This window comes from Scaptodrosophila lebanonensis, unplaced genomic scaffold, assembly GCF_003285725.1.
Source record: "Scaptodrosophila lebanonensis strain 11010-0011.00,11010-0021.00 unplaced genomic scaffold, SlebRS2 tig00000098-arrow-pilon, whole genome shotgun sequence".
NCBI lineage: Eukaryota > Metazoa > Arthropoda > Insecta > Diptera > Drosophilidae > Scaptodrosophila > Scaptodrosophila lebanonensis.
In genome coordinates, this window is record NW_022060568.1 from 1,226,227 (window position 1) to 1,469,677 (window position 243,451).

The window sequence follows — 243,451 nt, forward strand, 5'->3', positions numbered from 1 at the left end:
TTGCTGTAATTGTTGTTGTTAATTTGCCTGCCACACCAAATCAGTGCCTCCCAGCACTTGTCCCGTGCGATTAACGAATAGGGAATCCAACAATCGCCGCACAACAACAGTCCTGCTCAAACAATGACAATGCTGTTTAATTTGCGGCCATTAATTCGTGACTTTTTGGCAGGACCAGCACACTCCAAGCCTCCCACTGCCAAATGAGTAACACATTATGTGATGCCTGCCAATTGGCAATGTCAATGAACAGTTGGGCTTCCCCGACACATCCACGCATCCACAGTAACGCATCTGTCGCCATTTTACACGCGTTTGGCGCTTCGCTCTCCAACAAATGCAAATAAATCAAGTCAAACAAAGTGCGTGCGACAACGGCCGACAACACCGAAAAACCCAATCCAACCAGACCAGACCAGGCCAGAGCTACTAGCTACCAGCTACCAGCAACAATTGCCTGCCACAGCAACAATTTAGTCAGCAGCGCTGGCAACATCAACAGCAACAAAAAATACTGCGCACGTAATTTTCAAAATTTGCACAACAAACTGCATCGCCAATCCTACCCACTATCTAGTCCATGTCTAGCTCCATCGACCACGCCCTCCACAGCCATGCAGATTGACGCTGATGCTTAGACATTCGGATGCTTGGGCTCTGCTAGAGCTACCACAAACAACATTGAGGAGCTGAGTTGAAAAATATTTGTCGTATGCAGTGCAGGAAACATCGCCAGACCGGTCTACAGCATTCACATCCACCCGGCCAAGGATATGCAGATTGTTAATGGCAAGCTATTCAAACTTATAATTTATTACGATTGCAAAAAGGGGTGAACTAAAGCCCGGGAAAATTAAGCCCGCAATTGGGGCAGCACCACCAATTCCAACAGCAGCAGTTGTTGTTCTATTGCTCAAACGAATATCAACAAATTGTGGGTCTCAAAAGGCGACAAAATGTAGTTAAGTTCTGAGCTTGCAATTGAAATCAGTCCTTTCTCTCTGTTTAGAGAATATACTGAAATTTGCGAAGCAAACTGTACTCTGCTTGCCATCTGGAAACCCAGCTGCTACGTCAGTTATTCGTGTTGAATCTTCAAATGTCCTTGAGCGCTTCGATTCGCCGTTGAGACCCACCACAAGATATGTGTGTCTAATCGATCATTTCTATCTGCTCTTATCCTGCAATACATAAAATCCATATGATTATTTGAGATTGCTGTGCCATGTCTGATGAGTTTATGAAGGATTACGCGGCGAACGGAAGATAAACGAACTGAAGATAAACGAGAAGTTCAGAAACCTCTATGTTAAATGCGCCCAGAAACTCGAATGTGAGCCACACGAGATGAGCATTTTGTCAGCGTCGTCGACAATAACACACATATATCAATGTAGCTTTATTTCCATTGCTTAGCTACTGTGAGCAATTTGTGAATCCTGATGACACTGCAGAGAAAATTGTCATGGTGAATACCGATCCCATTTACCTAAAAGTGGTCAGAGACTAGCTGATATTTTTGCCATATCTATGTAGAATACCCATGTGTTAGTTTCTATATTTTAGACTTATGCGCTCACATTGGGCATTTCACACTTTTTAATTTATTTCCAAATAAATTATGATAATGTTTCCAGTCATTTTTCGCATGTCGGGTGGCACTCGAAGGCCTTCCATCGCCTGTATGTACTGCATTTAAGTCCTTGAGGCATTTACGTGTGCCTGCGTCTTGGGCGACAAAACTTTTAGCTTTAGTACAAAACTTACCTCAACTTTTGATGTTGTAAAAATTTGTTAACTTCTGACGACTGCCGTCGACGGTTCTTGTGGCTTAGTGCGCACGGTGGAGGGAATGGCCACGCCCCCGCCCCGCCCTCTATTCTGCAGGCAACGATTCTTTGTGGCAATATCAATGTACGGGGTAAGTGAAACTTGCATTGCGACAAAGTTCGAGTAATTGATGCACTTAGATGTTACTTCAACATACAGACTACACAATAAACTACATTATTACTCGTACTAGAAAGAAGTCTGCCTCTGAAGCTCATTAAAGGCATACTCTTGGTTGGCTGTTGCTTCCAGCCTATTCTGTACAACAGAGACATGGCTATAGACTATCAAATACTTCGGTTGAGGAACGAGAAAAATCCCTTATTGATTATATATTTAGCCAATTGGAAAATGTCTACTATTATATTATACTACTATGCTATACTATTATTATACTATATTATTTGACCAAAGATAGAACAATATGCGTTTGGGTATAGATCTTATGTATATTATATAAAGCAAAGAAAAATGTCAAATCTCATCTAACTAGCTTTTGGGGATTGGATTGTGGACTGTCTGTTAAATAGATCAAAGAAGGTGTAGTCGGACTGGGTCTCTCTTAAGTCATAAAAGCTTAGTATGAGGACTGGTCTGACCCATACGCAGGGCAAGTTTATTACAAGCCATATATAGTTTCATTATTTTATAGTAATAGCTACCATATGACCTATCGGTCTAAAAATTATGCTCTCTTTGTGTTTTAGTATTTGTGAGTTTTGTGTATGGATTCTTCTTAATCTGAAGTTCCATCGAAACCGGCTAGATGTATTATATATTATAGAGTGTTTGGTTTAGTTGAACGACTGTTTTTTGTTGTTTCTATTAAAAGAATTAAATGGAAATAAACCAAATCTACAGTAGATGTCAATTATTACGCTAAATTAATCTGAAATAAAAAAAGATGATGAAGAGGTCCGATTCGGATGCCCGCACACATTTTTCGCTTGCAATGAAAAGAATCACCTTCATCTGCACAACTTTGTTATTGAATTAAATAGTGGGCGATGATATAAACAAGTATTTGGACCGACCAACAGAAAGAGAAACGGACGCACATAGTGACAGACAAATGAATAGACGGACCACCCAAGTAGACGGACTTAGCTGCCTATTTCATTTTGCTTCATCATACCGAGATGACAAGAGAGAGATCCCTGGCACATACATATATGTGTGTATGTATCAGGAATATAAAGATGACTCGTCTGGCGCATTTCACGGCCTCGAATCCCGCAAAATGGAATGAACTTAGTAATTGTTAGCTAAGTCCCACACATGCACTAGTATCCATCCATTTGAATAATGAAATTTGCAGCGATAAGATTTGCAGAGCATACCCTTAGGCGTGCGCCCACACTCACCGACATGTATGAGGGAACAGCCACAGCCACCCACACACACCCATACACACACACGCACCCAGACACAATGCACATGTCAGACGCTCTCTGACAACTTTGCATGTGAGTTTCAATTAAAAATTTAGTTATTTGCCGCTGCCGTGCAACTTTTGTCGCTGTCTTTGGCGACATTTGTTACCAATGAGCTGAGTGTGTGTGTGCGTGTGTGTGTCTGTGAGTGTTGGTGTGTTGTTGTGTGTGTGTGTGTGAATTTTGTGGCATTTGTTGAGCAACAACCATAAAAACCAAATTGTACGAAGGCATGAACACGAATTGTTGCCACTGACATTGCCACCAACCACCGCCTACCACCGCCTAGCACCACCCACCACTTGCCGCCATCGAAGCAGATGCAACTCAAATACTTGTGGTAGACAAGCCGAGTGAGCGACGGTGGGACCGAAGGACGGAGGGACGGCAGGAGGGCCATCAAGCCAGAGGAGAACACAAATAAATTTTCAAACAGTTGAGATTGTTGAGCAACGCGCCCATTTGCTTTGCACGGCTTTGTTGTGTTACGTTTTGTTTTGTTTCGTTTTGTTTTGTTTGGTTGTGCATCGCTTTGCTTCGTTTTGTTTTTGAAACCCGGCGTCTTGGTTTATGCCACACGAAGAAATGAGCAGGCAACAAGCAGCGTATGCGGTTGCGGCATTTTACTTGCAGCATAGTTTTTGGGGGGCCTACTCCTCATTGCCGACAGCAGCAGAGGCCACAAAAATAAGTAAGACGAGGAGAGCTAGAACTACGTCGACGACAAAGTATGGCAACAATGCATAACTTTGTACTTCATGTGCCTGCGTCCCTCTATATGTATATATATACATATATGTATATGTATACATGTGTGTGTGTGTATGTGTGTGTGTGCGAAAAATTAGAACCGCAAATCATTTTGAAAACAATGCATATGCCTTGTCATACATATGAGGCGGCACGACCGGCAGCCAAAATGGCTCAAATGCCTGCTGCGCTGCATTTCTTAACAAAAATTATTTCAACTTTCCTCCGCTCTCCCCGCACATGTACAAGCATGTATAGTATGTACGTTTCCTGAATGTTGCGAGCTATGGACTTGGCGTAAACTTTTTGCCTGTACGACTAACGACCATGTAATTATCTTATCGCCGGGCCCACAAACAGTCGCACAGGCGCTAGACGACTGACCATTTATGAGGCCCTATAAAGTAAAGTAATTCCATAGACAGAGGCACCCACTCGCAATTAGAAAGTGCGATAGAAGTGGGTTACCTTAGGCAGTCGATTTGGGATATACTTGTATAGTGTGTACATACATGTATAAGAACGGAGCACATCTGGAGACAAGAGTGAGTGTTACTTTCTGAGATCCTTGCGCTCAGGCAGATGGGCAAATGAAATGAAAATGTTTACTACTCCCTGTGATATTTAAAGCGTTTACCAATCAACGCCCCGTTTTGTGTTTTCCTCGGAAACCTTTAGTTATTTAAGATCAAAAAACTGATTTTGTTAGACATCTTCACATTTCCACAACGATGGCCAAAAAATTGAACTACTCTTGAGTTCAACTCCTTGCAGGTAATATGTAGAGGAGTCTGTTTGTATTATAATTTACTTCACACCACAGTTCGATCATTCTAGGACATGCTGCCACGTTGTGCCTTTAAGGCTTTTAAGTTTATAAAATTTAAAAACATTGTCGCTCCTGTTTTGTGTTTGGGTTTCTGTCTGGATCTGATCCCATTCTGGATGACACATACGCATGTTTTCTTTCTATTTTTGGTTTTTGTTGTGCTGTTAGAAACGACCACAAAACACAAACAGAAACACGCACTAAGAACACTAAGACTGGCAGACAGAGACGCACTTGTCTATTGCTGCTCACCTGCTTGTCTGGCCATCAGAGCGTCTCGCAGTCGCCGCACCGCACCGCACCGCCCCTCATCCACTCGCCTTAGTTGCAATTTAATATTCATTTTGAAAAGCCCATTTACATTTGCCTTTTTGTGCAGTTCCTCGTGCTTAGCAGCACCTATACGACCTGGCCGTGCTGTGTGCATTTTCTGTTGCACTTTTCATAGCCGGCTTGCCTTTTATTTGGCCGGCAACGGCACTCATTCATGACAGCGGCACTCACTCAACGGCACCGGCAACACCAACACCAACAGCAACATCAGCTTCACAGAGTGCCAGACTCGAGCTGCAGCCGCCACCTCTGACTGTCAGCTTTTCTATTGCATATGTACTTGTATAGTATGTATTTATGTATGTGCGTACATATGTATGTAGTGCATGTGGCATGTGGCAAGGTGCGCAGGGTCTGCAGTGGCGTAATCTAAGAATTTGTCGGGGCCACAGCTTAGCCAGCTGCTTTTGTTTGACTTAATTCAACCGCAAAGCGCACGTGGCAGGGTCCGGCTGCAAGTCTCCTCCCTTCTCGCACCTCACTGCCGCCTGCTCCTCTCACTTGCCAGCTCGCACATCTTCCATTTCCCGGCTGCAAAGTATCTTTAGCCTCAGTGCACACTTCAAATGCTATGCAAATTGCTTGTGTGCATTTCATGTATGCCCCTAGTGTTTGTTGTTGTTGTTGCTGCTGCTGCTGCTGCTGTTGTTTGTGTGTCAGCCATTTGTTACCTTTGCCTCTCTCTACTCTACTCTACTCTACTCAACTCTACTCTACTCGTCCTGCTGCTGTTCATTTGCCAAAAAGTATGCAACGGTCCGTACGCGTTTTGTTAATTTATAGGCCCGTCTCCCTACTCTCTCCTGTGGGTACGGGACCCACTGTTGAGTTGTTAAGCTGTCTAGGCTTTGGCCAGCAATCAAAGCTGTTGATGTACCCGCCTGCCAGACAAACACACACAGAGCCACTCACAACACAACACCACATCGCACCACCCACACGTTAGCACATGCCGCTGGCTTAAAATTTCCACAAGCAACATTTTTAACTCTGGGATCATCGCCCCCAATTCATTTTAGTTGAAAAATCTATCATCACCCTTTAACAGCGGTATGCAGCTGGATAAGTAATGCATAAATATTGAATGGAAAAACAAAATGATGTTGCAAGAAACAAGAAACAAACAACTTACTCTTCAAGAGCAATTTCTGCTCTCATAGTTGACCCTGAAAAGGTCGGCGTCTGCCAAACATTTTGCCATTTGGAAGCTGGTTTTGCAATTGAATGTATTTCAAAATTTGTCAACAAAGTACGAGTGTATTATTGTATTAGTGCAGTAAAAGGACAATCGATTTCGACAAATTTCAAAAATCGCCGGATGGTCGTAAGGTGTGGCTGAGCTGCAAAGTCAATTCAAGCTTAATGAACTGAAAAGAACTCGATAAAATGTTTCTTAAATTAATATTTTTAAACATATTAGAAATAACCTCATCGGATTATATTTTATTATTTATATATTTGGTTTTCGTTTATTGCTTTTTGACGTATACAATTTGGTTCTGCACACCATGGCCATTGTTTTTATGGAAGAACAAGGGCCATGTGCCTGCTTAAGAGACCCAACGACTACTACTTGTGGATGCCAACTGGCACTAATGTCAGAGAACGCGCCGATAGTGCTATGGCCAGCATAGTTGTATTCCAAATAACTGATCCGGGTTCGATTTCCGGTCGATTGCCATCAGCGTCATGCTTCATCATCATCAATGCCAGCCGCATTTTTGTAAATTATTTATCGCATTTGTTTGCCCACTTTTTGGATTTTATGCATCTAATGCACTCAGAGCGTATTAATGCGATACATTTAAGCGATTTATGAATTATAGTGCAATGAAATCAATGAATGGGCCCATCCAGCCACAGCCACTACCAACACACACAAGCACAGACACAAACACATGCACATGCATATGGGCATGGGGGCGTGGCAGTCATGCACAAATGAACACCACAAGCTAAATATTTGGCCAGGCCGCAAATGTAACACACAAAAAATAAATAAAAGCCATTCAAATCCAAATCCAAATACATATGCAAATACAAATAATGGTCCTAATAATTGTGCACACGGGGCGTATGAGAATCTTTTCTTCACAAAACATATACTATAGATATTAATAAATTCAGTATTAAGATAAACTCTTTCCCATCATTGAAAAGAAAAAAACAATAACTGTCCAACACAAGAAAACTATAGCTTGTATTATAATTAGTACTGTTTGATTCAATAATGTATGTTTATGGCCTGAAAAAAATCAATAAATATAATATTAGTTTCATTTAATCATTTTTTGCCTTTTCCCATAACATCCTAGACAATTTAGCTGCCTTACGATACAACTGAATATCATTCTTGCTTAGGAACCACTTTAGGAACCAGTTTGTATTTAAAAATATTTTATTTTTAAGCTCATGTGTCAACAAGAAACGCATTCGAGCCTTTGCCAATTGTATGCAAAGCGACAAAAATACAAAATTTTTATACACGTATAGTTTCTCAATGTAAGAAGAGGAAAATAGAATGAATAAATACTTGGATGTATGTACTCATCTCGTCATAATTTTAACCATATTAAGATATCTCGTTCCATTCATCGAAATACTTAGCGAGTGGCCCTCGCTTCTCAGCATATTTCGCCTGCTGTCAATATTTCAATGAGGCAAGTCCGACTGCGCGTGAGTGTCGATGCGAGTGGTAGGTGGGGGTGCGAAGGCCATTGTAAATAGAATTTATGCAAAATGAAATTATGCATTCAAAGCGAAATGCCAATGACATGGCGAATCTGATGCCATTGCCCTTCTCTCGCTTTGGCCAACAGCGACAGCCACTGAAACCATTTAGCAAATGTGTTCAACGGCGTTAGACGCCCACACCTCTGCTGATCCATTGCGAGCAATTATAGGTAGTGCGGGAGTTGAACTCAGACGGAAGCGGCAACTGTGCCATTGAGACTATCCACTCGATGGCTCCACTGGGCATCTTTACAGCATAGGCGGCATTAATTAAACTGATGTTCTCTTCCCCGAACCACAAACCAGAACAACAACAAGATCGCTACTGTTCAGGATATATGTACGTATTTAATAGAAGGTGCTAGAGTTGAGCCCGAATTCCTATTGACTGGTTAGAGTCAACTGGATAAATGGCTAGCTGCTATTTATGTGATTTCTCTGAAATCTATGTGGGGTTCTTGCTGTATAGACCGCAGGCCTGTATTGCTGTAGGTTCGTGTGTGATTTATGTATGTGTGTGTGTTCTGCATTCTGTTTGTTAATCGTTCGAAGGCTAGGTTTCCTCCTCGAACAGAGCAGCCCCTGAATAGACACTGGATGTGGAATCCGATCCCGAGGTACGGCGGTGCGTTACCTCATGCAAGAGACGGCAAACCCCGAAGCGGAATTCTAGTCTGCTCAGGCCAGAAAGTGCCTTGATGTCAGGATACAGACCCACCAAAAAGGTGAAGTCTTCATTATCCATTGGATGTTCATCCTCCTTAAACAGTGAAGCATCTTCCGCTGGCAGGGCCAGCTCGTTCTCCTCGATGCGATATTTCGATATTTCTGCCCGGCCCAAGGCCTCTATTTGTGGCAAGAAACTATGTTGAAATTTCCCATCCATAACCTCAAAGGCTGAAGCGACTTCACTGACGTCATCCACGATAATGTAGTTGCCAGTTTTATCTGGCGGCGGTTCAATCTTAACCGACTGTTCCGATTGCACAATGGATTTAGGTACCTCAAGGGGCTGAAAGAAGCGCGAATAATACATCTACAAGAGGCTTTTTCGTATTTTCTCATCAATTTTACGCATTCTGTTACCTCAAAGCCCACGATGTCTGCAACAGCTTGCCAGGGATTTTTGGGAATGCTCCTGCGCGCCACCAGCGGCATCTGCAACTCCCAGGGCTCCTGGTTCTCGAGCACTTTGACTATGAATGCAGATTTTTCCATTCTATTTTTTCTTTTCAATTGTACATAAATCTTGCAATGAAATAAACCCAGACAATTTACAATCAACGTTGCAAAAAAATTTTCACGTTCCAGTGTTGCTAAGTAACGTTATGATGGCGAGACCAGGTTATCGGACCTAGGGATGTAAGAAAACATCGATGTATCGAGCAGCGACGATGTTTTTTCTACGATGCATCGATGTTTTCCGCTGGTGTTTTGCTTACGCTGCATTGTCGATCCATCGATGTTTGTCCAAACATAGAACATTATTCATGTTTTGCTGGGTGTTCACTCTTCTTTGTGTGGTTTGCCGAAGAAGGTATTATAAATTATTTGATGTTTTCATTAAAATGTGTATTTTGTAATATTAGATTGTTGAGCATTTGATCTTCATTTTTTCGTATTTAATGTTACACTTAGCTGCAACGCGTCGTTGTTTTTATGTAAGCCATACAAGCTAATCAAAATTGCACTCGTAATTTTATTGATTAACAACATTAAGTAAAATACTATGACAGTCTCTCATGATATATAAGCATTTTTTATTTCAAAGATCTCTGTTGATTTTCTCCCTAATATTAGGTTTTTTCCTATGAAAAGTTAATTTTTTAAAACATCGATGCATCGATGTTTCTTTGCGAAGCATCGATTTTTTATAAAGAGACATCGATGTAAGTCAGCATCGATTCGACTTACATCCCTAATCGGACCAGGTTATTGGAATAATTGACAGAACTTTCATGATTAGATGGCGCATTTTCAAATCAATTGCTTGTCTTTATCCAATTGTGACAGACTTTCTAACATTTAAGAGCGGATCAGAGGAGTGCTCAGGTATTTCTTCGAGTCCCGTATGGACAACTATCCAGGGGAAACCTTTTTACAGGATTTCCAGGCTAATACAGAAGCAATAGACCGAACGCAGGCTAGTTGGGGAGCAGAACCACGATGAAGTCGATGTGCCACGCATGCGCATAGCAAAGGATGCGGCGCAACTGCGATTGCAGATGGGATTAGGTGGCACATTTTCTTAATCCGCCGTTTCTTTCCCTGTTCTGTTTCTAACATATAGCCGCTTGTAACGCATTGAAGAAATAAAAAAGGATACTCTAGATATATAAATGTGAAGAAATAGTTGCTTGGAAGCTTCTCAATTGTAGATAATATCTATCTTCTACGCGTACATCAAATTTATTGTTTCTTTATGCGTTTTATTTGCTTAATTTGGGGTCACGATTGTTGATCAGTGCATTCGGTTGCGTTCGCGCTGCAGACGATGTCCATAGGTGTGCGAGACCAGGCGGTAGGATTCCATGAACCGATCCATACACATGCCAATGCACTTCTTCTCCTGCGCGTCCAGAGACTCACGCGGCCGTGTCACGCACTTCTGAAAACACTTGGTGCTCATATTGTAAAGCAGCTCCTGGGCATTGGCGATAGCGATTTGTTGTTTCATCTGCTGCAGCATTTGTTGTTGCTGCCGCCTCTCCTCTGGATCCATTTTATTCCTGTTTGAGTGCAACTGGTCGTGTGGCAATTTTGTGAACAAGAGAATGTTGGCGGGAATTTTTATTAGGTATTTGTTTTTTTGTTTTTTAGAAAATAGAAACTCCAAAATGGGAACAATAAATTTGAAAGCGTATAATAATGACAGAGTATGTATGATGTGATGAAGCTGGAAAGAGAGAGAGCGAAGGATCGACGGCACATTTACATTGTGCCGGACTGCCTGCCCAATTCGTCAATTTCTTCATCGCTGAGTTTGCTGTGCTCGCGCTGCAATCGCTCGCCATAGGTGCGGGCGACCAGTCTATAGGATTCCATATAGCGGTCCACGCACATGGCAATGCACTTCTGCTCATAGCCGGCTAGGGATTCGGCGGGATGATTGATGCACTTCTGGAAGCACTTTTGCGTCATCTTGTTGAGCATGTCCTGGACATTGGCCAGAGCGGCCTCCTGCTTGATCTGGTGCTTCACTTTCAATTGCTTGAGCAGACTGGCATCGTCACTCGAATCGTGGTCGCCTGGGGGTAGACTCGACATGGTGGTAGGGTTTTCGATGTGGTTCTTGGAAATTTGTCGACTCAGTGTCAGTTTCAGTTTAGATTATGCTCTTATTGAAAATGAAGTGTACAATTTTTTTATGACTGAGAATCGTTTGCAAACACAAGCACACTCACCGAACGATTGCCCAATCAAAGGTGACTGAGTGTTCTTTGCTCGAAACAGCTGTATGTTTTCTCAAGAAGTTTCAGAAGTTTTGCAAGAAGATGGCAACACTGGCAACACAAGCGTCTTGCCTGCCTCCTTTGCTTCATTTTATAAGCCGCTTATGGCATAATGTGTCCTTACTTTTGGACCAACTCAGGAAGCTAGGTGCCTTTCATGCATTCACATTCCGCATGGACGCACGCATGGCATGACGGCACTTTAATACCTGCAACAAAAACAACAACAACAAGAGCAACAACAACGGTGGCAACAACAGAAATGTTGGCTACAATTTCTGCTGTCACGTTTTATATTGATATTGTGGAAAAAAGCAAAGAACTACGGCAACTAACAAAATGCGAAAACAAATTTCTGCGCGTATTCATTTGATGCCGCTCGCTGCACGTGCCGCCAGTGGAACGCCCCCGGATAGGCCCCCTCTCCCGTCCTCCACCGACGCTCATCCACGCCAGCGTGGGCTGCTCACGTCGCACTCAACTGCACTCTACTCTATTCTACTCCACTCCACTCCACTCCAGTCCACCCCATTATTGTCGGTCGGCATTGGCTGCCCGCCACAATTCCGCACGGAAATTGCAATTGAGTGCAAATTGCAAAAGGCAACAATAAAGGAACACGCGTGCAAAACAGTAGCAACAACAACAACAACAACAAGTGTAGCAACAAAAATTGGAAAAAAGAAAAGCCAAAAACTCAATTTTCTAGCCTGGACATGCACCAGGAAGATGAAGCTTGGCAAGTGGCAAGTCCGTGGCGTGTGGCCGGTGCTGGTCTTCCACATACGAGTACACACACGTACATACATATTTGATGCGTCCCGGAGTCCGGGAGCCGTGAGTGAGAAGCAACAGAAGCTCGTAATTTGCTGGCACGCTTATGAATAAATCTGCAATGAAATGCGCCAGCACAGCCAGCATTGGGGGGAGGTTGAAGACGTTGTGCGGCCCCCAAATCAGTAGATACAAGTATATTCGCATAAGCTACTCCCTAACAGACCAACTGACTGGCAGACGACGCTCATGTTGAACTGGACGGGCGCCTTTAAACACACAAAACTTCAAGTCAAGAAACGCACAGTTAGGGGCAACGCCAGACCAGCTCCAACCAGATAAAGATCAAAGCAGACAAGCATGGCGACATGGAGGCATGGTGGCTTGTAAAGTGTAAGTGGGAGAGAAAGTGGAGAGTGGAAAGTGGGTGCAGGCTCTGACAGCCAGCTGGCCAAGTTGGCTGCTGCATCAGCACAAAGACAAACAAGCCAGCCATTGCCTGCGCTCTCTATCTGCCTACACTTGACAAAAACCAACCAACCAACAAGGCAGCCAGCCAGCCAGCCAGCCCGCCAGCCACCAACCTACCCACACGCTCCTCCAGCTCCTTTGCCGGCGCACGCACAATGTCAAACAGCAAAGATCTAAAAATATAGCTTCGACTGTGTCGAATCGACACACCCTTCGCAACAAGAAATTGTGCAATTGAAACCCTTTCTATGTGCGAATCGGCTCTAGAAGTAATAAAAACTGCTTCAGTTATAAATATGAACAAAAAGATTTACATTAATGCTACATCTTTGTTTCAATCTTTTCAAAATATTATATAATGTTTAACTCTGTTGAATATATGTATGTACATATATCCTTCAATGTCTGAGCCAAAATTCCAAATCATCCTATTCTTTTTTTTATTTTTCAATCACAATATGCGGTTTTTTAAAAACAAGGCAAAACTGCTTGAATAGCAATTCCTTCTAAAAAATTGCTAAATTTGTAGCTGATTCGCAAGAGTTTCAACACAAAATAAAATTATAGAGGAATATGTATATGTATAGTAATAAGTAAAAAGATGAATGGCGAGCCTCCCGTTTTATTTTCAATCGTTTATTTATTTATTTGTGCTTATTTTATTTCTGGCACGTTCTAAAAAAGTTTCAACACTGTTATCCTATTTTTGAGTTTATTGATTGATTGATTTATTTTGATTTATTGATTATTCTTCTATTATTTGAATTATTTACCACTCAAGTATTACTCTTTAAAAATGAAATATTTAATTAATTCGACAATACGAGCACTTATGGCAAGCGGTTTCCTTCTACAAGCTTACTTCCAAACAAATATGCCCCTGCATTTGCAGTGGAGGGTGTCAAGACTCAACGCGACTCGACTTTTGTTTGCTTTCAACTTGAACGTTGATGCTGCTGATGGTTGCGTTGACGACATCGCGTTTGTCACGTTCGAGCGCGATTTTTATCGCGCGCAAAACGCGTGCCCCGTTTGTTCAGCTTACCTTAATTAAATTCAATCCAAATTAAAACAAAGACCATCCTCACTCTCATCCTTACATACATACATACTATATATATTTATGCAAACTTACGATGCACATGCATATACCAGTATGTCCATAGTGTATGTATATACTTGTACATATGTACTTGTACTTATGTTTATACATAAATATTCTTATGTAGAGGACAAATAACGAAGTGCGCATCAAAAACTAGGCGTGAAGTTGTCCCAAGGCTATCGTTGGTGGCCTGATGAGTCAGTTCTGTGGGGGTGGGGGGAGGGGGGATACTTTAAATATGCATGGGCAACAACTTCTGCTCACCACTGCGATTGTTGTCTATTGTCGGCCTTCTTTAATAAAGTGTCCTTAGTTTCATTTGAATTTAGTTGCTCAAAGCCATAAAGTGTGCTCGAAAACAAGGATGTCTAGCTAGCAAGCCATATACAAATAATTTAATTTTAATATATGGATAACAATTGTAACCCATGATCACCCCTCGATTCCTGGGCTGCACAGCTTCTAGTATGTTTGTTTGTTTGTTTTGCTTCAATGATTTCAACTTTTGCATATTTTATTTTGAAAATGGTCGAATTTTCGCTTTAAGCTTTTTGTGTACAAAAAGTTGGAAGCAACGTTCGAAAGAAATTTAAAAACAGCTCTATTTAAGGGTATTTTTAAACAAAACAAAATGCAAACATTATGCTGTAAATAATAATAGTTGTTCGAGCAAAAGTAAGAGTATGGATTTTATTCGCAATTATATTTTATTAGGTTTTCTTTTTTACAGTGTCATTCAACTTCTACTACTATGCTTACCAGGGTAAATTTAAATCTAGGTGCAATGCTCAGTAATAATATAAGCATGTTCAACTTCACTTCAACAATTGCCCGAGAGCAGACTGAAGTTCTTAAGTTTTAAGTCCCTTTTTTTATGGTTTGAAGTGTTCGTTGATATATGACCTAACTGGTCCAATACCGAACATGCTAACATTCTGATTGGTGTGGTTATCCAATATAAATGTATTTCCCAGGACAGTTGGGAATGTGCATGTGTTTGTAGAAAAAAAGTCAATTATTGTTTTTACATAGCATTTAAATGCACTCACATATTTCAAAATATAATTAGAGATGGCAAATACAGCGTTCCCATTTTTTTTTTTTTTTTTTTCAATACAATTTTATTAAGTTCATAAACCAATTGTTGTCATTTGTTATTACCGCAAGCGAACAGCTCGCACAATTTTAAATTAAATATAATTAAATTGCTTAAACTGCTCTATTAGGGAACGGCACAAATTGTTTGCTTTATAATTCTATTTTGTTTTAATTAAAAACATGTTATTTTAATGCAATTTGCCGGCGTGTGCAGGCAACCGCTTAAAAATTAAGTAATAAAACTAAAATAAAAATCGAATATGTGGCGGAAAAAAGGGAGAACAAAAAACACCGGCCATAGAACTTCTTCCATTTATTTTAGTCAATACGGACCACGTGTGTGTGTGTGTGTGTGTGCACGCGCAATAACTGTAAATGACAAACAAATGCGCACGTTAAATGCGTTGATTAAAATCAGGACAAACACGCACACATACATAAACATATACACAAGTACATACAAGTGCAGCACACACAGTCCTCCTGATCAAATGAGAAGGCGATGGCGACTAAACAAACAGGACGCTGCCATTCCATCGGTCGGGCTCGAAGTTGGGGTGGACTGTGTGTGTGTGTGTGTGTGTGTGTGTGTAGGGTAAGGGCATGCATTGCGTCATATATAAGTATGCGGGCCTACGCACACAAACACAGACACACACACACACCAACACCCAACATACTTACATATGTACATGCTACATTGCTGGCTTGCTGGTTTGCTGGTTTGCTGGTCAGGTAAATAGGCTGCACTTTAAAGCAAACAAACAGCAGCATGCCAACAGAAACAACGACTACGACAACAACAACAACAATAACAGCTGCAGCAACAACAACAAATTGGCCAAGCAAGCCCAAAAAGTCACCCACTTGGCCAACGAACGTTGCCAACAAAACTTGCAAAGCGCAGGCATAAAAACGGCGCCCATCGATGTGTGCGAGTGTGCGAGTGTGTGAGTGTGCGTCGGAGTGTGTGAGCTTGAGTGGGTGGGTGGGCGCTGCTTGTAACTTTGCCTGTAAATGTCATTCGCAGGCAAACAGACGCACAGACACACACACCCACACACACACAAACCCATACATACAGCATACTCGCACATAGATCAGAGCAAAAGCAAAATATTTTAATAACCACAAGGCAGAAAATGTTTTCATTTGTCAGTTTTGGAGCTCGCCCATAAAACAGTTTACTGGTGCCATTAAACTGGACGACAGTCTAATAGAAAACACCGAAATTAATTCTAAATCTAAAATAGTTATTGTCAAATGTTGACTAGACAGTCTAGCCTTTTTGCTAAACAGTGAAACGCCAAGCCCTGCTGTTTATTCATGAAATGTTTAGCTATCATCTTAATAACTAGAAAGCTGGCTTAAATACCACTTAAGAGGTCGACGAGCTCTCTCTCTCTCTCTCCCTCTCTCTCTCTCTCTCTCTCTCTCTAATTAATTCTTCTGTTGGATTCCAGCTTTTGATTGTTTGGTTGCTTGGCAACAAGTCTACAAGAAATATTCTCGAACGTGGAAACGATTGTTTTCTTCAAATAATAATAATGAATGCAATTAAAGCACAAGGAACATATATTTGTATTTACAAATGTTAGGAATTTCTGTTCAAAGAGATTTCATTCCCTCAATTAATCAATTTTGTAATATAGGCAACTCATTTATATAAATACTAGCAGGTCTTGTACGTATGTATGTATGTAAATGTCTGTAAAATAAAAATTATAATATTGTGGATTTAAATTGTAAAATTTCTGAAAAATTAAATAAAAACATTTTGGGCTCCCTCCTCTGCAATTCTCATACCAAGTACTTAAGCGCTTGCTAATCGGGAATTAAAATGTGAAAAACTGAAAAATTAAATACAAATATTGTGAAATTAAATTGTCAAATTTCTGAAAAATTAAATAAAAATATTGTGTGCACCCTCCTCTGCGATTCTCATACCAAGTATGTACTTAAGCGCTTGCTAATCGGGAATTAAAATGTGAAAAACTGAAAAATTAAATACAAATATTGTGAAATTAAATTGTCAAATTTCTGAAAAATTAAATAAAAACATTGTGGGCGCCCTCCTCTGCGATTCTCATGCCAAGTACCTAAGCGCTGGCAAATCGAGAATTAAATTGCGAAACTTGTGAAAAATAAAATAATCAATTTGTGAAATTAAATTGTCAAATTTCTGAAAAATAAAATTAAAATATTGCGATTCCTCTGCGATTCTCATAGCAAGTACCTATATCGCGTGTCACCGGCTGAACGGGACATTTTGTTGCGCACACAGCTTTGTAAAAGTTCGATTTAAATCTGCACAAAACACTTTTACACCAACATGCACGAATCCCGTTCGTATCACATCAATACACACAAACATTCCACAGATATCGTGAATATAGATATATTCGTACGACTATATATATATCTCTAATTATTGCAATACACAAAACTGAAGCACCAACTGAACCAAAGCAATACACAAACACTATTACAAAATCATTCAACATTTGTAATCAAATGAAACCGTGATGATGTCAAGACTCAAAGACCTTAGGGTATTGGCCATATTTGTGAAGCCAGTTCGTTCCTATGCCCCGCACTCCTCAGTATTTGTAATGCGGTTGTAACGATGATTAGAATCCGATATCTCTGTGCATGATCACTGCTGTTTGCCAGCCGCTTACCAAATCGGCTATAACTCACTAATTTAGTGGGCAAAAATGAATTAGATGATAGTGGTAAATGTTAACTATCAATATACATATGTACTTGTATGTATGTATGTGCTTTCAATAGCGCACTGGGAGTGTTATAAATCGTTAACATCTCTATACAAGTATTTCGTCCGGCGGTCCTGCTCAGCCACGAGCATCTAAATCAAATCCAACTACATAATGACCCTGACGTATTTTGCAAGCCAAGCAGAGCAATGAAATGATTACATTGAGTACATTAACTTGTATGTGCATGCATATATTTATGTATCTGTATAGTGTATGTATGTACATACATACATATACTCGTATGTATGTATGAATATATTTTTAAAAGCTATTCATCGCGTCGCATACGCAGCTGTGCTCGCTCAAATGTACAAACAAAACAACGGAGTTGCCGAATAGGAGCGCCTACACCTCAACCCGAATCTCTGCCCGTTATCCTGTTGCCCCTCCCACAAGCAGGAGCACATACGCGAATGGCTGCACATTGGACGGTTGGCAGTTAGCTGGCGGCAAACACACATAAGTCATTTATTGAAAATCCACTGCAGGACAAGCAGGAAGAGCGACAGCTATGGAAGCCATGGAAGCTGTGGAAGCGATGGCGGCAACTGCTGCCGCCCAAGTATGACAAACAATAGCCAAATGGGTTTTTCCTACAACAATTTTTCAATATGTTCGGACAAAATGACCAAAAAGGAGGCGAAACGAGGCCGCTAGCCAGCAAGTGGACCAGAGCTTATGGCTGATAGCACTGCGTTCATTATTGTAGTTGTAGTTATTGTCCGTGCTGTAGCTGTTGTTATTGTTGTTGTTGTTGCTGCTGCTGCTGCTGTCGTTGCTGTTGTAATCGTTATTGTTTTTATTATTGTGCCCTCTGCTACGGCAGTTTGTTGTTTTTGTTGCTGTTGCTGGCCAACAGCGACCATTCGCGCAGCTTGAGGCTAAGAGCATTCATTGGTCGATTGTCGATTGTCGCTGCCATTAAGTGTTCATAAATGTGAGAACAACAGCAACAACAATGCCGGTTAAATAAAAAGCCTGCCTACCCCGACCCCCCGAAAAAACAAACATGGCAACCACTGTGTATATCTCCTCCGGGATTCGATTCGATTCGTGCCATTACATTGCGCCATCCGACTTCGACTTCTGTTTGCCGGTTTGTTTGAATGCCAGTCTGCCCATCTGTCCGTCTGTTCGTTTGTCCTTTCGTTTGTATTTGGCAGCTGAGCTCAAAGCTGTCGCAAGATCTTTGAATTAAAAAAAAAAATGTCACCAAATGAATTTTAATTTCTGAAATTGCACTTTGCCAATCAATCAGTGGGCGAAAGGGTGGATTGGAGGGGGGCTGTTGAAATCGAGGTGATGGTTGATAGCTGCTATTGAGCCTGTTTGCAACGTTAGGCCTACAAGTATATGGTATACCTTTCGATATTGTGGCAGTCGGACGGTGGAAATTACTTTCTGCTTGTCCGCTTAACGATGGCACTAATTGACAGTGGAAGCCAATTGGGTCGCAGTTCAAATGTTCACCATAAGCTGGCACAGAAAATATATGTAGATATGTACATGCATACATATATATATACCAAGAACGGCACAGTCGACAAAGAAACATTTTTCTCCCGCTTTTGTTACATGCTACTTATTTGAAACTGTCCGTTTACTCATATTTAATAAAAAAGGTTTTAAAACCTGGACTCTTTATTTTTAATTTATAATATAAGCCCAGAAATTTATGAGCCAATTTTTTGTGAATAAGTGAAATGAAAATTATTATTTTGACAATTCATCCCTCATTTCACAACGGCTCAACATATTAATTTAATCAATTCATATTCATGAAAGTGGGTCGGAGTATAATTCAGTCGCATATTCTATAAAAATATTAGTTGGATCGCAATGGCTTTCCAGGTCTCGATCAAAAGGATGACACAACAAATCAAAAAAGTTCACAACTGCATTGATTAAAAAACTTGTTGAGATATTTAATGTACTCTTAGATTAAAATACCAAAAATGTAGTTGCATTAATGCCAACAGTTGAGGCACTCAAATTCTAAGATAATATTCGGACAGGTTTCGATTATGAATTCCTATGCAGATAAGGAACAAGTACCTAAAACATATTGCTGGTAATTAGCTCAGCTACAACAAACATTTAAAAACTTACCGCAAATAGATTGGCTGCAGATATTTTACACACTTTCTATAAGTTCCCTTCACTTTGAGTCGCGACAGATATTTACAGAAATAAAAAAAGGTGAAATGTACAAATTTGAAGAAAGCTAGAAGAAGGGTATAAAATATTGGTATTCTATAACTTGTTATGCTTTGCAAAAATAAATTGCAAACATTATTTCAATAAATGTAAGCTGAAATTGCTTTTCCAATTAAAGTTCAATTAGATGGCAATTATTTTGTAAACTCACAAACAATTCTGTTGCAATTAAAGTCCAAGTCATAATAAATTGAACATTAAATTGATCTGTTTAAAAAGATAGCCACACAAATGAAATCGAAACTTGAAAGTGGAAAATTAAATACAAATATCAAACAAAGAGTCAACACAAAGGTATAAATTATTAAATTTCAATACGCTTTTTGTGGAAAGCGCGACATTAACGAGAGCAAATATTTGTTTGTCCGATTTCCAGCCGTTTGAAACAAATAGTATGATTAAACATTTGCTTGATCTGGGTTACAACAACTTCATTTTGTTTAACATTTTAATACATTTTTTTGATTGCCAACTAATTTTCTGTTGGACGTCGGTGCTCCATTATTTGATTCCACTCAGGCAACAATTCTCTGTAGCTATTGCCTACACATTGCATGCCTTGCTGCACTTTGCATTTATTGCAAATAAATCAAATAAATATGTCATCATGTTGTGCTGCTAAATATGTACTACTTGTATAGTGGCAACAAAGTGTGTCCACACACCCACACACTCAGCCGCCAAACTTCTTCTTCAACTTGTTCATTGCAAGCCAAATAAAGCGGCGAAAGCTGAAATGTGGCCCACACTCGGGTGTTAACAAAGATGCAGCCACAGCCGCAGTCGCCGCCGCAGTCTAATGAGGAGGTCCGTGGCTAAGACGGGACGACGGGAACGGGATGTGCAGACATGTCCATGACGGGGGCTGTGCTGTGCAACCAGCAGCCTAAGCGCCAACAAGTCCTCCACACTCGAAGAAAAAATGCAATTGGCATCCAAAGAAGGGCAAAATATATACAAATATAGGGGAAGAAATTGAAGAGATGGATAGGAATAGAAGAGTAGACAGATAAATAAAGTGATAGCAGTATAGGAGAAGTTAGATAGGGTCAGCAAATAGAAAGCCATATAGATTTGCTAAATTATTCATATGACAACGATGAGGACAGCAGATGATACTTTACCAAGTATAGATGATAAAAAATAGAGTATGAGTGATAGATAATGATATGTTAGGTTAACGATAACAAAACAAAACAAGAAAGGAGTGCTAAAGTCGAGCAGGCTCAACTCTTAAATACCCAAATTTTAACAAAAAAATTCAAGTAATAACGGGAGTTATAGAAAATCGCGAATAACGGGGAAGTGGGGACGTAGGAGAATCTGGATACCAAGTTTGGTTATTCTAACTCTTATACTTTCTGAGATACTTACAGACAGACATACAGACATACAGACAGACGGACTGACGGACTAGGTTTGTCATCGTGACGAATATATATACTTTGTGGGGTCTGCCACGCCTCCTACTGTGTGTTACAGTACACTCGCCCAAAACTAATATACCCTTCTACCAATTGGGAAACCTAGACACAAAGAATCGTGATATGTGGATAAATAGATATTCAGAATAGATAGATAAGTATAAATATGCTGATTTTCATCCGATTCTGAGAGGAACAAAGCGGTGTATAAATATGCAATCAGACCTACATAGCTACCAACTATGTATTGTACAAGTATTGTATTGCATGTGTTCGCTCTGTGTATGCATGGGGGCGAGAATGACTGCATTTGGGGTTGCATGTGGCTGTTGCATGTGCCGCAGTGAAAAAGCATATTAAACATAATCATGCGCACATAAATATGCGAGTAGTTTTGGTCGCTCGACTGCGCGCCCTCCACATTATTGATATTTGACTAAAAGCAGCAGCAAAGTGCAGCAGCAACGGCAAAGTCAAAGTTTGCTCAACAAACAATGTGCACTTCTGGCAAAGCAAATATGCACAAGCACACACACACACACACACACACACACACACACACACACACACACACACACACACAGACACACGCACACACACACAGAGCCTGCTACTACTCCTGCCCGTACCTCAACGGCATACGGGTATAGGCAAACGTAGCTAGAAATATGCATATTTCGTTACACTGATAAATCAATAAGCTGCCTTTGCCTTTGCTTTTGCCATTCCCGTTGCCTGTGCCGTCAACAGTGCTCCATGGCCCCACCATAAATATATATTTGCCGCCCCACAACAGCCGAACGAAGGAGGTGTGGGCACTCGGCCGATGCCCAGGACTGAACGAGCGTCGCGCTTGGCATAACTTCATAAATATGCAAGTCCCGCGGACCGAGCATCTACGCGTACAGTTGAAATTCTTGCAGAAAGACTCTTATCCTCTTCTCGCAAAAGCTATGTATCTTCAGTTGCGCTCTAGCCCTACGTCATTTCAGTTAAGTGTTCTGGGCTACAACCACCAAAGCCGACACCCTACATATATAGTACATATATACAAATTATTATCAGTTAAAAATAGACACATATACTACATATGCTTGCTTGTTTGAAGAATTTTATTTGGTCGTTCAGCCTGCACTTCCCCCATTTACAGCCAAATGCTGTAAAAAAAAGTTATTTCACCAAACAAATACAATATTTACGCTATTACCTAATTGATAATAAACAATTTAAGAATGAAAACAAACAAATTCACAAACATTCAAACTGTAATATTATAGTTGCTTCCATATGAGACAACATCTAATAGGAATCTAAAAATATTTTTTAAAGCCTAAATGCCTGTAGAAATATTCCCTAGGAATTAAGAAATCCTTACCTTTAAAATGCTCGTACTTAAAAAAAACATATCATTCAGATTCCATTTGTCGATTAAACAAATCTGAGATAATTTCTAATACTTGGTTATTTTAAAAACCATCTAAATTAAAAATAAGAGAAGCTCAATTAGGAAGAATTCTAGTATTTCTATTAAAAGATAATAATGAGAAGTTGAAAACAAAAGGAACGAAACGAGTGCTTCCCATATAACCAATGCTAAGACTTAAAGTCAAAAACAAATCTACCTCATCTAGAAGAATACTTCTATAGCTCGAGTGCCCACTGCCTATAGGTAAATATCGGCTCGGCTCGGCCCGGCCCGGCCCGGCCGTATCCGAAATTGCGTGCGAAATATCCGAAAAGTTGTGATGCAAGAGAAATGGGAACAGTTCGACGGCTGTTCAAATATGCGAATGGCCAGAGAACAGTCCAAGTATGCAGAAGATTTTTTGGCTTGTCCGTGTAATCATGGCATGTTTAATTTTGCTTGAACTATGAGACACACACACACGCACACATACATATGCCCATATATACTCAAATATGTACATGCATACATATGTACAATTGCAATAAAATTATATTTTTACTGTCAATTAAATTGAAATTTACAGCACTTCAAGTGCAAGTTTGTACGCATATGGCTGCACATGAAATAAGAAATAAAATATCAATAAAGCACAAATTTATGGCCAGACCAGCGAATATGCCTACAGCCATACATATGTACATACATTTACTCGTATGTAGGTGCACCAAAGTGTGTGTGTGTGTGTGTGTGTGTGTGTGAGCGTTTCTGTCCAGTGCGACGCTTTAACACCTACACAGAGCTTACGCCTCGGCAACCAGGCATTTACATATGTAAGTCCGTTGTGGCACACGCACAGGCATAAGCACACACACAGATACACACACACACACACACACACACACATCGACACAGAATCTTTTGCAAAATAAATAAAATTTGCCTTGGGCAAAGCGACGACTACGACCTGACGATGTCGTTGTAAATACCATAAAGAAAACGTAGAGTGGCGCAACTGAGAGCAGTAGCTGTGGCAGTGCCAGTGGTTGTGGCAGTGGCTGTGGCAGTGGCTGTGGCAGTGGCTGTGGCAGTGGCACTGGCAGTGGCAGTCATAGTAATGCCAACACCAACAGCAATGGCAATGGCATGGCAGTAGCCAGCTAGCCGACGAGCCATACGAAATGTTATTTATTGGAATTGTGTAATAAATGTGACCAAAAGTGCACAAGACATAAACGAAATGTAGCAGCAACACGGACGTCCGGCTGCTTGGTCATCTGTCCGCCCGATGCCATATAACATATTGCCACTGACGTATGCACTGACGAGCATTCATACCGTTTTTTGGGTGAGCCAAAGGCTGCTGTAGCTAAAGCTGTTCATAATTTCCTGGTCTCATTGGGAATTTAGAGAGCGGTATTTATTCAAAATTATTTATCAATTATACGTAGATTTTCCTAATATTCATTTAATCCATTTTTAATTTAACGAAGCATATTCATATGTCTCTTCCCACCAACCTAAATATCATGTCCTTTTTTAAAGGCTCATTAATCTTTTCATAGCGATCTATATACTTGTATGAAATCAGACCGCAGCTACTTACTTATGTGAAGCTAGCTCTATTTAAAAATAAGCATTAATGCTGTTACTATATCAATGGAAGAATAGGACTTGGTTCATTTTGAAGCAGATTCTTTGAAGATTACTTTGTATTAAGCAATTTACTCGTATACGAGTATCTTACCAGAGTCCGAGTCGTCATAATAGACTTCAATTTAATAGTTCCATTTTTAATGATCTATTAATGTTTTAAGTTTTTCAATTAGCATTTGCATTCTATAAGCTTATTTGGCAACCAAAAAGAAAAGAAAGAAATGCTTATATACTTAGAAAAATGGAACACCAACTAGATACATTAAACATTTAAATTGTATTTTAAATTTTTTTAATAGTTTTTATTTGAAGTCCCGCTTTGTAGTTCTTCCCAAAAAACTATAAAACATTTAGCAAATCTATGCCTTGCTTTAAAGTCCAGCCTAATGCCGGTGCCATAGCCTAGGCTACCAAGCGCACATACATATGTATATGTATATATGTATGCACATACAAGTACATGTGTATATATATGTAGCGAGAATCCCATTCACACACTCGGTCTGTAAGTTACGTACTTGTAGCCTCAAGCCGTGCTGATCGCTCATTTAGCAGCGGTTGCTCAAGTCTTCACAATTTGTATCAGGAGGTGCGACAGACACACGAACCGCCCACAAAATGCTTAGTCCGCCTCTTCACCCGCCAGTCTATAGTCCGTGCTCCGTTGTCCTTTTCGTCCACTTCTGTCCTTCGTTGGCCTCCCATTGCAGAGGCTTTCACTTTGGCAAAACGGAAACGGGTCCTTTGGGCGCCGACGCTTGCTCGCCTGGCAACTGACAGGAGCACGTAAATATATGCAATTCAATACACACACACACACACACACACATGCACACACATACGGCCATGAGCATGTAGGTGTAGGTGTATGTGTATGTGTGTATTTGTTACCTTTGTAGTATTTCACTCGGTCGCTCTTCCTTTGGTTCGTGCGGATTTTGTCCCCGAAAATTTCCATCGATTTGATTTATATGCAAAATATTTAAATTTTATTGCCAGTTTCCATACGGTGGCTCGATGCCTCGATGGCTCGTTGGCTCGACCATGTGCCTCGGCTTAAGTGAGATCGATAGTTGTAGTCAGTTTAAAAAACTACATCCAGCCAGCTTGTTCGCTCTTTCCCTCTTGCCCCCCACAGAGATGTGTAGGGTTGTTGTTGTGGGTGATTTTGTGTGTGTGTGTGTGTGTGTGTGTCTGTGTCTGTTTGTGTGTTAAATGCTCGTACACACAGGATTTGGCCGTTTAAGGACGGTCATCGGTACAGCTGAGCTTAAGTGTGTGTATGTTGGCCCAAATCCTAGGCATGGTTCATGGTTCATGGCAGGCGCTTGGGCTGCCATAATTTATGCAATTTTTGGGGCCATTGAAATCGAAATTTAAATACGTGCCACAGCACTGAAACACACACACATACACATTCAACACTTGGGGCATGTCACCTGTGCTGTTGGCGCAAGCGAAAGTGTTGCCTAACGCAAGCCGAGACGACAAAGACAACAACCGCAACAGCAACAACAACAGCAACAACAACGTCACCTGCAGAATGTGCTGCGTGTTGCACTCAATGAGTGCTCACTGAAGGGCTCTACACACAAGTGCCAACGACAGCCACGATGCGTCCCATTCAAGATGCCAACTCACTCGACGCTAGCGCCAACGCCGACGCCGACGCCGCCGTCGACGCTTATATCGTTTAGCCGTCTGTTGCATATTTAGCGGGGCTAACAGCAGACAGTCGGACAAACAGACAGCCCAGTAAAGCCAACCAACCAGTCAATAGATAAACTCGCCCATCGATGCGGCCCGCCCCCCGCAAATGCCAAAGAGCCACCCACACTAGTCGACATTTGTATGCCAATGCATCGCGTTTTGGATTAGATACTCGCATACTCACCCCACATAGAGGGGGCATATCCGGCATATCTAAATACGCTTTTAGTAGGTAAACGAGATGTGTTGACTCAAAAAAGGATAATCAGCAGTAGCCAGTAAAGTTTAAGGCTACAATTAATGATTGCAAATGCAAAAGGTTCAGCGTTTCGAATGTACACAAAAATTAAGCAAGAATTATTTCATTTTGCTTTTAAAATGCTTTAAATGTTTGCAAATATTTTAGTTACAATGTACATATCTGCTTTTAACTCTGAAAAGCGGTAAGTCGAAATTATTGGAACCCTATCTCTATCCATCCAAAGGCTTTTATTAGTTTTGGGAATTAAAAATCATTTACCAATTTCAATTCCGTAGAATATAAATGGAATTGAAAATGAATCAGGCCGAATAATTATTAAAGAATAAATATTTAAGGCATTATAGAAGCAATGGTGTTGTACTTATAATAAATTCTTAATAATGGAGGAATGCATTCTAATTGATTTTATAATGATTTATATTGTCATATTATCTTTTATTATGATTTATTAATATTATTATATTATATTGGTTTTTTCACTAAATGGATCACATTTTATTCTTATTTAAAAAAAAAAAAAAACGACTCCAAACTGAACGTATAAACCATTTCGAAAGTAATCTTTTCTCATATTTTCAAGAGTCCATTCTAGGAGAGACTCTGAAATTTCTGTTCCCTTGTTCCATTGTTGTATCCCACTATATATGCCGGCTAGTGTACACACAGTAGGCTGTAGGGGGGCGTGGCGAATTACCCAACTGGAGTGCAACTAATGAGTTCTGCCAGCTTCGGCGTCGAAGCGCTGCCAACTGCAGCTGCAGACTTGCCAAAAATATCTTCAAAAACTGCCGCGCCAACCTCGTTGAACTTTTGCTCAAGTCACAGGCGGCAACTTTGGCCATTTTTCATTTTGCCAGGCCGCCTCCACCCTCCAGATCCTCCTCCTCCTCCTCCTGCTCCCCATCCTCGTGGCCACCCAGCGCACCCACACAGCATAGGTGGATGCATAAATTAAAGGCTCAGCATCATTCTTTGAGATGAGAGGGGGGCGGACGCGGCAGCGTTTTCTTAAACGTCTCTGTCGCAAAATTATGATGATTGTTTGCTGGCCAAGAAATTAATTAAACGAGACACTAGATGCAGCACCAACAACAACAACAACAACAATTGGCGCCGAGTCAAATTTGAAACTGCAACTGCAACAAAAAACAAAAAATGGGAGAAAAACAAACGAACTGCCATTTCCCGCCCAAGTGTCGTCCAAAGTGTCAACAGCAATGGGTGTTCTTGTAGTTGTTGTTGCTGTTGTTGCTGTAGTTGTAGTTAGTTTTTCAGCTTAATCTAATTAGCCAGCTATCCCGCACAGTTTTGATTTACTCTCGTGTTTTTGTTTGTACTTGTAGTTCAGCTGAAGAGAAGAAAAATAGAAAACTGTCCAACAAAGTTGTTAAATGACTGCATTAAATTATCTGGGATGTTGGGGCATCCTCCGCAACCACTTCCGGCCCTCGACGGGGCAAACAAGCGGGAACGCAATCAGTGAAAGCTATTGACATTGGCCAATACAATTATTGTCACAAAGACAATCGATTTGCAAGTTGGAAGCTATCATGAAGCTTTTATTTTTCGTGGCCACAAACAGCAGAAAGTGAAATGCGAGGCAAAAATCAGTTCAACACTAGAAGTGGTGGTGCAACATGAAAGACCTGTTGTTATAATCCTTAAAGGCGTTACATAATTGGGGATTTTTGGTTTTTATTTCTGTAGCCTATTGAAGCGATAGTTCGAATTTGCATGCGAAGGATGCAAGATCTGCAGGTTGATTTCTTCTATGTACTGTTGAAATAAAAAGAAATTGTATAAACAAACCAAAGAACTTTTCGAACGAAAAATATTGTTCTAATCATTTCTGGCCTCTGTATATAGTCTCCTGTATTCGAACAACACAAAATCTTCGGTTTTGAAAACTATCTAACTAAGGTACCTTAAAACAAAGTAGGTTTAACACCTCGAGCTGATTAAGTAGCGCACTAGTCTGCGTCTATCCGTGGGTCTTAAATGACGGAAGCGTAGCATCTTTCAAAGCATCTGTTTGATTTGCTTCACACCTTTGCCACCTTTCCTACTTTGTAGCAAAAGTTTGGAATACATTGCTCCTGCCACCTTGGTCCTTCCTCGTACTCTCCACCGTCAGCTCTCCACAGTAGCTAATAGCTATTCGCGAGTTTCCCAGTTCTCAGTTGCCATTTCCCATTAGTTTGGCAACTTTTGCTAATTTCCGCACAATCGCCAACAACGCCCACAAATCCAGTGATGCCTTCGCCACCATGGCCAGACAAAATCAAATCGAAACGAGCCAAAAACGCAACGTTTAAAATTAAATCGATTGGCGGCATGTTGTCAATGGCTGCGCCCTCCCCTCCGCTTCCCATCGCTACCCTGCCGTCGCCCCTCATCGACCCAGACAAAGAGCCAGAGTCAGAGTCAGAGCAAGAGCCGCCCAACATTATTTCAGTTCACTGGCGTTTTATCGCATTTCATTAACAGTCGTTTCGAGCGCTTCCATTTTACAATTCGTCGCACTTCATTTGCAAATTTGCGAATGCGACTGGCGTCTATTTTCAGCAAACGTTTAACCCTTAAGTCTTTTTTTCCGGCGCAATCAAATCGCCAAAGTTCATCACACACACACACAGAGAGAGGGAGAGTGAGAGGGAGAGTGAGAGGCAGAGCGAAGGAGGGCCAGGATATTCGACTGATGGGCTCGTAACTGTCGCTCGACCGTCTCTGCTATCTGTCTATCTTTTAGTCCATTTCGACGTAGTGCCATTTTATTTATTTATTGAACATTTCAAACTGTTTGCCACATCGCCATTGTTTAGCTTCTGTAACTGGGCGCGCCCTCATCAAATGTCAAGTGTCCTAAGATGAACCCAGATGTATTGGCGATGCTAATCTATAATTCTAGTTCTATACTTCAATATCAGAACTACACTTAACATCACCTATTGGTTATTTGAATTTATTTATCCACAAATGGACTACAAAATTAGTGTCGAGCAATAAGCAATATTTGGAAATAAATTCCGTCAGATCAATCGAATTGTTTAAAAATAATGTTGCTTAGGCATCGCAGCCGACCCCATTTATGATGGGTACTGAAAAAAATACATTTCAGGGTGTGTGTTTTCAGAAAGCTGCATAAAGTGTTTGAGGTTTGTTTGCTGCTCATTTCGAGTGCTTGGGTAGGGAGTGTATGGGTGTATTCTGAAACCACAATTCCAGTTAGTTATTCGCTGGAAGAGTCGTTATCTAAATGAATACCAGAATCATCCACGGACTGGGAGGCCTCTACGCTGACACTGGATGTGAAATATTCTGTGGAGCTCTCCTCGAGCTGCAACTGATGAAGGATACGGCAAACTCCTAAGCGAAATTCGAATTTCTCCAAATCGGTCATTGCCTTCATATCGGGATACACGCCTACGAGAAACATAAGGTCGTTAACTCCAATAGATAGTCCCTTCTTCGGCAAATGTCGCACACAATTCTGGGCAGGCGACTTCACAACAATTGAGGACTTTTGACATTCGTTCTCCTCCTGTTCACCTTCCATTTGACGCCCAAATGCTTGCATATCTGCCTTCAATAGAGATAAATCGCCCATAGCCTCGCTGACGTCATCCACAATAATACTGTTGGCCAGCGACTCACAGCCAACGAAGGGCTCCGAGTCCAAAATCGGACGAAGAAACTTCAGTGGTCTAAGGAGAAGCCAGTTGGCCATCTGCAAAGAAGTCCATCCGTGCGGTTATTAATTCTTCTATTGGAATGCGTTAAGTGTGTTACCTCAAGGCCCCCGATGCCTGCCACGACCTTCCATGGAACGCGCTTGCGGGCTACTATCGGTAGGTGCGACTCCCAAAGATCGGGGCCCTTGCTCACTGAGTATATCAATTGATATTGTTTCATAATTATTTTCAATTTACAAATGGAAATATGACTTGTGAGTCACAAGTTGTGACGAGCACGGACAAAAGTTTTTTTGCAACAGCAAGTGCTAGAAAACGTCGTACGAAAACTGCGATGGGAAGCACTGTTTACATGAAATTGTTACACTTTGTTCATTATCTAACAGCTGTTAGATAATGGGCTCTGATTTATTTTAATTGAACAACAAATATGGGGGAACTTCTGCCAATTGGCATCGTAATGCTCCGAAAAAATATAAAAATTGCCATTCATGTATTTTGGTTGGAAAACAAGATGGCCCCGACATTTGAGTTGTTTTGTTTCGAGGTTAGCTTTTTAGCTAAACAGATTTGGACTGTTGTCATTCGTTTAAATTCTTTGAAGCATCAACATCAGGAAAAATTGTGAAAAAATAACAAAAAAAATTTTGTATATACGTTTCTGACTTTCTTGGTGCATCTTTAATTTCGCGCTGTGTCCATCTGTCCAGTTCTACAAACAAAATATGGCAGACGGCCCCCAAAGCTTACCAACACTAGCCGTGCGACCTCGCAAAATTCGCCCCATAATCTTCAGTTTCGGCGATTTATACCAGTTGATCAAAGAAGCTTGTCTGCCAAAATGGATGCACGAAGTGCTTTACTGGAAGTGTCCAGCCCTATCGAGCTTATATCTGGTTGCTAGTATCGCACTAATTGGATTTCTGAGCGCCTATTCGGCAGTGAAGGTGTTTTCCGTTTTGATGTTTGTGCTTTTATTTGAGGTGATGATGTATTCGTTTGTACGTCTATTTATACGCTTCCGGCCATTGGAGCAGATCCTGGGGGCCAACCTACAAGTTCACCCAGAGCCGGTCCTTGCATTCGTAAGGGGAGCGGTTAATTTCTACAACCGTGCCGTGGCCACCGGTCAGTATTTGATTTTCTGTGGCAATATCTGCGTTAGCATCGGACTGTGGTTGCTGCTCGTAGAGATGCACAGATATGTTGCCGGAGTCAACCCCTTAACCGTGTGTTTGTTGGGTAAGTCCTGCTGGGGCCACTTTTGAGAAGTCCAACTCCATCTCAACTCACATATGTATCTGCAGCCCTCATACTTGCATTTTCCGTTCCCAAAATGCTGGATGATATCATAACTCGGCTGCGTACGTCATGGATTGAAGCTACACGTCCGGAGAACCGGTCTACATATCCGATATTCGGGACAATTTCCAGATTTATGGACATGTTCGAAGTAGCGCCCATGACCGCTCCGGAATATCGTTTGTTCCAAGCCGGAACCAGACAGTATGCTTCACCCCGCGGTCCGACTGGGAGCCCCATACAAATGATGCAGCAGCGCATTAATGTACAAATTTCCCTTGGACTAGCGCCGGGAGCCAGGGATGAGCCTGATGAGCCACCAGCACAAAATATAGCAGCTGAGCCGGAGGAGCTCCCAGAGCTGCAAGGCGTCAACGAAGGTGCCAGCCATGGACCGCGTGTGCGTCCACCCAGAGCTGAGGAGGCCGAAGCTGATGCATACGAGAGTGCCGATGAATTTGACGCTGCAGCCACATTGGTCGCTCAAGCTGTCGAAGCTCCGTCTGCCCCCATTGCTGTGGTGCCAGCCACACGTATAGGTATTCGCAAGTGAGCCAACTCTCGTTCCAGTTTATAAATTTTAAAAACCATTCAGTATCTTTAAATAAAAAAACACTTTTGGATTACCGTTTTGAGAAACAGGTGCATTTTTTGTGAGCTCCACTCCGTGTCCGATATATTCAATGACTTCCCGCGGCGTGCCAATTCACAGACAACCACAACAGAAGCGACTTTAAAAAAAAACTAGAAATGCCGTTCATATTTCACGAAGTGGGGGACACAGCAGTGAACAAATTAAAAAAGAAGAAGAGGCGTTGGTGGGAATGTGGCCAGAACGTAGTTGGGTGCGCGCACAACACCTGCTAATAAATAACTAAAAATAACGCAGTGTTTTCAACTCATTTGAATAAGTGGAGCTGCAACAGTAAGTGCCGTGATGGACGGCCTGAAACCACAGAAGGATCCAACAAATATTCATACTATGGAAACAAACAGAAACATTCCTTTATCTCTACAGTACTGGGGGTCCGATTTTTGGCAATAGCAGTACAATTGAAAATCCCTAGATGGCGCAATTTTAATAATTAAGAAGCAAAGTTTGTTTTCCTATGGGAGACAGGTGATCTATCCGGGGACCGTAAGATATAAGTATATTTTATTTCAATCAATATTGCCAAATATTGATTGTTAAATAAAGAACTAAAATTAAATTTAAAAACGCATACAAAATTAATTTTAGGTGTTTTTATTTGTTACTCTTAAGTACTTATTACTTTCATACAAAAGCGATCAAAAGTTTCCTAATTAAATATATATATATATATATATATATTAACAAACTAGATTTGTTCATATTATACAAGTACTTGTATTTCAAATTCGTTGATATTATGTTATATAAACACGAACACAAAAAAAGGCAGTAATCAAATTTTTGTATGAATTTCATTTAGGAATTGAAAATGCCCTTAAAAGCACTTACCTTTCATGTAAATATTAATGGACCCAGTACCTTCAGCTTCCGCCTTCCGCCTTGCACGCCACCTAGGAATATGAAAAAGTTAACGAATATTTAACGGTTGGGCGCTGAAAAATGAAAGTTGCTGAAAAACACGCTCAACTATTATACAGTGTTCATTAGCATACATACATATGCATACGAGTATGTACGAGTGTGTGTATAAACATTTGTGGAGCACAGAAACAGGCGCTGGAGCAAGTAAATCAATTGAAAGCCATTTATATGCGTAGCGCTTTCAAAATAAAAAACAAAAAACCCCCGAATTGGTGTCCAAGTGTGGCAGGGAAGGGAGGGAGCCAGATGCTGCCATAAATAGCAGAGCTCGGGCACATGTTACACACACACACACACACACATATACATAAATACACGCACACACACGCAGGCAGGCACATGCACACGCACACGGGACAAGGTGTAAGCCAAACTAAAAGGCGTGGAAGCCAAACTGCTAAGGATGTGCGTCCTGACTACGGAGTTCCAGTTCCGGCAACATCTCAGCCTCCTTCTCTATTTCCGTCTCCGGCTCGGGCACGAGTTATGCCCAAACAGTGGCCCTCGAGTGATGTAACAGCATTTTATGCGCAAATGTAAATTAAATTTTCACCGAATCGCAAAGGCAAAACGGGCAGAGAGGCGGAAGGAGTTGGGAGTTGCTGGATGGGAGATGAGAGGCGGCAAAAAACGCAACGCCAGTCAACGCAAAATGTTACGGCGGACAGTCGCAGCAGCAGACAACGGAAACATCAACAACAACAACAAGAACAACAGCAACAACGACAACATTGCGGTGGGCGTGTTGAGCATTAGGCATAGGGCGTGCCTTTATGTTGTTGTTATTGTTGTTTGTGCAGTCCTGCTTCTGTCTTGGCAGCTGGCATGCCTTGCCCCTTTTATTTATACTACGAGTATATATTATTATTTTTTTCTTTCCCTTAAATTGCTGCGTGCTCGTCTGGCTACTGTTGTTCTGTAGTTGCTGTTGCTGTTGTGTATGTTTTGTTTTTCGTTTTTTTTTTACTTTCATTTGGCTGTTGTTGTTGTTGTTTTTTGCATTTTATTATTGCTTAAAATTTACGCTAAAAGCAATAAAATATTTTAATGGCCACATAAAATGCTGCAGCATTTCAAAATCAAATCTTCGCGTGCAGAAGCTGAAAAATCTCTACGTGTTTGTTCTTGTTGTTGTCTCTGTTACTGTTGTTGGTGCTGTTGTTGCTGTTGCTGTTGTGGTGGTGGCTCGTGTTCCTTTTTTATGGCAATGTGATTGCCTGGCACAAAAAACAATTTGCGAAATGGAAAAATGCCGCCCCATTTGCCCGCTCCTTGTAGCTGAGCGCTCGCAGCGCGTTTCTTACGCGCGCGTTTTAGGACGCGCACAAAATTAAATACACTTCAAAAGAAAAATAAAATCCAAACAAAACTAAAATAAATATAAATGTAAAAATAAAGCTCAAATGCTCAAATTAATGCAAAGTTTCTTTCCTTAATGTTGCCCTCTAACGCTTAGTTCCCTTTTGTTTGGCCCTCGAGATGCACGCTGCGAAATTGCCGAAATGCATTAAATGTTTTGCAACAACAACAACAACGACAACAACAATGCAATTAAAAACTTTTGCATGAAATTCAATCAACTCGGCAGTCTATGGACAAGTGCCACCGCACCAGCCACCGCCACTGCCACCACCACTGGTAACGCCACTGATGTTGTAAACAGTAAGCCAATTAAACGCTCATTAAGTGCACAGTTGCCGAAGCCCCTGATAGCCGGCCCGCCATGCCCCGCCATGCCGCGCCATGCCGTGCCACGCCCCTAACGCCCACATGTCCTCCCACGCTGCAGCATCTCAAGTTAATTTGTACACGAACGATAACCATAGCACAGCTTTGGGCGCCCAGGTAGCGACCGAGAACCTCCAACGGCAACTGGCAGCTGACGCTGACGCTGAATAAACAACCTGACAAGGCACAGTGGCTCCGAGCCATTAGGCCATTCGCCAAAATCAAACAATCTCACACTGAATTTTCAATTAAGTGTCAATCAGTCAATCAATCAATTACATGGTAATACTTGTAGTTACTTGAAATTAAGTTCGGATCAGTGTGACGAAAGCCAACTATTATCGAAAATATTTTGTAGTGCCTCAAGAAGATGGTTAAGTCAACTACTTGGACAGCTTTTTTCTATTATAGGTAATGCACCCACCGCTAATTACACATTTTCACGGTGGATCAAGATAGATTTTAGATAGAAGAGATTATGAATAGTTTGAAAAGAAGTTTAAGAGAAAACTCTTCTAATCAAAATTGAAATGTGGAAAATGATTTTCTGAAATGTAGAAAAAAGAAGTAGAACCAAATTGAAGTGGAAAATATGCCCAATATCTTCATTTGTAATGACGACCTATAAAAGTCAGTCTATTTACATATATTATATTTTTCAATTACTTGTATATATCAAAGTTTGAGATGATGCTTTAATAGGTGGCCACTTTTTACTGCAATCATTATATACTACATACAAGCTACGAGTATATACTATATACAATAATGCTCTTATAGGAACTATAGGGTAATACCTAAAATATCAATTCAGACATTCCCAACATTTCTGTATAAATAGTAATACTATAGTAACTAGTAATACGGTATACTGAAAAGTCAAATTTAGAGGACTTCCTTTAGGTTTCACTTGCATTTGGTTGTTTTCGCAGGAAAAAAATAACTTAATAACTAAAAATCATTTGTTAACCACTGTGCATGGGTGGCAGCTCTCCAATTTCAGTCTACTCTCCTTGCTCGCTCATTCACCGCGTCGGAGGTAAACTTTAAAAAGTTATTTTCATTTTTATGGCAACTTAAATTCGTCTTTTATTTAAGCAGCGACAAAAAGGAGGAACTGTGGCAGGGGAGGGCTGGAGAAAAGCGCGTTAAATGCGCACGGTGTGGCGCCTTCATTCATTATGTACAGGCAACGGACCCTTGGGCAATTGTGGGCGGTCGGCCGTGTTGTGGGCGTGGGCATGGGCGTGGCACCGCCAGCAATAAAATTACATTTATAGGTCTTTCATTTTGGCAGCTGTTTAAATACAAATGGAGTTAATAAACACGTCTAAGGCGAGACCAGCAGAGACACACCACATGTACATACCTACAAGTATGTATGTAAGCATGTAAGTATATATGTATGTATGTATAAGTGATTGTAAATTTGAACCGGATACACTAATAGGTGTCACACCCTTTCGCCAGCTTTTGTGTGGGTGTTTATTGAATTTCACAATCAAATTGCCGCTTTTTTGATTTGTTTTATTGGAGCTTAGGTTGCTTTTATGGTTTTATATGAGCATTGAACAAGTGTGGAGAACTTTGTTGATGTTGCCATTAATAAGTATTGTTACAACTTGTTTATTGTGGCAGATTGTTAATAATTTAAAGTCGTTTCTTGGTACTACACCTAATATATACTTGTAATTGATGAATTGATGAATTGATGATTTGTTGCAGATCCGAGCATCACAAAAAACGGAAAACTTGTTTGTTGTGGCAGGTTGTTAATAATTTAAAGTCGTTTCTTGATACTACACCTAATACTAATTGATAAATTGATGATTTGTGGCAGATCCGAGCATCACAAAAAACGGTTTAGCTAATCAAGTGTTAATCAAGTTAAAATCAAGTACAAATCATATAGTATAGCTCATTATTTTGTATAACCGTCATCTCTTAGCATAAAATTCTCTATATATGAGTTTTCTTTTAAGTTTTCGATTCATCCTCATACTCTTCTGCTTTTTCTACAACACCCGTGGAATCTTGGAATTTTCGACTCAATACTTGTTTACATTGTCTCTTCTCCGGGAGCTTTCTCATCTACTATTCAAGCATTTAAGATAAGTGCCGTTTTATAAAAGCTACTGCAACCAAAACTCATCAGTTTCGACCAATTTTTGAGTGCGCAAACATTTCAACTGACAATGTTTTCATTATGAATTTGTACAAAATTCTTTAAAAAGTTATACGCCAATCATGAATTATAAATCAGCCAATTATCCAAACGAATAACTAATCTGCCAACTTTATAAATACTTGATATCGCATATTGTTTTGCAATTATTTAAACGCCCTCTTGGATATGAAAATGCAAATTGCTCTTTCTTTTTGCGATTACACTGCTCGTTTGTGCATGATGGGCTCATAAGTGTTGCGCCAAACTAATTGAACACTTGAGCAATTTATTGGAAAACTTTGTGATGGGTATTATGAAAAGGACCTCTTCAATTTGTCTTTGCATTCGCAATTCTTTAAGTTGCTGGAATAGCCTCGTCTAGAGCTTATACACGCAATGGCGATTAGACGCAATCCCCTTAATGCTTATATATGTATAGACACTACCTGTCAGTCTGTTCGCTCCAACTTTAAAGGCTGTGCTCTTCAATCCAGACCCTCGAACATGCTTGAGCCCAAGGCATTCCATGTGCTTAACAGCGATACGCGGAACTGGCTGAGCTTATTGCCAGGCGGATTTGCATGCTGCCACCCTCTATCCCGCTATTCCGCTATCCCGCTATCCCTCCATCCCCTCCATACTAGCAAGCAATGTCGAAATCAACTCAAGTTGTTTTAGCCACTTTCCCGGTGATTTTGTCAATTTTGTTTTACGCATTTTGGGCGCGCAAGCGACGCTTAAATAAAACACAGAGTTGTGTGCATTGATGCCAGAAATTCGTGCGATGTCTGTCGGTAAGTGTGTGTGTACGTGTGTGTGTGTGCGTGTGTGCATCCAGCTACCTATCTAGTATATAGGTATAGTATATGGCTGGCATGTGTGCGCATATTTGCTCTCCACGCCCAGACACAGGCCCACTGGCAAGACTTGTGAGTAATACGTATTTCAACGCCTTCCTCCACTATTCCAACAGCTAACATGGCTACGTTGTCATGACAAACAAACAAACAGACGGACGGACGGACGGACTGAGAGACAGACAGATAGACACCCACAGAAATACACTCACGTAACTGCCAAGTAAACGATGTATTGAAAAAGATGCGACTTCGATTTCAATTGCGCCCAAATGCAACTTGACAACATTGACGACGCATTTGCTTTGTGCCCGGCAAACACTCAAGGACTACTGGTTAGAGGGGCAGTTGGGGCTGGGGCTGGGGCTGGGGTTGGGGAATTGGCTGAGGCGTTGCATGCCACTTAGCTGGGCCACCAACAAGCAAGAGGCGTTGTCGCCCCTAAGCATGCAATACATTTGCAGTTTTTAGTCACAAATCACAGGCAACAGACACACACACACACACACACACACATACTAAGTTTATGAAGGACAACACACGAAAATCGTATATCGAAAATATCAAATAGACACGGTTTTTAACTGTTTCCTGCGTGTTTCTGAACTCTGTGAGAGAATTAAATGCTGGTCTTGAGAATACGTTTTACAACAAATTGGCAAATATTTTTTCTTCTTCTTCACATATATCCTTCCTTCATTGCAGGTGTCCCAACTCGTTGAGAGCAGATCTGCATTTATGCTTCAGGTGTTGCGCCATATCTTGAAATGATTTTCTGCACTAGTTGTCGCATAAACGATGCAACAGACTCAAAACTTCCACAGTCAGGCTTGCAGATGTTATTGCGTAGATTAAGACATACATACATACATGCATGCATACATACATACATACATACATACATACATACATACATACATACATACATACATACATACATACATACATACACACATACATACATACATACATACATACATACTTATGTGCAGTAAATATTGCCGGCAACGAAAAACTATTTTATTTCCATACACGAGCATGAATACTAAATCTATTTTTGATTTCTGCTTACAAACTGCATCTTCATAGACCAAATCAAAACTGAAAGGACGGAAGGATCAAGGAAGGATCATTTAAAAAAACTGAAAAGTAATTTAAAATAGGTTGCGTAGATTTGTGTTTGTTTTTTGTGTTCAGTGCTTTTACACCAACATTTTAAAAGTAAAAGGTGTCTCAAAGCGAATTTGAGTTCTTAATTTAAAACAAATTTTAAAAAATAAGAGTTTTCTGGAGAGTCTGTTAGTCAGGCACTATAGCCCGTATATTTCTGCCCATTAATTTTAAATAACATTGATGCTTCAGTGTCATAAAGAAGCTAAGATATCAAGCCTGCCGAGTCAAACATTGATTAAAGTTTAACTTAATATTCATTTAATGCTTTTCTACCATAATTTATTAGGCTATTGTTTGGGTTTAACGAACTAGAAGACTCATTATGAGACTGATTATTCTATAATATTTTCAACAAGTACTCCAAAGAGTCTCTCATGCTTTCCTCTAACAAGACAAGGCTTTAAAATACTGGGATATACCATACGAGTACACCCAGCTAAGATAAAGAACAGTAGGGTTCTTTTGCTATATAAATGCTTGAAGTACTCCCCGGCTATACAAATTGTAAGTATTGCAATATAAACGGAAAACCGTTACTTCAATATGAGATGTAAAACATAATGGCAAGGGTTAACAGACTGGCTGATGATGATTAATAAGATACCGCACGCCCCATGAAACCCATGAAGCCCATGAAGGAACGCCACAAATTTCTGTTGATTACAATTCATCATTAATATGCAAAATAAGGGCGAGCAGAAGACCTAAATAAACAAATTTAATTTGTGCGTTTTTTGATGTGCAACCAAATCCTTGGAAGGACGAAGACGGTGACGATAGCTGTTGTTAAGGCGACAACGCCGACAGCATTCAAAGATGTCCTGGCCACAAAAGCCTTGCATGTTGTTGTTGACGGCGGCACGACATTGGCAACCGAACCGACCTGAGGTCCTGACGTCGCACACAGTCCTTGCGGCTGCCCGTTGGCATTTTCAACGCCAATTTGTTTACATGTCCGGCGTATGGGCATATGGCCTGTGTGCGTCCCGTCCCGTCCCGTCCCCACTCCTCCTCCACTCCGCCGCCGTCTCCTGATGGCGTTATTTATTGTTATCAGACACTCGAGCACATAAAACATTTTATCACTTGCCACAGCGACGAACGCACACAATGCAGCCCACGACGCGTCGGCAGCAACAAAAGAATGATTACGCGCTGCCTCACGTCAAGATGAGGCCCAGGGTCTGGGCCTTCCACTGACCTGTCCTGGCCTGTTCTCTTCTGTTTTGGTCTGGTCTGGCCTGTTAAGGCCGCACTGAGCGCTCAACGCCGAACTCTGGAACTTCATCACTCAATGCACAAAGTGTTGAATGTGCCGAGGCGAACGTTGAAGTTGAACGGAAACGGATATAACGCGTCGTTGCCGTCGTTGCCGTCGCTGCCGCCGCTGCCGTCGCTGCTTGCGCTGCCGACATCCTCGTCTATCTTTAAGTAATTTGTGTGCCCTGCGCCGGCAGCGGAAGCGAACATTGTGAAAAAGCAAACAGGCGGTAATGGCGGCGGAAAGAAAAGCAGAAGACACGGGAAAACAGAGACGGTAAAAAAGCAGCATATACTCGTACATTTATGTCTAATAGTTTTTTGCTTTACGCTCACTTAGCAATGATTAATTAAGCTCGCAGCGCACGCCTAATGGCCGAACCCATCCTCTTGCCCCTCCCACCGCCTAATGTCGCATTGGCCATTGACCTTGGCGAAGCCTTTTGTACCCTGCACTACCAGTCGAAGCGCGAACTGGTCTATTAGGGAATAAGGAAAGAAATGTAACAGGCAGGCAATTAGATAATCGGATGAGTCGTCCATTCCTTTTCATATTAATAAGAGCAATATAGAATACTAGGAATAAATAGCCAAAGTTAAATCAGAGCAACAAGGAAAATCAGTTAAATCAGTTTATTGACGAATGGAAGGCTTCCATCATACAGTTTGCTCACAAATTCGTACAATTTTACACAGCAGGCATACAGGCTTCATGTTAAAGCCCCACACACTTTAGTATTTATTAAAGACTTAGTTAAATATTATCTGCTAGCATTAGTAGACTTTTTGTATAAGTACTTGTATATCAACTTAACTAAAAATGCCAATTTATATGCGAATAAATGTTTAATGCGGCAAATTTAAGTTCGTTCTTTAGGACCGACATCAGCAATATCATTCACTATCTGATGTAAAGCAGGGTATTCAATGGCGCGGCACTCCTCATTTCAGCGTTCCTTCTTATTCTTTATAATTGTTGGAGCATTGTGAAGGACGACGTCTGCTATTTGGTATTTGGTCTTGAACTGCGACTAATTGGCGGTGCTTTGGTTTCATTTTATTTCGTTTTCCGTTTGCTTTATGGAAAATGTGAAATGAAAAATGGGCCCGACTGTGAGGAATGTTAAGCGCAAAATGAAATGGATGGATGAACGTGTAAAGCGCATAAAAAGTATGTAACTATGAATGACTTGGGCTGGACAAAGGAAATGAAAATGGAAATGCAAACAGCAGGCATTTTTTTTATTTTTAGGTTCCACCACAGGAAGCACAGGAGATGATGGAGACCAGCTATAAAATAACTTGCATGCTCGGCAATTTATGATGTTGACGTACGAGTATTTGGATTGCTGATCATTTGATAGCCTCGTATTTATCATCAATGTGCCTCCACTAATTTTTTACATGAACATCGTAGTAAATCAAATCAAATAAATAGTTCCAGCTTGTAATTTGTCTAAATAACACGATGAAATGAAAATAGTATATTTAACAAATTGAATAAATCTTTTCACTGTTTTAATTATTCGTTAAACTATTCATTATTCATATTCATCAGATAATGTTATAAATAAATGGTTTTTGATGAAACAAGTTAGTTACTTAAGTAACAATCAGTGCGGCAATCAAAAGGTGGGCGGTCCTTGTTGTCTGTTCTCAAATTAACAAATCACCTCAATAAATTGTATTTAACGATGGCTCAGAGCTGGCTTTTGAGATTTAAGCTAGGCACTCATTTTGTCTTTAATATATAATACGTGTATTACCATTTAATTGCCTCAATGGGTCTGTGACACAGTTACCTTATCTGCATTATACTTGTTGTATAATCATAAGCTTTTTTATGATTCCAAATATGCGAAATTATGTTGGCGAAATAATTGCAAAATAAGCGAAACGAAATTGTTCAATTTAAAAGATGTGCACAAATGTTTATTTTGCATAGGTAGCGATCGCCGAGATTTACAAAGTTTATGCTGGTAGACGGAAAGCTAAGCTTCTCCGTACCAGATGCGATAACGAAAAACGAACTTGACTTGCAGAGTTAGCGACAATAACTAGTACATATGTGGCGGCTGCGCAGCAGCCTATGCAAATTTATGGCAACAAAAGGAAACGTTAAGTGCTCGGCTTGCTATGCAAAGCAAGCGACAAGAAAACGAGCACTTTGCATTGAGTTATTTACGTTACTTATTAACTATGATGTGCTGCTGGTTTTGGCTGTTTTTGGCCGGATGACCAAACATACTCCCCCTGTTGAAGAACCAGGGTCTTCAACAACATCTTGTTTCGGCAGCGGGCATAATTTGCGAACGGCTCGCCGAATGGTTCCAGTGGAAGTCCTCAATTCTGCAACTCTCGACACGCCATCTGCGCCGCTGATGAGGATGACCACCCTTGCTAATGGCCATTTGAGGGGCGGCAAATTCTCGTCCTTGACCAGAACGACATCATCAATGGAGAGTCCAGGCTGCGACACTCGCCATTTTGAGCGCTGTTGAAGAAGCGTCAAGTATTCTTCACGCCAGCGAGCCCAAAATATCTGCTGGTAGTACGTCACGCGCTGCCATCGATCCAGCCGATTGAAATTGAGCTTCGTCAGATCAGGCTCAACGTACGTTGACAGCGGAGCAGCACCAAGAAAATGAGCTGGAGTCAAGACATCGAGATCTGCTGGATGTTCTGAAAGGGATAACGATGGGCGAGAATTAATAATTGCCCCGATATGGCATACAAGCGTGCGCAGTTCATCAAATTCGAGCAGCGAATTATTAAAATGCAATAAACTGTGATGTTTGGCACCACAGGTTCTGCACGATCCAGAATTGCAAGTTCTCATTCTGTGTCCCTTTCTAAGACAATTTATACACAGAGAGAGGCGTTTCGCTTCCTTTAAACGAAGTACAGGCGACAAATTACCAAAAAGTGGGCAACTGTATATTTCGTGTGCATTTATGTCACAAAACAGACAACCATTTGCGGATGGGTTAGTGGCGACAAACGAGCGTTTGGTGTTAGTGTTTTTGTTCTTTCCCACCTGATAATTCGACGAATATGATGCCATTGCATGCTCGATGTTTTCCAATTTTTGGCACCTGCTATCCAAGAACGTCGCAAATTGCTCCCACGACGGTATAACGTTTAATGGGGCGGCTTCCTCCCACTTTGCCTGCGTCGCAGCATCCACCTTGCCCAAAATTGTCTGAACGACGATGCTGCCAGCTACATCTTGCATATTGCCCAAACTCAACAGTGCACGCATATTTGCGTTGACTTTGTCGGACAACTCTCGCAGCTTGCTTGTAGTTTCAGCCTTTTTAATGCCCAAAATCTCGGAGATGTGTGCCTGGAAAATAAGACGCTTATTGTTAAACCGCTTGTCGAGTAGGTCTAACGCCACTGAATAATTTGCACCACTTATCTCAAGCGCACGAATCGTGCCCAACGCAGATCCTCTTAAGCTTGACCTCAAATGCTGCAACTTTTCCACATCGGAGAGATCTGGATCCTTGGCGATCACTGATGTGAACATCGAAGCGAAATCTGCATATTCAGTATATCCACCACTGAATGTAGGCAACTTAAGCTCAGGCAAACGAGACCGAGTTATCACAATGGTAGACTGATCATCTTGCCGAAGCGTCGAACACGGCGGCGCGCCAGATTGCATCCTTTGTATTGCATTTAGCAGGCGGCCCTCCAAGCAGACCACCAGCTCAGCAAAGTTGCAGCGCAAACTGCTGCCAATCTCGTCAAAGTCCAGCTCCTCTAATTTGTCATGCACCAAATTAAAAGAGGCCTGAATACTTTGCAGCATTTCCACACGTTTTCGCAGCTCACTTATCAATTTAAGTAAACATTTAATTATTATTTAAAGTTCTCGTTAAGCCAAGCCAATCTATGTGTGTTACAGATAACAATTTATGGGCAAAATATGAAATTTCCAATTTAAATATACTCTTCAATTAATTATATGTTTCTTAGGAAAAGTTTTTTCAGCTCAATCGTTACTTAGAACACTCTGTGATACTTAACCCTAGCGTCTAAAATATATATACCCTTTGGACACTTCTCCATCAAGCGCCTTAGAAGTCTTAACCGCCACGCATCAAAGCAGGGTTTAGTCGCAATTAAAAATAAATAATTTAAACATTTAAGTAGTATGTGTTCCTTGATTAAAGTTTGCCAAAACTATTTGTAAGTATTTTGCTTTCGAGAAATCCCAGAGTGGGATTGGAAGAAGATGACGTTCTTCTATCCATAGCCATAGCATCAATATTGATTTCTGCACAACCTGCGCACATAATTCGATTCAATTGAACTTCTTTTTATTACAGCTCTAGCAGATTTTGTTTATTTATTCGATTTACAATTTGCCGCCACATGGGACGCAGAACACAAGCACAAGCACAGGAGAACGGTGAGGAGAAGGCAACGGTAAAGGCAAAAGGGAAGCCAAAGACAAGGCAATGCAAGGAGAGCAGCAGATGCAGGACGCCAAGGTGCGCCCAACAATTAACTTTGTTTCTCGCTTACATTTTCACGCCATTTTGAAGTTTGCTTTGCCGCCATCGTCGTCGTCGTCAGCGTCGGCGTCGGCGTCGGCGTCGTCGTCATCCTCGTTGTTACTGCTGCTGTGAATTTTTTGCTTGATTTTTTGTATTTTTTTGCTTTCTTTGCATTTTTGTGTTTTCATTTATTTGCCATTTTGTGTGCGTCCTCGCCTCGAGCGCCTCGAGCGCCGCCGTGTTGTTCGCTTTTTGTTTGCCAACCATCTTGTTTGTTGTTGCTGTGCACTTGCAGACTCCTGGCTGGTGGCTGGTGGCTGGTGGCTGCTAGTTGCTGGCTCGGCATCCTGTCGTGTCGTGTCGTTTGAGTTGCGGGCGACGGACTTAGCACCTGTTTTATGGACTTCTTCATCAACGCGCTTGGCGCAAAAGTTGCGCGCCAAGAAACGAAGTTAGCGCTCAAGTCTGTACTGCCCCTAACCCAAAAGTCTAGGAAAGTTGGAGCTGCCAGTTTTTACTTGATAGTGGCTGCAGGCACATGGGGGACAGTGCAGTGGTGTGGCAATGAATGGCTGCAGATGGAGGCGTGGCAGCCTAATTGAGTTATTTGCGCAGCTTAGCTTCGAATTAAGCTAGTAGTTGGATTTCCCTCTCCCCCGCCCCCCCTCTTTGTGTGCTCCATTTAATGAAGCCAACACCAGCCAAGACATGCCATGCCACCTGCTCGCTCCATGGACTACTAGCACCATGCTGTGGAGGTGAGGAAACTGCAAACGAAAAGAAAAACAGCTAAGCGAAACTAAATTAAAGATGAATGATGCAACTAAATGCTGCTGCTGCTGCTGCCGCTGGTGCTGCCGCTCACATTCCCGCCCAACGACTGGATCAGCTGCAGCAGAGTAGTGCGCATGGAGCCCACTTGATCCTCGGAAACAAGCAGCGAGCAGCTGGCATAGCCGCAGCGGAGGCAGTAATCGACCGCAAAGTTGGTCATGCACATCATGTGGCAACCAGCCTCGTACTCGTAGCGCTGCTGCAGACAGCGCCCCACCACTAGGGGAGATTGGTCGGCGCCCAACAAAACGCGCACACGGTCCCACAACTGGCGGGCCAACTCGTCATTGTAATGATCCCGCGAATCGTAGTGGACGCACTTTCGATCGGGTCGGGATAGCATCAACAGTGACCAGTGTCCTTTGCGGATGAGTGGCATTAGAATGAAATTCTTCGACTCCAGGTCCAGTTCACGTATCATGGTGCGCAGAAGACGTGGCTCCATGTTGCGCAGACATTGAACTGTGGTGGGTGAGAGGAATGCCACTTCCGATGCCACCGTCTTGAACCGCCGGAATTGTAGATAGGCGTAGTAGAAGGTGACCAGACGCTCGCCGAGAGGATAGGGTCCTTGCAGCTGACGTATATCGGAGGTGCGGAGCACGCGCTCCTGAAAATGTAGAGCCACCGGATCATTTTGGATATTATTGATGTTACTTATTTCGGCTCTGTTTGGGCCATAGCTGATTCTGCTGTTGCTGCTCTTGCTGCTCTTGCTGGAACTGAGACTGCTCTTGCTCTTATTGCTGCTCTTGTTGGTGCTGGCCTTGTCCTGGCCCTTGCCCTTGCCCTTGCTCTTGCTTTTGCTATTGTTATTGTTGTTATTGTTATTGTGGGGTCCATCGCCATAGGCGCCAGCATTTCTCTCCAACTTGTTCACATTTAGGTTCGATTGGGAAGCGGCTGTGCTCTCCGTGGACTTCGTGGACTTGGTGGACTTCGCCATCTTGGCAGTCCCCTTGAACACCCTGATGCTGTTGCAAATACCGGACATCGAGAATTTGTCTGTTTTGTGGGTGAATACGATTTGTGTTTTATTTGCGAAACTAATTAAAATAGGTCAGTGCATATAAATTTGAGTAGATGTGAGTGATGTGTTTATGATTGAAATATCAAAGATTCTATTCACAAATATTAACTTGCGTTAGATAGGGTCGCTTTCTCTTAAGTCAGCGATTGGGACTGATAAAAGCTTAATCCAAAAAATAATTCCGAAATAAACTAGAGTCTGTTTTATCTGAATTGTTGAGCAACCATTTTATTGATGTTTATTTCTATGCACTTTGCCTATTTTAACAAATTATAAAAGATTCTGAAAAGCAAAAACGTCTCAAAAACTAAAAAGTTAAAACTTATGCTATAATTAAAAATATTGCTTGTCTATAGTATACACATCAAAGAGAAATAGTGGTGTCGATAATGTTTCTAGATGCTGCTAGCACTATTTAGGTTGTTGGGTAAGGCCTAAAAATACTACCAGGCTGAGTATAAGCCAACCAGGGAGGCAAAAGAATGCAAAGCAAAAGTTATGCTCCGTCCGTGAAGTCCAAACTATGTCTAAGTGTCAAGCTAGAAAGGACATCTTGCCTTGCAAAACAAGTTACAAACTAATTTGCTTGAGAAACTAATTTCTGCATCGTGTGGGGGTGGACTGGGGCTGGCTAGTTCAAGCTGCGTTTCCTGCACTGTTTATACTTATGTTTATTAATCTTTTTTGAAGACTTTAGAAACGCATTTAATTAAAAGTAGCTTACACACACAAACATTTTGCAACAAATATTTAAGATTGGCTACCAAAACAGACAGCTTACAGCCTCATTATGCATACTCGTATTTGTATTCCTATGTTTGCATATTATTAGCATTTTTTATTGGCACAACAATTCTTATTTTCACAAAAATGCATTATATTTATTTTGCAACTTCACCGGAAATAATTCCACAATAATTTATTAGCGCTTAATTAATACCGCAATTAAATTTCCACAATGCCTATTCGCAAATAATGTGGCTAAGCTGCAAGTTTTCCACAAATGCATTAATGTTCTGTAAATACATACATATATACATAGTATATATGGATTTTACACTAATTCATTCACTCTTCCATTTATTCTATTTGTACACCGAATATTCAATTCACTTAAAAAAACAAGAATGTATTGCCACATTTTAAAAGAAATAAATGTTCTAAGGGAGACCCGAAATAGTCGCTTCTCTCCGCTTTTTGTTATAGTGAACTACAAGTATTTTGTAATTTGTGGAAAGCCTGTTTAAGCTGAAACGGGAATATACGATACCGAAACTGCTAATCTTAAGGGAATAGCAGGAAGGGAATCACAACTTTCGATAGGACTTTAGATTGTTGTGAGGAACTTTTAAATACCTATAAATGCCAATTGGATAGGTCTTATAGCAGCTATACAAGTATTAACTAATGCTCTGTGTATGAATAAAAGTCTACTACATAGATGCCTAAGTAAATAAAGTCATTAATGAAGGCGACTGCATTCAGCTCTTATCGTTCATAACATTTGCAATTATGAATAATTCTAAGTATAGTAAACACGAGCATATGATTGGCTCTCTGGTATTCAAATAGCATTTGTATTGTGCAGTAATAATGAATTAAGTAGTTACCAATTGATAGCAATTGGCAATTGTCTAAAGTTAGTACTTTTTGCACTGACGGAGTCGCTCCTGCGTTTGTTTTAAAGCCACAATCAATTGTTGTAAGTATTTATTGTGCATTTTCAAAGTAAATATGTACAACAATCGGGCGTTGTATACGTAGCCGATATTTGTGCAACGATTTTAATGCCAAGCCCAAAAAACAACACCAACAACGACAACAACAAGAACACCTACAATAAATACAATGCACACACACACACCTGAACACGTGGTGGAAGATACAAACAATCAGGCATGTTAATTCAGTTATGCGCTGCCTTTTGCAATGGAGAAGAGCGAACGAAGAGTTTTTAATTATGTTGATTTTGCGCTGATTTAATTTCATGTGCTTGTCCCACCTGCCCACCAGCCGTCCCTCAATCCCTCAACCAGGCATGCCTGGTTGGCTAGCTGTTGGATGGTTGGTTGGTTGGTTGGCTGGCTTGCTGGCTGGCTGGCTGGATTGCTGGCTCGCTGGCTGACTGGCTGAATGTTTTTTAAGTTTTCTTGCTCGTTCACCCAAAAACCAAATGGAATTTAATTTAATCCTTTGAAAAAATAATTGGGGTGCCTGCCCCCACCAACCTGGACGCCAACGCCAGCGCCAGAACTCGCAAAAGCAAAGGCAAATTATAAAAGTGCTTTGGCGAAAAATTTGTGCCATGTCTCTCCCCACCTCCGCCACCATCGAATGGCTCCACTTGAATAGAATAGGAAAACTTCAAAAGCTGCTATTCAAATGCCACACACACAACACTCTCACACACACACACACACACACACGGTGTGCGTTTTGAACGCTTTTCATGGCACGTTTTAGTTAATGTTACACCATTTGGTTTAATTACTTTTTTGCCTTGCCTTGTCTCGCCTGGCCCGGTCCGGCCTGGCCCGGGCCGCCCACTTGCATTTTGCGCGTTTTTCTAGCGTTTTAAACAGCTTAATTAAATATGAGAAATTTCTCGCTTGCACAGTTCATTTGTTCACTCACAGCCTCGTCCTCACCCTCACCCTCATCCCCACATCCTACCACAGCCCCTCAGCTCGTCTGACAAATCCTTTAAAAATTCATCATTTTTGTAAAGCTGATAAACGACCGCAGCGCACTATTTTGATGGCTCTCAATTATGTAACATAATTCGTTTACCTTTTTTCTCTCCGGCTGTCGGTTGCTGTTAATGGCATCATTGTATTTCATTTAAATAAATGTGGGCTGAACAATTGCGAAATTTATCAACACAACTGGCCCAGTGGGCCAGAACGAGTAAAAGCCAAGGGGCGTAAATACATATATGCTTGACAAAGCAGTGCCTTAAATAAAATAATACCTATTATGTTATTTCCATGTATGTACTAGAGTACTAGTTCTAGTGAGTCTATACTTGTAATTATCTATTTTTGCACAGGGATTATTCAACTATAAATAAAGTATCCTAATAAATCAAAATGACATCATCTGGCTCATTATTTCAAGCACTAATTGCGTCTCTAGTTCTTCGTCCAGTTCAGCGCGATATATGGTATTTGACTCGACAAGTTTCGTTTTATTTCAACTAAAGGTTTTTAGTGAAAAAACCTAAGAATTATAGTGGCTTACAGCACATCAGAAAAACCGTTTGGAACTGCTTACCGAATACAACAATTTACACCCAACAATTTTGCGATACTAACCCCTGTATCAACACCTTTTTTTACATCTTCCCCGAGACTCCCCATTATTAATAATATTATTAAAAGGAATTGGTGATTGGGAAGACACCTAATTCTTAACCAACCCCTTGAAGTTCACAATTTAAATGTTTATATAGGACAAGGATCTTGTTAACTGCTTTGAAATAATTGTACAAATAATTACAGAAATTGAATTCCTAAGAGAAATAATAATATTCGCCGTTTGTTTTTTTTTTTTTGCACAGTTTATTATTGTTATAAAGCGCCACTAATCCTATAAGGATCTTCGGCATAAATATGTATTACAAGTATTTTTATTTATATTGTACCATCAACATTCATATGATTTTAAAGCCTTAATAATTATGCGTACACAAAGTTAAAGCACGATCCATGCGATCAACCTATACAGCGAAGGGAGCACGACGAGTGCAATAAAGGATCCGTTAACGCTGAGCGGCGCAAACATTGCAGTCGTCGTTGCTTTACAAGTATTTAAGGGAACATTGGGCACGTCCACGAATTATAAAGCTTTGGATTGCCTAAAAACAATATATTTAAAAAAATAATAAAAAAAAAAACCTGAAACGCGACGCCGAAGCGAACACGAAGCGTTGCGTCACATAAACGAACTCCATTTAGAATCAATCAGTGCGGTTATACAAATATGATTTAAAATTAGGCTGGCAAAAACAGGGGCCTTAAACTAAGGACTTAGGACTACTACAGAACACCCGAAATGATGGACAAAACGTGGATTGGAAAACAGGAGATACAATAAAATAAAGACAGCAAACAATACGTCCTATCACTGGGATGCCCAAGAGGTAGGGACGCATCCGAGCTTATCACATTAAAAAGCGTCAACTACGTATTAAGAAAACAAAAACAGTTACAATTCAATCAGGACACACATACAAAAACATACTAAAAGCCGCGTTCGCGTTTTAACTTGCGTTGTATACTAAAAAAAAGAAAAGGGCTAATTTCTTTAAAATCTGGCTAGAGCTGCAAATAGTGCGAAACGGTTCTCCATCAATAGTTAGTTTAAAGGTTCCTTTAAAATTCCAATTCAGTAGGTTTTGGACCAGACAGTGAGAAAGAAGAGGAGCGCAAATAAATTAAAACAGCTAACCATATTTGTGCATCTAAGTAGAGGTCTCCTCGTAGCCATTGTGGACATAGCCAGTGGCCAGTGAGCCGCTCACTGCCGGCGACTTGGCCAGCAAGTCCACCCCATTCGGAAGCGCACCAACACCACTAGTGCCGTTGGCGCTCGGATGATCACAGCTGTCTAGAATTCGCTCGAAGACCGCCTCGAAGCGACAGCAGTTGATGGCGAAGCGCACGGGCCTCTCAAAGCTGGCTGCCATGTCGCGCACAGCCACAAAGAGTTCGGAGAGCAGGGGAAGCCTCTTCAGATCGGCAGCGCCCGCATTGTCCGCAGCTATCTCAACGGGACGCACCTTGACCAGGAAGTGCATGCTGTGCGTGTAATGCTGCAGGTCACAGACCTTGTGCAGCTGCGCCTCCACCAGACGGGCCAGCGTCGTCTGCTGCTCGGGCGTACAATAGCAGGTCACACTGTAGTAACCACCGTACTGCGCCTTCAGCTGTGCCGGACTGCTGCTGGTCACGATCTGGCCATCCTTGAGCACCGCCACGCGCTGGCACAGGTGCTCGATCTCGGATATGGAGTGGGATGTCAGCACGATGGCGCGTCTGGCCTCCAGCAGTTCGTGGATGGTGCGGTAGACGTACGCTCGGGTCACCGGATCCATGTCGCTGGTGGGCTCATCCATCAGAACGGTGGGTGTGTAGCCACAACAGGTAATGGCCACGGTTAGTTTCCTTCGATTGCCACCACTCAGATTCTTGACCTGGACATGACGATACTTGCTCAGCTCGTACAGGTCCAGGATGTTTTCGACCAGCTGGGGAAGATTCTTTATGCCGCGTAGCTTGCCATAGAAGAGAATACATTCGGTCACGGTCAACAGAGGGTCCAAAGGATTACTTTGGGGGCAGTAGGAGATGCTTGGCTGCAAGAAATTACAAATAAAATAAATATATTCAAACAGCATTTAAGGTTGAAGGTTGTGTTATCTCAATTGTAGTTCTTTTTATTCCTTTGCAAGATTTCTCGATTTTTCTGTTCAATAAGTATGGCATTATGAACCCAGACCTTACGTTAATGTTTAATTGAATTAGAGGATTTGAATTTATTTCATATTTATGTTAATTGCATAGAAAAGATTGCACTTTAATGGCTTATTTAAAAATAAATAAGCAAAGCTTTCTTCACATCCATTTGAGGTTAGTAACTTAAAATGAGGAGTATAGTGAGGTATAAGGTTGCTAAACAACTCAGTCTATATCAGCCTTTATAGCGTAAAAGTTACTAATTAGAAGCCATATTCAATAACATCTTAAACTATTTCAATAATGAACAAATATATTTTTCAAAACCCCTTGAAGGTTTTGTAAAGTGTGGTCTAAAAATCGAAAAGACAGATCCAATTACTTACATGCTCATAATAAATCTCCCCTACATTGGGCTCCAGCTGTCGTGTAAGCATTTTGAAGATGGTCGATTTGCCAGCTCCATTCTTGCCTAGAAGGCCAAAGCACTCGCCTCTCTGGACCCCAAAGTGCACATTTCGCACCGCATAGCGACCTCGGCAATAGGCCAGACAAAGATTATCTACGCGCAGTGCCTCACTGTTGCTCTCAGGACTCTTGAAGATGCTTTGAATGGACACGAGCTTCAGTTGGCCCAACTTGCGCAGCTCCTGTTTGTACTGCCAGTCGATGGTGCGGACTATGTGGAGCCACAGACGCTGCAGGACGTGGCACTCGATAAGTACATTGAGCAACACGCCTATCACCCCTAATAGGCCGAGGGCAACAAAGTGTCGTTGCAGAAGATCACTGAACACGGGATTCTTATAGGAGTTGATGTCGTAACGCCGGAATATCAGAGCGACCTGATAGTTCTTGGTGATCTCAAGTAGACCGTCGCCTAAGGCATGTTGTGGAAAGACAAGGAATGCATGGTTAAGGGCATGACGCCACTCGTCCCACACTGGACCCTCGCCCACCACTCCCAGGATAAGTATGATGCCCATAGTGACTAGTGGTATAATGATATTCGCGCAGAAAATGGATACAATGGAGATGCTGGAATCGCTAAAGACCTTCTCAAACACATGCACGGCCGGCACACAAGCAAAGCTGCAATCAGATACAAAAAGGGCATTTAAGAAGGATGTAGCTCCACAAGTTTTCGAAAAGGTGGACTCTCATAAAGACAAAACGATGTCGATATTGTATTGCGTGAGACCTTCTTCAATATCTCACCTGAACATCATGGAGAGCGCAATAATGCCACTCAGCTGCTGGCGATCCACAAAGACTGGCATGCCAAAGACCAGCACAATGCTCAGACAAACACCTAGTGCGACCATCATGATCAGGTAATCCCAGATGAAGGCCACCAGCCAGTAGTTGATCGCACTCACACCACTCAGACGCTGCTGCAGCTTCTCGCCATTCACCCGCTCGTTCACCAGATAGACCGAGGCGGAAGCCACTACCAGACCAAAGGCAATAAGTAATATGAAGACCATGCAGGAGTCACCCGCCTGTCGGAGCACCGATGTTGTGCTCAGCTCTGCAAAGCCAAGTTTCCAGGGCTCGTTGCGAACGGTTATGCTGTAGTCTGTGTCGTTCACAGTGGTGCGTAGCAGTTGCGTGTTAAGGCCATTCAACCAAGCCATCATGGCATGGTATCCCTTGTTGTTGTACCATACTGTGGCACCACTGCCATTCAGTCCATAGCCGCCATACCGCCGACCTCGATACTCTGGCAGGCTGGTCAGTATCCAACTGAAGGCCTGTCGTGAATTGGTAAACTCATGGCAATCGAAACCAGTCTCATTGTCCGGCCCAGCATCGCTGCAAGACGATTTCAAATTCTCATAGAGTGCGCCAGTGAAGTCCGTTGGACGCTCTAAGCTGAGCATTTGCGTTGTACGTGGATAGAGGGCACGACTTAGTGGCAGTACCGTATCAAAGTCATCCTCAAGGCGATAGCTGACAAACCACATGGCACAAATCTCAAAGATGGCAGGCAGGAGCAGCACGTACAGGAGCAGCCGATAGTTGCGTGTGAAGTGACGCAGACGCTTACCGAAGAGCTGACACATTTGCCCCAGACTCGAAAGCGGTTCATCCTCCAAGTCCTGTTGCCCAGCCACAATGCTTGCCGTCTGCGCATGCGCACCATTCTGCGTGCTCAAGCCATTGGAGTGCTCACCACCACGATTCAACTGTTCGAACTCCTGCTCCAAGCTATTGCTACTAAGTGCAATATCACCCAAGAGGTTGGCCGCCTCCTGTTGCTGCACATATTCGAGGAACTGCACGGCGCCCGGTGTGAGATTCTGCTCGTAGCTGGCGCTGACACACAAGTTGTGCGGCTCCTTTGGCGTCAGCATTTGGCTTTGGCTAAGCAGTTGCTGTGCCTGCAGCGCAACGGCCGTAGACGTAATCGCATCTCCACAGCGCATGGACACCGTATAGTCTGAGGTGCAAATTCGCTGAACTGCGTCTCGATTATGCTGCGCCAGAATGCGACCCTATACATAGAAGGACAGTGGATAGATTGGAATAATGCACGAATCGGGCCATCAAGAAGCACTGCAGTGCACTTACATTGCGCATGACGACCACCATATCGCTTAGATGCTTGGCCTCATCCAGAAAGTGTGTGGCAAAAATGACGGCACGACCCACTCGCAGACGTTCGATCAGTTGCCAGATATCCTTGCGTGCTTTGGCATCAACTCCGTTGCACGGCTCATCCAGAATAACCACGCTGGGCGAGGCTAAAAGCACAGGTATTGGAATAGACGGGCGAAATATAGTAGAATGCTGAGACTCACCGATAAAGGCAATGGCAACACACAAACGACGCTTATATCCGCCAGATAGCTGATAGGCACGGTAGCTCTCATGCTTGCCAAAATTTAGGCTTCTGAGCGTTCTCTGCACCTCATCTTCATCATTATGCAGCAGCTTAATCTTGGCATACAGCTGCAGATGCTCCCGAGCCGTCAGATTCGGTATGAGGATATTATCCTGCCAGCAAACGCCGACATTGTCTTCGGGCGAGGCAAGCAGCACCTTCCCCATGCTCTGCATGCACTGTCCGGTGAGCAGCTTTATGATCGTACTCTTGCCGGCCCCATTACGGCCCAGCAGACATGTGACCTGATTGCGCGCAAAATCCAGACTGAAGTTTGAAACTGCAAACTTCTCGCCATACATCTTGCTCACGTTGCTCAGCGAGGCGCCCAGCTTATCGTCCAGGTGCTCCCGCGTCACCTTAACGAAGCTGTAATGAGCTAAGAGTTAGGTAGGAGAGAGAGCACAATCGTTAGCGTTCGAGTATATAGTACGATGTGAATGAAAATGAAAAACTAGCTACCCACTTTTCTTGCAGCGTTTATAGGCATATCCAATAGCCGCATACAAAAGCATGTCCACAACAAACATGAATATGGCCAGAGCGCACTCACTACCGGACAGTCCACGGTGGAACAACTCAGCAAATGTGAGTCCTTGCTGCTGAAGCTCCATCCGCATAATCTCGCTCCAACCCTTCGAGAAGGCCGTCGTGAAGCTCAGATTGATGATAATGTTCTGAAGCAAGCTCATCTTGGTATCGAACAGCAGCACAATAATATAGGGGCACAAGGTAATGAAGAATAGGAGCGCCGTAGCGACCGCTCCGATGTTGGCAGCCGTAAAGAAATTGGAGCACATATAGCTGTGGAGCAGAGAGAAAGTCCGATTGGCCATTGACTCCGAACAAGTGCTTTGTATGAGAATCGCAGAGCGAGGAAGGACACTTACCAGAATGAAATCAAGCATGCGCCAAAAATCATGCAATATAACATCATGAAGAGCCAATTCGTGTACACCATTATGCCGCCACTGTATAATACAATGCTGACGAGCACAAAGATGGCGCATAGCTCGGCAAAAGTCATCAAGGTCCAGGCAATAACCTCTGAGTGGGCATGCAGACCCATCGAGCGCATTAGCTTCAAAGCAAAATATTCAGAATTATGTAAAGCTAGGCTAACCAACTGATTACCCACCATGCTATTATGACTCTCCCGCATCCAGATGCGTTCCCGTACACAGATCGCAACGGCAACGATCAGGGCCAGACAGAAGGCGACCTGAACTGCCTGCGCTAAATACAAGCCACGCTTGAAACTATGGGAATGACATTTTCTAAAAAATTTCTAACACTCAGAAAAGTTGAAGCAACTCACACGTCGTTCTCATAGGCTGGGTAGGGGAACTGTTTGGTATAGAAGCGCATGTCGTCTACTTCGAACTTGATGGCTTTGGGTGAGGAATGAATGAAGCTATTAAGTATACTGAGCAGACCCTGGCGCTTCACACGATCCAGCACTCTTTCACTTTGTTGCTGTGGTTTTTGCTGTCGCACATCAGCATCGCCTAGAAGCAGCAACTCCGGCTGGATATCCGACGGGAGTTGCGTGGTCGTCATGTGCTTCGTACTGTCTGTGCTTGTCTCCCGGGTTTCTGTTGCTATCGTTGTGGGCAGTTGGGTGGCACCCTCTTCGTTTGTCGTTGTCGTTGACGTCGTCGTCTGTTCGACTGACTCCTCGTCGAACTCTAGCCGTGAGGTTTTTGTATTTGTATCCCAGCCGGATCCAAAGAAATCATCACCACTACCCTCCAGACTCAAGTCGTCATCATCCACCCGCTCTACTTTAATGGTATTGCGTTGTGGCTCCGTGAGCGGATCATCTGCGCCGATTCCCAGCTCCTTCTGCTTATGTTTGATTATGCCCAGATCGACCATCTGCATCAACTGGACAAAGCCACGATGGTACTTGAGATCGACCAGCATACTGTCCGCCGGACCCGGAAACCAGAAGCGATTCTGGTTCTCGAACGTGGGCTGTGTATTGTCCGTGTCCATGTGTATTCTATAGGCCACGCTCTTGCCAGCAACCTTCTCGAATCGCAGGGCGCCGAAGAAGAGGCGCTTCTGGTTCAGTTCATAGGCGCGTTGGACCAACTCCTTCTCATTTGAGACAGGCTCAAAGCGATCCACGGACAGGCACTCCACTATGTTGCTCAAGGTTGTCATAATCTCATAGATCAGCTTGTTGGTGCGTACATAGTCAAAGGCACGTTCGATCTCAGCTATATCGAAGTCATCACCCGCCAAGCTCTTCACCAGGGGCGAACGAGCCAGCCTGAGAAGATTATCAAACTCGGCCTGGAAGGTCACATTCGTTCGCAGCTTGGTCAACGTCATGGCTGCTGCCGCTATTAGATTTTTGAACCGATCCATTTCCTCAAAGGTGGCATTGGTCTACAGAAGGGAAGGATCACTTAGGTCCTATGGTCGCCCAGTAATAAACGCTGAGGGTAAGTGATACTTACGAACTTGATTATTGATTCGGTGTCCGCATCAGGTGGCGTATAGAGTATTTTTCCCTGAATAATAGGCTTGATCGTATTCCATGTTAGCTTGCCCTGGTTCGTTGATGTCACATCCAGATACAAGCGCTTACAGTATTTGGCTGGAAAAGCAGCATAATAGATAATGCATCAGAGGATTTAAATATCATTAATTCATGTGCTCACTTGGCCGCCAGTCTGGCGTAGTGACGTGACGGCGACGACGGTGGTCTGAAAATCGATACGAGCCACAACAACCAACACCATACAACGTAACACACAATAAGTTAGTAACGGGCACAGAGAACGAGAAGAGACTTTGGTTCCATTTACTCACTTGGCATTGCATCGAGTTCGTCGTCATTTACTTCGCTGAAGTCCTCCGAATATAGAATATCGTTGACCAGCGGAATGCTCTCAGTGCTGGGAAAGGGATGGCCGCACAGCAACTTTCCAAACTTGACGAACGTTTCGCGATCTTCGGGGAACGAAGGATAGCAACAATTTAGTTCCTCCTTGGACGCAAAAGCGACACAAACTTACTCGAAAACAATCGTGTAATATCAAAGCTATAGTTCATCATCTTTTCAATCCTCGGTACCAATGCAATCATGGCACTCACATTACCTTCATAGAAGAAATAAGGGGCATGGAAAATAATTAGGAATTCTTCATTGTTAAGCTTCAAGGACCATTCTCACCGCGTATAGAGTCCAGATGATCGCTGGTAATAAATGCGGTCACAGCGCTAATAAAATTCGCCTTCTCCGGGAGGTCCACAAGGGCTTTATACAGACGTTCATCCGTTACCAGAATGTTGATTATATCGATGGCAGGATTCAGGCTGCAAGTATTTCAAAGACTTCATATATGCTATGCATACAATTTGTAATTCCTTCGGATCTCTTACGGTGCATCTTTCCATAACGAATACTCTTCATATTCCCTGGTACTGAGACATTTGTTCTCCAAGCTGCATATATAGGAGAAGGCGCTGGGCACAACTTGATTTTTTGTGGGCAGCAATCGGGTGGGAAACTGACACTCCTCAACATGCTCGGAGCCATACTTCAGGCGAATGATGTAGAGCAGCATAAAGATGAGAATGGGCCAACCGAGCAGCGTCAGGGTTAGACACTTCTGGCGCCATCTTACGAGAATATCCTTGCGAAGAAGCGCTTTTATCTCGCTACATCTGTAAGATGGCATTTTGTTTCGATTCCTGCGCAGCCGGTGCGCCTTTATTGGACAGGATGCGTGAGACTGCTACTCAAGAATTTCTTAATCAGTTCGATTTTGTAATAGGAAGCTTATCTAACAAGCCAATCATAAAATCCTGTTATGTTTTCATCTTTGTGTTGGGTTTTGTTCTGGAAGATAACAACAATTTGGCACACATTTATACAAGCTAGAATTTATATAAGCTGTTGGATTTGTTAAAGTAAACTAACAAAAATAGAGATAAGCAATTAAATATAAACAATAAATAGTAAATCCTAATCTTAAATGAGAATCTAATTCAGATCTTTTTAGAGAGAGATTCCAAAAGGGAAAAATAGTGCAGTTGCTGATATGACTTTGCTGATGTAAAAATTGTCTATTTATACATTTTTATTGCTCTGATTAATACTATTTATGCGACACAATTGAATTCTCGCATTTTTTCAAATGCTGGTTATATCCCAGGTCCATAGCTCAACGATCTTTGTTATAAATCTTTTGGCGATTATCCAAATACATATAGTATGTGCGATAGATACGTGTAATCAGTGTAAGCAAAGACATTTTTTCAATAACAACGAGTGATATCAAGCAAGATGCATCTGAACAACAAAGATGCACATGGAATTGTTATTGTTGTAACGATTAATATCGATATATGGCTATGATCTTTTATAGTAATTACGCGATTTGGTCCGAAATTTGTACTTCGTTTCCCCATTTCCGTCAAGAGATCTGCAAGACTTTTGTAATTCTATTGGAAGAGCTGAACGTCAAATGCGGCGAAAACTTCAACAGCAGACCCATGTGATCGGTTCGTTGCTCTTTTGCTAGCATGTTCAGGCAGTCACCAACTTCTTAGTTAGCTTAAGGACGACTACCACAATATAACTACAATATAACTACACCAACAACATATGATTGACCAGCATCGTAAAGAGATGATCAGAAAAAGTCCCCTTGCATAAAGCAGACAAAAAGACGCTGAAAACAAACGCCACTTTATTGGAGAAGAAAGATGAAAGTATTCTCTCTTTCTGATCGGAAAAGATTATATGACCCTAACCTTATCATATGAGATGCGTTAGGGGCCCATATAACAAGTATATAACATTGCTTCCAAATTGAATCTCGGAATAGAATAATTAATAAAATATGTAAATGGGAATATTTCGCGCAATTGGAATTTATTATTGTTTTCCTATAATAATAAATGATTTATGATAACATTTTCAAAAAATGTACTTTATACCTACTTATGATCTGGCTTCTTATGTGAGAGTTTGTCTAACGAATTTCCGACCATACTAGTATTTTGAAAGATTTATTGCGGTTTTGTTAATGTTTGCTTAACAGTTGCTCATTTGTTTGCCTACTTGCCTGTTTGGATTTGAAGTCTTAGTCATATTTAATATAGCAGTAGTACGAGTACATCGCGTTTAGTTTTCTTTTGTTTAACTTGTCATATCTAGTTGGTGTTTGCTCTGATCTGTGTGTGCGTTGCTTGTGTGTGTGTGTGTGTGTGTGTGTGTGTGTGTGAGTGCGAATCGCTAATTCATATCCGTTATTATAACTCACGGGCAGTAGTTTGCCTTGAATTGCAAATGCATCGGATGGCGGCAGTATTCAATATTCGATGCGCAAGCGCCCGGCTACAAGAGGCGTTCGAGCACTTTATATGATAAGATATTTACGTGTATAATTGTCGTCATTGCAATTATTTTGCGCATTTTGTTGTAATTGGAATTAAATGATTGGCGGTGCATTTACCGGCGGCACTAGCAGCATTGTCAAGCTTTGAGTCATTGACACAGCCAATAATAATACATATATGTACATACCTATAAATTATATATACATACAAGTATATCGGGGTATGTCGGAGTACGTTGCCAGCCAATAGATCATACCACTTGCCGCAGTTCAGTAAACAACTGAAGCCTTGCCATTTATTTCTTTCTCTGCTGTGTTCAATTATTAATATAATACTTCTCTCTTGCATAAATTTAACTTGAAATTAAAATTCCAGAGGCGTTTACATACTTGTTGGGACTAACTTTAAAGCTACAAGAAATTGCTGGTATCCATAAACAACTTTTGAACAGATTGCTCATTGTTATAGCCTGTACCCAAAGGGTGAAAGGCTATACTAGTTTTGTGCGAATGTATACATACAGAAGGAGGCGTGGCAGACCCCACGAAGTGCATATATTATTGATCAGGATGACAAGTCGAGTCGATATAGCCATGTCCGTCTGTCCGTCCGTCCGTCCGTCTGTCTGTCTGTATGAACGCAAGGATCTCAGAAAGTATAAGAGCTAGAATAACCAAACTTGGTATACAGATTCTCCTGAGCCCGAGAAAGGACGAGTTTGTCCATTTTTTCCGATAATTAAATTAATTTAATTTCTTTTTTTGTGGGGTGGTACAGGGTATTTAAGAGTTGAGCCTGCTCGACTTTAGCATTCCTTTCTTGTTTTTTTTAATTTTCTTAATTTTTTTTTGTTTTCTATAATTATTGTAAACATATGTACAGAGTATTTCAAAGTCGGGACACCCGACTTTAGCTTTTTTACTTGTTTTTTACTGCATACAAGCACGCATGGACACGATTCTGATGTAAATCTATGCTGTTGAAATTGTGCATAAAGTCTAATGTCTGTATGCATGTGTAAAATATTTTATACTTAATTAAATTAATTAATTACATTTTTTTAATTTTTATTTTATTTTTTTTTAATTTATGTTTTTTGTTTGTGGGGTGGTACAGGGTATTTAAGAGTTGAGCCCGCTCGACTTTAGCATTCCTTTCTTGTATTGTATTACAATTATACTGAGAATAATCCCAACTCTAATTGCGACGCAACGAAAATTTCCTCTATAAGTAGCATTTCTCAGCTATGTAAGCCCTTTTTGGATGCCATGACATGCTTTTTGTAGTAATTCTAAAATTGTTTACAAGTTGAACCCGCAAACCCTTTAACGGACTGGCCTTCAATATGATCAGACCTATTGGAAGGCAACTGTTTAAGGAGTCATTAATTATTCTTGTGCGGTGCGTTCTAGCCAGCACGCTTTAAAAAATGTCAAGTACAAGTTCGAGCCAATAACAATAAAATAAGAAACTATTTGCCGGCGTGATCACTGTCTTAGCCACCCGATCCACTACCAGAACAAAGCAAGAGAGTTAAAAGTTGTGATGAAAACCGGTTAAATAAAATCTTTTATGTATGTATGCATAAGTATGCAAAGCTTGACTTGTGACTTTTGATTTCAGTTTATGGGGGGCTTTTTGTTATCTTCATGTACGACTATAGTCTAGCATTAATAAAAAAAAAGACGCAGATACAAAGACCTTTGCATAGCCAGTTAAATGGGCTGGACCGTCGCGTCGGTGCGCATGTCCATGAGTCTTACTTAGCCAGCTGTTGAAGTTGCAAGTCAACCACATCAGTTATTGAGAAAATCTCATCAATACTCGTACAAGCAAAGAAATATGAAACATTACATACATTTTGTTTGGTCTGTGTGCACAATATTTCTGTGTCAAGACTACAGACCGTCTCAATGATTACTTACATACATACATACATACTCGTACATAAGTATGTGCATATACTTACTGTACTCGTATGTGTGTACTTATAAGTGTGAATTCAGCGAAACTTATGACCGCCTTTGAAGTTCTAAGCCACCAATGCTTCATCGAACACAAGCTATTTATAGAGAGATAACACAGTATGCTCTAGTTTTCTTCATATACTCGTACTATATTATTGATAGATCTGTGTAAAAGTCAATTAAGTCGACCAACAGATAGTACAGATTACTAAAATAGCAACTTATTATATTTATAAATAATTTGACCGATTAGATGACATAGAACATTCTCCAATAAATAGCACGCACATTTTAATTCAGATGTAGGACCCATTTGGAAATTAAATTCGAGTTAAATTAATAAATTTGCTTTGAAACTGGTCCACAACCCAATCTCTTTCTCCAGACAGTATAATATTTGTTAATTTTAATTTAAAATAACCAAACCATTTGCCATTACTTTTTCTTTTAAAAACCGAATCAGTTTGAAATGTTAATGGGCTCGATATTAATTTTTTTTAAGCTGCATTTGAAGCCCGTTGTTTGAACGCTTAGCAGTTGTACAAATAATTTGCATAGACGGCCTTACCAGTTTTTACAATACGTATTTAAATATATAACATGTTATTTCTACAACAAGAAATACCAGACTTCATTAAATATATGGCTGAATAAAATGCATCATGGCCACAGAACAATGAATTCATATACTTCTGAGTGTAAGCAAATGGTTTGCATATAGCTGCTAATCGGATATATATATTATGTATTTGTCTGTATATTTCAATTGCAAAAAAACAAACCTCATTCTATTCAAAAGAGTCTTGAAATCGAAACAGAATTGTTTAGTGTTCGAAAGTGATCGAATGAGTGTTGGAAACGCTGCTAATTAATTATCCAATTAGGTTTGAGTTTATCTCTTCAGCTAACACGGCATATGTGTACGTAGATAGCAATCGATTGGCATGAAACGTTTAATTTTTGGATTTTTGTTTCTAGCGCTTTTAATGATCTCTCGTGGCAGACGATCATGACCTTGTTTAGTTACAAAACTAAATAAATATGGCACTAAAAGCGAATGTTCTCCGAACGATCGGTAATTACGTAGCAGTAGTAGCGACTAGCGCTAACACATTAATCGGGTCCGATTCGTCAGACGACTTCTTATCACTTCCATTGGCAAATTCAAGCTGAGAGCATGTACGCGTCTACGATAGACTCCTGCCTGCCTGCCTGCCTGCCTCCATCTTTTCTGTTGCCCCTTCGTTTGAGGGGGGATGGGTTATCAGTGCGAGAATCTGCGTTGATAATTACAAGGAAAATTACAAGCAACTGCTGTCAGTTCGCAAGTCTGTCTGTGTCTGTTCTGGCTGTCAGTTCTGTCTGTCGTCGCGTCGGCTCGAAATCACAAACGTGTTTACACGCATCACAACAACAACAACAACAATAGCAGCAGCAGCAGCAGCAGTTACAGCAACAAGCTTGCAATAAAATGCATGCAAAGTACACGTTCACACTGCAATCAGGTCTGAGCTGTGACGGAACCCACACGAGTAATATAGAGAATACAATGCCGCTAATAATGTTACAGCAGCAGCAGCAACAACAACGACAATAATAACAATAACAAAAGCTAGCTATAATTAACACATTAGTGTGTCTGCCATTTACTTTTGATCTCGTCTCGATGGGCCATCGTGCGTCGATTTTTATCTTCACTTCTGTTTCAGTTTTGCATGCGGAAGAAGCGCAGAGTGGGTAGAGATTGAAATTATTTATAACTCTTTACGAGCATAGTGGTTAGTAAAATAATGAAAATAGAGGTGGGTACGTGATAAGTTGCTGTATAACCAAACTGGCCGGTTTATATTTCTTATAATTTCAAGAGAGTCGTTTCTTTGAGATCTGTTGATCACACAGATAGAGCTAAAAATTGCCTCCATGTTGTACTTGTATGTACATAGGTGGGAAAATTAAGATTCGCACAACCTTAGTCTATTGTTTGGAAATCATTTTTGAAGCCAGAATGCAGTAAAAGTTTTAAAATATTGTTGGTATTCAAGCGAAGCTGTCAGGTTTATTGTAAAGTAACAAACAATCATCAACATTTACTTTTTAACTATTCAAGTGCATTTTACAAATAGTTTTTGCATCATCTGCGAAATTATGAAAGTGCCCTACAAGCAATGCTTTAAGATTTAAGAATTAAAAAAAAAAATTCAATTGCTTGATTTTAAAATTGAAACTAATTTTATATCTTTCATTCTTCTTTAACGTTATCAAAGAATTTCTTTTTAGATTTTTACATTTTTAATACAACTTTTCTTAAATCAGAAGGGGATACTTTTGCAAATATGTTTTATATTTGTTGGACACATGTTCTTTTCTTTGAACATTTTTTATTAATGACCTTCGCCTTTCATATCACCTTGGGAGCAACCTAAGATCCATAAAATGCAAAACGCAATTCGAATTTGAATTAACACCTTAAATTTAATAAATACGAGTATATAACTTAAATACTGATCTATAAATCATGAAAACCATGCGTTAATTAAACTAAACTTGGCCAATCAATGTCAGTGTATGCATATATTTTTTTCTTTTGTGCTTTCAAGGAGTCCGAATAAAAAAAATAGTTGAGAAAAATATATAAGTATAATTGGAACTAATTTCTTTGTTTTTTTAGCCGAAGTATAGATTTCATGCAAATAGTATAGTATATCTGTGTCCCTCTGCCCACTTGAAATGCTAAGCTTAAACTCCATCTTTAGTAATTACCCCCATTTACCTATAATTTTAAACAAACTATTTTAAATAGCAGGAGAACATATTATAGTTGTTTGTTCTTTCAAATATAAGCCGAGAATAGTTAAGGAAATATAAACAAAGTGCCGTAGATAACATTTCCTTGTTTAGTTTTAGGCGAAACATTGATTTTAAAATTAATTTCTGTGCTTAGCAAGCACGATGCTTCAGCACGAGGGATATTATCGTAGAGTTGCAATTAAATGAGCAGCTGTACACGATAACCATCAGTCACGCCTCACGTCGTCTCGTGTCGTCTTAAATCGGCCCAAGTCGTCCCGCTCTAGGTTGTAAGAGCAATTATGCATACCGGGCACGTTGGATACTTCGCTCAAAATCGCGCCAAGCGCTGATTGATTTATATTTGTATGCAAATTGATCCGATTTGCGGCCTACAACTCCGCTGAGGCCCATCAGTCGCGGACAAAACGCCAAAGCATACCTCTGTAGAACTATTGTGGGGGAGCGACGACAACAACAACAACAACAACAACAACGACTTTAAATACCAACTATAATGGTCAGCTGGCCTTAATTTCATTTTGTAATTAGACAACAATGCCTTAACGCTGGAGAGTGCAACTGAACTTGGACTTATACTAACGATTAAAAATTAATAAATCATAAAGAAATACAATACGAATATATGAGGAACTTTTATCCGCTGATGCAACCCAACCTTTAGACTAATTAAAATGAAAAATGTAGAAAAAGTGAAACAGACAAAAAAAAAAAATTACAGACAACGACAACTTTACGAGCAACATAAACGAATGCGCCTGCAAATTGTTGCAAAACGGGAATTTTACTTCAACTCGCTTAGTGCCCCTCCAAGCCTGTCAGCACACACAGACAGACATCTACTATACTAGAAACCAGTTAAGAGCATTTAGTCTGCTTCACGTAGTCGACGGTTTTATCAATTCACATTAATTACCGGCCAGCACAAAAAGCTTTGACGACACTCTGAATATTTAAATACCCCGCTGGACACTTTTGACGCGCTACACGAATTACAATTAACAGAGATTATCAGATCCGTAAGTTCTTAAGTAAGTATTACGTATACAACGGCAAGCAACGAAACGTGGGTAATCCAACAGTGCAGTTGATAAGAAGTTATTAACTACTGGCCAGTCCATACCCATACCCGTACGATCCATCATCTGCGATTGCGCTGTCGCGAAATCGAGACAACCCAAGCGATAATCTCTTCTTATACCATTAATATTGCAGATTTTTCTGTCATGACTGACTCACCTAATAAACTTTAATTGCATACTTTATAAGTGACAGTCCATTAGAACTGGTATCGCTTTGACCAAACAGCGGCAAATTACGTTTGAAGATGTTCAGGAGCTCTTCATAAAAAATTAACTTGTACCTAAAGTACATATCCTATTAAATAAATTAAAAATTTAAATTTGCATATTATACCATCTAATCAGTGGCTATATAAGTTACAGATCTACAAGTTTAATAGCAGTTTAGTTTGTAAATGTATTGTATATTGGCAAAATGAAGAGGAAGATTTTCGAGATAATACTACTTATATTGTTAGCTTCCTCAAAATGTAAAAGATCCAGCATTTTAATAAAATAAAATTAATCTTCTTCCGTTAAAACAATGAGGAATACAATTAGGCAGCACAGGAAATCATAGGTTCATTGGTTCAGAATTTGCAATATGGTGTATAAACAAAAGTCCATTTGTATAACTAGATGAGTTGCTGTACAATTTGTTAAAAAAAACTCTGTCGAGCAAATAGTATTCTTAATTCAATTCAATCACGATTCCCCACTAAGGCTATCGTCAAGAATGCAAATATTTTGCACCCCAATTTCTTGAAATCCACAAGCATATCATATAATAATTTCGAATTTAGGCTAAAATGAAAAAATAGCAGCAAATTGTGTGCAGATTATTTACGTTTCTGACCGTGGACTAAGAGATAGCTTACTAGCAATACTATTTAATAGAGCTTTAGAAATTATCCTAAAGCTGAAACTTAATTCATAATTAACATAAGCAACAAAAATCTTGATAATTGTGTATACATATTTTGATTCTACTTAGAACTATGAAAAAATATTGAAGAGATCATAGATTCAAGTTTCGTAATACGGATTTGCTCGAGGCAAACAAAATTGGAAATCCCCGTTATACATATGTACTTATATATATGAGCGCTTCAGTTGTTTTGCACAGTACCTATGTATGTTTGTCTATAAAAGATTTGAGTTGTTGTAAATGTATTAGTGTGATCAGAGATCATCGATTAACTGTCAACTGCTAATGATGCCAATGCCAGTAGATTGATAAGTCAATAGGAATACAAGTATGTGTGCACATAGGTAGATTCATCTCAACGTTCTATCAATGATTACTTTGGGCACAAGAATTATTAGAAAAAAAATGAGACCTTTGCGTTGGGCAGCTAATTATGGACTGACAGTAATGACAGAACTCTTAAACTAAATACGACAGTTCTATAACCCCAGACGCCGTTCGCAATGACATATTTACAAAGTAATGAGTACCCACATTTAACTCATATGCAAAAAAAAAGTGCGAAAAACCACACAAAGTTGGGGCTTAAAGCGCCCCAACAACAACAACAACAACAGAAACGACAGCATCACAACAACAACAACAGCAGCAGCAAAATAACACAATTTATCATATACCCATTAAAAAGTCGACCTTGGCCATGAGTCTTCAAAACGGCAGCAACAAAAGTTGCTACTAAACTAATTTTAAAAACACACATAGTTGGAATCAAGAAATCGAAAGCGAACAAAAAGCGTAAACTAGTTTGCGTTTTGCAATCGTTGTTGTAGACAATATCTCTCCCGAAAACAGCACCCCCTTGGCTTACTTAATAGAGTTTCAGTTTGTTCATATGTTGCGTTTTCTGTCTCGACGATTATCCAAATCAATTTTCAACGAGCGTGCTGTCACAACTTCGCCAATACCCGTATAACTTAAGCCAATTGAGATATTTTTTTTTTAATATTTCCTACCTATAGGAATATTTATCGATCGTGTCTACAATAACAAAACTTGCGATGTCATCATGATGTGGCAATAGAAAACCGCTATTTAAGAATGTACTAGTTTAAAGCCGGTACGATAAATACTATAATTATACATACTTACGCTTATGTACACAAGTGTATATGACAGGGTTTAGAGATACTGGATGATTGGACAATCACCATCATTCATCACCAACTAATTGGATGGAAACCACAACCTATTTGATCGCAGCTAAAGAAAACAACAATTCGGCGAGCCAACAAGAAGTGCTTGAATATTTAAAATTCTACAAATAGAAAATATATATCTAGGCTCGAAATGAAAGGACTTCAATTCTGTTACCCATACAAGTCCACACCTTATCTAATAAAATAAAGTATAAAACAATTTTGAAGACAAACACCTTCCCTGTTGCACATAAATGTTTCAAATTTGTCGACCAACTAAATTCTTAAATAAAAACCCAGTAGGAAGAAACTAAAGATAGAAAACGGAAGAGTTCAGCATATCTCAGTATATCTAAATGGTAGATAAAATAAATAAGGGACAATAGTTTTAAGGTGAAAGGTTTTAAAGAGCGAAGAACATACTAGAGTTCGAAATATGTGCAAGAAGAATTACATTAGATATTATGCTTATTTTAAATGGATCTTTTAAAAATATACAGCTCTGTGGTTCGGAAATCCATGTTAGAGATATTTTGTTCAAAAGTTTTCAGTTTATGGCTTCCCTGAATTCAAGATCATAGTTATCTGGGCCATTATCTATTAATCTAAGGTACAACATTTTTATAATTGGAATACATGTATGAAAAAAGGTTCAAAGTAAGGTGTGCAATTCTTCTTCTTTAGTTCCCTTATTCCTCCGATCTAATATATTTTAATTACAGCAAATTCCTTACGGACGATACTTATTATTTTAGGATTAAGGAATTAAGAGTCAGATTTTCACTGTCTAGTAAGTAAGTTGTTTTAAGTTTTCACACTTGCTGAGTGTTTCTAACATATACAATAATTATTCGAAATGCCCCTTCTGGAAAGGGTAAATGGAAATGAAATTGAAACCGAAAACTAAAGAACGCTGATAGTCAAGCGAAAAAAAATGGGCAAGGTCATTATCAAGATGGCAACAGCAGAGACACTGAACATTCTCCTGGTCGGTCTGCTTATCAGTTTGCACAACTTAGACTAACAATGGATGTGATTAGGCTTAGCACAGTCAAGTATTTGCTTATATACTCAAATTCATATGAAAGTGTTGTTTTTAAGCCGTGACTAAAAGTCTCAATCGACTTGAATCATTTCTTCCATTCATTCAATACGTGATTGCAGTCCTCATAAACATTGAATTCGAGTTCTTGAATGCAAACAGAAGAATTCTTCTTTCTTTCATCTGGCAAATCATACATAGACCAATTCGCATATTAATTATTCTATACTATTTAAAGGGCTTTGAGAAATTAAAAGCTGAGCAACACGTATCTATTTACATATGTGAATGTTTTTAGAATAGGCTGCGAACTTTGGGCTCGATAGGTAGAAGAATTACAACACCCAGAGACACACATTTCAATGCACATACATATGTACATACATACATACATATGTGTGTAGATGAGGTGTGTAGGCAATTACATACGGGTACTATATAGTATGTACATACATATACATATATAGTACGAGAGTATGTGCACATGTTTGTAAGCCTTGAGCGCGTCTCTGCTTGAGCGTCAGCGATAGTTTTCACTTTCAATTGTTGTTAACATTTTAGGTACGTGTGAGTCAAATTGTTATCGTCGCTGGCATTTTTATGCTTTGTTTTGTTGTGTCTTTTGTGGCTGCTTCTTATGCCGTCGATTGCAGTAATGCAAATAAACAATGGGCCGAAAATAAGAAATACAATGAACAAATACAACAACAAAAAACTAGTCGCAGACCCACTGGAGAAGTCAAAAAATAAAAAAGAAGAAATGCCGAAAAGACATATTGAATAAGCTCGAATTGAAAACGAATTGAAAACAGCTGTCGTCGTTTTACGCCACGGCTTTGGATTTTATTGGTCAGCCTAAATATTGGTGGTACTGCTGTTGCTGTTGTTGTTGTTGCTGCTGCGGCTGCTGCTGCTGCTGCTGCTGTAATCGCTATTTTTGGGATGTTGCAACTGTAAGGAAGTAAAACTAGTTGACTTACTAACCTCACTGCACTTGTTGCACTTCGTTTCTTGCCTCTGTCCACGGAGCCAAGTCTTGTTACTGTTGGCGTTTTTGTTTCTCGTGTTGTTTCTGTTGTTGCTCTTGTTTATGTTGCTCAACCAAACCAAAACCAAAAAAAATATATATACCCATAAACTTAACAAACAAACAAACAAACAAAAAATTGAGGTTCACACACAAACAAAACAAATTACTAAACTGAACGCGCGGCACTTGGTCTTCTATTTATGCGTTTTTGAGCCACGGTTTTTTTTTTACTTTCGATTTCTTCTTTGCCAACTTCTTGCACGTTTGTTTTTACTGTTGTTGTTTTTTTGTTTTTGTATTTGTTTTTGTTTTTCTTTAGTTATGCTATTCACTTGTCATGTAATCATCAAGATCTTCCTCCACATCTCTTTTTACTAATGCGCGTTCGATCTGAGATCAGAAATCGGAAAACATAAATCAGCGATCAACGGATCGACGGATCTGCGACTGGCAATTGAAAGTTCCGCTCAGACGTCCGTTGGCAACGCTTGCCGCAATTGAACTGAGCTTAACTAAAACGCGTTACAGAGAATTATTTAATTCCTCAACTTGGCTGCCGGTGTGCGTCGCTGTCGCTGTCGCTGCTGTTGCTTGTGTTGCTGCTGTTGCTGGCGTCGATCGCGAGCGTCGCTGCGCAGCTGTACAGCTGTGTTGTTGTCACCGTCGCGCCGGCGTCATCGTCATCGCAATCGCCGTTGGGGGAGTGAGAGCTTAGCCGACCATACGCCCGTCCGCCCATTCCCAGCGCCAACAACAATACCGTCCACCTTGCCGGCTTGTCTGTAGCTTTGCGTGCTGCCGCCGCTTCTGCTGCTGCTGCTAACTGTTTTTATACCCTGTACCCGAGCGTAAAAAGGGTATCTTTATTTCGTGCTAAAAATGTAACAGCCATAATATATACACACATATGTACATGCGTTCTTAGTCAATCTACACATATTCGTCCATTTGGATGAACGCCTGGATTACAGAAATGGAGACCCCATAAACCAAACGTGTTATGTAGATTCTGGACAGCATTAATTGATTTACTTTGATTATTTTTGTCCCCCTGCTGCGCTATGGTATTTCGTCACAATACTACCAAAAATTCCATAGCTACATAAACTAAGCTTTGCACACGTCATTCATAGATAATTCTCTACTATCTCTATTTGAAATTTTATCTAAATAGAATAATCCTAAGAATCAATCAAACTGCAGCAGCAACTCGCTCTACTTCTTTTTCTTCTTATTGCTTCTGCTATGCGCGATAACGGCGGCGGAAGCTGGTTACAGGGTATTTCACTGTCGCACTGGCTCTTTTGCTTCTGCCGTCAGCGAGAATTGCGTGCAGCAATCTTTCTGGCCAACTCACCAGTATTTTGCTACCGTACTGAACTTTGACCCAAAAAGCGCGCAATGGCCCGGAAGATTGTCGTCCGATCTGTTCCAATTGACATTTACAGCATAACTCCAATTACAGGAAATAGTTCCATGAATTGAAAAAAATATAAATACTAGTTGCCCATTTTTTCGGTGTCTCGTTCCAAATATAACATTAAAAATAATTCATATTATGGCCATAAACTGCCACATTTTGCGATAAATGCGCCATAGATATATAATATACTTGTACATATATTTATTATAATCATAACTGAACTCACTCAACCGTGTAACGTCCCTGCCATTATTCCATTAGCATTTTGCCTCGATTTTTAACTATTTTGTCAAATCGTATGGTATACTTGTAGTACGATTAACATGGCTTCAAAGGGAATATTTTTAAAGCATGAGTACCTTTAGGGATATACGCCAACTTATTGCGAAATACAAACAATTATGCAACTAATCGATTGAATTTAGATTGTTGTACAACTTTTTATAAAGTATGTAAAATGTTGTTTAATATTTTGTTGCAAATCGATTTGTCTAGTTCTATGTAAATAACTTACATAAGTATCTGTAGAACAGCGAGCAGATTAAAAGACTGATGTCTGTCCTTTGGCGCAAAGACAATAACAAATTACAAAACCGAACAAGTAAAAAGCAAAGATGGCAAAGATTTTGCCAAATAAGTGGAGTGTCCTTAAAAGGAACTACAGTCAACAAATTGACAAACATTTTTATTTTCGAATATTTCAATCTGGGCATTTTACTAAATAACTGGAGTGACATTAAAAAAAAAAACATAATTGAATAAATTCCTCCTAACATCTAGGAAATGTGGTGACTGCATTCCATAAACAAACTTTCATGAAAACGAATTTTAAGGATACATGAAACATATTGTAAAGTCGTTTTTTTTTTTTTTTGAGTATACCATCTATTATTTTCCATACAAAATGTGTCAATCCAGTAAAGGAAAGTTTCTTGAAAATTTGTGTGCGCCCCCAATTATAACAAAAACATCAGCTGCTGTCAGAGGATTGGCATAAAATGCTTGGCCAATTTTATTGGAAGATAAAAATGGATAAATACTTGTAGTTTCTAAAAGAATTCAAGAACGAAATTCTAGGAATTGCAGGAGTTTTGAAGGAATACAATAAAAGATCTTGGACAGGTGGATCTAGATGCTAAGGGTATAGATTTCATTTTTCATGAAGCAAATGTGCACTACTACCGAACCATCATAAACATAAACTTGTTCCTTCCCGGACTCAGCAGAACATGCGTACAAAGATTGGCGAATCTGGCCTTTATACTTGTGGATATTCCAGCGAACGGACATGTCTAGACAAAGTGTCTAGACATGTCTAGACTCGTCTTTTTAGGCTGATCAAAGAATTAATGCATATACTGCTTCTAGGTGTTATACAAGTATAATACCATTTAGCATTCTGTGGTACAGGGTATTAAAAGAGCAACGAATGTCAAATCCGACTGGAAAGCCGGAAGTCAAATCCAAGCCAACACGATTAACGCTACTACCGGAAACAATGTTTAAAATCTTTGAAGAGCCAGTACGTATTATAATGTACGTATTTATTTATAACCAATTTTGATTCTTTGAAATCTGCAATAGCAAACAAACACACCAAATTAAAAAGAGCCAAACCTTTTGGAAACAATTTCATTCATTTCTATTAACACATTCGTTCATGAACAGATTAATATAATAAAAACGGAGCCATGTATTATTCACTATTGTTTTATTAGATGTTTTGCAAGGCTTCTTCGGAACAGACGAGTTGTCTGACTCGCTGTATGAAAATACGAGTGCACTTGCACCCGCATTCGAATCGCATTACAGGGGTCCGGAACGATGTCAGTAAGTTACGAGCAATAAACAAACAGTTGGTTGTTAGATTGTCTTGAGTGCTCGAAAATAAAAATATAGTGCGTCCGCCTGCACTGAGGAAAAACATTTGTCAAGTGTTTGTTTGTGGGACCAACTGCATATCGTTTTAACCATTAACGTGTATCGATATCTTCCAGTAGATTCGTAAAGCAGATGTTGTTGAAGTTTTTAAAGCCCAGCACAATTTTTTCCCCAATTGCTCCACACTTTGCCCTTCGGCTAAATTATACGAACCAGAACCATTCTGGCCAATAACAACTGACTAGCAAAAATGGCCAAAAGTTGCGCTTGGTTGCGTATCAGTTGCGCATAATTGCCAAAGTCATTTAAAAAAACAACAAACAAAAAAGAGAAGTCAAAAAGCTGAAAAAATAATACATATACATACACATACATATAAATGTGTGTGGGTACGGGGGTGGGGAGGGAGGGGGGGTAGCCACAGCTAAATGGCAAGAAGTGGAATTAAAACCGAAATCTACTTAAAAATTGTTTAATAATACAAACGGACAAACGCACCAAAAGATACCAATCTGCAATTAAAGTTGCTACAAAAAAAAAACCAAGAGACCGACTATGGTAAGGGTCCAGAGATACAAAGCTGCCCAGAATTCCCATGCGCATCGATTAATTAACTCGGCTGTGCACTCTGCACCCGGCTTGGGAGGGGTGGGAGGGGACCAAAGACTGGGGCAACTTTTGGCCAATTTAATTGCAGCATTCGAAAAACAAACGTTTTAAATTGTTGGGCATGTTCAGGAAGCGACAGCACAAGCACTCGAAGTTATAGCGAAACAAAACGACACCCAAATTGTTGGTTATCGAATGGTAATTTATGTAGCCGGAAAATGGCAAATAAAGCACATCGCACTCGGGCACGACCCACAGCCGACACGCAGCCGCCTGATCGACATCGAGCAGCCACGTGTGGCCTGCGAATTTTTTCGGTCCTACTACTACTACTCGTAACTTGCCAAGTAAGCAGTTTTAATTACTCGCTTTTACTGTCTAAGCACTTAATGGGATCTCCAAAAGCTGATGTCATATTTTCGGGCCCTAAAAACATTTATAGAATGGCCAAGTATTTAAATACTTAGTTTAATGCGAACATAAACAAACGCACACAATTGATGTCACAATTGTGTATTAAATCGTCTGTTGTTAATTACATGTTTCGTCATCGAATAGAATTGCAGCCAGTCCTTTCAAATATGCTATTGAATATTTTTATGATCAGGAATTTTCTAAACTATTATTCCTTTATCAGTTTTAAACCCAAACTCTTACAAAAACAGCACTACACTATATTTTGATGGTAAGCATTGAACGATTTGGTTTCACTTTCGGCCGCTAGTTTTAATACTCATAGAGTTCTACAAAGTAAACAGGACTTTAAAAAAAAAAAACAGAACAAATGGTTTTTTTGGCAAATCAATTTATTTTATTCAAAATAGTCTCCTTCTGCTTCAATACAGCTTTTTGCACGATCCAAAAGCATGTCGAACAAGTGTTTTAGCTCGTTGGCCGGTGTGGCCGCCAGTATGCCGGTGCAAACCTTTTGAATGGCCTCTACGTCTGCATAACGCTTTCCTTTCATGGGAAAATGCATTTTTCCGAAAAGGTAGAAGTCGCACGATGCCATATCAGGTGATTTTTGGTCAAATAATCGGTCACAAGCGTCGATCGATGAGACGGATTCTGAGCAATTTTTGGTCGTCAGTCAATTTGTGCGGAACAAACCGTGCACACACCTTTTGTAAGCCCAAATGTTCGGTCAAAATGCGATAAATCGATGTTTTGGAGATATTCAACTCCATTTCCATCACGGTGATCACGAATTTTGATTGGCCCACATGTTGATCGTCATTTATGTCCTCAGGACCACTTTGAAAACGTTGAAACCACTCGTGCACTCTACTACGGGATAGGCAATCATCGCCATAAACTTGTTCCATCAATTGAAATGTTTCGGTAATAGTTTTACCATTTTTAAAACAAAATTTAATGTTGGCTCTTTGTTCGAAGCTCATTTTCGCACCGATAACACAAACATACTGACACTCAAAACGCAATAACTTCACTTCCAATCGATGAAATGTCATGAAATTCTCACTGGACAATCGATAAAGATAGCAGATTCTAACGCACCAGTCGACATACAGATAGCGCCACCAGGGGGCGCTAGATTCAAAGAGTCCTGTTTACTTTCGAACGTCCCTTGTAGTAGAAACAATTTTGCCATATAAAGTCGACCACCCGTTCATTATTATGACGCATTATTTCGCCTTAAAATGGATCTGACTTTGATTTATTGAAGTTTTTTGATTGATCATATGCATAAGTCATTTTTTAAATGCATCGTGCATTATTTGATCAAAATTTTAATTTTTTGGTTATCAAGTATTAGTTCTGAAAATATCTTTATGCTCAATAAAAGTACACGCACTTAGTGCACCAAACTGGCATTCAATTGTTGTCATAAAACTCTTATAGAAATATATAACAAATAATAACAATATTTAATGTTATTTATATTCCGCATGTAGGCAATATTTAATTTTGCTGAAATATTTTGAACCAATGAATTCGAAAAATGACGACAGAAAGAAAAGATCGGAGAAAAGAAGACTGGTGGATACAACCAGAGTGCAAAGGGAAATTTAATAAAACCACATGACGTTGGACAAAACCAAGAAAGAACACATAAGTATTGTTTTGGAAAACAATCTACATGTGAGTATCCAAAGTAAACAAGCCTATTTAAATCTAAAGTTGCAGTCGAAACAGTGCATGAATATAGCAAAAATCAGTCCAAATCATTCAAAATAACATTAAATCAACGAATCGTGGCATTTTAAGGGAACAATTTGGACAGCAATACAAAAATTGCTCACAATTCGACAGAATTTTAACCATCAAGCAGCTGATTTGGCTTCGCATAACTATTACCCATTCGGAACATCAAAACGACTTTCATTTTATGGAAATTCATATACTTGTATATATATTTAGTGGAATATCAATATAAAATAAACACACTCTCATTCCTTATTTTGTGAACATTATCACGAGCATAGGCTTAGGCTATTCGAGCTCTTTGTGCTTTCAGTACTTAAAGCTAATTTGTAAACAATGTACCAAAAAAAAAAAGGATTGCCTCTGCAATTTACGATTGTATATTTGATGTCAAACAATTATTTCTGTATATTTGTTATTATTATTGTTTTAAGCTATAAGTCCCTGTTTTTTTTTTTTTGTTTTTTTTTTTTTTTTTTTGTTCTATCCATATGATATGATAACATGAGTGTACTTAGGTATACCTTAATTAGACTCACCTAAGATACTTAAATAGACAATAATTCTTTGGGTTGTCAAGACTTACAGTGGGTTCTTTTTTTTAACATAGAAAGTAATGTTTCATTGCAATTGTTAGAAATGTTTAAAAGATAGTTATCTGGCACTTATGCATCGACAAAATGGTGAGTTATGAGCCAGCTCTGCATAAAATTAAATTGCCAGCACCAGCGCCAGCCAGCTCCAATCGGCTTAGCCTTAAAGCACGATAAACGGACAGTAACAAGCGCTGACAAGCACATCAATTGGCCGGTCAAAAGTCAAGAATGGAAAGTTTTGCCTATCGAACGAAATTGCAACAAAATACAAAGCATACAAAAGACGGACAGCACGGAATCAGAATCGGATTTCCAGCTATGCCGAATGACGGGGTCGTAGGGGGCTAGGCAGGTAATAAAGCATGCCTATACGAATCGCGTTTCAAACTCGACAGATTTTTAATAGCGATTAATGCATCGCTGGAAGGCACATGTAGTGACATCTGCGACGGCGGGCCAACGATGCACTTAACTGGCATTATAAGCTGACGATTTACTAGATATACACATCCATATATATGTAGAAGTAATGATCACAGTTATCTCCACAACCGGTTTAATGGCGTGCTCGCCGTGACGAAAATAATTAATTTACATATCTAATGAAAAAGTCAAAACAAAAACTGAGAAAACCAGACTTAACATGAAAGGAAATGTTGCTAAGCCATTGGCTAACTGCTTACTGCTCGAGCAGATTACGGTACTCGGCCAGTAACTGCTCCTCCTGCACCAACGGCAAATCCAGATAGTCCTGATCACTGTGAGTGAGGTCCGCATTAAAGCGATTATACGCCTTATACGATTCCATTTCGGCTTTGGCTTTGTGCAGCACCGACTCAATGAGCGCCCGAGAACGGGGCGAGTCGAACAGCTGGCTTTGTTGACTGGCCGCCGACGATGTGGACGGTTGATCACTTATGGTGGCGGCACCAGTGGCGCCAGTAAGGCCTTCTTCAATCAGACGCGACATACGGTCTACAGTGCTGCGCAACTCTTCCTCGCTCTCGAAGGCTTTGAGCAAAAATACAATCGCCAGATCTATATCGTTCTGAGTGGTCTCCAAAGCCACGCGTGCTGCTTTCGCATCGAAACCGAGCTTCTGTAGTGACCTTAGCTGCCTTTCATCGGCCGCCGGCACAACGGGCAATGAGTTGCGCAACTCATCTGGGCGGTTTTGCAGCATATCGACCTGCAAAGATGGGAGGAATTTAAGAATTTCGAATTCACACTGTGCTAGTCTTCCTATTTTTATTTACCGCACGCGACATATCGTTTTCAGTGCGACGCAACGCTTCTACCACGAGCTGGCGCTCGAATCCCATGTCAGTCAGGGCGCAAACGCTGCGCGGATTAACCCAATTGCCATCATTAGCCGCCTGATGACCATAGCGGCGATTTACTTCGCGCTCGGCTTTCGAGTCCTGGCGCGCTTCGTTCAGCTTTTTTTGGCGCTCTTGTATGAACTGCACGGCTCGCTCTACATCGCCAGATGTGGAGCGCAGTGCCAGGCGTGCATCACAGACATCGAAACCCATCTCTACTAGCAGCACTAAATGCTCATCGTTCACCTTTAACTCGTTAAGTGCAGCGGCCGCAATTTCAAGGCGCTCGTAGGCCTCATCGCGACGATTTTGATGAAATAGAACAACGCCTTGGAGCAGGTGGAGTCGCATTATAAGCGCACGCTCTGGACAGGCTTTGCCCTTCAAGGCATACAGACGGGCAAAGTTGTCCCCATAGCTGCGTCGAAAACTGCGTTCACATATGCTAAGACGGCGCTCTGCATCCGGCAATTGCGACACATTTTTCAGACACAAATAGCACCAGACTATATCTAGATTCAGAAGAGCATAGTTGTCCACTGATTCAAGAAATTTGGAGTTACATGTGGCAAACTTTTCGTCCGCCTCCAGCAGCAGCAGCAATGCCTCATCATAATCCTCGCGGTGCATAGCCGCGCGGGCTTTTTCACAAAAGCCCATGCCGATGAGCAGAGCACGATTCTCGTCTGGCGGCAGGAAGACTGGATTACCATCTTGGTCCTCCATCTAAGCAAATACAACATACAAATATATGCATATAAAAAGAGTTATATTCAAGAAGCCCACCTCCACAAGTTGGCGTTGGGAGTCCACTACTGTTTCCACATCCGTCTTTATCTTGTTAATGCGCTCGTATAGAGTGCCATTTTTGTTATCACCGGGCTGACCCACAATCACAATTAGTTGCTGATTATTTTTTAAGCCTTGCGACGATAGCGTTGCATCAGCAGCCACAATTTTTCCAGCTGATATGCACTTCACATGGCTTGCGTTGCTCAGTTGAAGCTTTTGAGCAATTGCCAACTGCAAAGCTGCGCCCAAAGCATTTAAATCACATTTTACATCGACCATTGTGGTCGTACCGCCTCGATTGTCTATGCGACGCACCTTAAATGTCGCCAAGCCCGTCTCGCTGAACTCACGCCGAGCGGCCAGCTTGCGCAATGCATTGTCCTGCAGCTCGGCGAGCACACATCTACAGTGCGAGACATCGATGCCCAATTGGATGCTATAATCGGTTGCTAGTTGCTGTGAAAATTAAAACAGATCCACAATTTAGTTTTACATCATAGGCTTAAATTGGTTTAAGTCCGTGATTCTCTCTTACTTCCATCGCAGCTTCAATACTTCCCAGGCCCTCGGAGTAATACGGTTCTTCCCACAATCTAATGCCTTGCTGCTGCAGTCGCGCTCGAATTTGTATAAAAATATTATCCATTTGGGACATGGTAGTTGGGCTGGTACTGGTGGCGGTACAGGTTGTAATCGGATGACTTTCCGAAATGTGAACACTTTTTGTGAACGACTAAGAATTTCACAATGAGACGTCACTTCTGTACAAGGTACGCACTATTTTGGGTAAATTGGGTCTTCAATAGATTGTGTCAAAACAGATGTAAATAGTGTCAAAACCTTAAATGAATACACGCTTGTATACATCAAGGCATACTAATTTGTGACTATTTCATTTGCTTATGTTCCACACTCCATCTGTTCTGACACGTATAACGTATTGTTGGTATATTGTTTATATATTTACCCGAAAAAAAACAAATATAAAAACTTAAATCGTCTAAATGCAAACAAAGAAATGTGGCCAGTCATCTAAAACGACATCTGCTGTCAATATATCGCTATATGGTCACACTAAAATGCACTAACGATGTAAAACAGTCAGCTTTTGTCAGAGAACAGATGGCGGTTGCTTCGACAACGGTTTTTTAAATTCAATAAAGTACCCGAAGTATTTGTTGGGTATTGGAAGTCTTTAGCAATATATTTTAGAAACAAGAAAAATAAATACATACCTTAAAATATATTCTCAGCTCGTTCGCAATTCTTGAACCGTTTTTAGTTTATAAAAACTAAATAGCAATATTTCTATGTACTCTTCTGGAAAAATTTGCCTGTAGATCATGTGAAACAACATGAGATGTATTTATTACTGCGTATTTATACTGCGCCTTCGCCAAATGAGGAACATATTCCTGTTGAGCTCACCACCAGCGCTAGATAACCACCCTGAAATACACCGAGCTGCTGCCACCTGTAATGATTCGCATCGCTGCACACAGGCAGCGCCGCGGCGCGTCGACTCCACGTGCTTGTAGTGCCGTCCCTAAAAGGACAAAATAATGGAAAGAACAAATTCAGTCGGCATTGCACAAGCTGTCAAAAGTGCTGGCGTTGTGCAGCGAAGAGAAGAATGGTGGTAAATGCAACGCTGGCAGCTCTCAAATTATTTGTCATACGACGGCCGTGCAACCTACATCAAAAACAACTAAAATAAAAATACAGACACACAATGAGCACAGCTCAATAAAAAGTTCTTCGAGTCGAGAATTTGTTGTAGCCCTCCGACGACTAAAAAGCGAATCAGCGACAAAGCGAACCAAATTGCGAGTATTTATAATGAAAAGTGAAAAGAAGGAAAACCCAGCAGCCACCGGCAAGGTGCCTAGCGACAAAGAAAAAGTAAGCAGGTTAGAGGCCAGGAGACGGGAACAACAGCAGATCCATCGACAACGCATTCAACAGCGACAGATCCAGCAGCAGAAGAGAACAGGCTTTAAAGACCCCATCAGAGATAGAAGGCAGACCCAATACAAAGCATGTGGCGATGCCAAGGCGAAGCTTATCACAGACCAAGGACTACACCTAGACGCAGAGTGCGGATGTCGCCAGCAGCAGCTTCAGCGTCGGCAACAATTGCAGTTAGCACAGGCTATAGCTGAAGCCGAAGCTCTGAAACACAATTCCCAAAATAATCAAAAAGTAAATGTTATTCAACGAGTGAATGGGACTGGGACCGAGACCGAGAATGAAGGTGTGCTGCGCGCGCAACTGGAGAGAATAGCTCAGCTGCCACCAGACGAATTCGCAACACAATTCCGCAATTGGATGGACGAGGAGGACATTGCTCGGGAGCTGCATGCACATTTGCGTGCAGATCTGATAGCCTCGTTTAACAACACCACACTGGGTGAGTAAAGGGAAAAAGAGGTATTAGTTGATCCTCAATTGGGCCATTTCCTGTCATAAATTTTTGTATTTTCCTCCAACCATTCATTATCTAGAGACTTCAAGCATTGTGCAACATTGCTTTGATCTCTAAGCAACTCTTTATCGGACTGCTTGCATCGCCTGACGGAATTGTTTAATCAGATTCATACGATTTAAAAATATTACTGCCCACGTGCAGCAGAGTTCGTACACATATACAATAGCATCATTCTGCAGAAATAAAACTTGTAATATAACAGTACAATCATTGAATTTATTCTATTTTGAGAGCAGATATTATCTGCGATATTCATGTCCCTCTCATTATCTTCTCTTGAATACGGAAATTGATTAATTTTCAGGCGTGATCAATTTCGATTGAAACACTCTTATGTAGACTTGGTACCTGTCATAAAAATGCGGTTGAAATTTCAGACAGTCTCTTAGTTAGCAACTCTCTTTTTTTACCATTGTAGTCTTTATATTACAACTCATTTCTTTCTTTTTAATTCCACCAGGTCAGCACATGCACATGCTGAGACACGCCTTCGCTGTGAAAAACAAACAAGGACTGCTGCTCTCACCTCTTTCGCTTTCACTGTTCACGCTTGTCGCCGAATTCCTGTACGCTCAAAATTGTCATTTTACGCTTTCCGTGTTCTGCAGTGAAACACCCTATCGCCAAACGATGCCCGATTTTGATGGCCGGAATGGGTTTCGTTTTGGCGATGTGGAGATGCAGGAAGTACTGGCCGCCGTCATGGGTTTCAATACGGAGACGGAGCCGCTGGAAAAACTGCGGCAATCAGTGCAGCACAACTATCAGGAATATCATCAGTCTATGCTATTTGCTTTGCTGAAATCACTTGTCGATATTTATCATTTTAAGCATCCGACTCCCCTATCTGTAACGCATATCGGCACTATGACCGAGATAAACCAGGTGGACGCTCAAGTAGAGGCTGTAGTGGAGGTTAGTGTGTGCTGCCAGGAAACACAAACAGCACCTTTAACCTCTCTGCCTTGCGAGCCGGCTGAAGGTAGCAATGGTCAGGCTGAGAACCTTGTTTTGGATGCCGATGGTCGCACTGTGCTCTGTGGACCACGCGTTACGCAATCGGTGCATCATGTCCAAAACCATTTGACCTCTCTGGTGGGGGAGATAAACAAACTCGCTAAATGCTGTTTTCCACCCGTAGAGGTCATTAGCCGTGCCAACTTCAACCGCCTTATGGAGGAAGAGCTACGAGAGCGAGAGCGCCTATATCGCCTAGGTAAGAAGCTGCCAGAGGCGGAGTTGGCGCTGCCGTCCAATATAGCGCCAGCGAAGCCTGTCATCCCTCCCGCCATCGGTGGTTACGTGCAGTCTCCAGCGGGTCCCATCAAGGTCCCAGCACAGGCGGTCAATGTGCCTCGGCTACCCAATCTACATGCTGAGCAGGTTGCGACGCTGGTTATGGTGCGTCAGCTTTACAATCAACAACAGAGACAATTACGAAATCCACCCACCAAAATATGTACAGCACTGGATAAAGTGGAGCTACTGATCGTGGAGGTGTCCACATGTCTGCAAGCGCTTAATAATGTGCTAAACCTAGCCATGGAACAGGAGCATGAAGTGGGCCTCAACAAAGGCTTTAAGGCGGGATACAAGGAGGGTTTTGCCCATGGCCATTATATGGGTGAGCAGGAGGGACGACAACTGGCAGAGAAAAACTTAGCACCAAAGCCAAAGCCACTCACCAGTGAGGCGGCTGTGCAGGCAAACACGAAGCCGAAAGTGAACAGAGTGCGGGTGCAAGCAATTAAGTGTCATGTGGGCACAAGCATGGAGAGTATTAAGATGCAGATGGTACACACTCAAACAGAACCAGAGCCTCCACCACCATCGCCGAAGGAGAAGACCTACGAGGAATGGATCTACGAGATGCTTAACACTACTAGTGGCCAAATGTTTCTGGAGCGCGTTGAATTATCGTTGAATAAGGCACTTGAGCTGCAAAAACAGCGGTTGGACCAGCTTTATGATATCAAATTGCGCCATCAAAGCGAGATGCTTCGACTGGGTCAGCGGCAGGTCTCATGGCGTGTAAGTAGCTGCAATACAAAAATCCGTTCCTACTTATCTCTCCTCTCCCCCCTACTATGACAGGCCTTGTGCCGACGAGTCGAACGCGACTCCTCCGGTGAGGCGCGTGATTTGGTACATAAAATCTCCCGTTTGCTTGAGCATTACGAGGTTCATCAGAAAAATTTGAGTAACAAAATGCAAGCCACAGAAGAAGCGGCACAGCGAGCGGCACGGGTACAGCCCTTGTGGGATCAGTCTGTCTTGTCAACGGCCCCTCCGACGTCGGCGGCTAGTTCTACTACTGTGACTAGTGCAGCCACAACGCCACGACCGACAATAAAGCCGCCCGGAAAACATTTTTGGAGTCATCAAGAACACATGCAACCACCACCCCAGCTAACAAAACAATCATCTTTGTATCAAGCATCTCAATACCAAGCATCTCAATATCAAGCACCGCAATATCAAACACCGCAGTATCAAATTCCTCAATATCGAACCCCTCAGCCCCAAGCACCTCAACACCAAGCACTTCAACCCCAAGTACCTCAACCCCAAGCATCGCAACCTCTAAACCTTCAACCTCAAGGGCTAGTACAGCCTCAAGGGCTAGTACAGCCTCAAGGGCTAGTAATGCCTCAAGGGCTAGTACAGCCTCAAGGGCTAGTACAGCCTCAAGGGCTAGTACAGCCTCAGGGATCAGGACAGCCCCAGGAATCACTGCCAGCTCAAGAGCTCCCGCCACTTTATGTGCAACCTCAAGCAGCACCGCAGCCTGAAGTAATACCTCAACCTCAAGTAGCACCGCAACATCAAACTCCACCGCAGCATCAAGCGCCACTGGAACCTCAACCGGCGGCGCGTTCTCAAGCACCATCTGCTTCACCTTCAGTAGTCGCCACCCAGACCACCATGGGGTCCTCCAAGCCCTTGATGCACACGGTGGCGACGAACACAATGCACTCCTTGCAAGTTTCTCGTGATCAGAAGAAAGTTGAGGGTCACACCAGCTTCGAAGATGTGCTGCTTAGCGCTAAGTAAATAGTTATTCAATACTTATTCATATATATAGCTAAATTTCCTCACCTTTATCTACAGAAACCGTATGCTGGAGTTGGAGCAGGAAAGCAATCTGCTGGAGGAGAGCTTTTTCAGTTATTTAGAACATGCCCATGATGAGAAGCAAGAGGCTACTAAGCGAACTACCGCACAATGTGAACAACTCAACGAGACACTGATCAGCTTTCGGCAATGGCATCGTCGCATTCGAAGTAACGACAACGTTGATGACGAAGTCAGGAAGATTGAAAAGCGGGTGAAGACACTGCAACGGGATCGTGAGCTGCTAGCTGGGCAGACATCCCAAAACAGTGGCTCTGAACAGGAAGAGAACAGCTATCACTTTACCAATGCCATTGCTGAGGCACGAAGTAAGCTTCTAGCGGAGCTTAATGGATGGCCGGATAAGGATGAGAAGGAACAAAGCCTGATTAGTGCCGGGAATTCCTGCTCTATGGGCAAGCTAGGGCTGTCCGAGCTGCCAAGCTTGCCGATAGAGCAGCAGCACTCCGGCTTAATAAAGAAGTTTAAGCTGCCCGAATTGCCAGAGTTGCCAATAGAGCAGCGGAAACGCGTGGATCGAATAGAAGCAAGCTTTGGAAGTACTGTGGTATCTACTAATGTCAGACCACATCTTCTCACCCCATTAGAGATGAGCACCGCTACAACGCCGACAAGCAGCGACCATGATATAAGTCGCCTGATGCAGCGCATCCAGTTTGCTATCAATCGGTGTAGGCCGCCCGAGCAAATCAGTGATATGCCCTCTGCAATAGATCCTAGTGACGTAAGCTTCAGTCTTTCGAGCAATGGCGGCGACGGCGGTGGCACTTGCAGCGATTCACTGGACATTTTGGATGCAACACGTCCGCGGCATTCGGAGAAGAGCAGCGGAGATGTGGCTCAACTGTCAGCGCCAGAAACTACATCCATCAGCAGCAAATTGCAACGCTCCATGGCCAAAATGCAAGTGCTGTTCTCTAGCCCAGACCCGATAGAGAAGCAACCGATTACAAAAGCGCCACGCCCTGCCAGTGCCCCATCGGGCAAAATGGAAATTATGCGACTGGAAAGACGACCCCACACGGCGCCAGCAATGATTAGCACAAGCTTAATCGCATCTACTTCACCAATATGCCAAAAGTCACCGAATTTCGCTACGCGGGAAATTTACCCGACTGTCGGCGACATAAATGGAAGCAGTCCTAGCCATAGCAGCAAATCGAACTGCCAAGGAAGCCCATCGAGCCGTGAGTTGCGTGCTTCCTACGCACGCCTGCTGAGCACCTCTGTAATCAACACTGAGCCGCCACAACCGTTGGTGTCCAGTCTCAGCCCTCCGACTAGCCCGGAAGGGTCTTATAGTAGTCAAGATTTCTGGAAGCGACTTAGAATGTGACATCGCTTGCACACAATAAAGAACCATATTATATTTTCTAAGCCGCTATGCCGTATTTATTATACAGCCATTCGTTATTTCATTTCTATGACTATGTGAATCGAAAGGAGTGTGTGCCAAACCGAGTTCGCCCCAAGTATATGCGAAATAAAATTTGAACACAATTAAAATCAAGTGACATTACTTACGTAGGGACACGGCTAATCCGCCCATCTCTACATTAATTACATATATGCTCTTTCTATTTATTATTTACTATAAATAGCATGAGTCAACGTATTCACAAGGAATAATTACTTAAAATTGTATTGAGTTATTTAGGATACATTTTCATCATAGAATAATTCGTACACTAAGAGCAGGTTCCTTCACTGATTGACTTACTCTTACTCTGGCGCTCGTCATCGGAACATTAAGAATTCGACTTATCGACTCAGCAGAGGAGTTTTGCTTTAAATAAATAAAATACTGTAGGCGCATGTAATATTTAACAAAAAATACGAAATAACAAATTAGAAAAATATTGAGTTCAATTAATTGAAACTTTTTCTGGCCGAGAGACAGAAAACAATATCTACTGCCTTCAGTTATACTTAGAACCTTTTACACTGCTGTTCCGTTAATAAGATCGTATTGCTCTTGAGTGGTGGCGCTCCCAAAAAGACTGGCATGCGAACGCCGACGTTCCCGCTCGATCTCGTCTAGATCGAAGGCATCGTTGATAGCAAAACTCGGACGTCGCTGTTGATCGTCGAAAGCATAGGCGCGCTGGAACTTGGCCGGCGGAGGGTGCAGTGCAGTGCCTCCGCCGATGCCGCTCACGGCTGGCGCATAGACCTGATATCCAGAGCTGCGATAATTGGACGGTGAGGAGGGTATGGCCGCTGGCCAATGCACCGCTGCCTGCTGCAAATTATTGCCTGCTTTGGGAAGAGCAGTCGCTGGTGGCGGATTCACTTCCTCGGCGGGCTTGTGCAACGTCAATGTAGAGAGGAAACGATTCTGCTGCTGCAGCTGTTGTTGGTGCTGCATCATTAGTTGCGAGAAGCGCTGCTGACTGGCGCTAAAGTTGCTTTGCAGTGACCCAAAGCTCTCCTGGGAGCCGGCCACGCCCATGCCAGTTGCCGGCTGGCGGAGGAAGCAGCGCGGTAAGGTGCGACTCTGCGTAGGCGCGAGCGCAGGAGCTGGCACTCCATAATCTTGAGGAAGTCGCGACTGCGAACCACCAAAGTGTGTCCCGGGCCAGACATCAAAGGATGTGGAATCGCAGCGGTCGAGATCATAAAGACTCTGACGATCGGCATGCAGAGGCATGTGCAGCGATAGATTCGAGTTAAGCTTGCGCAAATGTCCCACGGGCGGCAGTTGCGATGGCGGATCTACGCACATGGAGGCGCGACGATGTTGATGGGAGCTGGAGGCAGCCGGTGGTGCCAGGCCCCGCGGAAACTGCGTAGCTTGCTGGCGATCTAGATTGGATTGGAAAGCATAAGATACCACGAACAAATTAGCTCCACAGGTCTTCACTCACCCCCCGGCAAATAGAGCTGTTCTTCCTCAATGGGTGCGCCACTACGAAACCGCTTAAAGCCATGCTCATCACCATCAGCGTCGTCATCTTCATGGTCGTAGTCAATGTGCTCGTCTTCATTACGGCTGCCAACGCTGCGGCGACTGCGTGTCTGCTGGGATGGGAAGGTCGCCTCGTCGCTGGCTATATAGTATATGTTTTTGGGCTTGCTGCGCACGCCGGCGCGCTTGCAGAATTCCTGGAAGAGCTCGTCCTTGGTCTTGCGTATGCCGCGCTTAAGACCGCACAAGCGGCGCGCCTGCTCTTCAGTCGCATCCTCATCGATATCCATGTCCCGGCTGTAGCGAATTCTTCTCGGTTGCTCCATTTCCACATGCCGACCTCCTCGACCACCACCCACCGGCACCGTATTGGTGGCCATGTTGCGTCTGCTTCGGCGCTCCAGCTGCTGCTGTTGTGGCGGCGCAGACGTATAAATGTCCGTCGTGGTGGACACGGACCGAGTCAGCGGAAATTCCTGTGGCAGATCGGCAAACGTTTGTTGCGACAGTTTCGCATTGGCTGCACCCACACTCATGCGAACCGCTGAGGGTGGTGGTGGTGGTGGCACCGCCGGTGGTGTCATTTCGGTGCACAGCTCATTGAGGGATTTGGCAAAGCTGCGGGAGTGTAAATTACACTTGGAAACAGCAGGCTTCTCAAAGTAAAAGCGGCGCTCCAGATCATTGTGCAGATACAGATTCAAGTTGGACCCGTCGCCGGGGCCCAGGAGGTTTGGATGCTTCCGGCAGGCATAGCCGGTGGGCGGCGTTTGCGCCAAGCCCACATTGGCGCTCACATCGTGCACCTGATGTAGTCGTCCATTGGCCGGACCTGTACGCAGCCCGGCGTGACGCCCATGCTGTTGCTCCTGTTGGTGCTCCTGCTGTTGATGTTGTTGTTGGCGACGAGTCTGCGACACCGCTACAGTGTGGCCTGCAATGGCGCCGCCCGGTTGCTTGTAGCGCTTGTAGGAATGGCTAAGCGGATGCTGACCCTCCTTAACCTTCTCTTGTATGCTGGAGATGCTGAAGCAGGGTAGACGCTACAAATACAAATGATTAACATTAATTCATAGAAACCAATGTGTTTACCCATCCCTATATATTACTCGAAACATTTGAAAAGATTGTACTTATTTAATAAGTCCTAAGTAGCATTAAAAATCCATTTTAGCTAAATTATTAATATACAAGTATGTTCAAATATACAAGTATATGTGAAAACTCCCTTAATGGACACTCTCTTCGACACTTTTTCTAAAACATTCGATCGGCGTATAAAGTATTTAAGCATCTCCTTTAGCGGACACTCCCCTTTGACGGTCAAAGATTGGAAGACCGTGAGTGTCCGGCCAAGAGAGTTTCACTGTTGCATACTTGAAATGGTTTGAAAATTTGTTAGTTTTTTGGTTATTTATTTCAGCATTAAAAATAATGTACTCTGGCTCTATTTGTTGATTCCTCAATTTCTGACGCAATGTGCATTTATTATTAGCGCCCGCCCCTTTGTTTTCATTTATCTTTTCCATAAATATATTTCGAAGCAGGGCCTTGAGAAGCTTTTGTTTTAAAGAAGAAAATTGTTAGTTTCAAATAAGACTGCCGAATTTTATTTATAACCACCAAGATATTATCTGAAACAAAAAATCCTAAATAAAAGCTACCATAATGGAAATATATAAGGATGTGAAAAGATGTATTATTGATGGCGAAAATGTACATCTACATATCTGTGTGTGGCTGTGGCGAGCAGCACCAAAACTGTTGCTCAATTAATTCAAAAGTTACAAGAGCTTTGGTTTTGAACACATTTATTTAAATGAATGCATACTACATATATACATACTAAATATATATCTCTTTCAGCGAATGACTGCAAATCAGCGTGGGCGGCCTTGCGTGACAGCTGCAGATGCCACCATAAGAAATCTGCAGCCAAAAAGTGGAAGTGGAAGTGCAGACGGATTCGTCATAGCGGAGACAAAAAAAAAATAGTTGAAAACAAGGAGTCCCGAAAGAGTTACAAAAGTTGTCAGACATGATATTTCAATTCGTAGTGAAACAAATGGAAAGAGCGTGCTAAGCATTTAGCTCCCCCATTTACCAGTCCTGCAGTATCTGGACAGGATGTCTCTAGCAGAAGCCTTTATAGATCTAACAAAAAAGAATTGGATAGTCCGCTGACCCCGTGGTTAAAAGCTCACATATTGTCAGGACGAATGGACTAATAATCAAGCATAGTTGCTTTATACTAAATATTCGAAAATGTTTAAATATTGTACATTTATTTAAGTTTTTCATTGATTTTGCACACCAAGAGACAAGGCACATTCAAAGGAAGCTACTTACACAGGCTTTTATTTTATCCCGAATATAATTGTTTGAATGCCTAACGAGCACGGAGGCCTTGGACTGGGATAGATGCGTGGCTTCCGGGTATTTAGGATTATACTTGTATTTCATTCGCAGCAAATAACTGTAAAGCAAACAGCGTGCTGTAACTATTTTTGATTGCCTCTCTTAAGCTGACAAAGCAGAATAGCGCTGTTTGTTTGTTGACACTAATACCACATCTTAAAAGGGAAACTAATGAAAAAAATTGAATGTGTGGCATTTTGTGTTGATTTGGACACACATTTCAACAAAATTGAAAAAAAGGATCAAAAAAATTGGTTGACCTCAGCACTAAGCTTTACTGAAACAAGAACAAATACGGGCTTTCAATAAAAGTCATAAAAATAAATATCGCCAAAAATGAAAAGTTGGAATTTTATTTGTAATATACTTGTACATATAGTAGTTCGTTGGAATTCGAAACCCTACGCTTTCGTAACTAATTCATGTGACAAAGATCTACACATACGTATGTATGTATGAGATATACAGGGTATATATCTTTTATGTCGGTATGTAAACAATGAATATCTTTGAAAATAAACAATCGATTTTCAAGTATGAGATATTTTTATTTAATTTGGTTCTGTACAATTTCTTGAACTGAGGCTTTCTACACTGGTCTACTCAAGTCAATCGGTTCACTAATGACAAAGTTATTCAATATCTACATACCGACATAGAAGATGGCGCACCCTGTACGTGTGTGTGTATGTTTGTATGCAGGTTTGTTTGCTGGCTTTGAATATTTCAGTGCTGCCTGCGGCACCTATGGGAGGTTGGCAGTGGAACGCAAAATGGCATAAATCGACATTTATTTAGTTGTATGCAATGCTCCCACAAACACGCACATATGTTTACTTGTACATACAAGTATATGTAGTACACTCTACTTGTATATATGTATGTATGTACATACAATAGTAGTAATCTGTTGACAAATGCACAAGCAGATATATTCACTTATACAAGTATGCAGTGGCTTTTAGAGGTCGTTTGTTTATTGAATTCAAACACACGGCTATGTGGGGGGCATTCTTTTGACTTTGGTTTAGGACTGTTCCATATACAAGTATGTATTCTCTGCTTGCTCGTATGTGGATGGACAGCTTTTGGGGCTGATCTAGGACACCAATCACATTATCACTTCCATGCAACTGCACGCACACAATTCCCACATCCACCATTGCAGCTAAGGGCCACCCATCGACCCAGGCAACTGTCTTCAGCTTCAGCTTCGGCATCTTCATTTTGTTTTCATTTCTTTTGCCATTTCGATGAGCAGCGGAAGTTGACACGAAAGGAAATTTCATAAGCCATCGCTGACAACCATGTGCACGCTCGTTATGCATAATTATGAGCGGATGTGGCATACCCTCTTCCCCCATTCCCCCACCGTACTCACACTATAGTAGCTGACCTCCTGCAGATTGATGTAGAGGAAGATGTTCAGCACGCCCACGAATTCTGTGGCTATGAATCCGAAGACAAACAGAAAGAAGCTCTGCCCGTAGGTTACTTTGAAGAGGGCCGGCTGAAGGGTGGAGCGCGGTCGCAGCTTGGATCCAATCTCTGCCTTCAGTATCGATATGTAGGCAATTAGACCGATGAGCATAACCAGACCTGCAATTAGAATACAAAACTTCGCAAAACTACACCGCATGTATGACCTCCCGATACTCACCGCTAACTATAAAGAGAATGCCGGCACTAAAGTAATATAAATTGTTCTGATGCGAGCATGTGGGTATCAGAAAGACAATAAAGCTGATGAGCAGAAATATGCCGGCGGCCAGAAATATGGGACACGATTTCGTGACAGTATCTGCAATGATAAGGGGGAAGAAAATTACAAAAGATTGTGGACAAGATTTGTTGTCCGTCTTACATCCATATTTTGAACGGAATATGTAAAACACAAAACATATAGAAATAAATCCGTATCCACAACTTTATAATTCTGCAAATTTATGATTGCAATCCTCGGCATTAATTAAGCATTAATTGCAATTTATAAATTATTTAATATAAAATATGCTTATATGCCTTGCACCTGAAGGGTATACTACCCATACTACATTTAAATAATCAATGAACTAAAATTTGTATGATGATTTGTAGACGTATAAATACTATTATAGTCGATTTAAAGGTCGGTTTAAAAAGCGACGAGAGTTTTGTTAACGTAAAGACGGCCTCACGCGAATTCACGACGCATGGGCACGCAAAAAACCAAACATCTTTGCTAACATCGTCTCTCTTTTGCGAAAAATAAACAGTTTTTTCTGCATATGTACAAACATGGACTTTTTGATTTAATTCTATAATTTACAAATAAAAGAAACAATTTATATAACTCAGCTAGATATAAGCCTGAAAAGGGCACTAAAATTCTAAGCCTTAAAGAATGTTAGAAAAATTGAAAACCAGAATAGAATGCTGGAGTCGAACACTCCCAACTCTTGCATGCCCTGTACCTAAGCTAACAAGTAAAAAAGCTAAAGTCGGGTGTCCCGACTTTGAAATACTCTGTACATATGTTTACAATAATTATAGAAAATAAAAAAATTAAGAAAATAAAAAAAAAAAATTTGATCGATTTTACCTCTCTCGGTATTCGAACTCACGTAAAGGGTGTATAATTGCACATTTACATAACAATTGCGTCTGTGTGAGTGTATGTATGCCTATGCGCATCAATTCGTGTCTGTGTAAGCATTTTCGCAGTCAACCAAACAGCAACATCAACAACAGCCGCGGGCAGCGCTTGAGCAGCGCTGCAGCAGCGCTGCATCAGCAAATATATTTATGGCTATAACTTCTTGTTAAATCGGTCTATCATAATGAAATTTGGCATACGGACACATAATAACCAACTGGGGGTATTTCCAAAATTTTAGTTCGAAATTCCAAGAATTACGAGAGTTACGATTTGCGGGGTAGAGGGGGGAGGGAGGGGAATTCCAAAATATACATTTTCTGCGTATTCACATAAGGCATCTGGGACTAAAATTTGGTGTTCCTAGGTCTTATAGTCTCCGAGATATAGGCGATTATACGAATGGAAAATCGGGAAAACCCCCATAGGGGGGAAGTGGGGGGGAAAATCAAAAAAATAAAACAAACTCGTATAGAATACACACATAACGCATCTTTGTGCAAAATTTGGTGTCTCTATCTCTTATAGTCTCTGAGATCCAGGTGTTCATACGGACGGACAGACGGACAGACGGACAGACGGACAGACGGACAGACAGACAGACAGGGCTAGATCGACTCGTCTCGTCATGCTGATCAAGAATATATATACTTTGTGGGGTCTGCCACGCCTCCTTCTGCCTGTTACATTTTTCAGCTCCCGCAAACCTAATATACTCTTGTACATTTCATGTACAGAGTATAAAAAGTATACCTTTTTACCTTCTGCATGATCCTGAACTAGGGATGTAAGTCGAAGGGAAAACATCGATGTTGATGTACATCGATGTCTCTTCACAAATAATCGATCGCAAAAAAACATCGATGCATCGATGTTTTAAAAAATTAACTTTCCATAGAAAAAAAGCTATTATTAAAATTGAAATAAAAAGTGTTTATTTATCAAGGGAGACTGTCATAGCATTTTACTTAATGTTGTTAATCAAAATAGTACTCGTAATATTGACTTTTGACGAACTTGTGTGGCTTACTTCAAAAAACTGATTATATACCGTTTTTAAAACAACGACGCGTTGCAGCTACACCTTTCAGGCATACATATTAAGTGTGACATTACATACGAAAAAAAGAAGATCAAATACTTAACAATCTAAAATGTATATTATAAAATACACATTTTAACGAAAACATCAAAAAATTTAGAATATAAATAAACCTTCTTCGATAAATCACACAAAGAAATGTGACCGCCAAACAAAACATGAATAATGTTCGATGTTTGTCCAAACATCGATGGCTCGACGATGCATCGTTAGCAAAAAAAAAAACATCAGAAAACATCGATGCATCGTGGTAAAAACATCGTCGATGCTAGATACATCGATGTTTTTTTACATCCCTATCCTGAACTTAAAGTAAAATGGATTGTGTAATGGTTGGCCAAGCGAAAGCTTAAGTTTATTCCTTTAAAATACTAAGTGGAGAAAAAGTTGTGCGGCTTGATCAAAAGCTATTGTTGGCCAGTACTTACTGTATTAATAAATGTATTTTCTAGTTTATAGATTCAGAGTTAATAAACACTTGTGCAAATTATATCGACATTTGGGCTTTAACTCGTGATTGCATTAGCTTGAGTGCGTAATACATCTTTGTATTAAAGAGTGGAAACTTGTGAGATATTTAGCGTCAAATGTGGTTGATGGCCAAAAGAGTGGTGATTGGCTAGTGGGAGGCTGGGTTGACTGGCTGTGGCTCAAAGGGAATGTACGTAGTAAAAAGATATATACGTGTATATACTATATATATTTATATACAAGTACATGGATTGGCAACAGCAGCTCGTAGTGGGGGATAACAATGTCAATAGCTTTTGCTAATAGTTTTATTTCAAATTGCCACCCGCGGCCACTTTTGAATTAGTTTGCACGACGAGCTGGACAAAACGGTTTTTTGATGCATTGTTTTGAGTTGTTGTGGATTGATTGTTCTTGTTGTGTTGTTGTTGCTGCTACTGTTGGCTCTGTGTTGGCTCTGTGTTGGCCAGAATGCGGACATTAATGAAATATATTTGAAACGAACTGGCTGGTAATTGAGTGAAATGTAATGAAATTGCACTGTAAATGAAAATGAAATGTCAGCGCGAATATTTGCAACGACCGAGAACGAGGCGCTTACTATAAAGCAGCACCCCCCTCCATTTAAACCAAACTTATTGTGAATAGGAGAGACAGCGAGATTGTGCTGCCGTTTTACCTACTGAACGTACATACAAACAAACAAATATATATATACACACACACATACATACATGAATAGCAAACTATGTACAACATGGGTAACAAGAGCCAGGACCAAAGTATTTGAATTAATTAAGAACGGAAACCCAACACCCAACACCCATTGCCTCTCCCAATTGCAATTCCAGTTCAATGATTATGCATGCGAACAAAGGCATTAATGTACTGGGAAAGGTACATGGGACAAGGGACCACCAAAGCCAGCCACCGAACCAGCCGCCGAACCAGCCACCGAACCACCCACCAACAATAACCAGCCATGAATGAAATGCAACTTATATTGTATTTGTATGTAGTATGTTTTTAAGCCCAAGTGTGTGCATGCAAAGCTATTTGTTTGCATTCGAAAGGTACAGGTACAGGTCTTTATCAATCATTGTCCCAGGACTTTAATGAGCCATAAAAGCATTGCAGCAATGGAGATCCCATGATAATAAGCATATACTTGCAAGTAGTACTATTACGTTAATATCGGTTTGTCTGTTTTAGGGAAGCCTAACAAGTCTGTAAACAATTTGATATGCAGATTCCAGATTTATGCAGATTGCTGACAATTGCAATATTCCAGCCAAATACCCGAAATGAAGTGTAAAACTTGCCCCTAGTTGCAAATGCTTATGATAAATATTGTTATTATTAAAAATGCCATTTCTTGGACTGAATATTCATTTATTTGCATTGTCCGAACTGAACTGAAATTGAAACATATTTTGCGAAATTAATTGTAATGAAACTCGTTTCTGACAACTAGACATATATACATAAATCAAATACAACAAGCGTCATATGAGCAACTAAAATTTGTGCATTGATGCAACGCCAAGATACGCCTGAGAACATTTTATATATGCACCTACAATATGTGTACATACAAGTATTGCGAGCACTTTGTTTACACTGCCATGAATATGTGGCAATTAGTTGTCTGTTTATTATGTCAATACATCTGAACAGCATGGCCTGGTAACTACAAGTACTACCAACTACCACATCAAGGCACAGTTATGATTTCTTCCAGCCAACGGCACTTCCACTATATTTCTATTACTCTTTCTGGGGGAGTCTGGTCCACCTAGCTCTTTTATTTATTGCAGAGTTCCAAGTTCTTCACGGATTAGCGGAGCAGATCAAAGATACAAGTATACTCGACATAGCTATGTCTGTCTCTGGCCGGAACACCTAACATGTAGACTAATCGTATTTATACGCAGAACCAGTTAATCGCACACCATAGCCCGAGTATTTTTGTACCCTGCATTATTTCATTTCTGTGATTCCCCCTCGCCCTCTCTCTGCAGCAGAAATTCGTCTATGCTGTTCACATTTCAAAAGCCACACAAACAGAACTTAACACGCATAATTTATGTTCAATTATGTATCTACTACTTGTATTTGTTTTAAGTTTTATTCAAATCGGTCAATTCTAAGCCATTACAATTTCACTCCAGTACTACGACTCTTCTTCTTCTTCTTCTTTTTGCTTCTGCCATGGGCGCATATATCGCAGAGTCTGGGCCTTGCTCTCTCTCTCTCGTTTGTTATACTTGTAGCTGTCATAGGAACAATAGGTGTGAAGCGCGCTTTTGTTTTATTATATCGTAACCAATCTTGGTATTCTCATTGGTTTCTTATACAAGTAATTCCTCACCGTATTCTGGGTGCAATAAATTTGGTTTGGGTTCATTGATGAGGGGAGAGGGGGAGAGGGGTCCGGCGTTAATCATTAAATTATCTACTCACATGGTATTGCTGGCGTTGAGTCATGCGGATCTGGTTGGTAGCCCTCTTTGGGAAAGTAGTCGATTTTAATGCAATTATATGTGTCCATGTCGAGGCCTGCAAAGTGGAAAGTTAAAGCGAATGATGTAAATCTGTGTTAAGTCCAATCAGGTGGGCAGGCAATAACAACAACAACAACAATAACAGAAGCAGAAAAAGCAACAGCCACAGTCACAGTCCCAGTCCCAGTCTCATAGGAGTGCAACATGTTGACCCTTGAACCAATGCGAAATCCAATAAATCGAGACGCTGTCCTCGCCATAAATTCACAAAGCCAAACATCAAGTTGGCCGGCCACATTATGAAAGCCTCGGGTTGAGAATATGTCCTTCCACAGGGGGCAGAAAACTTAATAAATCAGCCAAATGAACCAGAAGAAGGAGGGGCAACACAAAGTTGACAAACGCCGGCAAAGACTAATTCACTGAATGACTGAGCGACTGACTCACTGACTAACTGACAGGGTGGCAAACTGACTGACTGGTTGACTGAAGACTGGTTGGTTGAATGGCTAGCTGGTTGACTGTTTGACTGTTTGACTGTTTGATTGCGTGAATGAATGAATGAATGAATGTTGTATGTTCGCTGATCAGTTTCGTTTGCACGTTTGTTTGTTTGTTTGTTTGTTTGTTTGCTTTGTGCCACTGATTGATTGATTGATTGACTAATGATTGACTGGTTTTGCTGTTGCTGTGTATTGTTTCAATTGCCGTTGCTGTTACTTTCGTGTGTATTTGTGTGTAAAACATTGCACAGTTTATGCAGCGGCTTGTCTCATTAAATGCAAGCCGACCACAAAAGTTACACAGCCAACATGACGTATGCGCAATGCGAACATTCTATGTGGTGTGCGTATGTGTGTTTTATGTGAGTATGTGAGTGTTTTATTGTGTGTGTGTGTGTGTGTGTGTGTGTGTGTGTGTGTGTGTGTGTGTGTATGAGTCTGCGACTGTCACATTTGTCTTCATTTCGTTTGCGTAACATGTTACATGTGAGCAGCAGGAAAATTGCTTTTCTTCCACACTAATTGCATCACATTTCAGCATTTCATCTCCACTGCCAAAATCCAGCATTACACACACACACTCACGAACATTTACCTGGCATTGTGGTGCACAATATCCAAAGGCTCGACTTGGTGTACTTTGTAATATAGGCGCCATCATCCAAAGCATTGAAATTGGCCGTACCATTGTAGTTAACATTAGGCAGCTTCTCCTCAGTAAAGAGCCACTGTGGTCCGGCCAGAGCGGCAATAACAATGGCCACCGAAATGCTGCAAAGATGCAAAACGGAGAATCATGTTGAATTTTTCACTCAAAGCTAAGTCAAAATCAATAAACAAATATGTGTGTGTGTGTTATTGGTGCCTAACGATATGCGCTGATTAAAAAATTTTTCGACTAAGGAAGGGGAGCAAACGATATGCAAATACTTGCCTCATAAATTGTCGAATAGAAAATACGTATTTATATACACACATACATACATACATATATACACACATACTAATACATGTATGCTGGCGTGTTTGCAAACAAGATGATAATGGCTCCAACTTTCGCCCCTAGGGGGCAAGGCAATAACACTTCGATTCCTGCTTTTCCAATTGGCGCTGAGCGGCATCAATCAGCATTTAAGTATTCTCGTGTGAATCTAAGATTATGTACGCATATTTGTTTTCAGATCAATAATTTTATTCATTTTTATGGAACAACTTCGTTCTAAATACCGTTCTGAACAAAGGCGAACTGATCTGTAATTAAATACATAGGCTGCAAGCCTGTTGACATCTTTATGGAAGAGAATGCGAAACAATTCCTGAAAATAGTTGACCATTACTGTTCGAATGATTCGCATAATGAATGCCAATAATTTAACTCTCATCGATAAATCGCATTCCAGTTGGCTTATTCAAAGAACTATTTAGAAATCTTGTCTATTTCAATATTTAATTCAATATAACTAATAATTTCAATATTATTGTTGTTGGCTCTTCTCAAAAGAGAAATAGCTACATTGTTATGTTAGGGCAAATATACCTAAAATATTAATTTAATTTATCACATATTCCATTCTATTTGCCAAATTAGATTATGTATGAAATATATTGAATGCTTTAGTTTAAAAGGAGATCCCAATTTCAATTTCAAGAACTTTTCCTTTGTTGTGCACGGGGACGTCTTAAATAATGAATGGCATTCATACACGAGTTGAACAAAGACATGAATTCGCATTCAATATGGCGATACAAATCTGCGAGTCTGACACAACACCCAGCAGTACTCGTAAAAGTCTAACGGAATGACAGTTGGCACATCTCATACACACGCACACAACCAAAGCCGTCCTTAGCTGTCGCAGCGTAGCAGGCAACAAGCAGTCCTGTCAAGGAGGCTCCCACGTAGTAAATGTCGACGCAGCCTCTTTAAAACCGAAAAGAATGTGCACCGCGCATTCTGCACGCTCCAAAGTCCTACGCATAGACACACACACACACACAAACACACACACACACACACACACACACACACACACACACACACGCACAACACATTAAACTGTATGTTCAGTTGCAGCAGCCACTCCCACATCCCACATCCCACACCTCATCCTCTGACAAAGCTGACAAATAATTGTGTTAGTAGCTGCGAGCCCGAGACACAAATCACCGCAAAAAGTAGGTTTAATTTGTTCGCCAACTATTTGCAGAGACTGTGGCCCACTGGGCGTATACTTTTCAAACTGACTGTGGCTGCAAGCTCTTTCCAAGTTGAGCCAACGAGATTCGTGAATATTGCATTTATTATTGGAGAAAGAAATTCAAATTCACAAATTTTCTTCACTTCAATCAAAGTTATGGCTCCGGCATTCGTATCTCGATGCATGAATATATCCTTGAGTGCCGCTCCTGCCACGGAATGCCTAATAATTGGGCTTTATGTTCAGCACATTTTTCTTGCACGCACTCTCGGTGTGCATGCTTTGGAATCCGGCAGTACGAAAGAACTTGCCGCACTTCTCGCAGCGATGCTTCCAGGTGTGGTGCTCGGAGTCGCGCTGATGGGCGTAAAGGTCCTTGCTGCAACGAAAGAATTCAAACAAAAGACTTCAATTTCGAATGCGCCTAAGCCAATACTCACCGACTAGTGAAGAACAGGTCGCAAACGTCCGATGGGCATTCGAAAACAATGTCCAACTTCTTTGGCGATTTCTTCGACTTAAGGTCCAGCTTCTGCTCGCCCTTATTCTCCTTGTCCTCGTTGCGGCTTGGAGGCGGCGAGTGGAAGGAATATGGAGGCTCCTCAAATGGCTCCGGTTCGAAGCAAAAAGCTTCAGCTACAGCCGAAGCTGAGGCTATAGCTGGCGACAGAGGCATGTCCTGTATGCCCATAGCTTCAATTTCCGCTACAGACGCCGAGGCAAAACCAATTGGAGCATTGTTAAGCTCCTCCAATACACCCAATACGGCATGTGACGGAGCCAATGTCGGAGGTGGCGGTGGCGGTGGAGGTAGCGGTGGAGGTGGCGTCTTAGTAGCCGCCAGCGATGTGGCAACCGCTTCGACAGTCACGGCGGCCGCGTTAGCAGCAGCCTGCTCGGCCGTGATCACTGCATCCTTGGGAACGCGACCACGACGCTTGGAGTACTTCTTGTAGCTGAACTCGTGCAGGGCATCGCTGGGCTCATAGCGTGGCATCAACTCTTTGCCCGTACGCTCTTCGATTTCGCGACGTACGGTAATCGGGATCTTGTGGCTTTTGAGCCTGCGCAATGTACAAATGTACAAAAACAAACAAAACAAAAAAAAAAACAAAATAATGGCTCTGAAGTAATGCCCTTTACCAGCATTGTGCCACCCCATCGCTCTTACCAGGCGTCGTTCTGCATCTGCTCTGATGTCTCGAGAGGATCCTGCCGGAAGAGCGTACGGCGCGAACGATACTGCCTCTGCTCGCCCGTTGTGTCCTCAGGGGGCTCCACTGGACGCTCGAAGACGGGCAAGCTTGGATGCAACTCGCGTGCAGCTGCATTTTTGTTGTTGTTGTTTTGTTTTTTTTTTTATTTTAAATTTGTATTTCACTTAACAGCCTCTAACCTCACTTTCTCCATTTTACTTACCCTCGTAGCGCTCGTAAAACTCCTTGCGCTTGTTATCGTAACGATTGGAAAATAAACTTCGCATCTTAAATTATTGCACTTCACCCGATAGCAAACGATTTCAAAATATGAAGCTTATCTTTAATTTATCTTGAACGTTTCGGATTATCAATAAAATGTAAAATACAAGTATTATCACAATATCTTTTCAGAGCAGTCCGCACGTCTGTACGTTCCAAACGCACAACGAAAAAGAAGGCTCGCATAGAGGAACCATTTTGACGTTAATGACAAGCAAATCAAAATTTTATATGCAGCCCATACCGTATACGGTCCAGAAGTTGGCAGGCCTTTAATGACAAAGCGACTGCTCTAAAACGTCGCGTTTCACAACACTTCTAGAAACTGCACGCGAGTGTCTCGAATTACAGCACTAATTGCATCCCATTCAATAGCTTCCCTCTAAAAATCATTCTCACTGATGACCAACTGATTTGGAGATATATTGGAGATGTATTTGGAGATAATAAGTATTTGGAGATACTATATGTAACTTATTTCTGTAGGTTAATGGAGAAAATTCGATTTAACGACAAATAGTTTGTCTGAAACATGCCTGTCTGTCCGTCTGTCCGTCCGTCTGTTCATATGAACACCTAGATCTCACAGACTATAGGAGCTAGAGACACAAAATTTTGCACAAAGATGCCTTATGTGGGTACGTTATACGAGTTTGTTTTATTTTTTTTGCTTTTCTCCCCCACTCCTCCCCTATGGGGGATTATCAACTGTATCTCGGAGACTGTAAGACCTAGGGACACCAAATTTTAGCCCAAGATGACTTTTGTGAATGCGCAGAAAATGTGTATTTTGGAATTTCCCTCCTTCCCCCCTCTCCCCCGCAATTAGTGATCTTCCATATTTCCCGTAATTCCTGCAATTTCGAACTCAAATTTTGCAATTACCTCCAGTTAGTGATTATGATTATGATAGGCCGATTTAACATGAAGTTATAGACATATAGTATTTGGCCAAACGCTGTGGTTGTTGTAGATGCTTTGGTTCGACATTGTTATGCATATATGCTCACATAGACACGCATAGACATGCATACACACATAGACACACCTCCAATGTAAATGTCTAATTATACATCTTTTACGTGAGTTCGAATACCAAGGGAAGTACATTTTTTTAATTTCTATAATTATTCTACACATATGTACCGAGTATTTCGTCTTTAGCTTCTCTACCTGTTTTCTATTACGCTTAATAGCTCCCCTCATGGATAACACAGGACTCGGGTCTAAATACATACATCCCCTAAAATCCGAACAGAACATACAGGCCTAAGAATTCTATGAAATGGAGAGCTCTGTCCATCATCATTTTGTGTACAAATACTTGTATAGTATACAAGTAGTATGTATGTGTATAGAATCTATAAATAAGTTTGCAAATCAAATTTTCATTGCCAAGTTGCCACATAATATTATATCAAATAATATATGCCACCTACCTTGCGGCAACAGGTGTCAGCAGCCACAGGTAGCCGCCACTGACTGAGGCCATGGTGGTGAGGCCGCCTCCTAAGCCACTCGCGCCGTTCAGGGCCGTATTTGGTCGTTGTTGGCGCTCAATACTTTTATAGGCGGCCATTAGAGGGGCGTGTTGTTGCTCTTGGAGTAGCTGCTCTCGAGCTTCCCGTTGTCGCCTTCCACCAGTATTATTGTAGTAGTTGCTGCTGCTGCAGTTCCCAATGTTGTTGTTGCTGTTGGTGGTGGTGGCGGTGGCGGTGGCGGTGTTGTTGTTGCTGCTGCTGTTTTGATTGATGTTGCTGTTGTTGTTGTTGTGTTGCAGCTTGTTGGACTGCAAATCGCTAAGGCTGTCAGTAAGTGTGGCGAAGCCCGTGGCCGGAATACTTCCGGAAATTGTGTTGATCACGCCCATCTGTTGGCGCAGGGGCGTAAGCGTGTTCGGTGGTTGCTGAGGTGCAGATGTCCGGTCCTGTGATGAGGAGCCGCTACCGCTTTGCGCCCGCAGCTGTTGCAATTGCCGCGGACCCCGGGGCAAGGTTGCATAGGGAGAATGTTGCAGTTGTTGTTGTTGTTGTTGTTGTTGTTGCTGTTGCTGTTCTTGCTGACCCTGTGTGGGTGGAAAGCTGCTGCGCTCAATGGATGCTGTAGTAGTTAACTGATGCATTGCCTGACGTTGTTGCTGCTGCTGTTGTTGCTCGTAGCTGTTGCTCCTCGCGGGCATAATTACAGAGCTATTGTTGTTGTTGGCCACATGACCATTGGCCTGCTGCTGTTTATTGTTGTTGTTGTTATTGCTGCTGCTGTTGCAACCGCTGCTGATGTTGCTGATATTAGTGTTGTTGCCGAGGGTCGTGGCCGTTACGCCCATGTTGTTAATGCTGTGCGAGGAGGCCACACGAAAAACATTCGGCACGGAAGGATAGTCACGCATGGCTGCCTGAATGCACGCCTAAAACTATGCTGCTGTTAATGTGGATTTGCAGAGCCGCACCCCCGCATCCAAATCGTTGCTCTCAAATCTTTTCGTCGAAAAATATAAGATATAAGCTCACTATGCCAACACTAGTATGCTTTGAACAAATATGTTGCTTTTGGATAAAAAAAAAAGTTAGCGCATAACTTATTTAAAACACTGCAAATAATAATATGTATGTTAGAAAGAGTTTCAAATTAAGCGCTGCTGCTAAAATTAATGTAGGCCAAGAGCATACATTTTTATTTATTATTATTCTTTTATTGAATAGGATTATTTAAAATTCTTTAATCTCTTTTATTTTCTTTTTCAAGTTTATTGGCTAATATTCCTATACGATCGCTCGGAATTCTTGATTCACGCTATAAACAGCCATTTATTCGTTTATTAACTATCTGCTGGCTTATCTGAAAACACCAATGTTAATTAAATAGTTAAATAGTTTTCCTTTTCATAAGCTTATCATTCTTATAAGACTGCTATCACTGATATAAAAAAAATATTTGAAGAGCTTCTCAACTGTCCAAGAATTGTGGTCGATGTCGTTTAATACTCGAACAGCAATGTTGAATAGTAATTTAATGGAGTACTTTTTTAGAAAGTTGTTAAATATATTGTTATAAACAAACAACAGCATTGAATAATAATAAAATTTCTCAAAACCTGTTTTGTGATGACAGAATTATAAATAATTTTAAGCAAGGCTAAATAATGCAAATTACCATAACATTTAATAAAGTGTTTGATTCCCAAAATCTTGGAATTAAAGTAAATTTAAATAAATAATGTATTGGGAACGATAAACACATTGTCTAATGGAAACTATTTTAATATTTCAGATATTCACTTGCTGCACTTAATTGGAAATAATATTGTTTGTACTTGGCTAAATAATGCAAATTACCATAACATTTAATAAAGTGTTTGATTCCCAAAATCTTGGAATTAAAGTAAATTTAAATAAATAATGTATTGGGAACGATAAACACATTGTCTAATGGAAACTATTTTAATATTTCAGATATTCACTTGCTGCACTTAATTGGAAATAATATTGTTTGTACTTGCTTCGAGTTTTTGATTCAGTTTTTGTATCAGTTGTTAGCTTTTCAGTGTTTTCAAGGTTTCATTAAACTTCAAATGTGGCTTATGTGCGTGGAGGTGTACGCGTATGTGTGTGCGTGTGTGTGTGTGTGCATTAAATGCACATTAATTGCAGGCCGTGACGACGCTGCCTCATTAAGTCGAAAGCTGTTAACGCACTTACACATTTAAAAAAAAAAAAAACAAGAAAAACATATAAAGCGAGTTGAAAAATTGTTTGGAAAAAACTGTTGCCTAACCGAGAGGCGCAGTGAGTTCGAAATTGAAAAGGCGCGCGCGTTTTAGCTTCGTTCGGATCGGATGTGGAATGTGAAAAATGAATGCTGATGAAGGCTGAACTGAGGCCGCAACTCGTGTCCGACGCGTTGGAGAGTCTTTGCTTGACTAACATAAAGGCAGGCAGACAGGCAGCAAGCCAAGGTTCGTGACACGACAGCGCCAGCGCCAGCGACAACGACAACGACGAGGCGAGGCGAGGCGAACCGATGAGGACAGTCGCAGCGCGAGATGGCGAGCACGAGACGAGGAAAATGTGAATGAGGAAGCGAATAAGGATGTGAATGTGGCTGAGGAAGAGGAAGGGCTTGCTTGTTGGCTGCCCTCCTTGGCGTCGCTTGCACGCACTTCGAAAGCGATTATAAAACCCAAAAGCAACACCACCAACACTAAGGCCACCGACAACAGCTACGACAACGTCCACAGCAAAAGGAGCAACAGCAATAACAACAACAACAACAAAATAAGCCATTGCAAGAACAACAAGCAGACGTTTGCAACTTCCGTTGTTAGCTAAAAGTGACTTCCGGCCGCTTAGGGAGCTCTGCTTCTAGTTCTATGTACGCCTCTTTCTCTATATATATGTGTGTGTGTGTGTCTGTATGTCACTCTATACTACATATAAATATATATGTACGTATATACATATATTTATGTGTGGGAGAAGTGCCACCAACAACTGTTGTTGCACTTTGCTGCAAATCTAAGCATTTATTGTAGTTCTTTGTCTTTCATTGTCTCGTTTATTTAATTGAATTCCCACATGTGATTGAAGGGCTCGGCGCGATGATTGCGCCACATTACTACAACACTAACTACCACCCTGCACCACCCTGCACCACCCTGCAGCACCATCCACAACCCCAGCCACCGTACAACACGCAACACGACACTAGACAACAGTGTGAGTCATTAAGTGAAAGTGTAGAATGGAAAGTAGTGCAGCATCACCCAAAGGATTACACACATACATACATGTATGTACATTTATATGCATGAAGTTGCCGATTAGGACAGCATTATGTCCAGCTTCGAGTGTCCTGCATGTGCTCGTTCATATGCTGAGGTAAGAGACACATTTTTACCCAAACAAAAAATATTAAAATAAAACCATGGATTCCACTAGCAACGAATGAATATACACGTTACATGCGACAAAGCCAAAACACTAAGCCACAAAAACAAACGACGTGCAATAGAACATAAGGTGAGGGAGAAAGTAAAGTGCAGCAAATGCTGTTTTATAAACAAAGGCGAAGCCGCAAGAGCAGGATGTAGTGACTGTTGTGTTAAGGATATTCTTAGAACCAACCAAATACCAAACGAGATAGCAGAACATGGAGTTGCTGACGAACTGAATATTATACTTATTGAAGGGCAACATTTTTTTTTGAAAACTATAAAACGATAGTTTGTCAATTTAACTTCACTCCAACACACTAATATAATGAAATACCCAAATTTAATTAGCAATATTCAAGAAATTATTAAGCCAAGTAAGCAATTAAATATTGAATGTGGAAGTAAGAGCCTGCAGCCGCAATATATCTTTTATGACCTAGTTTCTTGTATAGCAACAATAGGAAAATGAAAACTGTTACAGAAAACGCTTTTTTGGAAATTATATTCTTGATCGGCATGAATGCAAGGCAAGAATCCCAACTTCGAGCACGCTGTAAACGTATTGAAAATAAGCTCCAAGATCGTTTATTTCAGGCACGGACAGTCCTTCTATGCAGTGCTGCTTCAGTTCAGCCAATTGTTGTTGTATTTTTTAAGTATAAACATTTAGCTGATTGATAACAGAACTCAAATATTGATCTTAAAAACATAAAGTAATCGTTCGAAATAATTGAATTGTTTGCTTATGGATGATGATACTGATTAAGCAATATAGTAGCATTCAATGTATTTTATCGGCGGGTACTTTTTAAGCAATGCCTACAAATCGTAATGACCAATTATGTTTTTCATGAATGCGAACTAATTAAGACAACAGAAAACACGTTTCGTAACTACTTAAGGCAGTTGATTAAAGATTGCGCGAACACTAAATGGTAAATGTAATAAAAGAGTTCAGGAAACGGCAAACAGCACAAGGCAGGCAAGCAGCTGGTTGTGGCGCTTCACTATATAGTTAGTGCAGGTCTACTGCACAGTGGGTCTAAATAGGATGGAAGTCAAAAACAAATAGTTTATTTATTTATATTCCTGCAATCATGCTAGACTTGGAATATATCTCTTCTGAAGTCTTCATCTGACTTCTATCTTTGGATATACAAGTGTAGTATGTTAATTTTTTTTAAACTGAAATGCAAACAGAAACAATAATAGTCATTAATTAGTTATAGATAGATTTGTATTTTTACTTTCGCTGTTAAAATTTGTACATTATTAAAAGACAATTTGCAGTAAATTGGAAATTCCGCTTATGTCCAGACCTTTAAGTAGTTCCTGCACGCATTCAAGCAATCAATACGCATCAGTTGATTCCGCTAAAAGTATGTAGCCTTCATACAAATAATGTGGTTTGTAAGGAATGATCATAGATGACCGATCTAGACCCAATTACATAGATACAAATCGAGAGCTAGGAGCACTCCACTTTTTTGCTGTTTATCCAAATCTCAAACTTTATCTGAATTGATATCGATGGACAATGTGCTCGACCCATTGCTGGACCTTGTTTGCATTATGTGTCTACTGAAGACAACTTTGTTAGCCGTATAACTACAACTACAACAGAGTACGGAGAACGGCTGCCAGATGTAATTTACATTAAACAAATCGCGCTACCGGCAGCATACATATAGTACTAGTTTCTTGTTGTTACTGTTGTCGGCGAAACATAAAATTAGCTTAAATGGAAGGGAAAAGGGCGGAGGGTACGTTTTCCAAAGTAAGCAAAGCTAAACAGCAGCAACATGAAACAATTGCAACAGCAACAACACTAACAACAACAACAAGAACAACAGGACAACAACAATGGCAACAGCTAGCCTTTGACAGCAATGGGACAGGAAAAAAAATATATATGTACATATACGCCAAAAGAACAAACCGGCAACGAAGAACAAAACAAAGTGCTGTAAAATTTTTGCAGCGCATTTAGATGAAAAGTTGTGCAAAAAGTTGTAAACTCTGAACTATTTAGATGCAACAGTGTATGGACAAACACACAGACACACACACACACAGAAGAAAGGGTGGGGTGGGGGAGAGGGGTGGCTTAGATCTCATATGCGTTTTGCTTTACACATGAAACAACTTAATGTTTGCAATTTTCATACTTTGCAGCCCCGCCATCAAGCATGTAGTACTCGCACACACTTGTGTGTTTGTATGTGTCTATGTCTATGTATGCATGTGTGTGTGTGTGTGTGTAAATATGCGGAGCCTATCATTTTCAATTTGTTAAAGCTTTTTCACGCGCCAAACAAGTATGGAGGCCACCAACAAAGCAGGAAAAACGGAAAAGCGCAGCGTAAGCTCAGACACAAACATAAAATACGAGTGCTATTTTAGTGCTCACACTTTTCGATATTTTTAAATGAAATTTTCTAACACCCCTTCATAGTTGCTGGATTTTCATCTCTGGCGTTTTTTTTTTATTTATTTTTTTATTTTTTTGTTGCTGGCTGACACTCAACCTTAATCCAACAAACAACTCGCGCCAAACGGACAAACAAACGCACACAGAAGACATACTACATACATAACTGGAGCAGGCAAGCAGACAGATAGACAGACGGACAGACAGAAATATACTATATTACATGGAAGCATAACATCGAATACTTTTCACACTTTACCAACTTCAATTAAAATTGTTTGTGCCATTACTGTTACTATCACTGCTGCGAAAATATTGATTAAGTGCGATGCGATGCAAAGGCGATGGCGGCAACACTAACACAGTGACACACATAAGTATACATACATATTCACACACATACACGCCATGATCTTCTAGCTATGGTCGCGTGACACATTATATTCAATAAACATATGAATATGTACATATTCCTATTTGCGAATCGCGAATCGCACGCGGCTCAAGATCAGCAACCGATCTACCTATAGTCACATCCAGTTAATTATTAGATATTGAAAGGAAGGAACTTCGTTTAATTAAATATAAATCGTTTCCAAAAACTGCAATTGAAATAACTTCAAATGTTCTTATTTCCAAAGTAAAGAACATTTAAATCGCAGATAATATCTACATACATACAAGTATATGCCTTAAAATATTCTTCATGAAAATGTGCAATATTATTTTATTTTTTGAGACGCCAACTCTTATCTACCCCTGAAAGTGCACATCTCCACGTAATTTGGATTTGCCAATAAAGCCAAATTGACTTCGATATCTCCACAAACGACAATATATTTTATGCAGAAGCTTATTTTAATCTGATTATTTACATTGCAATTTTATGATATAGTACTTCGATTTACGATTCCAACAAACTTTCTAACATTTTTCTTAACATAGTCGCCTAGGGTGTACGAGTAGGCTTACTGTGAAGAATATCAAATCTACAAGGATGAGATCGAGAGAATGTTTGAGAAATTGTTGGAAAACTGCTATTGCCGCGATTATTCGCAAATGACAAATGTAATTATTGAAATGTTTCATTTAATAGGATCACATAATGAACTGACTATAAAATCATTTTGCAAGAAGCACTGCGATCGGGACGTGAAACTCGACACAACAGTTGACAATAGATTAATAATATCTTCAACCACAGCCCATTCAAATAATAGAGCAGCAGGATATTGAAATTTCCGATTTTATAATGAATAGAAGATGTTCAAGTAGCGTTTATAGAAATAAACGATAACTCCATCATATATGAATAGCTAATAATTTTTGTGTAATAAAGAAATCAATCCACTAACAATGTAGAGTTCGATTTCAAGATCACGCCACACTCTCATCTTTATTGTTCAAACACACACATTTATAGCAAGTTTGCTTTGAAGCATGTGTGCGAGACTAAGCCTTTGCCTGATTAGCGCGACTTTCCCAGCACCCTGCGCTTCGTTGCTGCCGCTATAGTTGTTGTTTCTTTGTTGTTGTTATTTTTGTTGTTGTGTGAAAAATTGATGAGCAATTAAGGTTATTGACCAAAAGGTCTGCCCATGTTGGCATGTCCTCGACAACTTGGTGGCCATCGCCGCAGCCGCCGCAGCCGCCTCCCCTGCCGCTTCCATCATGCCCTCGGCGGGGTCTGTGGCCCCATGTCGATCACGCTTCAATGCCTCGCTGACCCACTCACCGATAAGCAGCACGTGTCTGGGTCTGGGTCTGGCTAAGCGGGCGAGCGCCAATGAGTGCCAATGAACGCCAATGAACGCCTGCGAATGCAGCGAGGCGTGCTTCGCTTTAAAGAGCCAGGCACCAAGCGGAGATGTGGGACAACTTTTTCAGGTGATGGCGATGGCAAAGGCGTCGGCGTAGGCGAAGGCGAGAAGTCTCTTGCAATGTTGCAACAAAAAAAAAAGAAATAGTTGACGTCAACGATTACGTTGACAGCGACAGCGACAGCAACAGCGACAGGTACTTGCGACTGGCAATAAGCGAAACGGAAGCGGAAGCAATCGACTGACTGAGTGACAGACTAGCCCAATGCCTGACTGATTGATTGGCTGGCTAACCGCAACTGTTTATTAACACTAAATGATTTAAGTCGCTGTTAACCTAAATTTGAAGACGCCAATTGGAGGTTGGCGCTTTGCTTAATTTCGATTTTTGTTTGTTTTTTTTTTTTTCAACAATTTCTCATTTGCAAGTGGAGCGGAAGTATTCTGTCGTATGCTGTGACAGTGTCATCTGCAAAGTGCAGTTTCAGCTACAAGAACTAAATGGGTATGTGGCAAGTCGAAGTTGAAATACACTTATATGGAAAAGGCAAACGAACTCCTTGGGTCAAGTACTTGATATAAAAAGCGCGGTGTAGGTGCAATGCAAATGCACCTGATTAACCTTTTTTTATGTCTTCATTATTATTATGATTTATCATTAATGGAAGGCTTTCAAATATTACCGATAAGTATAATGGAATAGCAATTTTTCTAATAAAAAATTCTTTTATATCATTGTCTCTATTAGATTTTTATACCCTGTACCCAAAGGGTGAAAGGAGGCGTGGCAGACCCCACAAAGTATATATATTCTTGATCAGGATGACAAGTCGAGTCGATATGGCCATGTCCACCTGTCCGTCTGTCCGTCCGTTCGTCTGTCCGTCTTGAGGCGGAAGAGATTTCTCTGGCACACCTGATACTATTACACATTTCATGTACAGATTATGAAAAGAACTGTAGCTTTTTCACGTTTTTTTGTAACATTTTTAAGCTTCATTTTACTTTTCTTCCCGTCAAAAACAGCTTTTATTCCTTCTAAAAAGTTGGCCACACTGCAACTGAAGAACAATGTGACACACCTCACAAACATCCTTATGCTGTGTCGCATGTCCGTCTGTATGAACCCTAGGATCTATGAAAGTATAAGAGTTGTATGAACGCCTGAACTTACCCCGCATTGGCTTAACTTTTCTAATCAAGTTCTTCTTATTTTTGCTCCTGCTTGGGGCATATATAGCTCAGTGTCGGATACAGGGTATTTTACTGTCGGACTTACTCGACTGTACCGTCCTCTCTTGTTTTTCAATTCCTTCTTAGACTTGCTTAGCTATTAAGTTGAAATTATTACTTGGCATTATCTTGAGTTGTGTAATAAATTAAATGTACTGCATTGCCGATTTGATGCGTCTCGAAATAAAACGTGATATCTGTACGTTTTAATATTATTTTATAATACCAATCATGAAATGGGGATCTAGCTTACAAGTACTCGTAAATTAAATAAAAACGTGCCAATAACTCTTTAGAGTGTGCTCGAAATTGTGAATATCATTTGATAAAGTAAAACATTTTTCGATATACTTGTATTAACCCCTTCCCCACTATTGAACGATTTTTCTTAAAATAGGGAACGCAGACGGCTTGTCACGTGACCATTGGAATCGGGCATCGGGCATCACATATGTACAGTCTGAAAATAGCCGAAAATATATACGAGTATAGTATATGTATATAAGCTGCGTGGTCAGTCATTTGAAAACGTGTGACACACTCACACGCAATCAACTTTCCACACACACACGCACATGCTTGGAGCGCTTTGAAGTTTCCTGTCGTGCGTGTGTAATTAACTTGAAAGTAAGTAACCCAGTAGGACTGTGAAGAATGCGTTCAGCAAAAGAGAACTAGCCATGGTAGACATGCAAATAATTTGCAGAAAAATGTCTGTATTTCACAAGTAATACGAAATTCTAAACTATTATTGTTGTATAGTAACATTGAATTCATATTTGTTTTAATTCGTATAGAATCTTATTCTTGACATACGTATTTAAGAAGTTCGACAAATTTTTGTGCAAGGAATTTGTCAGCATCTTTCATTCGCACTTCTATTCAACTCCTTTTTGTAGAAGGATATTTACTTTTCGCATTTTTACTTTTCGTAAGGTCATTCCGTTCCATTCCATATTGGGGAAATAGTACATGAATGGCCATTTGAAACGAGTTCTAAAAACAATTGTTTCGTATCTCACTTCTTTACTTGAGGGTGATTTCAATTCCTACTGGGTAGACGACACATTAATAGCCCACCCACCATACACACGACCCACCGCTCACACACTCGCAAACAGGCACACATTATCAGCGGTTGTTGCAGTTGCATGCATGATGGGCTCATGGACTGACAGACTAAGGGACTGATAAAGTGGTGGACTAGCTGACTAACTGCCACAGAGTACTCGTAACTGATGCAAGTAATTAAAGTTTTAGTAGCTGCCGTTGCTTTTTGAGCGGCAAAGCAAAAAAATATATATATATTTAAAAAATAAATGAAAAGCTAGGAAGGAAGTCCCTGCCATGCCAACGAGTCGAGACAATAAACAAAAATGGCAAAAGGTAGTGTAAAAAAACTTTTGTCGCATGGCCGTAAAGTTTTTGACCAGCAACAAAACAAAAATGTCAAAACTCAAACACAATTTGAATATTTATATAGCATTATACGAAGGGCAGGCGAATTCAGCCCTGGCCATGGAGAACTTTCCAGCCCTGGGGCGCCAAAAAAAGCACACACCAACTACAGTCAAATTGTTTTAGCTCAAAAGTCGCTGATCTATCGCAATTAGAGAGGGCTATTTATTTAAAGCTACATGTATAGTTAAAATTATTAATAATTATAGAATTACTTATAATCGAAAACTAGTACTTTTTTTGTGAAAATCTTTTTAAAAAATCAAAAACCTTGCTATTCGAAGGACTCAATTTATTCAAATAAAGCAACTCTCTAAATACTGGGATACCAGGACTGGTGAATAGTGGTTGTCCTACGTAAATTTAAGAAATTTAAGTAGAAGACATTTTTTTTGGAATGACGAAAAATACTATTCGAGTTATCGAGGCTTGATTGTCTTTAAAATGTCATTTGGGTGTCAGGTGCATGTCATTTTAAAGCAGCGCAATATCCCCCTAAAGAAGACCGCGAAATTCACCCTCCCTCGCCATTCACCGCATCCCCCGCCACTCGACAGAGTTGCTGCTTCATGGCAATTATAATCGTGATGCACCGCCACAGGAAATTTTGTCGTTTGCTACTTGGCTTTGAGTTCATTCCGAAAGTTGTCATGCACTTACAAAGCGTTCACGTCCGTGCTAAGCCAACAACAATAACAACAACAACAATAACAACAACAACTGGAATAGCAGCAACACAACAACAATGGCAATAGCTACAACAACCCAATTGCATTTCTAGTGCACTCAGATTTTTCATTACGTATTTTATTTTTTGGCAACTTCAAAGCAACATCATCGAACTGTGACCCGTAAAGGAGAAAAACAAAAAGGGCACCGTTGCCAGGCGTTGTAAATAAAATGTGTGGCAAAGTAATGGAGTAGTCCTTTGTGCTGCTCAGCGGTGGCCACGCCGCGCCACACACAAACCACCATTTATGGTCACCACCAAGCCCACTTTTCAATATTTGTCCCAACCTTTCGACACTTTGTATTTTTTAATTTTGCTGTAAGCAATAGTTTTAAGGGTTTGGCATTCTTGGTCTATTTATATTGATGATATTTATAACAAATTTTATGTCTGATGCCACAAAGCAGAACAATAATTTAGAAAATCAGATAAATGTACGATAGAATTCCATCTTTCTTGTACGTATAAAGCTCTGTTAACTTAACAGCTGCCAAGCAAGCGCTTAACAGCGATCAAGTTGCAGTAGCTTTAATTAACAGCCAATGTGCCAATGTTCATGAACGGAATTCCAATTTGCGTTCTTATTGGAGTATTAACAGGATCCCCAAGTGTACGGTGGTTTTGTTACTCGCGCCTTTCACTACATACCTTTAAGATTAAAAAACTATCACTTAGAGTAAAAAGAGCTGTCTATGCCCACTGCATAGCTCCGATATGGCTGTACGGTATTCAAATTTGGGGGATCGCCGCAAAATCTAATTATGAGCGCATCCAGGTCCTGCAAAATCGTGCATTGCGGCAAATTACCAACTGCCCCTGGTACGTGCGCGGTTCGACCCTTCACCGAGACCTAAACCTGTTCACCGTGGAGGAGCAGATTGGAAGGCATACAAGTAGATACAGTGACAGGCTTCTGAGTCACCGCAGTTTGCTTGCAAGAGGACTCCTTCCTGCTAGACCTTTGCGAAGACTGAAACGATTAGTTTTTTTCAAAACACTTAGATAAGCATAAGCCACCACTAACTTATTAATCCTCGCGCGGAAGTGCTCGAGGTTGGGCTATTTTATATTTGTAAAAATGTATTGTTAAGGTGCTAATCTGAATGCACGGCTTCAATGCTTTGATTAAAAAAAAAAAAAAAAAAAAAACTACATACTTATGTATTGTATATTATATTACTACTTAGTATTATATAACTGCTTATATTAATGCATATGTTCAATGGAAAGGAATCCTCTTCACAAAGAATATGGTGAAAAACGGTTTAATTCATTATTTATTCTCAAAATTGATGATTCTCAATTATAGTTTTTATCTTCAGATGTAAGAATGATGTATTTGCTTTAACTTGTTATCCCTTTCTATAAATTTCATATAAATCTCAGGCGGCATAAGCTTATTGTATTAACTAATATGTGGTTACATATTTAAATGTATTTTTGATGCATGCACTTAAATTTCATGATATAAGCCGATAATTATTGTTAATCCCCTAAATGTGGATAGAACATGCAAAAGCCAGTGGTAAGTTAAATTAATTTAAAGTATGAAATTTTATTTCTGTTTATCCCTTCAAGGAGAGTTTTTAATATAGTTTTTAGGGTATAAGTATATGTAGTTATGTACATATATGGAGTACACATAGGCACAACCTACTTATGAGGCTCATATCGGAAATTGTTGAGGGGATTTTTGTTGACTCGCTCAAAAGCTATCGGCAAAGCTCGTCAAAGCGAGACAAACACAATATTTAATACGATTGTGGCAACTGCTGTTCGCTTATCGCGCTTTTGTTTAAATAATACAGCAATAACACAAAATAAAACACAAAGCGAATACCACGCGCATATGGAATAGGCGGGTAGTGCTTTGCGAAAATCGTACGACAACAGTTTGAAAATTGTGCAGTCGAACAGACATGAATAGGGATACGCAGCAATATGCTAACTACGAGGATCTGAGGCAGTCGGAGGTGCCGGCAGGTTCCAACTCCATACCCTACATGATCAATATCCCCAATGCTGAGCAACAGCCGCGGCCAACCCAGCAGGGATTCAAAACTTGTGAGTTGAAGCAATCGGAACAATAACAATAAAAAAGAATGTGTGACTGTGATCAAACAGAAATAGATTTCATATACGTAAGTCCAAGATCGATAAGATAACAAATTAGTTTAGCTCTTGTTCTTGCCCAATTAAAATGCCAATTTGTGAGCAAGCTCGGCAAAAGAGTTCGATCTAAACATCAGACGGCTATTTCCGATTGCAATCAATGCTTCCACTTCATAATTATAGATGTTTACATGCACTTAAATACTCCATTCCTAATCGCGTACGGCTTACAGCACACACTCGATATGAAGTCAACCGCAACAAATCCAGTTCGAGTGCATTTGGCTGACTAGAGTTCAGGCACATTCATTATGGTGGATAAATACGCTTGTCAAGATATCCGTAAAAATATGACGTCAATGTATAATATGTGTGGATATTATGCTAGTATCCAGCTTGTGATGTTACAGTTATAGGGTATTATACCCACCGATGGTACCTGCGGATTTACTGAAGGCGTCTCTTGTGTGAAAAATAAAATAAATAAATAAATACACATAAATACACTCTCCATAAGGTAAATGTAAACATCTATAAACCGAGGAAGACAGCCATAATAACACCTATATTGAGGCATAGCAGAGCCCAGAAAGGAATGAAGGGGGGGTTCGGAGAATAACTCACAAGGTAAACGTGGCCGCATCTTCCAACAACCTATTAAAAGAGTGAGAAAACTTCTAATTTGTCACTGCAGACGGATCTTTATACTATATGTATTTATATATAACTTGTCAAATGCCTGTTTGAGCGAAGCTATAATGCCATAAATTAAAAGTAGATGTTGAAATAAATTTCGTTTCAGAAATTCATTTAATAGCCAACTTGTATCAGCCATTAAATGGGGATTTCTTTTCTATGGGAATTTAATATAATCATCTCATAAGCTACGAGTACTTACTATATTTCCAGCGCGGCGTAGGTTTTTTCTGTAGATAAAAACTGATAATGGGGATTACCCAGGCAGAACATCGCCACATACTCCTATAGTACATGATGTTAAATATATCATCATCAGTCAGATGATAATTTAATAAAAACATGTTATACATAACGCCTATGCCAGACACAATGAACTAAACGATACAATGGGGACTCAATTATAGATTTTTTTAAGAATATACTAGGAAACAACGTATTTTATTGAGATTTAGAAAGCATTTTAGTTTGGGAAAGCGATTAAAAAACTAGTAGAATGTTAAAGGTGTGCCAGCCCGACTCTGCAATGCCCTTTACCCACCCATTCTGGCCCGCTACAACCTTCATTTGTACGGACGAGCACATATACACAATAAAGACCTTATTGTTTGATATATTTATCCGATATATGTATTATTTGCTAGTTTGCTTTTTGAATATTAGTTATAATGAACAGAAAAAGTAAGATTGTATCTTAATTACAAAGATATCCAACTATACATGACTAAATGGGACGATATAAAACGATGAAGTTTTTTACAAATTTATTTTCTCTTTCACTTGCAGCTGAGAATGAGCCAGCCGGCTGCTTTGAGTTGGTGGCCATAATCCTTTCTGTGGTGGCGTTCATCCTCACGTTTCCCGTTGCCATTTTCATTTGCTTTAAAGTGGTCGCAGAATATGAGCGTGCCATAATCTTTAGAATGGGACGGCTGCGCAGTGGCGGAGCTCGAGGTCCCGGAGTCTTCTTCGTGCTACCCTGCATCGATGAGTACTGCAAGGTAGACCTGCGCACGGTCACATTCAATGTGCCGCAACAGGAGATGTTGACCAAGGATTCGGTGACAGTGACTGTGGATGCAGTCGTCTACTATCGCATCAATGAGCCACTCAGCGCCGTTATTCAGGTAGCAGATTATAGCACATCGACTCGCCTGCTCGCAGCCACCACTTTGCGCAACATTGTGGGCACACGCAACCTGTCCGAGCTGCTGACTGAACGTGAAACGCTGGCCCACAACATGCAGGGAACTTTGGATGTGGCCACTGAGCCATGGGGCGTGATGGTGGAGCGTGTGGAGATGTAAGCTATGCCATGCGATTTGTATTGTTGTCTTAATGACATTGATGATTAATCCGTGCAGCAAAGATGTCTCGTTGCCCCATTCCATGCAAAGAGCCATGGCTGCCGAAGCAGAAGCAGCGCGAGACGCACGTGCCAAGGTTATAGCCGCTGAGGGTGAGAAGAAATCCGCAGCTGCATTGAAGGAAGCCTCCGATGTCATATCCTCCAGTCCATCGGCACTGCAGGTAAGTTAGTATTTGATAGAGCAAGTTAATAGATGCAATTTTCTCCATATGTATATATGTATGTTCGTTTGCCATTACACTTACAGTTACGTTATCTGCAAACGCTGAGCAGTATTTCCGCCGAGAAAAACTCAACGATTATCTTTCCCTTGCCCATGGAGCTATTGACTCCATATCTCGCGAAATATGCAGATATGATGCCGCCACAAAAGCAATAATCAATGAGTTTACACTTATCGTACATGTTGTATATACCACAATTTGTTTTTACAATAAATAAACATTTGTCTCCAGCACTCCCAATGCTTTCATTGCCTCTGCGCGCATTTGCTCTTGGAAATTTGCATGGCCGGCTATGATGAGCACGCGTTCGCCGTTGGATGAAGACGAGCCAGCCAATTGGCAATATGTCTCCAGCTCATTGGCACCCAATCGTCTAGTACGCACTGTCTCCTTGTAGCGAAGACTGGCGCGAAAAGCTGAACACTCCTCATTGCAGCCACCGTTCTCCTTGCAGACAGCGGAAGCACACTTTTGATGCGCCAGATAAGCACAGCCTCGATAATTCCAATATTTGGCAAATTCCAGCAGACGCTCGCGAAAGTACAGGTGGCTCAAATCGCGGGCGCACACCATATGATGAATGCGACTCATGTCGTCCTCATTGTCCAGCACTTGCGTGATCAGCGGCAATGTGGGGGCAATAGCCACTCCCTGGGCTATGATAAAAATGCACTTCGGGCTGCTGGCATTGTGCGCATAGTTGCCAATTGGTCCTCGAAATTCCAGCAACGCCTGCGGTTGCAGCCCAGCTATATATGCCGACATTGGACCGTCCGGCTGAAGCTTGACCAATATTTTGAATTGCTTGCGCTCAAAGTCCACCCAATAGGGCGAGTACGGACGCAGCAGTGGGGGCGCATGCGCTTCAACCGTTGCCCGCAGCATCACATGATGGCCCGGTGGAATGTCCAGAATGCCATCGTCCTCATCTGCTCCTGCTTCGTAAGCAAAATGCAGATGAAGCACCTGTGAATTCTTGTCAGAATCGGAATGGGTCTGCTTATATAACAATTTGAATTTGCAATAGTTTAGGATAACATTGCGCTTGCCTGCAAGCAACGCGCGCACACTTGGTTTTGGCTTATTGTCAAGAATGCAGTTGGTGCAACCATTGCCACAACAATCGCTCTGGTCGATTTCAAACAGATGTTCTTCGTCGCAAACCATTTCGCACGTATTTAACACTAGAGTGCTGCCAATAGCGCGCACTTTTAGGGATGCCAGAGCACTCACCAAAGCCCATTATGTTTAGTGCTGCCAGCTCTTAGGCTCTATGGGAAATTGAAAATTGCTGGATGGTAATATATAATTCATTGCGAAGCCTAAACTTTATACAATTTTAATTTTTAAGAATTTGTTTAAGAAACGTAAGCTGTAAATTTACTACCACCGTTTAATTCCGTAGTCAACTTTTGAAAAAGCCCTTGGAAAAAGATAAGCTGGTAACACTAATTATAATTTGTTCCAAATTATATAGCAGGCTGCTTTAAGGCAGCAGTCACAATTCTAACAGATGTTTGTATGTCTGTTGTGACATTGTCTGACAGTTGCATGAATGTGTGTGTGCTGAGAAAAGTGCATTTTCGGTCTAGAAAAATAGGAACAACGAATTCAATCAGCGCATTTAGTAACCAATTCTTTTCTTGCGTTCATCAACCAGCAGCGCTGTCGGCCAGTGGCCAAAGCAACTGCAGCATTTTATATAGCTTGCATCCGGGGTGTGCAGCTTGAATAGGAAAGCAAGTGCATTGCGTTATGTGCAACTAGTGGCGTCGATTTGGGGCTACTGCAAAGCAGTTCAAGGCAACGGTAGCTGGAGTTTTGATCCGGATACAGGTCGGGTGCGGCAGCAGGCGGTACGCATCATAATCACGCGCACACTAACTCAGAAATCCGCATCTTAGTTGTCTTTCTATGGCAACATGAACCTGGAGTCGCTATTTCGTGACTTCAATCCGTGGTAAGTAGACACCATCACTACCACCATTAGACTTGATGTTTATCATAATAAGGTAATACAAATATTTACCTTAATTTCCAGCAAATTCATTGTCCACTGCAGTCTGTTTACATTCGTGACTCTCCTTGCTCTGCGTTTGGACGGCTTTATAGGTGAGTGTAAATAGAGACTTGCCCGTACAGTTATATTATTGATTCCTCTTTACAGATTGGCCTTACTGGGCCATATTTACACCGCTGTGGATATGGAAAGCCATTGCCATATTGGGCGCTACTATTGGCGCAATTGTTTGGTGTCGTTATCCACACTATCGCCTCGAAGGTGATTCGTACACTCAATTCAAGGCCATGCTTATCTCGCTGTCCTTGCACCTGATATTGCTGATGTTTGAGTTACTGGCCTGCGATAAGCTCACATCGGAACGTCATCTGTGGGTGCTGGTCTTTATACCGTTGATCTTTGGCTCAGTTGTGAGCGTGGGCGCATGTGTCTGGGCCGTCAAGCACGATCGCTCCTTTGAATTGGAACTCTTTTTGGCCGTTAATGCCCTGCAGTTTGTCTCATTGCCACTGAAGCTAGACAAGTTCGTCTACTGGCAATGGGAGGTGGTCTTTGTGCCCATGTGGATTGTGATATGCCTGAGCTTAGTTAGTGTGCTGTACAATATAATATTCTGTGGAATAATGATGCGCACACCAGAGGTGTCGCTGCAGCAGAAGAAAGCGGCACTGAATGCTGCTGTTGGCAATATTTGCACGGTTCTGCCTCTGCTCTGCTTTCAGGTAAGGAAACGCACAGCAGAAATGTACCGTGCAGTCTTTAAATGCGTCTGAGATGCGGGAAGGAAGGAAAGGATTTGAATAATCTATTCTTCAACATTTCATTTCAGGTTGTCATTTGTGACAAGCTGGATGGCGAGCTGAAGTTCCCCTACATTGTGGTGTTCTCGCCGCTGCTCGTCTCCATACTTTCCCTGATCATCCTCAGCTTCAGCGCCAAAGGCGGCAATATGTGGTGGTTTGGCATACGCAAGTCCTTCAGCCAATTCCTTCTCTCGGCGATGCCATTTCTCCAAGAATACGGCAACATTAGCTACCATGCTGAGACGCACAGCAACGCTGGTCAATCGGTGCCATTGGACGCCTCATCCTCGTCCACCAGCAATGCGGCCGCTGCCGAGCAGTTACACGAGTTCAGCAAGCACGACAAGAAAAGCAAGAAGGCGGCGAAGAATGATAGCATGAAACCTGTGGTGCCATTTATTAGCATCGATTTGCCAGACTAGAACAGATATATACATATGTGTAGCTATTATTATTATTGTCACAGCCACAAATTCTTCTCACATTTATCCCCATACACACACAACCTGCATACAACATATTTACACTCTCGCGCATGCAGTCTTTAAAGCTATACACATACATACATACGTGTAGAAAAAAGAACTTAATAGTTAAGTGGAGAATATTTTTAGGCATACGCATACAAAAGTCGATCGTAGTGGTAGTTTCGTACTGAATTTTTACTATAAGCTATCGCCCACACTGCTAATCGCAAAACAAATACACACGTCTATACATGTCTGTATAAAAATATATATTTTTGGGCAGCACGCACCCAGGCTTTTGGGCAGATGTGCTTGCGATCCCCTCATTTGCGTGCATAACCATAACGGATATGTGTAATACATACATATTTTGGGGTATGATTTGTTTGTCACCAACTACTTACTCTTAAAGAAATGATTTGTATAATTTTACCATATCTGCAATATTTTGATTTACAAATACAATAACAACTATGCAACATTGTAGTTGCAACCTTTTACTTATGTGTGCAAATCTATACATACTCATCCACGTACAATTTGCTCTCCTATATTTTTACACTGTATTTAACACTTACAAGTTTACAATAGGTGTAAAAAGTGTAAATAATTTATCATTAAATTAAAAAGATTTCATAAAAACGTGCTTCCAAAATTGTTTGCTCAAATTCTTGACCTCTTTATTTTTACTACGAGTATTCGCATTTACGAAAAACTTTAGCTTTTGATGGATAGTATTACAGCAGCAGAAACAACAATAAAGCAAACAAATTGCGCTGAAGAACAAATGAGTTTGTTTTCAATTCCAGTATCAATATGTATGCATATCCTATACTACCGATATAAGACCAACTGCGAAACCCGAGTCTCCATTTCAGTGGACGCGGAAGCAATCGAACATATGGATTTCAATCGCAAAACTTTTATTCATCGCCTGAACGCATACTTATTATTATTTTGACAGGTCTGTGAAAACTATATGTACTCTATTTATTCCCAAACATTTATCGATTCTCTTCCAGCCTGCCCTATAATTATACAAAAATTCAACGTATAGAGTAGATTGTCACACACTGCTCAAACAATAACATAGTCCCATATGGTCTCCTACCTTTGACAGCTCAGCTGGATCTCAGTTTTCCCCCAATTAGAGGTCGAATTTGTCGAGTGACTCAGCCCAAATGTGTTGAACATAACAGAACAGTTTAATATACACACATAAAAGTACATATGTACATATATATGCATGTATGTACATACATTGTGATGTTAATATCCCAGAAAACTCGATCAATTGTACGTATTAATCTTTATTCAAATTAAGAAGCTACAAAGTTTACAATATGTTTTTTCTTTTTCTTCATTGCCTTTCATGCCTTCTTCGTTTTACGTGCGAGTAAATTTGTCACGTATGTAGAAGTACATGTACATACTACATACATACATATTGATGCAGTAACGCAATGCTAAAAACTAGCCGTTTTTAAAAATTATCTATATTTGAAGCTTGCGTTCTTCAAATTTATATATGGAAAGCAGCAAGGGGAAAAGTGCTGGAAAAAAGTGTAAGTGGGTGAGAGTACAATTGAAAGTTAAAAATTTGTTTAAAAAAGTAGCTGCCAAAGCACATTATACATGGAAAGAACCGAGAACAGCAGTGCCCTGAAGATGGCGCTGCACAATAAATTTGCCAAAAATGCGCATGTGGGCTTTGTCTGCACTTGGTCTCAAATATAAAATTTAAATTTTATTTAGCAATAACAGTAAGTAAGGAATGTAAATAGTTTCTTTTATATTGTGTGCCATTTGCTATTTTTTTTTTTTTTTTTGGGAGAGCTTAAATGGGAAATATTCCATGTTTGGTAAGTCTATGCGGGGCTTCAAACTCGTAAAATCGTAGCCACACAGCTGCTTTATGGTTCCTTCAGTTGGAGCAAAGACTTTTTAGTCTGTTTTGTTAAATCTTAACAATAAAAATGGTATAAATGAAGCGATTGTTCTCTATTTTCGTTAACTGGAACAGTCATACACTAAAAGAATGTACAACTTTCGGAATCGCAACCGAAATAATTTGTGGTTTAATTCCCTGAATGTAGGACTTTTAAGCTTCACATAGACTTTTCAACTATTTGTAGGGGTATTTTGCATATTAACAATTGTTCTCATTTATCTTATATATTTCACTTAGCTACAAAGTCTGGTATTCAAGCGCATTGCTTGAATAGCTTTTAAGTGCGCTTTGAGTTCTACTATATTAGAATTTCATACATTTCCAGAATTTTAGCTATGAAGTAAATATTTATAAATACTATATATATAAAGAAAACCGATTTGTTCTACTATAAAAGGTGGTGTTTTCTAGAGCCCATATTCGGAACATACTCAACGATCGTATAGATCAATAGTATTACTTCGCACAGCTTGAAAATCACCTCTTCAGTTAGAAGCCAAGATTTTCATTTGAAAACAACAAACAAACGATAAGCAATATATGTTCTGCTGATGTATCTAAATATTTTCCTAGTTTTATCGTTTAATGTTGTTCCTATTTTAGAATGTTTACAAATAAAGAGCTTATGATAAAAGCCAATTGTAAATTTCACACATTTGAGTCAGCAATATATTGTTTTAATTTGGTTTTTAATTGATCAAAAACTACTTATATGTATTCCACTTGAGTTTCCTACGCACGTAGCTTAAATACTCTCGTACAGTATTTTTGTTCACTTCTACGCTCATCGATCCGAAAAGAACTTACTCGTATGTACTATATGTATATGTTATAGTATGGTCTATTTATAAGAAGAAAGTTAACGCCCCTCTTTCGTTGCTTGCCGCAGCTTATGGCTATTGTCTGATTTGCTTTTGGTGTTATTAGAACTATTTTTTATCGTGTTATAATACTATATGTAGTTATGTGTGTGTGTATGTGGTATTATAAACTATTTTTAATCTTTTGTATAAACAATATCGATATACATTGGGAATACATTTTATCTGAGTTCAAATTGGCTTGGCTGGGCTTTTAACGGAGTACATTGGGAAAAACGATAAAAACGAGGGGCTTTTGACATTGGAACTATTATTTGTTCATAATTTTCACTTTTCATAAATGTAGTTGTGACTATTTTCGTTGATTTTCTGTTCAATAAAGTTTCCAGTTTCAAAATTCAGAATCGAAATAAATGTCTCTCTATAAATCAATTTTAAAGTCGATTTTGGATTTTGTAATTGAAAGCTCGTTCGAACGCTGTCTTAATCCTAGGCATAAGTATGGTATATGATTTTTTCTTGAAATTGACTTGAGATCAAGCATTGGTTGCAATCACAATATGAGAAATGTTCTTCAAATTAAACTGGAAATCTGGCTCTGTCCCCATTTCCGGTAAATTTAGAAATTTGGAATAGACCTGAGCAGCTACTTTACTTATTTTTTATTGTAAATGGGAACTTGAATGCAGTATTCAGGGAAAAGAATACAGTAGCTGTGTTTGAAAAATGGAAGAAGATATTTCAGATATTTGTTGTTTGTTTTATTTTAGGGAACAGACAGCAAAGGTAAAGCAAATCATTAGACCTAACATGAATAAGTAATCGGACTTTGGGATATTATTTAACGAGCTGGTATATTTGAAAATTTGAATATAATTTTGTTAGGATCGTATGATTTTATAAAGCACTAAAATGTGTCAAAATTATTTAATCACAATTTTTTAAATGGCTTAAATAACTTTAGAAACGAGATAGGCTCATCTTATTAGGAAAAATGTTTAAGAAAATGTATATGCTAAGCTTAAAAACAAAATAGTTCGTATATATGTATGTATATGCAACAATCAATAAATAAATATTACCATATAGATAAATAAAATCACATTAGGCGTTAATAAATAAAATGGAAGTGCGTTAAAGTATGTTGTTCTAGGCATTCTAGGCATTATTTATAGGTATAATTCAATTAATGCATGTAACTAGTTGATGGTGCACTTAATATTATATAACTTAAATTTTTGATTAACTTTGGATTTCGAATGTATTTGGAGAGAACGTTATATTTTCTACATAATTTGTTTACTTGTGTGTGTTTAACTCTGGTGATTTATTTGATTTCATTTAATGGTATCTCCTAATCTTTATGCGTATGGAACTCATTAAACGTACATACATAATGAATATGGAACATTTAATTATAGGAAACAAAAGTACATGCAAGTCTCATGGAAATTAGCACGACAATAAAGTGTTAAATTATGTTTCTTTGTAATAACTTTTTGGAAGCGCTTTAGTTAAATTTGAAGAATTTCAATAATTGTACGTTTCGTTCGAGATGCAATGCAAATGTTGAGGGAATTTTCATACTTTCAGTTATACATGCTATGTATTTTGTTAGTAATTATGTATACACAAAACAAAAAGGTATTTATAAATCATCTGACTAGCTCTTAGTCGCTCTTTTGTTTCGAAGGTGGCGCACAGAAATATTGTGACAGATTCTCGCGCGGCGCCTGCACAATCAGCATAAACTGCGAAGGGAAGTCCCAGATGATGGTGAAGTGAAATAGCATGTTTGCAATGGCAATTAAGTATTCAAAAAATGCAAACCAACTAAAGGCTGTAGGAACAAGAATGAAATCGGGCATTAGGTTTCACTTCTATATACCTTATATATAAAAGATAGTTTACCCAAATCATGACAGTAAAATCGATGTTTAGCAAAGAAGACCAACAGACCGATGGTGCTCAATATGGAGACAACAAACAGTATTTTCTTCCACTTAATCGAAAGCTTCTGCTCAACGTTCAGCGTATGCGGGGCATGCAGGATCCCATTTAGCTTAATGGTGGCGAGCATATAGCATAGCGAACACACCATAAACGTTATGAAGATCTTCTCATGTATGGCTGCAAAAAATGCATTCGGAAATAAGAGTAAATGAAATAGAGTAAAATATGAATTTATTATACATACGATAGTTCTCCCGGTTCGATATATAGGTAACGCCTCCCAGTGACGCTATCTCAACGCAATTGAGCACTAGGATAAGCGTGATTAACCAATTGGTCCTTGAAACCAGGGCAGGCGCCAGGTTCGCCAACTGGGAACGATAATAGTTCTTGTAGACAAAGGCAATGGGAATGCGCGGTCCCAGATGCAGCGCAATGCTGAAGCGCCAAAAGTAACGCTGCGGACTTACGCCGGTAATTGCACTTATCGAAGGTATAATGTTGTAGACCTGTTTCAGATGCGACAAGTTACATATTTATTAGCTAGGTGTTCGGAAACTTCGTTAGATATAGATATTACACTTACTCGGCAATGTGTCTCGTGTACATCGTCGTATTGGAAGACGTAGGCGGTCACAAAGCACGTGAAAAGCGTCACCAATGGCAGCAGCGCCGTCACAACACATATCTGATGGAAACTGGCCAGGTAGTGTATGGCAAGAGGCTGTGACTGCCTGTCCTCCAAAGACGACGAACTAATTGTTGTTTTATCAATGCTTTTGCAGCTAATCGTTGTTTTATGTTCTTGCATTTGGGCCGCTGCCGTGTCATACTGTGAAGAAATTGGGTATATATTTATTACACATTATATCATGAAATCAATTAGGAGATTGAAGGCAGGCAGGAAGAAACGGTATACGTATATTACTTACCTGGCAGCATTAACGAATGCATGCCTAGCAAATACTTCCATATTTTTTGATTGTGAGTGCACAACAGAAAAGCGCTTTAATTAAAAAATAATACAAAATAAATAAATAAATGAAAATTAAATTGTGAAATAAAGACACAAAACTAATGTTACAAAAAAATATTAATAGCGTTTCATTTGCAATTAAAACAAAATTGTTCTGAAGGAGGATTGTTAAAAATTGTCTGTCTAGATAGAAAATTCTGAACGATACGATATCCCTCCCTTCAATAGTGGTTGCATTTTGGGAAAGAACCATGTACATATTTACATTTTCATTGGTTATGGTTAAACAAATAACGGAAACAAGTCTTGAAACAAATATTTGAATAGAGCTTATTGTATATTTGTGCCAAATTTAATTTACAGAGCAGGGTTTTTCGGCCTTGTCAGCGACGGATCGGGGAAACGAGGGCGCACACAATATTCTGCTCTCATTCACAATAATAGATGTAGAACAAAAATAGAAGACAGGCGAATCGCCTCAACCACCATGTGGAGGAAGAAACAGCCATACTGACGTAATCGATGCTCTGTCCCCTCAGAAATTAAATTAGTAAAAAATTAATAGAAAATTCATGGCGAGAATTTAGAAACGAAATCAATGCGCTGAGATGAAACTGGGCCAGGAGAGGCTTACTATAGTAGGCAACGTCAATAACAGTTGGATGGCCATTATTAGGGAGGAAAAATTGTCAAAGAGAAGGGGGGAAAAGGAACTCAAATAAAAAATATTGCCACAAAAAACTAAATTACAAGGACATTAAGAAAAGTGAGAATGATTGTAACATTAACTGTAAACAGTAACGCAAATAAGAAATTCGTGTAGACGCGGGTACTTTTGTGTTTACGTACATACATACATATGTATGTACATATGTATGTATTTACCCAAATATGTACATATGTATGCATGTCTACTTGTATAAATGTGTGTTTGTTATTTGGCAGGAGTGTGTGTGTGCAGTGCAAACGCATATTGTAAATGAAAAGAATACAATAAGAATAGCAACAGCAACAGCAATAGTCGCAGCCACAACAAAAAATAAAACGAGACACGCACCTGAAGCGAGGAAAAGCGCAAATATACGGCAGGCAAAAAAAAAGAAAGAAAACGCAAACCTCAATGAGCGGCATGCGCACGAAAAGCAAGAGGAGGGGGGAAAAGCACATCATATGCGTGTGGATGTTTGTGTCTAGGAAGAGGAGGCGGAGGAGAAGGGTCGAAAGTGGAGCTGTGTGTGAGTAAAATGCTTTTGTTTGAAATTTTCAACGTCAACAATTCAAAAGGCTGCGACGACATTTGCACGAAACGGCGGCTTTGGCGTTGGCATCAATGCCTGCGTCAGCGTCGACCGTGGGTGGCGACGCTGCCACTGCTGTTACTACCGACATTGGTTATATAATGGCCAGACCAAGTCCAAGAGCACAAACAAGCGACAGCAAAAGCAAAGCGCACAAAAGCGTTCGCAAGCCAAAATGCAATAAAAATCGAAGGCAAAACTTGGTTTAAACTTACCACTGAAGCAGACGCCATGCCGATGATGCGACTGTCGCTACCTCCGCTGCCATTGCCGCTGTTTCTGCCGCTTCCGCTGCTGATGCTGGACGCTGTCGCGCTTGCCGCCTTCACCTCCGGTGCCATGTGCATGTTCATGTGCATGTGCTGCACTAGAGGGAGCATTAATTATGACTATCATTATTAACACTACCAATATCTTCACCTTCACTACCACTACTAAGGTTACTAATTTCTTCACCTTCTTCACTCATAGTTGTTTTTACTTTCAAATTAACACTATTAATTTCGCAATATCTTACACCATAAATCTTCACAAATCCACCACCAACGTGCAGCACATGAAATCGCATACTGAGTCTCCGAGCAGGAATCCAATGAATGCTCTACTATCGGATACCGATAATATTAGTATCGTTTCATATCGATAGCTTCAAAAGCGAGCTACAGACCGAAATCCTGTTGATACATCTACGCAACATTTAATTGCCTATACTATAAGCTTTGTAGTAAAACCATTCCTAAAGGGAGAAAGGGGAAGGAGTTGTATTTAAGAATTAATTTTGCCTGGCAGCTGTTCATTGGTCGATGGTTTGAGTACTGTTACTTATGATTGATACTATTACTTGATGTTTATAAGCTTTACAGAGGCTTCCCTTGCTCAAGGAAAAAGCTAGATTTTCAAATGCTTACGTATGTATGTATGTATGTACATAGATACAGATTACATTTTAAAAAGAAATCAAATTACTAAAATGAACTCTATTTTTTGTAGTAGTTAGCATTTATTGAAAAACTAGTGTTTTTATTACAGGGATTGTTGGTTGATGTAGTTTGTTGTTGTTGTAGTACATACTAAAAATTCCAATTATTCTTCGTACAGATATTACTTAAATGATTATGTTATGTTAAAAAACATTATGAGTGTTTTCTTTCTTATGCTTTCAACACTAAAAGGGATAGAAAGTATTATGTGCTGAGGGCACTAAATTTAACTTTACGTTTTTTTATTTTCAAGAAAAAAAAAGTAAAAATAAAACTCCTGCAACAAAAAAAAAACGAACGCAAAAAATCAGAACATTCATGTGGATAGACTATAAAAACTAATGTATGCTTATACTAGTTACAACATTTTCTAATTTAGAACTTAAGTTTTTGTTGTTTTTTATGTTTTTGCTCTCACGCTTTCTTTATAGCTTTCTCTAACACCTCCTGTTCAAGAACAACACTTAAGATGCTTCTTTAAAAGCTAATCTGTGCTTCAAAAATAAATATGAAAATTCTTTTAAAATACATGTATACTTATAATTTCAATCTATGATGCGTCGAAAGCTGTCAGCTTCTGTTTATACGTAGTATTGTATAGAGCCGAGGGGTTCGGTCTGCCTGTTTGCTGCTGCTCCTTTTTATTCTGTTAACCGAACAATGTAGGTGACTTAAAGCCACAGCTCACCTCCACAGATCTCGAGGATCATTTTCTTTCGGAAATATTCCATATTTTCCTGCGTAAAGGTAAGCGGCTTGTCACGCGTTATGTACTCAGCAAACATGCAACTAAAGACGCCGCAGTCGCTACCATTTGTCTGATGCGGTACATCTGCAACACTTTCTATTTTGAAGTCGCTCATATCAAAAGGTTTCTTGCGCTTGTCTAATGACTCTTCATGCAAATATAGCTCTAGGGCTTGAAGAACCGTTGGGTTCGGCTGACCCATTGAGTCGTAATAGCGTATGGTCTTGTTTCTCATATGTATGATGGCCATGCACCAGTGAACGCCGCCGACATGCACCGGCACGGGGATGATGTCTTTACTGAACAAATCCACTTTACGGGTCCAGCGCTTAACGGCACTGTGCCCACTTTGGAGTAGACGAGCCACAAAAAATGTGTTCATTGCGTATACGCTGGGCAGTTTTCCAGATTTTCGTTCTGAGCGATCAGTGAGCATGTTCATGTAGAAGTTAATAACCTCATCGTTGAGCCACCGATTTCCGACGAGTGTGTGTATGTCGTTCCTTGTAATATTTAGGCTGAACTTGGAAACAAGCACCTATGACGCAAATTTCGAAACGAGAATTAGAGAGAGAGAGAGAGAGAGACAGACAGACAGTTATGTGTATATATTTGTATGCATGTAGCTCTACTCTTACCTGCGGCCCTGGACCATGCACAAGTTCGTTATAGCGTTTTATATGGTCATCGGTCATGGGTGGGAACTCCACCTCTTCCTCTAATGCTACTTTTGAGGAACTATCTATGACGAATATGGGCTTGTGAATGATACGCAAACGTGAAATTTGCTCGCGTAATCCCTGCTCAAAAGCACGACGCTCATTAGATGACTTTTGTGCCCTAGAAAGAGGAATGCAACCAATTTAAATACAATATTGTCGTTATAGAAGCATCTAACAGGGCACTCACTCCTGCCAGGCTATAGTCTTGGCATCTGACATCCTTTTGCGATTACGCGAACAACGTTCCGAGAAAGCGGTCGCAAAGTTGTCCGAGAAATAGGAGGACAACTCAAAGTGGCGTTGCAGAGCATTTGTTTGTGACAAGGAAGTCAGTGATCTAAAAGATATTCCATTTTATATTTTTACTAATAGTTTCCAAGGCTACTCAGTTAATTTATAGTCGAGTTCGTAATCTTTGTTTGAAAGCTCTTTTGGTTTAGCGGCATGCTTACGTGTTAAGATTATGTTCAGAATTGGCGGTCTTGCCAATAGTGGTGTTGCTTCCAATCACATACTCGTCGACGTCATCCAGGTCGATGACCGGCGGTGCCTCTGGTTGGGGGGCTGCGGCACAGTCATTTGTGCTTTCGCTGCTGTGGGAGCCGCTGCTTATGCTAATGCTGCTACTGCTACTTATGGAAGTGGCGATCCTGCTGTCGCAGCGCACAAGCGGTGGCATTATCCTGATAGTTGGCTCTTGACGATCTGTATCTTTATCAATCAACTTGGCGTATTCAGCAACCTCATCGTTAATGGTATTTGTTGGTTTAAGCTTGAGCAGCCTGTTGAACCAATCGTTGCCATTCCGGGCGATACGTTGCACTGGTGGTGGCCTTGGTTTATAATGATCCTGAATCGGAGATCGGATTTCCTGCAAGCTCATGTTATTGATCAGATCAATATATTGGGTGCGATCGCATTGCTGATCCTCCTGCATCACAATACTGTCGTTATGCAGATCATACCAATTCAGACGCCCCTCAGCTGCTGCCAAAAAAATAGTTCAAAACATTACATTTCAATATTCTATGGGATTCTTGGAGTGCAGAGAGCCAAAAGGTTTGTTGCTTACCGTTAGAGGACAAGCTGCTCGAAGGCCGCATATAGCTATAGTCCATTAGACATCCGTTCGTGCCATGACGCACTGCATCGGAATAAAGCAGATTCGGTCGCACGGCAGATGAGCTGCGTACACATTCCTGATCTGCTACCTTGGGCATGGGAATGGGGCGACTCATGCAGCCGCGGAGTGGCCGATATCTCGAACCAGAGTAAACATATCTATCGTTATTCTCATCATCTGACAGATCTATGACGGCCATGGAATTTGTGTTGCGTACACGCGTGCGTATCGTCTGTGGCACATCAAATATCGAGCGACGTGCTGGCGTGGGTACGCCAACCGTTTGTCCATCGTTGGCATCCGACGGATTGAAACGATTCTTTTGGCTGCGATTGGTTGCCATCGGTTTTGCTGCCGTAAAGTTGTATTCGTCAGCTGTGAAACGAGAATTGAAATTCAGTTGCTAGAGTTTCTGGGTTCGACCAATTAACAGACTCACCGTCATTCGGTATATATTTGGGGAATGTATTATTCACACGACGATATTTGATTAAGAAGGAGTCTTCTTCGAGTTCTTGAATAGACCGACTGAAATCAGACATAGCCAGGTAACAAACGAACAAAAAATTAGACATTTTGTATTGCATGTTTAAATGATAGAAACTACTGAATTTGACTTTATTTAAAAAACAAGGATTTCTTGAAACAAATATATACAGAAACAATTCCAATTTCATGGCAAAGTCTGTATATAGTATATCCTATATACATATATAAAGTAATGAAAAATGATTTCTGTAAAAGGGAGAGCGGCCGTATTAGCTTCACTTTATGCACTTACCGTCGCTTCTTTGCAGATGCACTGTCAGCGTTGATTTCAGCGGTGCCTCCCTCGCCCCCAGCTATTGTGTTTTGTGAGTCTTTGCCGCTATTCCAACTGCCGAGCGCAAACAGATGACGTATTTTCGTTAGGAGATCGAAGCCCATCGGATCTTTTGTGTTATCGCGATTTATTTGGTCAATGCGAGCCGACACGGGGGCCAATCTGTCGTCAAAATATTGAAGCCAGTCCCTGGTATCAGCGTCAAGCGTTTCGCTCAACAGATAGTCTCGCACATCGAACAATTTACGACGGAGCAATAATATTTTCCAAAACGTTTCAAGATCACAATTACACAGTTGGTTCTCGCAGAATTCGTTTAGAAACTCTGCTGTGCGTTGTAATGTGGCCAAACGAGAATCAGAAGTGTTTGGGTTATTCGGTAAAGTTGTCTGGGTCTGAGAATTTGCATGGACGTGCTCCGGATCGACAGAAGCGCTTGAATAATTTACAGAATCCTGGTCTAATTGCCATAAATTTGCCGCAGGCTCACTGTTGTTGTGAGGTGGTTCCTGGTGTTGTTGTGTGTTTTCTAGAACTTCAACAATCCCCTGCTGGCATTTAGCGTTTTCAATATGCACACGTATGGCAGAATTTGATTAATATTGTACAAACCTGCGTAATATATGCGTTATTCGCTAGGGTTGTCGTTTGGATTTGCTGATCGACAGGAACGCTTGAACTAATCACAGAACCCTGGCCTACTTGCCATAAATCGGCCACGGACCCACTGTGATATGGTTCCTGGAGTTGTTGCGTGTACTCTACAACCTCAACAATCCCCTGCTGGCATTAAGCGTTTTCAATATGCGGACGACGAGCTGAATTTGATTATTATTGTACACACCTGCGATGTTTTCGGCATGAGTGTGCCATAGCCATTGGGAACCAAATTTAAATCAACCACCTGAAGCAAGAGTCGATTTGATGAAAATCCGTGTTCCTCATAGGCTGAGGTAGCCGCCACTTTTTCTATATGCTGTATGTTGGCTGTGTTTTGCACACTTTCTGGTGTGCCAATGTTAGTAAGTGCGATATGGTTTATGGGGCCGGCTCGAAACTGCAAATTGAAGGAGAGTAAGCCTATTCAAAACATTAACATCATTTTTGAATATAACACAAAACGCCGGTGCAAAAGTACGTTTATGAACTATAATCTGCAATTTGTTCTATTAGCGTCTCTTGTGGCGGGAGCGTGTGACCGATAATTACTGCCCCATCCATTTCTCGTCTGCGATTTACGCGCCGTTTTGAAAGCATTTACGAACCGTACACAACGGGAGTGTAAGTTATTATTCAACAAAAACTACCTATAATGTGTCCTTTAGAAAAAGAACATAAAACATTAATGCCACGCGCAATTTGTTTTACTTCATTGCAAAATCCAAGCCGGCTGCAAGTTGCACTGGAGGTGTTAGTTTTAATTGCGGAAGTGGGCACATTTTCTCACTAGAGCTTATATGTATATATGTCCACAGTATACCTACTTGGTACTCGATTTCTTTTCTGATTATTTCCGTTTTATTACTTAAAGTGCACAAATTTCGTATGACAATTAAAATTTCTTTCAGCGTGCTTACACAAAATAGTGGTGGACGAAATTGGATGCAATCGGTGTATACAAGCCACATATCGAAAAGTTATCGAAGCAAAGCGATAAGAAGGTGTTTCATAGCCTCGAACTTTATTTACGGGTGCTCAGCGAAATAGCGGTAAATAGCGTTTTGAGCCCATGAACGAAGCCTTTGACTACAAACATTTACATGTATTTATGTATGTAAAGTGAAAACTACTTAATTGTCTCAACTTCATTTATAATATCACCCACGCTCAAAACAAATACACATCAACACATTTTGTATAAACCACGTCCTCATCAATCATTGCTTTGGCAACAGAAGAACAAGAAATTCCATAATAACGTCGTTGCACCGTAAAGCGTACCCGCCAACAAAACGGTGGCCTGGAAGGAGTATCGCACCACAACCCAATGCGCCAAAGCGCCCCAAACCAATATCAACAGGCCGTTGGTGAAGTGCACAGGCCTGCGGATGGCGGTCCAATTGGCGCGCGGCATGCTCATCTGAAATACTAGCTCTTGCAGAAAGGCGGTGACAACCTGGCCAAAGCCCAGTAGAACGGCCGAAACGCTTAACAGTAGCTTCGATGTTGAGAAGCTAATAACTAACGGGATTGAAGAAGAGTTAAATGCAAAATTTATAACGGGAAACGTATGGGTTACTTACAAATCAAGGCCATAAACTTGCAGATGCTGCCCATTGAGTGCCATTGCAGCTTGTGCTTGTACAGACTGCGGCAGAGCATTTAAAGGAGCTTGAGAAATCGATGCATCATTGTCGACACTCACCTGCTGCCAAATCGTGGCGTCATCAGCGAGAAGCACATCCATGGAAAGGCCAACAACGAAAAGAGAAACGGAATTTCGGCATTTTTTAATGCGTGGTGGCTCACAGCCAGCCCGGGTAGAACAGTAAGACACATCACGTAGCTAAAAATATCAGCTGACAATAGTAGTGTGGTCGCATATAACTGCGGCACCAGCAGCGCCTGCTGCAGCGGCATGGCGATCTTATCCAGCAGATTCCACCACAAATGCGAAGTTACAGCTCGCGACATTCGCCTTATGCGATGCTGTTCGGAAAAAAGTTAAAAATGTTGGTAATTATTGGAATCGGAAGTCACACTAACCAGATTGGTGTAGGGATCCACTGGTGTTGTGGCACTGCCACCAGAGATCTGCGATTGATACACACGGCCATTGGACAACGATTGGGAAGCATGCACACTCAGGCGTCCATAGTTGTCAATAGTGGCGGTACTGGAGCGCATCATGGACAATGTCTCATCCTCCTCGGGTATTATTTCCATGATCTCGACACCATTGGGATTCACATATGTCACATAGGCTTCGTCTGTAGCCAGCATGTAATTTGAATGCGTATCAGCGACGGCGGCAGCTAGGACAGCAACCGGTGCAGAACCGGTATTAACGTCAGGGGAAGGATTACGCCATGGCGATCCCACCGTATCCAAGCCATCCAATTGATCAGCCACAAGATGGGCAGGCAGACTTCGTAGGGGCAACGCCGCAAATCCTGTCTCTGCCTTTATCACCGAAATACGTTTTGTCGTGAAGGCGTCCTCACGATGCTTCGTGATTATTAAACTCAAGGGTATAAGATTAACGAGCAGCGCCGACATTAGAACAATAGATTGCGCCGTGCCATAGAGTGTGCGGAGGCTGGTGAAGACGAATGAGAGGAACAGTTGGCAAAAGGCCTCACCGCACAAGTGAATCGTCTTGCGCACATATTTGTCCTCGCGCGGACGTACTGCCTCCAATATTACGTGAGTGCGCCACAGATAAAGACTGGCGCCGATGCCTGCAAATTACAGCCTTCTGAAGATGATCTTTTCATGGGCAATACTTGTTACTTACCGGCAAAGAAGCCATAAAAGACAATGGCTACCGTTTGCGTGGTTGTGGTAACAACCACCCAGGCCGATGAGAAAAATATACCGCTTATCATTAGCGAGATGCAGGCAATGAGAGTAGCCAGCAAAAAGATTCGACGATACTTTGTTGTCTCACGTGCTCTTCCACTGTACTCTGTGTCGAGATGCTCCATAATGGAGCGGCAAAGCTCGCCTGTGGCCTGATAGACAATGGCTGGCCAAATACGCAGCACCAGATCCTTGTCAGATTCAACAACGTTGCCATACAAAAATGCGGGCGTGGCAAGGAACGCCTGAGGGATGCATAAATTGAGGTTTATTGGTAAATTATTGGATATTATATTTATACGTGAAGCCCATTAGATTGGATTGGAGCTTTTACTTGAAAACTCCACCACCAACAATTTTTGACTCTCGAATTGCTGCTATTCACTCATTTCTTAAAAGCAGAAACTTTCCGTGGCATTCAATTTTTAAAAGTTCACAAATCTCAGACTCTTATAGAGTAGATTAATAGGTTATTAGACTAAGACTTATTACGTGTATGGCAAAGCCGCAGAGCATGTACTTCTGTTGGATGTGCTTCTTGACGACTCGACGGCGCTGTACACCGGCGGTGGCTCGGGCGGTGGTGCGACGAACTGGAGCAGCGACGGCAGCGCTGCCGCTTGTGGCTGTCAATGCTGTGGTTGTTGCTGTCATTGCTGTTGTTGTCGTTGTCCCAGTCATTGGCCTCATTTCACTTGATTAAGATCCTTACGATGGCACAAGCACGAAAAACAATAACAAAAACAAAGGTCGTGGCTCTGATCCGTTAACGATGTTTCTGTTCAAACTTTTGTGTGGCTGCTGCCGTATGACGCGCGTCTGGCCGCTTAGCAGTCATCATTTTTCCAAACCGAAAACCGTTTAGATAATGCCAAAAGCACTGATAAAAATCAAGCTTATCACAGTGAGATATCTTTTCATATAAACGCACAGATGCGGGTGTGTTCGTATGTGGGTGCGGGTGTATGTGTGTGTGTGTCTGTGGGCGAGATTAACGTCAGATACAGATACATATATTCATATGTAAAAGTGTTGTTGGCGCTCATGCACTATTCTGTCACTTGTCTAGTGTTCTTCAGCAACGACAATGGCGTTGCTGCTGTCGCCGCCATCCAGCTTTGCGCCTTAATGGAATGTGTACTTGTATATAACCAACCGCAGTTGATCGAATTCATTATGCCGATTGGTATGATTATGCTTTAGTTAACGAGTTACCCTTATCTACTTGAAACGTCCATTCAATTTTAAGATATTTTTCATTTCCTGAAAGCTACGAGAAAAGACAATGCCTGCCAATTGGGCGAGGATACAAAACAACTTATCTGGTAGTAGTTATCTTCAGAGAATGTGTGAATGAGATTCTTTGTATTTTTGTGAAAGAGATGGTGATTTATTTTCCATTTTCTGTTAGATACGGTTATGAATTTTTATTGTACAGGGAAATTTTCCAAAAAAAAAATGCATGATTAATTGCTTTGATTTGAAACATTAAACATCATATAATGCGAAAATATTCCTATTCAAAATAGCATTCCATTTCATATATAGCGAGACATGCTGAAGGAAGCGATCTTGATGTTGAAACTTTACTCGCAATAGAAACGAAATACATATATTCCCATTCATTTGCCATTTTAATAAATCAATCATAAGCAACAACAAATAAAAGCCAAAGAAAAACTGTTTTAAACGAACTTTCAGTTGTGGTGGAAAATAATTGTACAGCTGTCTAAAAATAGTTGCCTTCTGGGGTACTTTTAGGCGTTCTGCAAATTCAAATGACTAGTGGTTTTTTTTTTTATTAATTTTTTCGACCTTTTTGTGTACCCGAGTGAGTCACATTTCCAGCACTTGTTATCGTGATAACATTGGATCGTCTCATATCCAAATAACATCAAGTAATTGTCACTGGAAGATTCGGTGGCCAAAAACAAACAAATAATCTAGTCCCCCCATCAACACACTGCTTGACCCCTTATCGCTTTATCTGCAGTCAAAGTGGCATTATCTTTACACATTTCCGTTTCAATTCCACGGATCAGCGTCGGCGGCAGGTGTCGGGCATCTGGATGGCCAGTTAGATCGTAGGGTAGATAAAATGTTAGAAGCGTCGGTGGTTGTGTGGATTATTACTTTACAACTATGTTTTCCCTGCAAGTGGTATCCATGTGTGTATATATATTTTGCAACGAACCGTAGGCGCTGACAACGGTTAACACAAAAAATAGCGCCAAGCGTGACAGATTTTTATTTGCTATTTGCCTAAGATATCAAGATATTCCAGGGCCCACAGCAGCGTCAAGTGCTAAGACCACACAATTGATGTACACAGCATCCGCTCTAAAAACAAACGGCATTTTCATATAAAATCGGCCGTAAGCCATGCGAACCGCTCATACAACGATCGACCGACGTTAGCCTATGGTACAGGTAGCGATGACGACGACAACGACTAATTCAGCAATAAATACGACCATGATAACAAGGCGTGGAAAGTTTTCAGTAGCCTTCTCCATGCTGCTACTCTGCATAGCGCTGGTGAGTGACACATTGTGTGGATTGAAAGTAATCAGAATTCTTCACGGATTAATCACACTTGCAGCTACTCAACAAGTCCTGCGGCATTGTGGCACTTAGTACTGAGGGTAGCGGAGCTCTCGCAGTTGGTACAGATGCCTGGAGTGGCATCACCACCGCAGGCTTGGACTCAGACTCTCTGACAACGACCACGGAGGAAAACAACGAAAGCGGATCAGGTAGGACGGATCTTGTAAAAAAAATCATCAAAAAATCACAACGATTTATTCACATATTCTCATAGGCAGTGGCATAGGCCTTACAACCGATGTCACTATTGAAGATTTAACCACAACAACGGCAAGTCCTGATGAGGAAACAACTACGTCAGCCAACGATGTCAATGAAGAGGATTCAACCACAACGTCGGCAAGTCCTGATGAGGAAACAACAACGGCAGCCAACGATGTCAATAATGGAGATTCAACCACAACAACGACAAGTCCTGATGAAGAAACAACAACGTCAGCCAACGATGTCAATAATGGAGATTCAACCACAACGACGACAAGTCCTGATGAAGAAACTAGTACGGCAGCTAACGAGGAAATATCAACAAACTCTCCGGATGAACCAGCTTCTACAACCACAGAGCCGAACAATAGCGATGGTGGCGCACCAATTGATACCACAACAGTTAACAGCGGCAACGCAGAGGACTCGGACCCTATTACCACAACTACTTCCAGTGGAAATGCCAATGGACAGGAGCCTGTTACTACAACATTAGTTCCGGAAGCCAGCACCATAGCGCCAACACCGCCGGCTCCACCTGTCTTTGAGTGTCAAAGTACCGGCCATTTTGCTCACCTTGATGGTGACTGCCGACGCTACTACAACTGTCTTCTGGATGCGCTCACTGGACAGCTGGTGGCTCTGGAACAGGTATGCCCGCCACTCACAGCCTTCACCCCCCTCTACGGACGTTGCACCCGAGATCTGGCGGCGTGCAGCGACGATGGTTTCAATTGCACTGCTGTAGGACGTTTTAGTGGCAGCGATGACAGCCATTACTACAATTGTGTTCCAAGCCTATTGGGGGGATTACACAAGTACCGTGTACGCTGCTCCATTGGCCAAAGATTCGAACCAGTTTTGGGCAGATGTTGGCGTTACGATTGGACGCAATTGACTCCAGGCAGTGAGCTGCTTGAGTCTAGCGACTTGGCTGCAATTAAACGCGAGCAGAAGGCGTTCAAGGCTGAGGAAAAGTTGCGACAGAAGGTGCTCAAGCAGCAGGAGAAACTGGCACTGAAACAGCAAAAGGAGCTGGAGAAACAAGCAAAGAAGGCCGCCAAAGAGCAAGCCAAACAGCAGGCCAAACAAGAAAAGGAAAAGGAAAAGAATAAGAATAAGGTACAGTCTGCAGAAAGTGAGCAATCCGAGGAAGACACAGAATGGCCCCAACAGCTAGGACCCCAGCCAGAGAACTTCCAATGTAGCCGCGAGGGAAATTATCCACGCCAGAATCCCCAGCAGTTCTTTGCTTGCGTTAGCCAAAATGGTCAGTTGCTGACACTGGCCCTGGAGTGTAGAGGTTTGCACATATTTGACGCACAGATAGGCGCATGCACTCCAAGCAACGAGTAGAACTGGACCATAAGCCCCTTGTCTTAAGAATCTATGTTGGTGTATTTAACAAATTTAATTATTTTTATTTTCGTATTTTGTTGTTATTTTAGCATGAATAAAGCGATGAGATCTTTCAAATTTGTGGAACAGCTACTACTTCCGATAAATAGGGTACGGACAACGACGACCTAGCACTCGTTTATCAGCTAATTATACCCAATCGTCTCTATGGCGATAGCAAGACTGCTACTTGACAGCTATATAAGAACTGCGCCAAGAGCCCGGCCCAGTTAGTCTGCCAATTCAAATAACGAGTGGAATACATAATTACCGATTTATTGGAAATCAGCGATATCGCAAAAATGTTTAAGATCCAGGTGCTGTTTGCCACCTTGCTTCTGGGCAGTGGATGGGGTGTACCGCTTGTAGGTAACCCTTGTACCCAAGCAGGGTTCTTTCCACTTGTGGACAACACGCCCGAGTTTTATGCCTGCGACATTAACAAATCTGGTGGCTATACGGTGCGATATTTGCAATGCCAAGACGGTGATGTGTTCAATGCCGAAATGGCAGAGTGTGTATCTAAGGAGATTGTCCCACGTGATGGTGGTGACATTGAAAACCCCACTATACCAACACAAGCACCCACAACACAAACACCAGCACCCACTACACCAACACCAGCACCCACGTCGGTGGATCCAGACATTCATGACGATGATAGCACCACGGCTAACTTTGCTGAAACTACTGCCAACTACGATGAGAGTTCCGAGACCACCGAGGAAGGCGATGAAAGCTCCAGTACCACCGAAGGAGACGATGGAAGTTCCGACACCACCGAAGGAGGCGATGGAAGTTCCGACACAACCGAAGGGGGGGATGAAAGTTCCGCTACCACCGAAGGGGGGGATGAAAGTTCCGCTACCACCGACGGAGGCGATGACGGTTCCAGTACCACCGAAGGGGGCGATGACGGTTCCAGTACCACCGAAGGGGGCGATGACGGTTCCAGTACCACCGAGGGAGGCGATGACGGTTCCAGTACCACCGACGGAGGCGATGACGGTTCCAGTACCATCGAGGGAGGCGATGACGGTTCCAGTACCACCGAGGGAGGCGATGACGGTTCCAGTACCACCGAGGGAGGCGATGACGGTTCCAGTACCACCGACGGAGGCGATGACGGTTCCAGTACCACCGACGGAGGCGATGACGGTTCCAGTACCACCGACGGAGGCGATGACGGTTCCAGTACCACCGTAGACGGCAATGCAAGTTCCGAGAGCAGCACATCGACCACCGCAGTATCTCCGACTACGCCTAGCCCCTGCGCTAACGTAGGAATTTACCCAGCGAGTAATGCCTGCAACCGGTACATGGTATGCTTCAAGTATAACAATGACTTGAATCATCGGATTCTCGATTGCCCGGAAGGTATGGGTTTCGACTTGGGTAAATTTTATTGTACCACTGAAAGCTCCTGTGCGACCAACGAACAGCTGCAGCAAGAAGCCACCGAGTTCGAATGCGCGGTTGAGGGTAGCTATGCTTCCGCTTCAAGCTGCCACGAATACTACGCATGCAACTGGGACGCACAGGATAATAAGTTTAATGCTATCCTTAAGGCGTGCCCCAATGGCGAGGCCTACGATACTCGCTCGGGCATGTGCCTGCTGGACACGATGGTCGCCAGTTGCCACAATTGAAGCTAATGGCAACATTTAAGCAGACCAAGGCCGAGCAATAAAGACGCCGCTGCGCTATTTTAAGCAATAGAAGTATTTTCATTTTTTTTTTACCACGTTTTTTTTTATTTTGTATTCACACGTCTTTACGTGTGTTTATTTTATTTTTTTAAAACGAATAAGCCCCTTTAGAATAATAAAAACATTATTAAAATGAAAACATGTTTGTCACATCCCAACAGTCGGATCGCACTAAAGTGCTTAAAGCACCCGGGCGATTCGAATATTTGGCATGCAGATATGCAGACACTTTGCTTGTCTTCATTAGGCAATAGATTTCGTTAGAAAATGATTTCGACTTCAATATCTTATCAGCTGTTTTCAATAGATTAATAATTGAACTGTCCAACAATGTGACGACAGGCACTCGCCCAAAAAAAACCAAAAAACAAAAACAATCAAATATAATAAAACCCAATTTGCAAGCGACCAAAGAAACGTGCACATTTTGTTATCCAATATTTGGCAAATCTATTAAATGTATCTACATGCGTATCTACTTGTATGCGACTGTGTGTAGTGAAACGTAAGCAAACTCATTAAGCCAAGTCACAAGATATCGGACCCAGCAGTAGATATCAGACAAATACTTGTACGGGCGAATGACTCCAATCGGCCAAATTTGTCACTACTTACTCGTATAATTAAGTATGTCATGGGGAAACGCTGGGGAAATGCATCATCACAGTCTCTTGGAATGTGGAGTTCGTATTTGTACTTAGGTGTGCTTTAATCGAGATTGTTAAATCCCGTTTTGGAACATAAACTGAAAATACTTTTCTAACTTGGCTAGATTATTTGGACCCGAAGGGTGAAAGGCTACACTAAAAAGTCCGAATGCACTTTAATTCTCTTGTTGCAAATAAAAAATGTTTAAAAATTTAATTAGTTTAATTAATTAATTACATTAAATATAAAATCGGAAAAAATGAACAAATTCGTCCTTTCTCGTGTTTAGAAGAATGTGAATACAAAATATGGTTAATCTAGCTCTTATACTTTCTGAGATCCTTGCGTTCATACAAACAGACGGACACACAGGCGGACAGGCGGACTTGTCATCCTGATCAAGAATATATATACTCTGCCACGCCTCCTTCTGTGTGTTACATGAACACTCGCACAAAACTAATATGCCCTTTTACCCTTTGGGTACAGGGTATAAAAATAAATAAACTATAAAGACCAAACATAAACTTATTTATACGCAGACCAACTAGTAAATAAACCATAGTCGGTTTTATTATTTCATTTACCTCCCATAGGACCGATCTGTGCATGAATCACATATACTGCTTGGCGTTTTCTTAAGGTATCTCAACCAAGCGAATTGGTATTACATTTTAAATTACAAAACGGAAATTTCATCAAAGTCGGTGCGCTATAATCTACCATATGACTATAAGATATAGAAATGAACAATAAAAAATCACTCTTAGAGCCAAGAATCATCATATGACGGATTGATTTAAAGTGCTGGATGGAGGAACGGCTCGGCTGGCTCGTGCTGGTAGGATACTCTGCTGGGGCGGACTGGATGTGTACTTGTAGGATGATAGTAATTATGCAATAGTAGTAGTACCGCCTATGTGGACAAGACTCGGTGAAGGCATCGTTTGCGTGGCTTCCGCATTATGGCCCATTACGGCAAATTATGCGCTAAATAAATGCTGATGGCGACGCATACGAGTATGGAAAGCATAGAAATCTGCACTGATCACAACAATAAATATGCAAGTGAATCGCACGGCCACAACTCAATGAATTCTCAAATGAGTGAAAGTGGTGCGGCGGTTGCATAAAGTGGTGCGGCACAAGCGAGCGGTTGGCTAGCTAGCTAGATAGCTAGCTGGATAGTTGGTTAGTTGGTTGGTTGCTTGGCTGCTTGGTTGGACAATTGCGCATGCGCGTAACTCGTTAAAATTATTTCAACGGCGGCGACAATTAAAGCGATGCCCCTCGTCTGGGCTGCATCGGCATCGGGCCGGGCCGGGTTGGGCCGGGCTAGGCCAGCAGCCCAAATGGACGCCATTTGAAATGTAAAATTGTTGGACGCAGTCCAGGCACGTACTCCCGAGCTCCAACCAACGATGCGCACTGATAACAACCCATGTTAGAGTGTAAATATGAAACCATTTCGACTGGTACGTGGTTGCCATTTGGCCCTAAATGATTGTCATTTTTGCACAAATAGCTACTACGAGTATGTAACAACTACGAGCCTTTATAGCTGATCCAGAGTGTTGTCTAGGCTGGTGGGTCTACAAGTAGGCCCACTATCTGACTACAATTATGACATACTATTTATACTCGTATAGTACATACTATACTTGTATACTTGTAGTATGTCTGCGTGAGCGCCACTTTCTTCCGTCCGGTGACACTTGAACAGCAACGACAAGTGTTTGTCTTTGACCCAAAAAAAAAAAGTAGAAAAAACAACAACAACAACAACGAAAAACAAACAGTTCGTGCGAACATTTTGGCTGCGCCCACTGGCGTCTGACCGACCGACCCACCAACAAACTGGAGATAAATAACCAGATACAATTGTATCTTTATTTGATGTTACTCACTCACACTCATTGTTATGTAATTTGTACATTTACACGTTTCCATGTTGTTTAAAGAAAAGTATGTAAAATATGTTATTTGAGCAAAAAATCAACATTAAAGAGTTGTAAAATTATACGCGGTGTCGCCTTAACTCTCGACATTGCTCTGGAATCCAAGAAGTGGGAGGCCAACTGTTCACATATCTCGATGGGTTAGCAAAGACTTATGTTCTTACTATTTACGACATCTTCAAAATATACTTGTAGTACACCTGAACAGAATAATAGGTGTGAGCATGTATTTTTTTTAAAAAAAGCTTGGCCTTCATACAAGTATGTATATACTTTGTTTAATTATTCCCAAAGAATAAGTAGGTTTTTAACAAAAACATACTTCGGCGTTGAAACAAATAAAAAATATCTTTGCTTTTGCTTAATTCATAAAATACAAATATTTCGGCTGGACAGAATAATAGGTGTGTCCAAGAAATTTTGTTAGAACTGATTAGAGCGCACTTAATACTCTGATTAATACCCTGTCCACCATTATTATTATTGATGATTTTTTATTTTTTTATTCCTGCAGACTTAGAGGATACCAACTTCTGACAAATCTTTAGAGGAACGTTATACCAAACATTTTGAATATTTTGAATATTTATGTATGCCACTATGTTCTTGATAATTCAACCCCAAATACATTCATTAATCCCCAGGAAAACTTTGCATCTTCATAATAAATTAAAATATATACATACTATACATATGTAGCTCAAAATTGTTTAGATAGCATATTTTATTTCCCTCCTGCAACCCCTCTGTGATCTGTGAAAAGTGACAATAAAGCTTTCCAATCAACCTAGTATAACCCAATCTATCTAAGCATACTCCCCTGTAAGCCGTAGCATGCTCAAATAAATAAATCATTGGTCTAATATTTGTAAAGCATGGACAGCTAAATAACCAATTTTTATGCTCTCTAAAAAGATGCCAGATCCCAGATCCTTACTTTCATACAGACCGATATTTTGATGTCATTTATACAAGTATTCCCTTATGTCGACAATATATGCTGTCGATCAATGTGTAGGAAAAACATTATAAAGTGTGGAATTTCATTTCCCATTTGACCAGCTGTACCCCGGATCACGGCGTAATGTAGTCAGAGTGGCTATAAGTAAATTGAATATAAAAGAAGAGTTTAAATAATTCAAATCGAACAACAGAAATTGCAAAAAATTTATCGAAAATTATGAAAACTTGTGGAGGTCAGTGCTTCTCTCTTTGTGGCTGCAAAACGCTGCTCTTAGAATAGGGAGAATCCGATTGGCGATGATACAAATTGGCTGTGAGATGGGACATAGCCAGCCGAAAGCCAAATAATATTCGCCTACTGGGGCGGAGGCGTTTATTAGATATTAATGTATTATAATAAGATTTCTGGTACTTGGGCTTTCCTAGCTTTTAATATTTTTGTAAAGTAATTTTCTTCTCATATCATAAATATAAATAAATAAATAAAATAAATAAAAAATACATCAAGTCTTCTATGTGTTAAATACTATTGAAGATTGCGTTTTAGAACTGCACAAATGTTTCGTAATACCCAAAGGGACATCCGAAACGAGTGTAGGGTGCAGAGCAAGTCGCGATGATCGCCTTAAAGGATGCCTGAGGCCAAGTCCGTGGCGCGGCAACAACGAACTGCACCGCTTGCCACATTTTGCGTGTTTGCTTTGAGAAAAGCCGCCGTTGTCATCATCGCTGTCGCCCGGCCATGCAAACGTGCGCTCTCTTGCTCTCCCACTCTTGCTCTCACGCGACGCGACGCGACACGACACGACGCGTCGCTCAACGCGCATGCGACACCGTCACAGGTCGCTTTACCTGCAGTATTTTCCGCGCGGACGGCTCAGTTTGAAGGCGCCTGCGCGCATGTGCAGTTTGTCTGTTCGTGTTTGATTTTGCGGCTCGGACGGTAGCATTGCATTGGAATAAAAAACATACGTATTTAAAAACAAAAAGCCTCCCGAAACCTCAACGAAAGTGAAAATCGAATATTGTGCAAATATAATTATAGTTCTTTGTTTTTTTTTTTTGCGTAGACAATTAAAGATTGTCTCAGTGTGTAATGTAATTTTTTTTTCAATTTACCAAAAATTGCAACTAAATGTTTGCAGTATTATTATTATAAAAGACATTGAATAACAACAAGAATTAAAGGCACAGCTCTAGTGGTGTTAACTGAAGATTTATATAAAGAAATAGTTAACGAAAAGAATCTAGAAACAACTTTACATTTCTACCTGTGCACCTCAGAAGGCAGGATCAGCATCAATCAAGGGTCGAGTCAAGTGCCGCCTTTCAAGTGGATAACACGTGAGCGGGACCCGAAAGAACGAAGCGTCTGCGAGGCGGACAGCTCGTCTTTGGAGTTTTCTGGGAAATTTTATGCATTTGTCTGAGCAGACCGTGAAAATGGTGAGTGATGTGCGAGTTTTACATACATACATACTTGTACCTACACACATATGGCCCTCGCAAGCCAACCACCGACTCTGGTTACCTAGAATTTCTACAGCGACTGCGTTTTATGGGCTACGCCGGATTTTGTTACTCAGACGCGACTGTCTACTTTGATTTGTGGCGCTCGTCCAGCCAGCCATAGACTGAATTTTATAACATCTAGAAGAAAGGATTTCAGTTAAGACAAGAAAAATGCATTCGATTTGAAAAATAAAAATGTATTACCTGCACATCAAGCCTTTGTGTTAAACAGCGAGAATAATTCTACTGGGAATTGCCCAAAGTTCTCAAACAATTAACGCAATTAGTTTCAGAAATGACATAAACTCATAAAAACTTCTCATTAAATAATTAAACTAAATGAAAACTGAAACAGAAGACGTTCCTTCATTCCTATAAACAGATTATCAAAAGAGTGTACCGAAGAAAAGCGCTAAGCGTTTTTTGCCGAATACGTTTGAAAATTAAATACAAATCTGTGGTTGATTAAAACATTTTAGAATCTGCCCCTCAACTCTCAATTCTGATCTATCATGTTATGTGTCCAGCTAAATGAAATCTTAAAAACAAATCAAATATATCTAGTGTATGGGGTTTTTGAACTTGTTGACAATTTTATCAACTATGTAATTTGCCTTGAATAATTGACTCATGAATTTTGACATCTTTAATTTATTATAAGTGGACCTATTTTCCAATTCTTATATGCTATTTATTGTATCTGCAACTGTTACTAATCTACTATTGGGGAAGGAGAATGAAAATTTCTGTAGCAAGGCCACTGTTTGTATCGTTTCAAAAATTTATGGAATGTTCACTTAGAGATTAGTAACTATATAAATGAATAACTTCTTATTTTTTGAAGAAAATATTCGTTTTAAAACCATTTCTGTGTACATATACGAGTATATACTCGCACAAGCATTTCAGGTAAATAATGCTTCCTAATATAACTTTTGATAAAACCCAAGCCCGATCTAAGCATTCGTGCCGGCTCGCGTTCATGTTTCTAATTAGCTAACTATTGTTTCGAATTATGGCCAATTAATAAGAAGTCTATAGAGTTGTAACTTTGCAGTTACAGTTCATTATAATCTATACCCTTGTCCTGCTGCTGTACTACAAGTATGTCGAATGCGGACTCAGCCTAGGGGCGCGCTCACCAAACTACTGCACGATCCAAATGGTCATGTACTTGTATTTGTGATCAGGCTTTAGCTGATTCCCATGATATTTCTGTTTATCTGGGCGTCATCTGCCAATGCGGCCAATGCTGGAACTGTTGGCAAAGCTGCTGGCGGCTATCAGTCAAACGGCAGTAAATGGCAATTAGATATTTCGGTTGTGGCCTTCTTTTCCGCTTCGGTTTTATTTACTGTCTGTTGGCAGCACCCGAGATCGATTCACCCAGCGTGGAGGCAACAGGCCCAAAGATTAGCATGCCAAATGCGCAGACAACCGAGTTTTTGTTGTTGCTTTTTTTGTTACATAAAACGCAAGCAATTCCCCAAAGTTATGCATAAATATAGGTACTATATATTGTATATTTATGTGTCTTGCCTTTGTTTTGGGTTTTATGTTTCGCTATTTTTGTTTTTTTTTTTTTGTTTTTTGTTTTTTGGCATGCGTAACAGGTGCTGCACACGCAGCTCAGTGCATTTCAATTGGGAGTAAATGCGTTCCAAAACAATTTTTACGAAATTTCCAATGTGCGGCGATCAGTTGCGCGCGTCGCATAAATAACATGAATGGCCATAGGAGGGGATGGGTTTGAGGGGAGGGGAGGGGAGTGGAGTGGAGTGGAGGGAAGGGGAGCGGTCGAGTGGTCGGTAATTGTAACTGTGTAATGGAAATGTGCAAAATATTGTATTGTCTTTATGCCCACAATTGTGTAATTGTTGCATTACATTTGGGCATTTTCTTTCTTTTAAATGTATTATGGTGTTATGGTGATTTTTTTTTGTATAATCCGCGCTTAAAGGGTATGCTTACAGTATGTATGAGAGACCATATTAATTTAGTGACAATGCATGGCACTAGAAATGCTGCAATAGGCAAACAAAAATAGCTAGCAACTTTCATATTTTACTTGCCATTACTTATATCTGGTCTGAAAAGGTCTTAAAAAATTGCAAGTCTTCAGAGATATTTCAAAATTTGTAGAGAAAATTAGACGGCTTGTTAACATATCTGTGTTCCAATATGCCTGATGATGTATTCTATTAGAACGTTTTAATGGACCTCCAGCACTTATCAAAATACAAGTAAGTATTAACGGTATAAACATTACAAAAAGCGTTCAAAATATTCTTGTTGTGTTCTTCCCACGTTTCTTTCAAATTTCTAGAGAAAAAAAGAAGATTCTCTAATAATTATTAATATAATAATAATTATTAATATATCTTGAAATTTGTAAACAAGCGATTATAGCATATAGCTGGCTTGTAAACATTCCGAATATACAAGTATGTATTATGTGGTATGACGACTCGCTCAGTCTGCTCTTCTAACCACATCCACATATTGTGTAATTGTTTCAAACCATACTACTATAGCTCCGAAAAGTTTTCAATGCAAATTCGTCAGACCTATGTACTTGTATATGATACTTGTAGAAATATTTAAATCAGAACAGGTTGAGTGTATCTCTTAGTCGCATGCGCTCTGTTAATTTTCAATGTTATGCGGCGTTTTTCTTTGGATGTGACGATGTGAAGCATAAAATCATAAAAACCTATCAGCTAGACACCCGCCCAGCGTTTTACGCGTCCATGATCGCATTGTGGGGCGAAGTCTGGCACAGAAGTTGGGGAACAGACCAGACCAGACCAGGCCAGGCCAGACCAGACCACAGTGGGCACTCTCTATTGTCTGCTTCAGCATGCTATAATATCGGAGCAGAGAGCGTAATGTCATTGACTGCTTAATGTTTAATGCACTCACACACACAATTATATAATCATTTGATGATGGCACTTTAATTGACAGACACTCGGACGCATGCGCATGCGCATGCGTTGCCAACTGTCACTTGCTAGCAGTTGCTTTTTTCTTGACTTTTTTTTCGTATTTTGTAACCAAGTCGGCGGAGACGACAGTCAGTTAGACAGGCGGCAAGCCAAAGCGTGGTTTACATGGCCAGGTGGCACGACAACAACAACAACAACAACTATATCGTAAAGGCTGGACGTGTTGATGCGATAATTCATTTAATTACTAAATTAATTGCAAGTGCATCGAGAAGGAAAGTGGTGAAGCGTTTCGCTGCCAGCCCGTTGCATGAATGACAATGTCGTTGGGCTTTTGGTAATGACAATGATGAGCACACTGATGACAAGGCTTATAAACACATGTCTGCCTACATACATACATATATACTTAAATACATATGCACTTATTTACAAACATATATCTCTCTACATATACACACTATACTTGTATATTGAAAGCGTTTCAATGAAGTTGAGATTAAATTGCGATAAAGAAAGTAATTCTACTTTTTACATCGGCATATGTTCTACAGAAGCTTGACTTTATTTAGCTAAACATTTTTCTCCAGATTTGGGTATGTGTTAAACCTATTTAGATATGATTTGAAATAGCTTAGATTCTCTAAAAGCCGTACTTGAGTTTTGAATGATTGTCTTGATTGTGCTTGCTTGACTCTGCTTGGCAGAAAGATAAGTCAAAGTTTTATAATATAGAACAAATATTTAAGAAGAACCCCTGCAATAATGATTTGAAAATCTCCTCAAATAGAAAATAAAACTTATACACGTATATTAAGCTTCCCAGTTCTTCAGATGACGAACACAATTTAAGAACGAAACCATTTTTTAGCAAGATCAGCAGTTAGTATGCATAGAAAGTATGCGGACTTATGCTTTTCGAATAAGTTTCCATACAAAAGAAATGAAATCAGAGCAAAGCTTTCAAGTGTCAACTGCTGTAGGAATTGTATAACCCAATCCGATTGGTACTTTATGTAAAAACAACAAAAACTATGCTGCATAGCACAGGCAATTAACATATTACGCATACGCAACGTGTTACACATTCAAATGGGGCACGTCGCGCTATTTGATTTGGTGGAGAGGGGCGGGCAATTAAGTCACAAATACACACAGCCAGCACGAGCCTCCGACTGTCATTCCAAACTCCACTTGCAACACAAGACGCAAACTATTTGAAAATAATGGCAAAAAAAAAGCAAACTGAAGAAAACAAAATTAATAAATGAAAAGAAAGACATGCTGCCGTTTGGCAAAGATGGCAGACGAAATAATGAGTGCATATTTATAATCGCTTTTGCCACGCTTAATTATAATTAAAGTATTATGCGGCCAACGCTGCTCTGGTGCTCGCGTTGTTAGTTTTCTCATTTAAAAAAATCTTTTTTTTTATCGTTTTTGTCTCAGCGCGCAAAGACAAAGCGCCAGCATAGAAAATAAAACACACACACACACACAAACAAAAAGCCAAAAATTTTCAAATAATCAGTTGCAATTTCACTTCAATTTTAACGAGTTGAGAAGAGTGTCGGATATTTATGTGACTGGTCGGTTGTTCGGTCGGTTGGTAGGTCGTCTCTGTCACAATTGAGACTCGCAGGCACAGCAATTGTCGCCCGTTAAGCTGGCAAAGTTTTCCCACAGACTCGAAAATGCTTAGCCATTTTTCGTTATTCGAAGAACTTGCATAACTCTAGCCATAAAACGAAAAAGGTAAATAAATAAATAAATAGCAGTGCTGCTAAAGTCAAAAATTACGAGTAGACCGGCCGGTCAAAGGGAAATAAAATAAAGTTTATGAAAAAAAAAACAACATGCAAACAAACAACAAATACGAAAACGTAACTTAATTGGCGACACTTAAGCCATCAGATGTCTTAATTACCCGATCGTCCAACCCGTACGCACTCTTACGCACACACACACACAAACAAATTTTATACACCTGACCAAAAGCCACTGCCGTTCGCATTTGACCCTCAAAAGTAATGAAAACCCCGAAAGCAAACAAAAACTGAAAAAAAGTCAAGTGAAATAAAATAGCCGGAGACCAACAACAACAAAAAGAAAACAAGAAATACCATAGAAAAAAAGAGTTCAATCCAAAGAAAACGCTTAGAAAAAAGTGCTGCCAACAACAACTTTTACTTTTGTTTTAATTTGAATTTTCAACACCCAAGTTCAAGCAGCAGCCGCACCAGCAGTGCTTGCCGCGTTGGCGGCCGGCAGCCTCAAGCGCCGCACAGTGGCTAGAAAACCATTGGATGGCAACAAAAAACGAGAAGCGCTACCCAAGCATTTTCCTATAAGATGCGACTAAAGTATACTTGTATGTATGTATGTAGAGAGTTTTTCTATCTGTGCTGTGGGACAACATAATACTTACAGACAAAGAGCTTACTGAGCTTACTCTTTCTCCTGAAGACAACGAACAGTACAAGGCTTCTGGGACTGAATTATGATATTGCAGACATTGGCCTAATATTGTAGAATTTTGGGTGCATTTAGAAAAACCCCGTTACTCACCAAGGCTAGCATTTATTCAAAACAAATTGGTAATCGTGGCTGTTTTTGGCACACTTTCTTCTAAGTGGGAAATCATTTTAAGTCAATGCTGTTTAATTATATAAATACAAGAATAAAAGAAGAATACAAAAACGTGCATTATTTACAATTAATTTAAGTCTAAAAATGTAAGAATTTTTCTTCCAGCAGCACCAGAACAGAGACTTCTCAGAGTCTGGCTAGCTGTTCAATATCCTCTCTTGAATTAAAAATATGTCGTAGGCTTTTAAGAAGACACTGTGAGACGCGCACTGAGTGCTAAGCCAAAGTAATATGCCTATATACACGTATCTAAATGTATGTTGTAATGTGTGTAAATATGATTTGATCGAAATTGGAATTCTGCTGAACAGGGCGGGGTTCTTGATGGAATATAGAGACTAAGATGATTCTAGATAGATTACGTTGATTATCTCTAATTCTTCGCCTTCAACTATATGGTAAGTCTTCCAGTTTGGTCAACTAGGGAGCCACTGTGCACCATTAGAAGTCAAGACTGCAACTTTGTTGATATTTTGCGCATGTGCGCGCAAAATTAAAGCAAAACTTGTGCGCAGAAACGACGGACCGGTTCCGAAATGGAGAAAAAGGAGAAGAAACTGATTTTTTTTTTTCCAACCAAAGTCACGTTGTCACTTGTCTTGGAAACTCCCGCAGGTCGTCCAATGTCGCAAGTAGTAGCGGCAATTACGTGTTGGGACCGCAACTGCCTCCGCCTCCGTCTCCGTCTCCGCCCCAATCCCCTCTCGCTCCAACCCAACAGTGGCCGCGACCGCTGCGGCTGTGCGCGTGTGAAAAGCGCATAATTTTTGGACGCGGACAAATTTTCACTTTTTTCTTCAGTGCCTGCTGCTACCAGTGCTCTTCTTCTTGCTGCTGCTGCTGTTGTTGTTGTTGTTGTTGTTGTAGTTGTTGCTGCTGGTGACGCTCAGTGTCGTCCGCCGGCGTAGTTATTTTAATTTTATTTTGTTGCTGTTGTTGTTGTTGTTGTTGTTGCTGGTTGCCTTTGTTATTGTTTCAACCGGCTGGGACGCGGTCACATCGCCAGCAATTGCTGTGCCTTGGGCGCTTAGCGAGTTAGTTAGTTGCTTTAGGTGACTGGAGCGCTGCGAGGAGGCATCGTCGACAATGGAGATTACAACAACAACAACAACAGTAATAAAAAACCCACAATGAACCGATTATGTTACCAATCTTGGGAATTGTTATTATTATTATTTTTATTATTATTATGTGCCATGCCTCGCGATGTCTTTTTCTTTTTTCGCATTTTGCATTTCGCATTTTGCCGCTCTTCTCTTCCATTTCATTTGGGCTTTTTAAATCAAAATCTAATGTGTGGGAGCCTCTTTAAGTGCCGCCACAGCAATGCGCATCCCCCCTCCTTCCCCCAGGGGTGCTCGCCCACCTACCCACTAGTATAGCTCAGGCATACGACACACGATTTTCGCCTCCTATATCATTGTCAGCTCATTGTGATTGCGACGGCCAATTATTTGACTCTCTCTCTCTCTCTCCCAATTCTCCCCGTCTTTGTCTTTATAGTAGTACTACCTATTATCTGCAGCTGGATTTGGTTTTAGAGTGCATCGCGTGCGTGTGGACTTTTGTGGCTTGTCAGGCATGTATGGTCTCGTGATACCAGCTACTGTGCGGAATATTGCTTGAATAGTACACCTATATGAGTATCTACAGATTTATGATCGAAATAAAAGTGAAACATTTTATTTCATCCAGGAACAAGTATTACTGTTCGGTCATTAAAGCAGCTTACAGATCAAGCAATCCCTGCAATGCTCTTCCAACTCCTGCTTTCGATCAGTGTTCTGCAATGCAAAATATTGCCAATACTATATATGTAAACACGAAATGATCGATCAGTACGAAATATTTATTAGAAAACTTAGCATTTCTTGATATCAATTCTGGTGATTGCTACCATCGTTGGCTATAATCTTTGTATAAACAAACGACCTATATCAAGAGATATTGATCACAGAATCATTACAAAGAAACGCTCACCAAATAACTCATCGATAACCAAAAATCGTACAAGAACAAGATAACAAGAATCGTAGTAAGAACATATTCAACTACTTGCGTTGTAATTTAAATATATTACGGCTGTTGATCAGACAGCAATTATCCCGCCAGCTCTCTTCAGTTTAAATTGCAGAAAAGCCTAAGGATCTTAGCACTAAATAATGATTAGCTATGGAAGGGGAATATTATTGAGTTCCTTCGCACAACTTATTCCCGTTGATCCATTACGATTTAATCTTATAATCCTCGCTAGCTAACATACTACACATTCCATTTTCCCCATCTTTGCTGGCGTCCCTTAACCAATCAACCTTATAACCGTGGGATATGCTTATGCCAAGCCCGTTTGCAAAGTCAACAACGAATCAATATGTAATTGATCCCACGATTATTATACCACAATGGTTCAGTAAAAGCTTTGCACCCTTGTCATGCTGCACGCGTCTTCCGGGAGTCCCCCTTAGCATCCCTATGTCTATCCCCATTCCATCCGATTATGCAAAGCCAGCCAGCCATTACAACGTACTTTACAGCTGCCAGCGAATGGCGCCTACTGTTGATCGATTGTTGACTGATCGCTCGCCCGCTCGCTCGCTCGATCGATATGCCCTCGCCTGGCCTGGCCTGGCCTGGCCTAGCCTGGGCTATTAACTTGGATTGCCAATGCGTCGCATTAATTTGTTTATAATGAACGAATGCACGCCGAGTGCGGGATTACGCGAAAAATTAAAGAAAAACTTGTTAATTACCAGCGTGCTGTCACAATTGCCTCCGTTCCTCGTCAGCGCTGGTTCCGCATTGCGCTCAAATGATGAGACAGTCAGTGAGCAACATATTTCTGGCCAATTGCATGGCACAAATTACGCAAATGCTGTTACTGCTGATGTCTCTGCTGTCTCTGCTTGTTGTTGGGCAATGCGCAATAGCCAGGAAAGAGCCTCGGGCAGAGGCAGCAAGTGGCCAGCAGCCAGCAGCCAACAGTCAAAACAAGCGCAACTAATCAAATCAACAGGGTTCATAAATTTTTGCCTGACTGTTTTGACACAAGGCCGGTCGTCAGACAATCGCACTTACAACTCACCACTTGCCACAAATGCTGCAGCTTCAAGTTTGGAGGTCGAGTTGCCGCAATAGGAAATATTACATATGAGATGATGCAACCCATTAGCTTTCATCAGTGCAGCACCAATATCCTCAATATCCTCTCCAGCCTCTCTGACCATCTCTGCTCATTCCCATCAACCAGAAAAAACAATTAACGAGGCTAGAGCTAAATTATGAAAGCTATGAGCTGAGCTGAAAGTGTTGCACAAATCTTCAGTTTGCCAATATAATTGAAATAATGATAAACATAAAACATAAACACTTTGTTTTATAAGAACGTCTAGTCTGTGCCGTAGAAGTTCTGCAGTCTTAACAGACCTTCCTTTTTCCTTTTTCTTGAATCACCTTTTTCTGACTAGTGTATCCTTGCAATGTAAAGGACTAAGTATTTCAAGCTATGAGCTGAGCTGAAAGTGTTGTGTTGTGTTGTGTTCAGCTTGCCAATATAATTGAAATAATGATAAACATAAAACATTAACACTTTGTTTTATAAGAACGTCTAGTCTGTGCCGTAGACGTTCTGCAGTCTTAACAGACGGTTCATTTTTTTTGAATCACCTTTTTTAAAGAACTAAGTATTTCAATTACTATTCCATTTTCAGTTTTAACACAAGCAAGCTGAGCTATTCAGTTTCTTAAGAGTAGTTTAACTCGAACCTGCCTATCACATAGATCGAATTGGAGGTTCTACACCGCCATGGATTATTGGTTTAAGCACTCTTTTTTATGGCATTTTGAATGGGCTGGGTCTGTAGGAAAAGACGCAAGTATCACTATTTTTATGGCACACTCAGAGCTACTACACTGCCCCACATTTGCGCACAACTGATTCTGTTTATTCTCCCAAGGCTCTTAAGAGCTGCTCAAGTGCTGTTTGTGCAATCTTTGTGTACGGGTGTGTGGAGCGGGGGAGCAGATGTGGATGTGACTTGAAACTCAAATGCTTTTATTGCATTTGCTCAATTACAGCAACAACAATTTGTTTTTACATATCCGCTAAAGAGCCTGGCCTCCCAACACGGAAGCCACTGCAAATGAGCAGAAGTCGCACACAGTTGGGCCTCTAAATGACGAACCTAGATTTGTGCCTCGTCTTGCTTACAGTTTCCTCAACCTCATAACATCCTGTCCCTCCATGGATATTCGTTGCTTTCAAAAAACATTTCAAAAAAACTGGAGTCAGCGACTTTGGTTCAGAAACCTAATTAATTTTAATGAGTTTTTAGTTCGTTTGTATACGTATCATCATTGTGGCAATAAAATGCAATTGTCTCTCATTTTTTGCGACGATTTTGCGCCAACTTTTTTTTATAACAATATTTACATTACGAAGACATCAAGTATTTGAATAATTAATTTCTGTGAAGCAAATGCGGGCACATACTGTGAAATATTGCAAATGAAGTTGTACATGCTGTTGTTGTTGTTGTTGTTTGGAAAACCTACTGCCTTTTTTTCACACTTGTGACAGTTTTCCTTTTTGTTTTTCTTCATTTTCATGGTGCGCCTCTTTTCATTTTTATCGACAATTTCACTTTTTGAAGCGACGAGACGTCGTCTTTGGCGTCGGCGCGTTGATGACTTTGCGGCATTTTTATGGCTAAGACATCAGTCTCAGACCCATACCCATACCCAGACCCAGACCCAGGCTCAGCCCAACTCTCGGTCTCAGTCTCGATCTCAGTCTAGGTCTGAGGAAGGGAAGGCAGTACGGTCATGCATATGCATATTCATATGCATACGTGTGTGGTTGTTGCTTATTGTTGTACGAGGCACAGAAGAGCACACTCGTACATACATACTTGTATAATAAGGTCGAGTTGGCAACAATTGCGGTTGCTGGGCAAATGCTAAAATAATTCCCAGCGCATTGTACGATCGCGTGCACTTTGGTCATGGGTAGCTAAAGCTAAAGCTATATGGGTGTGGGTGTGGGGGTGGGGGTGTGTGTTCGCGATTCATTTGTCAAAACTTATGGCTCACCGCATTTTCAAGTGCAAAGCCAAGGTTGTACACTCAAAAAAAAAAAAAAAAAAAAAACAATCCCCTTTTTTAAGGCAAGCCATAGACAGATTCTGCAAATGACAAATATCATTTTTAGATCAGATTCGTGGGTCAGTAATGCAACATCTAAATCATTTTTAACGACATACATATCTCCAGCTACCCTTAAGGAGTAATCCCCTTTTTTATTTCTTCAAGCTGCTATTTAAATTTGTATGAAGCGAAGTCTGAATCTGTTAAATATTCAAGGATACAATTTGGACCATAAGCTAGAATATACTTGTACTTAGAAATCGTGTTCAACTTCTAGTTTTTTCAAACTCCCAAAAATTAACATACCTTTCGCCTTTAAAAAGTTTCTCTTTGACGAACGTGACAGGCTTACCATGTTAGATCACTTATTCATAAAGCCATATCATAGAAATTGTATAATTTAAAAATCTTTTTTGTATCAAAAGTTTGTTTATTTTTAAAGATGTGGAAATGATGTAAAAATATAGAAAAGAGTTGGGTATATCGCTCAGCTCAGCAAACAAGTTTTGTGTAGAGACACAGTCAACAGCTTTGGCTAAAACATTATTAGCATTATTAGTCCTTCCAATGATTTTCACAAATAATTCTTTGTTTTCACAACTCTCGAAACGAAACAATTCCGCGGCCCATGCCCACGGAATTAGCTAATCTAATGGAGACAAAATGTTCTCGAGCCCTATCTACTTTTTCAAGCCATTCATAAACCGTTATATGACTTTTAAGAATACGCGAAATGAAATGAAATGAAATAGGCGTATTTTAAAGTGCACGATCTCTCAAATACGTACAAATAAGAGTAAAATGTCGCCCCCGCCCGATCGCTTACGAATCGCAAAAGTCGACCAGCGAGCAATGTAGCTGCTGCTGCTTTTATTATTGACACGAAACGAGTTTTCCACAGAGCTCTGCAATTTTCCCAGGCAAACCGGCAGCAGGCCGGCCAACAAGGCAAACAAGGCAAGAAGGCAAGAAGGCTGGCTCATCCATCAGATGGCGCGTGGGGGCCACGCAAAAGAGCAGAGCGAACCAAATCCAGTTAAGACGACCAGCCTGCCTGGCGCTCGACAACAGTTGGCAGTTGTTGTTGTAGTTGTTGCTGTTGCTGCTGCAGAATTTCACTTTCTTTCGAAATTTCGACCCCATTTACTACGAGCCAGTACGACAACATCAATAGCCACAACAACAGCCAGCTTATACACCCCCAATGATTGAAGGTGAAGCTTGAGGCTCGAGCTTGGCTTTTGATATGGCAGCGGCTTCTTTAATTGAATTACGCGTTCAGTTTGCTGGATACGTGTGGGTGCAGCATATATACAGACTTATGCCCCATATGGAGGACCGTCTAAAACAAAAAAAACAACAAAAAAGTGTAATAATTATGAGAAAACCATGACAGCTTCGCCACCAACACCACCAACAACACCAACCACCAAATGGCACTTTGAACTTGCACTGCATTGTTTGTTGTTTAGTGTTTGTTGTTCGTTGTTCGTTGTCTGTCTTCTCTCTTCTGCCCTTTTTGATCTTCTTTTTTTGTTTTGGCTATCCAAATTGTTTGCACTCACGCCCGTATTGATTGCATTAATGAGAGCTCGTTTTCACATAATTAGCGTCGGCGGAAAAGTCGCATACTTTGTTGGCTTGGATTTTCTGATGAGGCGCCGCTGGAACTGTCTATAGCGTGGCAAGCGGTTTGTCTAAAACGCCTTCTGAATAGAGATACGAGCCAGAAGAGTTGCACATTTATTTCTAAACAAAAACTTAATGCTTTGTGAGCAATGCTAATGAAATGCTATGGAAATGCATTTTATTTGGGCAGCTAAATGAGAACTTTTCCTAATTATTTCGAAACAAAAGCGAACTTCATCCGGTTGTTGTCCCCTCAAGCTTTGTTATTTTTGAAAATTACCATTTATCAGATTATTTTTCACCAAATTTCCATCAAACAGGCTTCTTCTTAAAACCAAACACAAAGAAAATTCAGCATCGGAATAGCATTGATTTAAGCTGCTTCTTTATGACAAAAACAATTGGAATATAGGATAATCAGAAAGAATATTTATAGGCTTTTTTATTCCTTTAGTTTTATTTAGTTTAAGTTCTCCATTGTATTGATTTTCTTATTCTTTTTTCTTTTACATCGAGTACATTGTTTGTCGATGAAATAAATAAATAAACATAAAGCAGCATTGTTGTTTCCTTACGATTTCCATGTGCGATTTTTTGCATCAACTGCATATAGTCGCCTAGCTGGAGAGAACTTAAACAGCAAACTAGAGGAATTACTACCCATGAGCTTTCTCCACAAAATAAAAAAACAATGTTAAGTAATATGGCAATTGTAGTCCAATAACATAAAGTATTTGTAGGCGGTTAACATATATTTTTTGCCACCATAGAAGTGGCCTTTAATACCAGCTTTGTAATAATTCCTATAATATGAGAAACCTAATGTGCTTAAATGTCGCGAAATACGTACCTCAGTGAAAGAATTATATGTGACAAACTATTTTTGCTATATTCTGCGGCACAATATTTTTGAGAATGCAGTCTGTCTTGGTTATGTATCCACAACTATCATTTCTTTTTTTCCTTTTTGCTCCACTTGGGAGCTTAGGGCTTCTACAAGAACATTTTTTCCATCTAACTCTCTATTTCTAGCCGTCTGTCTGTCCCATGTGGCGTTGTTTCTGGGTAATTCCTGAAGGATACTCCGTCGCCAGGTTGTCGTCTTTATTTTCTTTATATTCGTTTGACCGTTAGCTCAAAAATTTGGTTATAAATAATTATATGAATGCGTCTTGGTTTAATTGGTTTTAAAAGATTTAATTGCAAGAATTTTGTTCTAAATTAAAACTTGGGTACAAATACATATATGTTATTAAATGCATTTGCTAAAATATTGCTGTATTAGACTGTGAATCAGAATCGGCTCGCGAAATATAGAGGTTCACACACTCAGTCAGGTGGTGCCTTCCTCTGTGATTTTTGAACATACTACTTGTATGTTTATGGAATGCTAGTAGCTAGGAAGCGTACCTCACTTTGTCAAATCTCGCATAAATATGAATTGAAAGCGTTTTGTGGGAGATTGTCGAGCCAAGACTTGGGATTATGCATGCATTTTAATCAAAAACAAAACGCTGACCACATACAAGTATCACTATTATCTGTTATACAGATTTTGGCATGCGATGCACTTTCACAAGCAAACCCCAAAAATCACCATCGGTGGTGGGGGCGGGGCGACCGTTCATTCATTAATTCAGCAGCAGCAACAACAACAACAACTACAACTGACGACAAAGACGAATGCATGTCAATAAGCGATGGCAAAACGAGGAGCATAAATAATGCCAAATTGACATTCGGACGCATTGGCGAACGCATGCGAGTTACGTTGAGTCGTGGATGTTGTTGCTGAGAAGGCGAAGGTGAAGTCCCACTCGAACCTAACCCAACAGCAATGCTGGTGGTGGTGCTGGTGGTGGGGCACCACAGAAAAGGAAGTCCACTACGAAACTACTGCTTTCAGACATTTTTGTGGGTTCGGGTTCAGAGGCAATCGCAGCGGCAAAAGCAACAACAACAGCAGCAGCAGCAGCAACAGCAACGGCCATTTGCCTTTCGCTGCGCGCATGCGTCGTTTGCTGCTTTTGCACTTTGTGGTTTAAATATCAATGCATGCCTGGCCAACGATCGATTGGCGTCGCTGCCAAATGAAAGCCACAAACAGCAGCAGCAAAGGCCGCCTAACTTAAGCTATGCATGATAATACTTTTACAGGCTTTCGAAGCAAAATACTGCACACAACACCTTGATTACCTATTTCAATTTTCTCTCCATATTCTATTCTTGAACAGCTTTCTAACTGGCATTTATTTTATCCAAGTAGTTGCTATTTTAGCATCTGTAATAGATGCTTTCTCGCGTTTCTTGTGTTGTTCCCAAAATCCATGTAGTATAAGACATTTCAATGATTCAGTGATTCTTCACCTTTAATTTTTAATTATATTTTATTATTTTAGTATTTTAATTTGTTTTCTTCTCTATTTTATTGCTATTTTTTTTCCATCTCCACTTCTTTTTTGATAGGTCTAATAACGTATCTGGCTACTCTCTGCTGTGAATTGGGGCCGTTTGGCAAATAAAATTCCCCCTCCGTGTCCGATTCGTTATTAGATATTTTTGTCATTTTTATAGGCTTTTTTATTTCTTTAGTTTTACTTAGTTTAAGTTCTCTATTGTATTGTATTGATTTTTTTTATGCACATCGACTGCATTTTTTGTCGATAGAAATATATAATAAATAATATATTAATTTATAAATGAATAATATAGAATTTATAAGAAGATGCTGTTAGGCTCGTTTCAGTGCTTCATAGATAGACACAATAAACGTAGTTATATTTATTTATATTTATAGCTCCAAGTATATAAAGCAGTTTTATCAACACCTCATATTTTCTTTAACAGCTTTCTAAATGGCTTTTAACGCATTTGTTTTAACCAAGTAGTTCCTATTTATGTAATTACAGATGCTTTCTTGTGTTGCTCCCAAAATCCATGTAGTAGAGGTAGACATTTCAAGAAAATGCTTTTATATTTATTTAGATTTATCGCTACGAATACAAGTATATAGTAAGAAGCAGTTTTATCAACACCTCATATTTTCGATCTGATAAAACAAGGCAGTAGTGCTGCTATTAACATAAGCATATTCTTTATAAATGTACCCGTATATTCGGACTTAAGATCTAGACGCTTGTAAAATTTCGGAGAAATTCAATTTACGCTCACACAGATAGTTTCCGTAGTATTTATTGTTTGCTCGTAATATGAATTTTTGGGCTATCTAGTTATCTGGCATTGGCGTCGAATACTTGACGTGCTTGTGGGCTCAGCGACGTTAATTTGTTTTTAATCTGTAACGCCCACTTGAAATGCCAGAAGCAGCAATTCAATTTTATTTGAAGTGCCAAAAAAAAATGCTCTTGAGCTAATAATCAAGTTGGCGGCTTTGATGTGGGACTTAAGTTATTAATAAGATGACGCATAGGGAATTTTTACAACCAAAAATTTGAAGCGTACTCGTAAGATCCCGCCCATTTATATTGCTTAAAAGATTACAAAAAGATAGAAATATATCGTTATTTGCAATTTGGAGCCAGAGCAGTTTTATTTTGGTGGCTTCGTCCATTTTTTTAGGGCAATGCTAGATGAGAATATTGTGTTCCATATATAGGTTTGCGTTCTATACAATGTGGACTATTTGACCTTTGCTAATCAGATTTGTGGGCATTCCCCTAACAGAAATATTCAATTGTGCATAGCCAATGAATATTTTATTTATCAGCTCTTCCACTGCCCTAATGTGTATTTCGCAGTATAAAGGCTATTGGAGTATTCATGTGCACCTCTAAAAGGTTTCCGAGTGCTCATTGCACAATTTATAAGAAACGTTGTTTCGACTGCTCGGTCAGTGGCTTTTATACAGATTCTTCATGGGTTTTTCGTCATTTTTTTTATATCAATTGCTTTTTTCTAATTGATTTGCTATCTTTAAATCAGTTTTATTTTTAATAGACACGTATATATTCGTACAAGTATACGATGATGCCTAATCAAACGATTAGTCAGTTGAATGGTCAATATTTTGTCCGCTTATCAGTTCACCAAGTTTCAATTAAAATGCCATTATCATTGCCTATGGAATGCCCAGATATATACTCATACAAGTATATACATATACTCGTACATTGTTTTATCGCCAAATTAAAAAGAAAACGGTTGAAAAATCACTGTAAACAACAATGAATGACAATAGGCATGACAATAACAATTGGAACATTTCATCAGTCTGAATACCCTTGAAAAACTGTGTTGAATAACAGCAAGGTGGTGAAAATTCCAGAGATACTACTACAGCCTGGCTTGTAGAGAGTCGGACTGTTCTCTTCGTAGCTCTTCGGAGAAGGACAAAGGAAGATTGTATGTGTAGGCCTTTTCAATAAATGCCCATTGTAATCAAATTTGGGGCAAAGAATTGAAATGCTGTTCAACATAAAATTGGACAAGTCTCGATGCCGAGTTGTTCAAGGCCCTCTTCACCAATTATGCGAATAAAACTTCTAAGCTGGTTGAGTGAGCGGGCTTATAATTGTCCAGAGTCTGTGTCAGGACATCAGTTACTAAATCACTTTTCAATGTCACTTGGCGCAGACCTTGGCCGTGAAATCGGGCAGCTAGAAACCGGTCCAATTGACCTGATCTCCGCGCATACCTAGTTATAGTGGTATGTGGTAGCAAGTCAGCAAACCGGATCAATAATGCCAATCACTGTGGTCTGTGCACATAAATTAATGCTCCGTCGGTCTGTCTGATGGGCCAGTGGTGGACATCATAACGACTTAATTTATGAGCTCGCTAACCAAAAAGTGAAATTGGCGATGGGGCTAATTGAATTTCACGCTCGCTTTAAGTGCTCACTCATTTCAATTACTGGTTTCTATCACTTGCCTGTGGAGAAGAAGACTGGAACATTTTTCATTAGTTAAGGACTATAATTATTCAAAATGTAGAGATACGGATTGAAAATCAGAAGTCTTCTTACACAGCTCAGCACTGTAGAGAATTCCTCTAATTCCTCTTTCTTAATATTCATTTGAAATATAAGTAGACTTGGTTTTTAAGCTAGCATATGGATTAGAAGAGTATGTTTATCAAACTGATTTAAAGGCTCTAATTGCTTTTACGGGAATTGTGGGAAGCCGATTATTAACTTATTAACTGAAGTTCTTAAGGTTCCTTTTTGTTTAGCTAATACTTTGCGCGAACATAATTAATAACGAATTAGCTGTTTTATTTTTATCTACAAATTATATGATCTTCGACTGAAACCAATAAGTTCGATCTTAGGTCTTAGCCTTATTATACCCCTCATATATTGTCTTTACAAGTTGCAATTTTTTCATTTATTATTTCAGTTACCACACAGTTTTTGGGCATCTTTGGGCATTGTATGCCTCATGCTGCTCGTTACTCAGCCATGCAGCGTCTCTTCGTTATCACAGACGCCGCCGGACCACCTGGTGCCACCGCCCCTGCCCACGCCACAGCGTTTGCAGCATAGCTTTGCGCAATCAGAAGCACTGCGTCCGCCGCCACCACCACCGCCTTCATCCGCCTTGGGGGCGACAAGCGCTCAGCATCCGGACGCACCCGGACCAGGCTTTATGACCCGTATTGCTCGCTGGTTCGGCCTCGGCGCGCCACCGCCACGCGAACAGCAACTGAGTGCCAGCTCCCATAGCTATGCGTATCCAAAGCCGGCGCAGTCCTACGATGGCAAGCCTTGCAGCCTCTGCAACAAATATCCCTGGGTGCCCATGCTGCCGGCGCAGCTTCAACCACACCAGCAGCACCAGCACCAACAAAATTTCCAAAACACTTGGCCACAATTGGAGGCACAACCATCACAGCACAAGCAACGTGCCGTGCAATTCCATGCACCACAACAGAGTCTCTTTGTGCCCATGACACTGCCGGGTGCATTGAGCTCCGTGGCTCTGCCGCCTCTTTACAATGCACAGCCCTTCCGGCCGTTAATTGGAGGCACCTCCGGAGCACCCTCGTCTACACTGAGTGCGCAGCAGCTGCCCACGACGCAACCGGCGCATTTTGCTGAGAACGTGGGCGCCCATTCGGAACTGCGACCGGATCGTGTGCCCGTCTTACCCACACAGCTGCCACCTTCCACTTATCCAGCGGTCCAACACCATAGCAACAACAAGGACAGTAGCTTTGAGATTGTGCCGAGCCATCAACTAACCGACTTTGTCACCTCGGTTGAGTATCCCGCGACTTTTGTGCAGTCGCATGCCATCGACTTGGGATCCTCCGATGGGCTGCCCGCCAATCACAAGCAGCAGGAACATCACCAGCCGGAGCATCAGCATCAGTACCAGCATCCGCAGGAGCACCACCAGTATCAGCAGGAGTACGAGAAGCAACAAGAGCAACAGCATCAGCAGCAACACCAACACCAACAAGAGACGCTCGATGTTGGTACTGTGCGTTACCAGCTGGAGGATTTGCAAAGCGGACCCTTAAGTCAACATGTGCCCGCGTCACAGTTGCTCACCGAGCTGGGTCACTATACGGCCGCCACTCAGCTGCTGGAGCACACCTCCAGCACTCCTTCGGTGGAACTGGAGACTCAACCAACAACGCCGGCGCCGTCGCATTATTACGAGACACCTGCGGCGGACAACTTTCCGGCGGCTTCGTCGCAGCAACAGCAACAACACAATCATTACGCGCTTTGGCGCGCCCAGACGGATGTGGATTATGTGGAGGCGCTGCCCAGCACCAGCACATTGCAGCCGTTTTACGAGCAGGTAGACTACACCTCCACACAGCCACCAGAGCCGGAATCAGAGCCAGCTGTTGAATTGAACAATAATCTGGCGGGGGGCGTACACTCGAAGCTTCCGTTCCGATTGCGCGATCGTGACACGCCGAAGCGGCTGCTTGATGCGCCCATCAAATACGTTCAGCAGGGCGCTGGACCACCGCCACGTCCCTTCACACGCGATCCAGCCGACCTTAACTTTCGGCTGAGTCAAATGTACACGCCCACGCAGCAACCTGTGACGGCCAGTTTGGCTGTCACCCAACCGCCTACGCCCACCTCAACATATGGCGCCATTGATGCCAGTGGCCAGTATGCGGGCATGTCGCCGCCCAGTCCTCAGCAGGTCATCATACCGTACACCACCAAGAACAAGCCGCGACCCTTCGAGCCGACGCGCAGCGGCAACATCGCCTACGATGGCTGGACGCATGCGCAGGGCCATGCCAACGATGTGGAGCTGCACGAGCAGCAGGAATCGAAACTGGTGAGCACGGCGACGGCACCACCACCGCCAAATACGCGACGAACCACCAAATACCTCACCAAGATTCTGGCCTCCAATCTGCGCGAATTGCTGAAGCGGGAGCGCGAGACAAAGAGTCGCCCCCTCGGCCATAGCTTCGATATTGGCAAGTTGCAGCAGAACATCGATGGCTGGACAGAGCAGGAGTATACCTCGCTATCCCATCGGCCCAGCACGCCCACTATTCGTGGCCGTTCCAAGCATATACCCACAGAGTACTTAACCACGACTACGACACCGACGCCGCGACACTCGAAGACAAATCACGGAGGCTTTGAGCTAGGCGGCAGCCACAGCGGGGATGCTGACGTCGGCGATCTCTCCACCTCCATTAATAATCTGGAGCATCGTGGCAGTAAGCGTTTCCAGTATGTGTCGCCCATCGAGGATAATCGTCTGTTGGACTTTTATGAAGCGCAGCAACGGACGCGTACACCAGCCACAACCACCACCCCAATGACGCCCACTAGCACCCCCCTGGTCAGCACCACCGGGGCGACTGACGACGATGACAATGACCCCAAGGTGACGCCGCTCTATGTACGCGGCGCGGTGCCGACGCTGGCTCCCGCGGAGCTGTGGCAAAAGGCCAAGGTTGCCATCCTGCCACAGACTAATGAGAAAGTCTATGTGGTGACGCCACAGCCGCGTTACTACAGCACCGAGGCGCCACCGCCGGCCCCAGTCTATATATCGCCAGCGGCGAAAGCCAGATTTATGGTGCGTCCCACGCCCGGCAATGGTAAGTCCAGATATGGCAGATCTATGATATCTTAAGGATAAACAAAATAATTCAAAAACACCTAAAAGCAAATAGAAAATGAATACTTAATTCTTATTAAAGCTAAATACCTAAGGAAAGACTAGCAGCCGTGTATGATCAGAGCATTCACCAGGAGGTCTTTAAAACGAGACATTATTGGGTCAAGCTATTGGAATATATTTTCAAATAGGAACAAAAACAAATCGATATTCCCTCATCCTTAAGACTAAATCATCAACTTTGCTTGATATCGTAGATTAGTACAAAAAAGTCAAATTTTCATGGGCTTTCTTTCTTGGTGAATCTAATTATTAATTATCTCCCATCTCTCTCTCTCTCTCTCTCTCTCTCTCTCTCTCTCTGTAGTTGCACAGGCCGCAGCAACGCCATCGTCGGCGCAACAACACAATTATACGCCCGACATTTTTGGACTGATGGGTCTCTCTGCCTATGTGCCTGCCGATCCTGTGGAGATCATCGATGGCAACTCCAAAGTAAACCGCAATGCCGAAACGCATTTAGTGTACGCCTGATAACTGATATTCTTGTCGTCTTGTCGTCCTACACACACACACACACATACACACACCCACCTAATTAACGCCACCACTGAACCACCCCAACCACACTCATCTACACACATGAATACCTGCAGGTCATCACCATCGTGACGCCGACACCTAAAGCAGCGGCCCTGCAACGCCTGCCAGTGACAGCGAAGCCAACAATGTCGCCATCGCCTAGATAGGCGGGGTCCCGCCCACAGCCACTACGCATCTCTGTTGTAATATATTTCTCTGGACCAGGCCCAGGCCTGGGCCCAGGCGCAGCGAACGAAAACGAATACTTAGCCTAGGTTAGTCTTGCAAATCAAAAAAGCTCTCTGTCTCTGTACTTTAATGTTCTTTAAGCTTTTTAAATCAATGATTAGAAGTATTTTGCATTTGGTAGCTTTATATATAAAAGAAGAAGGGAGGAACGTTAGATGTGAGTGTGGATTTTAGCTCTAGTACGAATAAGTATGTATTTTATATTCCAATTTTTTTTTTCTGCTACGCGTTCTTTCATTTTTGTTTGCAAATAATTGTAAGTGCTTTAAAATAAAATTTAAATAAGGTATATTTAATGTTTAGTTGGAGTTTATGAGTCTTGTCATTGCCACGCCTAACCGTGTGTAGGCGATTAACAATGTTTGTGTATAGAAGACTAAACATCAAAAATCATACAGATATACCAATCATATATTCATACATAATCGTACATACATATGTAATAAAACCCGCAAAGTCACTTTAATGTATTTTAATTTATAAGCGCGCAAACGAAAAGAAAAATAAAAAAAAACCATGCACTCATTTTTGTAATATTTGCCAATAAAGTTATGTTTATGTGAATGCAAGTTCCAATTATTCTTGAATAAATTACAAGGTCTACGAACCCATGCACTCCAAAATCTGAATCCAAAAGGCCGAGTTCAGAGTCGTCGGCACTTTCGAATTGAATTACTGAATAACTCCTTGACATTCTCGTAGCAGGCGAACATAAGGCATCGGCCAGAATCAGTTTTAAAGAAACACCTAAAAGTATGCAGCAAAACATATTTTCGCTCTGCACATCTACCTATGTACTTGTATGTATGTATGTACGTATGTATAACGAATTGCAACAGTTGTTATCAGCATATTATTAACATTTCACGTTTTGCTTATCTGTCATGCAAACATATATACATATATATACAATATATATTGCCAGAAGTAGGGGGGGAGAGAGCCAGAGAAGTAGCCGAATCGCAACCCACATTCGCGTTTTGTTCGTCTTGCTACAAACTCATGTTCCCCCAATATGAGGTTTTGATTATACTTATTCCGCCGATCCATTATTTACGCTAAACGGTTTCTGCAATTTTCGAAACGGCGAAAAGAAGGAAACTGTAGAACCAGTCACAATAATCCAACTTCGTGGTGCTGGGCTAGTCCAAAATCTATAAAAGTTTAAAGGGTTACGAGTGCGAGGGAAAATCATCTTTGCAGTCATAAAAATTGATATTAAATATGTTTCGCTTCCAACTTCTTCAGTGGGGTAGTCCGAGAATCTGGCATGATAGATAGTAGCTATCAAGATAAACGACATTATGGGTTTTTAGATTTGGGGCCTGCGGCAATGAATTTAATTGGGCAATTGGTTGATTTTCCAATATCGGACATTGTTATCAATACTTTTTCAAAGTTCTCAAAAAGTGCGATTTCTTTCCACTGCCCATTTGGTATTTAACCTCAAAGACTGTGTAGGTCTAATCCAGTTCAATTTTCACAACATTTTCAGAATTGCAAAAAAATAATAAATAACACATCGCTTTTCACTATTACTACAAATCGAAAAGTGACTTCGAAGGTCCGATTCACATCGGCAACGAAATCGAAAATGTAATCGGTTTACCATTTACACTACATACGGGTACTTCTTTCTCGTAACCTACTTATATTTGACTCTTTGGGTATTTAGAAAACTCAAGCTTAAAACTATTAAAAAAAATATTAGGAGTACGGCTTTTGGGAATTTGGCACCAGCCTTGCGAACTTCAACTCTTCACTCCGCGTCTGTGTCGTCGAATGAGCGCTTCCAGAGACCACGAGATTGCGGCCACAAAGGACATTGCATTTAAGCAATGCAATGTCACTGAGTAGTCGAATCGATCCCGCACGAGACCTGAACGATAAAACATATATATGGTTAATATAATTATTTTTAAAATATAGATGTTTCTCATCAACTTACCAACAAATGGGCCTGCTGCTAGGGTGAATAGGCCCGAGATCAGTAGCTGTAGGCCCGAAGCTCCTGGCAAGCGATTTATCGGCACATAGCCGGGTATGATGAGTGGCCAGAATATGGTTCGTACGCCCTTGCACAGACCGATCCACACAAAGGAACTCAATATAATGGCATAGGATCGTGTGCAGGCGACAACGGTGCGACCCAAGGCTATGCCCACGACACCGATGAGGAAGAATACCCGGTTGTCCCACGCAATGTGCTCCGTGATGAACGGAACAAAGAAGCGCATTGTGATGTCCAAGCCGGCCAGGAGCGACATGGCCAGCGTTATTTGTGAAGTGTCGAAGCCAAAATCGTCCAAAATAAATGGCGTCAGAATGGAGAAGTTCAATTCGCCGAAATTAATGATGGTTAGACCAGCAACCAAGTTCACGAACGTAAAGTCCCGCAGCAGGTCCAAATCGAAAAATGTGACAATTTTCTGCCAGCAGCTAATGGATTGCAAGCTAGCTGACTCCTCTTCCCCAACCCCTTCCCCATCACCATCTTCCATGTGCTTCTCCAATGAAAACGGCGCATTGTTGTTCTCGGTATGGGCATCAATGCGATCGTATAATGCACGCTGTTCGCTGCAGGTGCAGGACATCTTCAAATCCATGTTGCCGGTCAAGGAAAACTCACGCTTCAGACCCTCGTTGTTCTCGTCTCGCTCTCGCTTGAAGTTATTCGGCTTAAGAAACTCCCTCGACTGCAGCTCTTCAGCCTCCTCGGATATAACGCGATTTAAGCGCTGCGTGTGCTCCAAGTCCTTGGAGCTGGAGACGGTGCGAAACCGCAGACGGCCCCCGCCATTGGAGGCTAGTGAGAGGCGTGATCCATACCAGCCGTCATTGGCCCGTGACAGCATTGGCGTGCCCGGCTCAATGATCTCATAGCCAGGTCGCTGGGCATCGTCATCCTGGTAGAGATATTGGCTAGAGAATATGCCCGTTTCCCGTTTCCGCTGCAGTGTGCAATGAGCGCACAATGTCTCCGCCTGCTGCTGCTCCTCCCCCACCGGCGAAAAGCCTGGCGGTGGGACGTGATAACGGACCGGCTGATAGAGCATAGCACTGACGAGGGCGTGTAGCGAGAGGGCAGCAAAGATCAGCACCGTGCTCTGCACTCCGTACACACCCAATAAATAGGTCACACAGTAGGGCAGAAATATGGGGCCCAGTCCGGTGATGGTCCACGAAAAGCCAGCAGCCCGTCTCCGTTTCTGCTGAAAGTACGTGTTGATGGCCAGCGAGGAGGCCGACACGCTGATGCCCATCCCAAAACCTAAAAAGTATTGAAAAGTATTGAATCAGAAAATTGCAAAAGTTGATAATCACAGAAGAAAGCTCTAAGATCAATGAAAATCAACTTCTATGTTTCAAACATATTGCACAGAAATTTAGTTGCATTTTAGATGATTGCTCTATAGAACAGCCAGAAACTAGTCTAAACAAGTCTAAAACAAATCTATGTTGTTCTTCTTCTCTTTAATCTTAATTTAAGATCTGTCCTAGGTAGGACAATTAATCAATTTTATGAGAACTTTGATGATATTTAATCATGCTTCTGTCATGATGGAACGAAATCACATTGTGGTATGCCAGACCCCAATTTATGTATACTGTTCAATTTATAATGCCCCAACATAATCTGAAGTTTCATCTAAATCAGCGCCCTTTATCAAATAGCTGTCATAAGGAGGAGGAGCGGGCACAGGGTATAGATCATAAATTTACAGTTAAGCAGACCATACTTTTTTCGAATGGTTCACAACTTTTATTGTTGAGCTAAATCTTTTATTTAAATAAATAACTACTTTTAAGTAAATGTGCCAGGCATAGAGGACTTGTTTTTAGGACTACCTATAAGCTTAAAAATCAGTTATGCTGTTCGCAAGTTAGTTGAGTTGAATGCCTCTCTTGAAAGAGTTGAACAGAAATGTTGAAACAATTATTTTCGTTACTTCTTTGTGACTTTCAATGAAATGGTTCGACCTTTAGAAAAACCCCCTGACATTCCTTCACTTACCAAAGAGCAAGGCGTAGGCAAACATATAGCCGGCGAAGGTCTCACAAAAGGCAGTAAGCAGAATGCCGGTAAATATGAGAAGGGAGCCGGCTATAGCCACCTGACGGAAGGTGAAGCGCCGGAACATGGGACCGTTTAGCAGGCCCGTGCAGGCAGACACGGCCGGATTGGTGTTGATAATGGTCGTAATTTGTGAGCTCGTCATTCCCAGAACTGTGAGGCGTTCGCGGAATATAAAGCCGAATTGCTGAAGGCACGGATATATCGATAACTGTCGACAAAACATATATAATTTGTTAGTCAAATAATTTCAGAATCGGAAAATCCATAAAAACTCACATTAGATACACCCGCCGCGACACAAACTAGCCACGCCCAACCACCGTCGGGCGCCACGAAATCCTCACCCAAATCGCTCTTGTCCTTTCTGTTGTAGTAGAAACGTCGAGCACCCGGTTTTGTTGACGCAGCCCTCGACGCTGCTCCCGATGTCGACGTCGAGGGCATGTTTATGCTAACTTTTGGCAGGGGCTGTGTTGTGTCCTTGTAAACCTTGTTCGACGGCTCCATTGTGTGAGTCGGTGGGTTTTGTGGTTTTTGTTCTTAGCATGCACAGACGATCACCGGAGTATGAGCTCTGCATTGGCTGCTGTAAGATCAATCCAATATATCTGCTATATATCTGAAAATGAATATCCATTAAAAATTTGAATCCATCTAATTTGTTTTGTTTTTCGAAACAACGACAAAAGCCAAGGAATTTTGTAGCTCTATCAAAAGTCAGCTTGGTACAAAATGCTTGCCTAAGTATATTTTTCTTAATTTCGAAATTCTTGATAAAAGATTATTTCGAAAGGCATTTGATTTGAGAACAACACGTAATTGAGAAGCTTTTTTTATTTTATTGTAGAATTGCATTCCATATTGAATTTTTACTAAATAATTTTGTTCTGTAAAGCTCCACATACTCAAAACACATAATTTATTCTTCCGGTTTTCGAATACAGGAAAAATCACTCCAAGAGAGAGAGTGAGAGAGTGTGAGAGAGAGAGAGATTTTATGCCCTGCTTATAATTTTAAACTTTCTTATAAAGCATACCTAATTTTGATTAATCTTTTGGCTTTATTTAAGTCGATTATTAAATAGATTAATGCTTGAGATGTGAGAGAGGAATTTCTAAAACTAGTATAAAAATAATGCTCGCCGAACACTGAGACTTGTTTTATTTTAATTACTGCTGATTGAGATAAGAGAGAATCACAAATCTGTGCCTGGGTATTCGAAAATTGTACCTTTATTTAAGGACTGTACACAGTGAAAAATGTTTGAATGTTGTAGAAAGCCATCTCTATGGGATTATACAACGATTTTAACGATTAGGTTTTTTAATTTATGGATTCTATACAAATACTAATCGTACACGAGTATGTACTATATATAGTAGTACTATATGCATTGCCACTCCCATCTCGAAACAATTGCGAGCGCACGTTCCAGCTGTTTCGATTTTTACACGTTTTACAATCTTCTTCTCTCGCTCGGTATTACATATACTTGTATATGTATATACCTACACTATGTAGTTATACATCATTATTAGTCTGTCTGTCCGGATTTTTGGCAGCAAGTTCACGGCTGTGGCGTTGCGGCGTTTGACAACCGACAAAATTGTTGGCACACTTCGCAATACGTCGCGAATTTGAGGGCAGGGGCCTTCTTATCAACTCTGTCACATGATGACAGACTCCAAAACAGCGGCAATCCAACACCCATATAGACAAATGCGTAGTCAATGTATTCCAAAATTATTTGCATTTTTCTTTGTGAATCATTTGCGCCACAAAATACACGTATGTATGTATCAGAGTGTTATAGGTCTTTATTTGAATTGCACTTTTTACAAACGATCAAATAATTTCTGAGCATACTTTTTAAATCAGTTTATTGCTGCCAAAGATAAACTAAAGTGGCAATTTTCAAATCTAAAACCAATCCAAGTCGAGACCAAAGGGAACACTGCAGAACAAACATGCCTTTGAGGGGCTCGTATTAACTTAAGCATAAAATAAGATAAGTATTGGTATTGTAAAAAGTAATACCAATATCTGCACTATATTTAAAGGATTTTTAGGTTAAAGTCGAAGAAATCCGTACAAATATGGGCTAATTGAGAACGAAACTAACTTATTATTTTCAGTAACACATTTCTAAACCTAAGTTTTCCTATCTAAACATGACAAGTACAGAGACATCTATTGTTTGCAACAGAAAGCTATAATTTAAATTTAAAATTATAGCGAATATTCGCCTACATAGAAATACATATATTTACTTACATATGTACAAGTATGTGTGTACTTGTAAATAGTCTCTATATATTGCAGTCATGCTGATGGGGCAGTAGTAGCTCCTCATTTGATTGAAATGTAAACACTTATCGCCATCAAAGATATAATTAATATAAAGGCAGACAGGCATATACATAGATAGATAGCTTGACAGATAGTTAGTCGGTGGACACGATAAGCGTGAATTGCGATTATTGATTGATAAGGTCGATAAGATTGTGATTGCTATAGCTTTGATAGAATACCCAAGTTACACTCCGAGAGAAATTCGGCGTCTTCTGTAGACTTGAGGAGGCTGGGGCAGCATCAATTTGTAGCTGCACAATCAGACATTGACATGAATGGGCCACAGCCTGAGCCAGAGGCTAGATAAGAATTGACGCCGAGCTGATTTCTACATACTATGTACATATATACATAGATGCCCAATCACGCTGCCGAACTGTGGCGAATTCTCCACAATGATAACGCTGTAGTTGTAAACATTCATATGATAGTTTCGCTTATCAATTGGTAGGTGGTCATTATCTGATCACTATCGATATTACTAGCCGCACACATGTTCCAATAAACAATATCATTTGCGAGTTAAAACCAATGCTGGTTGCTTAGCGGATTTTCATTGATTTGTTGCTGCTTTTGATTTTTCTTCTTTCTTTCTTTTTTTTTTGGCAAACGACAAACTTGGCACTAAACTGTAATTGCCTATGGCCTTTTGCTTTGGTTTTGACTTTGCCATTAAATTTGCAAACAATTTGTTTTTACTTTTTTGCACGCACACAAACACAAACACACACACACACTTAGCATATGTACACACTGCGCACAAGATTTGTTGTAATTCCTTTAGACGGATACAAAAAAAAAAGAAAAAGAAAATGGAACAAAAATACGACAATTGTTGTCAAGTTGAAGGCTTTGTGGCACGCACATTTAAAGTCGCCCACTCGCTGCTCACCTGTTGCAAATTGTAAATTGCACGTTGCACGCCGCACAATGTGGCTCCCGCAGGCACACCCACACAGATACACACAGATACACACTTTACATAACTTTTAGCAACTTGTGTGCCGCCTTAATTATGCATCGCCTGCAGGTAGCAGTGGCAGTTAGAACGCTTCTAATTGGCCCGATAAATCTCTGCAGACTGCTCAACTCAACAACCGCTGTGGGTGCGCACCGCACAGAAACTGAACCTAGCCAAGCCGACGACGATGCCGACGTAAAGCCTCTACCCAGTGTTGCCAACTTAGCTATTTTCCCACCAGCTTAGGCCTTTTTCGAAGTTCTGCCCTCGAACTGTTGCTTTATTGAAAGTTTAGCTACTTATTTAAAAAAAAAAGGATAACAAAAAAGCCATAATTACTGTTATAAACGTTATTGCACTAGTATAGGTATATGCATTTGACTTGCTTGAGTTTTTTCCCTGTATTATTTGCTTATATTTATTCGATGTTTTCTAGCATTTTCCCCAAATTGGCATCAAAATTTTTAGGGAGCAGATAACCTTTCAATGGCGACCAGATCCCATTACAATATAAAGAAGCCAAAATTGAAAGAATATGTCATAGGAAGAATATAAGATTTGTTATCTATATTATCTATATTAAAAAAACGAGTATTGGAACAAAATTACACATAGACATTAATTTGTATGCAATTTGTGTTTATGAAATACAAATAATATGTCGATTGAGCTTTAATTAATTTTATTTCGAAAAGCCAAGTTCCTTTTCTTTAAATACACTTGGCTTATTAAAGCGCGACAGAATTAATAAATAAATAATAATTGTTGCATATTTTTAAATATTCTACATTTGTAGTTATTTTTAATGCCCTTTCAGCTATTTTTTTGCAGTAAGAATTGGCATCACTGCCTCTATCCCTTGTTAACATTTCTCTGTTCTTGCTGGCTGTTAAGGAGCTGTTGTTGACAGCGTTAACAGCCGTTACAGTTTTAGAAGTGTGCTTCTAAAAGCTTCCATTTAGTTGGGAATGCAGTGCGCCCTAATAATTTCTTATGGGTAGCAGCGTTTTACGAACTCTGGTTTAAATACGCATTTTCACGCACTTCCGATCATCAGCGTAAGGATAATGAGAATAAATGTCCTTTTTCTGATTTGACGTGACATTAGAAGAAGGGTAAAAGCAAATTAATTATCGTTAATTGATATTGGAATCGTAAATGGTAAACATAAGACGGTCTTACAATATACAAAACTGACCAAAAACCTGAACTTAAACTTTGTAGGCCATCACAACAGGGTAGAGCTTTGAACTCTTTAATTTAATAATATTTGAACATTTCTCCTAAATATTACAAGTAAAGAAAAACTGTTTGTTAACTTTTAATTTTTCGGTCACGGTGGACTTTTCTGTGGAAATGTCCATATTAGGTTTGTGCAAAGTATGTAACAGACAGAAGGAAGCATCTCCCACCTCATACAAGTAAAGTATATATGTATATTCTGAATAGACATGTCCGCCCGTCTGTCCGTCTGGGTCCAAGGATATCAAAAACTATAAAAGTTGGAATAACCAATCCCAGTATCCCATCCGAGAAGGGACGATTTTATTTTATTTTTTGGAATTTTCCCCTTTCCCTGCTACAGATTTCGTCAATTAAACTTGTCACACTTAATCTCTATGAATTTATCCACTTTTGCTTTTGCAATTCATAGAACATTTATTTATTAAAATCCATATAAATCGGTTTTAGGAATATTCACTTCGCTTCACAAAAGGTGTGATGTGTCATTTTTTATTAGAATTGCGATTGCAAAGTTAGTTGCATTAGTTTTTTAAGATTCAACTATTGGTCTCGTTACTGCTCGTTTAACTGCGCCAACAGCATTTCATAGAGCATCCAAAATATCCAAGCCCGGTTATGGGCTACGTAGGACTGGGTTGCTTCCTGATACACCAAGCAGCACAAGTCGGTGAACACAGCCAGAAAATCGAACAGCTGATCGGTATTATAGGTAATAGTCTGCGCATCGGGATACTGATTCAGCAGACAATCCTCATAGAATTTGCATAAAGCCTCAATGCAGGTATATATGTTGTCGTAAGTGCAAAAAATATTGCCCTCAGAACTTTCCAGTAATAATATGACGGGCGACGATCCCAAGACCGCTGTGAAAAGCAAAAAATTTACAATTTATAGTTATCATATCATATATAGTAATTGTCTACTTACATCCATCATGCATAGGTGGAGTGTAAACAGGCATATTTTCTATAAGTTTCTTGAGAAAGTTGCTTTGAAGAAGATGTGAGGAGAAACTAAATCTCAAATGACAGTGACAATGACAAAATCAAATTGACAGGATGAGAAAGGATCGGTTGATGTTGTGCCAAAATTTCTCAAAATGCATTAACTTGCAACTAAACTATTTAGCTGACAACTGAATAGAATTTATTGCCCCTGATTAATATAAGCTCCAAATTTAAAAATTATTATTGCTGTTCAACGTACATATGTATATATGTATGTATATGTAGGCTTAGACACACATACATAGCTTGGAAGGACATATTTTCGTGGGGGTTCATAAGGCGCCCATATCGCCCAGCTAATAGGAATAAAAGTACGTTTTAAATGGTTGTTAATATTAGTTAAGCTACAGTTTATAAATATAACCTCTTAATACTGACGATTAATCGATGGCATTATAATTAAACACAAGTCGGGATATTCCGCTATTTCACATATATGTACATATAATTACATAAATAAATATACAATAAAGCTTTGAGTTCCTAATAACATACTTCTAGATCCAATTACGATGGCATTGCCTCCGCAGTATCCTCTGGCGGTAACTGTAGATTTCGGCCCATCTTATCGCTATAGACGGTACTGAATTCTGGGCGATTTATCACAGTTGTATCGCTTACATGATCACTTCGCTGCATATGAGCCAGCAATTGGGCTTTTCGCATAAACCCAGCGTCGCAAACATTGCAGGCATACGGCTTCTTGTTGCTGTGGACGAACAGGTGCACCTGCAGATTCTCGCGGCGTTTAAAACGCTTCCCACATATATCACAGCTGAAGTGCTTTTGATCCGTGTGGCAGAGCAGGTGTTGCTTATAGCAGTGCGGATGACTGAAAGTGGCCTCGCAGTGCTCACAGCGGATGTCTCGCACTTTAGTGTGCGCTGACTTGATGTGATAATCCAGCAGGCGTTGTCGTTTGTAACACTTGCCACATTCGGTGCATTTAAATTTGGCCTCGCTTAAGTGTGTGGTTTGTAGATGGGTACGCCAGTTTGAGCGCTGCGTAAAGCGGGCACCGCACAGCTCGCACTCGTATGGTCGCTCTCCGGTGTGTGTGCGTATGTGATCGTGCAGATCCTTGGTTTGACCAAACGTCTTGCCGCAGTGCTTGCAGGTCAACTGTTTGTGCGTACGGCGGTGGGCAGTGAGCTGTGGGCGCGTTAGAAATGTCGCCGAACAGCTGGTGCAAGCATAGCTACGGGTTTTCTGCGGCTGCTGTTCTTTAATGTGGGGTTCTTGCTCTTTCTGCTGCACACTAACGCACTCCTCCTCTGTCTTGATCTCAACAGTGAGCTCGCCAGCGGCGTCCTCGTCATCGAAATAGATTAAATCATCCGACTCTAATGTGCTCAGTTCTGCATTGTCACTTCTTAAATCGGAGTCTAAATCCGACTGTGCCTCTACCTTGATGTCCAATGGCTGTATATGTTCAGCATCGCCGACACATTTAACAGTTTTGACATGCATTTCGTAGAGTTTTATTGTTTTTTTGTGTGTGCGAAGTATTTCATATCGAGCCTCATACAGCTTGCACTCCAAGGCCTCGAAATTTAACAGACTCACCTTGCAAGTGCTGCACAACAGCTGTGAGGAGTGGAATGTAAGTTAAAATTCAGCTTCAGTTACAAAAATTAACAACACACCGTCGAGTGCACGCTTTGCTCATGCAGTTCGTAACCCAAAACGATGGCTAGTATAGAAGCCAGCGAATTCTGTGGTTGGCCATTCACATTTAGCCGCTCCTCAAACATCCGTTCGTACACCTTATTATCCCGGAAATTATAGTTACAGAGATAACAGCGCGCGTCGCCAGCCTCGCTGAAGTCCATTATTGCCAAAGAAACAGATTTAATTTAAATAGCTGCAAACACAAATCAGCTGTGTATTTGGCGTTGCCACTTAGAATGGCGGCGTTAACATTGATGGCATTGCGGCCCATTTATGTACATATGTATGTATGCGCATCTACATAATAAATTCAAATAAAAGGAAAGCCGCAGCGGGCCTTCAAGCATGCCAAATAAATTGACCCAATTCGAATTATAAAAAACATACATATGTATACACATTCCATGTGCGTGTCATTGAAATAATTCCAATAACTGCCGTTAAAATTATCATAACAAAATGATGTCCTCGATGTCCACCCCATTACGTATTACCAAGTAAACCACTAATGAACGTTTTTTTTTTTTTGGGAAAGCCAACAAATTTGTTTGACTCTTTTTGTAGTTTAAGTTTTGCGATTATTGAACTTGATTGAGAAGGGGTTGGTAGATTCCTGGTACACTAGACACTGCACTATAAATTACAGAAAAGGGTTTTTGATACAGATTCGGCATCATTACAAGCGTAAAACAGAAACTGTTACCAAATCGATGTTTTCCAAATACGAAAAGTGTATTTAAAAAATAGCTAGCTCGCCGCATTGAACAAATGGTTTTTGAATTTCCAACAGACATATTAAAACCCAAACGATAGGCAATGTCAAGGCAGCGTCGATAGCAAAGGAAATCGATACTTTTAATATTGGAAAGTAAGTTTCATTTGTTGAATTCGATGCATCTAATCGAAATAATATTATGTTTCGAAGCAATGCTGAAGTTATTTGTCCAACGTTACATAAATATAATATAATTTTCTTATAATAGTGACAATGCCTTAATTAGGGTTGTAGATAGAACAAGAGGCGAACTATCAATAATGTAACGCCGATAATTGTTATGTCTATCGGCACATCACAATAATTGAACACATATTGGGGAAATCCACATTTATTCACACAATTCTGTAACATTTACATACAAAATAAACAATTTTTCGTTTAATTTTGTTTATTCTATTTTGTGTTTGCAAAAATGTTTGATTAGCTGGCGATTGCATGTGTCTGCAATTAGCTGTCACTGTCATTATTGTTATCATCCAGATCTTCCCATTGCCACCGTTCTAGCACCTCCTCCTCCTCCTCCTGGTCGTTCTCTAACTCCCCATCACTCATAGATTCCGCCGGCTGGTGCCTCCCCTTCAGGTGATAAGGTGGAACGATTTCGAGTCTGTGGCTGTTTAAAGAGAGTTAAGCCTTTCTATACTAACAATAATAAAGAAGGTGCGTACTTACGAGACTTCAGAAAATTCGATTAGCGTTGAATTGGCTATTGATACAAATTCAAAGGCATTTATGGCCGCAACCTCAGAGTTTTGTATTGGACAGTGGAGACGGCTAAAGTTAAACGGTGGTCGGTCTTCAACCTCCAACGAGTCAACCTTGGGAGTGCCAGTTATGCGTTTCCCGAAAGTATCCATATTAATGACGCGCTTCACAAAGCAAAAATGTTAGAACAACTTGTAGGTTTCGTTTCTCGACTGCCACTGACTCACAGCAGAAGTTCAGAGCGATCGTCAAGGGAGCCGAAAGCCTGCGCCAAAATGCCGAGTCGGCACATTCCACAAGGCGAGAGTAAACAGAGCGGATAAGTGGACGCTACGGAAGGCGCGCACACACATAGACATAGTATTTACATATGTATGTGTAGGCGGGCAGCTTTGAATTGTTATAAATGTACACCTAATTCTGTTTTTACACGGTTTGAAAATTAACAAGTAAAAAAGCTAAAGTCGGGTGTCCCGACTTTGAAATACTCTGTACATATGTTTACAATAATTATAGAAAAAAAAAAAAAGAAAATTAAAAAAAAAAAAAATTGGATCGATTTTACCTTTCTCGGTATTCGAACTCACGTAAAGGGTATATAATTGCATATTTACATAGCAATTGCGTCTGTGTGAGTGTATGTATGCCTATGCGCATCCATTCGTGTCTGTGTAAACATGTTAGCAGTCAACTAAACAGCATCAACAACAGCCGCGGGCAGCGCTTGAGCAGCGCTGCAGCAGCAAATATATTTATGGCTATAACTTCTTGTTAAATCGGTCTATCATAGTGAAACTTGGCATACGGACACATAATGGGGGTATTTGCAAAACTCAACAAAATAGTTCGAAATTCCAAGAATTACGGGAGTTAGAGAAAATCGCGATTTGCGGGGGAGAGGGGGGAGGGAGGGAAATTCCAAAATATATATTTTTTCTGTATTCACACAAGGCATCTTGGACTAAAATTTGGTGTTCCTAGGTCTTATAGTCTCCGAGATATAGGCGATTATACGAATGGAAAATCGGGAAAACCACCATAGGGGGGAAGTGGGGGGGAAAATCAAAAAAATAAAACAAAATCGTATAGAATACACACATAAGGCATCTTTGTGGAAAATTTGGTGTCTCTATCTCTTATAGTCTCTGAGATCCAGGTGTTCATACGGACGGACAGACAGACAGACAGGGCTAGATTGACTGATACTTTGATTTTGATTGATACTTTGTGGGGTCTGCTACACCTCCTTCTGCCTGTTACATTTTTCAGCTCCCGCAAACCTAATATACTTCTGTACATTTCATTTACAGAGTATAAAAATTGTATATGTTGTTACACGACTTTATTCCTTTCCAACGATTCAAAATAACACAAAATCAATTTTTCATAAACTCACACAGCTGACAAACAGCTAGAAACAGTTCTTATATATGGGATTTATTAAAATAAGAATAATCCTTGTTTTTTTTCACTGATTTTAATAGGTTTTAGAGATAAGGAACAAATCACATATTCTGCATATGATCAATGTATTCTTTTACACGGTTTTTTCTGGAACCAATCTACCGTGTAAAAACAAAATTAGATGTACATATATACATACATATGTATAAATATACATACATATATATGCATAATAGAAATTGGAGCACAGGGCCGATAATTAGCCTGAATCTCCAAGTTTGAAGCTTCATAATCAAGTACTATGTATAATAAGAATTGCTTTGGCGTTAGTTTTCAATTTTTTTTGTTTTTTATTTTTGGGAAATTCTCGTAATTTCCCTTCCATCGTCAATGTTCTTATAATGTGTTGCGCATCCCGTTTATTACATGATTCGTTTTGGTTTTGTTTCAACATTTCTTAACGTCGCTTTAAAACTTTCTTTGTGTTTTTATGTAATATATTCATTAATTGTTGATTACTTGCTGTAACTTAAACGCATTGCAGAAAAGTTCAATAACGTTCTAAGTTATTTAATTTAATTAATTTTAATGCAATTTATTTATACGCTATGTAAATATAATTTGTTCACAACTGTTATATAAGTATTCTCGTTTTATTCATCATCATCATCATCATCTTTTAATGCAATTTCTTTTTCGTTTTCTTTACTTTTCTTGTTGGTTTGTTGTTGTTTTCTTTTTTATTTTTTGATTTTAAAGCAGTTGCTTTCAACAATTGTTTATCAATCATTACTGTATAATTCACACATTTTCTTTTTATGATTTGAGTTTTAATTTTAAAATTTATAATTGTATAATTGTAATTTGGTTTACCTATAACTACTACATATAGACGACATACTCGTATTAATGCGTGTGTGTGTGTGTGTGTGCGGTGTGTGAGTGTGTTCGTGTTACCTTAACTTGAGTTTAGTAATGTTAACAAATTTACAGACTTATATTGTTATTACAATTATAAAATATGCCTTTGAAATGTAACAGGGATGGATCATAAAGAAACGTGTATATAGTATATTCTAATGTACGTTTTTCTGAGGGGAGAGCATCATTCGAGTAAATAATTGCAATGTAGAAAGGTTGCTATTCTTTCATCTGGGTTGCTCTTTTTTTTTTTTTTTTTTTTTTGTTTTAAATGCTAAAACTTCAAGTTCGACTCTATTTGTATTTATATCTTATATATACGTATTTGCTTCTCGATTTCGATTCTGCCAGATAGGTAGGAAGTGTGGGGAACGACGGTGCATTTCGTCCTGAGAGTCTATAACTTTTTAACCGTTTTTGGAGTTTGTTTTGTGGCTGCTTCGCTTCGATTTTTTTTTACACACGTCTACATGTTCAATTGTTGTTGATTTTATTTATGGAATTTCATTTCTTTTTGTTTTAAATTGTTTTATTAAATGCTATAAGTAAATACCTGCCTGCCTGCCTGTCTATCTGTCTGCTTGCCTTCTCTTTGCATTTATTTGGTATTCATTTTTCGTTTTGTTTTCTCAACACGATTCTTTTTTTTTCATTAAAAACTATTTTGGCCTTACGGGGTAACACTACGCTACGTTTTGAAACATTTTGCGGCATAAAACAAAGTTATTCTTTAGTGCTGTAAAAACCCATCTGAACAATTCATGAATATGATTGAGCTACAGTTTAGTTTTATATATACAGGGGTGGACAACAACAACTGAGTGGAAGGACATACATACACATTTTTTCTGGATTAAAACCCTACAAATACATATGCTCTTTGAATTGTAAAAGTAAGGTAAATATTAGAAGCACTTCGCTTCAACGATTTTTTTCACTTGTAACAACAAAAAAGCGCGTAAAATATTATCTACATTTTTGAAAGTGCTTCGTCATTTTGAAAGCATGGAATTGAAATCAAATGCCCCTTTGGAAATGAAAATATATATTTTTCTAAAAGGGAATTCGATTTCAATTGAATGTCCTTGCCTTTCGTGCTTCTCATCTACATTTAACTCTGAAATTTGGCGGTATTAGACAAGCGGAACGTTGGCGAAGTGAACAGAAAAAATCGAGCTTTAATCCATAAAAATATTCTATCCATTATCTTTTATTTTGTGGATACTCGTATGTAAATCATAAAAGACATTTTGTGAAATAAATTCCACCACTTCTTTCTAAAGGACCATACATACCGAGCTAACAAGAGCGCTCCTAAAACTAGGAGAAGAAACATCATTTGTTAACGTAGAACTTTTCTCTCGTAAGATCGATATTCAAGTCCATGTTTGGGGCAATTCGATTTTGGAATGGAATGTTGACTGTACGTTTAATATGTATATATGTATGTATATGCGGTTTTCGTTTTACTTGTGAATTGCAGAGATAAAACGTTTTGTCGATGTTCCTGTGGGAGTTAGAGAGAAAGGAGAGATATCTGATCGGAAGGTCTGTTCCAATGCTAGAGTGACAAAATGTCGCGGTGTAGTTTTCCATTTCTAACACTAATGGAATGGAATTGAAATAGAAAAAATGGAAGGGACTGTTCTCTGTTTAGATTTGAGGTAAGCTACAGTTTTGTCTTTGAGCCCAAGGCGGCGAGATCGAAAAGCTTAGAGGTTTTCAATTCCCAATGCGTTCCAATTCCTGGCAGAAATGTTTTGAAAACATTTGAAAGAGTCATGTCATTAATTGTTGAATATGGAGACTGAACCTATTTGTGGAATACTGGCAACTAGGGATTTTAAGTTATCACCGAACTTTCCGGCATAGGAACAGATCTGACAATATATGTACATCCGTTTTTCTCTCCCACGTATCGACAATATGGTTCGAATTTGCGAATTATTTTTGTTAATTTTCATGGAATATTTGAGTTTTTATTTTAGAAATGGTATCATTTGGGGATTATTATTATTATGATTAGTTGTTTTTTGTTTTTGCTTTTTAATTGTAATGCTTTAGGGGATACGCAAAATATTTGCATTTTACATTATGTTTGCCTTTTGTTAGGATTTGTTTTGCTTTTCTTTCTTATTTTTATTTGCATCTGCACAGCAGAGAGAATAATTTTTGTGATTGTTGTTTTCGATTTCGAATTCGTTTTGATTTCTATAACGTTTTTGTTATATGTATATGTATGTATATATATATATATATATATATATATATATATATATATATATATATAGTTGTATATGTGTATATGGCTGTTTTATGTGCTATGTATATATATTTACTATATATATATATGTGTGTGTGTGTTGAGTGTGGGTCCACAACAATCGGAGTTGTCTGCTTCGACTCGTCATATCAATCTCGAAATATTGTTTATATACGAGTTGATGAGTGTATGTTTGTGTGTGTGTGTTTGTTAGTGTTATGTGTTGTTTAGTGTCGTTTTGTTCTCGTCTGTAATGTACATTGATGGCTTCATGGTTTGCCAAAGCAAATTCCATTCATATACATAGGTATGTGTGTATGTAGAGAGGCATCGTATCGTATCTGTTGGTAGTAGGTATATGTATGTATGTATATATGTATGTACGTATGTATAAAAGAGCATATTTGTTTTTAACGCCTAACAAATTTTAAATGCAGTTATTGACCTGAACATTGTTTTGTTGTTTTCAATATATATAGTATATATCTGTATATATATATATATATATATATATATCTTTTATCTGTTACATGCATGTATTATCGTATCGTATGTATGCGTATATATATACAAGTATATATACTTTCGTGTTATTTTAATTTGTAAAATATTCAAACAAGTAGTATGTTATATTTATCCTTTATTCGTTCTCTTCTTGCCTTTCTCTTGTATTTATGTTTCATTATTATTATTATTTCTTTTCGTTTCTTTGTCAACTTTGCCACAACTTTCGCTATATCTTGTGCATTGTTTTTGTTGTTTCTGTTAAAATGAATTTACTCTCTATATGTATATATTTGAGTGAAATGCTTAAGCATTTCATTGCAGTTACTGTCTCTGTCTTGTGCTTTCGGTTTCTGTTTCTGTTTGCTTCCTTTAGATTTCTGACGTCACAAAAATTTCTCATATGTTTCGCTGTTGTTGTTGTTGTTGCTTGTTTCGCAACGGATTTTTAAATAATAAAAGAATTATGCTAGACAAACAATTTGATGCAATAAATATCGGTGTCGTTAGGCATTCGGCTGATCGCTTATGTTCATAAATAAATAATATATAGCTTACAATTTACTTAACAAGCCCTACTAACTTAGATACAAACATACGTCTTATGAATAAAAAAAAATTATTTAAATCATTTGATTTCATACAATTACATATTTATAACAATAGGCAACAACACAAAGCAAGTTTTGTTAATGGAAACTGCAGCTGCATCCAGCCGACTGACTTAATTGGGGGGAAAAAAGAGAGAGCGCGTATTACAGTTCTCCCAGAGTTTCAGTTCTTCAGTGTTCTCTACAAAAACGTCAAGAGAGGATTGAGAGAGGAGATGTATTGGGAGAGAAAAACTACTAAACTTAGTTTATAACAATCTCTTGAAATAGTTTTCTGTTTGTAAAGATATCGCCAATATATTAGCATTTCAAGATGATTTTTGTATAGAAAACTTTGTAATATGTTCTGGAATATGATCGCCTTTGGGATCAATTCTTTAGCCTCCTGCTTCCCAAAATTAAAGTTCTGATATATTGAAACTCTGATCTAATCGCAAGCGCTACTCCTTTTACTCTGAACATAACAACACAGGAGAGGAACCAAGGCAACGGGCACCCTCTTTGGCGCATTGTGTAAATGTTTGGGTGTACATAGGTGTTGGTGTTGGTATCGGTGTAGGTGTGTGGTGGTGTACATAAGCTTGTCTATGTATATGTGCGTGTTGTGTTTCTCTCTGTTCGTGTGTGTGTGTGTGTGCATTTGCATGAGGCACATATGTGCGAAATCTCGCTGGAGATTTCAACTCACTCCACTTACATAATTGAACAAATTCTGCATACAGTTAACAAGGCCTGTTCTTGTTTCGAATTCGATTAAATTTGATGTCGAAATCGCTTTCCACCAATTTGGTGTGAATTCGTCGAATTCAATTCCACTTTCTAATGTTAGAGAGAAAATTCCTCCATACAAAGGAGCTGAAATTGTTCGAGAAATACGATTTGCACAAATCTGATCGAAATCTTACATTTTTCTTCCTCAACCGATTGGCCAATTGGCAAATATACTTTTAAAACGATTGTGGGCATTGATTGGCAGTGTCGTGGGCGGTCTGGGGTATGGTGGACTTTTCACAAAACATGTTACATTAATATTTCCACTACGCATAACTCACACTACTACGAAAGGAATAAAGAGTGATAGAGACGGAGATAGAGTGAAAAAGAGGGGGATACGCCAATTGTGCATGGGATTTTTGCTTTCGTTCTTGAATTCTGGCTAACTTAATTTCACTTTTCTCTTAACTTTTGGGTAATTGCTAGTAAAATTGTTTAGCATTATATGTTGTTTATCATTTTTGTTGTTTACTGCTGCGTGTGCATTTTCTTATTATTACAAAAATCCGCAACGCTAGCCAGCGTCGCCCTCGCCGTCGTTAACGTAGTCGTCGTTTCGTGATGGTCACTGTGTGCGCCGCCTGCTTTTGCCACCGGCACCACCGGCACCACCGACGCCGCCGCCAACGTCGTGCTGATTGGACAATTTTTATGACGTCTCTAAAAATCATACTTTGAAGGTTTTCTCGCGTCGCTGGTGCTGTTGTTGTTGCTGCTGCTGCTGCTGATGTTGCTGCTGCTGATGGCGCCCATTGGCCAGCACGCTCATGGAACCACCACCGCCACTGCTGCTACAAAGTGCAGCCGCTGTAGCCGCCGCCGCGTCATCGCAAGCTGCATAGCTGGCAATGCGATGATCACTGCGTGAGCGTTCACGGTCGTGACTGCGATGATGATGATCGCCATTACGTTTGCTGCTCGCCGCTTGCTGCTGCGACCGTCGATTGCCCAAACGTTTCAGTTCATAGTCGCGCGCATCGGCTACATCGAAGGTGGCGGCCCGTTGCTGCTGCTGCTGTTTGGAGCCACCAGAGCTGCCGGCGGCATGTCGCTGTTCGCGTGTGGCTGCCACCACTGTTGCCTGAGATTCGTATTGCTGCGGACAGTACTCATCGTATTCGTGATCGTCGCACAGGTTCGCATTGCAGGCTTGTGGCGGTGGCTGCGATTGGGCGCGATGCTTCTTGGGTGGAAGTGGAATGGGCGCCGTGCTCGTCACCGTCTCTCGCTGAGTCTGCTGCTGTGTTGTGTGTGTGTGTGTCTGTGTGCTGGCTGCCGCCGCCGCTGCGTGCAACGCCGTTGATGCTGTGCCACATGTGGTGGCACGTCGCACAACATCAACGCCGCCGCCGCAGCAGGCGCACTCCTACAATTCCGTTACAGAATAGAGATCGTTGTTGACCAGAGCGCCGGCACCAGCCGCTGAGCTGCCACGCTTCAGGGAGCGATAGAAGAGCTGCTGCTGCTGCTCCACAAGTAAGGCCTGTTGCTGGGCCGCGGCTGCTGCTGCAGCTGCCGCCGCCTGTTGTTTGCTGCTGCTGCTGCTGCTGCCACCGCCTGTCGTACCACTGCCATGGTGATAATTGTTGTTGTGCTGGCGCTGCTGCTGGAGCTGTTGCTGTTGATAGAAGGCCGCCTGTTGCTGTTGTTGTTGTTGCTGCTGCTGCTGTTGGTGGTAGGTACTGCTGTCATAGGAGTGCTGCTTCTTCATGCTCAGCACTGGCTGACCACCGCCATATTGCTGCTGCTCTGCGTAGCTGCGCGCATTATCGAGCGTTTCAGCACGACGTGGCCGTTCGCTGCGCTCGCCGCGTTCCCGTTCCCGTTCACGCTCGCGCTCTCGTTCGTAGCCAAAGCTGGCAGATTGCTGTTGGCGCAGGCTGGCAGACTTGGGTGGCAGCGTCTGCATGTGATTGGCATTGCTGGCATCGCGCGATGACTTGTGACGATTCTTGGGCGGCAGCGTTGGCGGTTGTTGTTGCTGCTGCTGTTGTTGTTGTTGCTGCTGCTGCTGTTGGGCAAGCTGCAATTTCTGCGTCTGCGGACGCTGTAGCGAACGATACTGACTTAGATTGGCTGCGCAGAGCGGCTGCAATGAGATCTTTGACTGAGGCGCGGGTGTTGTGGGCGATTGCACGGGGATATCGGGCAGCGGCTGATTGACAATCGAGGCCGGATTCAGCGAACGCTGCACACGGGGCGCTGCCGTTGGCGCTGGTTGTTGTTGTTGCTGCTGCTGCTGCTGTTGTTGCGGATAAACGCCGCTGCTCTCAATGCTGTAGACGGCCGAGGGTGGCAATATGTGTGTGGTCGGTGGATGGTGTTGCTGTTGTTGTTGCTGCTGCTGCAACGCGATTAACTGTTGCTGCTGCTGTTGTTGTAAGGCGAGCAACTGTTGCTGTTGTTGTTGCTGCTGCAACGCCAATTGCTGATGCTCCTTCGCATAGGAGCTGCCCACGCCGGTGGTGCCTGGAATTTCGGTAAACGTATTGACTATCTTTGGCTTGGGTGGTGGCGGTGGCGCGGGCTGTGCTTGCACCACATGTTGCTGCTGTAGCTGCAGCTGTTGCTGTGGCGGTGGCGGCAGCGGAACTGCCTGTTGTTGCTGCTGTGACGGCGGTGGCGGCGGTTGGGCAACGGTGGTGCTGCCTGCAGCCACCAGCATGTCCGTGGAGGTGGCTGCATACACCTGCGGTATGCAATCCGGCTGCTGGCAATAATCCTTGGACACTGTGGCTATCGAAGGCGTTTTGGCACTGCGCAAGTTAGGCGATGGCGAGGCACCCTTGAGGGAACCACCGTAACGACCGACATGACGCAGGGTGGCACACTTGTTGGCTGTGGCGGCGGCCACAATGTTTAGATTATTATTACCGCGCACCGCCTTCGGCCCGATGCTGATGTATTTGGGATCGAACCGATTGAAGCTGTTGTTGGTGACGTCGCGCGGATCTCGATCATCGCTCAGATCGCCGTCCAGCCCGTTGCCGGTGGACTTGCACATGGCATTGGCCGTCTGGGCAGACAGCACCGAGCGTATGGACGAGCCTGTCGATCTAGGCAGTGTTGCCGAGGCGAATATGTTCTTCAGTGTGTTGCTGTTGGTGGTGCTGTTCAGGATGTTGCTGCTGCTGCCGTGCACGTTGGGGTTGGCGCCAACGTTGGCAGCGATGCCGCTGCTTTGCTGCTGCTGTGTGTTGTTGCTATTGCCTGCATATGTGCTGCAGGCAAGCGAATCTCAGTAGAAGTCGTTCGACTCGAGCGTCTTACACTGCTTGCTCAGTGTCGCGTATTTGCCGTTGTTCGGTCCCGGCAAGTACGATGACGCTTGCTGGTGGTGCGAGGGCAGCCGACCGAGCGTATGATGACCGGACCTGCCAAGCGAAACGAAAGTCAAAATTACACATTAGTACGGCTTCCAGGGTAAATGCTATCTTCTTCTTGCTGTTCTTGTTCTAGTTGCTGTTTTAGTAGTTAACGTGTGTGCGAGTGTGTGTGCGTGGGGGTGTGAGTAATTCAATTTGGATTAGGGGGTGTTTGCGCTCTGCCGATATACAAGAATGTATGTACACTATTGGATTATGGAAATGGACATGAAACAAGATATTCGATGAGCTGCGCTGCGCTGCTCTGCTCTGCAATATTCCCCCAAACTTCGTCAATCGATTAAGCGATTCAAACAATACAATGATTCAGAATGTTGAGCAAATGCTTGGATCGTAGAGAACTTTTAGAGCATATACAAGTAGTACTACCTATTGTCCAAAGCTGCTAAATTATTCAGAATTTTGGGTAGAAATTCAATAGTTCTCCCACTTTCTACTAAGCATTTATTGTGCAATTGGAATGAGATAAAACTAAAATTTTCCCTCCTCTCTCTTTTTATTATTCATCCACTAGTACAATAATAATATTTTATGATTTCTAATTTGTAATAATACAATGTTATTTTAAAAAGATTTCTAGCTTTATCCTTAGCCCTTCAATTCATGATAACTAATAAAGAGAATTCTTGGAATTATTTTGAATTTCGAAATAACAGTTGACCCATCGGTTTGAAAAGGACTGGATTCCTTTAAACTCCCGTCTAATTACAAGTAATAGCAGCCAAATGCATGAATAATGGAAATAAGGTTTCAAATGCAAATTGTATATCCCTCGTAACAATTAGAATAATTTCCATTGATCGTAGAAGGACGCAATCCATTTCTAAGCTGTCACATTCTAAATGAATGGTAGTTTGTGAATATTATTTTGAATACAAAGTGAACACCCCTCGCGACATGTTGATAATATTTTGAGTGCGATTTGCGCTGAAGGCTGAACTCTAGGCCTCTACATTGTTACTTAAAGTAAAGCTCTTTATAGCATGCATTACGACAGGTGACGGGTGAGAGATGTGAATGGACACGTGCTGGGCAGAGGGCACAATGAATCGAAAATAATAATCAAATTACAAAAACACAATACTAATATTAAGCTTATTTACGTCAATCGAAAAAAAAGAATAATACAATTACGGAGTAGACGACTTAACTAAATAACTAACTAACCGCTTAAATCATAGACTAAACTAAACTAAGTGAACTAAAATGTAAATTAATTAATGAGGCAACAGAAAATGAAAAAGAAATTAAACTTCATGCCTTGTGCCATGCACCATATCATAGCCGGGCGGCGGTGACGGGGAGCGCCGGCCGCTGACGCGACCCAACAACAGGCCACCGGCCGCCGACGTGTTTGCTGTATTAGTTCTATGCTGTGTGTTGTGGTTGTAGTGGTGGTTGTTGTTGTGGTAAGTTGTAGTAGATGATGTATTGGTTGATTGTGATGATGGTGATGCCAACCCTTGTCTCATGCCCGCTGTCCCATTCCGATAGGGCCCGCCGCTCCCGAGAGCGCCACCTCCACTAAGGGTGCCTCCGCCGCTGCCACCACCCAGCGGCCCACCGTGCGCCTGCTGATGATGCAACAGGGTTCGATTTATGGTGCCTGTGTTGATGGGGGCCGTAGGTGAGATGCTTGCGCTCGGCGCATTCGAGGCGGGAAATAGAGGCGCTGTTTCCGATTTATCGGCATCCACTGTCGGCCTATAAAGCAGATAGCGAGGGAGAGAGGGAGCAGTTTAAAAATAGTGCCGAATTGGCTAATGGCATATAGTGCTTTTGTTTTAACACGCACCGTTTGGTCAAATATATCCACGCATGCGAGTCCGCATAGACGAGTATAGTGAGCAAAAATGAAGTTAACAGCCCCGCCACCATCATAAGACTGAGGCCGAGCAGGCCCCCGCCACATAAGCCGCGCAGGGCATCTGCATAGTGTCGATCGATCGCACGTCTGTCCAGGGTGGCGGAGAGGACAGTCAGATTACGCTTCGTCTCCTCCAGATCATTGTTCATTGCCTCCAATGTGCGATGCACGTCAATCCGTGGATACGTGTCCTGAGTCATGCTGAAAACAAAATAAAACAATCTGATTAGCTTCAGAATAAAAAGGGAATTATAAGCCTCCCAAATCTAGAGGATTTCTTCTTGTTACTTCAGAATGAAGAATAAGGGGACTTAAGGGTAACTAGAGCCAAAATATTCAATAGAAAAATGATTGTTTCATCGAAATTCTGAAACTTCAGACTGTAGATGTGAAGTTTTAGCTTAGAACTCACCGTTGTAGAAGAAAGACGCTTTCCCGTGCGCGTTCCACAAGATCCCGGGATTCGTTGAGGCGCAGAATGAAACGATTTCTCAATGTGCCGCAATTCAGGAAGTAGACATATGGACTACGCTGTAGGGGTCCAGAGAAAAAACGTGTACGGGTTTAATAAAATCATGGAATACGGCTAGAGTTGATTTATGGCGTACTTACCATTCCCACCTGCCTACACATATACTCGTGCGGACGCATACAGAAGTCGCCAGCGGCCACGCTGAATGCCAAATAAATGCCCGCCAGCAGCCAGCAGATAATGATGCAGAATAGTCCCGATACGCTAAAGAATATCAGCGTGCAGCGCGACCGGCGAGCCACTCCAATAACCAGCACCGTGCAGAGTATCAGCAGTACGGTGAGAAATCCGAGCGTAACCGGCCAGCGTATGGACTCGTAAAATTCCCCCAACTATAACATGAATGGCATTTAGAATAGAAAATATTTGCATATCGATTCCGATTCCGATATCGGTTTCGATTTCAAGCAACTTACGTGCAAGAGACCCATCAGGGATGTGTCACTCTCACTGCCCTTGGTCTTCATGAAGTACACCACCATGTTGTCCAGCGATGTGACGGCGCGTGAGGTATTCTCCCGCACCAAAGCACACGTCTCCGTGATCAGCAGGACCGCCGTTTGATTGTATTGCGGCTTGTCCACCTGCTTCTCCAGATTATGTGAGGCCATTTTCGTTTCGAGATCATGTTTTATGGATTCAGTCTACAAAAACCAAATGAAATAACAATCATACTTGTATATCAAAAGGGAATAAAAGTTTCCAGACCTAATTGAATTTATATAGCATTAGAAAGAGAAAATATTAGAAAGATGGTCCGAAATAAAATCAATGTGCTAATCGAAATACCAGCTCAAGAAAATCAATAAATCAGGAACCGGAATATGGCGTTATTTTGTTTTTAAATTGAAATTGAAATGAGGACATCAGAACATACTCTAAAAGAAAGGAAACAGACATAAGCACAATAGACATTTCTCTGTTTAACAAAGCTCCATAAATTTGCAATCATTTAGGGAGATATCTGAGCGAATTCTTACTGCTAATGCCATTGATTCTATCGTCAATAGTTTTGGTTTGTAATTACAAATTATTAGGAGCTGTGAGTAGATTTTAGCTTTTAAGTAAGTTATAGTTTCTGTACAATGTTTAGTTTAATGTTGGTTGATTTTCAAATATTTCATACAAAACGGAGAAAGTTAGTAAATCGCCAATTTATTTCAAAGCACCGTTAGTTCTGTAAACTTTTGGGAAATTTATGAATTGAAAATGGATGTAGTTCCCATTTCTAATTTCAGAAACAAGTGTACATGTTTTGATTATTAGAAATTATGTTAAAAGTGCAATTTAGAATGTACTTGTAAATCCTCCTTTGAGTCTGTAGGCTCACACAATTTATTATTGTTTATTTAAAGAACCTGTGATCGATACACTTATAAATGGTTTTGTATATTTTACAAGTAATATATTCGATGAAGTCGAAAAAGTTGATAATCTTGCAAGAGTGTGTGGAATATTTAATATTTATTATTGTTGGACCAAATGGGTTTCCCCTTTGAGGCAAGCTGCGGCGGGACGTTTCACAGCAGGCCACGAAAACTACGTTTGCGTTGGTGTCTCTGTGTTTGTGTGTGTGTGTGCGTGTGTACCACAAACCAGAAGTCAGTCATTATAATCAAGCTAAAAGCTGCCTGCCGTGTTGACAGTTGCGGTGCCGAGTGGACACGGTATTCTTGCCAAGCCGCTATTCATAACCTTTACTGGCTTGGCTCAAAGGCACAGCACACACGCAGTCCCATCCATCCCACTAAGCGAAAGGCTAAAAGAGAGAGCCACTATTCGTATACATACATATATACATATGTATGTAGCTTGGTAGGAGAAGTCCGTCAGCATCAAAGGCGGTGGGCAGCAAGCCACACGCAGCAGCCAGAGCAGTAGATATTGGAGGCTTGCAGATGCTTTTAGGGGCGGGAAATAGGCGAAACAGATGGCTGGCATTGCTTGGCGCCTAAGTAAAACGCTATTAATTATCTGGGCACATGCTCGCAAGCAACAACTACACGCACACACGCGCAACTAGGGACTCTATAAACACACAAATACACTCAGCGATTTTTTCATCTGTCTGATGTTGCCTGCTTTTAGGCGCACACAACGCTTCCCATGTGTGTGCGTGTATACTCGTATGTGAATGTTTGTTTGTTTGTGTGTGTGTGTGTGTGTGCGTGTGTGTACTTTAAGCTTCATACAAGTGCGGAAGCAAAACAGCAAGCAAAAACATTACGCTAAAAACTACTTTTTAGGTACGCTGTCGTTTTTGGCTTTTGTTCCCCTTTGTTAGTCAGTCTGTCTCTCTGTCTCTCTCTCTCTCTCTCTCTCTCTCTCTCTCTCTCTCTGTCTGTCTGTCTGTCTATCGGTCTGTTTGTCTGCCTATATTAGTGTCTGTGGCTGTGTGTGTTTGTGTGTCGTGCGTGGGCTTCTCCCTTTACCTATTTTGGTCATTAACTTTTGAACTTTTCTCACCTGCTGTGAGGCAGGGTGTGTGTATCTCTCTCCCACTGTGTTTGTGTGTGTGTGTGGTCTGTGTGTGTTGTGTGTGTGTGTGTGTGTGTGTGTGTGTGTGTCTGTAGGTTGGTGTTGTGTGAGACCAATCGCCTCGCTGGCAGTCTACAATTTATGACCAACTCCTTAACTTGCACTTCGAGTGAAAAACCATAGACATTCTCAGCAGCTTATAATACTTTTGCATCTACTCGCACACATACATACATACATATGCACTCCAATGTATGTACATATGTATGTATGGATGGATGGATGGATGGATGCACGTACCAGAGTTCTTATGCTTGCTGAAGCATTACAGCAATTGGTCATGGAGATCCAACTTGAAAGCAAAGTTGGTTGTGGTCTAGTTAGCAAAATTAAAGTGCACATTTCTTATCAATCAGCATACGAGTACATACAAGTAGAACTTAGATGTTTACAATATAGCCCTAGAGATATCGGCATTTAAAGTGGAAGCAATAGCTTCCTAACCGATCAAAAGATGGACAATCATGTTTCCTTGTCAAGTTGTGCTGCCGATTATGCCGATTATAGCTAAAGAAATTGAAAATGAGTTTCTATAGCTTGAGCTTGAGACAGTTTGGCAATCCTTGAAGCAATACAAATGTGGATACGTATTTACAAGCTGCGCTTTAAAGTCCCGTTGCGTGAAGGAGTCGTTTTCTTTGAAACAACACAAGTAAAATATATACTATATATATATATATTTATATTTGTTGGTTGGTTTGGTTGGTTTTTAGTAGAAATCACGATATTTAAAAGATCGTTTTTCGAAGCTCTCTTGGTCAATAAACGCATCAGTTTCGGCTTACCTGTCTTTTTAAACTGAGAACTAAGCCCTCCACCTGCTTGCCAGAACTGAATGCCTGCAACAGACCGTTGTGGAAATCATCGTTGCCGTATAAGCCTGAAAGAAAAGAGTTCCAAATAATGTTAAAGTGTTTCAAACTTCTTCGTCTATAGTAAGTATTTTATCACCTAAAATAGAATAAGTAGTTTAAAAGTAATCATTAATATTAATTCATTAAAAGTGTTGGTAGTTATCTGACAAATTGGCTAATTAATTATTCAAAAAATCTTAAGCATGAGTATTTTCTCTTATTATTTACTTTAAAAAGTTATACAAAAACATTTTGTTTTCAAATCTGGTTTAACTCGTAATTGCTTACTTAAATAAATAATATTTTATGAATTGCATTTTTGAATAATCCCTGCCATTAACTCGTTTAAATGAATATTATTTTTATAAAACAACTTCATCGCCACTCGAACACTATTATTTAAAAGTATAAAGGAACTAAATGGGATTAAGTGGTCGCCTGATAAAAATATAAATATAAACATGATATACAAATAAAAAGAGCTATACGGTATTTTCGTCTGTGCCGAAGCTATATACCCTTCACCTTCAATACTTTATTGCTTCATGGTCAGCGGTCGCGGACTCTATTTCCTCTATTCCGTACTATAATATTTTTCATCGGAGATCAATTTTTTTTTTGTTTGCCTATTTGGCATTTGGTCATCCATGGTCACAACTTGCGACCCACGAGTGATGTAAAAATATCAGATGGAACTGACTCAAACATTCTTAATATGCAATTTGGGTTTTATATCTTTAAAACTACAAAAGCTGGCATAAGCAATATATATGTACGTGAAAAAGGAGCAAAAACGAGACTTTGATGAGACGATAGCTTTAAAGCTGTAGAAGTGGTGATTGAAAGATGGATAGGACATGCTCTACCCAAGTTCTTCCTTCTGTGTGTTACAAGCCTGCACACCAACAACAATATACTCTTTCAGTTTTCAATGAAGGGTGTAAATATTTGTAAATTATGAACACATTTCTGCAACAAATCGTTTTCAGATACACTATTAATACTTTTTGTTGCCATCTTAATATCCTCACTCTTCTATTGTGGTCTTCTTGTGTGGGCGTCGATCTAGAATCTAGATGATGGATTAGCTTTTTGAATGTCCACCGAAGTTACAGCCATGGCAAGTAGTGGTAATTGCTTTATGCAGAGAAACTTAATTTATTTTAATAAAAGTAACATCATGGAATTAGTTATGAAATTTCCAAAATTGTTGAGCAATTTTTGCCCGATTGCGTAAGCAGAACTAAGGACTGGAATTGCCCAATGTTCTCGATCTTAAAGCATTTGCAGTCCGAGAAATGTTGTCGTTTGTCGGCGGACAAGAAGTCAAAGAGAGAAGATATATATCTATAGGTCAGTAGTAAGCAGTAGAGACACACTTTGCCTACCGAACGACACATATTTGAAGCAATTAAAAAAGTTAATTAAATTATTTGTTTGTGTAACGAGTTGGCCTCGAGCAACGGATAATGGGCAATGGACAATGGACAAAGGACGGACGCACAGGCGGCAGAGGGGCATTTCATAATTATGACAACGATGATGGCTTTATTACGCTGTCCGGCAGTATGTCTACCTCCACCTTTGAGGCAAAAACAGACAGCGGCGGCGGCAGAAGATACGGCGACGGCGGCTTTCGGCATAGTTTAAGTGAATTAATTACACATGTACGAGTTTTATTTTTTTTTTTTTCTTTCACACTTGACACTTGACTCTTGAGCACTCAGTCGATTCACTGGCTATGGCAGCCCATAAATCTACGTGCCACACACGTAACTGAGCAATCCGATGGCGATGGCGATGTTGATGACTATAGCTACTACGGCTATGGCAGCAACGTCACTAGCCAGCCGATAAGCTGCGTTTTGGCTAATTGCCAAGCTCTATAGACGCGACATGCAATCGCAACGGACGTGCCAATACGTATGTATATGTATATATAGTAGTAGACTTATGTACGAGTATGTGCATACATAGCATGTGGATATTTTAATGGGCGTTATACGAAGGGTTCAATGAACGCGACGCGACGCGACACGACACACTCACTTACCTAGACCGATGGCCGCACAGGTCATTAACGTTATGATGACCAGAGAGCAGCTCTGGCAGCGCTGGGCGCTCGGCTTACGCTGTTTTCGATCGCAGCATCGGGTCAACAGATATAGTAGCAGGCCGAAAAGTGAGAGTATCAGCAGGCCGGCTGGTATGGAGGCGAGTATACCCAAGCTCTGTAATGGATAAGAAGAATAGACAGCGTTAATAAACAATTATGTTCTCCATAAAGAATATCCGATGCTCCTTAATGAACATTGGAAACAGATTAACAGATCAATCTAACACGCGGGCGTTGAAAAACTTCTTGTCAGACTGATATACAAATATGTACTATATCTATGTATATCTAGGCCTAATTTTGTTTGATGTATTCAATATAACGTTTACATTATTTCTATTATTCTGCGTTTGTCATAAACAAAATTTATCCCTGTCTTATTTGGAACAACGCCCATTTCAGATGTTAGTTATGGGAAAAAATTGATTTGAAGACTTTCCCATTCGTTAACTGGGTGGCAGGGCAGTACAGTGCAGCCAGATGTTTGCCTATAATGCCAATAATGTTCATGCAAATTACCAGATGTTCGCATGGCTAAAAAAAGCTCCCATCAGAGTTGTGGAAAGCGTAGAAAAATAGACCAGCAGAGCATTGCAAAATTAAAAGATTTATTGCACCCCATAGAAGACTAGGTTAGGATTCAAAAATTGCCGTTTAAAAAGAGAATGTTTTGAGAAACGTGTTCCATTAGGGAAAATGTGATCTGAAACGGATATGAAATAGATGCCAAATACAAGTATGCATCAGAGTTAGTGATACTATAAATGGATATTCCCCTCTAAGTGATTGGGTGCTGTAAAAAAGTGTTTTACTACTGCGGGACCATCGAAGATGGCAAATGTGGAAATTTGTGTTTCCCAGCGGCAAAGCCATTAAATCGCTGTAAGTGTATGGCAAAATGTACCTATTTTATGCTAAAGAATTCGTAAAACAGGGAGTACAGGAGTACATTGCTAAGGTATGTTGTGCTTTTGCAACAACATTAACAGCAGCTGCTGGCAGAGTCCATGAAGCTGACACTTAACTAGATGGTTTCAAAATAAAAATAATAAAATGCGATCAAATTAAATTTTGTCATAAGCCACTTGAGGTGTGTTTAAATGTTGCTTAATTAGTCAGAAAGTTTAATTTAATCTTTTGTTGGTTAGTTCGGGTACAACAGTTGACAGTAGATGTTTTCTTCATATATATATTGCATATATCCTGCAAAATCGTGAATTATTACAACTAGCACAACTAACAAATTACGATAGCTCGTATTCAAGGATCAAAGTTCACCCATATAATTATCCTTCTAAATATTTAAACAGCTATTAAGTAATTAAATTTTTCAAGTATATCTTTTTTGTGTCTCGATTGAAGGATCGCTTTTTTTTGCAACGTATAAAATAAAGTTTTCCCTGGGCATGGAAAATCTGCGACAACGGCTGCAGCTTAAAGTTTTTGCATTCAGCTCTTTATCTCCCTCTTTCTGCTTTTCTTTCTTTTCGCTCTTAAATCTCTATGATGTTACACCCAATCGACCATTGTTGGCAGTCTTGGCAGGCGAAGCATAAACATTGCTCTTCCTGCCGCATATAAAAATATAAACAAAATCCGTTGGGTCTGGTCCGAAAGTTGTCGGGCACGAAGCATTGACTAAACTTTTAATTGAATAACTCGCAACTCGTTTGCTGCTGTTTGAATTGCAGTTGCTTTTGTTGTTATTGTTGTTGTCGATGGTGTTTGTTGTAATGTTGCTGTTAGTTGGCTGCCAAAAAACCCCAACAAAATGTGTAAAAATACGTCTGCAAAGTTAATTTTTTGTCGCTACGGCTGCTCGGCTGCTCCTCTTCCGCTTCTTCTTCTTCTTGTCGTTATTATTATTGTTGTTGTTGTTGCTGAGGTGCTGATGGTGGGCCAAATTGTAATTGAATTGGCAACACCGTGCGCTCCGTTTTGGACAGAGTTGCCAAGGCAACTTTAAAAATGGCCGCCGCCTGCAGTCGGAATTGAAGTGGAAGTTGAAGTTTGGTGTCGATGTCGTCAGCGTTCACGTCTTTTGTTGTTGTTGTTCTTGCTGGCGTTGCAGCTACCGGTGCGGAAGGCATTAAAAAAATCCATTGACTTAGCGGAAATATCATTTATAGTCATTAAAAAGTCTGTTAAATACAGAGGCGTAGGCCGGCGGGCTGGAATCTAAGCAGTTCCTTCAAACATAAAGTATCTAATCAAGCATAGCACATGTATTAAGACTTGAACTGTAGAAGAAGAAAAGCTTTACAATAAATACTTACATTAGTATAGTATTTATGTACTTTGCTATATACCAAATAATTTAAATACGCTTATGATATATGTATGTATATTTATTATTTTCTAATATGTTCATTCACTTTTTTAGGCGGTCTGTACACTATTTTGGTGACCTCAGCTCACATACTCATCGAGATGTTTGCGTTCATACAGACAGACATGCTTCTATCAAAATTATATATCAGTATAGAAATTTATTTATAGTCCCCTCTAAAGGTAAGGCTTGTGTAAGCCTCTGTCGAAATATTTACATTCAGCTGGGTGTCTGTGTGCGTGCGTGTGCGATGACTGAGCTTCGCTGCTCAGCTCAGGTTTCAAATCAAGCAACCCCCTAAATAAAACGTGACTAAAATGCACTACATAGTATGTGTGCATATATGTACATACATACATATGTAAGTAAATGTACATATGTGTGTATTTATATGTGTTGTTGGGTGGTTCGGGCGATCCGAGTGGCTAACCAACGATCAAATAATGAGTCAGACCATCACTTTAAGCCACTTGGCTGGCTGGTTGCTAGCCCCTAAAAACACTTGAATCACTTGCGTTGCACTGCCTTGCCTTGCCTTGCCTTGCTTGTCAATCAAGTTCAATCAAAATAGACAAAGTACTGAGTGTGTGCCTGCATCTTGAAAATGCAACAGTTAGGCCAACCAGCCAGCCAGTCAGCTAGCTAGCCAGTCAGTCAGCTGCAGATGAAAGCTGAGGGCGCGAAGTGGCCTCCATGGGGTGCCACTTAGGTGTGTGTATGTATATGTGTATGTGGGCGTGGGTGTGTGCGTGTGTGTGGCAGCTAATGTGCCGTTGCATTTAACAGAGTCGTTGTTGCCGTCGCTATCACCATCGTCTCAACGTCTTTGACTTCGCCTGCGTGACATTTATTATTTATGTTTCAGTTGCCTTTGTGTACGTGCCCCATGTAAATAATCATTAAAACTACCAGTAGTAGTAGTTGTTGTTGTTGTAGTTATTGTAGTTGTTGTTAGTGTCGCCTCGCATGCCCACCCATTTTAATTCAGGTTTTACAACAATTTGCATGTCCTCGCAGCAGTTGAACGACACTTGAGCCTAGGAAAATGTGCAAGACTAGTAGCGTGCAAAATTGCGGCGTTATTTCTTCTCTTTACTTTTTTTTGGTGTTTATGTTGTTGCTGTTGTTGTTATTGTTGTTTTTGCCATTGTTGGACCGAGTTGCAAGGCTTGTGACGAACTGGACTCTTGGGCTTCATCGTCCGACCCTAGCAATCAATCGAAAAGAACAGCATTTGAGAAGTTTAATTCGATTGCATCGACGCTATATTTCCTTTTTTTTGTCCATTCGATTTGATTGCATCGACGCTATATTTCCTTTTTTTGTCCATTTGATGTTTTCCGCATGGCCATTGAACATATTTGCTCACACTCTTGACACTCAGTAAGTTTAGAATTCGAAAATTTGAAAACGCAATGGAGTTCGTTTTTCTTTTTTTTCATACAAAAGTTCTTTTGAAAACATATACTTATGCATGTATAGGTGGTGATTTATTATATTGTTTATCATAATTCCTCATACAACGAATTATGCAAATTTTACAAATTTAAGAAAGTTCTTGCCATCTTTGGACATTTCTACAAGACGTTGTAATTTCAATTTGAAAATTGAAAAAGGTCTCTAAAAGAACCTAACAACTAAAGCTTTTAAGGTATGGAAATTGGAATTGGAAATTGGAATTGGAATTGGAAATTGGAAATTGAACCCAGCATACTATTTAATTTTAACATCATTCATGCACCTATAATTATAACATTTGACCTTTCATAGGGTATAGGGTATACAGTACTGGGTATACAATACAGAGCTCTATCGTTGCGCTATCCAAGTATTCTTAAAAATTGTACTTCAAACAGTAGTCTACAACCCAGTTAGTTTCTTTTATAATTATTGATTGCAAGCTTTAAAGATATGGAAATTGGATTGAAAATTGAACCCAGCAGAGATATGTATATCGCGACATACTTACTATTATAATTATAATTATACCATACTGCGCTTATCATTTATGCACCTATAATTATAACATTTAACCTTTCACTTAAAGTATAGGGTATACAGTACTGGGTATACAAGTAGAATACACAGCGGGCCACAAACCCTTTAGTAATTGTACGGCTCCGACGATACTCGTGAAATGGCAAATTACGCGCTGGCCGATTGTTAAATTGAATTAAATCAAAGCACAAATTGCCATAAACAACCTTGGAGCTGAGTTCTTCACAGGCCCGCACACACGCTCCCATTACCATTATTCAGATCGTACATATAAATATATATATATATATATATATATATATATATAAATATATATATACATACACATATGTAGGTTGGTTTGTCTGTTTGTTTGCCTGATTGTTTGTTTTTTATGCTCGTGTGTTTACCCTTGCGAAGCATCAAATTGGAAATTGACTAATGAAATGTGTGAAATTTGGCATAATATCATATCAGACAACTACTCTGTATGGTGCAGACATATACATACTCCACATATCCATATACACAGTATTTAAGTACATATATACATACATATATGCATATAAATATGTATGTATATATTTACATATGAGCATGGGTGGGAGTAGAGTCGATTGAATTTGATTTGATTCCGTTCACAACCAATACAAGAGCTGCTTTTTCAATGCAACTGTGTACTTCAACTATTTCCCACATTTCTGTTCATAGTTTATTATAAATTGTTTACCAGAGAGCCTTTAACATATATACATATACTTGTAATTAGATTATATAAAGCGATCAAAGTTTATGCCTTCCATATCATTATAAGCTAATAATTTTAAAACTAGAAATTAAATTGCTGGTCACACGTGCAGCTATCCAGAAGTTATAAAAAATAATACCTCCACAGTTCAAATATCTGGTAAATAATAATAGCCTTTATAGGTGCCCCATTGCCCTTCAATTGTGAAATATGTATATTTATGATGGAAATACGTTACAGTATCCAATCATTATTGGTTGATTGTTGCGATTTGCATATTTTGCTGCGCATTCTCAAACACTTCTCGAATGTCTGATATCATTATTTATAGTTCCATTAAGACTGGATATTTCGATTTGGTTGACTATGAAGAGGGAGGAACAAGATTCTCCTGCTTTTTAAATTTCAGGAAAACTTTAAAATTTTGAATAATTTACGTTAAAACCAAAAAGGGATAGTTCTTCGTCTTTCTACTAACTAGTAGTAGTTGCATTATTTTACATTTCATTTGCCAACTAGACTGAATACTCCAAATAGTTCTGAATACTACTATAGTTATCATATTAAGTTGCACTTTTCAGGAGTTCAGCTTAAAAGAAAACTACAGACAAAGTGAAAATAAGCTGAATAATTAATATTTAAGACTTTATGTATTGTTGCTATTCATTTGTTCATCCACAGCTATGCAGGTATACATACATAGTTATTATGAACTCGGCTGCACAATTTCCTGGTGGTGTGTACATATACAAGTATATGTATGTATGTACTCGTATATGCATCTGTGAATGTATCTCTAATTGGTGCTAACAAATATTTTAGCAGCACGAAAGGTGGTCGGTCGGGTCGATAAATGAGCTCTCAAGCGTATGACTTTCATTTCAAGATGTATAAACTTGATTTGTTTCCATAGCTAAACCATATCTCTATATGTATGTGAGGAAGATGTAGATGAAGGTCATGTGCCAGCCATTACTGAGCTTGTTATGGCTTTCCAACTTGTGGCAGGGTGGGACTAGAAATTAAAATACATGTAAATGTACATTTTAAGATGCTTGCTGAGAAATTATTATATAAATAAAATTGTTGCCTGTTACAAGGTGGAGCGAAGGGGACTGCCTGTTGTGAGTATTAGAATGCCGTTTCGTAGGTATTATAAGCTCTTTGATTTCTTTTTTTTTGTTTATAAATCAGGAAAAATAAATTTAAGATGGGGTACACTGAACTGTTAATTTCATGAAAAATCCACAAACCTGGCTAATTAAAGTGCCAAAATGTTACAAGCCGTGAAAAATAATGTAAGAGTTAAGAAATTGTACAGGAGTGCGTTTTCATTAATTTTTTAAAGAGATACTTTTTTTTTTATTAAAGGCTTAATGTAGAGACTCATTTGCAATTACATAGGCAGTGACTAGTGAGTGGAATTTCTTTATTTTCTCGAAAAAATACTCGTTTTAAAATTAGAGTGCACCGCAAATATAATTGTAAATGAGAAAGGGTATATTTATGATTAAGTCGGACAAACCAAATTTTCTACTTAAAGCATGGAAAGCTGTCAAACATTCCACTTTGTTGCTTTTCGTATCTGCCAGCATGGAAAACTTTGCAAAATTCGTACAAGTTGAAAATTTGGTAATAATTTCAAACTTTTTGCAACAAAATTCAAAACATCTAATTACATATATGTATATATAATATGTATATGTATCTGCACATACAAACACACACACACACACACATACATGCATACATGGAGGATGTAGACAACGGTAAACCTGAAGCGCACCACAACTTTAACTCAAATTGCAACCAAAAACCAAACAAAACTTTCAAATTTCATATGCAACGGTGCATTGCTTTGACAATCTTGTTGTTGTTGCTGTCGTAGTAGTAGTTGCTCTTTTCTTCTTCTTGTTGTTGTCGTTGTTGTTGTTGATGTTGTTGTTGGTGTTGTTGTTGGTGTTGTTGTTGGCCTGCCTTCTCTTGTCTTGGTCTTTTGATATGTAGGCGTTGCTCTCAACTTTTATTGCCAGTTGTGAGACAACTTCTTTGGCTCTACCCTGCCCCCCACTTCGTCGCTCAATGTGGTTCGGTTCGGTTTGGTTTGGTTCATTGTTGATGTCGCTTTGCCGAAATTAGAACGTCGGCCCGTCCCTCGGAAAACCAGTTTTCCATGCAGCTACTAATTCCCTTTTTTTCTGCCTCTTCCTCTTCTTCGTCTCTTCAAATGTCTCAACAATAGCAACAGATACAACAACTACAGTTATTGACAAGTAAAAAGCCTGATGGTCATCTAACAAACAATTCCTGAATAGTAGTAGCTCTATTGGCTGTAAGTCGCGTCCTAAGTCGCTTCAACGACACTTAGAGATGAGATCTGTATTAGCTTTATTTTCGAATACAATACATTCTGTTGAATTCGAGATACTAACGATGTTGGAAGGAGAAACATCCCAGGGAGTCATTCAAATCAATCATTATTTTAACTCAAGCGCACAGCTATTGTTATCTTTAAGGCAGTATTATAAAGAATAAAATAAAGAGTTTTACAGGCTTTCTTTGTGTCCGCAAAGTGCACAATTTCTCTGATAGGATGTTGCAGAAAATGTGGAAAATTTTGAACTTTAGTCTTAATAACGTTTTTAAATCCAATAAATTTCGCTTACAGAAATAAACATAGTTCTAGGATTTCAAAAAAGTTCATGGTCGTCAAATTTGTTAGAATCGTGAACTAGGTTTTCTTGAAGTTCATAAAATTGTGAAATCCAAGTCGTCTTTTAAGAATTGGTGAAAGACCTAGCATGTTTATATAATTATTTTCGGATTTCAATTTGATGTTATAGATGTTAAGATGTTAAGCGCAGATCACTGGAATTGAACTCTAACTTCAATTAATGGATTTAATAATTGTATTGAAATGAATTCCTTTTTAAGAAATATTGGTCATGGAAGTTTGAGTTTTGTGGAGCGTCGTCACGTCAATCACGACTGCGGGTCATCGCTAACGACAACTTTGTATGCCCGCTGAGCTGACTTCATTCTTGCTGCTGCGCTGCTTCCGTTTGCGCTTCAGGGCCGCCACGCCAAGCTGCGATTTGCTGCGCAATTCACAATTCGCAATTTGCAAAATGTGAAATGCAAAAATGCAACTTGATGACACATCATAATCAGCGTCTTTCCCGCATCTTCCATTCAGCACAATGCCAAGCGATGCACAAACAAACATACATACTATATTTGCATTATACTTGTATATTAAAATAATGATAACAAAGCGTAAAACTTGTCAGGCAACAACAACAAGTTTGACCCTAGGCAATAAAAGGCCACGGCAATAGAGAAAGAAATATGGATAGATAGAGCGACAGAGAGAGAGAGAGAGAGAGAGGGAGACGTTTCCAAGGCTGCAGAATGTCTTGAGCTTCAGTACCTCGGTCCGACCCCGAGCGACTGTCTAAATGCAACAGCGGGCAGGAAGTAGAGCCGACAAAGTCCCAACTAAATCAACACAAAATGTTTGTTTCCGTCCGCTGCCCAAGAGTCCCCGATGGATGAATAAATAAAAAGTATAGGCAAATTATTGAAAAGAGTCGCAGAGGAAGTCGAGGAAGTACGAAAAAATAAAAGCACGTGCGCACAAATGGCAGGTAAAATACATACTCGTCTAAGCATACATAGAATGAACTATGCATATACATACATATATATGTATGTATGTATGTATGTACGTTGGTATATAAAAAAAGCCCGCCCAATAGCATAGTCAGGGCATATTTTCATATGCAAATCACGTGAGTGACAACAAAAGAAGGTTAAAATGGTAGGTTGAATTTCAATTGCGCAATTTTTACGTGAGATAGGAGAGATGCATAGATACATATATATATATACAAGTACATATGCTATACGAACAGACAAAGACGCATACACATATTTACACAAATATAGCCATATATATAGGCATATTGTATGAACAGAGAGCACACAGAGCTCTAATAATGACATTCTCATAAGCCCAACAGAAGCGAGCTTTCTTTCTCGTTCACTTTTTTTTTGTTAACTATCTAGATGACCCTTCAGCGAAATAAAAAATGCGAACCAATTTGAGATAATAGACTCCAAATAGGAAGATAACAAGGGACTCGGGAATAAAAGAGAAGGAAAAACATCGAGAAACGTAACTCGTTTCATAATTTGTCAAATTCTTGTACGAAATACTTGTATAATAATACCTATATGTGGGGTGTTTATTTAATATTTGTGCAAAGCTCCCACAGCTCTCGTAAGAAATAATAGTTGTCCTTTTCACAAATTTCTTCTTCTTTCATTTTGATGAATACCTTTTGTACTTGGCTCGGATTAATTGTGTTTTTAATTTGTCTCAGAGTCATCGAGTGGAGATAGGAGATACGAGAATATATATTTCTTTTATTATCTTTATCTTTGCGTGACAGTCATCCGAACAGAAGGTTACCTTTCAACCAACAAAATGAATGATGAATCGTCTCGACAAACTTCTGCATAATGTACTTATTAATGTTTTCTAAATGATTCTCATTAATTAAATGAGGATTCAAAGCAGATGTTGAGCTTTTTGAAGTTTCACTTATGCGTCTAAATACAATAAGTTGTTAGAGTTTAATGCAACATGACATTTTCTGTTTAAGAAAGCCAGTTTTGTAAAATTGGTTCGCCATGCCCATAAAATCCTTATCATGCTATGACTAATGTAATTTTTATGAAAACATGAACCTGATAATGGGCGGCGGTCATGACTAGAAGCGGACTGTCAATATTAGCACATAACTGATATCAGGAGTGACTAATCTGCAATATGTTGTTGTTCCCCATTTAAAGATCTGCAATACATGGAAGGAGCGTTGGAAGAAAGAGAGCCACATCCGCCCACCGAAAAACTGTCGCAGCAAAAGCAAGAGCAACGGCAACCGAACCGGCCAAAAACATAACCAAAAATAAAAATCAAAGCTGAACAACAAACGGAGGCGCACAGCGAGTAGATTTCAATGTAGCTGTTGTGGTGTCTGGTGGTTGTTGCAGGAGAAGTGGTGGGGGTGGCTGTAGATACGTGCGACGACGGCGTCACCAAACCAATGAGCCACATCTGACGCCTACAACATCTCACAGACACACACTCGCACACGCACACACACACACACACACTAAAACGTAACAAAACTAAATACGACGCCATTTTCGACGCTTCGAAGTTCGAATACACTTGGGTTTAATATTTGTGGATAAATAAACAAAATTATAAATATAAAATAGTATATAAGGAACACACCCGTAACATTCTGGACAATTGTCTATTTCTTCCTGATATAGTAAATATTGTTATTTGTTTTCAATTTGATTCTAGATATTATTATTTTCCTTAAAGTTCCAATTATATTCTTGAAAATAAGCACTTTGGTTTTCAGCTGGTAGCTACAGAGAGAGCTCTTTAAAGTTTTAAGTGCAATTCAAAATAAATAAATAAATATCATGCTTTCAATTTAGCAAATATGCCAGAGGCTGATCTGTTTAAAGGCCGATATATCGACAATACAAAACAAACGAAATCCACGAAATAACCAAACAAGTTTGGTGTCTCTAGCTCTCTTAGTCTCCGTAAACGAGACGATCAGACTGACAAACAAACAATATCCACTCTCTGTGTTACAAACATCGGACTATAGCTATGATACTCTTGGGTAACGTGACAATGAAACGCAAAAATGAAATCATTTTTGAACTTGAACTTTTTAAAATGTTTTGCTGGTGTAGTGGCTGTTTGTTTTTATTTTTTGTCGGCGTCGACGTCAGCGGACTTAGATAGATAGTAAAAATAGCTAAATATGTATACTATATATATATATATTTATGTATGCGTAAGAAGAAGAAGAAGGAGAAAAGCTTGACAGGATTGTGCTGGTCAGCCAGTCAGGCAGTGCGTAGGTAGACACAAGAATTCTAAAACATGAACAGTTCGACCACCTTAAGTGATTTTTTTGGAGCGTGTGGTGCATGTGTGTGGTCGCTCCAGTTGCAGTTAACTTTTCGTTTTTATCATTTGAGGAATTCCAAAAATGTATCTTTGCCCTCGCCGTCGCCATCGCCGTCGTTGTTGCTGTTGCTATTCGACGATTCCCTTTTGTTTGCTTGCGTTTTATTTGAATCGAATCAAAACGAAATTAGAGCGAGCAGCAAAATAAACATTCCAAAAGCCAAACGAAGCCGTCTGTCTGTTGTACTTGTACAAATAAACGCAAAGTAAGCGACAGAATGAGGAAAGAAATAGGAGCTCGGATACATTTAGGGGTCGCAGTTTGCTAGCCACATGCTATACATACAAGCATATGTGTATGTACATGTCTATACATACATACATACATACATACATATACACGTATATGCATCGAGAATGCAACGACAAACTCAAAATGCATTTTCCGCAAACTGCTGATCGAGTATTTATTTTATGCATATAAACATAAATGTATGTATGTATGCATGTATTATATAGTGGTGTACATTGGAAGAGTCGCTCGAACATGCCGAAAACTTTATGACAAGCTGTAAAAACAGCCGCAACGGCATCATCAGCTACAAAAGTATCTGTAAGTAGGCAAAAGTATCTGGCAAATGTGAGGGCACAGCTGCTTGCTGCTGCTGTTGTTGCGCTTGACAGACAAACAGACAGACAGACAGACAGACAGACAGACAGAGAGATAGACAGACAGACCGACCGGCATGTTGTGCCTGATGATGCCTGTGTGTGTAAGGGCCTGCCATGAATGCATCTTTTGGCTTACATTTTCAATCGAATTGAAGAAGAAGCAGAAGTCAAAGTGAAATTATGCATCTAACTGCATAACAGCAATTGAGTTTATATTGAGTTGCTGCTGTTTTTTGTTGTTGTTGTTGTTGTTGGTGGTGGTGGTGGTATTCATCAAACTGGCTTCTAAAGTGCCCTCCACAACATGTGAAAGAGTGGAGAAAGAGCGAAAGGAGAGCGCCGAGCTGTTCCACTTTCCTTTCCTTTCCGATATAGACAAACAGTGTGTGCTTCATATACATACTATATAGACAAGAAAGGAGAGTGGCTCTGCAATCAAATTTGAATGTTGTATCCGGAACGAACAAAACCCTCAATGGTTACATAAGGGTAAGGGTGTTCGAGTATTCTATGATATTGCAACGTAATGAGCTGAAACCAATAAAAGTTTAGGAAATGAAAACGTTTGGTCAACATCGAATTGGTTTGTGGTTTAGTCGCAGGACATCATAAGCCACAAATATTGTCATATGTGTGTAAATATAAATTATAAATTGTGCAGCGCACTGTTTACATAAATGTCAGCAATGCACCTACTCATAAATATAGTTCGTAACTAGACTAAAGCATTAGCCATTGGGCCAGTTGGAACGAGTTCCCATTGAACAATTCCCTTCGAATCATAGAAATAAATCAACATTTCCCTCACTTTTGACTTCGCAAAACGACTTTGTTTGACGCTTGTTTTCAGCATCGTATATCACCAGTCACAATCAGTTTTGCTCCATAGTCTTTCGAATTTTGAATTTGGAACCATTTTTTACAGAATTTTGATAACAGATATACCTAACTAACTCAGCAACCAGTAACTCCATTAAATTGTAGCTCCTTCAGAAAAGGATATTTTGCTTTTGTTTATTGAATGAGAGACAAGCCGTTATTTGTTTTAAAAGTATTTAGATTTTCGAGAAATTAAAAATTAATTAATTCCATCAATGGAAGCAGAAAAACAATTAATTTAAATACATTTAATTTTTGAAATTTTCGAGTTCCTTTTAATTTATTTATTAATGAAAATGTTATGATTAATTTGTACGAAAATGTGACCTTGCTAGTGGGGGGACTGAAGTAGAATTCAAATAACTCATGCATATTTGATCGTAAAATAAATTAACATTTGTAATTAATTCTTGCTTTTTTGAAAATATTTTTAATGATAAAGTTAAACGATAAGATTCAACATGTCGAATCGAAAATCAAAAATAAAAATTTTGAAATTAAAGAGTTTTTAATAAAGTGCTTCGACTTGTATAATATTCATTCATCGTTTGTATATCAACATTTGACTTAATACGAGTATCTATGTAGATGAAAAAGTTTTCAATTCAATTTAAAGTTCTAAGCTTTTCTAAAATAAGTATGTATTCGGCATTTGTATGGAATAACTTGATTAGTTGGTATTTGATCACTTACTAATTATTCCGCTGAGTTGAAAAATATAATCACAAAGAAAACATGGAAGCACATATGGCAAATAATCAAGAAGTACTTTTGCCCTCAGTCCGTCCAACCAATTGTTGTGGAAGGCGTCAAGTGTGAGGCGCAAAATCAAGAAATGATTTCACATACATACTCGTACGTACTATATGTATGTGTCAGATCGCAGCTATATATAGAACATACATGCTAAACACAAGCTGTGTTTTTCAGCTGGCTGAGCAGCATCTTAAAACGACGAGGGCTCCAGAATATACACACATATACATGTACATAGTATTTAAATAGTACGTATGTATAAAATTTCATGACAAGCGATAATTTTTCGCTGTGGAAAAGGGACACATTTCTGAGATATACTCGTACATATTGTAGGAAGTAACGAAAGGCTCTCTTGTGGGCGTACATTTAAAAATATTTGAAATCAACAGGGCAGGCGCTAAAGTGGCGTGGGGAAAGGAGGGAGAGGGGGGAGAGGGGGGAGAGGGAAAAGAAACCTAAGTATGAAAACACGCCTAATAGCGAAATGCATCACAATTTCCTCCCCGTCTTTCTCTCTCGGGGCACATTTCAGTTTAACTCAATTTATAGGCCATTGTGCATTGTTTGTTGCATGCGGGTTATTGAAACGCACTAACTTGTAGTACTATTTTAGAGCAAGAGGTACCCTGCTTTCCTGCATTTCATTCGCTTCCATTGCTAACCATTCTTCAGTTGAATAGCTGGCATTCCAATTAGAGGAGGGCGTGGAGTGAAAAATAGGCAGTTAACGTGCGTGTCGCCTCACGATAATTCACGATGCTAAGGCACATCTACAGACCTAATGAACAGCACTACTAGCTGGATGGATTGTATTAAAAGGTTCTTCGTTTACTTCCTTCAACACCTATCTATCTATTCGATGGCGAATTGCAAACAGCAATGACTTGGTATTGAATCTCCAATTCTTACAATAGGTGGTCGTGAGAGAAGCTACATTTTTTCACGTGCATATCTCTAATTTGAATAAATCTCGGATGTGCAAAGTCCACCCACCCTTTTTAATGCGCGCACAACAATGAGTTTTAGTCGTTGTCGTCGTCGTCGTCACCTTCGCCAGCCCATCAGCGGGCTCTCCATCAACACTAGAGACCATCATCAGCCTCATTGGTGTTGGCGGGTGTGGGTGTGGGTGGGGATGGGGGTAGGTCAATGGGTGTAATGGTGCCTTTGCTATTGTCATTGTCAGCACACGGCGACAATAACAACAAATCCAACTACAAGCTACAATTTTGTAGCTATTTGAAGGTTAAACATATCAACAGTGTGTGTGTGTGCTTTGTAAGCAGCATCCGTCAACATCACCATCACCATCAACAGCCTCTCATCCTCTACAGTAGTTGTCGTTGCAGTTTTGAACCCAGCGAGGCACATCTATATATTACTCACAACTTTTTGTCCCCTTACTAAGCTATCAAAAACTAGCAATGATTCATGAGTATTTCCCTATGTCGAATTCAACTTACAAGTACATAATCAAATTTTTAGAGAGTTCCTCTTTAAATCGGCTTTGCCAAGCAGATTACAAGATATGTACATATTATAGAAACGATTAAATTTAAATGGAATGCGAAAAAATAGCAAATTTAACGACATTATGAGACCTACCCACACACCAGAATCGGAAATATAAAACAACAAATGTTTCAATTCTTATATATCCCCCACTTGTACAGTAAAATCGTTTATTTATTAGCTGAACTAATTTAGAAAACATGGCTTATAACATAAGTTATATCAGCATGCGCCTTCTGAGTTTCGATATAAAATTGAAGATTCGCAACTCTATTCACGATTTAACTTCTTTGTTTGTGATGTCCATTATTTTTTCTTTATTTAAAATAATTGTTGAGTTTTATGTTCCAGTTTCATTTAATTATTTTGAACTCTTTGTGATTTACTCTTTTTCATCGAAATCGTTTTTATTTCGTTTACCGATTTGGGAAAATTGAGATACTGACTCGAATTAAATTCAGTGCCATTGTACATAGGAAACAGGAATTCATTGCGATTTATGCACTCAATTAGTGAAAATTTGGCTCTTTGGCAAATGGATGTTCACGAATTTGATCGAATTTGGAAAAGTATTAAAAAAGTGAAGTATTACCAGAGAATTTTCAAAATTACTTTTGAAGTGTGGTTTAAAGTGGATAGTTATTAACTACTACTTATTAGAATTGATAATGTCACAAATGAAGCAGTGCTTTTTTTAACGTAATTAGTTGCCTACAACTTATGTATGTTTCAATGTTTTTATTTTCTTCAACTAGTTAGGCACTGCCTTCAATTGAAATTGCACTTTGGGCGCCTATCATAGAATCTTATTACCACCCAAGACTATGCATTTAAGCAACGTCAGCATTATCCTTCGTTTCTTTAAGTATATGGAGCAACTGCATTAATGCATATGGAAGGAGGATGTGGAATGCGGGATGTATGCGTTTGTGACGTAAAACTTGCAGAGTTTTTTTTAAGGTGCTCACTCAGCTGTCAATTGCCGGTTTTCAAAATGGTTACACCACCAAACAGTGCACCACCGACTGCCCATGCTAGGTCGGATTTGGCTTCAAGTGCATTAGGCGCATAATTTGCGCTTCTCCACGGCCCCCCCACCCCTCATCCTGGTACGCTAAATGTTTCCTCATTAGCTCACCTGCCTGCCACCACCACCATCACCCGCCCGCGCCTAGTCGTCTGCCTGACAGGGGCTGCGACGGCGCCACGATGCTTTTGCTGACGCGCGTAAAAACTACGCCCAGCCGTGCAGTTCACCAGCTGACCTACATCCAATAAAAAACTAAAGCCAAGTCAAGCCGAGCCGAGGAGCGTCGACCAAACGACGGACGACCGACGACCGACCAACCGAATGGCTCGACAGACCGAGAGCGCTCATCTGACCTGAATTTTCATTTGGATGGCAATGGTGAGCGGCGGGACAGGCGTTGGAAGCCACAACGTGGTCGTCATCATCGTTGTCGTCGTCACTGGGAATGCCGGCTGCTGCTGCTGCCGCTACTTTTGCTGCTGCTAATTTTAATCAAATTTTCCTGCTGGGATTTCGCTCGGAAAAACCGCCACGCACACACATGTGTGTATGTGTATGTGTGTGTGTGTGTGTCTGTGTCTATGTAAACGCAACCGTATGTTGTTATTTGTTTTATGCTTATGTTATGCATTTTGAGAGTTCGAATCAGTTAGGCAGCTAGTTCGCCGGACTGTCCACCCGCCCGCTCGCTCGTCCGCTGACCTCCTGACCTAATGTTCGCTGCTGCTGTTGCTGCACATAATAACAACAAAAACAGCGAGCACGTGTGCCGCTTTTTGGCCATTTTGGGCGTCGGTCGTCGGTCGTCCTCAGTTACGTAGTTGGACTTTGTAACTGATGTTGACGTCGACGTTGCTGTAGTTGTTCTTATTCTTGTTGTTGGTGTTAGTAGTCAGTAGTCGGTCTCTGGTCGTCGGCGTGGTTCAATTCCTGTATGGTCTTGCACAAAGCAGCGAGGCAGGCTGCGCAGCCGGCAGAGCACTTAGCGTGGCAAATTGACGCAGCAAAAGAAGAAGTACATAGATAGTATTTATGTAGTATGTACGTGTATATAGAAGAGAAAGCAGCGTTTGTGTCTGTTATCAGACCGATGCGTACAGGAATATTTATATACATTCATACGTATATATAAGAGCCAAAGATGCGAGGTAACAGATAAAGAAGAACAAAAGCAACGCAACGCAGTCAAAGCAGCTGCTGCCACTGCCAGTGCCGCCACCGCTGCTGCTGCCGCTGAATGACGTCGATGTTGTTTGGCAGCATAATGGAAATGCCGTTGAGAATGAGGTGAGTGGTTGGGTTGCTCGGTCGGTCGTTTGGTCGGTTAGATGGTTAGCTGGATAGTCGAATAGTGCGGCGCTGACGGTTTGGTTTAATAATAAGAGACATCGACTTTGCTGACGATGTGCGGCAATCAAAAGAAACCAAACAAAAAAGGGAAGAAGAAGAATACCGGAAGTGTGCAGCGTATGCTCAACGAAGAGGGAACGCAGCTGCCGTTACTGCTGGCCTCTGCTCCTGCGAACGCCCCCAACCAATCGCAGCAACAGCAACAATAAGCGGGTGAAATATGGAATAACAGTCAGCCAGCTAGCCAGCACATGTAGCGCACATGGTGGCGGAATGAAATGGCAATGGAACATACATAAGCAAAAAGGGCTCGCCAGGCCAGACCAGTCCGTCAGGAGGCAAAGCAGACAACAAAACCAACATGAAAATTAAATTTATAACATTTTGTTTTATTGCTTTTGTTGATGTTAAGCAAATTTTTTGAGCCACAGCGCTGTTATGTTGTAACGTTGCTAAGCTAACATTGTTACGTTTAAATCTTTTTGCGGATGTAAATATTTACACGAGAAAATACTCTTCAATCATAGGTATAAATATGAAATGTTAGCTATCGCTAAATGAATATTAAAACGATGTCAACATGGTTTACATCGAGCCTCAGCCATGCACACTCTTTTTATTTCAAATGCAACGAAAGCGTCCTAGAAACACGCACATGGATACACCACTACATACATGCATACGAATGTACGTGTATGTACCAGTATATGCAGCATATGAAACGGCGGCGGCAATCGCTACTCCAACAATAAGAACAAGTGCTGACGAGTGAGAGAAAAGGAAGACGACGATGGCCAGAAGGCAGGTAGGTGTGATGGTAAATGAGAGAGCACAAAAGAGCACAGGGCTTGGAAGGCAGGAGTACAAAAAAAAAATAAGTCAAACAGACAGGCAAGCAGACAAATTGTACGTCCGGCGCTATGAATTGGCCAAGAGGCTTAACATGCCCCATACAAGGCGCGACTAATCATTACCATGGCCAAAAGCGCAATGCTGCATTGTCCAAAATATATTGTCGCATAGTGGGAAGAATTGTCACACACTTGAGGACGCTGCGAGCGGAAATTGTACTCGACATTGGCAACCATTTTGGTGTACATACAATACATACTCGCACATCTACCAGACCCCTAACTGATCAATTCTGAAGCATTTAGAAACCTTGCCAAATGAAAAGATTAAGGCCCAAGAATGGATATTTAACAGAAAAATTATTCCAAATGAAAAATATACATGTATATGTTTTTTGTAATGGTGATCATTAAACATTTCAGTAAAGGGAAGGCACTCCAAATTGGTACTCCTAGCCATATGTACGTGTATCTACTTACATATGTAAAAAAAAAATGCCTGGGTCAGGCTATTGAGTGCGCAGATTAGTTTGATTAAAGTCCTATTAATGTTGTGTTATAATAAAAACGAAACTAAGCTGAACATGTACGGGTTTTTATGGCAACTACCATAAGGGGCTGAACTGAAATATTCGGTGAATGGTATGTCGACAATATTATTTGTATTTGTCTGACTGAATATTCAATTATTTATTTTAGAGCCATATGCAATTTCCGTTCAATGAAATACCATATATTTTATTTTTGTATTCTTCACTTCTCTCATAAGCATAGGAACGAGGCGCCGAATTCCCCCTACAGTTCCTAAGCTTTTGTAAACAACAAAAACTCTTTATCAAAAGTTTATATATAAATGATTACGTCATGATATTTACGGCGATTTACAACGCCAATACAATACGAAGAAATTATGGTCTTTTATTATGAATTCATTTTTACCATGCTTGACGTAATTTCAGTTAACTGGAAAATACCAACTGCATTAGTGTGTTCGGAAGTGTTAATGATGGTCCATGGTTATTAGAAGACCCAGTTCGTTTAATTCTCGCAATAGATTAACTATTAAGGTCGTTTTTTTTGTTAGAATCACTTTTTCCAGAAATCAAAAACTGTAGCATACTTTGTGGAGAGTGATTTTTTTTAGAAAGGAATCTTACAATTCCGTCATAAATTTTTTTAACATTTGTCAAATGTTGCGTAATTGAATCTAAGCCGTTAAAATGTATTGTAAATTTTGAATTTGGAGGAACTACTTAGACAACTTACTATAGATACATGTATGTTTTGATAGATTTTAGATTTGTGGCATATGCGACAGATCCCGTAACCACACACTGTGCAAATGGCCCATAAATGGCGCAAACCAACTGAACTGAAGCCAACAACTTAACCCAAATAGTGAGAAGCCTAAGCCGCTGACGCGACGTTCATGTAGCGGTTATACTAAATGTGCATATGTAGATGTATGTGTTAACCCTTTAATGTGCGCTGGTGTGTACTCACCTCTAAGTAAACATCACTATCCAGATTGAAGGTGTCATTAACCCGACGAAATGTGTAATTCACATGCGGTATCGAATGCAGGATTTTAACGAGTATGCTCGGCTGTTCCATTTTTATGCTGCTCCTACGTCGCTGATGCTGCTGATGATGTTATTGTTTTTGTTGTTGCTGTTTCTACTCCTAAATCTGCTGCTGCTGCCTCTGCCGCTGCTGCTCCTGTTGGCAACATAAACGCACGCACACACACACGCGCGCACGGTTACGCTCTCTGTGCTCTCTCTCTCCCCTTCTTTCAAAATGTTTCTACTTTTATTGTAGTTGTTTTGGGAGTTTTGTCGTGTGTGTGTGTGTGTGTGTGGGAGAATGGGGGTTGCCTTTTATTGTTACGGTATGTGAGTGTGTGTGTATGTAGCGACGTTGCTGCTTACAACTATTTGACGTCACAGTTTAGCTTTGCTCTGCTGCCCTCTGCAATGACGTTGACGCTAAGCTGATGTCGGCGTTGCTTTTCTTTTCCTTTGTTTTTAAATTGACTTAAAAGTTTAGCATATTACACACACACGGCTGCAAGCAAAAAATATTTTGTTTTAGATTTGAATATGCATATATACATACAAATGCATGTACATATATACTAAGGAAGCACATGGCACACACGCACGCACATATTAAATCTACATGTACATTGCAGAAGTAGGAGCAGAGGAGCGGGCGTCGCTGCTAATGTGCGTTTGAGGGGGTGTTAATGCGTGCGCTTCACACGCTGTACCAAATGCCAAATCGTTGCAGCAACGCATGCTCCTGGCACGCTCGCTCTAACTCTCTCTTTCTCTCTCTATGAGTGTCCTGCGTTTGTTGCCTGCTGGTCCTGTGTACGTTTCTTTGTGTGCGTGTGCCGTGCCTGCGCTAAATTTTCACTTTCACTTTTCACACACCCAAAAAATTAAAAAAAAAACAACAACAAAAATGTACACACACAAACACTCATGTACTATGTAAATTATATACATATATGTATATACTATGTATATACATATATGTAACTGTTACTAATTTGTTTAAATCCACCACTTTGCACTCGCAAAAGGATGTGGTTGCAATGGAGAGAAAAAATCAGAAAACGTGAAAAAAAAACCGCACCAATTTGATAAAGCGCGCTGCTTATCATCTACTGCAGTAGCGTCGAACGGGCCAACCATGTATTATCAATTTTTATTATATGAAATGCACAAATAAAATATGCACTGATTTCATGTTGCTTTTTATATGCGATTGAAGAGCACAGCGCGCGTTTGTATATTGTTTATGGGTTTTTCTCTTGATTTTTGTTGCCTTGTTTTATTCCTTTTGCCGACGCACACACACACGGGGCGTTGTTTCATTTACCGTCGTTTCGTTTCGCAAGTTGCGTGTTCTGCGCTACTGTTGTTGTCGTTGCTGCTGCTGCTGCTTGCGATGCGCGTTGTTACCGCTGCTGCCGTACGTCTGCGAATGAGCGCCAACGAATGCGAGAGTTCGATTTTGAATCTGAGAACAATAGTAGAAAGAGAGAAGGTATGGCATTATAGGCTGCATTTTGTTTATTCTCGTTGCGCAGGTACGTCATAATATGCTCACGTAGGCCACAAACGAGAGAGCTCGGGTTAAATTTACGGGCTCTGTCCCTCACGTTGCGACTGTAATCTATTTTTTGTGCTCTCTTTTATAAAATTATGCTCACCATACGGTGTTGATATTATGTAAAAAAACATTAAAAATTAAAAATGACGGCTGACATTTAATGGATTATCTCCACCAAATAGTTATATTATTCAACGCAGTCTAGCCACATTTTAAAAACCAAATTACGCGACAAATTACACTGTCATATTGTGACGTCACAGGAGAACACCAAATGCTATACCTTCTTGTTTCTTTGTACCATGTCTGAGAACCAGAATGAAAACGATAGCGATACCGATACCGGGCTCTGAGCTCGAGTTTTCTCGGGTCGGGAGTAAGTTAGTTGCTGTGCTGCCGGCGTTATCGTCCTAGCGTTCTCACTGACTATAACTGCTGCTGTTTTTGCTTCTGATGTGGCTGCGGCGGTTACAAGCAGACATTTTGTTACGCTCTGGCTGACAGTGCAGTTTGTCTAAGCATGGTCATTATAAGGAGCTGCAAAGGAAAATGGTTTGGTGGATTTTTTAGTATGCTCTTTGTAAAGTATATAAATATGTATGTACATAAATGTGAGCTGTTCCTAATGTTTTGGCCACTTGTGCAGCTAGCTTAGCTCTGTTAATATTTTAAGGAATAGAGAACAAGAACATTTATACAATACAGTTTTTTTACTCGCTCTAACAAATTGTTCACTCTGAAATATTATTAAATCAGTCAGTTGCATATTCCCGACAAAGACAACTAACTAGTTTCGAAGCTCCTTTTCCGAGAAACGAACGTACACATCTCTCAATTCATTTGTCTGTTCGGTCGTTTTCCTTCATTTTTGTACATTGTTTAGTTCATTATTATTCAATAAGAATATTTTTAATTAAAGGTACATATTTACATGGACCGTTTTTTTATATGTTAAGAGGTCAAAAATCATGGGTGGGTGTGTCAGTCAATATATTAAAGGGATAGATTTATATGAACATGTATTAACATATTCAAGTATTTGTATTTGTGAAAAAGAGAAAGAGCTTAAGTACACCATCTTGTGGAAGTGTCACACAACTGTCGGATCCTTCTTGCTTCTAAAATACTCTTCACTTGCAAATTTCGTCAGCCAAACCATTTTGTTCGATGATCGAAATAATTTATTATAGGAACTAGTTCGGATGGGACTGAATAAAGTCTACTGTGTTTTCAGCTGAGTTTTCATTTTAACATTTTTGTGTGCTACTTTTATCAAAGTCAGCGTTTATCAGCAACAACAACAGGGGCAAGAATGAAACTTCGCTGGAACAAGTTTTTCCTCAGCAACAACAACAACAATATCAAAGACTGCAACAACTAACAAAAATAACAGCTTTACTAGTTTCGCTGACTACTAAAAAGCTTCAAGCCTGTAAAGCGTCAGCTAACAACTCAAGTACCGGCACTTTTGGCTATCACCAGTCTCCCCTCCACTCCTCCCCCTTCGCAACACCAACCTCAATCATGTATGCATGTAATTGGACGAGTCGTTCTGGGCACGACAACGACAAAATTCTTTAAGCTGGCGTCAGCAGTTTTTATCATCGTTCGGCCCAATATTATTAGTATTAATAAATATTTGTTCAATGGCGGCGAACTTATGGTTTTTTTTTCAAATTATTATTGCTGCAGTTGGTTGTTGTTGCTGTTGCAACAACAGCGGCACGTTGTTTGAATAACAAGAAATAGTAAGTAAGATATCAACCGACAAATCGGCTGCTCTCCTTATCACAGCAAACACACACATACAAACATATGCATAAAAAAAATAAATAAAAACTCGAATTCAATATTTTTCAGTTTCGGTTTCATTTTAAAATTGAATGAATAAGCTGGAATTGAACTCGGCCTGCAACAACCGATGAATGTACGAAGCAGCCACGGAAAAAGCGGCATGACATCCATTCAGTTTTCATTTAGGGGGAACGGAGCTATTTATAACAATCAAAATACAGTTTTCAAACATAAACCAATGCACACATACTGATAGCCCCATACACACAGTCATACACACGCACACATGCATGCACGCGTAAAAATGCAAACAACTTTCGTGTAGACAGCGCACAAACAAACGCATACACACGAATTTATTTTTTAAAGTACGACGCAAACATTTGCAGACTAACCTGTACTAATATTGTATGATGTTTCTGTCAAGTACTTTAACAGCTTCTCATTTAAAACATGCACTGATTTATGTTTAATTTCATTTACAAAGTTTAAACCAAACTCTCCGTGTCTCAGGCGACGACGACGCGATCCGACGGGGACGAGACGACGTACACACACACAAAACGACCGCACAATGAAGAATGCTCAATAGGGTTGATAACTTATCGGTATATTAAATATATCGATAGGCCGATACATAGCACGATTTATAATAGCAAGAGCGTTGCCACTTTTGAGTCGACCTGCAACTATCAACTTATCGGTGTAAGATGGAAACGTTGAGCTCAAATGAAAAGTCCCCGGCATGGGCACATTTAATGTGATATCCAAAATCAAAATATCTGTATCCGCCCGAAAATTATAAACTAATAAAAAAAATTTTTTTTTTGCCGCTGTGGGCCTTCTATTTTGGGTATTTAATCAAATGTGTAAAGGAAAGTGTTTCTTAAACTATAAAAATGAGTATTCTATTATACTAATTTTAAAAATACTGTTAAAGGCACTGGAAAGAAGAACAAGAAGAAGGACATCACAAGGAACAATTACATGAACGTACACATGTCTATATAGTAAGTATAAATGATTTTTACAATTAATCAGTTCCTCGCTAACTTAAAGAAACGCGCAGTGCGAGCTTGCACGCCGCCAAAACCACCAGTCGTCGCTGTAGCCTCCACAATGTGGCGTGAAATCCAGGCGGGCAGCTTTTGCTGGATGCGCGCATTGCCGTAGCGCTCGTCCAACAGATAAACGCAGGCAAAGTCGCGTATGTGACGCACAGATCGGCCAATGCACTGATTGACTGCCTTCATGCAGAGATTCTCGTAATATTCGTTGCCGGCGCCCGTGCCCAAGTTGCTGTCTAGATGACGCATGCGTTCCTGCAGCTCAGGTGACTGCCGATTTGGATAAGGCAGGCCGACAACAATAACGCCGCGTCCGAGATCGTCAGCAAAATTCAAACCCTCTGACAACTTGCCGCCGACAACGCTTAGCAACAGTGCTCCATTTCCCTTTGACGATTGCTTTATAGCCTCAGCGTATTGCTGCAGAAGCTGCTCCACTCCACCTCCACCAGCCGTCTCCCGGAAGACGCGTTTGCGCTGTCCAATGCGTTCCAAAGCGCCGCACTTCTCTAGGTGCACGTACACCGTTTCCAAATAGTCGTAGGAGGGCAGAAAACACACCAAACCAGCGGGCAGTACGCCACACAGATTCTGCAGCACCATAGCCAGTTCATTCAGCTAGAAGTGAAGAAGAAGAAAGTGAAGAATTTATTGAGCTACCAACCAACAATTTTCAGGTATTTCTTACCATGGCCAAGCTGGCTCGTTGCGTGTAGTTAAAGCACAATGGGGCTCCGGTGGGTCCTGTGGTGACCACAAAAGGAAGCACGGCATCGTCGGGTACCACATGGCTATAGAAATGCTGCACCACACGTTCCGGATAGTTGCCAAAGAGTTGAGTCGTCAATTCCTGGGTGGGCTGCATAGTGCCTCCGGCAATTATTAGCTGCAATAAATAAAAAGAGGATTACCAAGAATTCTCAATTCACCCTCATTTGCTAATTGTATCGATCATAAAAATATAAATGTACATAACTGTTTGAATGTCCTAACTAACATGATAGAGCAATGAATCGGCTGCCTGAAGATGGTTTGGAAATGCAGAAAATATAAATATAGCTTTGACTGGTATACCAAATTTAGTCAGGAGGTATTTGTAAGCTTTATATTGTGTATACAGAATCACCATTTACTCCAATAATATACAAATATTATAATAATTGCAAAGATTTATTTGGGAAGAGATGATTTCTATATGATAGCTATACGATGTATGTAGTTAATCTTTTTCTATGTAATTTCAAAATCATATATTATCATCAAAAGAATCAGTTTATTAGTTCTTACGAAAGATCCTTTCTATTCAAAAACAGATTATTAGCAGATTTTTAAATTAATTTCTGCCATTGTTTATTATTGGAATGAATATATTTGAAGAAATATAGTTTAACATGTTTATAAATGTAAATTGTCGCCACAATACACACAAGATATTGGACTTTTCAAATGCAAAACTACCTACAATTATTTAATTTAAAGCCTATTTTTCTCCATTCGATTAAATGTTTGGTTAGAAGGGATTGAAAAGGAGCTCTTATAGAAATCTCGTTCATTTCAATTTTACTTGTATTTCAGTGAATTCGAAAATACGGAAACTTCGCCAAGTCATATACTTGTATGTATCTTCACTTTTCAGTTTATAATATTGGTCCCTATTAAGTATAGTAGACTAATTTTCTTACCGCACGCGCCTCGCGCACAATATCCTCAAAATGCTCGGCGGGATTGAGCAGTAAATATTTCATATTGCCGTTCCGGGGATTAAGCAGCACACGACCGTCCGCTGCATCGCTGGTGAGCGTCTCCAGAAAAGCCAGTAAAGGACGAATGGGTGAGGGCGTAGGGGCAGACGGTGTGGAAGTAGGTCGGATTGGTGGTGTTTGTTCCTGCTCCTGATCCTCGTCCTGCTCTTGCTTGTTCAGTTTGAGTTTACCACTCAAGCTCTGCTGCTGGTGCTGTGTGGCTAGCCGGTGGAGCAGCTGCAACGTGGACGGTGGGCGATTCTCGCTGGGGCGTGGCTCGCGTTGCTGCTGCAGACCGAATCCATGCAGTTTCTGGGCGAAACGGGTGCGAGTGCAGAATCTCAGCAGCGCGTACAAATCTATGTTGTAGAAGTCGCCTTCGGAGGCCAGGTCGTAGGTGCGAAGCATTCGCGGCTCATCTTCAGTCTTGATCTCTAGCAGCTTGAGCAGCCGCTTGACCACATAAAGTAGCTGGTTGATGCAGAGCATGTTGGAGGTGCTGAGACGACGCGCATACCGCTGTTTGTAGGCCAAAATTTGGTCGCGAGCTAGCTGTAGCTGTTCCAGTGTTAACTCTGCGCTGTGCAGCTGCGCTATGGTGTCCAGCAGATTGTGGGCCTCGTCCACAATGATGATGGCGCCGTGCAGATCGATGCTGTTTTGTTGGCGTGCGCTGCGCTGTAACAGCAGGGGATATGGCAGCAGGACAAGCTGTGCGTGGGTCTGGGCGGAGCGTGCAGCGTAGTAGGGACATGCGCCACAGGCAGCTCCTTGGGCGGCCAACTCCTCTATATCCAGAGGCTCACACAGAGCCACATCGCTCAGAGTTTGTAGCAATGCTGGCGCCTTAAGGTTGCAACGACCAAGTGACGATGCTGTAGAACTGCTCAGACGGGGTTTCTTGCTAGGATTGGCCGTTTGCTTTATCCTGGCCATGTCAAGGCAACGCTCGTTCATCAAAGCCACACTCGACAGGCGACGCACCTGGTCATTGATGCATAGCTGCTGTCGTGAACCAAGCGTAACGCAGCGCACGTGCCGGCCATGCGGTGTCTTCCGCAGCTCGGCCACAATCTGCGCCAGCTGTGAGTGAGTGCGGCTGCAGTAGAATATTTGTACGTCGCGGTAGCGCTCCTCTTGGTCCTTTGCCGGCTGCTCTTCTTCGGCCACTTCCGCCTCCTCGTCATCGTCTGAGGCGGGCATCGCATCGACAGGCAGGTCTACTGATTCATAATGATCCTGGGCCTTGCGTGCTGGCCTAAACTGTTGCTTTTGTGTCGCCTTGCGCTGTCTGATCTCTTCTAGCTCGCGCTCCCTTTGCTGCAGCAGTGTCCGCAGCCTTTGCAACTGCTGAAGCTCTTGGCGCTGCACCTGCGTCGCGCCCTGCGCCGCTATCCAATCATTCGCCTGCGCACTAGCCGCCTGCAGTGTGCGCAGCTCACGCTCCACCAGTTCGATGCGCTCCAGTAACTCTTCACGCACAAGCTGCTCGTGCTGTTGCAGCCAAGTGAGTGCTCCACAGGTTAGTGTCAGCGACTTACCCGTGCCAGTGGGACTTTCGAAAATGCCAATCTGCTTGCGTTCCAGCACCAGGAATAGCTGTTGCATCAGATCCTGTTGGATGTCGTAGGGCGTGTAAGGAAAGCCGAAGTCTGCAGGCGCCGGCAGTTTCTTACGCGGCGAGTAACTGGCCATGTTGGTAGTTATGTTACCTTTATTTGCTGAGCGTTTACATTTTACTTAAATTAATTAATTCAATTTGCAAATGGCGACGCGCCAAATCTACAACAACTGCAAAGTGTTGGGCACGACTCGCTACAAGTGATAACAAGTGTCATTTCATTGCAGCTATCGATAAGTGGCATCGCCATGGGCATCATCAGCCCTGCAAAGCTAGTGCTGCCAATTGTGTGGCGCTGCCAGATCGTCTCATGCAAATGGTATTCTAAGTTTAAAAATGAGCGGCATTGCCGAACGCAAATATTGTATAGGACAAGTATTAGAATGAATACCCAAAAGCTAAAACAAATATTAAATACACACTAATCGCACGTTGCATGAGTAATGTTATGGTATGTACTAATGCCGTTATGTAAATATATTTATTTGTTTTTCTAGCGAGACGAAGACTCACTGCTATTGCTTAGAAGCAGCTTTTGATTGATAGCCGATTACTCATTTGCAATATTAATGTGTTTCAAGACTTTAAATCATATTGTATTGAGTTTCATGCGTCAGCGCCATCAACAGCAGCAGCAGCAGCAGCAGCATCAGAGACAGAAACAGCAGCAACAACAACAACAACAACAACAGCAGCCTCCAAATTTCAACGGCTTTGGGCAACGACAAGTGCTTGAGCTTTTGCATTTGCACGACCGGCGGCCACTCAATTTGAATATCAGTTAATATTTTAAGCGCACTTAATGATCGCTGGGGTGTGTTTATATACGTATGTATGTTTGTGAGAGTGCTGCAAATTTTGCTACTAATTAACATTGTCGATATTTTTGTGTGGGCGTCGAAAAATAGCAACAAAGCGGGAGTTTTGCCATACATTCAAATCCATAATTTGTGACCCACTTATATGCGGTGCTCTAAACAGACACAAGGAGATGCAACGAGGGCCATTCATAAAGTAGCTAAGCCTAGATCTGTTTTGATATTTTGAAGTGCTTTCGACTAGTTGATGGTCCCTATTATTATTTATAAAAATCATTTGTCTTTCTGGTTTTCTTTTCGTTGCGAAACGCAAACATTAACCGTTTGATTTGTAATTGTTTTGTTTCTGCTCTATTGAGCATTTATATATAAATTCTTATTCAACTTGGTTAAAATCTGGCCTCCATGCTTTGTGATTTTTTACACTACGTGTATGTTTAGGAATATCTACAAATCTACAAAAAGTCGACACTAAAAACAGAAATACTTGTAGATTAAATATATTTGCCGAGTTAAAATAATTATGATTATATAAAACATCCAGTTCTCACTGACTGAATAGTAATCAATTAAGGACTGTAACCACTTAAGCTAGAAAATTGAAATTCGGACTCAAGTTTTCCTTGAATCTGAAAATTAGGAATACGAAAAAGTTATTTATTTTAAATTTTTACTGGAATGAACAACGGATAAAACGGTGAAATGTGATCTTTAAATTCTTTTAAAGACAATTTGTTGTCTTTAATCCGTTTAACATGAAATACTCGTGGTTTATTTTATCTTTTGCTTATCAAAATATCGGGAATAGAAGTTAGCATTGTCTCTCAAATTTGTGTTACTGGTGAGTTTCTGGCTGAGTGCAAGAGCCCTTTTATACCAGTTGGACTGCCTTGAAACACCAATCGCTTAGACCTCTATATAGACGGTTACTTACTATCTCATGAAATTTAAGAACATGCCTCGTAATCGAAGGTTTCCGTTTGTCAGGCAATTGCTGGTCATGATATGTTGCTGCATTTAGTTATCAGCTTATGTGGTGGCTGTGACACAATGAGCAGTGGCTTTGTGCATTACTCATACGCAATGGTGGCACAACCGACCGATGTTGCATTGTGCTGCTGTCTTTCTGACCTTAGCCACTAGCAGTGGCACTCGAAATGCTGCACCTTAATGTCAACATTTGCTGGCAGTGTGCGCATTGATTGGATGACTGATACAAGCCAATGATTGACGGCATGCATACAAATTATTGTCAGAACCTCCAGGCCTTGCACCACCTCCTGCCACGTCCCATTGCCCGATTAAATGTGGCATCGCTTCAGATGGCCGCGGGCTGCAACCAAATCGTCGATGACAAACGTTCAACACACATTCATAGTCTAAATATATATGAAAATATACATACATAGGTATGCATGTAGGTGGATCTTCTAATGCTTAGACAGTTGCTGAGCGCAGTTGGCCCATAAGGCGACCATGAAATTGTCTTCGCGCACAGCAGACACATTAATCAAGCGGCACACACTGCGTATGCGCAATTTAACTTGAGAAACATTTGTCGCACTGCCTAATTGTCTAATTGCAATCAAAATATAGACGAATGTGTCGCAGACTGCTATCTTAAGGTTCCTGCCTGCTCGAAGCGTTCGTAAGAGCTGCCAACATTCCTAGAAACATACTATGCTCGTACTTGTTGTGTATATTGTTGCTGTCCAATATTACAAATAGTATATACATAAATAGGAAGAAGGGAGATTTCCGATGACGCTGCAAAATTGTTTGCCCTATAGTTTCTTATATAAATAATAGCACCTGTCTACGCTAGGGACAAAGTGTTGCCCTAGATGCCTTGCAGTTCTATCTCACTTTTGAACAGACTACATCTCTATAAAGAATAGATCGCGACAGTCCGCGATCTAACTATGTAATATACATAGATATCCATAGTAAAATCATAAACAAAAACCAAAAGAAAATCGGATTTTATCAGAGGTTTAAGCATCAATTACAATATTTCAACGTTTTTTATTTAACTCGTGAGTGTATTATCTTATTTCTAAATGAAAAATGTGATCCCTTCTTAAAATGGCGAACAAAGGAATAATTTTGAAGCAATTACAAACCTTTCCATTGCTGGACAAAAGTCCGCTTTGCGCCGCCAAGCCCTGTTACATCAGCCAGTATTAAAGCTATTGTTAATTGCTTTCAATCAATATTTTGGCGATGGAACCTAATATCTCTTTCGAATCTCTTGAAACACAATAGAAACAGCCTTTTTGTAAATAAAAATAAAGCCGATTAGGTTGGTTCGCAGACAAATCAATCAATTGGCTAAACACTTTGGTTAATTCAATAGGCATTTTAGCATTTTATAGACAACTTGATGTGCCGACAGATTTAATTTAATTAATTACTTTTAACTCTGAAGCAAGGCCCGCATTTTTTAAGCTCATATTCGTTTTCCAAAGTATTTTTAAAACCGCTGTAAAGTTGTTGTCTTATAGAAGAAATATTAATAGCTATTTCAATATTTGTATGCATTTATTTCGTTTTGAACAAATTGTTATATTTGATGTTAAAAATCTTGATTGATTTGCATTAATTTTGTTGTGAATATTTTTTTTCATATCACGCAAATCTGCATTGAATCGAGTATTTTAATCTGATTACTTTTTTTTAATTTTAGAAAGATGGAACCAATCGAAATCGAAATCAGAAACCATTCAGAGCTTGATCTAGCTAGAATTATTGAGGACCCACATCACGTACCCTTTGTATGGCCTAGAGAACGCTACAGTGGAGCAAGCCCGACAGTGTAATGCCCTGTACCCAGGTAAACTTCCGTCACTGAGTTATATGCGCCCAAAGCAGCAGCAAAAAGAGGAAGAAGAAGAGCGAACTTGTTGCTGCAGTTTGTGGGTGCAGGTTGTACTGGCGAGAATTTGTTTCGCTAATAACTTTTCTTAGAATTGACCGAATTGAATAAAATGTTGAACAACAGTAGACAATTATATATAAATTATGTGTGCAAAGTTTGGTTTAGGTAGCATTTGAAATGTGGACGCTATTGGCGAAATTCTGTAGCGGGGGAAGGGGAGGAAAATTAAAAAAAAAATAAACTCGTTCTTCCTCGGATCTAGGAAAATCTGGATGCCAACTTTGGTTATTCTAGATTTTATAATTTCTGAGATCCTTGCGTTCATCCAGACGGACAGACGGACATGTCTAGATCGTTTCTCTCGTCATGCTGATTCAGAATATATATACTTTATGGGGTCGGAGATGCTTCCTTCTGCATGTTACATACTTTGCACAAACCTAATATACCCTTTTTACCCGTGCGGGTACAGGGTATAAAAACGCGAATTGCGGGGGAGTGGGGGGTGCATCGAAAAAAAACGTTAACTCGTACTTTCTCGGCCTTAGGAGAATCTGAATACCAAGTTTGGTTGTTCTAGCTCTTATACTTTCTGACGGACGGAACCGGCTATATCGACATGCCTTGTCATCCTGTTCAAGAATATATATACTTTGTGGGGTCTGCCTGTTACATACATTCGTACAAAACTAGTATATCCTTTCAACTTTCGGGTGCAGGGTATACAAACACACACACACATACATTGCAAGGATGGGACAATAATACACATAGTACCTCGTACAGAATCAAATGTTGTATGTTTTAAAAAGTTTTTATTATAAATACTATTGCCAAGATGCAATCAAATGTTTCCTGGCATGTTTGTTTTTATTTTTGGATTTAAAACCCAACAGTCTATAATATGGATGAGACACTTCATTTTTGTGTCTATATTTGGTTTTAAGCGATACGTTCGGGGAAGGGCTTCATAAAGGAGTCCATGTCCATGGGCTGCGCGTTCTCCTTATGGCCGGCGCTTAATTTAATGCGCTTAGATGGGGAGATGGGTCCGTTGTCCCCGATTCCTGTACCAGATATATTACGCTTGGCCGGACGCAGGGATCCCATATACTTGATTTCCGCAGAGGTGCGGACAACTTTGGTCGGCTCGATGCTACAAATGTTGGCGTTGGGCAAGCTATATCCAGGATAGCCAATATAGGAGCTATGCGGAGGCGGAGCCTTATGGAACTTATACTTCTTCTTATTCCGGATAGATTCGTCATAATCCATTTCGTCGGCCTCGTCGTCGGCAAAAGTGTCCTCTCCCCAGTCCATGTCGTCGATCCTTCAAATCTGTAGACACTACCGCATTAGCACTGACAGCTCGACAAAATAATAGCTTTCTACCTCTGATTTCCAGTTTCTGCTGCGAAATTACTTCTCGGTATCTGGTTATAACAAATTTCTGATGCTAATGCTGAGAGAACTAATCTTTTCAACTGGATTTAGGTCTGCTTTCACTCCACTGACATAATTCGTTCAAGCAAACTTTCAGATTAGGTTACGGAGAGAAAAGTGAACTGTGCACGTCGTTATCTTTTTTGTCAGCTCCTATGCATGTGTTGAACACGGATAATGCCAGGGCTGCAGGCGGTAGCGTTGCGACTCTGTATAAGAGAGTGTTCGACAAAGATTATTAATTGGTAGCACTATACTTCGATGCTAAGCAACACTGAGCGTATAAATAAATGGAAAAGTCCCAACTTTGAAACACTCTGGAGCCATAGGGTAAGATAATTATTTAAATTTGAAAAAAATTTAATTGCAATATTGTAAAACAAAAGTTTTTTTGGTCGATTATACCATCTTGGTTATTCGAACTCACCCAAAGGGTGTGTGTCTTCACATTTACATCGAAATTTTGTCTATGTGTGTGTGTGTGTGTCTCTGTTTTCATTATTAATTCTCACTCAGTTTTAAAGCTATCACAATGAACATTTGCATCGAGGCTTTCCTTTAATGATATGTCCAGACTAGTGATGTAATTCCGAATAGAACATCGATGCTATACATCGGAAGCGAAATTCGCCAAGACAAACACCGATTCAGCGATGTATCGAAAATCTTAACATCCATGCATCGATTTTTAATAGAAATGTTAATTTAAAACAAGTTTTAATTAAAGATTGTTGCATTGCATATTGCACTAAACTAGTACACCCTTTGGTTACGGGGCGTAAAAAGAAACTAGGTGCCGATTTTAATTCAAAAACATGTCATATATTTGATAAGTTTAATAATTACAAAGTTTTCTTATATGTTAATACTCCATTCATCGATATTAAAAATTTGTAAGAATATTCATTTGGATAGCTGCTCTGGCAATAAGCGGTTACGCCGTTCATTTCAAATACATCTTGCCGCTGAAAGAAGTCCTTCGGCGCATGCGGAAAAGTCGTTTCAAGTGAATTCGAAAACTGCAAAGGGCAAACGTTGTGATCTGCAAGCGGATTTGTAAATAATCGCTATGCTCAGTCATTTTAGCCTCAATTAGCTTTGCTTGTTGAGGTGATTGTGCCGTTCCCAGGAGCGTCTGGTTTTTTCTGGTGGTACATCGGGAATTAGTTTTATTTTCATAATGGCGGAATCACACATACACATGTTTATACACATCTTTTTTTACACGGTTTTGATTTAACACGGTTTGGGGATTAAAAATTTGATATATGGTTACACGACTTTATTCCATTTAGCAGGATTTATTTTGCATATGATCAATGTCTTTTTTACAAGACTTTTTAGGAAGCAATCTACACAGGAACATGTTACTTCCCGTTCCTAATTTTCGATTGAAATAGGAAATACAATTTGCTAGCACTTTTTTATATACATATGTATGTACATACGCGGTTTCACTCTTTAAAAGCTTTGTGTACTTCCCGGGATTTCTCTGCTTGCGGGAATGTCCGTAAAATAGATGTTTTTATAAAAATCGATCGGAACATCAAATCTGAAAACATCGAGTTAAAATCGGAAACAATCGATAACGTAAATTCGATACATATTTACATCACTAGTCCAGACCGATTATGTCAGATCGCTAACTCGTACAATTGTCATAGAAAATATATGATTTGAAGGTAATTGTTGCATGAAAAATCTGCCTATTTCCAAAAATATGGAAAGCACAGACTGTACCTGTCATGCTGAGGGGCTTGCATCGCTCCTGGATCGCAATTGGTGTCCAAATAAATTGCAAATGTAACATAGGATACTATGTAAAGGAAACTGTTGGGTGTAAAGCCAAATCCATCTGGGCCATGGGGAATTAGGCTGTGTTATCTGTAAAGTACGAAAATCACTCATTAGCTGATCTTGATTGCATTTGAGTTGGCTTAAATGAAAACTAAATAGCTTGACAGCTTTAAAAATAAATAAATATGTTGTGGCACTTATTTAATTCAGGGACCCCTTCTCCACACACATTTGTACATATGTGCATATGCATGTGCTTATACATTTTTCAATAATAGTCACCAAGATATGCCATTTACATACATACATACACACCCACAATCGCATAAGTGTGTGTAAGTGTGTGGGGGAATGTCAAAATCGCACCTGTGTTGGCGCTTTTGTTGCTTTTCTTACCCCAAAGAGCCTCTGGTTGGCATTATTTTACACTTAACGCACCACTAAAAATAATTCGTGCTTTTAACTACTCGTGTGTGTTGTTGTGTGGGTGTGTGTGTGTGTACGTGTGTGTAGGTGTTTCGATGTGTGTTCGTGCCGTGTCACTACGATTGCTAATAGTTAGTTAAATGATAATGCGTTTCATTATTTATGACCGATATTTTATTTGATTAAATACCATAATTTATCACTGCGCTGATTTTCTGATTCGTTGCCTTGTTTTTGTTTTCATTTTTTTTTTTGTATTTTTGTTTATTTTGTTTTGTTTTGGACATCGTAACCGTCAATTCAACTGATGACGTCAAATGAGCAACAACAACACCAACAACTACATATATAAATACAATAAACTAAGTAGCTCTCAAGAGCAAAATTTGTAAAGAAAGCGTTATTGTTCGAACCTGTAGCCGAAGGATAGTTTTGTGCAAAGGCAGAAGAAAGCATCTCCGATTCCATAAACTGTGTATATACTATATGTGTGTATCTACACTGATAAAAAAGTTGCATAGTACGGATGAATATTTTCATATTAAATTTAATGTTCATCTATTTCATATTCAAATCAAATATAAATTTTACTAAAAACATATTCCATTAGTGAATTTAATATGAATAATATTCAAAACAAACTGTAAAACTTCGTTATTAAAGTGTGTCATATTCAATTTAATGTTGAACCATATTAAATATTAATGTGCACACACTTCAAAAAACAAATAGTTAAAGTTAAACTATATTCCATAGTAAATTATAATATTTTTCTAAACTTTAATTTGAGGTTTTTTTGTAGTCGATTTAAATATACTAGAAATATATTAAATTTCAATTGACTAGAATTCTCAAGTCGGTTTTCAGCGGTTGTGTGGTATAAATACAAAGGGTGTCAAGTAAGTGTTATCCAATCAGCTGTTTCTCACTTATAATATTAATATTGATCCAAACTATATCCGTACTAAGAGGCATAAAAAAACATCACAAAAATTAATTCATGGATAACAAACGAACTTTAAAAAAAAAAAGATTTATATAGAAATAAAATATGTATCATGTCAAACCCACGTCTCCACGTCATCACCTGTGATTTAATATTGTCACACTTTAAATTTAATATTTTAATATTAAATTGTTAAATTGAAGTGTGCACACTTCATTTTTACTAAAACACACGATGGTGCAAAATCGATGGTAAAAATAGTTAAATCTACTTGTAAATATTGAAATTTCCGTGCTTTTTTTTCGGTGTAGATAGATAGACATGTCCGTTCGTCTGGATATGTATATGGCTGGTTTTTGGAAACGGTTGAGCCCACATTAATCAAACTTGTTATGTAGACTCTCCTAGTTTCTAGGCAGTAGGAGTTCAATTTAATTCGTATGTCGCTTTCTCCGCTACAGAATTTCGTCAATACTGTCAACAATTCTGGACTTGACATGAACTTAGCTCTGCTATAAACGGGATTCATGGAAGATTTGTAGACCACTGTCAGCTCCACTGCTAACCATAAAAGGGGCATAAAACCAAATATTCTCTAGTAACAAACATCTGCAACTGATCTATTTTTCTTCTTCATAATAGTTTGAGCACAAATTTAAAACTAATTAACTGACTTTTAATTTGATTTATAGCTGTATTTAGATCAGCAACAAAGTACATATTTAAAAATGTAAAAAAAAACATAGTTACAAAGTTAGATAGTGCCTTGATTATTAATAAATGGATGAAGATCTGAATATATATTTTGCGATTATTACTTACCCTCAGCAACATAGTCTTGTCATAGTAAGTGTCAGCTCGCAAAAACGTTTATCTGCGATGATAATTTTTAAATACAGCTTTTGTTTCTACGTTTATAATGCACTTTGTAAATAATAGAGGAAGGAGCCTTACAGCCTTTTCAGACAAATCTCTATCTTGAATTTCCCTGAGATTATACTAAACCTGTATTGATAATAAATATATTTGTAGAGACATTTCAGTTTCAAGAAAAGCTGTTAGAGATGATGGTTTGAAGCAAAGCATTTACGCACCATTTAGGAAATGCTCTGATATTAGATATATCAAAGCTTTAAGTTTATTACTAATCAAGAAAAATCAGTTCAGTTCAGAACGTGCTTCATCTTCTACAATGTGCCAAAGATGATGATAAAACCGAGAATTTGCGAGATACTGGGAGACACTATTTGTGTACAATATTGTATATCTCAACAAGCTTCAGTTAAAAGCAAGAAAGTCTTCCCTAATAGCGATCGTTCTAATGCAAGCTATGCAGCAAGAGATGACGAGATTGGGTTCCAAAACTTAAAGTAGTTATTCATTTCTTAACTTAACACAAGAATTTAAAACTTGAATGGGTCCTTCAGGTCTAATGGATCTGCACCTATTTTTATTTCGCTATTTTTAAAGACCATACAAATGAGGGACTGCCTTTCAGCAAACTGTCTTCTAGTCATTGCGAACAGATGACTTAAGTGATAAGATCATTTGCAATTTCACACTTAATATAGGTAGCACAAGTTGAATATAATTTAGTGTCATGCTTAGATCAAATCAACAGTAAATAGTAGCTTCTGGTTGAATGAGCTGTCCACCAATGGGCTGCAGTCGAGCCCATCGATTGTTGTCAGCATCGGACAAGGCATGTGTTGGGAAATGTGATCGTTGGTATGACACATGCTTTAACAGATATTGGCTGCTGGCTGCTGAGTCGACCGGCCCACAATTTGCATATAGAAGGATTTTTACAAGTTGTTGTTTGTTTGTTGTTGTTTTCTTTTTTTTTTTTTTGTATAACTTATTACTGTTATGACATTCAAATAAGCAATTAGGCATTAATCATCGGAACGCCGAAAGCGCCCGTTCAGCGCCCAAGCCTTCAAGTTTTGCATATGGAGGAGAGCAAGTGAGTGAGTGAATGACTGACTGACTTACTGACTTACTGACTGAGCGAGGGAACAATAATAATAATAACAACAACAATGACACCGGCTTCTTAATAGTTTAACACCACACACACACTCAGTCAGAGACATATACTTGTAGTATGAGCTGGAGATACAAGTAGTTGCTTTTTATTTTATTTTTTGCATAATCTTATGATGTCATAGTTTTTTTTATAAACGTCCGTCAGACACTGCCACTGCGCCAATTGAGCCACAGATGTCAGTAGCTGCCGATGCACAGCGTGCAGGCGGTGCTGCCAGTGGCGGTGGTGGTGGTGTCGGTGGTGTCGGTGGTTGTGGTGCTGTTCAAGCGAAAGATCCGACAAACGTCCGACGTCGATTAGTTGGCGAGTCACAAGCAGTCCGCTCGCCCACGCCAAGACACGCGCCAAGAACGAAAATAATTGAGTGAGATACATACATACATACATGGGAATACATATCTATATAGTACTTCTCGAATACTCATAAGAATCAGAGTCGATGAGTAAGCGCGCTCACAGACATTCGCAGTCTACCTGAGAGTATGCTTTGGAAGATTTTGCTGATTTTATACCTACTCGTATGTATGTACATATATATGTATGTATATATGTATGTATATATGTATGTATGTATGTATGTATGTTCTTGCAATTGGGCTAAATCTTTGGAGTCTATGATTGATTGCGTAGCTCTACTCCTATGAGGGGTGTGTGCCATGCGCGTTTGTAGAAAGGATCAAGATCTGTGAGCTGGCCCTCAACTGTCAAGACTTTCAGTAATTTGGAGCTAAAATCAAACGAAACTGAGTTTAGACCCAAAACTGGGCATGGATTTAAAGGAACAATCAATCAAAAACACAATTCCGCATCGTAATTTGTCATTCCACATTGAAGGATACTTACAATTTTGCATTGTTGCTGGCTAGTTGGAGTTCGATTTTGATGACTGGAGCGTAATTAAGAATCTTTGTATTCAGTATCTTTAATCTAGTCTTTTGTTCAAGTAACTATGAAAGAGTATTTAGAAGGATGTGCTGTATAGGATAGCGTTTTACCTTTCTTCTTCGTAACTGCAGCTTCTAGAAAAGTCATTAAAGGTACTGCCAGCATTGGGACTCCAATTGGCACTCCAACATTATTATGCCATTTCTGTTCAAGGAACTATTATCCAGATGAGACTTATACTAATCGTAATACCTTAGCGACAAGCAGTCTGATAGAAAGTCTGCCAGCTTCAGTATATTCTACAAGTCTGTAATTTTCACGCCAAGTTCTGGGACTTTGTTGAATGATTGGGAGAGAGCCAAACAACAGTCTTCCTGAGCCAAAGACATCTCTTTCATATTCGCATTCAATTTCTGGTTCTGATTCTAAAAATCTGCAAACTATTCTCTGACACATTCTTGACGATGCCACTTACTTTCTTTAGAACTGGACGTACAATCCGTTTCCATTTGGTAGCATCTTCTGAATTCATTTCTCCTGGTCGTCTATAGACTTTCATATCTCTATTCTACAAACCTTTAAGCAATACAGTATTCTAAATCATACTATGTTTTAGCTACGATTGATTTCTTCAGAACTAATGTCCAGTTAACATCGCATGGCTGATTATCTTCTTATGCCGTTTGGCTCCTCCCGTAAAAAATAACAAGCGGTTCTTATTTTAATTTGAAGCAGAACATTTATTTCTCTCGTAGTATTTTTGTTTTGTTTTATTTTCAAGAATTTTTGTTTTCGATTTGTTGTTTAATGATAAAAACAAATATTATTAGTTAGTTGCTCTATGTATACATTTTAATTTAATATTTAGTATTAGCTGCTTAAAATTATAAAAAAAAACGTTCGCAATTTCTTGCGCTCAAGTTGACAATTCGCTTGATTCCAATTAAGAGTAATAAATACATATTATTATTATTATTATTATTATTATTATTATTATTATAGATTTAAGTTTGTAATCTGTTAAGCATATAAGTTTGCATTAAAACAGTTAGCTGTGTGTGTTTGTGTGTGTGTATCTGTGTGTGCCTCCTGTATATATATATATATATAAATCTATATATATATATATATATATATATATATATATATATATATGTGTGTGTGTGTGCGATGTTTTGTGTGTTTCGTTTATTTTGGCTTCGGTCGCTTGTGTGTGCCTCGCAATTTTCTCCTTTCTCTTTCTTTCTCTCTTTCTTGTTTGTGTTGTTTTCTCACTTTGTTTGTGCTCAAAAAAATGGGGACTTATTTATTAATATTAGAAAAATAGAAAACAATGAATATATAGTAACAACAATTACATATGTAGTTAAACAAAAACAAAATTAGCGAAATTAATGGTTAAATAATTGCAATGCTTCTTCTTCTTCACATCCACATTGTTGTTGCTTAACAAACTTAATTTAAATCGAAGTTTCGTGCTTTCTACATAAAGTCCAGAGCGTAAATATTCATTTGTTTATATTTTTGCGCTAGTCAAAAATATATAAATAATACTTTTCACATTTCACTTACAATATGTCTGTCTGTCTGTTTGTTTGCTTGTTTGTTTGTTTTCGTACTTTAGCACAGTATATGGGAGGTTGCTTTTCGAAATTTCATTTCATTTCATTTTGTGTGTGTGTGTGAGCCAGTGTGTGTTTGTGTTCATGTGTGTGTGTGTGTGTGTTCCTTTCTTCTTCTTTTAATTTAAAATCTCAAAAGCCAAATGCCGAACTTTTCAAGTCATGGTTAAAAAAGAAATGCTAAAGCTCTACATTAACGCATGACATGCACTTTCATGTCTGACTTATTCGTTGCCTTTTCGATTGGATTGATTTGCACTTCTCATGTTTTCTCGTTTTCATGTTTCTCGTACAATCTGCAGCTAAAGTTTTGTGCGAATTCAACAACATTTAATAATTAGAACTGTTAAATTTATTTATATAATAATAGTGTACAGGTACATTTGTAGCGCAGTGTTTTGTTCTTATGTCAAACAACAAACGTTTTATTCAAAGCTTTAATCTAGAACTAAGCTAAAGATGAAAGAATGCTGAAAATGTTATGAGTCTTGCGCCACCGATGGAGACAGAGAACAGTGAGAGGTGGAGCAGCGGAGAGACAGACACAGAGACAGAGAGAGAGAGAGAGAGAGAGAAAGATGTGGACATAGAACAATTTAAATGCCGTTGATGGTTGTTCAGTTAGGCGTTTAGTTGCGCGATCGATCTATAGCGGACGATGTTATGACAATTTTAGTTATGGGCGGGCCTAAAGCTGCTGTTTTAGTTTCTTTTGTGTTTTTGCGTTCCTCTTCCTTTTCAATTAGCACAAAAATTTAGCTGCAGACACATACTACTCGTAAGTATAAATAAAAAGTAGAAAACATCGAACAATGCACCTAATAATAAATTACTCTGATGATGATCGCATGATTATTCTTACATACTTATATGTTTTTGTAGCTCATGTGCTTCTTTTTCTTATCATTTTGTTCCAATACTCAACACTGATTGTATTTGTTGTTATATTTAACACGCCTACATGTCTATAATATTCAAGTTTTAATTTGTATTTATAATATATACACAATCTGGCAACAAACTGCACCCGCAATCTTCCGCTGTTCATTAAAGGGGCGAAAAAAGAGAATTGAATAGAAACAACTTTTAAGAATTTTGAGATGTCATTAGAGAGAGACTGCATGCGTCTCTATATCATTTGAATATTTCGAATCGAAACAATGGCTTACACTAGATAATCTGAATCGAATCTGATTTTTGGGCATTTGAAGCAACAGAATGGAGACATTAAGTATGGAGATGTATTTTGAATCTAATTAATTTGTTTATGGTGCTTTTTGAATATTTGAAAATACACAATTAAGATAAACGGTGAATCGAATCAGATTTTACCATATTTAAAGCAACAGAATTGAGATATTCTAAATGAATCGAATTATCTATTTGGACAATTAGAGAAACAGAATGGAGATGTACTGTGCATCGAATCAGATTTTTGGATATTTGTTTTTGGATATTTCAAGAAATAGAATGGTTTTGTATGACAAACTATATTTGAAGAAGAAACAGAATTGTTTTTCCCTGAATTTGAATTTCTAGCCGTTACGCACTCTTCAATCTACATATAAATTATTTATTAAATAATTAATTACATGCAAAAATAAAAAAACAATAAAAACAACTGACCTGAGCCTGAGATTTTGGAAGCCGAACGAACTAAAAAGTGGAGGGGGTGGGGGAGGTTGAAGTTTTTGGGGCTTCATTTGTTCATTTCTCTCAATATTGTGCCGCATGAAAACAAACGAATCGAGCTTAATATTAGTTTAGTGATGCTTGAGGTAAACTTTGCTTAATTCAGTACTCTAATTAAATAATATGTGAGTGTGTGTGTGTGTGTGTGTAATTATGTACATTTGACTATTTTGTTGCTGGGGGGGTGTTATCGGATTGGGGTTTTTGCATAGCAGGCCTATTCAGCGCAAATAGGCGGGCATTTCCTAGACGCTTATTACAAAGCACTCTGATTGCAACACACTTATGTGTATACTTATGTATATCTAATTATGTGAATACGTAAATACAGTATGTATGTAAATGAATGTTCCTGCCAGCTTCTCCTGCATTATACTTGTAGAAGTGCGTAGAGGCTGTGTTTTGTTGTAATTATCTGGGTTGCTGTTCAATTTACAATTAGATTTACATATGTGTTTCGCTTAAATTTTGTTTATCAGTTATAACATCGACTTGTAAGGTATAAGTATATAATATATAATGGTAGACATGTACAACTATAAAGCACTGCAATTTATGTAACTCTCTGTATATAAGTTAGTTAACATTTATGTTTTTCTTTCCTTTTTTTATTTTATTTGTTTTTTTTTCGTTTTGTAAATATTTTATGCATCTTTCGCACAAATTGAGGCATTTTTTTCATTTAATTTTATTTCCTTTCTGTTTCTTCTTTTTTTTGACAAGTAAGAAAAATTATAAAAGCACATCGTTATTATTATTATTATTATTTTTGTTTTGTTTAGGCCACTTTTTGGTGTTCACAGCTATTATTTACTTCAACACTTTTGCATTTTGTTTAAACCTTTGCTTTTATTACACACAATTATTCGTCATAGTATGTACATATATGTATGTATATATAGTATATAATTGTTTAAATTGTATAATCGTTCTGTAAAGAAATGACAAGCGGTAAACACACATACACAAATATTTTCAACGTTTCTGTTTATGTTTCTGATTTTTATTTTATTTTATTAAACATTTTTCTTTCTTAGTTTTGTTAACCTTGTTTTGTTCGCATATACATAGATAGATATATATATATATTATGTATATAGGTATCTATGTTGCATATATATTTATAATAATATTTTTAAAAAAATGGTTTTGCAATAGCTTTGTTAAGGCGCTAGTTTAAAAAATTTGTTCCATATATCTTTAGCAGCATTTTATGGTCGTTCTTCTCTTTTCTTTCTTCATTACAATTATTATTATTTGTTATTAATATAATATTTAAGAGCACATGTTAGTAGATGTTCAAAAAGTGTAACAAAATGTAAATTATTAGCAACTCTGTTGTTTTCTCAATCGAGTTTTTAAGGCAACAGCTGACACATTTCTTTCGCTTTCCCCTTCTCTCTTCGATTACGGTTTAGCTTAGCTTAGATTTAAGAATTGTAAATTAACAAAAAAAAAAAAAAAAAAAAAAAATGAATAGCTTATTACGTGTATAGAATAATTTTAATTGTATCACTGACTAAGCCTAGATTTTGAAAAATATCAAACGTCATCATATCGCATTGGTTTTTTAAATCGTAATCATTAGTGTTTAAATTAAAGTTGAAATTTTCTGCGTTCCTCAAGCATAATGCATCTTTAACAATAAATGTACAAAAGAAGGTAAATTAAAAAAACAAAATACAAGGCGGAGAAGAAGAAGAAGAAAAAACAAATTAAAATTAATAATTACTGATGCGGATGTGACTGTTCCGACATGCACTTGCAAGTGATTGGTTGTTTCTGCATTCATTTTGCACGGAATGTTACAATTGATTTGTATTATACATAATTATATAGACGTACATACACTTATATCAGTAATATATCTATACACATATATAAAAGGAGGTTATATACAAGTGATCGAAGTTACGATTTTGACCGACAAACCATTGTTTGCTGGCTTTAAAACTTTTTAATGATAATTAGTGTTTTAAATTGTTTATGAGGTAGTAAAGCCACAGGACTGGACGCTGCGCCGGGCAAGCAAGAACCAAAGACACACGACAGAAGACAGAAGACAGAGGACAGACGACTATCGACCAATTCGATTGTTAACAGGCTGTACACCGTGTATATAGTATAGTAGTGTATTTATAATATTCGAGCAGATCAAAATGGGGTGCTTGGGCGATCGGGGGCTAGTGGGGCTAGAACTGGAAGACATTGGATCTACAAGTGGTAAATAGTATGTAATATGACAGCTGATGGCAACGGGTGCATAGCGATAGCACAAATCGATCGTTCCATAACGATGGCACATGCCTATCGATCGATATTCATCCGCATTGCAGGAAATTTCATAATTGTCGCTTATTTATTTAATCGATCTAAGAATATCAACTGAATGTAACTTTATCGATAGCAGATGTCCATCGATCAATATTCATTTTAGTATTTTTGATGTTGCCGTACTTGTATATGATTTTTGTGCAGAAATGCATAGTTCATAATTTTGATTAATATCTGATCGCTATCGCTACTCCTTCGTTCCTTCAATGATAATGACGTACTATAATGCCTTGATGGTGAGGGGTGAGCGCTAACTTAAACTATGCAGCAATAGCGGACGTGGCATGGTTCCAG

The 243,451-nt window shown here is 40.3% G+C and overlaps 26 protein-coding genes and 1 long non-coding RNA gene across 32 annotated transcripts; 6 read left to right on the forward strand and 21 right to left on the reverse strand.

Annotated features, from left to right (window-relative positions):
* Window positions 1-8,254: 8,254 nt before the first annotated feature.
* On the reverse strand, window positions 8,255-9,145 carry LOC115627995. Of its 2 annotated transcripts, none has more exons than XM_030523892.1 (2): window positions 8,995-9,145; window positions 8,255-8,920 (listed from the first exon to the last, which is right to left on the reverse strand). In XM_030523892.1, the coding sequence occupies exons 1-2, from the start codon at window positions 9,124-9,126 to the stop codon at window positions 8,462-8,464; spliced, it is 591 nt and encodes a 196-aa protein (XP_030379752.1). In that variant the 5' UTR covers window positions 9,127-9,145; the 3' UTR covers window positions 8,255-8,461. The 2 variants fall into 2 exon arrangements, with proteins under 2 accessions (XP_030379752.1, XP_030379751.1); XM_030523891.1 differs by having other exon boundaries at window positions 8,255-8,944.
* A 1,133-nt stretch (window positions 9,146-10,278) lies between these two features.
* LOC115627907 (mitochondrial import inner membrane translocase subunit Tim13-like) lies at window positions 10,279-10,743 on the reverse strand. The gene has a single exon (XM_030523802.1). The coding sequence runs from the start codon at window positions 10,628-10,630 to the stop codon at window positions 10,370-10,372; it is 261 nt and encodes an 86-aa protein (XP_030379662.1). The 5' UTR covers window positions 10,631-10,743; the 3' UTR covers window positions 10,279-10,369.
* Window positions 10,714-11,376, reverse strand: LOC115627906 (mitochondrial import inner membrane translocase subunit Tim13-like). The gene is made up of 2 exons (XM_030523801.1): window positions 11,313-11,376; window positions 10,714-11,245 (listed from the first exon to the last, which is right to left on the reverse strand). Exon 2 carries the CDS (start codon window positions 11,173-11,175, stop codon window positions 10,840-10,842), a length of 336 nt encoding a protein of 111 aa, XP_030379661.1. The 5' UTR covers window positions 11,176-11,245; window positions 11,313-11,376; the 3' UTR covers window positions 10,714-10,839.
* Window positions 11,377-29,326: 17,950 nt separating this feature from the next.
* Window positions 29,327-30,151, reverse strand: LOC115627999. The gene is made up of 2 exons (XM_030523906.1): window positions 30,052-30,151; window positions 29,327-29,989 (listed from the first exon to the last, which is right to left on the reverse strand). The coding sequence occupies exon 2, from the start codon at window positions 29,987-29,989 to the stop codon at window positions 29,492-29,494; it is 498 nt and encodes a 165-aa protein (XP_030379766.1). The 5' UTR covers window positions 30,052-30,151; the 3' UTR covers window positions 29,327-29,491.
* Window positions 30,152-30,537: 386 nt separating this feature from the next.
* On the forward strand, window positions 30,538-31,895 carry LOC115627909. Its single transcript, XM_030523804.1, has 2 exons — window positions 30,538-31,196; window positions 31,262-31,895. Exons 1-2 carry the CDS (start codon window positions 30,680-30,682, stop codon window positions 31,807-31,809), a joined length of 1,065 nt encoding a protein of 354 aa, XP_030379664.1. The 5' UTR covers window positions 30,538-30,679; the 3' UTR covers window positions 31,810-31,895.
* A 13,453-nt stretch (window positions 31,896-45,348) lies between these two features.
* On the reverse strand, window positions 45,349-46,427 carry LOC115627951 (NEDD8-specific protease 1). The gene has a single exon (XM_030523845.1). It carries the CDS (start codon window positions 46,351-46,353, stop codon window positions 45,349-45,351), a length of 1,005 nt encoding a protein of 334 aa, XP_030379705.1. The 5' UTR covers window positions 46,354-46,427.
* Window positions 46,428-49,963: 3,536 nt separating this feature from the next.
* On the reverse strand, window positions 49,964-70,606 carry LOC115628069 (phospholipid-transporting ATPase ABCA1). Of its 2 annotated transcripts, XM_030524035.1 has the most exons (15): window positions 70,080-70,605; window positions 58,129-58,588; window positions 57,920-58,062; window positions 57,762-57,845; window positions 57,556-57,696; window positions 57,201-57,340; window positions 56,051-57,129; window positions 55,871-55,991; window positions 55,623-55,813; window positions 55,199-55,536; window positions 54,650-55,111; window positions 54,420-54,592; window positions 53,064-54,343; window positions 52,232-52,937; window positions 49,964-51,745 (listed from the first exon to the last, which is right to left on the reverse strand). In XM_030524035.1, exons 2-15 carry the CDS (start codon window positions 58,425-58,427, stop codon window positions 50,852-50,854), a joined length of 6,051 nt encoding a protein of 2,016 aa, XP_030379895.1. In that variant the 5' UTR covers window positions 58,428-58,588; window positions 70,080-70,605; the 3' UTR covers window positions 49,964-50,851. The 2 variants fall into 2 exon arrangements, with proteins under 2 accessions (XP_030379895.1, XP_030379896.1); XM_030524036.1 differs by lacking the exons at window positions 49,964-51,745; window positions 52,232-52,937; window positions 53,064-54,343; ... (5 more) ...; window positions 56,051-57,129; window positions 57,201-57,340 and adding an exon at window positions 57,343-57,449 and having other exon boundaries at window positions 70,080-70,606.
* A 6,733-nt stretch (window positions 70,607-77,339) lies between these two features.
* Window positions 77,340-79,849, reverse strand: LOC115627782 (NEDD8 ultimate buster 1). The gene is made up of 4 exons (XM_030523592.1): window positions 79,450-79,849; window positions 78,909-79,370; window positions 78,057-78,848; window positions 77,340-77,989 (listed from the first exon to the last, which is right to left on the reverse strand). Exons 1-4 carry the CDS (start codon window positions 79,567-79,569, stop codon window positions 77,480-77,482), a joined length of 1,884 nt encoding a protein of 627 aa, XP_030379452.1. The 5' UTR covers window positions 79,570-79,849; the 3' UTR covers window positions 77,340-77,479.
* Window positions 79,850-80,586: 737 nt separating this feature from the next.
* LOC115627852 lies at window positions 80,587-85,914 on the forward strand. The gene is made up of 4 exons (XM_030523713.1): window positions 80,587-81,324; window positions 81,863-83,433; window positions 83,497-84,452; window positions 84,514-85,914. Exons 1-4 carry the CDS (start codon window positions 80,754-80,756, stop codon window positions 85,871-85,873), a joined length of 4,458 nt encoding a protein of 1,485 aa, XP_030379573.1. The 5' UTR covers window positions 80,587-80,753; the 3' UTR covers window positions 85,874-85,914.
* Window positions 85,915-86,355: 441 nt separating this feature from the next.
* Window positions 86,356-91,089, reverse strand: LOC115627952. Its single transcript, XM_030523846.1, has 6 exons — window positions 90,947-91,089; window positions 90,728-90,770; window positions 87,809-88,488; window positions 87,405-87,754; window positions 86,831-87,342; window positions 86,356-86,779 (listed from the first exon to the last, which is right to left on the reverse strand). Exons 1-6 carry the CDS (start codon window positions 91,087-91,089, stop codon window positions 86,477-86,479), a joined length of 2,031 nt encoding a protein of 676 aa, XP_030379706.1. The 3' UTR covers window positions 86,356-86,476.
* A 104-nt stretch (window positions 91,090-91,193) lies between these two features.
* On the reverse strand, window positions 91,194-103,143 carry LOC115627953 (intrastrand cross-link recognition protein). The gene is made up of 7 exons (XM_030523847.1): window positions 103,075-103,143; window positions 102,487-102,873; window positions 102,194-102,363; window positions 97,674-97,849; window positions 96,535-96,630; window positions 91,524-91,664; window positions 91,194-91,462 (listed from the first exon to the last, which is right to left on the reverse strand). The coding sequence occupies exons 1-7, from the start codon at window positions 103,141-103,143 to the stop codon at window positions 91,194-91,196; spliced, it is 1,308 nt and encodes a 435-aa protein (XP_030379707.1).
* A 12,087-nt stretch (window positions 103,144-115,230) lies between these two features.
* Window positions 115,231-117,993, forward strand: LOC115627823 (band 7 protein AGAP004871). Its single transcript, XM_030523657.1, has 4 exons — window positions 115,231-115,423; window positions 116,954-117,470; window positions 117,532-117,697; window positions 117,784-117,993. Exons 1-4 carry the CDS (start codon window positions 115,279-115,281, stop codon window positions 117,913-117,915), a joined length of 960 nt encoding a protein of 319 aa, XP_030379517.1. The 5' UTR covers window positions 115,231-115,278; the 3' UTR covers window positions 117,916-117,993.
* On the reverse strand, window positions 117,296-118,927 carry LOC115627954 (NADH-cytochrome b5 reductase-like). Its single transcript, XM_030523848.1, has 2 exons — window positions 117,782-118,927; window positions 117,296-117,691 (listed from the first exon to the last, which is right to left on the reverse strand). The coding sequence occupies exon 1, from the start codon at window positions 118,925-118,927 to the stop codon at window positions 117,965-117,967; it is 963 nt and encodes a 320-aa protein (XP_030379708.1). The 3' UTR covers window positions 117,296-117,691; window positions 117,782-117,964.
* A 406-nt stretch (window positions 118,928-119,333) lies between these two features.
* Window positions 119,334-121,550, forward strand: LOC115627810 (transmembrane protein 185B). The gene is made up of 4 exons (XM_030523640.1): window positions 119,334-119,720; window positions 119,802-119,872; window positions 119,928-120,502; window positions 120,610-121,550. Exons 1-4 carry the CDS (start codon window positions 119,683-119,685, stop codon window positions 121,003-121,005), a joined length of 1,080 nt encoding a protein of 359 aa, XP_030379500.1. The 5' UTR covers window positions 119,334-119,682; the 3' UTR covers window positions 121,006-121,550.
* A 792-nt stretch (window positions 121,551-122,342) lies between these two features.
* Window positions 122,343-128,598, reverse strand: LOC115627818 (post-GPI attachment to proteins factor 2-like). Of its 3 annotated transcripts, none has more exons than XM_030523649.1 (6): window positions 128,567-128,598; window positions 128,265-128,416; window positions 126,362-126,607; window positions 126,020-126,284; window positions 125,734-125,952; window positions 122,343-125,662 (listed from the first exon to the last, which is right to left on the reverse strand). In XM_030523649.1, the coding sequence occupies exons 2-6, from the start codon at window positions 128,406-128,408 to the stop codon at window positions 125,493-125,495; spliced, it is 1,044 nt and encodes a 347-aa protein (XP_030379509.1). In that variant the 5' UTR covers window positions 128,409-128,416; window positions 128,567-128,598; the 3' UTR covers window positions 122,343-125,492. The 3 variants fall into 3 exon arrangements, with proteins under 3 accessions (XP_030379509.1, XP_030379508.1, XP_030379510.1); XM_030523648.1 differs by lacking the exon at window positions 128,567-128,598 and adding an exon at window positions 128,470-128,546; XM_030523650.1 differs by lacking the exon at window positions 128,567-128,598 and adding an exon at window positions 126,708-126,781.
* A 444-nt stretch (window positions 128,599-129,042) lies between these two features.
* Window positions 129,043-134,073, reverse strand: LOC115627955. The gene is made up of 10 exons (XM_030523849.1): window positions 133,930-134,073; window positions 133,290-133,502; window positions 133,058-133,228; window positions 132,404-132,996; window positions 132,062-132,150; window positions 131,572-131,997; window positions 130,952-131,486; window positions 130,687-130,836; window positions 130,416-130,617; window positions 129,043-130,315 (listed from the first exon to the last, which is right to left on the reverse strand). Exons 1-10 carry the CDS (start codon window positions 134,071-134,073, stop codon window positions 129,701-129,703), a joined length of 3,138 nt encoding a protein of 1,045 aa, XP_030379709.1. The 3' UTR covers window positions 129,043-129,700.
* Window positions 134,074-134,239: 166 nt separating this feature from the next.
* LOC115627956 lies at window positions 134,240-136,657 on the reverse strand. Its single transcript, XM_030523850.1, has 6 exons — window positions 136,460-136,657; window positions 135,903-136,212; window positions 135,152-135,846; window positions 134,811-135,094; window positions 134,689-134,753; window positions 134,240-134,626 (listed from the first exon to the last, which is right to left on the reverse strand). Exons 1-6 carry the CDS (start codon window positions 136,655-136,657, stop codon window positions 134,319-134,321), a joined length of 1,860 nt encoding a protein of 619 aa, XP_030379710.1. The 3' UTR covers window positions 134,240-134,318.
* A 1,695-nt stretch (window positions 136,658-138,352) lies between these two features.
* On the forward strand, window positions 138,353-140,254 carry LOC115627876 (protein MTL1). The gene is made up of 3 exons (XM_030523760.1): window positions 138,353-138,505; window positions 138,570-138,723; window positions 138,789-140,254. The coding sequence occupies exons 1-3, from the start codon at window positions 138,389-138,391 to the stop codon at window positions 140,132-140,134; spliced, it is 1,617 nt and encodes a 538-aa protein (XP_030379620.1). The 5' UTR covers window positions 138,353-138,388; the 3' UTR covers window positions 140,135-140,254.
* A 14,997-nt stretch (window positions 140,255-155,251) lies between these two features.
* On the forward strand, window positions 155,252-168,155 carry LOC115627957. Its single transcript, XM_030523851.1, has 5 exons — window positions 155,252-155,383; window positions 164,692-165,618; window positions 165,715-167,386; window positions 167,774-167,901; window positions 168,063-168,155. The coding sequence occupies exons 1-5, from the start codon at window positions 155,252-155,254 to the stop codon at window positions 168,153-168,155; spliced, it is 2,952 nt and encodes a 983-aa protein (XP_030379711.1).
* Window positions 168,156-169,868: 1,713 nt separating this feature from the next.
* LOC115627844 lies at window positions 169,869-175,739 on the reverse strand. The gene is made up of 5 exons (XM_030523700.1): window positions 175,561-175,739; window positions 172,592-172,934; window positions 172,253-172,523; window positions 170,186-171,508; window positions 169,869-170,116 (listed from the first exon to the last, which is right to left on the reverse strand). The coding sequence occupies exons 2-5, from the start codon at window positions 172,820-172,822 to the stop codon at window positions 169,989-169,991; spliced, it is 1,953 nt and encodes a 650-aa protein (XP_030379560.1). The 5' UTR covers window positions 172,823-172,934; window positions 175,561-175,739; the 3' UTR covers window positions 169,869-169,988.
* Window positions 175,740-177,361: 1,622 nt separating this feature from the next.
* Window positions 177,362-177,881, reverse strand: LOC115627871 (protein enhancer of rudimentary-like). The gene is made up of 2 exons (XM_030523755.1): window positions 177,802-177,881; window positions 177,362-177,737 (listed from the first exon to the last, which is right to left on the reverse strand). Exons 1-2 carry the CDS (start codon window positions 177,833-177,835, stop codon window positions 177,427-177,429), a joined length of 345 nt encoding a protein of 114 aa, XP_030379615.1. The 5' UTR covers window positions 177,836-177,881; the 3' UTR covers window positions 177,362-177,426.
* A 418-nt stretch (window positions 177,882-178,299) lies between these two features.
* On the reverse strand, window positions 178,300-179,713 carry LOC115627959 (gastrula zinc finger protein xFG20-1). Its single transcript, XM_030523852.1, has 2 exons — window positions 179,528-179,713; window positions 178,300-179,468 (listed from the first exon to the last, which is right to left on the reverse strand). Exons 1-2 carry the CDS (start codon window positions 179,711-179,713, stop codon window positions 178,389-178,391), a joined length of 1,266 nt encoding a protein of 421 aa, XP_030379712.1. The 3' UTR covers window positions 178,300-178,388.
* Window positions 179,714-180,687: 974 nt separating this feature from the next.
* LOC115628007 lies at window positions 180,688-181,234 on the reverse strand. The gene is made up of 2 exons (XM_030523930.1): window positions 181,003-181,234; window positions 180,688-180,943 (listed from the first exon to the last, which is right to left on the reverse strand). The coding sequence occupies exons 1-2, from the start codon at window positions 181,185-181,187 to the stop codon at window positions 180,778-180,780; spliced, it is 351 nt and encodes a 116-aa protein (XP_030379790.1). The 5' UTR covers window positions 181,188-181,234; the 3' UTR covers window positions 180,688-180,777.
* A 5,012-nt stretch (window positions 181,235-186,246) lies between these two features.
* LOC115628040 lies at window positions 186,247-218,663 on the reverse strand. Its single transcript, XM_030523985.1, is given in 10 exon segments — window positions 186,247-189,012; window positions 189,082-190,886; window positions 192,159-192,602; window positions 192,694-192,966; window positions 193,178-193,296; window positions 193,378-193,629; window positions 193,714-193,941; window positions 196,621-196,715; window positions 198,743-198,920; window positions 218,423-218,663. Coding segments are annotated over 10 exon segments (4,338 nt in total). The 5' UTR covers window positions 218,534-218,663; the 3' UTR covers window positions 186,247-188,179.
* A 14-nt stretch (window positions 218,664-218,677) lies between these two features.
* On the reverse strand, window positions 218,678-222,366 carry LOC115628041. 2 transcript variants are annotated; one of them, XR_003995734.1, is made up of 4 exons: window positions 222,232-222,366; window positions 220,326-220,579; window positions 219,809-219,949; window positions 218,678-218,986 (listed from the first exon to the last, which is right to left on the reverse strand). It is a non-coding gene; the product is annotated as an uncharacterized LOC115628041 (long non-coding RNA). The 2 variants fall into 2 exon arrangements; XR_003995733.1 differs by lacking the exon at window positions 218,678-218,986 and having other exon boundaries at window positions 219,695-219,949.
* Window positions 222,367-222,701: 335 nt separating this feature from the next.
* Window positions 222,702-226,409, reverse strand: LOC115628029 (ATP-dependent DNA helicase DDX11). The gene is made up of 3 exons (XM_030523970.1): window positions 224,586-226,409; window positions 223,592-223,789; window positions 222,702-223,521 (listed from the first exon to the last, which is right to left on the reverse strand). Exons 1-3 carry the CDS (start codon window positions 226,338-226,340, stop codon window positions 222,874-222,876), a joined length of 2,601 nt encoding a protein of 866 aa, XP_030379830.1. The 5' UTR covers window positions 226,341-226,409; the 3' UTR covers window positions 222,702-222,873.
* Window positions 226,410-230,821: 4,412 nt separating this feature from the next.
* On the reverse strand, window positions 230,822-231,883 carry LOC115628038. The gene is made up of 3 exons (XM_030523984.1): window positions 231,833-231,883; window positions 231,355-231,614; window positions 230,822-231,300 (listed from the first exon to the last, which is right to left on the reverse strand). Exon 3 carries the CDS (start codon window positions 231,280-231,282, stop codon window positions 230,905-230,907), a length of 378 nt encoding a protein of 125 aa, XP_030379844.1. The 5' UTR covers window positions 231,283-231,300; window positions 231,355-231,614; window positions 231,833-231,883; the 3' UTR covers window positions 230,822-230,904.
* Between the last annotated feature and the right edge of the window lie 11,568 nt (window positions 231,884-243,451).

Excerpts from the sequence above, each read along its gene's own strand:
- LOC115627995 (XM_030523891.1), bottom strand. The coding sequence starts at position 9,126 with ATGGAAAAATCTGCATTCATAGTCAAAGTGCTCGAGAACCAGGAGCCC. Across the intron at positions 8,945-8,994 it reads CAGACATCGTGGGCTTTGAG|ATGTATTATTCGCGCTTCTT; the intron begins GTAACAGAATGC and ends AGCCTCTTGTAG.
- LOC115627907 (XM_030523802.1), bottom strand. The coding sequence starts at position 10,630 with ATGGATCCAGAGGAGAGGCGGCAGCAACAACAAATGCTGCAGCAGATG.
- LOC115627906 (XM_030523801.1), bottom strand. The coding sequence starts at position 11,175 with ATGTCGAGTCTACCCCCAGGCGACCACGATTCGAGTGACGATGCCAGT.
- LOC115627999 (XM_030523906.1), bottom strand. The coding sequence starts at position 29,989 with ATGGCCAACTGGCTTCTCCTTAGACCACTGAAGTTTCTTCGTCCGATT.
- LOC115627909 (XM_030523804.1), top strand. The coding sequence starts at position 30,680 with ATGGCAGACGGCCCCCAAAGCTTACCAACACTAGCCGTGCGACCTCGC. Across the intron at positions 31,197-31,261 it reads CTTAACCGTGTGTTTGTTGG|CCCTCATACTTGCATTTTCC; the intron begins GTAAGTCCTGCT and ends ATGTATCTGCAG.
- LOC115627951 (XM_030523845.1), bottom strand. The coding sequence starts at position 46,353 with ATGTCCGGTATTTGCAACAGCATCAGGGTGTTCAAGGGGACTGCCAAG.
- LOC115628069 (XM_030524035.1), bottom strand. The coding sequence starts at position 58,427 with ATGCCATCTTACAGATGTAGCGAGATAAAAGCGCTTCTTCGCAAGGAT. Across the intron at positions 57,846-57,919 it reads TCATCTGGACTCTATACGCG|GTAATGTGAGTGCCATGATT; the intron begins GTGAGAATGGTC and ends TCTTCTATGAAG. Across the intron at positions 52,938-53,063 it reads GCGCTCTCCATGATGTTCAG|CTTTGCTTGTGTGCCGGCCG; the intron begins GTGAGATATTGA and ends ATCTGATTGCAG.
- LOC115627782 (XM_030523592.1), bottom strand. The coding sequence starts at position 79,569 with ATGTCCCAAATGGATAATATTTTTATACAAATTCGAGCGCGACTGCAG. Across the intron at positions 78,849-78,908 it reads CCCAACGCCAACTTGTGGAG|ATGGAGGACCAAGATGGTAA; the intron begins GTGGGCTTCTTG and ends GTATTTGCTTAG. Across the intron at positions 77,990-78,056 it reads AAAACGATATGTCGCGTGCG|GTCGATATGCTGCAAAACCG; the intron begins GTAAATAAAAAT and ends CCATCTTTGCAG.
- LOC115627852 (XM_030523713.1), top strand. The coding sequence starts at position 80,754 with ATGAAAAGTGAAAAGAAGGAAAACCCAGCAGCCACCGGCAAGGTGCCT. Across the intron at positions 81,325-81,862 it reads GTTTAACAACACCACACTGG|GTCAGCACATGCACATGCTG; the intron begins GTGAGTAAAGGG and ends TAATTCCACCAG. Across the intron at positions 84,453-84,513 it reads GATGTGCTGCTTAGCGCTAA|AAACCGTATGCTGGAGTTGG; the intron begins GTAAATAGTTAT and ends CTTTATCTACAG.
- LOC115627952 (XM_030523846.1), bottom strand. The coding sequence starts at position 91,089 with ATGAAGATGCCGAAGCTGAAGCTGAAGACAGTTGCCTGGGTCGATGGG. Across the intron at positions 90,771-90,946 it reads CTAGATCAGCCCCAAAAGCT|ATTACTACTATTGTATGTAC; the intron begins GTCCATCCACAT and ends ATTTGTCAACAG. Across the intron at positions 86,780-86,830 it reads TGCACAAGCCCGCCGAGGAA|CAGGCAGCGGTGCATTGGCC; the intron begins GTGAATCCGCCA and ends AATAATTTGCAG.
- LOC115627953 (XM_030523847.1), bottom strand. The coding sequence starts at position 103,143 with ATGCGTGACTATCCTTCCGTGCCGAATGTTTTTCGTGTGGCCTCCTCG. Across the intron at positions 97,850-102,193 it reads CTGACACCTGTTGCCGCAAG|CATTTCGGTGGCCATTGTTA; the intron begins GTAGGTGGCATA and ends GCATCTTTGCAG. Across the intron at positions 91,463-91,523 it reads CATTCTCTTTATAGTTAGCG|GTCTGGTTATGCTCATCGGT; the intron begins GTGAGTATCGGG and ends TTCTAATTGCAG.
- LOC115627823 (XM_030523657.1), top strand. The coding sequence starts at position 115,279 with ATGAATAGGGATACGCAGCAATATGCTAACTACGAGGATCTGAGGCAG. Across the intron at positions 115,424-116,953 it reads CCAGCAGGGATTCAAAACTT|CTGAGAATGAGCCAGCCGGC; the intron begins GTGAGTTGAAGC and ends TTTCACTTGCAG. Across the intron at positions 117,471-117,531 it reads ATGGTGGAGCGTGTGGAGAT|CAAAGATGTCTCGTTGCCCC; the intron begins GTAAGCTATGCC and ends TAATCCGTGCAG.
- LOC115627954 (XM_030523848.1), bottom strand. The coding sequence starts at position 118,927 with ATGGTTTGCGACGAAGAACATCTGTTTGAAATCGACCAGAGCGATTGT.
- LOC115627810 (XM_030523640.1), top strand. The coding sequence starts at position 119,683 with ATGAACCTGGAGTCGCTATTTCGTGACTTCAATCCGTG. Across the intron at positions 119,721-119,801 it reads TTTCGTGACTTCAATCCGTG|CAAATTCATTGTCCACTGCA; the intron begins GTAAGTAGACAC and ends CTTAATTTCCAG. Across the intron at positions 119,873-119,927 it reads GCGTTTGGACGGCTTTATAG|ATTGGCCTTACTGGGCCATA; the intron begins GTGAGTGTAAAT and ends TCCTCTTTACAG.
- LOC115627818 (XM_030523648.1), bottom strand. The coding sequence starts at position 128,518 with ATGAGTGAAGAAGGTGAAGAAATTAGTAACCTTAGTAGTGGTAGTGAA. Across the intron at positions 125,953-126,019 it reads ATCGAACCGGGAGAACTATC|CCATACATGAGAAGATCTTC; the intron begins GTATGTATAATA and ends CATTTTTTGCAG. Across the intron at positions 125,663-125,733 it reads ATTTTACTGTCATGATTTGG|CCTTTAGTTGGTTTGCATTT; the intron begins GTAAACTATCTT and ends TTGTTCCTACAG.
- LOC115627955 (XM_030523849.1), bottom strand. The coding sequence starts at position 134,073 with ATGTGGCTTGTATACACCGATTGCATCCAATTTCGTCCACCACTATTT. Across the intron at positions 131,998-132,061 it reads CAAATATATACCGAATGACG|CTGACGAATACAACTTTACG; the intron begins GTGAGTCTGTTA and ends CTCGTTTCACAG. Across the intron at positions 131,487-131,571 it reads GAGCAGCTTGTCCTCTAACG|CAGCTGAGGGGCGTCTGAAT; the intron begins GTAAGCAACAAA and ends TTTTTTTGGCAG.
- LOC115627956 (XM_030523850.1), bottom strand. The coding sequence starts at position 136,657 with ATGAGGCCAATGACTGGGACAACGACAACAACAGCAATGACAGCAACA. Across the intron at positions 135,095-135,151 it reads TGGATCCCTACACCAATCTG|CATCGCATAAGGCGAATGTC; the intron begins GTTAGTGTGACT and ends TTTTCCGAACAG. Across the intron at positions 134,627-134,688 it reads CAAGTTTATGGCCTTGATTT|TTATTAGCTTCTCAACATCG; the intron begins GTAAGTAACCCA and ends CAATCCCGTTAG.
- LOC115627876 (XM_030523760.1), top strand. The coding sequence starts at position 138,389 with ATGGTACAGGTAGCGATGACGACGACAACGACTAATTCAGCAATAAAT. Across the intron at positions 138,506-138,569 it reads TGCTACTCTGCATAGCGCTG|CTACTCAACAAGTCCTGCGG; the intron begins GTGAGTGACACA and ends TCACACTTGCAG. Across the intron at positions 138,724-138,788 it reads AAACAACGAAAGCGGATCAG|GCAGTGGCATAGGCCTTACA; the intron begins GTAGGACGGATC and ends ATATTCTCATAG.
- LOC115627957 (XM_030523851.1), top strand. The coding sequence starts at position 155,252 with ATGAACGAATGCACGCCGAGTGCGGGATTACGCGAAAAATTAAAGAAA. Across the intron at positions 165,619-165,714 it reads GATCCTCCGATGGGCTGCCC|CAACAAGAGCAACAGCATCA; the intron begins GCCAATCACAAG and ends GAGTACGAGAAG. Across the intron at positions 167,902-168,062 it reads TCATCGATGGCAACTCCAAA|GTCATCACCATCGTGACGCC; the intron begins GTAAACCGCAAT and ends GAATACCTGCAG.
- LOC115627844 (XM_030523700.1), bottom strand. The coding sequence starts at position 172,822 with ATGGAGCCGTCGAACAAGGTTTACAAGGACACAACACAGCCCCTGCCA. Across the intron at positions 171,509-172,252 it reads TGCCTACGCCTTGCTCTTTG|GTTTTGGGATGGGCATCAGC; the intron begins GTAAGTGAAGGA and ends AATACTTTTTAG. Across the intron at positions 170,117-170,185 it reads AGCAGCAGGCCCATTTGTTG|GTCTCGTGCGGGATCGATTC; the intron begins GTAAGTTGATGA and ends TTTATCGTTCAG.
- LOC115627871 (XM_030523755.1), bottom strand. The coding sequence starts at position 177,835 with ATGCCTGTTTACACTCCACCTATGCATGATGGAT. Across the intron at positions 177,738-177,801 it reads TCCACCTATGCATGATGGAT|CGGTCTTGGGATCGTCGCCC; the intron begins GTAAGTAGACAA and ends TGCTTTTCACAG.
- LOC115627959 (XM_030523852.1), bottom strand. The coding sequence starts at position 179,713 with ATGGACTTCAGCGAGGCTGGCGACGCGCGCTGTTATCTCTGTAACTAT. Across the intron at positions 179,469-179,527 it reads AGCAAAGCGTGCACTCGACG|CTGTTGTGCAGCACTTGCAA; the intron begins GTGTGTTGTTAA and ends CACTCCTCACAG.
- LOC115628007 (XM_030523930.1), bottom strand. The coding sequence starts at position 181,187 with ATGGATACTTTCGGGAAACGCATAACTGGCACTCCCAAGGTTGACTCG. Across the intron at positions 180,944-181,002 it reads ATCGAATTTTCTGAAGTCTC|CCACAGACTCGAAATCGTTC; the intron begins GTAAGTACGCAC and ends CTCTTTAAACAG.
- LOC115628029 (XM_030523970.1), bottom strand. The coding sequence starts at position 226,340 with ATGGCCAGTTACTCGCCGCGTAAGAAACTGCCGGCGCCTGCAGACTTC. Across the intron at positions 223,790-224,585 it reads TTGTGCGCGAGGCGCGTGCG|CTAATAATTGCCGGAGGCAC; the intron begins GTAAGAAAATTA and ends TATTTATTGCAG. Across the intron at positions 223,522-223,591 it reads AACGAGCCAGCTTGGCCATG|CTGAATGAACTGGCTATGGT; the intron begins GTAAGAAATACC and ends CTTCACTTCTAG.
- LOC115628038 (XM_030523984.1), bottom strand. The coding sequence starts at position 231,282 with ATGGACTGGGGAGAGGACACTTTTGCCGACGACGAGGCCGACGAAATG.